The sequence below is a fragment of the Chiloscyllium punctatum genome, chromosome 1, assembly GCF_047496795.1.
Source record: "Chiloscyllium punctatum isolate Juve2018m chromosome 1, sChiPun1.3, whole genome shotgun sequence".
NCBI lineage: Eukaryota > Metazoa > Chordata > Chondrichthyes > Orectolobiformes > Hemiscylliidae > Chiloscyllium > Chiloscyllium punctatum.
In genome coordinates this window covers 143,782,783-144,022,606 of record NC_092739.1, presented here as the reverse complement: position 1 = coordinate 144,022,606, position 239,824 = coordinate 143,782,783, and the positions used below count along the sequence as shown (strand labels likewise).

The window sequence follows — 239,824 nt, the reverse complement described above, 5'->3', positions numbered from 1 at the left end:
TGAAATAACTCATTCATTCCACCCCGGAACTGTCTCCAATGCACTTACATATTCTGTAAATAAGATCCGGAAATGCAGACTAAATATAATGCCCAGCTTTTTATTATTCCTGTCAAAGTGAACCTATTGTATGCCATCTGTCAGATTTTTGCCCCCTCACTCAAATCAATCTGGATCAGCTTGCAACTTCATTATGTCGTACTTTCCTATGTGTTTTGGTGTTGTCTGTAAAGTTAGATGAGGAAGCAAAGGCACAGCAGCTAAGTCATTGATTTAAATTGTGAAAATGTGAGGTTCCAGCACAAACTCCTGTGGGACTTTATTGTCATAAATTGCTAATCAAAGACTCATTTATGGATACTCTTAGACCATAAGACATAGGAGTGGAAGTAAGGCCATTCGGCCCATCGAGTCCACTCCACCATTCAATCATGGCTGATGCGCATTTCAGCTCCACTTGCCAGCGTTCTCCCCGTAGCCCTTAATTCCTCTAGACAACAAGAACCTATCAATCTCTGCCTTGAAGACATTTAGCGTCCCGGCTTCCACTGCACTCCGTGGCAATGAATTCCACAGGCCCACCACTCTCTGGCTGAAGAAATGTCTCCGCATTTCCGTTCTGAAATGACCCCCTCTAATTCTAAGGCTGTGTCCATGGGTCCTAGTCTCCTCGCCTAACAGAAACAATTTTCTAGCATCCACCTTTTCAAAGCCATGTATTATTTTGTACGTCTCCATTAGATCTCCCCTTAATCTTCTAAACTCCAACGAATACAATCCCAGTATCCTCAGCCGTTCCTCATATGCTAGACCTGTCATTCCAGGGATCATCTGTGTGAATCTCCGCTGGACACGTTCCAGTGCCAGTATGTCCTTCCTGAGGTGTGGGGACCAAAACTGGACACAGTACTCCAAATGGGGCCTAACCAGAGCTTTATAAAGTCTTTGTAGTACATCTCTGCTTTTATATTCCAACCCTCTTGAGATAAGAGACAACATTGCATTCGCTTTCTTAATCTCAGACTCAACCTGCATGTTTACCTTTAGAGAATCCTCGACTAGCACTCCCAGATCCCTATGTGCTTTGGCTTTATTAAGTTTCTCACCATTTAGAAAGTAGTCCATGCTTTTATTCTTTTTGCCAAAGTGCAAGACCTCGCACTTGCTCACGTTAAATTCCATCAGCCATTTCCTGGACCACTCTCCCAACCTGTCTAGATCCTTCTGTAGCCTCCCCACTTCCTCAGTACTACCTGCCTGTCCACCTAACTTCGTATCATCAGCAAACTTCGCTAGAATGCCCCCGGTTCCCTCATCCAAATCATTAATATATAATGCGAACAGCTGTGGCCCCAGCACCGAACCCTGCGGGACACCGCTCATCACCGGCTGCCATTCTGAAAAAGAACTCTTTTTCTGCCTATTCGCCAATCTATCTTCTATCCATTTTAATATGTTAAGCCTACACTACAAATTTTATATTCTAATAACCTTTGATAATGGCACCTTAACAAATGGCTTCCAGAAGTCCAAATACAGGGTGTCTGCAGGCTTCCCTTTAACCACAGTATGATGTTTATTTCAAATAACTCAATAAGTTAAACATAATTTTTTCTGTTGAAACCATGCTAAATGCCTTGTGTTATTTGAAGTGTGCAATATAATCTTCGTTAGTAATAGTTTCCAAAACTTTCCTACAACAGTGTTAAGTTAACCGAACTTCAGTTTTGTTTTGCTCTTCGTTTGTTTTTGATTAGAGGCGTTATATTTTCTATCTTCAAGTGCAATGGATTCCTTCTTGAATTTAGGAAGAAAATTAAAATATGACCAGTTACCAGTTTGAATGATGTTAATCATCAGACTGTGTGCCTAGCTGCTTCATTTGTTTTTTTTTTGTGGATGATCAACTATGGATGGAATAATTGTCCATTGCTTCTTGATTTGTAGTAACCTAAATGTTAATGTGAACTTATGCAGCTGAGTTGAGAAATAACCTTAAAATCCATCAACAAGCAGTTCAGGATTAAGCTGTATTGCAATGAGGAGTTGATAGTTTATGGTTTTCAATAGAGTTCTTAAATGTTGAAGTTAGACTAATGCATATTGCGTGTGATTCTGGTCTCCCATGGTTAATGGTTTTTGGTTGAGGATTCAAACTTGTTAAGAGGTCTGAACTTAGTATCTTTGTCTTTATGAATTTAAATACTAATGACAAATTTTCTGGTTTTATACATTTTATGCACTCTGTGATTATTTACACCATTCAATATTGCTGAATTAAGTAAGTTAAAATACAATTTCGTGTGAATAGAATTTAATTGATTTGTCCTTTTGTCTTCTGATTTTCCAAATCATCATTTTTGATTACCTTTTGCCACCTTGATTAGATTCTGTCTGCATTTTCAAGTTTATCAGCTGCCATAACCTTCATTCTCACCATCATTGTTTTCAAGCTTGACTATTTTAGCATCTTCTTAGCTAGCCTTCCTTGTTCTACATTCTGCAAATGCAGTTAAAAACTGCTGCCCATATATTAACTTGCATTCTCCATCTTTAACATCTCCTTGCTACAATCTGAAATCTTCACCTGCATCAACATGATCACCATCCCACTATCAAAGAAAACACATTAACGTGCCTCCATCATCATGAAGTGCTTTGAGAGGCTGGTCATGACCGACATCGATTTTAGCCTCCCAGCCTCGATCCCCTGCAATTTGCCTACAGACATAACAGGTCTACAGCAGATGCCATCTCCCTAGCCCTACACTAATTCCTGGAACATGTGGACAATAAGGACATCCATGTCAGGCTCCTACTTATCAATCACAGCTCCCCTTCAAAACTATAATCCCTACTTAACTAATGTCAGAACTCCAAGACCTAGGTCTTGGCTCTACCCCCTTGAAATTGGATCCTCAGCTTCCTGACCCACAAACTGTAATCAATGAGAATAGACAACAGCACCTCTTGCATGATAATCCTCAACAAATGGCACTCTGCAAGAATGTATACGCAGTCCCCTGCAGTCCTCCCTGTAGACTGTTCAACTGCAGCCAAATTTCATATGAACACCACCATTGTCAGGGCTATTAAATAATTAAGTCAGAATACAGGAAGGAGATAGGATATTAGATTATGTGCGTGGGCGGCACGGTGGCACAGTGGTTAGCACTGCTGCCTCACAGCGCCAGAGACCCGGGTTCAATTCCCGCCTCAGGCGACTGACTGTGTGGAGTTTGCACGTTCTCCCCGTGTCTGCGTGGGTTTTCTCCGGGTGCTCCGGTTTCCTCCCACAGTCCAAAGATGTGCAGGTCAGGTGAGTTGGCCATGCTAAATTGCCCGTAGTGTTAGGTAAGGGGTAGATGTAGATGTAGGGGTAAGGGTGGGTTACGCTTCGGCGGGGCGGTGTGGACTTGTTGGGCCGAAGGGCCTGTTTCCACACTGTAAGTAATCTAATCTAAATGATAACAAAGCTCTCATTGTCAGCAAAACAGAAAACTAAACATTGACTTCAAACAGGAAGGAGAAGGGGACACTCCTATCTACATCATGGAGCAGAGGTGGAGAGGGTCAAGAGCATCAGGTTCGTAAGAGTGATGATAACCAACAGTGTCCTGGACCTCCCACATTGATATGACGGTTAAGAAAGCACAATAAAACCTCTTCTACAGGAGGCTTAGGAAATTCAGGATGTCCAGAAGGACCCTCACCAACCTTTACAGATAGTCACACAGATGTACAGCACAGAAACTGACCTCTGGGTTCAACTTTTCCATACCAACTAGATATCCTAAACTAATCTACTCCTATTTACCAGCACTTGGCCCATATCCATCTAAACTCTTCCGATTTATATATCCATCCGATGTCTTTTAAATATAATTGCACCAGCGTCCACCTTTGGCAGCTCATTCCATACACTCACCACACTGAGAAAAAGTTGCCCTTTAGGTCCCTTTGAAACTCCACCCCCCTCCAATGCTAAACTTATGCCCTCTAGTTCTGGACTCCCCCACCCCAGAGAAGACGACCTTGTCTCTGACCCCCTATCCTTGCCCCTCATGGTTTTATAAACTTAGGCTGGAGGGTAACCCAATTTATTTAGCCTCTTCCTATAGCTCAACTCTTCCAGCCCTTGGAACATCTTTGTAAATCTTTTCAAGTTTCACAACATCCTTCTGATAGGAGAGAGACCAGAATCACACGCAATATTCCAAAAGTGGCCGAACCAATTACCTGGGTGTATCACGGCTTATACGGCAATTGCTCTGTATAGGATCACAAGAAACTACAGGAAGTTGTGTACACAGTCTAGACCATCATTGGAAGCTGACCTCCATTTATACTTCTCATTGCTGCAGAAAGGCTGCCAACATCAAAGACCCCTCTCACCCAGGTATACTCTGTTCTGACCTCTTTGGTCAGGGAGAAGATACAGAAGCTTGAACATGCACCAACAGGTTCAAGTACATGTGCCAACAATAAAAAATAAAATCTCATCCATTTCTCCTGCGCCCACTAAAATACACTGGCTCCTGTTAAATAAAAGCTTAATTTTAAAGTTCTAATCCTTTAAAATATTTTAGTGGTCTTTCCAGTCCTTATATCTTTGATTATTTTTTCTCTCTCGGCCTCCAGACTTCTGTCACTCTTGAACATGCCCAATCTTCATTGCTCAACATCAGTGTCCATTCATTCAGCTTCAGTTGACAAGGTCTGCGGTTTTGGAATTCTCTCCCTAAATATGTCCCTTGTCTCTCTGACTGTCTTTTCTCCAAGATGCTCTATACGTTTGGCTATCTGGTCTATTATTCTTAAGTGGCTCAGTATTAAATTTTTTAAAGGCTTTTTACATGTACCTTGCCACGCGTTAGTATGCTTAAGAGTGTTTCATAAGAATCTGTTATGGCCTCAATTATTCACATTATTCACTAACAATTTGGACAATAGCAGAAAAGGTTATCTCAAAATTTGCTGATGACTCAAAAGTTAGACTGCATCTGCAGATGACAGCATTAAATTACAAAGAATATTGATAGACTGAGGGAATGAGCAAAACTGTGGCCAATGGAGTTCAGTGCAAACAAGTGTGAGATTATCTATTTTGGATCAGGGTACTTTCTAGATGATAAGTGAAATACAGTGGATGTCTAAAGGGATTTGGAGATTCTATCTTTAAATGTAATTAATGAGTAGAAAATAATTGAAAGCTACTTGAATTTTGACCTTTGTACTCCAGTCATCAAGATATAAGGATACAGAATCGAAGAGTGTGGTGCTGGAAAAGCACAGCCGGTCAGGCAGCATCCGAGGAGCAGGAGAATTGATGTTTTGAGCACAAGCTCTTAGTCAGGAATGAGGGGGTGGCCGAAGGGGGCTGAGAGATAAATGGGAGGGGAAGGTAGCTGACAATTTGATAGGGAGACGAAGTAGGGGGTGAAGGTGATAGGTCAGAGAGGAGGGTAGAGCAGATAGGTGGGAAGGAAACCCTCCCCCCACCTTATCCCAGATCCAGCCTTCCAAAACCATCTGGACACCTGGAGGAAGAACATCTCATCTTCCACTTTGGGACCCTCTAACCACATGGGATTAATGTGGATTTCACCAGTTTCCTCATTTCCCTCCTGCCCCCTCGGCCCCCCAACTTATCCCAGATCCAACCTTCCAAAACCATCTTCTTTCCCAGCTATTCGCTAGAGTGAGACTCTGCAGTGAGATGGCAAATGGAGTGTGGCAATGGCTGGAACCCAGTGTGAGCCTGGATGGCAGCAGTGACAAGGTGGTGAAGGCTGGTTGCTGAGATGAAAAATAGCAGTGGTCAGGGACAAAGCATTGTGAGAAGCGACAAAGCTTGGCGTGCCTAGTGGTGGTCACCAGCAGTGGGTGATGGCAAAGGCGACTGGTGAACACAAGCAAGTCTTAGCCCAGCACAGGGGAGAGCAAGCTGTCATGGGGAAGGCCCAGGACAAAGTTTAAAAAGTCAAACATTACAGCCCTTTATTTTTCCACTTGTATACTACTTTTATACCATCATCCCTGTACTTAAGAAAACACATGCAATGTACCTTAATGACTACTGCCCAATAGTTCTGGCCTTCAGTCTCCCAGCCTGTCTCGATCCCCTATAAAATTTGCCTCCTTAAAAACCAAACCATAGCAGACACCATTTCTCTAGCCCTACCCTCATCCTTGGACCATCTGGATAGCAAGGACACCTACGTCACACCCCTATCCATTGACTACAGCTCTGCCTTCAACACCATTATCTGTTCAGAATAATCTTAAAACTCGACCTAGGTCTTAGTTCTGCCCTCTGTAACTGGATCCTCAGCTTTCTGACCCACATACCATAATCAGTGAAGGTAGACAACTGCAGTTCCTCTATGATAACCCTCAACCCTGGATCTCCCCCAAGGATGTGTTCTCAGCTCCCTACTGTACACCCCATGAAGCTACGACAGGATTCCATGCAAAAGACTGCATGAAACACTATACAGGCAGATAACTGGCAATCTGTATCCATGAACACCAACTAAAAGCTATGACCAGCTGTCCCTCGTAGCCATACATACAGATGACAAGGACAACAAATTTAGAGTCATAGAGATGTACAGCATGGAAAAAGACACTTCAGTACAACCCAATCTCGTCCCACCTGCAAGCACCCAGCCCATATCCCTCCAAACCCTTCTTATTCATACACCCATCCAAATGCCTCTTAAATGTTACAATTGTACCAGCCTCCACCACATCATCTGGCAGCTCATTCCATGCATGTACCACCCTGTGTGAAAAAGTTGCCCCTTAGGTCTCTTTTATATCTTTCCCCTCTCACCCCAAACGTATGCCCTCTGATTCTGGACTCCCCGACCCCAGGGAAAAGACTTTGTATATTTATCCTATCCATGCCCCTCATAATTTTGTAAACCTCCATCAGGTCACCCCTCAGCCTCAGACGCTCCAGGGTAAACAGCCCCAGCCTCTCCCTGTAGCTCAGATCCTCCAACCCTGTCAACATCCTTGCAAATCTTTTCTATCACACTCAATGCAATTTTGACAGCATGAAAATGAATTGTTAAATCTTTAGAATAAAATAATATTCTGCAGCAGTGCAAGAAGCTACTAAGGTAAAGAAATGGCTACTTTATAGAATAGAATGGAAGTTTATTGTCATGTGCATTTTCAAATGCAAAATAGTGAAAAGCTGTTATCACACCAGAGCACCTATATTAATGACAGAAATGAAACATAATGTTTACTTTTATTATTAAGACAAAGTGCATTATACTTTACTTAATGAGCCCAGGGGCCATTAACTAACGATGGAATACCCTGCCGATACAGCCGGGATGAGAATGCCACGCAGGGCTGCTGGAAGCCACCTCATTGCTGGGCCAGGAGGAGCCTCCTGTTCCACATCCAACATTCCTCTATATGCTGCCATCTGCTCCTTTCGTTGATCTTTTCACTCTTTCAGGAGGCCGGGCTTAGCTGCAGACCCAGACCCTTGGCCCAGCCTGTAAGCTTGGGCCGTGGGAATCAACACAGAATCTGCTCCTCACTCAATTGGATAAGCTGGGCTGCAGTAGAGCTGTGTTCAGCTCATCCTGGTGTTGCTGCTGTGGTAGTGAACAAAGCTGCTAACTCTCAATATGGGAGTCATGTCCTCCTCAAGGAGGAGGAGTCAATCCTCATTGGCAGGTTTTCCATGAGCTGAATCACCATTAACTTTTAACCCTCACAGCACCAGGGACCTGGGTTTGCTTTAAGCCTCAGGCAACTCTGCATGAAGTTTGCACATTGTGCCAGTGTCTGTACGGGTTTCCATCTGGGTGCTCTGAATTCTTCCCACAATCCAAAGATGTACAGGTTTAATTGCCAATAATGTTCAGGGATGTGGGGGTTAGGGATATTAGTCTGGGGAAATTTAGAGTAATAGGGTAAGGGAATGGGTATGGTACTCTTTGGAGGGTCAGTGTGGCCTGTTTTCACAGTAGCGGGATTCTATGATCGTAGTCAGTAGAAAAGGCCATTTGGAGAGCGTACACCAAGGTCTGGCTACTTTGCTGCAGCTAAAAACTACGCCGTTATTCTCCTGCCATCTACAAATAAACTGCTTTCAACATATGTGCAATTCTGGTCTCCGTCCAATTGGAAGGATGTTGTGAAAGTTGAAAGGGTTCAGAAAAGATTTTCAAGGATGTTGCCAGGGTTGGAGGATTTGAGCTGTAGGGAGATGCTGAATAGGCTGGGGCTGTTTCCCCTGAAGCATCAGAGGCAGAGGGGTGACCTTATAGAGGTTTATACCATCACGTAGGGCATGGATAGGATAAATGCACAAGTCTTTTCTCTGGGGCAGAAGAGTCCAGAAGTAGAGGGCATAGGTTTAGGGTGAGAGGGAAAAGATATAGAAGAGGCAACTAACGGGCAACTTTTTCACGCAGAAGGTGGTACATGTATGGAATAAGCTGCCAGAGGAAGTGGTGGAAGCTAGTACAATTGCAACATTTAAAAGGCATCTGGATAGGTATATGAATAGGAAGGGTTTGGAGGGATATGGGCCAAGTGCCAGCAAATTGGATTAGATTAGGTTGGGATGTTTGGGCCGTATAGACAAGCTGGACTGAAGGGTCTGTTTCTGTGCTGTACATCTCTTTGACTATGTGAGGGACATGGCATGGCAGCATGGGCAAGGTCTCTATGACTCCATACTGTTTACTCATTTCTCTCTGGAATTGCTTGTTGAATTGAATTGATTTGAATTTATTGTCACGTACTGAGGTACAGTGAAAAGCTTTGTGATCTGCCTGTATTGTTCGCAAGACATAGTTAAGTAGCATTGATAAGTAAATAATGGGTAAACAGCAGCAAAAACAACACACTGGTACAGGCGAGTGTTAAGGTTGTGATGCCATTCAGTATTCTAACAACAGGAGGGTAAAAATTGTTTCGAAACTGGTTGGTGCATGTGTTCAGGCTTCTGTATCTTCTCCCCAATGGTAGAGGTTGTAGGAAAGTATTGCCCAGGGTGGGATAGATCTTTGAGAATGCTTTTTTTTAAGATTAGATTACTTACAGTGTGAAAACAGGCCCTTCGGCCCAACAAGTCCACACCGACCCACCAAAGCGCAACCCACCCATTCCCCTACATTTACCCCTTTACCTAACACTACGGACAATTTAGCATGGCCAATTCACCTAACCTGCACATCTTTGGACTGTGGGAGGAAACCAGAGCACCCGGAGGAAACCCACGCAGACACGGGGAGAATGTGCAAACTCCACACAGTCAGTCGCCTGAGGCGGGAATTGAACCCAGGTCTCTGGCGCTGTGAGGCAGCAATGCTAACCACTGTGCCACCGTGCTGCCCATAATGCTGGTGGCCTTTCCTTGATAGTGGGCCTGGTAGATGGATTCTATAGATGGGAGGTTGGCCTTTGTGATTGTCTGGGCCAAGTTCACCACTCTCTGTAACCATCTCTGACCTTGAATGATACAGTTGCCATACCAGATAGTGATACATCCAGCCAGAATGCTGGATGGTGCAGCTATAAAAGGTGGCAAGGGTATTCGCCGTCATGTCAAACTTCCTCAGCTGCTTGAAGAAGGAGATGTTGTTGGGCCTTTGTAACCAGTGCATCCACATGAAGAGTCCAACAAAGCTTGTCGTGGATGACCACTCCCAGGAGCTTGATGTGTGTGTTTGCGTATGCATGTGTGCGCGTGCACGTGCCTGTGTGCGCGCACATGTGTACATGCCTGCCTGTCTGTGTGTGGGGTGGGGCATAAGTAACATCCCGCCGAAAGTCAACAGCCTTGCTTTTGCCGGCATTCAGAGCTAGGTTGTTCTCTGTGCACAATTTTTCTAGTTCTTCCACCTCCCGTTGATAGTCTGTTTTGTCGCCATCTGACATTCGACCTACTATGGTGGTGTCATCAGCGAACTTGTAAATGGCATTAGTCGGGTATTTGGCGACGCAGTCATGTCTATACAGTGATTACAGTAGGGGGCTGAGTACGCACCCCTGGGGGGGGGGGGGGGGGGGGGGGGGGCATCAGTGTCAAGTGTCAGTGGGGATGAAATATTGTCCCCAATCTTCACTGACTGCGGCCTGTGGGTCAGGAAATTGAGGATCCGGTTGCAGGGAATGGGGCTTAATTCGAGATCAATAAGTTTAGTAATCAGTCTCGAGGGGCTAACACTGTTGAAGGCTGAACTGTAGTTAATGAGTAGGATTCTTACATAGCTGTTCTCGGTGTCAAGGTGTTCCAGGAAGTAGTGAAGAGCAAGTGATATGGCATCTGATGTGGACCTGTTGGTCCGATAGGCAAATTGGAGTGGGTGAAGGGTAGGGGGGAGGTTGGAGTTGATTAATGCCATGACCAGCCTTTCAAAGCACTTCATGACCACCAAGGTTAGGGCCAGTGGGTAGTAGTCATTGAGACATGCTGCATGAGCCTTCTTAGGTACAGGGATGATGTTGGCCCTCTTGAAACAGGCCAGGACAGTTTGAAGGGAGAGGATGAAGATGTCCAAGAAGACCTCTGCCAGTTGATCTGCGCATGGCCTGGTACTCCATCTGGTCCCATCGCTTTCCTTGGATTCACATGAAGGAAACCTGATCTGACCTCTGAGGCAGCCACTGTTTGGATAGGTTCATCAGGACTTGTTGGAATAGGTGTTACCTCTCCACGGAAATTCTGCTCAAAGCCAGCACAGAAGGCGTTGAGATGATCTGGGAAGGATGTGTCATAGTCTGCTATCTTGCACTGTCTCTTTTTAGAACCTGTGATGTCATTCAGTCCTTGCCATAGTCCCTGGGTGTCTGTCTGGGTCTCTAGTTTGGATCGGTATTGGTCCTTGGATGTCTTAATGGCTCTGTGAAGGTCATACTGGATTCCTTATATTTGAGTGGGTCTCCTGATAAAGGCCTCATGCCTGGGTTTTAGCAGGATCTGTATGTCCTGATTCATCCACAATAGCTGTTCTCAGGTAGCTGTTGCTGTTCAAGGTTTTCAAAAGGACTTCATGGGAGTATAGACACTACATTAAGATTAATTAGTCACACAGCCAAATAGTCATACGTAATTGGAAACATGAAATATATTCTCACTCCTTAGATGAAGCAGCCCGTGCCCATTTGCCTGGATCCAGATTTGGACTGACAAGAGGCATAAACATCACTGAGCTTAACTCAAGGGAGATGTATAGTTGGCAGTCTTCCACCATTTAAGAACACATATTTAAGAACAGCTTCTTCCCTGCTGTTATTATGAACAGACCCCTTACATTACAGTTAATTTTTCTCTGCACACACTCTGGAGCTGTAACACTATATCCTGTATTCTGTTCCATTTCTCTGATGGTATAAATACTTAGCCATTTGTCTAGTTAGCATGCAAAACAATACTTTTCACTGTATCTCAGCATATGTGACAATAATAAATCAAAATTTAACACATGGAATGGAATTTAAAGAGTGTAAAGTTTAAACAAATGTCAATTAAAAGGAACTGCTTGACAAAAGGTCATCAAAGTCTATCTGGTGCATCCTTGTAGTCACAGCATATATAACACTGATGGACCTGTTGACAAATCCAGTTATAAACTATAAATTCATCTACAAAAGACCCAAATAGCCCAGCTGTGTACAGTTCAGAATCATAGGTCCAAATTCTCTTGTGTAAGAATGTAGATACATTATCCAATTATAAAACAAAACAGTAAATGCAGGCTCAAGGGGCCAGTGACCCTACTCCTGCTCCTATGTTTCTGTGTTTCAGACAATGATCACAATGATGCTACCACCATTTCAACCATGCACTGGAATTCAAAGTGTCTGCCTGGTTTGATTTCAGTGTAACATTGGCAACATTGATTTGATATGTCAGTAAAGAAAAAGTTGGGAATTACATCATCTAAATATCTTGAACTTTAAACCATGCCATCAACAGGTTAAGTATGAGGATGTTTTCACAATGCAAGGAACTGAGAAAGAGGTTATTTTATATTGTCATTTTAATATTCCATATACTTACATAATTCTACAGTATGGTATTAATAATACAGCAGATAAAGCTGAAAAAGTCTTTTTTTCAGTCCACTGATATCTGTGCAACATTCAGTCCAGTGAACAAAATACCCAGGTTAATCCTTATGCAATCATTCTGGAGTTCAATAGGAGATCATTTGTTAAGACTCAACGATCTAAAGATTATTCTTGGTCACTGTCACTGCTGTCACTACTGTCACTGCTGGTGGCATCCAGCTCTTCCAATGATTTTCTGTTTGTTTCAAAACAAAAAAAAAGTATGAAAACTGTTACAAAAACCACAATTTTGCTCTGCAACAAATCTCAGACCTGGACAACTTTAGCTTTTACAAACTCACATTCAGTCCCACCAGAACCACTCGGCTTCCGACCTCAGTACAGCCTGTGTCAAAACATGGACAACATCCGATCTCCAGAGGGGAGGTGACAGTAGCTGCCCTTGACATCAAAGGCACATTTGACTGAAAGGAGCCCTAATAAAATTAGTGTCAATTGGAATCAAGGGGAGATCACTTCACTGGTTGGAGCACAAGCAATGTGGTTCCTGTTGTTGGAAGTCTGTCATCTCAGCTCCAGGAGTTCCTCAGTCTAGTGTCCTATGCCTAAACATCTTAGCTGCTTCAATGATCTTCCCTCCACGATGGGAATAATCACTGATGACAGCACAATGTCCACCACTATTTGCAACTCCTTGGATAGTGAAGTAGTAATGCAGCAAAGTCTGGATTATGTCCAGGTTTGGGCTGACAAGTGGTCAGGAGCTTTTGCACCATACAAATGCCAGGCAATGACAATCTCCAACAAGACAGTGTGGATTTGCACAAATTAAATAAAACACACGCTTCTCCATCTGCCCTCTGTCCAAACACAAGTTATAAATGAAATTAGCAAACAGGCTTACTTCTCTTCATCTGTTAGTTGAAACTCATTCATCACGCGATCAAACAGCTCTGATGTTGCAGGTAAACTGAATGTACCAGCCAGTTTTACCAAGTCAAGGGCCAGAGTGTTGTTATTGTTTTCCTTAGCATGGTCCAAAAACTCATCCAATAGTTCTTTACTGAATAAAAGTAAAACAATATTGAGATTCTCCAGAAAAGCTTGCAAAAATATATAAAGCAACTTCTTAAACAGTTTTCCTCCCTTTACTTTGAAGGTCAGACCATAAGATATAGGAGTAGAACAAAGCCATCTGGCCATTCAAGTCTGCATTCAATCATGGCTGACATGTTTCTCAACCCCACTCTGCAGCATTCTCCACGTAAGCTTTTGATCCTCTTAATAATCTCAAACTTTCTGATCCGGCTTAAATACACTCAAAGACTTGGCCTCCACAGCTTTCTGCAACAACAAATTCCACAGATTAGTCACTGTGGTCCTAAGAAATTCCTCCTTATCTCAGTTCTAAAGGGTCATCCCTTCACTAAGGCTGTGCTGTCGGGTCATAGTCTCTCCACATCTACTTTATCCAGGCCTCTCAGTATTCTCCAAGTTTCATTGAGGTTCCTCCCCCTCATTCTTCTAAACTCCATTGAGTTCAGACCCAGAGTCCTCAACCATAATGACCATTCGTGACTCCTTAAATACTGAAGCAGTCCATGTTCAAATGAAACAAGACCTGGATAATATCCAGACTTGGACTGACAAGTGGCAAATAATATGCGTGCCACACAAATGCCAGGCTATGACCATCACAAATAAGAGATAATCTAACCACTACCCTTGACATTCAATGGTGTTATCATCACTAAATGCCCAACGATCAACATCCTGGGGTTATCATTGACCAAACCTCAACTGGACTCAACACAAACACAACAGCTACAAGATCAGGCTAGGAATACTGAGCTGAGTAACTTACCTCTTGACTCCCCAAAGCCTGTTCATCACACACAAGGCACAAGTCAGAAGTGTGATGGAATACTCCCCACTTGCCTGGATGGGTGCATCCCCAACACCACTCAAAATACTTGATAGCATCCCAGACAAAGCAGTCCGCTTGATTGGCATTACATCGACAAGCATCCACTCCCTCCACCACCAATGCTCAGTAGCAGCAGTACCACCTACAAGATGCACTGCATAAATTCACCAAATTCACCTCAGACAGCACCTTCCAAACCCATGACCATTTGCACCTAAAAAGGACAAGAGCAGCAGATACCTGGAAACACCACCCCAAGTAAGTTTCCCTCCAAACCACTCACCATTCTGACTTAGAAATATATCATCGTTCCTTCAATGTTGCTGGGTCAAACTTCTAGAATTCTCTTCCTAATGGCATTGTGGGTCAACCCACAGCAAATGGATGTGCAGCGGTTCAAGGAGGCAGCTCACCATCACCTTCAAGGGCAACCCTAAGAATGCTGGCCAGCCAGTGACACCTACATCCGACAAATGAATAAAAAACAAACCTTCTCTGATCCACCTCCAACACCAGCACATCTATCCTAAGGTACAAGGCCTTAGGACATAATATTTCCAATGCAGTGTGAACAAAGTCTTATACAACCTCAACAGTGCTTCTCTACTCTCATATCCCAGCCCTCTCTAAATGAATACTAATGTTGCATTTGCTATCCAAACTGCCAGATGAAGCTGCACATTGATCTTAAGAGAATCATGAACGAGGACTCCCAAGTCCCTTTTTGTCTTCAGATTTCTGAAAACTTCCACTATTTGGAAGAAGGGCTTTTGCCCGAAACGTCGATTTCGAAGCTACTTGGTTGCTGCCTGAACTGCTGTGCTCTTCGAGCACCACTAATCCAGAATCTGATTTCCAGCATCTGCAGTCATTGTTTTTACACCTCTACTCTTCCTACCATAGTTCTTAATCCTTAGACTTTCCCATATTGTATTCCATCTGCCACTTCTTTGCCCACTCTAAGTCCTTCTACAGCCTCAATATTCCTTCCACTTATCTTTGCATCCTGTGCAGACAAAGTTTACAGCTCCATAGGACATTAATTTGAAAAGATGACCATAAACAGAAGCAACTTACCCAGGAACCCTGTTGTTAGTTTTAAAAAGTTGCAGCATCCCCCTGGCAATAAAAATGATACGTTATTGGACATACATAAATATTGATAAATTAATTCAACTAATCCCGCTCCTTGTGGTCCTGTCAAGAATTTACCCCCAATTCCTTGAGATAGGAGGACTGAATCTACTCCTACTATTGTTTCAGACAGTGCACTGCCAATCTCAATAATACACTGCCCATATAAAATCCTCATGCTACTTCTGGTTCTTTTGCCAATTACCATAAACCCACATCCTTTAGTTTGTCCACAGAAAACGGTTTTGCCCTACCTACTCTTTCAAACCCCTTGGGGGTGATGTTATTTTTGAGGCACCACTGGGAGATGAAACAAGTACTCATAGCAGCTCAAGTAAAATTAACCATACGTAGCTCTATGTCAAATAAAGATGTTAGATAGGGGATTGCAAAGGGTCTTATCATCAGTGAGAAAGAATTCCACTTGTGGTGGGTCACGAACAAGGGAAACCCAAATTGATGATAATCACCCAACAGATCAAATAATTAAATCTAGACTAAACACTACAGGAATTAAATGTATGTAAAACTTGTCACCACAGGGTAGCTTGAAGATAGATAGCATTGATGTTGATATATAAGAATAAAGGAAACAGAGGGACATGGGAGTGGGACAGGGTAGAGAAAGATTACATTGGCATTTACCAACAGGACTGAGTGAGCTACTTGCACTGTAGATGCTACTTAACTCTATCTAGAGTCTAAATCAACCCAGCTTCAAAGCAGTTGTCACACCTAATTTTTTCCTTCACTTAATTGAAGTTCTGTGCTCATCAATTACAAAATGGTGGATATGTCAGAACAGAACATTTTATGTTTCAGATACTCTACTGTCATGAGTCTGGATGAGGAAACACTTCAGCACTTCCACCTTAAGGTGGCAAGTCCAGGCAGTGAGTGAATTAAACTCTCTCCACTTTTGCCCAGCAAAAGTTTAATTTCAAACTTCTGGAGACTTTTAAAAGACATGTGGACAGGTACATAGATAGGAAAGGTTTTGGAAGGAAAATAGGACCATTTCAGTTTAGGAAACCTGATCAGCAGGATGAGTTGGGCCTGTTTCCGTGCTGTATGACTGTATAACACTTTCTGCTACACTGATGTTAACCATTATCCTGAGCTAGCTTCATGTCATAGGCTCATAACCCTTGAATTCTTGTTTAGAGTTTCCAACTTTGGCAGAGATCCTTTAGAGCTAACAGAGACCAAAACCATTGCCTGGTGTTAAATATAAACACCTGGCAGAGTAAAGAAAAGTATAATCCCATTCAGTCAAGTGTTAATGTCTACTTTCCCCTGTATTCTATTCTGGGATAGACGTCTTATGACCAAAATAGATTTTCAAAAATGGATAATTAGTAGCTTGTGCAGAATATATAAAGGTATGAAATATGCCCTTCTGTATGAACATAACTGTTTAAATTAAATGACTTTCCACAATACTGACCAAGCATCTTGAGTTCGACCTCCTCTCAGTAACAGAGCAGTGACATTTCCCAAAGAGGCAGCTGTCCATTGTAAGTTACGGAACTGGTCTTGTTTATATACAGACTTTATGGCCAGTGCAGTGTCAGAAAATGCAGCCTGCAGCTGTAAAGAAATGCAAGAATAAGTTTCAATACCTGTACGCAACACCTCAATCTACAATGGAAACTGCCTGTGACCTTGCCAGAATTAAGTTCCAGAAAGATTTGGTTCACGTATGACTCAATATCTGAAATAAATTTCCAAGCTAACAGGATTATTCTAGAGTGGAAAATACTTTCCAAATGAGTAGAGGTAACATGACTGAACAGAATTAAATTCCCAAAGCTGTTTTTACACTACGATCTGTAATTTGTCTCAGTTAATAGTTCCTGGTTACACTGGTCACACAGGGAACAGGTGATGTGTTGACATGGCAGCCAATTGGAAGCTCAGGGTCTTTCTTGTGGACAGAATGTAGCTGTTGTGTGAAGCAGTCACCCTGCCTACACTTGGTAGAGGGAGCCACATTGTGAGCAGTGAATGCAGTAGACTAAGCGAAGTGCACGTAAAGCACTGCTTCACCTGGAAGGGAAGTCTAGGCCTTTGGAGACTGAGGAGGGAGGAAGTAAATGGACAGATGTTACACCTTCTGTGGTTACAGGAGAAGGTGCCATGAGGCTGTGGGAGAGTGTTGGGAGTGAAGGTGTGGATTACGATGTCCCGGAGAGAACAGTCAGACAAGGGAGGGGAGGAGAATGTGTCTTGCCGTGGCAGAAATGCAGGCTAATGATTGTCTGGATGGGGATGCTGGTGGGATGATAGGTAAGGACCACATTGCTGTAGTGAAAGAGAAAAGAAGGGTTGAAGGCCAAAGTGTAAGAGATCGATTAGACCTGGTTGAGGGCCCTGCCAACTACAGTGCTGAGGAATCCTCAGTTGAGGAAGGTGGTAGGCAATTTGGAGGCTCCTTTGTCGAAGTTGGCACCATGGAAACAGATGCTGAATCAGAGGAACTGGGAGAATGGACTAGGGTGTGAGGATGTGTAGTCCAGGTAACCGTAGGGGTTGGTGGCTTCAATGTCTCTACGAATTCAGCAACACCCTGGTCTCCTCTATATTGGTGAAATAATGTATAGGTATTCTGCGAAGTGGTCACACAGTCTATGTTCTGTCCATAAGAAAGACCCTAGGTTCCAGTTGCCTGTTATTTCAACACACCACCCTGCTACCTGGCCAACATCTGTCTTTGACTTGTTGCAGTGCTCCAGTGAAGCTCAGCACAAGCTAGAAGAACAGCACCTCATTTTTCTGCTTGGGAACTCTGCATCCTTCTGGATTCCATACCAATTTTCAGACTTGAGCACTTTTTCCCACATCCTTACCTCAACCCCACACATCAGGCCTTGTTACTACATAGCAATTACACATACTACATACTATTACACAATAACCATCCCCATTAACAGCTATTTACTCTCCCAACCTGATTATTATCGACTCCTTTGTATAAATGTTTTTTGTCTTTGAGCTCTATCTCCATGCATCATCATTTACTTCTTACCTGCTCCCCCCACCCTATCTTCTGCATAAAAATTAACGATTTCCTAGCTATCAGTTCTGAAGAAGGGTCACTGGACTTAAAACATTAACTGATTTCTCTCCCCTGGTGCTGCCAGACCTGCTGAGCTTTTCCAGCAAATACCTTCTCAACGTAACTAGAGACAACAACCTGGTAACTAAATTAAAAAAAACACAAGGTCATGGACCTGTGAAATACTTGACCGAACTGCCACTCATCTCCCAATGCAGTGCTAGAATGATCTGTCTGTTTATAAAATGCAATAGGCAAAAGTGAGGACTGCAAATGCTGGAAACCAGAGTTTAGATCAGAGTGGTGCTGGAAAAGCACAGCAGGTCAGGCAGCATCCGCAGAGCAGGAAGGGCAAATGCCCTTCATCAGGAGTGGAGGCAGGGAGCCTCCAGGGTGGAGAGATTATAAAATGGGATGTCCACTTTTATTCATTCATATTTCTGAACAGCTATATTTCTTAAGATTATGATTAGATGCCCTACAGTATGGAAACACGCCCTTCGGCCCAACAAGCCCATACCGACCCTCTGAAGAGCAACCCACCCAGACCCATTTCCCTAGCCTATATTTACCCCTGACTAATGCACATCTCACTACGGGCAATTTAGCATGACCAATTCACCTGACCTGCACATCTTTGGATTGTGGGAGGAAACCGGAGCACCCGGAGGAAATCCATGTAGATGGAGAGAATGTGCAAACTCCACACAGACAGTTGCTTGAGGCTGGAATTGAACCCAGGTCCCTGGTGCTGTGAGGCTGCAGTGCTAACTACTGAGACACCGTGCCATCCTTATTTCATAAAACATAGCTGATTTTGAATTAAATGGAGGAAGTTTACTGACCTCTGGACTGTGTTTGTCACGACTCATCAGTTCAAGGATCTCCTCCACAAGATCCTGCTTGTTACTGTGACCAAATTGCTTAATGTCTGTGTGAAAGAAGTAAAAAGCCAAAACCTCAGTCTTCACTTTAAGGGTTGTAAATTTGATTTTTTTTCATTCCTTCAAATGATCAAACAGGCTGCACTGACCTTTCCAGACATTAGGAATCAGGTGTAACTGGTTTTCCGTGTCCAATGCCTGCAGCAGATCCCTCATTCCTTGCACATTGGGATAGTAGACCTGTTTAAAAAAAAAGCAGAGTATTTTCCCGTATGAAATGTTTCCTGTAGTTCGATTAAAGTTAGTTGAAATATTAAAATAGGTCAGGCAGTCTCACAAAATGGCGAAAGTGAGAACTGCAGATGCTGGAGATCGGAGTCAAGATTAGAGTGGTGCTGGAAAAGCACATCAGGTCAGGCAGCAGAGGAGCAGTAAGGGCTCCTGCCGGAATGTAGATTTTCCTGCTCCTCTGATGCTGCCTGACCTGTTGTGCTTTTCCAGCATCACCCTAATCCAACTTCACAAAATGTCTATTGTAGGTGCATATGCTCTACTACAAACTGGAGGCTACACAATCTCCTTAACAAACCATGTACTAAGCCTCCTTTCCCATTTCTCTTCAGACCACACTCTCAATAAGGAACATAGATAGAACAGGGAATGGAGGTAACATGCTTTCTCTACACACCTCCTTCCGCTTTCTACCCTCTAAGATGTACAAACATGTTTACCCCAGCCAGCCCAGTCCTGTCCAATCAGCCTTTTTTCTGTTAAGAGCACGACAAATAGGGGTGGCAGCTGTTGAGCTCCTTGAGCCTGTTTATGGCTGACCTGACAAGCTTTAATGCCACTTTCTTGACTGTGCTCCAGAACACACTGTACCCCAGCATTCTGCAGACTCCCTCTATTTAAACGACACCCTTTTCAAATGCCTCTTGCCAAAGTTGACAACCTTGCATTTTCCAATATTACAGAACATCTACCAATTGTTTGCCTATTCAATGCAGGCTCTCCTCAGCTTGGTCAACAAATTTTGTCACAGTACAATTGCCCCTTTCAAAGTTGAAAATGTAGACTGCATGTAGTTGAACCTTCAGCACATGCACCCCACTACTTACAATTTGCCAACCTTAAATACCTAATTCATCCCATTGCTGCTAATTGCCTATTCATGCCACTATCATATAAACAGCCACTCATCTTGTTAAATGCTTTCATGAAATCCAAATACTTTACATCTGGTTCACCTTTAGAGACTCTTGTTACATCCTCAAAATGCAAATAAATTTGACTAACACCATTTCTGTTTCATAAATGAATGTTTGCTATTGTTTAATAATGGATTCTAGCATTTCTCTAGAGATAGATGCCAGGCTAACTGGTCTATAGTTTCTTGCTTTCGGTCATCGCCTTTCTTGAATATGCTTGTTAAAAGTTGGCAGTTTTTCAACCTGCTAGAACCTTTCCAGGATCTAGGAGGTTTTGAAGAAGTACAACCACTTCTGTGGTGGCACGATGGCTCGGTGGTTAGCACTGCTGCCTCACAGCGCCAGGGACCCGGGTTTGACTCCAGCCATGGGTGACTGCCTGTGTGGAGTTTGCCCATTCTCCCAGTGTCCGCATGGGTTTCCTCTGGGTGCTCCAGTTTCCTCCCACAACCCAAAGATGTGCAGGTTAGGTGAATTGGCCATGCTAAATTGTCCATAATATTAGGTGTATTAGTTTGGGTAAATATAAGGTAGGGGAATGGGTCTGGGTGGATTACTCTTCAGGGGGTCAGTGTAGACTTGCTGGGCTGAAGGGCTGGTTTCCACACTGTAGGGAATCTAATCTAATCACGTAGCCACATCTTTCAAAAGCCTCTGATGCACATCATCAGGTTCAGGAGAATTATCAGCCAAGAGTTCCATCAGTTTTTGGAATACTTTTTCCTCTAGTGGTCCTTATCCTAGCCCACAAGGATATGGATTGTCTGTCATTTGGATAAACCTATAGGTGATGAACAATCCTAACAAAAATATTTAACTAAATGTTTCCCTTCAGATGCTTATTAATTATACACATGTACCGAGCATTTCTAAGTTCCAGAATCCATTTTCACTTAATGCTCAGAACTTAAATTGGTCATCAGTAAGAGTGTTGTTTTAACTATTACAAGGATTGTACAGCATAGCAGGTAAAACATACCGATGGAATGAGGGCTTTATACCATTTGAGAACCACATCAATGCTCTCCATCATGCATAAGATGCTGAAGAATCTCCCACTGAAAATTAAGAATAAACTTAATAAACAAATATTTATTAGCAACCGTTTGTACTTAACATTATATCAAACTCTTCAAGGTACATCACAGAGCTCTAAAATAGGTCTCAGAAATCTCTGTAGGATTCCTCAGGGGTATCCTCAAACCAATCATCTTCAGTTGCTTCAGTGACCTTCCTTCCATCATAAGATCAGAAGTGTAGATTTTCACCAGTGGCTGTACAACATTCAGCAGCATTTGCAACTCCTCAGATATTGAAGCAGTCCACATCCAAATGCAGCAAGACTTGGACAATATCCTATCAGCTGACAAGTGGCTAGCAACATTTGTGCCACACAATTGGCAGGGAAAGGTGATCTTCAAGAGAGAATCTAACTGTCACCCTTTGGCCATCTATGGCACTACCAATGTTGAATACTTGACTATCAAAATCAGTGTGTGTATGTGCACTTGTTTGTAATATTGACCAGAAACTGAAGTGGATTAACAATATAAATGCTGAATGTAGGTTTGTTCGCTGAGCTGGAAGGTTCATTTTCAGACATTTCATCATACGAGGTAACATCTTCAGTGAGCCTATGAATGAAGCTCTGGTGGTGTAACTGGCTTTCTAGCTGTATGTTTGAGTTTCCTTGGGTTGATGATGTCATTTCTTGTGACATTGTTTCATATGGTGATGTCATTTCCTGTTTTTTTTCTCTGGGGGTAGTAAACAGGATCCAAATCAATGTACTTGTAGAGAGAGTTTTGGTTGGAATGCAATGCTTCTAGGAATTCCCATGAGTGTCCCTGTTCGGCTTGTCTAGGTTGGATGTGTTGTCCTTCCTCAACCATATATAAGGATGTTAGTGAACCACCAGTGCTTCATTCAGAGGATCACTGAAGATGTTACCGAGTACAGTGATAAAACATCTGAAAACGAACCTTCCAGCTCAGCGAGCAATTCTACATACAGAAACTCAACCTGAGCTATAAATCTTCTCAAAACTCGCTAATATAAATGCTGTAACTACCAAAACAGGTAAGAGGCTACAAATCCTACAGCTGATAACGCACTTCCTGACTGGGTCTACCCATACTAAGTGGATTGCAGTGGTTCAAAATAGCAGCTCACCACCAACTCGTCAAGTTCAACAACTGATTGGAAATAAATGCTCATGAGTGAAATAAAAATCCTTTTAAAATTCATTCATGGGATGTGTATATTGCTGTGAAGTTACTGCTCATCTCCAGTTGACTGTCAGCTGGCAGTCGTCAGCAACTTTCTTAAAGTAAGGCAAATTGCTGCAATTTATCTTGTGGATGGTAAACACTGTTGCCACTATGCTTCATTGTTGGATGGTGTGAGCGACTGATTAAAGTGATGACTGTTTTGCCAATCAAGCAACTGATCTGTTATGGTTGGTCTTGGAGATTGAAAATGTTTTTTTTTCAAAAACGGTAGCCATCTAGGCAATTGGGGTATGTATCATATTCGTGTCTCTTTGAGGATGTGAGGAGTCAGATGGTGAGTTACCTGCTCTAATATACCACAGGATTCAAACTTTCCTTTTTGTTACAGTTTTTATGTAGCTTATCCAGTTACATTTCTGCTAATGGTAACCCACCAGAACGTTGATTGTGGGTAATTCAGCAAAGGAAAATCCATTGAACGTCAAGGCAAACACATTAAACAGCAAATGAAAAGTCATTTCCTAGCACTTAGTAGCACCACATTATCAATCTGAAACTGGATACTGTTCAGTTCTTGCTGTATATTGACATGGACTGTTTTGTTATCAGAGGAGTTGTGAATGGTGCTGAACACCATGCAATCATTAGCAAACCACTTGCGACTTTATGATAGAGAGAAGGTCATTGATGAAACAGCAGAAGATAGTTGGGCCTAGGACACTACCCTGAGGAACTCTTGCAGAGTTGTCCTGGAGCTGAGATGTTTATCCCCTGACAACCTCAGAGGTCAGTCTGACTCCAACCAGTGAGGCGCTTTCCCCCCCCGAACTCCACCGGTTTTAGTCTTTCTAGAGCTCCTTGATGCCACACTCCATCAAATATTGTCTTAATGTCATCTGCAGTTCCTGTCAGAGTTCAGCCCTCCTGTCCATGTTTGTATCAAGACTGTGTAGAAGTCAAGTGAATTATTCTGGCAGACCATAAACTGAGTATGTTAATGCTGCAGATATGATGTTTGGATAGCAGTGACAGCAGCATATTCCACTTTGTAAAAACCACTGGGAATTAGATTAAATTAGATTACTTACAGTGTGGAAACAGGCCCTTCGGCCCAACAAGTCCACACCGACCCTCTGAAGAGCAACCCACCCAATCCCCTACATTTACCCCTTCACCTAACCTGCATATTTTTGGACTGTGGGAGGAAACCGAAGCACCCGGAGGAAACCCACGTAGACACTTGGAGAACGTGCAAACTCCACACAGACAGTTGCCTGAGGCGGGAATTGAACCCGGGTCTCTGATGCTGTGAGGCAACAGTGCTAACCTCTGCCACCGTGCCGCCCAATTAATTTGATGTTCATTAGATATGGATGCCACTGGCTAGGCCAACATTTATTACCCATCCCTACTTGCCCAGAAGGCAATTAAGTGTTTGATTACAGTGGTGCTTGAAAAGCACAGCAGGTCAGGCAGCATCTGAGAAGCAAGAAAAATCGACGTTTCGGGCGAAAGCCCTTCATTCCTGATGAAGGGCTCCTGCCCGAAACATCCATTTTCCTGCTCCTCAGATGCTGCATGACCTGCTGTGCTTTTCCAGCACCACTCTAATCTAAACTCTGGTTTCCAGCATCTGCAGTCCTCACTTTTGCCTAGGCAATTAAGAGTTGACTTGTTGGTCTGGAATGACACCGAGTCAGATATAGTCCTTGAGACTAAAAGAATCAAAGGGTATGGGAAGAAAGTGGGAACAGGGGACTGAGTTGGATGGTCAGCCTTGATCATATTAAACAGTGGAGCAGGTTTCAAGGCTCACTGCTCCTGTTTTCTATGTATGGCAGATTTTCTTCCCTCAAAGGGACGTTAAGGAACTGGATAGGCTTTCATGACAATTGTCAGTGGTCATTTAGACTAATGCTTTTAGACCATTTTCCCTTTTTAAAATTTTAGTTAATTCAGACTTCACCATCTGCCACGGTAGGATTTGAACCCATGTCAGTATAACATTAGCCTGGGGTCTGGGTCACAAGACCAGTCTCATCACAGCTATCAACCTCCATCAACACTGAAAAGCAAAATACTGTCGATGCTGGAGGTTTCAGATAAAAAACAAGAACATGCTGACAAGTTTGGCAGCATCGCTGGAGTGATGGAAAAAGTCAACAGTTTGAGCAAACTCTATAAAAGCTCAAGCAGCTACTACATAGAAGTTAAAACATTTTTTATATTATGTCTCAAATGTCAATTATAATAGTAGTGGTAATGTCACTGGATTAGTAATTCAGAATGTGAGGCTCATGTTCTGGGGACCAGGGCTCAAATCCCTATACGCCAGATGATGAAATTCGGATTCAATAAATTTCTGGGATAAAAACATAGTCTAAAAAGGAGACCCTGTAAATCTCAGTCTGTTTCATTGCCTGTTTCACGGTCTTTCAGGGTTCCAAACAGTCATTTTGGACTCTCAGTGTTAATGTGTCATATCTCCACAGATGCTACAAGGCCTGTAGGGAGTTTTCCAACACCTTCTGTTTTATGACACATTCTATCATTTTGCTCAGGGCTGAGGCAGTGGTTGGCTGGATTAGATTTGTCCTGCTTTTTATGAACGGGACACAGCTAAGCATCATTTTGTCGGTAGCAGCATTGCAGCTGTACTGAAACAGTTTGACTGCAAGCTCCATTAGATCTGGCGAGACTTTAGTAAATCTAACAAAAAAAAATGAAGAGTGAATTCAGTTTGTACACGTTGTGCAACCAGAACTTTAATAGTTGTTCAAATTAAGGAAAAAGATGATGCACAAGGACAGACCATCTCAATGAAACCTTCAGAGTCCAATTTTAAATTGATCATCAAAATTAAATTGGCTTAACGCAGGAAACTTTTCTCTGATACATGGACGTAGAATGACATGGATTGGTATTTGAATATTGAAGGGTATATGACATTTGGGAAGGACAGGGAGCTTAGGAAAAGATGGCTAGATGACTCACATTCATTATTATAGCATAAGAGAGAAAGATGATCAGGTTCAGAAAACTGTAGACTATAAAAATCAGAAGGGCAAAGGAAACCAAAATGAGGAGTTCATAAACTGGTTTTAGGATAGTTTCGTAGAACACCATGTTCTGCAGCTGACCACAGAACTGGCTCTGTTAGACCTGCTATTGTGAACCATGATAAGATTAAAAGATCTCAGAAATCTCGTAACTGCACAAAGATGGGTGGCAGGTCAGAAGATTGGCCACAATATATAAAAGGTACAAAGACTGCCTGAAAATTTTCAAGGGAAAATTTAGGGTAAACTAGGAAGAAATATAAAAAACAGATAGCAAGAATTTCTAAAGACATTTAAAAAATTGGGTCCTATAGATATTACTTGGGAGAATTGTTAATGAGAAAAAGGCAGATGAATTGAACAGGAATTATGCAATCTTTGTAAGACTATGAAATATAGGAGCAGAATTAGGCCATTCAGTCCATCAAGTCTGCTCTGCTATTCAATCATGGGATTGGGGTTCCTCAAACTCGTACTCTTACCATCTCCCTACAACCCTTGATCCCCCAACCATCAAGAACCAGTGTGTTAAATTCAAAATTTCTTGGCCTCCACAGCCCTTTAGCAATGAGCCTAACAGATTCATCACCCTTTGCATTAAGAAATTCCTCCTCATTCTGAAGGGTTGTCTCTTCGTTGAGGGTATGCCCTCAGACCCTAGTCTCAAACGAGCAAAAACATGCTCTCCACACCCACTCTATCCAGACCTCTCAGTACTCTGTATGTTTAATGCAATTCCTACCTCATCCTTCTAAAATTTCTCGAGTACAGGCCCAGAGTCCTCAACTGCTGCTCCTATAACAAGCCTCCACAGCGGGTTAATGAGAATGAAAGCTGATTACTGCTACCAACCTGATTTTCCCAGTCTACTTACATATTGAAGTCCCTCATAATGACTGTAATCGTGCTTTTCTTGCATGCTTTTTCCATCTCCTGATTTATTTTATTGTCCACATCCTGACTGTTAGGAGGCCTGTACACAACTCTCACCAGGGAGATTTTCCCCATTGCGTTTCCTGAACTCTACTCATACAGATTCTACAAGTTCCAAGTCTGTAACACTTTGCGCTATCAGTTTTACTTCTTACTAACAAAGCAACCCTGATCTCTGCCCATCTGTCTGTCCTTTCAACAGGACTGTGCATCCTTAGGCATGTAATTCCAGGCTCGGATTCTCTTGGATATACACTACCAGACCAACTGATGGTATAGATGGAAAGAGGTTCTGCTGAGGGAATATGTGTAGCTAAGGAGACTAAATTAAAAAGCAGAACCAAAAGGTTAGTGATCTCTGGATTACTTTGAGCCACAGGCAAATTGGCACAGAATCAACAACCAATTTCAATATGTGTATACTGTGTGCATTCAAATACAATATCCTCAGTCCTGCATTGACTGCCCCCTTCTCATAGTTGTCCCCTTATTTTCTGGGCCCGAAATTAGATTCCCCGAGACTTTCCATACTTTTTGTTCTATTACTTGTGTTGAAAACTTCAATAACTTCTGCTGAGCCTTCCCCCTCAATAACTTTTTCCATAATTTACCATGTAAACGAACCCACCCATGATTTAGTTTAAAGATATATAGAGGATTGGTGTGGACTTGTTGGGCCGAAGGGCCTCTTTCCATATGTACGGAATCTAATCTAATCTAATACATCCACAGCCAGAGTTATGCTATTTACCAAGATTCTGGTCTCAGAATAATAACAGCTCTCTCTTTCCACAATACTGATGCTCACGTCCCATGAATTCAAACTCATTTCTCCCACACCAACCTCTACGTTTACCTCTTTAATGTTGTTGACTCTGCGCCAATTTGCTTGTGACTCACAAAATAATCCAGAGATTACTAACCTTTTGGTTCTGCTTTTTAAATGTTGTCCCTAGCTACGCATATTCCCTCAGCAGAACCTCTTTCCACCTATAATCATCGGTACTTATATGGACCACGACAACTGGATCTTTCCCCTCCCACTGCAGAGGTTGCATGTGTGTTTATAGGGGGATGGAGTATGCCTGATGAGGGAACGCTGTATCCACTCGAGTTTAGGAAAGCAAGAAGTGACCTAATTAAAAAGGCAGACCTTGTGGAGTCTTGACAATCGATGTAGAAAGGATGTTTCTACTTGAAGAATTGAGGACAAGGGGCCATAGTTAAAAAATAAAGAGTTGTTCATTTAAGACAAAGATAAGGGATTTTTTTCTGAGTCTTTAGTTTTTGAATTCTCTCTCAAAATGGTGGATGCAGAGTCTAAATATTTAAGGCAGCAGTAGATCCACTATCATCAGGTAATCAGATCAGCATGATCTTATCAAATGAGGGATTAAGTAACCTACTCCCAAGTTTAATGTGTACATCCTCTAGGATTCTAAACTTTGCAAACTGTTTGCACAGCTATATCAGGTAAATTAATAGATTCTTTTACAGCACGTCTAATCTATTTGGGACAGGGGAGGTGAAAGAATGGTGGCTAAAATCCAGAAAAAAGACTTTAAATCCCATGTGAGCAATTTGATAATTTGAATTTAGATTTTTAAAAATTTAATTATTGTAAAAAGCACGAGTCCACTCATTCACTGCTCTCCTTCTGGGGAGAAAAACCTGCAATTATATTCATTCCTAAATAAATGATATGGAGATGCCGATGTTGGACTAGGATATACAAAGTTAAAAAAAAATCACAATACCAGGTCCAACAGGTTTAACTGAAAGCACTAGCTTTCAGAGCACTGCTCCTTCCACCTGACGAAGGAGCGGCATTCCAAAACCTAGTGCTTCCAATTAAACCTGTTGGACTATAACCTGATGTTGTGTGATTTTTAAACTGGTCTTTGAAATAACTTAAACTGTTCAGGCATCCCAGCAACTCTTGGAGGAAGTTAGGAATGGTCAAAGGTTACAATTAAGAATAAGCAAAAGATATTTATTGCTGCTGTAATGCAGCACACAGGGAGGAAGTAGTCTTTTGATATTATTGCTGGACCGTTAACACAGAGACCCTGGTAATGTTCTGGGGAATGGAGTTCAAATCCCACAACAAGTGGTCAAATTTGAATTCAATAAAAATAAATTCTGGAATTGTGTCCTAACAATGACCCTGAATCCATCGTCAGAAAAAATATCCATCCAGTTCATTACTATTTTTTAGGGAAGAAAACTGCCATCCTTACCTGGTCTGGCCTACATGTGAGCCCAGGCCCATAGCAAGATGGTTGACTCTTAACTGTCCTCTGGGCAATAAATGCCGGCCTAGCCAGGGATGCTCTTATTCCATGATTGAATTAAAAAAGAAAAGCACCCAGTTCACCATGACAGAGATGCTCAGAGTTATTTGATGTCCCTTTGAGGAAATCCGTGACATCAACTTGTTGGCCCATCACTTGCATGTGCTATAGGTACTGGATTAACAAATAAAGGGAAAGATGGTAGCTAGTGCAATGACAGTGAACGAGTAAACTAGGGGCCAGGCTAATGAATTAATGACATGGACTCCAGTCTAACCACATCAGCTGGTGGAGTTTCAATTTAAGTAATAAATCTGGAACTTAAAAGTCATGGTCACAATTAAAGTTTTAATCAATTGTTGTAATGAATTGGATAGATTTCCAATACCCTTCAGGGAAGGAAATGTGACAGCCTTATCTGATCTATATGCAATTCCAGACTCTCAGTATTTGATTAGATTAGATTAGATTAGATTAGATTAGATTACTTACAGTGTGGAAACAGGCCCTTCGGCCCAACAAGTCCACACCGCCCCGCCGAAGCGCAACCCACCCATACCCCTACATTTACCCCTTACCTAACACTATGGGCAATTTAGCATGGCCAATTCACCTGACCTGGACATCTTTGATTCTTACTCCTGCTGCTGAGATGGCTGAGTAAGTCACTCAATTCATCAGCAATGAATGGTGGACAATAAAAAGACAAAAGCAAACACAAATGCCAAATGCACTTACTAATAAATACTTTGTTGGTAAGAATCGCCCAATAATACCCAGTTGTTTCCAGTTTCAAGTGTCTTGTGCAATCTGTAAGCCAATTCAAGGTCTTTCAAATCTAAACACTGCAAGGGAGGAAGCAAGAGGAACTTTAAAATTGTATGACACACTTAGTAATATTTAAATCTATCCCACTAAATTAAAATTCTTTACGTTTGCCTAAAATTAAGGAACTTGACAGGGTAGATCACATAACCATCATTACATTATTTAATATATTTTCAGATTTTGGACATCTGTATAAGTGTCATAGAATCACACAATACAGAAACAGACCCTTCAGCCCAACTCGTCCATGGCAACCAGGTTTCATAAACCGAGCTAGTCCCAATTTGCCTATATTTGGCCCACATCCTGTTAAACCTTTCCTATCTAAGTATCCTTTAAATGAATTAATTGTACTCACTTCTACCACTAACCCAGGCAATTGATTCCATATGTGTAACACCCTCTGGTAAAAGTTGACCCTCCAGTCCTTTTTAAACCTTTCCCATTTCATCTTAACTCTATGTCCTCTACCTATGGGGTGGCATGGTTGCTCAGTGGCTAGCACTGCTGCCTCAGAGTGCCTGGATTCGATTTCACCCTCACGTGACAGTCTGTGTGGTGTTCTCACATTCTGTGTCCATGTGGGATGTCTCTGGGTGCTCTGGTTTCCTCTCACAGTCCAAAAGGTGTACACGTTAAGTTGATGAGCCACAGGAAATATAGGGTTTCAAGGATAGGGTAGCGGGGTGGGATAATCTTCAGAAGGTCATGGGTGGACTTAATGGGCTGAATGGCCTGCTTCCACACTGCAGGGATTCTAGTTTTGGATTCTGCTACCCTGGGGAAAAGATCCTATTTACTTTATCCATGCTCCTCATGATTTAATAAACCTCTATAAAGGTCACCCCATAGCCTACTATGCTCCAGGACAAAACACATCCAGTCTCTCTTAACTCAAACTTTTCAGTCTCATTAAAATCCTTGTAAATCTTTTCTACATCCTTTCCAATTTAATGACATCCTTCCTATAGCAGGGCAAAATAAACTGTACGCAATACTCCAAACACTGTCTGCCCATAGTCTTGTATAGCCATAGAATGACATCCCAACTCTTGTATTCAATGCTCTGTAGACAAGCTTGCCAAACGCCACCTTCATCACCTCATCTACTTGTAATGCTACTTTCAAGGAACTATATACTCACACCCCTAGATTCCTCTGTTTGACAACACTCCCCACAGATCTACCATTAACTCTAAGTCCTGCCTGGTTTGTCTTACCAACTTATTCTCATCGTTATCATTCCCTGCACATACACACACAGCCCCATCCTTTTAAACCTTGAATGAGAAACAGAGCCAACTTTTCTCCCTTAGCTAAATCTGTACATAATGACACTAGGTGGCAGTGTGTTCCAGTGATCACCTCCAAGAATGAACTAATTCGTCAATCAAAATTTAATTCATTGTATAATCAAAGTGACATAGCTCGGAAACACACCCTTTGGTCCAACTCATCCATGCCGACCAGGTAATCTAAACTTAACCAATCCATTTGCCTGCATTTGGCCCATATCCATCTAAGCCTTTTCGGTTCACATACCCAACAGTCTTTTAATTATTATAATTGTACCCGCGTCCACCACTTCCCTCTATATATGGATCACTGTGTGAAAAAGGTTGCCCCTCAGGTCAGTTTTAAATCTTTCTTCCTCACCTTAAACTTTTGATTTTTAGTTTTGTACTCCCCCACTCTTGGAAAAAGACCTTGGCTATTCACCTCATTTATGCCCTTCATGTTTTTATAAACCTCTGAGGTCACCCCTCAGCCTCATTTGAGGTTGACACAGTCTTTCATTCACACTTGCTTCCTTCACTTTAATGCCCAGATGTTTTTCTGTTGAACAGATTTGGCTTCCTCAGACTCAAGTAATGATGATTTCCATGGTCCTTTGCTAGCCTCTTCATAGCCTCCTGTACTTCTTCCATTGGTTACAATACTCCCCATGCTGACAATGCTTTTTCAAGTATTTCAGACTTGAACTCCAAGACATTTCAACAACCCAATATGACTCAATTTCCATACTGCGCAACATCTGAGCCAGCTATAAAACCTCATGTCTTCCAGCAGCCATGAAGTGCATTTTAATGACAACCATAAATGTACACATATGCAGGCAAGCTACTGTGGTTTACTTTGGGGTCAATGGGTTTGATAGTTGGTGGGGAAGGGAACAGAAAAGCAAGTTACAAGAGTTGCTGAATGAATGAGAAACTTCAATTATGAGAATGGATTGAAGTTGGGACCTCTCCTGGGAGAGAACATTTGACAGAGGTTTTCAAAATCATGACGGGGTGAATAGAGGAGGTAGGGAGAATCTCAACAGAAAAAAGAGAATGAAAGGGCATAGATTAAGAGTGATGTGCAAACAAAGCAAAGGTGATAGGAAAAAAAATTTTGCACTCAGCAAATGTTTAGGGTATGGAATACACTGCCTTAAATGTAGTGTAGGCAGGTTCAAGTGAGGCATTCAAGGGCATTTGATGCTTTTTTGGGTGGAGATAGCATTCAGGGATATGGGAAAAGGCATTAGATGGTAAAACCAGGAACAGTTGGCCTCTTTCTGCAGTGTAAAAATACTGTGATTCTAAAAACCTTTCCACTTCCCAAAGCGTCTGAAACTGCATCTCTTCAAATGCTAGTTACATTTAGCTTCAGTTCAGAGCGTTCTAAATTAGTTTGCACAAAGTCAGAGAACCATTTGAAAGGTGTAGCAGTCAATCAGCAGAGCCTAGGAAGGAATTGTTCCAACCTCAATGCTCAATGGCTTTCATCTTCCACTTGGATAGCATCACCATTCCATGGACTTGAGAGATAGTGGGGTGCTTTATAAAATAACAGTCACACAGGCAGCAGTATGCTACCATTGATACTGACAGAGAAAGTAGAAACAGTTGTTTTATTCATAAATGAGTCGGAAAGAGTGAAATACTTACCAGCCTCATAGCACTGATAAAGAAGTTCACTGTGGGAAAAGGAAACGAGATCAGTTAATACATTATTATTGGTGGTGGTGGTAGTTTAAGTAGACGGAGGTAAAAAAATCACATAACACCAGGTTATAGTCCAACAGGTTTATTTGTAAGCACTAGCTTTCAGAGTGCTGCCTCTTCAAATCAGCAGCCCGACACCAGCACTTCCAAATCATAAGTAGAGGGAGCAATGCTGTTCAGGATCTCAGTACCAAGGGATCTTTCTACACTCATTGGTTTAAATACAGTACTTACTTCATTATTCCAATTTACTGAGGCTCAAATTCACAGATAAGGAGAAAGTGAGAACTGCAAATGCTGGATATCAGAGTCGAGAGTGTGGTGCTGGCAAAGCGTAGGAGGTCAGGCAGCATCCAAGTAGCAGGAGAAATGACATTTTGGACATAAGCCCTTGATCATTCACAGATAAGCCAAGTAGCTACTTCTGCAGCACTTCTTGTATAATTTACTTTGTATAAATACATCTCAATACAATGACATGAAGATTATTTTTGATAGACAATAATAATTTTGTGACTATGCCCCAATAGCTTTTCACCTAAAGGCAATGCTATTACAGTTTCTCCTCACCGTTATCTGCATTACTTTCCTGACCAGTGCTAGTTGCATCTTATTCAAATAAGCTATCCTCTGCACTCTCCACCTCTTCCTCTTCCCCCCCCCCCCTTCCCCCCCCCACCGGTTTCTATAAGGAGAAACCCTTTCCAATAAAAGGGTAATACAGGAGCATGAGGGCCTGGCGGTATATGTGCACACAACATTTGAGGAAGGAGGCCAGGTTGAGAAAATAGTTAAAAGGCATTAGGGACACAAATTCAAAACAATAACATTGAGTACAAAAGCAAAGAAGTTATAAAGAATGTGTACAAAACACTGGTTTAGCCTCAACTGGAATGTTCTGGGCACCAAAAGTGTGCGCGCAGAAAAGATTCACAACAATGGCTTCAAAGCTAAGGAATCTCAGTTATGTACACAGGATGGCAAAGTTCACAGAATGTAGATACCACTGGCTGAGTCACTGATCATTGCCCACCTCTAGTTGTCCTGGAGAAGATTGGCATTGAGCTTTCTTGAACCACCATAGTTTGCTGTAGGCTGACCTACATTGATTTGATGCAATTCATTGAGGCACATAACACAGATGGACCCCACCAAATATGACCAATGCATAAATCCCAGAAAAAGGTACCATAGATTTAAAAATGATGCAGAAGGTCAACAGCTCCAAATTTTCAAGTCCCGACATCATTAAGAGCCGGATTTCATGATAGCGTTTAAAAAACTGATAAGTGCAGAACAGCAAGAAAGACAAATCCTTTAAGGTTGGCCAAGCAGATGGGTAGCCTGAAACATGTGGCAAAACGCACTTTAATCTGTCAGTAATTCAGAAACAAACCAGATGTCAAAATAAAATACTGACAGAAGAATTCAGCAGATGTATGAAGAAAAATAAGAATATTTGAACAATTTTAGTTCAACCACAGTATGTACTACTGTTGCTTATTGTATTCACGTACCATCATCAGGATCCCGGGGCTCAAAATGCTTCCCCTCTATTTCATCAACCACCTCAAAGATGATGTCAGTGTGTGGTCGGGTAACTGCGCCTGGAAGGTTAAAAGGGAAATTGTTAACTGGAAGGGGAAGTCTGGTCATCATTAGAGCACAATAAAAACACACTACAAAATGTGACATTCCCCAGATCTGCAATGAAAGAACTACAGATGAATTTGCAAAGAAACGTCAGGCTGGAATCAGGAATGTGTTTACACTGCAGATCTGAGTGGAATGGTACTGCACGGAATATGGTTCCCATTTATATTGGGGAGTAAACATCAGCTCAGATGTCGCAGAAATGATCAGTTTCCCTTTCAAACATTTGGTCTGAGTTATTTTGCTCCCAGTCTGCACGATTGTGAGAAACTGCTAGGATACTTCATGTCTAACATCTTTTAAAAAAAAAACAGCAGCAGTGGCTCAGGCATAGGCGACTTTTTATTGTGTAGATGCCACTTAAAGCCCACCACACGCAGGCTGAAGAGAGAACACCCACACTCAGCTCCCATTATCCAGCTGATGTCTTTACCCCTGCGCCACTCATCATTGCCATGCTGCTCCATGGTCGTCAATGATACACAGCAGTCAATTCATGATTTCTCTAGAAAACAATGCAGCTAATAGAGGATAGTTACGTAAATTATGAGCAAGATCAGTTCTAGCTCAGTCGTGATTAACAACAATAATCATGTTCATTCTGGGCACTATTTGGGGTGTCAATACATTCTGATGCTGCCTTTATTATTTAGGATGCTAAAAAGGATCAGTTACTAATTATTTTTGTTTCATGTGATGTAGATGTTGCTGGCAAGGCCAGTATTTATTACTCATTGGAGATTCGTACCAGATTCACATATATGTTAGTATTGGGTACACACATTTAATTGGAGAGATGAATACATGGCTCAAAGACTAGTGAGGAAGCAATCCAGTCTGGAACCAGTACTGGGAAAATGAAACTGGCTGTACCATTGGGAAGATCAACAGCTGAACCAAGTAGTGTTCATCCAAACTATATAATTAGGAACTAGAACGATTTTTAAAACTAAATATTGCAGGAAAGGGATCAAATGTGCAAAGATGCGACATATCAAAGAGTAGAGACATGTAAAGGAAAACAGTAAGACAGGAAATGAGGGTCAGAGAATGGCAGGAAGGAGCAGAGCGAAAAACAAGAGAATACACTAATCAAGATTAGACACTACAAAGATAACAAAAGGCAAAATGAGAGACTCAGCACCAGGACATTCATAAATTAATTGACAGCGCAGTGAAGTAAATAAATATGATCAGACAGCCAGTATGGAGATGACTAGATCCGAATATTGCATGGCTACATGATATTTACAAAGATTAGGAAACTAGGTAAAAGTGGAGGTGTAGCACTGTTTAACAAGAATGATATTAATGCAATAGTTAGAGATTACATTACTTCAGGTGGTCAGAATGTAGAATCAGTTTGGACGAAGATGGGGGAATAGAAGTAAAAGACCATTAGTCTTCAGGCCTTCCAATAGGCTCAAAGCATAAATATTGAGTACTTGTTTAAATTTGCCTTGTGTTATCTTAAACCCACATCCCTTAGTAATTGACATTTCTATCCCAGGGATAAAAAGACTATCCATGCCTCTAAATTTTGTAAACTATCAGATCAGCCCTCATTCTTCAATGTTTGAGTCAAAACAAACCAAGTTTGTCCAATCACACCTCATAACTAAGACCCTCTCATGCAAGCAAGAACCTGGTAAATCTTTTCTGTACCCTCTCCAAAGCCTCTGGTAGAGATCAGACAGCTAATTTTTGTTTGCAAAATGGCATTACAAATGAACTGCCAGAGGCAGGAGCAGATACAATAGCAATGTTTAAGAGGCATCTTGACAGACACATGTATAGACAGGGAAGAGAGGGATATGAAGAGAGACAAAAGGTTATTAGTTTAGAAAGATATGTGTCAATACAGGCTTGTTGGGCCACAGGGCCTGTTCCTGTGCTGTACTGTTCTTTGGGGTAAATTGATGGCAATAATCATGAATGATACCAATTGATTTTTCCAGTTTATACATAATAGTAGCTTGATGAGTGGTCTTTAGCACCTTACTGTAGCACCAGAGAGTAGCAAACTTAAGGAAATAGCATATACCTAAAAGATGAATGACAAATACCTGACCAGAATATAAAACAAGGTTGAAAATGACCAAAGGCCATTCAAGAGGAAGAAATGGGAGTATAACTAAAAACTAATTAGAAATATGGAAAAGCATATTACAGCAAGAGTTCCTATTGTCTAAAAAGACAGTAAAGTGAGCATTGGTGCTCCAGACTGAGACAATGAGGATCTAATAGCAGATAATAATAGAATGACAGTTAAAATGAATAAATATTTTGCTTTTGTCCTCACTACCGAGTGTACAAAAAAAATCCCACTGTCAGCTGTAAATCAGGAGGTGGAAGGAGAAGAGGAACTTTAGAAAAATTACAATCACAATGTACTAAGCAAATTGATGGAACTATGGGCTGGCAGATCTCTGGCTCCAGATGGACCTCTTCATTAGATGTTGGTCCCTTATAAACTAAAATTTCCTAGTATTTACTGTGCAGCATGAGATTTCATTTAACAGCTATTGTCCCAAGAAATAACTTTCCAAACTTTTATCAAGGGAGAATTATAAAAGAAAGGTCATGATGTGCAGTTAACTGGCATCACTTTATGTGCCACCAAACACATAGTGTGTTTATAAAAATATGGTTTTGTTCTTAGAAGGAATGAAAACTAACCCCTAATGAAGGTGGACAAGGGGCCTCATGGTTATTAGCCAAGAGTGGCAGGATGGGTGACTGACAAAACATCAGTAGCTGGCCCCCAAAACAGGGACAGGAGGGGAGAAAGGAACAAAATGATCCAGGGAGACAAACCACAAAATCTCCCTTGGGGAAAAGTAGTGCAGGACAGGAATAGGCATTCAGCCCACCACTGTGCCAACACGTCACACCTTTTCAAAACTAAAATACTTTGCTTCTACACATTCTATATCCCTCTACTCCTAGCCTATTCATACAGCTAGGTAAAAACAATGACTGCAGATGCTGGAAACCAGATTCTGGATTAGTGGTGCTGGAAGAGCACAGCAGTTCAGGCAGCATCCAAGTAGCTTCGAAATCGATGTTTCGGGCAAAAGCCCTTTGTCAGGAATAAAGGCAGTGAGCCTGAAGCGTGGAGAGATAAGCTAGAGGAGGGTGGGGGTGGGGAGAAAGTAGCATAGAGTACAATGGGTGAGTGGGGGAGGGGATGAAGGTGATGGGTCAAGGAGGAGAGGGTGGAGTGGATAGGTGGAAAAGAAGATAGGCAGATAGGACAAGTCCGGACAAGTCAAGGGGACAGTTACTGAACTGGAAGTTTAGAACTAGGGTGAGGCGGGGGAAGGGGAAATGAGGAAACTGTTGAAGTCCACATTGATGCCCTGGGGTTGAAGTGTTCCGAGGCGGAAGATGAGGCGTTCTTCCTCCAGGCGTCTGGTGGTGAGGGAGCGGCGGTGAAGGAGGCCCAGGACCTCCATGTCCTCGGCAGAGTGGGAGAGGGAGTTGAAATGTTGGGCCACGGGCGGTATGGTTGATTGGTGCGGGTGTCCCAGTGATGTTCCCTAAAGCGCTCTGCTAGGAGGCGCCCAGTCTCCCCAATGTAGAGGAGACCACATCGGGAGCAACGGATACAATAAATGATATTAGTGGATGTGCAAGTAAAACTTTGATGGATGTGGAAGGCTCCTTTAGGGCCTTGGATAGAGGTGAGGGAGGAGGTGTGGATGCAGGTTTCACAGTTCCTGCGGTGACAGGGGAAAGTGCCAGGATTGGAGGGTGGGTTGTTTGGGGGCGTGGACCTGACCAGGTAGTCGCGGAGGGAACGGTCTTTGCGGAAGGCGGAAAGGGGTGGGGAGGGAAATATATCCCTGGTGGTGGGGTCTGTTTGGAGGTGGCGGAAATGTCGGCGGATGATTTGGTTTATGCGAAGGTTGGTAGGGTGGAAGGTGAGCACCAGGGGCGTTCTGTCCTTGTTACAGTTGGAGGGGTGGGGTCTGAGGGCGGAGGTGCGGGATGTAGACGAGATGCGTTGGAGGGCATCTTTAACCACGTGGGAAGGGAAATTGCGGTCTCTAAAGAAGGAGGCCATCTGGTGTGTTCTGTGATGGAACTGGTCCTCCTGGGAGCAGATTCGGCAGAGGCGGAGGAATTGGGAATACGGGATGGCACTTTTGCAAGAGGTAGGGTGGGAAGAGGTGTAATCCAGGTAGTTGTGGGAGTCGGTGGGTTTGTAAAAAATGTTAGTGTCAAGTCGGTCGTCATTAATGGAGATGGAGAGGTCCAGGAAAGGGAGCGAGGTGTCAGAGATGGTCCATGTAAATTTAAGGTCAGGGTGGAATGTGTTGGTGAAGTTGATGAATTGCTCAACCTCCTCGCGGGAGCACGAGGTGGCACCAATGCAGTCATCCATGTAGCGGAGGAAGAGGTGGGGAGTGGTGCCGGTGTAATCACGGAAGATCAACTGCTCTACGTAGCCAACAAAGAGACAGGCATAGCTGGGGCCCATACATGTGTCCATGGCTACCCCTTTGGTCTGGAGGGAGTGGGAGGATTCAAAGGAGAAATTGTTAAGGGTGAGTGTCAGTGGAAGGGCACTGTTGGGGACGTCTGGGAGAGGAAAAAATGGAGGGCTTGGAGGCCCTGGTCATGGCGGATGGAGGTGTAGAGGGATTGGATATCCATGGTGAAGATGAGGCGTTGGGGGCCAGGGAAACGCAAGTCTTGGAGGAGGTGGAGTGCGTGGGTGGTGTCTCGAAAGTATGTGGGGAGTTCCTGGACTAGGGGGGATAGGACAGTGTCGAGGTAGGTAGAGATGAGTTCAGTGGGGCAGGAGCATGCTGAGACAATGGGTCGGCCAGGGCGGTCAGGCTTGTGGATCTTGGGAAGGAGGTAGAACCGGGCAGTGCAGGGTTCCCAGACTATGAGGTTGGAAGCTGTGGGTGGGAGATCTCCTGAGGTGATGAGGTTCTGTATGGTCTGGGAGATGATGGTTTGGTGATGGGGGGTGGGGTCATGGTCGAGGGGGCAGTAGGAAGAGGTGTCCCCGAGTTGACGTTTGACTTCAGTGGTGTAGAGGTCAGTGCGCCAGACTACCACAGCGCCGCCTTTATCCGCTGGCTTGATGGTGAGGTTGGGAGTGGAGCATCCAATCCCTCTGCTCCCAGGAGGACCAGTTCCATCACAGAACACACCAGATGGCCTCCTTCTTTAGAGACCGCAATTTCCCTTCCCACGTGGTTAAAGATGCCCTCCAACGCATCTCGTCTACATCCCGCACCTCCGCCCTCAGACCCCACCCCTCCAACTGTAACAAGGACAGAACGCCCCTGGTGCTCACCTTCCACCCTACCAACCTTCGTATAAACCAAATCATCCACCGACATTTCCGCCACCTCCAAACAGACCCCACTACCAGAGATATATTTCCCTCCCCACCCTTTTCCGCCTTCCGCAAAGACCGTTCCCTCCGTGACTACCTGGTCAGGTCCACGCCCCCAAACAACCCACCCTCCAATCCTGGCACTTTCCCCTGTCACCGCAGGAACTGTGAAACCTGCATCCACACCTCCTCCCTCACCTCTATCCAAGGCCCTAAAGGAGCCTTCCACATCCATCAAAGTTTTACTTGCACATCCACTAATATCATTTATTGTATCCGTTGCTCCCGATGTGGTCTCCTCTACATTGGGGAGACTGGGCGCCTCCTAGCAGAGCGCTTTAGGGAACATCACTGGGACACCCGCACCAATCAACCATACCGCCCCATGGCCCAACATTTCAACTCCCTCTCCCACTCTGCCAAGGACATGGAGGTCCTGGGCCTCCTTCACCGCCACTCCCTCACCACCAGACGCCTGGAGGAAGAACGCCTCATCTTCCGCCTCGGAACACTTCAACCCCAGGGCATCAATGTGGACTTCAACAGTTTCCTCATTTCCCCTTCCCCCACCTCACCCTAGTTCTAAACTTCCAGTTCAGTAACTGTCCCCTTGACTTGTCCGGACTTGTCCTATCTGCCTATCTTCTTTTCCACCTATCCACTCCACCCTCTCCTCCTTGGCCTATCACCTTCATCCCCTCCCCCACGCACCCATTGTACGCTATGCTACTTTTTCCCTACCCCCACGCTCCTCTAGCTTATCTCTCCACGCTTCAGGCTCACTGCCTTTATTCCTGATGAAGGGCTTTTGCCCGAAACGTCGATTTCAAAGCTATTCATACAGCTGTCAAGATGCCTCTTAAGTATTGCTATTGCACCTGCCTCCATCAGCTGCCTATGTCAGGCACTAACCAATGACAGTGTAAAACCCTTGCCTCACATCTCCTTTAAACTTACTCCCTTTTACCTTAAACCTATGCCCCTTAGAAACTGACATTTCTACTATGGGATGACGATTCCAACTATACATGTTTTCCTTGTTTTGTAAACTTCTGTCAGAGTGCCCCTCAATCTTCAAGTGAAAACAGTTTATTCAATCGCTCCTCATACCCTCCAAACCTGTTGAACCATTTCTGTGCCCTCTCTGAAGCCACCACATCATAATGGTAGTGAACTATACACAGTATTTCAAATAAGACCTAAAATTCTATGCAGCTGTAACATGACTCAGCAATTTTTATACTCCATGCCCTCACCGATGAAGGCAAGCATGCCAAACACCTTCTTCACCATCTCATCCACCTGGGTTTCCATTTTCAGGGAACTCTGGACCTGGTCATGGAGATGAACCAGAATCTTAAATTCTGAAAAGGTTTTGCATACAAAGGTTATTTCCTCTTCCAGCGAAGAGATCAACTAAAGGCCAATGACCTAAGACAGCCCCCAAGATTGAAAAGAAACTTCTTTTAGGGAATTAAAATTATAATTAGAATTAGGTTTTTATTGTCACTTGTACTGAAGTACAGGAGTACAGTGAAAAATGTACTAAGTTGCTATTCTCCAGTGCCATCTTAGATACAAAGGTAACTTGGTTAGGTATAAAAGTAGAAAATAAAGTTAGAAGTTTCGGATTACAGTCCTTCTTAAGTACTTAGCCTTGGTCCTGGATCCAGTTTCCCCCACCCTGACATTGAGACCATCTCAGCGCAAGTCCCCTCACTGCGCTGCCATTGCAGAACCATATTGCCATTCGTCAGCGCCATCTTGCCTCTACTGACAACAACGCAATATGTCTGCGCAGAGCTGATGTCAGCAATGCAGCCACCACTGAAGCTGGTACGTGCTTTCCCCAGAACATAAGGTTAAAGTAAAAAGAAAGCAGAGAAAGAAGTAGAAGTAAAAGCAGACTGATCCACACTGGGCTTCAACTCATTGCCGCAGATGCCGTCTGAAGACATGAAGTACAAAAGTAAAAGAAAAGAAATGACAAAAAAAGAAAAGGAGAACGGACAGAACAAACCTCTTCCATCTGCCAACATCTTGAACGTAATGAGCATGTATGGTACCTGCTACCACAGCGTGAGACAAAGTGAATAGTATAGATGCTCGGCAGGGTTGAGGGGCAAAGGAATAGAGTAACAATGATAGATTTGAATGAGGCAAGATGGGAAGAGGTTTGTGGAGCATTATTAATGTTAACATGAATTGATTAGGCTGAATGGCCTGTTTGTATATAAATTCTTGCTCCCAGGTACCCATGTACCATGAAGATAGCCATGAAGTATACTGCAGACAATCCAGGAGACAAACTTCTCTTTTAGACAAAAAAAAAGGTGGAACCTCCAGTTGAAAATTGTGATACTAGAAATAGAAACTGCACCAAAAAAAAACTTTCATCCAGCTTATCTCTATCTTTTTCAATTCGGCAGGAATTTCAAGTTTTAGATTATACTTGTATTTACTTACCTGGTTTATAGAATACAGCAAGTAGATGATCGAAGGTAGCCAAACTTGGTTCTAAAATAAGGGAATTTTTTAAAAAAGAACTTTAAAACTCTTGTGCACTGGTATATGTTTAACATTTAGAAAATATCAGACCAGGTCTGAAGGCCCCCTCTCCCATAGGCCAAAACCTTCACCTAAATTACAAACAGACAAACCAAGCCACGAGAACAGCTCATAGCAAGTTCAACTGTAATCATTAACAAATTTAGGGTGGCTTTTCTTTTAGTTTAAAATCACACTTAAAACTTGGAAAGCGCCAGCTCAGATCTAGGCGACTTTCTCGTGTAGATGCTTCCCAAACAGCTCACCACATGCAAACTGAGAGAGAAAGACCCACACTCAGCTCCCATTATTCAGCTGAGGTCCGTACCCCTGCGCCGATCATCATTGCCGGTTGCCTGATCTGCTTATTCCATAAACACACATCTCAAATAAAATGAAGAAAAATTTACTGGATGGCTACAAAAACGTACATATTGGCATATTAGATCATATTTTCCCCATCCTCAATTCCTACTTGAACCAACATTTATAATACAACTGTTTCTTTATTCCTTTATTCTTTTATTAGGATGTGGTGGTGACTGTGAGGTCAGCATTTGTTACCCCTCCAACTGCCCATGAACAAGGCCATTTCAGAAGACAGCCGAGACTCAAGTTATGTTTAGAATAGAGTAGGACATGAATGAACTACTCGTATTTTTAGGACAAATGATGATAGTCATTAATGGTGGCTGTGAAAGCAACACTCAATTCCAGACTTGGTCATTGAACTGAATTTAAAATCTCACCAAGGCATGTGCTGGAATTAAGCCACAATGCCTCTTTTTCCTGCAATACAATTAAACATGTCTATCGGTTGTGTTGCTTTAGGACTCAGTTGTATCTCTCCATTTGGATTGTGGGAAACCCACACAGACACAGGGAGAATTTGCAAACTCCACAGACAGTTGCCCAAGGCTAGAATCGAACCCAGGTCCCTAGCGCTGAGAGGCAGCAGTACTGACCACTGAGCCACCATGCTGCCCCTACGTGTTGATCACCCTAATTGAGTGTACACCCTTGGAGACTGGAAATACTCCTAGTATCCAAAAAGGAAGTTCACAAATGAGCCAATGATTTATTTTGTGATGCAGCTCAGTTCTTTGCACACGTCATTCTGCTCTTGCACGTACTACAGTGCACTTTCTTGAAATGTGAAGTGATCAAGTTTCTGCACTTCATTTTTCATTTCAGAGGTTTTTCCCAAGAAAGTCTTTCCCAGGAAATCAGCTTTAATGTTAACTTATAACTAAACAGCAGTAACAACGCAGCCTGACCCTGTTAACATCCACACCCACAACAGCAAGAAGAAGCTGGGGTTCAAGCCGATTCTCCCTCTCTCTCTCCAGCCTCAGGGAAGTGCGGCCCAGCAATGCATTGGGGTGCAATGGTAGTTGAGATAAAGGTATAGACCTGGGATCTTTGAAATTTTTAAGATCCGCATTATGGGCATTTGTGACAAGGCCAGCATTTATTGCTTAACTATAGTTGTGCTCAAGAAAGGAGCATTCATGTGGTGTACATAGACAATTTGACCCAAAAACAGTCAAGGAATAGTGTTATAGTTCTAAGTTGGGTGCATGATTTGAAGAGGAGCCTGAAGATGACTTTTCCATGCATTTGCTGCTCTTATCCTTTGGGTGGTAGAGGTTGTGGATTTGGAAGATGCTGTTAAAAGAGCCAAATAGTGAGGTTGGAGAATGTGACCTTGTCACTGTGGAGAAATGGTCCTATGGCTAATTGGTCACACAGCAAAGATTGTGTTTTCTTTTTGGCAATTAAAATAACATCAGCATAATGAATAAATATGATGTACAGTTAGTAACTGGAATATAAAAATAGGAAAGTGGTCATACCTATATTTAGATATTTCATTTCATTAATTATTTGGATGGAAAGCCCTTTTGCGATTGAACCACACTTTCGGAGACTCTTCAATGCAGAATTAAAAGTTAACAAGTTTGGCTGCACTTTTTGTTCAGCCATTTGCTTCAGTAGCTCCTGATTTCAAAAGAAATGAAAAAGTTAGTGAACATAAATAAGAATCCAGGTGTCATAACAACTTCGGACTTGCAAGATTCTCAGGAGTAACAGAAGCAAAACAAGGGTGATTGTAGATTCAACAGTGACATCTGAAAAGAAAAGAATTGCAGATTGTGGGAAATGAATGAGAGAGCATGATTAATTTTGATAATACTTTCAAAGAATATTATTACGGATCAAATAGACCTCTCTTATGCTTTTATGACAAGTTCTTGCTTGTGACACCTTCATCCCAAAATGAGTGAAAGTAAAATACTATAGACACAAAATTGGTTGAATGATTGGAAACAGAGAAACAGAGTACTGGAATGGTTTATGGATATTTTTCAACCTGAATGAAGGCGTGTAGTGGAGTTCTCCAGGAATCAGTACCCCTGTGTTTCCTGATGCATATTAATGATCTAGACCTTGGGGCTCAGGGGTCAATTTCCAAATTTGCAGCTAATACAAATTTTTGAAGCACTAAACTATGAAGAGAACAGTGCAGAACTCCAAAATGACAGTCAAGTTGAAGTAGGCAGATGGGTGGCAGATCAAGTTCAACATGGAAGTGTGAGGTGAGACATTTTAGTAGCAAGAACATGGAGAAACAATACATACAGGGAGTGCAATTCTTAATGGTGTGTAAGAGAAGAGGAACCTGTGTATGTGCACAGATCAGAAGGCAGCAGACGAAGTGGAGGGCTACTAATAAAACAGTGTCCTCAGCTTTATCAATGGGGCATAGATTATAAAAGCAAGTACTTTACAAACGTGTTCGATCTCAGTTAGAACATACGGTACAATCTGGGTGTCACACTACACGAGTGATTTGAACTCACTGAAGGGAGTGCAGAAATGGTTTGCAAGATTCGTTCCTCAGATGAGAAATGTCATTTTGAGGATAGATTGGAAGATTGGGTTTGTGCTCCTTGAACAGGAGATTTGATAGAAGTTTTCAAAATCTTGAGGTGGCTGTACAGGATCGAAAATAAAATGATACAGACTTAAAATAATTTGAAATGTCATGTGAGAAAAGACTTTGGCAAGTCAGAGCCAATTGAGGTGCTCAAGTGGGAATTTTTCCCTATTCAAATAACCAGAGTGAAAAGGTATGGGGAATGGTGCTTTAAACTGTAAGCTAGAGATTAGGTGGTGTTAACAGCTTCTCTTATTTCCTAGGTTGCCTCTTAATTCTAGGGGCATCAGGGATTGGGAACTGAATCACTGGGGCTTCAGGCACTCTGGTATGAAGCAGACACACTCCTTTGTTTCAATTTAGGAAATGTGGGCATCACTGGTTGGGCCAACATTTATTATACATCCCAATTACCCACAAAGTGGCAGTAGTGAGCTGCCCTCTTCAACTACTAAAGTCTATTTGGCATAGGGTCATCCACAGTGCTGTTAGGGAGAGAGTTCGAGGATTTTGACGCAGTAACACTGAAGGAATGAGAATATACTTCTAAATCAGGATTATAAGTGGCTCAGAGGAGAACTTGCAGGTGGTGGTATTCCCATCTATCTGCTGCCCTTGCCTTTCTAGACAGTTGAGAGTTTGGAAAATGCTGTTGGAGGGACCTTGGTGAATTTCTATGCACCTTGTAGTTGATACACATTGCTGCTGCAGAGGACTGGTGGAGGGGGTGAATGTTTGTTGGTAGGGTGTAAATCAAATGGATTCTTTTCTCAGAGATGGCACTGAACTTGATTGACAGGCTTAGGAGAGTCAGGTCACGTAGTTACTCGCTCTAGGATTGTAAGCTTTTGGACCGCCGAATCAGCCGCAGTTTCAGTACATCAATAACATTCACCAGCCAAAGACAGATCAACAGGCTAGCTTTCTACTCACCACAATTAAATCCACTTTCTCATTGTACATCTCCTTTAATTCTGGCACTGCTGATATTAGTGCATTAAAAGTATGAACATCCGCTGTAAAATAGATTGTTTATTAATGGATAAATAAATACATACATACTTGTATTGATATAGTACCTTTAACATAATAAAATGTCCCAAGGGACCTCTCATTGGCATTGCTAAAATTTGTGACTGAACCACAAAAGGAGTAAGTAGGGCAGATGGCCAAAACTTTGGTAAAGTGTTTTCAAGGGAATTCCAGAGATTCCAGTTCCAGCAGCCGAAGGCACTAGCGTTAGGCATGTGCCACAGATAGGAAGGGCTGATTGCACACAGAAAATGGTCTCTATGGTGCCATAAATGTCAGAGTCTTAAATTGACCATGCAGTTCAAGAAGTGGGGCTGGCACAGCACAGCAAAATGGTCAGGAATATTGCGTGACTAGTGATTAAAAATAAGGAAGGGAGGGGTTCTGAAGGGATTCAGAATCAAAAATGAGAATCTAAAAATTGTTTCGACTGGCACTCAACGTGCCAGTCAGTTTAGAGGAAATGGGTGGATGGAACGGAGAGAGATTTAGGATGCAGGTAGTTTTGGTTGACCCTAAGTGCGCATGCATTTGGTGGTTAAGGCATGGAGTTTGTTGCAAGGACAAGAAAATGACAATGGGCATTACAACATTCAGCTGAAGACAACAAAGATTTGGCAAACAACCTGCTACTTTAGAGTCAGCGGAGGTGATAAAAGTTGTCAGTGGTTGGGCAGAGTTGGGTGCCCTCAGTGTAATTATGAAAACAGATGTACTTTCCAATAAGACTATAGAGGGGCAGTATGGTGATGAGAAATAGGATTGAACTAAGCAGGGAATCGCATTGAGATGGGAATGGGCACGGGAACTGAGATAGCAATGTGGGAGCAAGATGATAAGTTACTGTAGGCTAGGATTAGATACACCTGTCTACAATGAGATTGGAACCAGGCTAGTCCAATCCCATCCAGGAGAAAGACCGTGTGAATGCAGTGGGAAACGTCACTGATTAACCATATCACTGACTGCCTGTGAATTGGAGGATGACATTTACTCAGTCAAGAATCTGACACGGCTCTTCATGAATCTGAAGAGATTGATTCTCAACTCTCAAACCTATGGGCATAAGTGTGGTTAGGCCACCCTTAAGAGTATTGCATTAAATTCTAGCAGCCACATTACAGGATGGATGTAGAGGCTTTGGAGAGGGTGCAGAAGAGCTTTAGCAGGATGCTTTTGGGATTAGAGGGTATGAGCAATGTGGAGAGGCTAGAAAAACTCATTGTTTTGTCTGGAGCAGCAGAGGCTCAGGGGAGACTTGATAGAAGTCTATAAGATTATGAGATGCATAGATAGGGTTGACGGTCAGAATCTTTTTCCCAGAGTTGAAATGTGTAATAGTCGGGGGCATGCAATGTACAATGAGAGGAGAAAGTTCCCTGGAGATGTAGGGGACACTTTTTTTTTTAATATACAGAGTGGCAAGAGTCTGGAACACACTGCCAGGGGTGATGATGGAGGCAGATATGAGAAGAGTAGTTTAGGAAACTTTTAGGTAAGCATGTGAATATGCAAGAAATGAAGGGTACGGACCAAAGTAAGGCAGAAGGAATTAGTTTAATTTGACATCATGTTTGGCACAACATCATGGGTCGAAGGGCCCATTCCTGTGCTGTACTGTTCTACATTCTATGAACACATGGGACAGGACATTCAATGAGACAGTGCATTCAGAAGTATATGGTTTGCCTTCTTTTCCTGCATTTCCTGTCACTGGTCTTCATTTTTAGGGCATTGTGACTCAAATCTGGTGAGCTGGTTTCAAGAGACTCCCAAGGAATCTGGAGAATACAGCAGAAGCAATGTTGCTGGAATTTGCTTGTGTAGCCGATACATAATCCAGGTGTCACTGCAGTACGCAACCATGGTGATGAGAACTGCTCTACACACTAGGATTTCTGTTGACCTGCGGTGGTTTTTGTTAATAAATACTGGCTGCATATTTGTAGAAGATTGAGCTGATGCAGTTGTTCTCGGATTGGATCTCCATGTCAATTGCGATCTTTTGAAAGAACAGACAGACAAGGTATGGAAGTATTCAATACAGAGGAACCTAGATTATCCAGCATTCCATTATCCGAATATTGGATTATCTGGCAAGATTGCAAGATCCCGATGCTTGGCTAAACTATATTATCCGGCATTCAACTACTAGAATTTGATTAACTAAACGAAGTACTCCCCTCCCGTGTCCTTTGTATAATCGAGGTTCCTCTGTGAATTTTAGAGAATCTTCTTCAACAATACATGGGTGGTGGAATATTTGGCTGATCAGGTCTGGCTTGATACAAGATTAATTTTGGAAAATTCAATACAAGCAGAGTTTCTTGTATAGAGAATTAGGGTGATTGAGAGTAGCTGAAATACCTGTTGCTGAATGAGCAACACTGCAGTACCTGCCAACTGTAGATCATTTAAGTCTATGGTGGTCAGTTCAGAGTTGACATAAACAATGGAGGTTAAAGAGTTTACCCGCAAGGTGGCACTTCATACTCACAGCAGAGGGTAGCTGACCTTTGATGGGGTGAATAAACACTAAGTTGATCGCAAACAGTATGGGGCTATCACATAGCCTTGCTCGAGACCATCCAGACTTTGAAGATGTCTCTTCCAAGTCTCCTACTCAACACAGTTGCTACATTGTGTTGCAGGATTGTGAAGCAGCTGCAGGATTGTGAAATATTTGGAACACAGTCCAGAGGATTGTGGATGACCGATTCAAACACTTAGATCAGGTCAACAAATACATTGACCTGCACAATGTCAAAAGCTGCGAAATGGTGGCTTACCTTTGTCAATCACACAAGAAGAAATAGGGGTCTCTGGCAAGAAGTTCTATATGGGAAAGAGGATAGGGACCTTACTACAGGGATTCAAACAAAGTTCTAGGAAAGATTTGGGATGTGACAGCATGTTTAAACAGGGAATTTGGAAATAGGTTGGTAGTTTGCAAGGACTAAGGGAGTTATGGGTTGTCATTTTGAGAATGGGGTGGGATTTGAATCATTAGGACAGTACCCAAGGAGAGCGATCCATTAATAACATTGGTTAACATGTGGACCAGGAGAAATTCGATATTTTAATGCCAATTGCAAGTGCAGGAGAAGTAGGTGCTTGGATAGGACATGAGGAGAAATAGAAGAGCAGCCAGAGGAAGTTTCAAAAATAAAGAAAAAGGGGTTAAGTTGGATGTTACAGGGTCGGCATCAAGGATAAGGGGTGCATGTTTCCAGAGGATTGTCTGCTTGTCTGCCAGCCAGCCCTCACCAAGTGGCTGGTGAAGAATAAGGATTTTAAAGGATAAAAAGTGGCAGTGGAGCAGAGGGGACAGCCTGAGGTGTAGCAAAAGGTCATGAAAATTAAACTTCATTTCAACAGCATTCAAAGAAATATATCATTCTCAAGTCGCAACTTCTTTTCATTATTACTCACTCCTAACTTATTTTACCATGGGACACATATCAGAAATCAAACAGTTTTAATGAATGCAGCCTCCCAAGCTATTCTACGTTAAATAAAAGCAGACATTTGTTCTATTATTTTCAACATTTCTATATTATAGCAATGTTAAGTCAACGAAGCAGGATTTTAAATAATTACTCAAAGTTTGCTTCAAGTCCCAGCTAACATGAGGAAGCACAGCAAAGTTACATGCCCAGTTTTATAACAGTGAATGATTACAGAGCGTTAAGACCACAGATATAGGAGCAGAATTAGACTATTTGGCCTACAGAGTCTGCTCCACCGCTTGATCGCATTTCTCAACCCCATTCTCCTGCTTCTCCCTAACAGTTGATCCTCTTCCCAATCTACCTGTCTTAAGTATGCTCAATCACCGTTTGCCGCAGAAGGTGGGAAGTTGGTTTCCACCTGAAATTAAGCCTTGTAAACAAATTCTTCTTCATCTCAGTACTAAAGGATCATCCCAAACCCTCTGACATTGTCTCCTCAGGCCCTAGTCCCTCCTATGGTGGAGAGATCTTCTCCACATCCACTCTATTCAGGCCTCCCAATATTCTGTAAGCTTCAGTGAGATCTCCTCATCCTCTAAACTCCATCAAGGACAGATCTTTTGAGACAATGTCCTCAACTGCTCCTCAGTTGACAAAGTCTGCTTCGCTGGGACCATTTCTTCTAAACCTTCTCTGGACGCCCTCCAATGACAGCATTTCCTTCCTTAGGTATGGAGTCCAAAACCTCTTACCATATTCCCAACAAGGTTTTTTTAAATACAGCCTCAGTAGTACATCTCTGCTCTTGTATTCTAGCCCAATCCTATTCCGACCCATCCTATCCCTATGGCTCTGCATTTACTATGGCTAATCTACTTTGCCTACACCTTTCTGGTCACTATAGGGTAATTTAGCATGGTAAATCCACCTAACCTGAACATCTTTGGACTGTGGTAAACAACGGGAGCACCCAAGAAAAACCCATGCAGACACGAGGAGAACGTGTAAACTCCACTCAGACAGTGGCCGAAGGCTGGAATTGAACTGAGTCCCTGCTGCTGTGAGGCAGTACTAACCACAGTGCCACCACGCTGCTACGAGTCATGAACCAGGATTCTCAAGTCCCTTTGTGCTTCAGATTTCAGAAATAGTCCACACCTCTATTCTTCCTAGCAAAGTGCATGACCTCACAGATTTGCCCATTATATTCCATCTATCACTTCTTTACCCACACCTAACCAGTCCAAGTCCTTCTGCTTCCTCAACACTACCTGTCCCTCCATTATCTTTGCATCATTTACAACCAGATCATTAAATGTATAATGTGACAAGTTGTGGTTCTAACACTGATACCTGCAGAACTCCAAGTCATTAGCTGCAATCCTGAAAAAGACCCCTTTACCTCCACTCTGTTTTCTGCCTGTCAGCCAATTCTCTACCTATGACAGCATGGTACTCCTGACATATATAGATCAGATTAGATTAGATTACCTACAGTGTGGAAACAGGTTCTTCGGCCCAACCAGTCCGCACCAACCCTCCAAAGAGTAACCGACCCATACCATTTCCCTCTGACTAAGGTACCTAACACTATGGGCAATTTAACATGGCCAATTCATCTGACCTGCATATCTTTGGACTGCGGGAGGAAACTGGGGAAACCCATGCGGAGAATGTGCAAACTCCACACAGTTGCCCTCGGCTGGAATTGAACCTGGGACCTTAGCGCTGTGAGGCAGCAGCAATAATGCTGTGCCACCATGCTACCCTTATTAGCGGAGTCCTATGCTGTACCTCGTCAAAGAGCTTCCGAAATCCAAATAGATCGTATCCACTGACTCTCCTTTGTCTAACTTGGTCATGACCTCAAAAAAAGGTATGGGTCAAATGCAGGCAGGTGGGACTAATTTAGTTTGGCATTAAAGGTCAGCATGGACTGGTTGAACTGAAGGGCTTATTTTTTGCTCCATGACTCTATAATTTGAACAGATTTATCAGACATGGCATTCCCTTGACTCAGCTGTGTTACCTCAGTCCTAATTTACCACATACTTTCAAGTAATCTTGAGTCTCTTTCTCAATAATGGGCTCTAAAATCTTACCAACAAATGAGGTCATGCTAACCAGCCTATGTCGAAAAGGGTGGCGCTGAAAAAGCACAGGAGGTCAGGCAGCATCCAAGAAGGAGAGTCGAGTCGACTCAACTCGGGACACTGCCTGACCTGCTGTGCTTTTCCAGTGCCACCCTCTTTGACTCTGACTCTCTCGCACCTGCACTCCTCACATTCTCCTAAACAGTCTATGGTGTCCTGTCTTCTGCCTCTCTCCTTTCTTAATCAAGGGTGTTACATTAGCCATTTCCCAATTCTCTGGGACCCTCCTTAATTCTAGTGTTCTCTGAACGATCACTACCAATGCTTCGCTTTCCCGTTAGTATGTTTCTTCTTCCTTGGGATGAATTTCTGTTTGCCTCCTAAAATAATCCCAGAAATTTCTGCCATTGCTGTTTCATTGTTTCCCTTCCAATCAGCTCTGACCAGCTCCTCTCTCATGTCTTTGTAGTTACTTTTACTCAATTTTAATACTGGCACATCTGACTCAAGCTTTTTCCTCTCACTACATGGTGAATTCAACCATATTATGGTCACTGCCTGCTAGGGGTACCTTCACCTTAAGCTCCTCAATCAAGTCTGCTTCAATACACATGACTAAATCCAGACTTACTACAAGATCCTCCAAAACAGAAAGCCCAGACATTCCACAAATTCCTTTTCTTGGGATCTATTACCAACCATGATGAAGTCCCTCATGATTACTGTAATAGTGCCTTTCTTACATGCTTTTCCATCTCCTATTTTCTGCCCCATATCCTGACTACCGGTAGGACATCGATACATAACTTCCAGCAGGATCTTTTCCCTTTTATGGCTCAACTCCACCCATTATGATTTCCCACTTTATCGCTTCTCGCTATCCATTTAGTATCATTTTACTAACAAGGCAACCGTGTCCCATCTGCCTGACTTTCAATGAGATGTACACTCTTGGATATTTAGCCCTGAGCCCTTATCCTGTTGCAGCCACATCTGTGATATCCACAATATAATGCCCTTTAATTCCAGGGTGTGCTACAAGCTCACTTAACCTTGTTTTGTTTACGGTGTGCATTGAAATCTAACATACTTAAGCCTTACTTCAACTGTCCTCCTCCTCAGGAGTTGTCTGCTGTGTCTGAGCCTTTCCATATTCTGTCCCGTTACTTGTTGTGGAAACTTCAATAATTTCTACTGAATCCTTCCTGCTTTAACTTTTCCCATAATTTTCCATGCAATTTAACAGTATTCTGCCTACTCACACCTCTGTGAATAAGACCACACTGCAATACATTCAAAATTTAGGGGGTACGACAATCAGCAAAAGCAATTTTTCAGCTCATACCTGTCATTCGATTGTTCAACAAGTCTGTGTACAAGTTCATTGCCTTCGCACAAGCGCCATGCTAAACAAACAAAGCAGATGTTAACAATAGCTCAAACCAGATGGACGACATGGAAGTGAACATGTTGATCACCAGTAATACCTTAATCATTCCTCGAATCATTGTACAGAAAGAATGTTTGTTTCGTTCAGGCATCAGGTTGAATATCCTCTCTGCATTATTGTTCTCCCTGAATGGAAGTGGAGACAAAGGTTCAGTTAGTGCATTTTCTGAACATGTACACTTTGTGGAATTTTAAATGCAATGACTGGACAAGCAGCAAAACTGCACAAATATTTATTATGAACATTGTTATAATCAGAGGTAAAGGCCTTGATTGTATTGCATTAATGAGACTCTCAGCTATAATACTGCTGGCACTATACATGCACTTAACACACAGTAATTTATTCCTTGCATCTCCACAGGGTGCTGTTGCAGCTCTTGCTAATAGCTCAGTACTGAAAAAAAAATCAAGGATGAGACCTTGGGTAATTACTCAACTATTTCAATACAAAACTGACTGGAAAATATAGTAGTGTTACGTTGAGGAGTTAGGGTGAAGTTTCCAGCTGGTGTCATAAATATTAACAAACAAACAACTCACTGGTTCTAAAAACAAACACCGACTTGCATTTTGAAAGAACACTGAAGACTTTTCATAAAACTGTTTGTGTAATTATTCCAAATTATCTTATTTCTCTTCTTTACAATTCTCAATGTCATTTCACTTTCTGCGCAAGAAAGCAAAGTAATTCACGTTTCCAGTTTATCCTCAGTCTCAAATGAAGGTACTCCAGCCTGATTGGTGGAACAGCCTCCCTGTTTCAGATGTGACAGTGTGGATCCCCTGTAGGGAGCACCACATAGATAGGTAACAAGATAGATATTTGGGAGAAAGTGAGGACGAGGTAATTTCTGCCTGAACTGCTGGGCTCTTCTAGCACCACTAATCCAGAAAGTGAGGACTGCAGATGCTGGAGAGTCAGTGTTAAAAAAAGGGTGGCGTTGGAAAAGCACAGCAGGTCAGGCAGCATATGAGGAGTCATCGTTTCGGGCAAAAGCCCCTCATCAGGATGTGGGGGGGGGCGGGTGATGAGAGATGAATGGGGTGGGAAGGTAGATGCAGGTGGGGGAGGTAATTATGATAGGTCAGTGGGGAGGGTGAAGCAGTTAGGTGTGAACAAAGATGGACACAATTGACAGGTCAATAGAGGGGCAAAGCCCTTCCCTCACACCCCAACCAGCCTGCAAAACTTCTGTGGATGTTTGCAAACAAGGGGAATGATAAGAATCTTTCCTTTGCTGTTGAGTGTAAAATCAAGGCTAACACCTGTAATTTGTTAATATGCACGATAAAATGAAGGATGAAACAGTGCATCACAAAACAGAAGCTGGGGATGCTGGAAACCCAAAATAAAAAAGGAAAATGAAAATTCTCTGCAGGCCTGGCAGTAACTGTGTAGAGAAAGAAACAGTTCACATTGAAGGTTTTATCATAATTGATGAAAGTTAGGGATGCAATAGGTTTTGACTAAGGGATTGATGAGATGCTACTGCTCACTGCAGTAAGATATTGCCCACTGCTCTAAGATATTGCTCCAACTGTCTTCCAGGACCCTATCCAAGTGACCTTGGAAAGCGTAGATATTAAATCAACGAGTAACAGGTTTTTAAAACAGAAACCAAAAATGAATCGATTTAACACGACCTTTGGGGGAAATAAATCCGCCTGGACCAAGCGAGGTCCAGCTAACACAATCTCAGTCCCTGGTTTGTAGTCTACAACTTTTTACATACAAAAAACCATATCTTGGTCTTCACATTTCTCCATTGCTTTTAACATTCACGTTGGAACTCAGATTATAGTGGGCCAGTCATTAGTGACCACTTGGTACATTTGGACACCTTAATAGACGAATAAAAATTATGCTCACACAACCCCTGTCCTTCCTCTCTCCCCACACCTCAACCCACTTGCGTCTACTATATGATATTCGTCAAAAAATGCAAAAACAAATGAAAAGATAAAGCACTCAAAAGGAAACAAACAAAAAATATTTCATAAAATTTTGGCAAAAACTTCACATTTTATCTTTGCCATCAAGAGGAGAACACACATCAGCCAAGTACTCTGAGCATTTCTTTTCATTTCAGATAATTCAATCCAGGCTGAGATCTTAAACTTGGCTCGGGAAGCTAACCTCTGCACCTTTACCAATCAAGTCACTGGCACCAGCTGTTAATCGTTTGCTCTTGTACTAGACACTGCTGGCTAAGACAGCTATAGCTTTGCCACTAAAAGAGGTTGCTAAAAGTGGAAAGCAAAAAGTTGAACAGCTGTGAAGACAGGTCTTGCAACAATCTTACTGATTGATGGGAAACCAAAATAAAACTTGACTAATGACAGAACGCTTAATACTTCAAATGGAAAGCCTCACAAAGGAAGATGGTAACATAGTAATTATGTCAGTGGACTAGCAATCCAGAGGACCTGGTGAATGTTTAGTGGGCACAGGTTCAAATTGTATCTCAGTAATGGTGACTATGAAACTTAATATTGCTTCTTAAAAAAAAATATGGTTCACAAGTGCACTTTAGGGTTGGAAATCTACCATCCTCACCTGGTCTGGCCTACATCTGACCCACATAAAATAGATGACGCTTGTCTACAGTCTAAAATGGCCTTTTCAGTTTTAGGGCAATTGAGAAAGGAACAAAATTCTAACTAGTGAAGCCCAAATTACATGAAAGGGGAAGCAAAGAAAGACAAAAGTACCACCTCTTTACCTCCAAGTGATGCTCAGCAAATCTGAAACTCTGCATGGACGACCCCTCCGCATTTTCTGCGAGGGTCCAGTCACCTCACCCTAAAAATGGATATCCAGGAGAATTAGAACAAGAGATGGCGAGGCGAAGAACAGATACACTTTTAAAAGTAGAACCCCTTTCAAATAGTTATCACGTTCCAAATGGAGGAATTTAAATTGTACTGCATGTCTTCAGCTAATGTCGAACTTGTATTTCACTTTTTTTAAGTTAAAAAAACTGAGCATTAACATTAAATGATATTTAGGCAGCACAGAGTTAACATTGCTGTCTCACAGCATCAGAAACCCAGGTTCAATTCCACCTTTGACTGACTGTATGGAGTTTGCATATTCTTCTCATGTCTGTGTTTCCTCCAGTTGGTTCCATTTTCTCCTACAGCCCAAAGGTATGCAGGTTAGTGGATTGGCTAGGCTAAATTGCCGATAGTATCCAGGCTAAGTGGATTAACCATGAGAAATGCAGCATTATAGGAATAGGGTAGGAGGCAGGTCTGGGTGGGATGTTCTTCAGAGAGTCAATGTAGACTTGATGGTCAAATTATCTGCTTCCACATTCTAGGGATCCTAGATCATTCACAATACAAAGACAAAAAGCTACCTTTGCCAGCTTTTAAGGTGAGCAGCATATGCATCAGGAATACTTCATATCTTATCGTCTTAAGGTGACAATAAGTTTTGTTTTGCATTTATTCATCTCTGAGTGTCACTGGCTGGCCAGCATTTATTGCCTGTCCCTAGCTGTCCTTGTGAAGGTGGTACTGAGCTCCCTTTTTGAAGCACTGTAAATTAGAGATGTTGAAAGCAGTTTTTAAAAAAGCACTAATGATAATGAACATAACAAAACTTTGACATATTTCACACAATCATAATCAACTAAATGAATTGCTGCGGAGGCTAAAGAAGGGACAATACAACAAATGAGCAATGGCTTGGTCAAATATATCACTTTTAGAAATATTATATAAAAGGAGTCTCTAAAGACAAGGGCCTAGACAGCTCATTGTTACTATGCAATAATGGTGAGCAGTTTTGCTAAAATGAACCGTGCTGGTTTTTCTTTCTTGTGTACATGCATTCACTGTTATGATGTGGCTTCGTTTGTACCTTATCTTCAGTTTCTTTCGTCTCAAGTCGATCCTCTCTTGGTGGCTCTTTATCTCCATAAAAACATAGCAGATTTAGCAAGCTATTGGTGACTTCAACAGATACAGGAGTTCCTGTAATGACAAAACAAAACACTAACCTCTGTGACTTCTGACTGTTCCAAATCTTCAAAAGATTTACTTTGGGAACGTTGCCCAGCAAGAGAGAGGCTGGTAGCATAAAGACAGGCCTCAACCAGACTGCACAGATTCAACATGTAAAGTTCAACTTTCTACTTGGTGAATTGTCTTGCGGTTCAGTAGGATATTTTGCTATTGTTGCAACATGGCAGGGAGCCTTTCTGCTAAGTGAACCAAACACACAGAAAAGCTCACCTTGCCTCGTTATATGTTAAAGTGCGAGTGACCGAACTCCCCAAATTCTACTATTTAAAGAAAAATATCAATTTATTCTTTAACTCTAAAAGTGAACATTAAATACCAACTATTTACAACTCTAAGCCTCCTTTCTGTTCAGAGGTCTGTTATCCACCTCTAACTCTATAAGAATATACCAATCCAATAAAAGCCTCAATTAAAATTACACGATGATTAGCACGATCACAGTGACAGGAATCTAGGTTCAATTCTGGCCTCGGTTAACTATCTGTGAGGAGTTTGCACATTCTCCCAGTGTCTGCATGTGTTTCCTCCAGGTGCTCCGGCTTCTTCCCACAATCCGAAAGATATGCAGGTTAGGTGAACTGGCTGTGCTAAATTGCCGATTCTGTTCAGGTATGTGTAGGTTAGGTGCATTAAGCAGGGGTAAATATAGAATAGGGGGAAAATGGGGGTGGCTGAGTTACTCTTTGGAGGGTAGGTGTGGATTTGTTGGGCTGAAGGGTCTGTTTCCACACAGTAGGGATTCTATTTTATTCTTCTATTCTAACTTCATAACACCATTTTGTGACTAAAGGTGAAAAGTATCAACGTCATAACATAACATTCAACAGGGAAAAGAACAAAAGGAGACAGAAAACCTTATGATGTGAAATGTATTCAATGTAGTTGAATGTAGTTTCTGTTCCTTCATGCAGAAGGAAAAAAATATTTTCAGTATATTAAAAGTACAATACACAGTGACTAGACTTCCCACCGCTAGAGAAGTGGAAGGGTCATTTGTTTCATGGTCCAGATTCATTCAGTTCAACATTGGAATAATTAGGAATGACCAAATTCCAGGGAGGAAAAAAAAAATTATTGCATTCAAGTAATCAAGAATACCTTTTCCCTTTAAGTACAGGGAAAGCATATTCATAATTTATTATGCACTTGGTAACAGGTTACATTTGTTGGAAATCAAAGATTACCTGCTTGCACAAGCTGATCATACAGATCCACAGAAGCTCTCACTTTCCTGAGCTGAATCCGTTCTTGGAGGGCAGCTACGCTCACTTCATTTATTAGAGGCTCCAATTGCTCTGGCATTAAACACTATAAAAGGTAACATTTTATTAACTTACTTTGACTCACAACTTGCACTTCTACCGACCTTTAACATCCCAAGATTGGCCTGGAAGGCTGATGCAACAGTGAACCAGTGAGAGAATAAGTGATGGAAAAAAGGCTAGCAGAAAAATACAGATTTTGGAAAGAGAAGCAAGAGTTTAGAAAAGTATACTGCCAAAGCAAGGTCAAACTTACTGAAGGTTCTGCTACTAACTTGCATGTTGAATGGGCACAAGTGAAAGAGGAGATGGATTCTCCTCCCCATGGAACAGCAGCCTAGCATGATTCACCATCCTTTAGAGGGCAGGAAAGCTGGGCAGAGAAAGGACGGCGTAATAAAACTGGCCAACAAACTGAGAGCAGATAGATTCCAGCTTGTGAAATTCAAGTCAGGAATCAGATGTTGTATAGTATTTAAAACTGGTTACAGTGAGGACAGTTTAAAAGGCAGTGATGTAGTGGTAATGCCACTGGACTAGTAATCCACAGGCTAATGTTCTGGAGACACAAGTTCAAATCCCACCATAGCAGGTGGTTAAATTGAAAGTCAATTAAAATCTGGAATGAAAAGCTAGCCTAATAACAAGAGTGCAGCCATTGTTAACTAAACACTTTTCAGTAATTCTGGGAATCTGCCATCCTTTTCTTTTAATACTTTAGGCTATGATAGTTTTTACAAAAAAAAGGTAAACTTACTGGTATAGAAGGTTCAGCAATGTCCTTCTGGAAAAGGTGGGGATAGGTGTTAACAATATACTTTGCAGCATTACATCCCGATTCCTGTGACAGTGAGTAGAGACGCTACAAGAGAAGGAAATGATATTCAGATTTATATTGAGTTATACAACTCGGTCAGATCACTCCAAAGACAGCTTTAAGATTAGCAAGACTTAGAAGCAAATTTTAAGTTATTCAGCCTAGAGTCTGCTCCACCACTCAATGGGATTATGAATGATCTGATAATCCTTAACTCCGTTTCACTGCCCTTTCCCTATATCCCTTGATTTCCTGACTGATTAAAAATTTGCATCTCAGCCATGAATGTACAAATTGGCCAAATCTCAATAGCTCTCCGCACAGATTCACTACACCCAGAAAAAAATTCTCATCTGTCTTAGATGGGCAACCCCTTACTGAGATTATACTCTCTAGTCCTAGACTCTCCCACAAGGGAGAAACAATCATTCTATTTCCACCCCATATCTTAGCACGGAAAAAGTAATGATCAAAATCATTGTCTAAAGCACTTAAAAGACCCATCACCAAAACTTGAAAGTGCACTGGGACTGAGTGAAAACCCGAGGTTGAGCTAATATTTCAACATATTTCACTTGCATCCTTGAATCTCGTTTCCAAAAATCTCACCAGCATTCGGTAAGGTGCCATGTAAAAGGATAAACCACAAGAGCTGATGGAGTTGGGATTATATACTAGTATGGGTAGCAGGACTAACAGATGTCAAAGAATTGAGTCAACGGGCTATTTTCAGGTTGGCAAACCAACTAGTGAGGCACCCCAAGATCAGTACTTAGTCAACATTAATGCCTGCATGAACAGGTTGATGTGCTGTGTCTCCTATCCAACTGAGAGTTGACATCTTTTCTGCTGCTGTGTACTATATTTTCATCCTACACTGCGAGTCAGCTAGTGTTGAAAAAAAAAGAGCCAAATATTGAAGTCTTTCTGTGTTACTATATCAGCACTCCATTGGCCAGTTCTCAACTGATTCCCCCTCATGATTAGACTAGATTATTTACAGTGTGGAAACAGGCCCTTCGGCCCAACAAGTCCACACCAACCCACCGAACAGCAACCCACCAGACCCATTCCCTTACATTTACCCCTTCACCTAACATTATGGGCAATTTAACATGGCCAATGCAGCTAACCTGCACATTTTTGGACTGCGGGAGGAAACCGGAGCACCCGGAGGAAACCAACGCAGACACAGGGAGAATGTACAAACTCCACACAGACAGTTGCCTGAGGAGGGAATTGAACCTGGGTCTCTGGCACTGTGAGGCAGCATGATAACCGAATCCATCACGGCCCAAGGACTTGCAGCGTGCAGATGCATGAGCAAGTGCTTACACCCTGGCTCTCAGCTAGAAAGGGACCTGAAAACATGAACAAACATGGAAAGGCAAGAAAAGGGCCCAGTGGAAATAGAGCTGTGAATCATGCACCTTCTCAGGCTACTGTCTTCCACTTTACTAAAAATGGCACAGTCCATCATCTCACAGCAGGATTCCTGAGTCATTTCAGGTAATGGTCAACAACACTGATCACCATAGGGTAAAATTTGTCTCGAGATGAAAGTCTGCCACCATTGGATGAAGAGACCGAGTGTATTGTAGCTAAATTTGTTCAAGATATGAAAACAAGTAGAAACGATTTGGACTATGAGGAACTAAGGCAGAGCAATGGGATTGGTCGAGATGCTCTTGCAGAGAGCAGTCACAGACACTACTTCTTTCAAAAAAACCAAACATAAAACAGGTTGAGGTGACTCACTGCTTGTAGAGGTAATGAGATGGCAACATCACATTTTCAAAAACCACAAGGTGAAAATTATAAGAGAGTTCTCTTTCGGCTTCCTGAACAAGCACCCTTCCTTTATTTCATATAATTCTTATTGACCTTCTTTGCTCACTTTCTCATTTACCTTTCTCAACAATAATGCTCATTTTGCTGAAATGGCAATGAAAATATAAATGAATATATATTGTGAAATTGTAACAACGGGCAAAGAAAGAAATCAGTCAGTCACAGAACCTTGGAACAAGGATCAAAAGGGCCACAACACACTGCAGTACACCAGAACTGCAAAAAGAGGAAGAAGAACACCTCTACAACGTATTCGCCAAAAACGGATACCTGTTCATCAACAGATGCCCAAGGGAAAGACAACGGAATGAGGACATGCCACAACCCAAAGGACTAGCTACACTACCATACATCAAAAACATTTCTGAACTGACAGCCAGACTATTGCGACCACTAGGACTCATAACAACACACAAACCAACAGCCACTCTCAGACAACAACTCACCAGAACGAAGGACCTGATACCCAGCATGAGCAAAACCAAGGACTGCACAAAACACTGCATAGGACAAACAGGAAGACAGCTAACGATCCGCATCCATGAACACCAACTAGCCACGAAACGACACGACCAGCTATCCTTAGTAACCACACACTCAGATGACAAGCAACATGAGTTCGACTGGGACAACACTACTAATATAGGACAAGCCAAAAAGAGAACAGCCAGGGAATTCCTAGAGGCATGGCACTCATCCACAGATTCAATCAATAAGCACATCGACCTGGATCCAATATACCGGCCACTGCAGCGGACAGCTGGAACTGACAACCGTAAGCAGCAGATACAAACCACTATAAATGCCGGAGGAAACATCACAGAAGCGCTTCACAGGAGGCTCTCAAGCACTGAGAATGTCACCTAGACAGGGGACGAAATGTCGGCAACACAAATTCCCAGCTCGGCGAAAAGAACCACAACAAGGATCGATAATCCAAAATAACAAGATGGTCACCTTGTAGGTGACTACCACTCCCTCTTATGCAATTCACAGTTCTAACCAGCTTAGATTATTGGATCCCTTGACAGCAGCTTATTCTTAATAAACCAGCAAATGCAATATAAAATGAAGGAGTACACACAAACTCAGGTGATGTCCTGGGTATGAGGTATGGGTCATCTTGGAACCTATAATGCGCAGCTGTGTGGTCCTGTAAAACAAAGTCAAGACACATTCAGCATCTGTAACTAATGTAGAATAAAGTTGCTTTCTGCAGATTCATGAAAATTACTCACTCTGTTCACTGTTGCAGCAAGAGTTTGAAGGACTGCTAACTTGTCCCTAGAAAATAAAGAGAAATATTAACTACACTTACAGAATATGGGCTTATTCAATGTTTCGGGAGCATTACTACATAGGGTAAACCCCTCTGCTAACTTAAACCTGACACACAGAGAAGCTCCCCTCGTGTCATAATCTGCTAAATTTCAAAAGGCAAAGGACCATCCCAGAGGTCACTATTTTAAAGAATAAAATTGTTCATTTTTACTTAAAGTCCAAAAGAAAACATTCGACAACTATTTACAACTCCTTTCTCCTAAACCTATTTTTAACTTCCATCTCTACAATATTGGTCTGATAAAAATCCCGATTAAGATTTACAAAAAAAATTTCAAATTTCAAAACCAGCCAGCTGCCAAATCTTCTTTGCATTTTCCTCTGTTGTCTTTTCTTCAGTATTCTGCTTCACAAGTACCTTTCTGAGAGCTAGTCGGCTAGCACTCAATACTTGTTGGCTTTCTTGGCAGTTCTTCCCCTAACTGTTCAAAACATCCTGTTTTATATCCCTAAACATTGGCTCATTTCATTGGTTTGATGTCATCAAATTCAAATTTCATTGAATTTTATTATCTGGGGCATAATTTAAACTGATTGGCTGAATTTGAATTTGTTTCATGGCAGCGCAACTCCAGCTATTTATTGTAACCAAGTGTTACAAATTTTAAATTGTTCAGCACACTGTGCTTTCAGTCATTCCTTGCTATCTTCCTCTCTCAAAAGGTACAGTACACACCTACAGGACTCTCATTGTTGTGTTATTTTCATGTAAAGTGGAACAATAAAGCTGAATATTCAACCCATGTTTCTATTGTGCCCTGCTACTTCATCCTGATTAGCATAAACTAGAGTCTCTTGATTATTTACTGTTTCAGTGGCATTTGAAGTCATGTTGATTTTCAAGTATAAAGATAGGGTTGTATCGGAAAGTAGTTTGTGAAGCAACTACTTTGAAACACTGCAACAAGGCTCAAATAATTATTGGAATATAAACAAACATTCTTAAAATTCTTGTTTACCAAATCAACCTGTGAACTATCAGTGAATCACTTGTACCTTATCCTAGAATTTGAATCTAGGAAGTTAGAGATTCTCAGCACAGAAAGATGCCCTTCAGTGTATGCACCAGTCAAACACCCAACTGTTCTAATCCCATTTTCCAATGCTAATCCTGTAGCCTTGAATGCTATGGCGTTCTAACGTTCATCTGGACAGTTCTTAAATGCCTTGAGGGTTCCTTAGCAAGTTGCCAAGCCAAATACATAGCATTCAACACATTACCATTGATGAATCCTACACCATCGGTATCCTGGGGAGGTTAATGATGATCAGTGGCAACAAACCGAAGGAGAAATTCTGAAGGAGAGTATTAATCTTCACGCGGAGGGGTAAGGTCTCATCAGCAGGGATAATCAACATGGTTTTGTCAGGAAGGTCAGGGTTTTTGTCAGGAAGAAAATTTGATAGTTTTGAGGTGGTGGACAAGTGTATAGAGGAGTGCAATATAGTTGATGTAGTTTATATGGACTTCAGTAAAGCCTTTGACAAGCTTTCATATGGGAGACTGATAAAGAAGATAAGTACACATCGTATCCAGTGTAATTTTTTTTTGTTAATATACTTATTAGCAAAAAAAACCTAGTTTTTAAACTTTACAATAACATAAAGTTACAAGAACACAAGTTTAATAAAAAAACAAATTACAATACAATTACTGTCTACTAACTACTAACCTACCCTATAAAACAAAATGACACTAATAAATAAATGACTGAAAGGAAAACAAAACACAGAATAACAATGCTCGGCGCAAAGCTCCCAAACAAAAAAAAACAAACGGGAGCATTGTGTGTGTGTATATATACACACACACACACACATATATATATATTCACTCAGGAGTCCCCCTTCCAGGGCTCAGGAAACCTAACCATCCTGGTTAAATGAACACCTCATTAAGATAGCAGACAAATCCGTCTGATAAAAAAAAGGTCTGTTGAACAGTGCATCATATTTGTGAGAAAATCCAAGGGAATGTGCTCCATAATTAATTTTCGCCATCCCAGCAAACCTGGCAGGTTCTCAGACACTTAATTCATCAGAATATTCTTCCATGTTCTGTAAGTAAGAATATTGAATCATTTCTTCCCATGCTTGCCTCTCCCCTATCTCTGCCGCCACAGCAGTCCATAATGTCCAGAAACAGTGGGTAAGAGTACCTGCACTTAGTTTACATTTGAGGCACATTGGAGATGTCCCCTTTGTAAACTTCGCCAGATGGTTTGGTGCCAAATGAACCCTGTGCAGAACTTTTAACTGCACAGTGCATGTCCAATTACAGATTGAGCTTTTTCACGCAGTCTCCTAGATGTCCTCCCACATTTCAGAAGAGATCTCCACTCCCAGACTTCACATAGCAAGATAATATCCTGCCAGGCCCTACCACCCAGTAGGCGATAGAGGGCACTAACTGCAAGGGTGCTATTGGAACGTAACAACCTCTCTGTATTGGGCTTATAGGGCTTAGTGAGAAGTGGAGTCTTCTTCTGGATGAAAACCCTAGCCTGAAAAAAACAGAAAAAGACCTCTACTGGGCAGCCCATATTTGCAGCTCAATTGCTCAAAAGGACATCATAAACTCTCCCTCAAACAAGTCTCCCAAACTGGAAACTCCTCTCGGTGCCCATGGTTTGAACCCTGAGTCCATCATCCCTGGTTGTGGTTGAGTGGTGAAGTCTTAGATAAACAGCCCTCACTCTGACGCATTGCCCTCTATGCCTTGACCGGACGAACAACAACAGGCTTCCAGCAGTGGTCCACAACTGTCCTCATCTTACCCATGAACAACAGGTAAATAAGGCGGCACTTTGCCTGAGAGGCCTCAATATCCAGCCATATTGAGCCCGGATCGTTACCTGCACAAACACACACAAAGGACAGCAGGAAACTCAATCGATAACTCCAGACGTCTGGGAAATCAATTCCTTCCCCTCCTTGAGGCAACTGCAATTTAGCAAGTTTGATGAAGGGCCGCCCACGACGCCAAACAAAAGAACTAAATCAACCCATAAGTTTCCCCAATGTTGACCTAGGAAACACTGTAGGGAGCATGCGCACAGCATAAAGCAAACAAGGAAAGACATTCATCTTAATAAGGGCTATTTGGCCCAACCACGAAATTGGCATTGGAAGAGCCTCCTAGAGATCCGACTGAATACTGTCTAGCTGGTGAACAAAGTTAGTCTGAAATAACTGATCAAACATTGGCGTAGTAAAAATACCTAGGTATCGGAAACTGGCCCGTGACCACTTAAAGGGGAATATAGGGCCACCTTCAACCTCTGGCACTTCCTTAAAGTCCCCCCAAAGGCGTAGCCTGCAACTTTGCAAAGTTGATCTTATATCCTGAAAAAGCCCCAAATGAATTAATACATTGCATCAGATGGGGTATGGAAATCATCAGGTCCGATAAAAACAGAAGAACGTCATCCGCATATAATGTAATCTTGTGTACCCTCGATCCCACTTCCGGAGCAATTATGTGGACGTTCTGACGAATGGCCTCTGCAAACGGCTACGTCACCAACGTAAACAACAATTGTGAGAGGAGGCAGCCTTGATGACTACCCCTGCCAATCCCAAAATTCCCAGACTTCACCCCGTTGGTGATTACGGAGGCCAGACAGTGGCGATATAAACCTCCACCCACCTAGCAAAGACCCCACCCAATCCAAACCGTTCTAAGACATAAAAGAGATACAGCCAATCCACTCAACCAAATGCTTTCTCTGCATCTAAGGAACTCTCCAACCCCTGGATCAACTGTTGCTGACATGCTTGGACCATATTCAGCAACCTTCTCATATTATCAGAGGACCTCCAGCCCCTTTTAAAATCAGTCTGGTCCTCTTTGAAAATCTTCTCCAATCTCAGCGCCAAAATCTTAGACAGAATTTTGAAATCTGAATTTAAAAGAGAGATGGGTCTGTATGAGGCACAATCCTCAGGAACCTTCCCCTTCTAAAGAACGAGAGAAATATTTGCTTCTTTCAAAGATGGTGGTGAGCGTTCATACATATAGGAGTGATTGCACATTTCCAACATTGGTCCTGACAGAGTCCCTATAAACTCCTTATAAAACTCACCTGGGAGACCATCAGAGCCGCTCTGAAGTTGCCCAGCTGCCTCTTGTATTTCCTGAATGGTCAAGGGGGCCTTAGGGGGAGGCCTGCTCCAAGGTTACCCCCAGGGAGGTCCAAGCTCTTTAAAAAAAAGGCTTCTATTTTGACTCACCTATCCTCGCAACCTTCAGACCAATACAATTCAGAGTAAAAACTGTGAAAAGCCTCATTAATCCTTTTGACATTGTACGTAAGGACTCCGGCACTGTCTCGGATTGCAGTAATGGATTGGGGACCACGCTTTTTTGGAGTCAGGTACGCTAAATACTTCCCTGGCCTATCCCCATACTCAAACAAACAGTCTTTGTCTAGCAAAAACAAGTTATTTCTTTGTGGTGTAGCTTAGTCACTGAAGGCCACGCAAAACTTACCACCTCAGCAGCTTTCACCCATGTCTCAAGTAGACGCTAGTGTTCCACCTTCTGTCGTTTCTGGCTAGCCAAATAGGAAATAGCTAATCCATGTGGGCGGCATGGTGGCACAGTGGTTAGCACTGCTGCCTCACAGCGCCAGAGACCCGGGTTCAATTCCCGCCTCAGGAGGTGTGGAGGTTGCACGTTCTCCCCGTGTCTGCGTGGGTTTCCTCCGGGTGCTCCGGTTTCCTCCCGCAGTCCAAAGATGTGCACATGGTCAGGTGAATTGGCCATGCTAAATTGCCTGTAGTGTTAGGTAAGGGGTAAATGTAGGGGTATGGGTGGGTTACGCTTCGGCGGGGCGGTGCGGACTTGTTGGGCCGAAGGGCCTGTTTCCACACTGTAAGTAATCTAATCTAATCTAATCACTAGCAAAGGCCTTAGCAGTCTCCCATAGCATAGATGGGATACTAGCCGTGATCGGATTGATAGTTAAAAACCCCTGAACCTCCCTCAAAAAGTATTCACAAAGTTGGAATTCTGAGGAGAAAAGGATCCAGATGGCAGTGCCGTGAACCTAGCCCCTCACTCTTGGCCTTAACCTCCAAATATACCATCCATGATCAGAAATAGCTATGTTCCCAATTTTACAACCCATAATTGAATCCAGAAGGGTTGAGAGTGCCAGAAAAAGATCAATCCTCTTGTGACATTTATGTGGGTTTGAAAAAAAAAGTGAAGTCTCTGCTGGTAGGGTGAAGACATCTCCAAATGCCCACCAGCGCCAACTCCTCGCACAGGTCAGCCACCTGCTTGGCCTGCAAAGAGATAGTTGGGACCCACTAGGCATTCTGTCCACTTTCAGATCCAAAAGGCAATTGAAATCCGCGCCCCCTTCTACAATAATGTGCCGCGTTCCAAAGGCACTCAGCTTAGAGAAGGAACTAATCAAAAATTTGAGGGGATGCACCGGGGACAGTAGACACTTAAGGTGCCATATTCCTCACCAGGAATCAGGGCTTTAAGTATCACAAACCTCCCTTGCTCATCTTTCACCTGCTCTAATAATGTGAACGGAAGATTTTTCTGTATAAGTATAGCCACTCCCCTACTTTTAGTAGCAAGGGATGAAAAGAATACCTGGTCATAACCCCCCTGTTGTAACCTCAGGGGTTCCCCATCATCAAGACGGGTTTCCTGCAAAAGGGCGATATCAACCCTTTCCTGAAGGCTAGAAACACTTTTTTCCTTTTAATGGACGAATGACTTCCCTTTAATGTTCCAGGTGCACCATTTAACAAGACGCAGAGCCATATTCCCTTTCAGAGATCCTTGAACCCACAGGAGGGAGAACCCTGCTTGCAATGCGCCAAGCACAAGTAAATGAAGACTCAGTTGTAAAGGTGTGCATGTAAAAACTACCCTAACATAACTACAAATAACTACTGTTCCCAAAAACTACAAAGAAAACCAAGCTTTGACAAAGGGTCAGTTAGACTCGAAACGTCAGCTCTTTTCTCTTCTTACAGACCTGCTGAGATTTTCCAACATTTTCTCTCTTTGGGTCCAAAGAAAACCAACTGGAAAACCTTGAACGAGAGATTTTCCCCCTGTCCATAGGGGGCACCTACCTAGCACCCACTTTACAACTCCTTCAATCCCGGGCTGTGCCCCAGCCTTAGGTAAAAATAAGTAAACAAGGAGATGATCCTTAAATCAACAAAAGATGACAAAGTCAGGATAAACACGCCACCCACTCCCAGCTCCATGTCAACTCTATAATGACTAAAGAGAGAAAGAACAAAAAAAAGGAAAACAACAATTAAATTTCCCATGATAAAATCCAGTTGTAAAAGTATAATAGAAACAACATATTCCAAGACTTTTTCCCCTTAAAAAGAAATTAGGGAGAGAGGAAAAGCAAAAAGGGAAATCACAGTGAAAGGAGGAAACTAGGACAAACATTAACCATAATCTTCAGATCAGTGAGTCTGTTTTGGAGTGTCCACAAAGTTCTTGGCTTTATTCGCCAAGTCAAACATATAAACTGAATCCTCGTGGCTGAAATGGAGTACCGCCAGGTACCTCATGGAGTACTGGATGTCCAAGTTCCTCAGCCTCTCCTTAACTTCATCGAAGGACTTCCTCTTTTGGATTACAGCTGCCGAGAATCTTGGAAGATCCTAATGTTTGACCCCTTGAGCAGGAGTGCCTTTGGATTTTTTCCCAGTGATCTGGAGGCTTCTATCACTCTTTGCTTGTCCTCCTATGAGTGAAAGTGCACTAGGACCAGGCAGAGGCGCTGCACTGGCCCAGACCTGCGCACTGCCGCTCAATAGGCCCTTTCAATCTGCAGCTGGCCAGACCTCAATGTGAAGGCCCAGGAAGTGCAGCAGCCAGTGTTCAAAAATGTTGACGGGCTGCCCACCTTCTTCACCCTCCAGAAGCCCGACAATCTGCAGATTCATTCTCCAACCTCGATTTTCGAGGTTGTTGACCTGATTTTGCAAGGACCGCAGGATTCACCCAGACAAGGACTCTATCACTGCTCAGAGGCCATGATTCGACCCTCCACCTCCTCTATTGACGCCCCGAGGCCCTGGAGCTCGTTCATTCTTTTCTGTGATGGGTTGGATCTGGGCACTAATCTCCTCTAACTCAGCCCCAACCTTTGGATAAGGCGAGTCATCGCCACCAATTCCTGCGGATCCATGAAGTCCCTCAGGGGTTCGGAAGAGACTGCTGCTGTGGTTTCTGGCACGCCCGGTACTGCAGAGGAGTGTCCTCCCTGCTGCTGTTTGCTCACTCCCTTTCTCATTGGCATCCTTCCCACTCCAAAATGTGGACAAATATATGTTCTCAAAGTTTTAAATTAACAGTTCGTTTGTCGAAGTTAGCCCGGGATGGCAAATAAAAACACCAATATGCCTTGGCTCTTAAGCAGAGCTGTCCACTGCAGTTCAAATGAATCGCTGCCATCTTGCCGAGTAATCCAGTGCAATTTGACAAGATAGTTCCAGTGGCAGGTGGAATTTCACCCTGATACATGTGAAGTGATGCACTTTGGAAGAAGTAACAAGACAAAGCAAGATGAGAGGAAATTCAGGAACAGAGCAGCCTTGGGATGTTTGTCCAATGATCCCTGAAGAAATCTGGATAGGTTAAATTGGGTGGTTAAGATAGCATATGGGACACTTGTCTTAATCAGTCATGGAGACAGCGAGGACTGTAGATGCCACAGAGTACAAGGACAGTTAGGTTTTGTTTCAGCTGTACAAAACTTTAGTTAGGCCACACTGTGTGCAGTTCCAGTTGCCTCACTATAGGAATGAAGCGATTTCATTTGAGGGGTGCGGAGGAGATTCATCTGGATGTTGCTTGGGTTGGAGGGTATTGAAGAAAGGCTGGATAAAGTCATATTGTTTTCTTTGGAGTAGAGAAGGCTCAGGGGGAACCTAATTCAGATGTAAAATATTACAAATGCCATGACCAGTTGGACGAAAGCTGTTCCATTAGTTTTAGGGCAATTAACGACAGGACATAATTTTAACATGAAGGGCAGGAGGTTTAAAGAGGGGATGTGAGGAACCTTTTTTCACCAAGAGTGGTGGGAATCTGGAATACTCCACTTGAGAGGGTAGTAGAGGCAGAAAACCTTACAACCTTTAAGTGTGCTTTGATGATCATTTTGGGATCAGTGCAAATCAGTATGTGCAGACTTGATGGGCTGTAGGGCCTCTTCTGTGCTGTATGACACTGTTTCCAATGGTAACCCTGAAGAAAGACATTCTGAAGTACCATTGCAACATTCAAATAACTATATGTATACTGTACCTCAAATCTAGCTGTAAAGCTATTTAATTTTTGGACAATGTTTGATGCATCAATTTAAATTCAATTAAAAATAAAAAATGCTTAGCCATCCCAAATGACCCTTGATTCAAGCTGACAAATTGTTAATACTCCAGACCACTTGATCTAAAATCTGACAACTAAAATAATCCTGAATTTGTCAGACTTTAGATAGTGTACCTGTATTGCCAAATCACCTTACCATATTAAAAATTAGTCGATCACAACTAAAGTAGAACATTTTGGCTGATCAGCGTACAAAGTGACAATAGAAAATAAAAACTTACCAAGTTTTCTTTCTTGGAATGACTATTTCTTCTGTAAAACCTTGAAAGAGAATATTGAATTGCTCAGCAAGTTTTGGCAACAAACGTGGTCAACAAAGGATTTAACAGCCCAATTAAGACCTTTGTCAACACCATCAGAAATGGCATGAAACAGTTACCTGTCTGTTCATGAACTGCATCCTGACAGAGAGTTGAGTTTGTGGAATAATTCCTGTTCAAACAAAAATAATCAAATTAAAAGTTACAAAGAGATGGGTAAGTGGGTGGGGGGAGGGGACCCTGACCGACCCACGTTGTGACACCCAGAGTCAAGGCCAATCAACGAAACAAACCTCAAATCGTCATTACTTTAAAAAGACAACCATTCCCGCTCTTACCAGCGGCAGCAGCCCCCTCCTCTCGGGAGGCACTGGACCCCGGCCGAGCCGCTCCGCTTCAGCAGCCGACAACAGGAGCGGAGGCCGGGTCCCGCCGCCATCTTGGCCAGCCGCGCGCACTGCCTTGTGGGAAAGGTCGGCCTCTCCCAACAGGCAGAAGCGAAAGGTGGGGGGGAATGGTTTAATCTGTGTGTGTTATCAGTTCATTTCAGTAAAGTCAGAAGAAATCAATACACTGACCGGTTCAAGTTCTATCATATTATGAATTTCCCGACCCACCTCCTCGTTCTGAGTCTTGATTTTGTATGCGTGCTATGCGTTTTGTGTGACACCCCCCTCCGTTGACAAGACGTGTTTCCTTCCAACCCCATGTGGCTCGAGCTGAAGTGAGGAGTTTAACGTTTACTTCGTGTTGATTTATGTTTCCCTCTCCACACGTTCTCGGAACAAAATGCTAATTGGGAAGGAGATTCCGTGGAGACGTTTGGAAAGTATCTCGTTCAACGTCTATTCCGCAGAAGATATCAGGTACCAGCACCGGGGGGAGGGAGTAGGAGCGTATCGTGTCGTATCGTTTCGTGGTGCTAAAGGCCTCGCTCTCCCACCCCCCCTACACCCACCACCCCCACCCCCCCCCCTACACCCACCACCCCCACCCCCCCTACACCCACCACCCCCACCCCCCCCCCCTACACCCACCACCCCCACCCCCCCTACACCCACCACCCCCACCCCCCCTACACCCACCACCCCCACCCCCCCTACACCCACCACCCCCACCCCCCCCCCTACACCCACCACCCCCACCCCCCCTACACCCACCACCCCCACCCCCCCCCCCCTACACCCACCACCCCCACCCCCCCTACACCCACCACCCCCACCCCCCCTACACCCACCACCCCCACCCCCCCCCCTACACCCACCACCCCCACCCCCCCTACACCCACCACCCCCACCCCCCCCCCCCTACACCCACCACCCCACCCCCCCTACACCCACCACCCCCACCCCCCCTACACCCACCACCCCCACCCCCCCCCCTACACCCACCACCCCCACCCCCCCCCCTACACCCACCACCCCCACCCCCCCTACACCCACCACCCCCACCCCCCCCCTACACCCACCACCCCCACCCCCCCTACACCCACCACCCCCCACCCCCCCCTACACCCACCACCCCCACCCCCCCTACACCCACCACCCCCACCCCCCCCCCTACACCCACCACCCCCACCCCCCCTACACCCACCCCCCCCACCCCCCCCTACACCCACCCCCCCCACCCCCCCCCTACACCCACCCCCCCCACCCCCCCCCTACACCCACCCCCCCACCCCCCCTACACCCACCACCCCCACCCCCCCTACACCCACCACCCCCACCCCCCCCTACACCCACCACCCCCACCCCCCCCTACACCCCCCACCCCCCCTACACCCACCACCCCCACCCCCCCTACACCCACCACCCCCACCCCCCCTACACCCACCACCCCCACCCCCCCTACACCCACCACCCCCACCCCCCCTACACCCACCACCCCCACCCCCCCTACACCCACCACCCCCACCCCCCCTACACCCACCACCCCCCACCCCCCCTACACCCACCACCCCCACCCCCCCTACACCCACCACCCCCACCCCCCCCTACACCCACCACCCCCACCCCCCCACACCCCCCACCCCCCCTACACCCACCACCCCCACCCCCCCTACACCCACCACCCCCACCCCCCCCTACACCCACCACCCCCTACACCCACCACCCCCACCCCCCCCCTACACCCACCACCCCCACCCCCCCTTACACCCACCACCCCCACCCCCCCCTACACCCACCACCCCCACCCCCCCTACACCCACCACCCCCACCCCCCCCTACACCCACCACCCCCACCCCCCCCTACACCCACCACCCCCACCCCCCCCTACACCCACCACCCCCACCCCCCCCCTACACCCACCACCCCCACCCCCCCCTACACCCACCACCCCCACCCCCCCCTACACCCACCACCCCCACCCCCCTACACCCACCACCCCCACCCCCCCTACACCCACCACCCCCACCCCCCCCACACCCACCACCACCACCCCCCCTTCACCCCCACCCCCCCTACACCCACCACCCCCACCCCCCCTACACCCACCACCCCCCCTACACCCACCACCCCCACCCCCCCTACACCCACCACCCCCACCCCCCCTACACCCACCTCCCCCACCCCCCCACCCCCCCTACACCCACCACCCCCACCCCCCCTACACCCACCTCCCCCACACCCCCACCCCCACCCCCCCTACACCCACCACCCCCACCCCCCAACCCCCCCCTTCCCCCCCACTCCCCCCTTCCCCCCCACCCCTCTCTTCCTCCACCCCCCCCCACCCCTCTCTTCCTCCACCCCCCCCCACCCCTCTCTTCCTCTACCCCCCCCACCCCTCTCTTCCTCTACCCCCCCACCCCTCTCTTCCTCTACCCCCCCCACCCCTCTCTTCCTCTACCCCCCCCACCCCTCTCTTCCTCTACCCCCCCCACCCCTCTCTTCCTCTACCCCCCCCACCCCTCTCTTCCTCTACCCCCCCCACCCCTCTCTTCCTCTACCCCCCCCACCCCTCTCTTCCTCTACCCCCCCCCACCCCTCTCTTCCTCTACCCCCCCCCCACCCCTCTCTTCCTCTACCCCCCCCCCACCCCTCTCTTCCTCTACCCCCCCCCCACCCCTCTCTTCCTCTACCCCCCCCCCACCCCTCTCTTCCTCTACCCCCCCCCCACCCCTCTCTTCCTCTACCCCCCCCCCACCCCTCTCTTCCTCTACCCCCCCCCCACCCCTCTCTTCCTCTACCCCCCCCCCACCCCTCTCTTCCTCTACCCCCCCCCACCCCTCTCTTCCTCTACCCCCCCCCCCACCCCTCTCTTCCTCTACCCCCCCCCACCCCTCTCTTCCTCTACCCCCCCCCCACCCCTCTCTTCCTCTACCCCCCCCCCACCCCTCTCTTCCTCTACCCCCCCCCCACCCCTCTCTTCCTCTACCCCCCCCCCACCCCTCTCTTCCTCTACCCCCCCCCCACCCCTCTCTTCCTCTACCCCCCCCCCACCCCTCTCTTCCTCTACCCCCCCCCCACCCCTCTCTTCCTCTACCCCCCCCCCACCCCTCTCTTCCTCTACCCCCCCCCCACCCCTCTCTTCCTCTACCCCCCCCCCACCCCTCTCTTCCTCTACCCCCCCCCCACCCCTCTCTTCCTCTACCCCCCCCCCACCCCTCTCTTCCTCTACCCCCCCCCCACCCCTCTCTTCCTCTACCCCCCCCCCACCCCTCTCTTCCTCTACCCCCCCCCCACCCCTCTCTTCCTCTACCCCCCCCCCCACCCCTCTCTTCCTCTACCCCCCCCCCACCCCTCTCTTCCTCTACCCCCCCCCCACCCCTCTCTTCCTCTACCCCCCCCCCACCCCTCTCTTCCTCTACCCCCCCCCCACCCCTCTCTTCCTCTACCCCCCCCCCACCCCTCTCTTCCTCTACCCCCCCCCCACCCCTCTCTTCCTCTACCCCCCCCCCACCCCTCTCTTCCTCTACCCCCCCCCCACCCCTCTCTTCCTCTACCCCCCCCCCACCCCTCTCTTCCTCCAACCCCCCCCCCCCCCACACCTCTCTTCCTCCAACCCCCCCCCCCCACACCTCTCTTCCTCCACCCCCCCCCCCCCCTCTTCCTCCACCTCCCCCCCCCCCCCCCCCCCCCCCCCCCCCCCCCCCCTCTCATTCTTCTGAGCTCCAATTGACATGGGAAGAGAGTCAAAAGGTGTGGCACTAGAAAAGCACAGCAGGTCAGACAGCATCCGAGCAGGAAGATCGTCAATGTTTCGGGCATAAGCATTTCATCAGGGTCAAGTGCTGAAAGGTGGGACTAGATTGGGTTGGGATATCTTGTCGGCATGGACGAGTTGGACCAAAGGGTCTGCTTCCGTGTTGTATATCTCTGTGAGGGATGTGGTAATTGCTGACATGGCAATATGGGTAAGGTCCAACCTTAATTGAGAGTTAACCACATTGACTGGAGTCGCATGTTGGCTAGACCAGGAAAGAAATGAAAGATTTCCTTCTCAATACCTGCTAATGTAGTCAACTCAGCCACATTAGGGAGATTTAAACTATCCTTAGATAAACACATGGATGATTTTGGGTTAGTGTAGGGGGACGAGCTGAGAATAGTTCACAGTTCGGCGCAACATCAAGGGCCTGTTCTGTGCTGTATTGTTCTATGTTCTATGCACCTGCACTCCGAGGCCTCTTTGTTCAGCATTACTCCTTAGGACCTTGCCATTAAGTGTATAACTCCTGCTAAGATTTACTTTCCCAAAATGCAGCATCTCACATTTATCTAAATTAAACTCCATCTGCCAATTCTCAGCCCATTGGCCCATCTGATCAAGATCCCGTTATACGCCGAGGTAACCTTCGCTGTCTGCGACATCTCCAATTTTGGTATTATCTGCAACTGACTAACGATACCTCTTATGCTCACATCCAAATTATTTTGTAGATTCCCTTAGGATTTTCCATAACCTTATTTCCCTCTTAAGTGTACTCCTCCAGGGATTCGCCATGTACAATTCTAATCAGCCTGTTGTGGGAAGGATATTATTAAACTGGAGAGGTACCTAGGGGGCAACTTTTTCACGCAGAGGGTGGTACGTGTATGGAATGAGCTGCCAGAGGAAATGGTGGAGGCTAGTACAATTGCAACATATAAGACATAGGAGTGGAAGTAAGGCCATTCGGCCCATCGAGTCCACTCCGCCATTCAATCGTGGCTGATGGGCATTTCAACTCCACTTACCCTCATTCTCCCCGTAGCCCTTAATTCCTCAAGACAACAAGAATCTATCAATCTCTGCCTTGAAGACATTTAGCGTCCCAGCCTCCACTGCACTCTGCGACAATGAATTCCACAGGCCCACCACTCTCTGGCTGAAGAAATGTCTCTGCATTTCTGTTCAGAACTTACCCCCTCTAATTCTACGGCTGTGTCCACGGGTCCTGGTCTCCTCACCTAACGGAAACAATTTCCTAGCGTCCACCCTTTCCAAGCCATGTATTATCTTGTATGTCTCTATTAAGTCTCCCCTTAATCTTCTAAACTCCAGTGAATACAATCCCAGTATCCTCAGCCGTTCCTCATATGTTAGACCAACCGTTCCAGGGACCATCCGTGTGAATCTCCACTGGACACGTTCCAGTGCCAGTATGATCTTCCTGAGGTGTGGGGACCAAAACTGGACACAGTACTCCAAATGGGGCCTAACCAGAGCTTTATAAAGTCTCAGTAGCACAACGGTGCTTTTATATTCCAACCCTCTTCAGATAAGTGACAACATTGCATTTGCTTTCTTAATCACGGACTCAACCTGCATGTCGACCTTTAGAGAATCCTCGACGAGCACTCCCAGATCCCTTTGTACTTTGGCTTTACGAATTTTTCTCACCGTTTAGAAAGTAGTCTGTGCTTTTATTCTTTTTGCCAAAGTGCAAGACCTCGCATTTGTTCACGTTGAATTCCATCAGCCATTTCCTGGACCATTCTCCCAAACTGTCTAGATCCTTCTGCAGCCTCCCCACTTCCTCAGTACTACCTGCCTGTCTACCTAACTTCGTATCATCTGCAAACTTCGCTAGAATGCCCCCAGCCCCTTCATCCAGACCATTAATGTATAATGCGAGCAGCTGTGGCCCCAACACTGAACCCTGCAGGACACTGCTCGTCACTGGCTGCCATTCCGAAAAAGAACCTTTTATCCCAACTCTCTGCCTTCTGTCAGACAGCCAATCCTCAATCCATCCCAGTAGCTCACCTCGAACACCATGGGCCCTCCCCTTGCTCAGCAGCCTCCCGTGTGGCACCTTATCAAAGGCCTTTTGGAAGTCTAGGTAGACCACATCCACTGGGTTTCCGTGGTCTCAACTACTTGTCACCTCTTCAAAGAATACCAACAGGTTTGTCAGGCATGACCTCCCCTTACTAAATCCATGTTGACTTGTTCTAATCAGATTCTGCTCTTCTAAGAATTTAGAAACCTCATCCTTAATGATGGATTCTAGAATTTTACCAACAACTGAGGTTAGGCTAATTGGCCTATAATTTTCCATCTTTTGTCTTGATCCTTTCTTGAACAAGGGGGTTACAACAGCGATCTTCCAATCATCTGGGACTTTCCCTGACTCCATCGACTCTTGAAAGATCTCAACCAATGCCTCCGCTATTTCCTCAGCCACCTCTCTCAGAACTCTAGGATGAATCCCATCGGGGCCAGGAGATTTATCAATTTTAAGACTTTTTAGCTTTTCTAGCACTATCTCTTTTGTAATGGCAACCATACTCAACTCAGCTCCCTGACTCCCTTTAATTGTTGGGATATTACTCATGTCTTCCACTGTGAAAACTGACGCAAAGTACTTGTTAAGTTCTCCTGCTATTTCCTTTTCTCCCATCACTAGGCTTCCAGCATCAGTTTGAAGTGGCCCAATGTCTACTTTTGCCTGTCGTTTGTTTCTTATGTATTGAAAGAAACTTTTACTATCATTTCTAATATTACTGGCTAGCCTACCTTCATATTTGATCCTCTCCTTTCTTGTTACTCTTTGTTATCCTCTGTTTGTTTTTGTGGCCTTCCCAATCTTGTGATTTCCCAGTGCTCTTGGCCACTTTATAGGATCTCTCTTTTTCTTTGATAGATTTCCAGACTTCCTTTGTCAGTCATGGCTGTCTAATTCCTCCCTGGATAATCTTTCTTTTCTTGGGGATTAACCTCTGTACAGTGTCCTCAATTATACCCACAAACTCCTGCCATTTTTATTCTCCTGTCTTCCCCGCTAGGCTCTGCTTCCAGTCTATTTTTATGTCAGTTCCTCTCTCATGCCCTCATAATTACCTTTATTTAACTGTAACACCATTACATCCGATTTTGCCTTCTCTCTTTCAAACTGCAGACTGAACTCTACCATATTATGATCGCTGCTTCCTAAGTGTTCCCCTACTTTAAGATTTCTTATAAAGTCTGTTTCATTATTTCGCACTAGGTCCAGAATAGCGTGCCCCTTGTGGACTCCATGACAAGCTGTTCCAAAAAGCCATCCTGTAAGCATTCCATGAATTCCCTTTCTTTGGATCCAGTGGCAACATTATTTACCCAATCCACCTGCATATTGAAGTCTCCCATGATCACTGTGACCTTGCCTTTCTGACATGCCTTCTCTATTTCCCGGTACATGTTGCGTCCCTGGTCCTGACCACTGTTAGGAGGTCTGTACACTACTCCAATTATGGTTTTTTTGCCTTTGTGTTTCCTCAATTCCACCCACACAGACTTCACATCATCTGACGCTATGTCATTCAGTGCCATAGATTTAATTTTGTTCTTAACTAACAAGGCAACCCCACCCCCTCTGCCGACCTCCCTGTCTTTTCGATAAGTTGCAAATCCTTGAAGGTTTAACTGCCAGTCCTGACCCCCCCCTGTAACCAAGTCTCTGTGATGCCTACCACATCATAATCATTCACTATGATCTGTGCCATAAGTTCATCTGCTTTGTTATGAATGCTACGAGCATTCAGGTAAAGTGTCTTAATGCTAGCTTTCCTATCATTAGAGATATTGGAAGTCATAAGACGTCCTAAATTATCCTTGCTTTTTTCTGCATTCCCAGTCTGCCTCAATTTTAAATCCGCCTGGACACAGCCATACTCCCTGTTGCTTTCACTCCTTCTCCCCCCCCCCCCCCCCCCCCCAACCCAGAAGTTTAAAGTCCTACTGACCACCCTATTTATCCTTTTCGCTAGAACATTGGTACCTGATCAGTTCAGGTGGAGACCATCCCAACAGTACAGATCTCCTCTGTTCCAAAACTGATGCCAATGCCCCATGAAGTGGAATCCCTCTTTCCCATACCAATCCCTTAGCCACGTGTTTACTTGCCTAATTTTCTTGTCCCTATGCCAATTGGCACATGGCTTGGGCCGTAATCCGGAGATTATGACCCTTGAGGACCTGTGCTTCAATTTCCTGCCTAGTGCCTCGTAATCCCCAAATAGGTCCTCCACCCTAGTCTTGACTATGTTGTTCGTACCAACGTGGACCACAACAACTGGATCCTCCCCCTCCCGCTCCAATATCCTTTCAATATAAAAGGCGTCTGGATGGGTATATGACTAGGAAGGGTTTGGAGGGATATGGACCGTGTGCTGGCAGGTGGGACTAGATTGGGTTGGGATATCTGGTCTGCATGGACGAGTTGGACCGAAGGGTCTGTTTCCATGCTGTACAAAAAAAATGCTATTAATGAATCAGGTGAGTTTTTATGGCATTAATGAGATTGACCTTCGATTTTTCACCATTTGCTATGGTAGCATTTGAATCTGTGTCCACAAGAAACTAGGTGGACCTCTGGATCTCGGTGGGATCACTAGCATCTTCCCATGCTGATGGGGTAGATAAATATTGTTGATGGGTGCTTGTTGATATATACTAGCTACGACCAGTTGGGCCATATAGCCCATTTTTCTGCTGTACTTTCTGAGAACCAATCTCAAGTTGTAATGCATTTCTGCTGTCTGAGTGAGGTTAAACCAGTTGTGCATCAATTGAACAGTATTGCAGTTTAAGTGTGAATTAGGATGTCATTATAGATTTAAGCAATGGTCATTCACTCCTGTTTCATAACAACCCCTTCACTTTGTGTGAACTCCAAAATGATCTTTTTTTTTCCCTTTTAGGAAACTGAGCGTAAAAGCAATCACTAATCCTTATTTCCTGGATAATGTGGGCAATCCAGCAGCGAATGGTCTTTACGATTTGGCATTAGGTCCAGCTGATTCTAAGGAAGTATGTGGTACCTGTGCGCAAGATTATAATAATTGCCCTGGACACATTGGCCATATAAACCTTCCATTAACTGTCTATAATCCGCTATTTTTTGATGTAAGTATTGTTTGAAGTGTAAAGGTATGCTAATGTAATAAATAGAATGGATTATGGATATTTGGAGATGATTGCTATTTTTGATCTATATTCAGTTATATTGATAGCTCCGATATTGGGCAATGAAGAGGACATTTGGAAATGACCACATATTGTTTTACTGCAGCTGATTTATTTGATTCAAATTCCAGGAATTACAATGACAACAATTTGTGTGATGCCCTTGGCCTCCCCTTATACAAGTTGAAGACGTTTTGAATCCCTAGTACTCTTCCTACTGACTGTCACAGTTTGCATGCATTATTCAAAAATGGCCCCATGATTTACCAATCTAAAAAAACATACTGCTGCTCATGTTAGCAAACTGCAAGTAAAACTTTTTTATATAAAATTCTTCTTTCCATTGTTTCTAATGATTATATGATCTAATAGAACAGTCTCAGTATTTTCTGAATACTTAAGAAATAGAAGCAATGGTTGGTCATACTGCCTGCCCTTTCATGAAATTTCATTGATCTTTCCCTTCAGTTTGCTACCTAATCGTCATATTCCTTGATTCTTCCAAAGACCAAACCTCTTGACTATCGGCCTTAATTATAAGCAGCGAAGAGAATTGACAATACTCTGGGATAGAGAATTCCAAATAATTAAAACTATTTGAGTGAAAAAAATGTTGTCTTCTCTCATTTCTAAACAGTAGCACTTATCTGGAGATTGTGACCCATGTTTCAGATTTCCCAGTTGTATCTACCCTGGTTTGTCCTTCAGTACCTTCCATCTTTCAATGAGGTCATCTCTCATTCTTCTAAGCTCTAGCAAATATAGACCTAATTATTCCGCCTCTGAAGAAGTGACAATCCTGCCATGAATCGTGAGCTTTCGTTGTACTGCTAATGCAAATGTGTCTTTCCTTGTATGGTAAACAAAATTGCGTACAGTATTCTAGGTGTGGTCTCAACAAAGTCCTGTACAATTACATTTTTTTTGCAATAGAATTGCAATATTTATTGTTTATTCCTATACTCCAATTCCTGTACGATAAAGACCAATCTGCTATTTGCCTACTAAATTATTTGCTCTTCCTTCAAGGTTATTATTAGTGTTTCTTCTGACAATACCCTCATGCCTCTCAACACCAACCGTTACAATTTCATGCCTTTAAAAAAGTTTTTTTAATTTAATAAAATAAATAACCTTACATTTCCCCAAATTATACTCCATCTGCTATCTGATGCCCACTCACTTAATTTGCTTATCAACTCTTTGTGTCCTTTGCTTAGCAAACATGTAAATATGTTTTCGAATTAATCTGTTCAGACGTGTTATGAAACATCTCTGGAGCAAGGAGTACTTGAACCTGGGTGTCCTGGCTCAGAAGTAGAAGCACTGTCACTGTGTCACAAGAGCCCTCCGCAAATTTCGATACTTTTGGTGTCTTTGGCCAGGTCATTAACATAGATAGTAAATTGTGGAGTTCATGCACTGACTGTTGCTGTACTCTGCCAGTTTCAAATTGTGTGCTATACTCCTTGTAGTCAACTGTGAAGGCCAATCATTACTCTGTTTAGATTTATTCAGATTGAAATATTGCAAGTATATACCTCTTAACTCAACGATACCACAGTAAATGTCATTTTAACATGTGCTCAAATAAAAAGCCAATTTGCGTCTCATGTTTTCTAATATTTTCACCAAATACTAAGTTGTTGAGCTTACTTTTTTTGTGAGACCAACATTCATTCCACATCCCTAATTGAAATTTGACAAGATGAGTTCACATTTCCGATGTGATAAATCCTAAAAAGGCATATTCCTTACCATGAGCTCCAGATAAAGTGGGTTGAAAATATAAGCTTTAGGTCCCTTTGAAACAGTAACAAGTGTGAGGCAATATCAAGTTAAATTTCAAGAAATTGCTAATCAGGCATGTATCTGAACAAATCATGTGGCATATATGTGTATTTGCATTGAGTAGATTGGTTGTTTATCTTTCAAGTCACAGTCCCAGGAGACCACAGAATCAGAACTTCCACAATGTCGAAACAGGCCATATGGCCCATCAAGTCTGCACCAACCCTCTGAAGAGCATCTCACCCAGAGATCTGTCCCCCTCACCAATCTTATAACCCTGTGTTTTCCGTGACTAATCCACCTAACCTATAGATCCCAAGACACAATCGGCAACTTAGCAAGGCCAGTATACCTAACCTGCCTAATCTTTGGACTGTGGGAGGAAACTGGAAAATCCGGAAGCACCCCAGGCAGACATTGGAAGAATGTGCAAATTTCACAACGAGTTGCCTGCGGGTCCTTGGCACTGTGAGGCAGCAGTGCTAACTAACCACTGAGCAACATAGGACTGGTCTCTTAGAGAGATGAGTAGAGCTGAATTAGTCATAGAGATGTACAGCATGGAAACAGACCCTTTGATCCAACCTGTCCATGCTGACCAGATATCTCAACCCAATCTAGTCCCACCTGCCAGCACCCAGTCCCTATCCCTCCAAATCCTTCCTATTCATATACCCATCCAAATGCCTCTTAAATGTTGCAATTGTACCAGCCTCCACCACATCCTCTGGCAGCTCATTCTATACACGTACCACCCTCTGCATGAAAAAGTTGCCCCTTCGGTCTCTTTTATATCTTTCCCCTCTCACCCTAAACCCTCTCGTTCTGGACTCCTCAACCCCAGGGAAAAGACTTTGTCTATTTATCCTATCCATGTCCCTCATAATTTTGTAAACCTCTATAAGGTCACCCCTCAGCCTCAGACGCTCCAGGGTAAACAGCCCCAGCCTCTCGCTGTAGCTCAGATTCTCCAACCCTGGCAACATCCTTATAAATCTTTTCTGAACCCTTTCAAGTTTCACAATATCTTTCCGACAGGAAGGAGACCAGAATTGCACGCAATATTCCAACTGTGGCCTTACCAATGTCCTGTAAAGCCGCAACATGACCTCACAACTCCTGTACTCAATACTCTGACCAACAAAGGAAAGCATACCAAACGCCGCCTTCAGTATCCTTTCTACCTGGGACTCCACTTTCAAGGAGCTATGAACCTGCACTCCAAGGTTTCTTTGTTCAGCAACACTCACTAGGACCTTACCATTAAGTGTATAAGTCCTGTTAAGATTTGCTTTCCCAAAATGCAGCACCTCACATTTATCTGAATTAAACTCCATCTGGTCCAGATCCTGTTGTAATCTGATGTAACCGTCTTCGCTGTCCACTACATCTCCAATTTTGGTGTCATCTGCAAACTTACTAACTGTACCTCTTATCCTCGCATCCAGATTATTTATGTAAATGACAAAAAGTAGAGGGCCCAGCACCGATCCTTGTGTTACTCCACTGGTCACGGGCCTTCGGTCTGAAAAACAATCCTCCACCACCACCCTCTGTCTTCTACCTTTGAGTCAGTTCTGTATCCAAATGGCTAGTTCTCCCTGTATTCCATGAGATCTAACCTTGCTAATCAGTCTCCCATGGGGAACCTTGTCAAACGCTTTACTGAAGTCCATCTGAGTCACATCTACTGCTCTGCCCTCATCAATCTTCTTTTGTTACTTCTTCAAAAAACACAGTCAAGTTTGTGCGACATGATTTCCCACACACAAAGCCATGTTGACTATCCCGAATCAGTCGTTGCCTTTCCATATACATGTACATCCTGTCCCTCAGAATTCCCTCCAGCAACTTGCCCACCACCGAGGTCAGGCTCACCGGTCTATAGTTGCCTGGCTTGCCATTACCGCTGTGTCTTAAACAGTGGCGCCACGTTTGCCAACCTTCAGTCTTTCGGCACCTCACCTGTGACTATTGATGATACAAATATCTCAGCAAGAGGCCCAGCAATCACTTCTCGAGCTTCCCACAAAGTTCTCACAGAATTAACTTGAGGGTCCTCACGAGTCAGGCGAGGCTTGAGATTGAGAAGGCAGGACCTTCATCGTAACTTCAGTTGGTGCGGAATTGACCCTATGCTGTTGGTGTCACTCTACATTGTGCATCAGCCATCCAGCCAACTGGGCTAATCAACACTCAGATTTCTCTTTCAAGTAACTGTCTGGCAACTAAATGAACATCAATCGCAATAGTAAATTGAATTCGGTCAGAAATTTCCAACACAGAGCCCCCCCCTCCCCAAAAAAAAAGTCTTAAGTGTTTTGAGTGCAGAAACCCACCTGAAACTGTAATATGAAATAGATTAAGTGGTACTTCACTTTGTAATTCAGCTTGCTTTTCAGGGCTAGCAGATAAATGCATATTCCAACAATTTTGCTCATGAAATTAACTAATGTACATCATTTAAACTTGAATTACCATTAAACATTTTAGCTTGGCTTTCTTACTCTATTTTATTTTGTTTTAATGTATGTTTAATGAATTAAGTTTTGATTGATTGCATAACGGAAAAGAGAAATTATTCAGGTGTGGTTCTGACATAAGATCTGAATGACTGAGTTGATAGCATATTTTTATCTCATTTCTATGTTATTATAATTTTTTTTAACAAAACAAGTATGTTTCTGAACAGAAACTGTATCTGTTGATAAGAGGCTCCTGTTTGAATTGCCATTTCCTGACATGCCCCCGTGCAATGATGTACCTGCTGCTAAATCAGTTGAAAGTTATAGATGTCGGAGCCATTGAAGCTGTTTATGAGTTGGAGAAAGTACTGAATAAGGTGAGTAATTTGTGTTGACTGAAAAAATTATTAACTTAGATAGTTTCTGCCCTTTTCTAATTGTAAGATTTCAGTTATTTACAAGTCTTTGGACAAATTCAAGTGTCAGCCTTTTCTCAGTGAGAATCTGATTCAGAAGGTCAAAAGTTCAAATCTCTTTCTGGAGAAGGGAGAATCTAGGCTGATCCTGCAGACCAGTATTAAAGCTGCATGTTTTTTGAATGACTCACTAAATTGCTTGCTGAAAAGAGAGAGACATTACTGCAGTTTTAAAATGTAATTCATCAGGGCAACTGCAGAAGTGCCAAATTTCAAATGATTACAATTTATCCTACCGAGCAAAAGCCTGTATTATTTAGATTGTTTAGCAAGTCAGCTCTGTTTAGCTGATGCATTTCTGAGGGGAAATCAATTGGAAGTAATTGTGTGTGCTAGTAGCTACACAAATGCAGTTAGGGGACAGTTAGCTCAGTTGATTAGTTGGCTGGTTTGCATTAGAGAGGGACCCCAACAGTGTGGGTTCAATCTATTTTGGCTGAGGTTAGTAAGATTACTCCTCCTCAACCTCTCTCCGTGCCTGAGGTGTGTTAAACCACTATCAGTCATCTGTCTAATAAGAGAGCAGTCCCTTTGTCTGGTAATACTATGGCGACTCTACACTAACAATTTGAGATAATCAGTTGAGCCTGCTTATGCTTGCTCGGAGTAGCATACATTCATAGAGGGAGCCATTCTGCAAGATCTACACTATTTTTAATTACCTGGGAGACTAGGAATCCTATTGTTCACCCTTTGCTTCCTCCAATACAGTGTCTTGGTCAATCAGAGTTCACTTGCCTGCAAATTGATTCCCTTTCACCTGTAGTATAAATTGTTGTGAAATTTGGCATTCTTGTGTTTGCCCTGATGAGTGTATGATAACAACATTCTTTTCAGCATCATTAGGTTGAAATCCCATCGCAGTGTTTGATGAAGTGTTTGGGAATTTTGTTGGTATCCTGGGCAACATTTATTGCTGATTCAGCAATAGGTGCATTCTTTTCCATGTGATCTGTTATCTTTGGAACAAGCTGTCAGAGGAAATGGTGGAGGTGGGTACAGTAACATTTAAAAGGCACCTGGATGGATATATGAACATGAACAGTACAGAGGGACTTGGGCCAAAAGGTGGCAAATGAGACTAGGTCAGAGTGGGATGTTTGGTGCGGATGAGTTGGGCTGAAGGGTTTATTTTCATGCTGCATGACTTTATAACTGAGTGGTTTTAGATGACAATTGAGGGTTAGCCAACTTACTATAGTTTGGCACTTACAAGCCAGATCAAGTAAGGTCACTAGTGAACGAGATTAGTTTTCAAGCAGGCCTATGGATGACTCGTCTCTGCACATCACCACTAAGCTACTGTTCCCAAGTCTTTTCAATTTATCTATCATAAACAGCAATAAGGATTCGAGATGTAGGTTCAGTGGCTGCCATATGTACCTTCATTATAACAATAATTACACTTTAAAATAAGTTTGGCTACAAAGCCCTTTGCAGTAGGTATAAGGTGTTGTCAACAGTTATAAAAGATATGATGCTTTCCTCCGTGTGCTGAAGTAATTGATTCTTTGTTGGATATTGATACTTTGTCTAATTATCAAATACTGAAAAGCCTGGAGTGTCACCTCCAGTCAGTTATTTGACCAATGGGGACAAAACAACCGAGTCCAAAGCTTGTCTCATCTGAAATTTACACTTGTGCAATTCTGGCTGGGATTTCTGAATGTAAAATAGGACCAGAGTCCCTGATGGTTTCAACTTTCTCACCTTAGTTCTTGATACTAATTATAGTGCCTCAGCTGGCCGTACAATGCTAGCCATGATTCAACCAGAAGTCCCACTCCAAAGACTTGTGTGAGAAAGAAATCTCAGCTGACACTGAGTGGGCTGCACTGTTAAAAGTGCTATTTCTGGATGAGGTATAAAGCAGAGGTCCTGTCTGTTCCCTCCAACCTTCTTATTTAAATCATCATTAAAAGATTCCAAAGCACTTTGAAGAAGCAGTGCATTATGCCTGGTGTCTCTGCTTTTTTCTTTCTTCTATTCTATGACCAACTTCATTAAAATTGATTAATTGATGAACATCGCAGTTCTGTAGAAATTCAGAGGTAACATTTCAAGTCCAGTGATCCTCTTCAGGGGTTCTAAAAATCATGAAAGGCAGTTGTAGAAATGAGGACTTCCTTTACTACTATCTTGCCTAGTGATGAATTAACTTAGTGTAGATGAGATATTGAACCTGCAATAAATTTAGAAAATGCCAGAGAAATCCAACATATCTGGCAGCATCTATGGAGACAGAAGCAGATTTAATGCTCTGTGTCCATTATGACTGTTCTTCAAAAGTAGTTCACCTCTCCAGTATTTGGTGGATAAATATGCAGAGCTACTGAGAATTTATTTTATTCACTGTAGTGCATTGTATATTTCTGTATTAAACTCTGTTGTTACTGTACACTGGCAACTGACCTTGGCAAATTGTATTGTTTATGCATGAATCATTATAGTTGCGAGGAGGGCAATGTAGAAAAAGATATATTTTCAATATTTCCTTATGGTTTAGTAGAATTTTGTTTTGAACAGGTGCTGGAGGAAAATTCAAATGCCACTGTGGATGAAATCCAGACTGCACTGAATGAACATACTTTAATTATTCTGAACAATCGCGTGAATGACAAAGTTTCCCGGGTAGGTGTAAAACTGATCAGTAAATGTTGCCATGTGGACATTAGTAAATGTACTTACTATCTTTTTAGAAAGATTTCAATAAGATATATCCCAAGAGGCTTGTTGCACAGACAAAGCTGTATGATATTTTTAAAAAATGAAATATCATGAAAAGACAGGTAGGAAGCAGAGTTGTTTCTCACATTGGAGAAAGATGAAATGAATTGGTGGTGAAAGTGTTCAATCCACTTGTGTCTGCAAGGATGAGTGCAATTTCAAAATGTGTTAATGATAAAAAGAAAATTAGCAAGTTACGCCCATGACAAGCCAGTTTTTAAAACAAAACGTCTGGAAAACAGTCACAAATTGGTGGAAGAGGCGAGGAAGTGACAGAGGTCTATCTTGTCTTTGAGTCAAAAGGTTAATTTCAAGCCCCACTTAATTGTATAAAGTTGGCTAATCCTTAAATGCAGTATTAAAGGAATGTAACTGTTGAAGATGCCATCTTTTATATACCCTAAGATGGTTGTGCAAGATTTCATGCTCGTGTGTGAAGGAGAGCAAAGAACTTCTGGTATCTCAATTAATCAGATTATCTTGTCTGCTTTATCACTGCTTATGTGATCTCGTAATGCATTAGTTGGTTTCTGGGTCCTACATTAGAACAGTGATTACTCTCTGCAAAAGAAATTTGTATTTTTGCCTCTGACATTTGCTGAGGTTCGTAAAGGTTGTGAGTACACATGATTTAGAACCAAAGTTCTTCCTGCTTTCCTTCCCTTTTAATAAGTAATGATTACCCTACTTTCTTATCCAATTACTGTTGGAGGTGGACTATAATGGGAGCTCAGCTGCTGTGTGCACGTACAATATTTCAGCATAAATATTTTTGGAATGCTGTTGAGAATGTACTCTGACTTAGCTTGATATATTCCCTGCAATCCTATTCAAAATTCATAACTTGTGAAAATAACAATCGTTGAAGATTGAGTGTTAAGTCCAAAACTCTGTTGTGTTACTTTCATTTGTCATTATAGTATAAGGTTTAAATGGCTTCTAAGAATTGCTGTCAGTGTCTTGTTATAATTCAGTGATTCATTAATCAATTTAGTCAGTTCTGTTTGTGTGACCTCATTTGATCTTTATTCTGATGGCATACTTGAAACACCTCAATTTTTTTCTCTCCTTGTTTGTTCTGAAGCTACTAACCTTTGGACAACCTCTGCCAGCCCTACAGCACTGGCTGGCCATTGCATATAACTGTTTCTTTTCCCCAAACTCTAACCCTGCTCTCCACTCCATCAACAGTGGTAAAGATGTCAACCATAACAAGCACTGCATCCCAGTTTAAGTGTCTCTTCCAAACCTACCTCTTCCGTTCCCTTCCTTTTCCTCTCATCTGGTCACTGTGTATTGCAGCTACCCTTTGTTCTGTAAGTGGTTCAAGTCCCATATGACTTTTGCCAAGAGTATAGTGGATTCTTTCTTGATTATATGTTTTTGGAGATAAGTCTCTTGATTAAACTTAAAATATAAGCCATGGCTATTAATTTAACCTGGGGCAGTGTTTGTAGAGGAATAAAGCAGTGTTACTTTCTGGGTCTGTAGATTGTGAAGGAGCAAAAATGGCCTTTGCAGTGATATGTACTTCTTGTCAGATGTGGGAGTTTAAAGAGAGTTTAAGGGTTACTGCGGATTATATCTGCCATAAATGCTGTTGGATGCGAATCTTATCAGTTCGAGTGGATTGGTTGGAGAGACAGATAGAAACGATGAAGAATTTGCAATAGCAACAGTATGTGATGGATGGCAGTTATAGGAAGGGGGAAAAGTCTCAAATACAGTCACATAGATGGGTTAACTCCAGGAAGGGTGAGAGGTCAGCATCTTTTGTGGATATACCCATTTCAAACAGGTATGCTGTTTTGGAAAATGTAGGGGGATTCTCAGGGGAACGTAGCACCAACAGCCAAGTTTCTGGTATTGAGACTGGCTCTAATGCAACGAGGGGTATGTCGACTTCCAAGAGATCAATTGTGTTAGGAGATTCTGTAGTCAGAGGTACAGACAGATGTTTCTGTGGCCAGCAGAGCAAAAGCAGAGTGGTGTGTTGTTTCCCTGGTGCCAGGATCAAGGATGTCTCAGAGAGGGTGCAGAAAGTTCTCACGGGGGAGAGGGGCCAGCAGGAGGTCATTGTCCACATTGGAACCAACGACATTGGAAGGGAAAAGGTTGAGACTCTGAAGGGAGATTACAGAGAGTTAGGCAGAAATTTAAAAAGGAGGTCCTCGAGGGTAGTAATATTACTCCCAGTGCTACGATCTAGTGAGGGCAGGAATAGGAGCATAGGAGGATGAATGCATGGCTGAGGAGCTAGTGTATGGGAGAAGGATTCACATTTTTGGATTATTGGAATCTCTTTTGGGGTAGAAGTGACCTGTACAAGAAGGACGGATTGCACCTAAATTGGAAGGGGACTGATGTACTGGTAGGGAAATTTGCTAGAACTGCTTGGGAGGACTTAAATAGTAAGGTGGGGTGGTGGGATCCAGGGAGATAGTGAGGAAAGAGATCAATCTGAGACTGGTACAGTTGAGAACAGAAGTGAGTCAAACAGTCAGGGCAGGCAGGGACAAGGTAGGACTAATGAATTAAACTGCATTTATTTCGATGCAAGAGGCCTAACAGGGAAGGCAGATGAACTCAGGACATGGTTAGGAACACGGGACTGGGATATCATAGCAGTTACGGAAACATGGCTCAGGGATGGGCAGGACTGGCAGCCTTAATGTTCCAGGGTACAAATGCTACAGAAAGGGAGGCAAGAGAGGAGGGGGAGTGGCATTTTTGCTAAGGGATAGCATTACAGCTGTGATGAGGGAGGATATTCCTGGAAATACATCCAGGGAAGTTATTTGTGTGGAACTGAGAAATAAGAAAGGGATGATCCCCTTATTGGGATTGTACTGTAGACCCCCCAATAGTCAAAGGGAAATTGAGAAACGAACTTGTAAGGAGATCTCAGCTATCTGTAAGAATAATAGGGTAGTTACTGTAGGGGATTTTAACTTTCCAAACATCGACTGGAACTGCCATAGTGTTAAAGGTTTAGATGGAGAGGAATTTGTTAAATGTGTACAAGACAATTTTCTGATTCAGTATGTGGATGTACCTACTAGAGAAGGTGCAAAACTTGACCTACTCTTGGGAAATAAGGCAGGGCTGGCTTAGGTGTCAGTGGGGGAGCACTTTGGGGCCAGCGACTATAATTCTATTCGTTTTAAAATAGTGATGGAAAAGGTTAGATCAGATCTAAAAGTTGAAGTTCTAAATTGGAGAAAGGCCAATTTTGACGGTATTAGGCAAGAACTTTCGAAAGCTGATTGGAGGCAGATGTTCGCAGGTAAAGGGACGGCTGGAAAATGGGAAGCCTTCAGAGATGAGATAACAAGAATCCAGAGAAAGTATATTCCTGTCAGGGTGAAAGGGATGACTGGTAGGTATAGGGAATGCTGGATGACTAAAGAAATTGAGGGTTTGGTTAAGAAAAATAAGGAAGCATATGTCAGGTATAGACAGGATAGATTGAGTGAATCCTTAGAGTATAAAGAAAATAGGAGTATACTTAAGAGGGCAATCATGAAAGCAAAATGGGGACATGAGATAGCTTTGGCAAATAGAATTAAGGAGAATCCAAAGGGTTTTTACAACTATATTAAGGACAGAAGGGTAACTAGAGAGAGAATAGGGCCCCTCAAAGATCAGCAAGGCGGCCTTTATGTGGAGCCACAGATAATGGGGGAGATACTAAATGAATATTTTGCATCCGTATTTACTGTGGGAAAGGATATGGAAGATATAGGCTGTAGGGAAATAGATGGTGACATCTTGCAAAATGTCTAGATTACAGAGGAGGAAGTACTGGATGTCTTGAAACGATTAAAAGTGGATAAGTCCCCAGGACCTGATCAGGTGTACCCGAGAACTCTGTGGGAAGCTCAAGAAGTGATTGCTGGGCCTCTTGCTGAGATATTTGTATCATCGATAGTCACAGGTGAGGTGCCGGAAGACTGGAGGTTGGCAAACGTGGTGCTACTGTTTAAGAAGGGCGGTAAAGACAAGCCAGGGAAGTATAGACTGGTGAGTCTGACCTCGGTGGTGGGCAAGTTGTTGGAGGGAATTCTGAGGGACAGGTTGTACGTGTATATGGAAAGGCAACGACTGATTCGGGATAGTCAACATGGCTTTGTGTGTGGGAAATCATGTCGCAAAAACTTGACTGAGTTTTTTGAAGAAGTAACAAAGAAGATTGATGAGGGCAGAGCAGTAGATGTGACTCAGATGGACTTCAGTAAGGCATTCAACAAGGTTCCCCATGGGAGACTGATTAGCAAGGTTAGATCTCATGGAATACAGGGAGAACTAGCCATTTGGATACAGAACTGGCTGAAAGGTAGAAGACAGAGGGTGGTGGTGGAGGGTTGTTTTTCAGACCAAAGGCCTGTGATCAGTAGAATGGGTCCTCTACTTTTTGTCATTGACATAAATGGTTTGGATGCGAGCATAAGAGGTACAGTTAGTAAGTTTGCAGATGACACCAAAATTGGAGGTGTAGTGGACAGCAAGGAGGGTTACTTCAGATTACAATAGGATCTGGATCAGATGGGCCAATGGGCTGAGAAGTGGCAGATGGAGTTTAATTTGGATAAATGCGAGGTGCTGCATTTTGGGAAAGGACTTATACACTTAATGGTAAGGTCCTAGGGAGTGTTGCTGAACAAAGAGATCTTGGAGTGCAGGTTCATAGCTCCTTGAAAGTGGAGTCCCAGGTAGAAAGGATAGTGAAGAAGGTGTTTGGTATGCTTTCCTTTATTGGTCAGAATATTGAGTACAGGAGTTGAGAGGTCATGTTACGGCTTTACAGGACATTGGTAAGGCCACAGTTGGAATATTGCATGCAATTCTGGTCTCCTTCCTATCTGAAAGATGTTGTGAAACTTGAAAGTGTTCAGAAAAGATTTACAAGAATGTTGCTAGGGTTGGAAGATCTGAGCTACAGGGAGAGGCTGAACAGGCTGGGGCTGTTTTCCCTGGAGCGTCGGAGGCTGAGGGGTGATCCTATAGAGGTTTACAAAATTATGAGGGGCATGGATAGGATAAATAGAAGTTTTTTCTCTGGGTTCGGGGAGTCCAGAACTAGAGGGCATAGGTTTAGGGTGAGCGGGCAAAGATATAAAAGAGACCTAAGGGGCAACATTTTCTCACACAGGATGGTATGTGTATGGAATGAGCTGCCAGAGGATGTGGTAGAGGCTGGTACAATTGCAACATTTAAGAGGCATTTGGATGGGTATATGAATAGGAAGGGTTTGGAGGGATATGGGCTGGGTGCTGGCAGGTGGGTGTAGATTGGGTTGGGATATCTGGTCGGCATGGACAGGTTGGACCGAAGGGTGTGTTTCCATGCTGTACATCTCTATGACTCTAATTGTTTCGAAATGCTGATTTAATATATTCAGCATCTTTGAGTTGCTTGAATATGGAGGGGATGTTGTTCTGCATGACATGCACAAGTGGCGCTTTGGGAAAATAGAGACTTGAAATGAATGCATATACAGAAAAATAGCGCAAGCAAACTTTCAAAGATATGCTGACTGGTGAATAAGTGTATTAAAGTTTTTTGAAACGTTTTAATATTTACATTGCATTATGATTCTGTTTTGTTGCAAGGTGAAAAATGTGAGTGACTGCAAAGATAAATTGATCGGCGATTTCTGGAAAAATCAGATGAAGTCAAGGAAGTGTCCAAACTGCCAGTAAGTGATTTCTGTCCATGTTCTGAGGTGATATTACTTTGTACGTTGTAGAATATATGTGTACAGAATAAGTGCCTGTGGCAGCAGCTAGTTAATATTCATTTTGTTGCTCATGCCTGCAGACTGAAGATAATTAATGATTAAAGGAATGGAATCTGCATTAATTGTTTATTTTGTACAGATAATCTACTTGAGCTTTCCTCTTCATCTATACCTTCATTCTTAGCACCGGTTATAATGGTGGTATTAAGGGTCACCAGAGATTTAGCACATAGCAAAGCAAGAGGTAACATACTGAGGAGCCTGATTCTTCACTCTCCCAGTATTATGGGGTATAGAGCTGTCATAATACATGGACATGAGGTAGAGGGAAGTGACGAAGAGACCTAGGGAGTTGTAACATAGAAATTAGGTAGTTAGAAGCTGGTACTACCTCAGTGAGCATGTCAGCTGTTGCAAACCGAGATACATCAACTATGTCAAGGATCAAAGTGCAAAGAGAGTTAATGCCAGTTTATAGAACCAGCCCTGTTATGAAAAGCATGATGTGCTACAACAAGTAGGAAATGTGATGCTGACAGTCAAGTTTGCAAAATTCAACTATTGCTGTTTTTCTGTTGCCCCAAATGAGTTCAGATTCAACACAAAGAAAGATATTAAAGCTTGCATCTTTGTGCTTTTTGTGACTGAGTTACTAGGAACTGATAGGAAATGTATTTGTTTTCATGCAAGTAATTACTTATATCTTTCCTGGATTGTGATCTATGTTCATTCCGCTCTACGTGAAACCAATGGTTACTATTAACTAAGAACTTCAGGAGTAATTTAACAGAAATTTAACTCAAAGCAGAAAAAAATAAGGTTTTAGTTTTTTTTAATGTGCTCTTAAGTTTGTATAGGCAATGTATTGCTGAGTTGAGTTTTGGGGATTTCAAAGGGATGAATGGAAGAAATTTGCATTTCTGGAGAAGCTGTTGTGGAGATGTGCAGCAGGAAGGTGTGTCTAAGAATTAGGAAAACCTTGCAAATGCTGTCAAGTCATGGACAAGACAGAGCAGATAGGTGTTTTGTAACTTATCAATGGAAAGGAGTTGTGAAAGCATTGTGAACGCAAAAGGAGGAATCCAGCAGGAGATGGACAGCACCACACTTGGGAAGAAGATATTATGGTTGTGTAAAGCATTGATGTAAGGAGCCACAAACACTTAGTTGAAAATATGGGAATCATTTTTTGATAATGTACTATTTTATTCGAGATCCCATCACGTAATGTATATGTCTGCACTATTGGAAATAGGGTACATAACCCAGAAAGAACTGTAAGTAAAGAAATAGAAAAGTGGGGTCACTTGTACCCTTTTAAAATTCATTTTGAACATCAAAAGATGCAAATCAAGATTACTTCATTGTTTGCAGCAAATCTATTTCCATTTTAAAAAATTTTATTGCAATTGGAAAATATCCTCCTGATTGTGTTTGCTGAGTAGACTGAGGTGATAATGAACTACTGGATTGACAAAATGGTTTGTTTACATTCTCTGTAGAGCTGGCAAATCAGTTGTGCGGAAAGAACACAACAGCAAACTAATTGTGACATATCCCAAAACTGCTCTGAAAGTCAAAGAAAATGAAGATACAGCTGCGGCTGTGGAAGACAGTGGAGGTAAATCGGCATAAACTTACCTGTGCATTACATCTTTCTACAACTGCTGAGCATGGATAGGGAATTGTGCTTTCCATGCAATATTCAAAGATTTCAAAAATAACTTCACAAATGCTTCAGAACACCTATGAGAAATAATGTAGGAATGCTGTTCAAATTGGGTTTTACTGCATCAGCAATGTGCAGCAACTAGCATGTATCTCTCCAACCCGTGCTGGGAGACGGTTGCTAGGTGTACTGCTTTGTTGGGCATATGTTGACCAAACTCTGGAGATGCATGTAAGCAAAATACTGTAAATTTTGGAAACTATAAATAAAATGCTGGGAATACTCAATGGGTCTGGCATGAAACTAACTGTTTCTCTTTCAACAGATGCTGCCAGACCTGCTATGTTTTTCAGCATTATCTGTATTTATTACTGTTTCCTTGTTGATGTGCATTTGTGACCATTTGTATGGTCAAGGAGACAAATATATGAAAAAACATTTGATTGTGAATAATAGCACTGAGGGATACAACAGAAAAGAAACAAATGTTTAACTGGAGCTTAAATGACTTTTTTTTTCTGTTCTGCCTTTCTGTCTTTTGCTCACCCATTGCTTTTGTTATAAGTATTAATATAGTTAGCATTATCGATTTGGACATCCCTGCTATAACTTCAGACTGTAGAAATGTAGAAATCATTTTATTTAGTTTGTTTCATTGTATTGCATTTAGTTGTCACTCTCTGCTCTTGAACTGGAAGTTCAAAGCTGATATTCCAAGACCTGAGCTTGTGATCAATTAGAATGGAGAACATAGAATGTTACAGCGCAGTTCAGGCCCTTCAGCCTTCTATGTTGCGCCAAACTGTGAAATTAATCTGCCCATCTAACCTACACGGTTCCATTATTATCCAATGCCCTTAATGTTGGAGAATCTATTACTGTTGCAGGCAGACCATTCCACGCCCCTACTACTCTGAGTGAAGAAGCTACCCCTAATATCTGTCCTAAAACTATCATCCCTCAATTTAAAGCTATGTCCCCTCCTGTTAGCCTTCATCATCTGAGGAAAAGGGCTCTCACTGTCCACTATATCTAACCCTCTGAATATCTTATATGTCTCGATTAAGTCACCTCAATCACCTTCTTTTTCAACGAAATTAGCCTCCATTCCCTCAGCCTTTCTTCGTAAGACCTTCCTTCCATATCAAGCAACATCCTGGTAAATCTCCTCTGATCCCTTTCCAAACTCTTTCCTCTAAATGCAGTAACCAGAACTGTATGCAGTACTCCAGGTGCGGCTTATCAGTGTCTTGTGCAGCTGAAGCATGACCCCGTGACTCCGAAACTCAATCCCCTACCAATAAACAGCAACATACCACGTGCCTTCTTAATAACCCTATCAACCTGGGTGGCAACTTTCAGAGATTTATGCACCCTGACACTGAGATCTCTGCTCATCTACGCTGCCAAGAATTTTACCATTAGCTCAGTACTCTTGCCTGTTATTTCTTCTGAAGTGAGCTACCTCACACTTTTCCACGTTAAACTCCATTTGCCCGTTCTCCGCCCAACTCTGCATCTTATCTATGTCCCTCTGTAACCCACAACATCCTTCGGCACTATCCACAACTCTGCTGATCTTCATGTCATCTGCAAATTTACTGACCCATCCTCCTACGCCCAAATCCAGATCATTTATAAAAATGATAAACAGCAGTGGCCCCAAAAAGATCCTTTCGGTACAGCACTGGTAATTGAACTCCAGGATGAACATTTCCCATCAACCACCACCCTCTGTCGTCTTTCAGCTAACCAATTTCTGAGCCAAGCCGCTAAATCACCTTCAATCCCGAAGTTCCGTATTTTGTGCAATAGCCTACCGTGTGGAACCTTATCAAACGCCTTACTAACGTTTGTACGTGTCACTGTTTGGCTTGTCCTAGAATGGATGTGTTGTCCCAGTCAGTTCATATACACCACATCAACCGCTTTACCTTCATCCATCTGTTTTGTCACCTTCTTGAAGAACTCAATAAGGTTAGTGAGGCACTACCTACCCTTCTCAAAACCACGTTGACCATCCCTAATCAAATTATTCCTTTCCAGTTGATTATAAATCCTATCTCTTTTCCAACACCTTACCCACAACCGATGTAAAGCTCGCTGGCCTATAATTACCAGGGTTGTCCTGATTCCCCTTAAACAAGGGAACAACATTTGCTATCCCCCAGTCTTCTGGCACTACTCCTGTCAACAATGATGACATAAAAATCATAGCCCAAGGCTCTGCATCCTCTTCCCTGGTTTCCTTTAGAATCCGAAGATTAATCCCATCCAGCCCAGGGTCTTATCTATTTTCAGATCTTCCAAAATTGCTAAAACCTCCTCGTTGTCAACTGCAATCCCATGTAATCCAGTAGCCTGTATCTTCGTATTCTCACTAACATTGCCCTTTTCCAATATGAATACTGATGAAAAGTTAGCGAGTTCTGAGAAGATTTGTAGCTCAGAAACGGAGCTGCATTTGAACATTATTTCAATGAGCCACCACACACTGCAGCATAGAGGAACTATGCAGAGCAGAGGAAAATCAAATATACAGTGTATTAAAAAAAATGGGTACCCAATGAACACCGTCTGCTGATTTCTCAGCAACAAACCCAAACAAGCAGACAAAATGCGTCCAGAAACCCTAGCCACTCTCCTCTACATCAGACATCTCGGAATGACTGCCAGATTACTCAGACCCCTTGGCATCATGGTAGCCCACAAACCCACCAACACACTGAAACAGCAGCTAGTAAACTTGAAAGCTCCTATACAGACAAAAAACAAAACTAATATCATTTACAAAATACCATGCAAAATACTGTAACAAACACTACATTGGACAAACAGGCAGAAAACTAGTCACCAGGATATATGAACATCAACTAGCCACAAAAAGATGTGACCCATTCTCACTAGTATCCTTACATATAGATGAGGAAGGACCCCACTGACTGGGACAACACATCCATTCTAGGACAAGCCAAACAATGACACGTACGAGACTTCCGAGAAGCATGGCATTCCAACCGCAACTCTGTCAACAAACACCTTGACTTGGACTCCATTTACTACCCCCTGAGAAAATAACAGGAAATGACATCACTGAAGGAAAGGACTGGTAAACTAGAGGAGATACTTGTTAGGAAGGAAGATGTGTTGGGCATTTTGAAAAACTTGAGGATAGACAAGTCCTCCGGGCCTGACAGGATATATCCTAGAATTATGTGGGAAGCAGGAGAGGAAATTGCAGTACCGTTGGCAATTATCTTTTCATCTTCACTGTCAACGGGGGTGGTACCTGGGGACTGGAGAGTGGCGAATGTGTGCCCTTGTTCAAAAAAGGGGATAGGGATAACCCCGGGAATTACAGGCCAGTTAGTCTTACTTCGGTGGTAGGCAAAGTAATGGAAAGGGTACTGAGGGATAGGATTTATGAGTATCTGGAAAGACACTGCTTGATTAGGGACAGTCAGCACAGATTTGTGAGGGGTAGGTCTTGCTTTACAAGTCTTATTGAATTCTTTGAGGAGGTGACCAAGCATGTGGATGAGGGTAGAGCAGTGGATGTAGTGTACATGGATTTTAGTAAGGCATTTGATAAGGTTCCCCATGGTAGGTTTATGCGGAAATTCAGGAGGCATGGGATAGTGGGAAATTTCGCCAGTTGGATAGAGAACTGGCTAACCGGTCGAAGTCAGAGAGTGGTGGTACGTGGTAAATATTCAGCCTGGAGCCCAGTTACAAGTGGAGTTCCACAGGGACCAGTTCTGGGTCGTCTGCTGTTTGTAATTTTTATTAATGACTTGGAAGAGGGAGTCAAAGGGTGGGTCAGTAAATTTGCAGACAATACGAAGATTGGTGGAGTTGTGGATAGTGAGGAGGGCTGTTGTCGGCTGCAAAGGGACTTAGATATGATGCAGAGCTGGGCTGAGGAGTGGCAGATGGAGTTCAACCCTGTCGAGTGTGTGGTTGTCCATTTTGGAAGGACAAATAAGAATGTGGAATACAGGGTTAACGGTAGGGTTCTTAGTAAGGTGGAGGAACAGAGGGATCTTGGGGTCTATGTTCATAGCCCTTTGAAAGTTGCCACTCAGGTGGATAGACCTGTAAGAAGGCCTATGGTGTATTAGTGTTCATTAGCAGAGGGACTGAATTCAAGAGTCGTGAGGTGATGTTGCAGCTATACAGGACCTTGGTAAGGCCACATTTGGAGTACTGTGTGCAGTTCTGGTTGTCTCACTTTAGGAAAGATGTGGAAGCTTTGGAGAGGGTGCAGAAGAGATTTACCAGGATGTTGCCTGGAATGGAGAATAGGTCGTACGAGGATAGGTTGGGAGTGCTAGGCCTTTTCTCATTGGAACGGTGAAGGATGAGGGGTGACTTGATAGAGGTTTATAAGATGATCAGGGGAATAGATAGAGTAGACAGTCAGAGACTTTTTCCCCGGGTACCACAGAGTGTTACAAGGGGACATAAATTTAAGGTGAAGGGTGGAAGGTATGGGGGGATGTCAGGGGTAGGTTCTTTACCCAGAGAGTGGTGGGGGCATGGAATGCGTTGCCTGTGGGAGTGGCAGAGTCAGAATCTTTGGTGACCTTTAAGCGGCAATTGGATAGGTAGATGGATAGGTGCTTAAGCTAGGACAAATGTTCAGCACAACATCGTGGGACGAAGGGCCTGTTGTGTGCTGTATTGTTCTATGTTCTATTACCAACACAAGGAAGCCCAAAAATATATATTGAAAGCTGCTACACCACCAGTGCTTCATCCGGAGTTTCACTGAAGACGTTACCTAGTTTGGTCACAGAATGTCTGAAAACAAAACTTCCAGCTCAGCGAGCAAACCTACATCCAGAACTGACAAAAAGTATTTGTTGAGTGCTTCCCTTATGTCCTCAGATTCCACACAATTTTCCACTATTATCTTTGATTGGCCCTAATCTTACTCTAGTCATTCTTTTATTCCTGATATACCTTGGTTTTCCTTTATCCTATCCACCAACAACTTCTCATGTTGCCTCCTAGCTGCTCTGAGCCCTCTCTTTAGGTCTTTTCTGGCTAACTTATAATTCTCAAGCCCTTCACGCCTTATCCTCACATTAGTCTTCTTCCTCTTGATAAGACCTTCTGCTTCTTTAGTAAACCATGGCTCTCTCTCTCTCGACAACTACCTCCGTGCTTGATACTTATCAAGGACCTGCAGTAGTTGTACCTTGAATAAGCTCCACATTTCAAATGTGTCCATCCCCTGCAGTTTCCTTCCCCTATTGATTCTAAATCTTGCCTAGTCACATCATAATTGCCTTTCCCCAGTTACACCTCTTTCCCTGCAGTATATTCCTATTCCTGCCCATTGCTATTGTTAACATACCCAAATTGTGCTCACCTGCCTCCAAATCTAACACCTTGCCATGTTCATTCCACAGTACCAAATCCAATATGTTGGCTTGTCTATGTACTGTGTTAGAAAACTCTTCTACATGCATTGAACAAAAACTGATCCATCTAATCTCCTTGAACTATATTACTTCGTCAATACTGGGGAAGTTGAAGCTCCCCGATAACAACTACCCTATTACTCTCACTCCTATCCTTTCCTGTACATCCCTGGAACAATTCATAGGCTGACAGAAAGCTCCAGCAAGGTGACTTCTCCTTTCCTATTTCTAACCTCAGCCCAAACTCCCTCAGTGGATGAGTCCTCGAATGTTATCCCAGCTGCAGTAATACTACCCTTGAGTAAGAATGCCACCACCATCCTCTTTGTTCTTATTGAAATTCTGGTGCTCCACTGCACTACTGAACGGTTGCTGCATTGATGGAGGTGTGGCTTCAACTCTTGAATCAATGCCCATCTTTTAGAATGAATGTAAAAAGGTTCATGGTATATTGATCAACATCCATCCCACAACCAACTCCATAAAACAAATCAACGCCATGAACTGCAACCTCCTACAGCACTTCCCAAAGATGTAATCTAAAAAATGGACTTGAAGCTATTGAATGAAATATTGGAAAATATGATCCCATAGTTTTGTTAAAGTAAGAGTGGGAAGTGAAGAGTTTAGGAATGAAATTTTGTTCGATGGAACCCAGGAGTTAAAAGACATTGGCTGAAGGTCGGGGGTACTTATGAGATGTCAGCAGAATGGGTAGCTCTGGACATGTAGTGAGTGATGTTATGTGACTTGAAAATGTTGTGTTGAGGCTGAGAAGGGATTTTGAATTGAAGAAAAAAAGCCATTGCTAGTGTTCTAATGCTCTGGCTGTGATTTGAACAGGTGAGTGTGGATTAACTGTCCAAAAGTGTGACACTGGAAAAGTTAGCATCGGAGGAGCAGGAGAGTCAACGTTTTGGGCGTAAGCCTTTCATTAGGAATGTGATGAATGCCCAAAACGTCGACTCTCTTGCTCCTTGGATGCGTCCTGACCTACTGTGCTTTTCAAGTGCCACACATTTTGACTTTGATCTCCAGCATCTGCAGTCCTTACTTCCTCTGTGTGGACGAACTGGTAATTTATTGCGCTGTTATTTGTGAGGCCTTGTGGTGTATATGTTTGTCAAGTTTTCATACATAACAGATGGTAGACTGAAAGTGATTAATGAATTCTAATGTCATTTGCAATACATTGAAAATGTTTATAAATGCAAGTTCTAATTTTTTTAATCATGACTTGAGACTAGTATTTATCTTTTATTTTCTATCTTTTGGACAAGGTCTTGATGATTTGCTGTTAGGAAAACGAGGATTTCTGACTCCCACTACTGCAAGAGACCACATGTTGGCACTGTGGAAAAATGATGGTAAATGGTTTATGTGTCTGCCTTTAGGGGGACGAATGATAGTTTCAGGAGAGGGTGGTAGAGACAATTTAATTATGCTCAAAAGGATGCTTGGCAAACTTGCAGGAGGTGGGCAGTTCCTATTAAACCATAAATACGTATTTTTGTTTGTGAAATTTGACTTTGAGATCCATTTACAAGCCTGTCATCCATTTACAAATGCTCAGTGTTTGTAGCCTTTGCTTTTGAGTAGAGGTAATAATTATTCAGTATTAAGGAGAAGCGGTTGTGCTGGCAATCCATAGCTGATCTCCTTATTGTACAGCTGACTTGGGCATGCATCCATTTATGACCTGTGGTCATGGAGTGTCCACATCAAGTCCTCCATGATCGTTGAGCTTCACACTGTTGCGTCTTTAATCATGAGCGTTGCATTTTCATTTAACCCATGCCGTTATAGTTTCCGTTATTGGATTTTTACTAGTGTTAAACTTCAGTCTGTGTTTAAGTGTAATGGCAATGGCCTGGCTTAGTATTGCTGTGTTTGTTCTAAGACCATAGAAGTAGAAATTAGGCTGCTCTGCCATTCAATCATGACTGATAGATCAGTGTGAATTAAATTTGAAAGCACTTTTACTCTAAATCTTTGACAATCTCTGATCCACATGCTAAGAAAGGCTCAGGAAATAATGCTATATGCAAAGTCTGTATCCTTGTCCTTCACTATAACCAATCTATTTTTTCTGTTAGGCTTCTTCCTGAAATATCTATTTCCTGGCTTGAGAATACATGAGAATACAGAGTCCAGCTGGAATCTTGACATGTTTTTTCTGGATGTACTTGTTGTACCTCCTTCCAGGTAAAACTGCGTTAAAAAGTCAACTTGTCCTGGCAAATGGCAATATAGTATCAAAATGGTAATTTTGTTAAACATTTTCACATTTTAAAAAACATACATTTGTTGCAAGTCACAGTTCTCCGAGTTCTTTGTGGGGAAGAGTAACTTTTCCGGTACAATAGGTCTGAAATACTTCAAAAGATTTTCAGAATGATTTATGTTTCTGTGGCACATCATCTTTTGTTTTTGCAATCAATAGATTTCGTCCAGTCAATCGACTGGGAGACCAGATGTTCACCAATGGTCAAACGGTTAATCTACAAGCTGTGATGAAAGATGTTCAAGTGATACACAAGCTTCTGGCTCTAATGGCACAGGAGCAAATCAAGACAGTGCAATCCATTTACACAGAGGAGATATCAGCGATACCTGTTGTAAGATATTTTTTATGTTTGTTTGAAATAACTGCAAGCTAACTGCTGTTAACTAACAAAATCCAGTTTAAATGTAGCTGTATGGCTACTTCACACTGCATTTGGGAAAGCAATGTGCCATGCTTACCTGGTTTAAATCTAAGTCCAGACCCACAGCAACTTTTATTGACTCCTAACTGCCCTTGACATGACTGAGCAAGTCAGTTTGCTGGAAACAGTCAACAAATGCTGACCTTGCCAGTGACACACTCATCCTGTGAAAGGAACAACTGAGCAACTTGGTAATGTTCCGGTCATCTCTGCATTCTGCTTCTTGTGTGTAAACAGACTTCTATCCATGATCGTTATCTTGAAGTTAACCTTTTTGTATGGTACCTTATCAAATGCCTTTTGGAAATCCAAGTAAGTCACGTTTCCAGGCTCTCCTTTTATCATTGTGCTAGTTACGTTTTCAAATAAACTTTAGCTTCAGCTATTTTCTGCCTAATTTTGACCCTTTCTCATGCTGAAGCTCATACACAATTTCAGAAAGAAAGCATTACCTAGGAGTGAACACTTTCTGTTCACTGTTGGCAAGAATTTATTTATGAAAGAATAATTTTGGTAAACTAGGGATAACTTTCCCTTATGGATCAATATGCTTTCTGGCAGTCATGATGAAAGCTGCTGTGCAGGGTAACATATGAGATGAATAAAGGATTGATTGGTGAAAAGAAAGCAGAAGGTGGGAACAAGTGATCGTTTTTGGGCTGACAGGATGCAACAAATGTTGTGCCGCAGAGATGGGTGCTGGAACCTTAATTTATTTACCGTCTACATAATTGGCTTGGATGAATGGGTTGAATTTACTAATAGTACAAAAATAGGTAGGAAAGTAATGGACACGAGTAGAGGAGTGTCGATAGAATTACAGAATCATAGAGCTGTACAGCACAGCAACAGACCCTCGAGTCCAACTCGTCCATGCCAACCGCATATCTTAACCTAATCTAGTCCTATTTACCAGCACTTGGGCCATATCCCTCTAAACCCTTCCTATTCATATATCTATCCAGTAGTTGTAAATAGTATAATTGTACCAGCCTCTACCACTTGCTCTGGCGGCTCATTCCATACAGGCATCACCCTCTGTATGAAAAAAGTTGCCCCTTAGGTCCCTTTTAAACTTTTCCCCTCTCACCCTATACCTATGCCCTCTATTTCTAGGCTCCCCCACCCCAGGGAAAAGGCCTTATCTATTTCCCCTATCCATGCTACTCATGATTTTATGATCGGTTCAGTGATGGGCAAAATTTGACCGATGGAGTATAATGTGGGAAAAAGCAAGCAATCCACTTTGGCAGGAAGAATAGAAAAACTGCATTTTAGTTAAGTAGCGAGAGACTGAAAGAAATGATTAACAGAGATGTCCTATTAACATAAATCACAAATCATGAATCCTGTATTCAGGTGCAAATAGTTAGAAAAGCAAATGAAATGTTATTATTTATTGCAAGGAAATGGAAAAGTAGGAATATTTTTCTGCAGTTGTATAGAAAAGGTTAAGAGGCTAATATCTGGAGTAATATATACAGTTTTAGTCTCCTTATTTAAGAAAGGATATGAATGCATGAGAAGCAGTTCAGGGAAAGTTGACTTGACTGATAACTTTCATCCTGGCTATCTTGTGAAGAAACATTGGACAAGGTGGACCTGTATCAAATTGGTTGCAGTCCAACGATATGGAATAAATCTTTTAGGACAGAGATGAGTAATTTCTTCATCCAGACAGTGGTGAGCCAGTGGAATTTGCTACCCAGAAAATACCCAAGGCTAAAATATTGTATAATTTCAAAAAGGAGTTGGATATAGAACATAGAAAAATGCAGTGCAGTACTGGCCCTTTGGCCCTCGATGTTGCGCCGATCCAAGTCCACCTAACCTACACTAGCCCACTATCCTCCATATGCCTATCCAATGCCCGTTTAAATGCCCATAAAGAGGGAGAGTCCACCACTGCTACTGGCAGGGCATTCCATGAATACTCAACTCGCTGAGAAAAGAATCTACCCCTAACATCTCTCCTATACCTACCACCCCTTAATTTAAAGCTATGCCCCCTCGTAATAGCTGACTCCATACGTGGAAAAAGGTTCTCATGGTCAACCCTATCTAAACCCCTAATCATCTTGTACACCTCTATCAAGTCACCCCTAAACCTTCTTTTCTCCAATGAAAACAGCCCCAAGTGCCTCAGCCTTTCTTCATACGATCTTCCTACCATACCAGACAACATCCTGGTAAACCTCTTCTGCACCTGTTCCAGTGCCTCCACATCCTTCCTATAGTATGGCGACCAAAACTGCACACAATACTCCAGATGCGGCCGCACCAGAGTCTTATACAACTGCAACATGACCTCAGGACTCCGGAACTCAATTCCTCTACCAATAAAAGCCAGTACGCCATATGCCTTCTTCACCTCACTATTTACCTGGGTGGCAACTTTCAGAGATCTGTGTAGATGGACACCAAGATCCCTCTGCTCTTCCACACTACCAAGTATCCGACCATTAGCTCAGTACCCCATCTGTTTGTTACTCATACCAAAGTGGATCACCTCACACTTACCCACATTGAACTCCATTTGCCACCTTTCTGCCCAGCTCTGCAGCTTATCTATATCCCGCCGTAACCTGCCACATCCTTCCTCACTGTCAACAACTCCACCGGCTTTCGTATCATCTGCAATCTTGCTCACCCAACCTTCTAGCCCCTCTTCCAGGTCATTTATAAAAATGACAAACAGCAATGGTCCCAAAACAGATCCTTGCAGAACACCGCTAGTAACTGCACTCCAAGATGAACCTTTAACATCAACTACTACCCTCTGTCTTCTTCCAGCCAGCCAATTCCTAATCCAAACCTCCAACTCACCCTCAATGCCATACCTACGTATTTTTTGCAGTAGCCTACCATGGGGAACCTTATCAAACGCCTTACTAAAATCCATATACACCACATCTACCGCTTTACCCTCATCCACCTCCTTAGTCACCTTCTCAAAGAATTCAATAAGGTTTGTGAGGCACGATCTGTCCTTCACAAAATCATGCTGACTATCCTTGATCACATTATTCCTATCCAGATGTTCATAAATCCTATCCCTTAGAATTCTCTCTAAGACTTTGCCCACAACAGAAGTGAGGCTCACCGGCCTATAGTTAGTCGGGTTATCCCTACTCCCCTTCTTGAACAAGGGAACCACATTTGCAATCCTCCAGTCTTCTGGCACTATTCCTGTAGACAACAAGGACATAAAAATCAAGGCCAATGGCTCTGCAATCTCCTCCCTTGCTTCCCAGAGAATCCTAGGATAAATGCCATCAGGCCCAGGGGACTTATCTATTTTCACCCTTTCCAGAATTTCCAACACCTCTTCCCTACATACCTCAAAGCCGTCTATTCTAATTAATTGTGACTCAGTATTCCCATCGGCAACAATGTCCTGTTCCTGAATAAATACTGACGAAAAGTATTCATTCAGTGTCTCCCCAATCTCTTCAGCCTCCACACGCAACTTCCCACTACTATCCTTGACTGCACCTATTCCTACCCTAGTCATTCTTTTATTCCTGACATACCTATAGAAAGCCTTTTGGGTTTTCCCTAATCCTACCAACTAAGGACTTTTCATGTCCCCTCCTTGCTGCTCTTAGCTCTCTCTTCAGGTCCTTCCGGGCTACCTTATAACACTCAATCGTCCCAATTGAACCTTCACGCCTCATCTTTACATAGGCCGCCCTCTTCCCTTAACAAGGGATTCCAATTCCTTATTAAACCACGGCTCCCTCACACGACCCTTTCCTCCCTGCCTGACAGGTACATACTTATCAAGGACACTCAATAGTTGCTCCTTGAACAAACTCCACATATCAATTGCACCCTTCCCTTGAAGCCTACTTTTCCAAGCCACGCATCCTAAATCTTGCCTCACTGCATCATAATTTCCCTGCCCCCAGCTATAACTCTTGCCCTGCAGTGCACACTTATCCCTCTCCATCACTAGAGTAAAAGTCACCGAATTGTGGTCACTGTCCCCAAAGTGCTCACCTACCTCCAATTCTAACACCTGGCCTGGTTTGTTACCCAGAACCAAATCCAGTATGGCCTCACCTCTTGTTGGCCTGTCTACATATTGTGTCAGGAAACCCTCCTGCACACATTGGACAAACACCGATCCATCTAACGAACTCGAGCTATAGCTTTCCCAGTCAATATCAGGAAAGTTAAAGTCCCCCATAACAATCACCCTATTACTTTCACTTCTCCTGAATCATCCTTGCAATCCTTTCTTCTATGTCTCTCGGACTATTAGGAGGCCTGTAGAAAACTCCCAAGAGGGTGACCTCACCTTTCCTATTCCTAACCTCAGCCCAAACTACCTCAGATGGCGAGTCTTCTCCATCGTCCTTTCCACCACTGTAATACTATCTTTGACAAGCAATGCCACACTCCCCCTCTTTTACCCCCACCTCTGACCCTACTAAAACATTTAAACCCTGGAACCTGCAACAGCCAATCCTGTCCATGTTCTACCCATGTCTCCATAATAGCCACAACATTGAAATCCTAGGTACCAAGTTGCAACCAGGTAGCTTGTAAGTTCACCTACCTTATTTCGTATACTTCTTGCATTTCAAGCCACTTTCCTGTTTACAGGCACCCTCCTTTGAGATTGATGCCATGTTCCTAACCTCCCTACACTCCAGGTCCTGCACCCTAAAGCTACAGTCTAGGTTCCCATGCCCCTGTAAAATTAGTTTAAACCCCCCCCCCCCCTCCTGCCAAGAGCACTAGCAAACCTCCCCCCAAGGATACTGGTGCCCCTCAGGTTCAGGTGTAGACCATCCTGTTTATAGAGGTCCCACCTTCCCCAGAAAGAACCCCAGTTATCCAGAAACTGGAATCCCTCCCTCCTGCACCATCCCTGTAGCCACGCATTTAACTGTTCCCTCTCCCTATTCCTTGACTCTATGTCACGTGGCACGGGTAACAAACCAGAGACAACAACTCTGTTTGTTCTAACTCTGAGCTTCCAACCTAGCTCCCTGATAGCCTGCCTAACATCCTCAGCCCCCCTCCTACCTATGTCGTTGGTGCCAATGTGAACCACGACTTCAACTTGGGGCTAAGTAGATCAAAGGCAAGGGAGGAATAGCAGGAACAGGCTATTAAGATGGGTGATCAGCTATGATCATAACAAGTAGCAGAGCAGACCTGAAGGGCTGAATAGTGTACTCCTGCGTTTAATTTCTGTATTTAGAAGCATGAGATGTAATCTTATTGAAACAAAATGTCATGAGAGGGTAGATGCTGAAACAATAGTCTCGCCCTGTGTGAGAGACTAGAACTAAGGGTTCGTCCTGTAAAAGCAGAGATGAGGAGGAGGTTTGTTTTTGAGCATTGAGTCTTTGGAACTCTCTTCCCTAGATACCAATGGAGACAAGGACACTGAATATTTTTAAGGAAGGGAGTAGATTCTTCACTAGCATTATAGTCATGTATTATCTTCAAGGATTGCAAGTTTGAGGTCACAAGCTTGTCAGCCATTATTTTATTAAATGGCAAAGCAGGTTCGAGGGGGCCGATGTCCTACTCTTATTTATGTTTGTAGATTTGAAAGATTGTCCTGACTCCCTTTTTAGATTAGAGTGGTGCTGGAAAAGCACCGCCGGTCAGGCAGCATCCGAAGAACGAGAAAATCGACATTTCGGGCAAAAGCCCTTCATTGCCCGAAACGTCGATTTTCCTGCTCCTCTAATGCTGCCTGATCTGCTGTGCTTTTCCAGCACCATTCTAATCAAAACTCTGGTGTCCAGCATTTGCAGTCCTCACTTTTGCCCTGTCCTGCCTCTCTTGTCTATGACTATCTCTTTCTGATATGGCTGATAGCTGATCTCAGTGAATGAGACAGCTAATTAGAAGTTAGTGGCAGTTGGTTTCTGTGTCTGTTGCAAGGAAACAGCAAATCAATTAGTGTTCTGGCCCTTGATCTGCATTCACTGATCCCTGTCTGTAGTATGTGTTGCTTGATCATCAAGTGAGGATGTAAGTTCTGATGTATTATTGCTCACAATCTGAACATTGGTTAAACCTCACTGTCAAAACTCAAAAAATAATGGCCATTCCGACAAGGTGAAGGAGAGGCTGACAGACAAAGAAGCACATGTGCACAGAAGAGAAACAACAGTACAAAAGATTTTTTATAAAAATCTGTGGATGTAGAAAATCTGAAATTAAAATAGCATGTCTGGCAGCAACTGTAGGGTGAGAAACAGAGAAAAACGTCAAGGTGATTATCTTCTTTAAGAGAAGTGCAGACTTCACAATAAACGCCGCTTATTGAACTTTCAGCCAGAAGACAAGACACCAACCAGGATGGACTTTGCCTTTTTAGCTGGTATTCCTGGACAGACATTGACAGATAAACTCTACAGTTCCTGGATACACCTTCAAAGCCATGTCAACATTGTTTTTGACAGTGATATGGACAAGCTGATTACAGACAAGTTTCCGGGTGTCCGTCAGGTATGCAGAAGATGTAAACAATGATTGCATTCTACTTTGCTATAATTTATTCCATTATTTGAATTGCTAGTACCAAAAAAAATGGCATTACATTTTTAACAAATATTGAATTAGAAAATCTTCTGTCAATAGATATATTGCTTGAGGCAGCATGTTGGTGACTGAAGCTACCTGAACAATTCATTGTTGTAGTTTTTAAAATTGATCATTGTAGCAGGAAGAAATGTAAAGGTTACCAAATCATTTCATGGAAATCAGTAGGTTGACAGCTTCAGATGAAAGATAAGTTGGAAGAGCATCTGGGTGAAGAATTACGAATGGTGGTTTGGTAATATTGAACATAAATTGAAAAGAGAAACATGTTGTAAACTGTCTTCACCCATTAGAAAAACACATTAATTCCAAATTTCAAACAATCCCAACAATTTGTTTACGGGGAAAGGGTGCTGATTGCTCAGGTAAGTGGTGTTGATTAACAGTTCTCTTTGGCTGAGATGTTGCCTTGACAACCTCAGCATGAACATTAGGTAATGACAGGATCCAGCCAGCTGTCCTATTGCACGTGTTGGTACAGCATTGTCCAGGGTTATACTGAAATATGCAGGTTGGGTTGAATACCAAAAGCACCAGAACTACATTTAGCTTCATTAGAGATGGTAGTGAGATTAGTAGTGAAGTAAACCACAGTCAGATTTATAATTTTATTTCATATTCCATTCATAATGGAAGGGTACATTAGAAGCAAGGTCACGCTTCAAGTCTTGTGTAGGTGAACAAGTAGGAAGTGATATTTCCTCTTTCTAAAGATTACACTTTTCTTAAACATAGATCCTGGAGAAGAAGGACGGTCTCTTCCGCAAACACATGATGGGAAAACGTGTGGATTATGCAGCTCGTTCAGTCATCTGCCCTGACATGTACATCAATACCAATGAGATTGGTATTCCAATGGTAATCTTGATTTTAGATCTGTCCTGGTATGTAAGCAGGGGTAAATATTTTTATGGTGCTACAGGTTTAGTTATGGGTTAAGAATTGTGAGGAAAGTAATGAAAATTAGGATTTTATAGGACTGACCAGACTGCAGTTTCTGGTTTGCTTGACAAGCAGGTGGAACGTGATATGAAAAGTACTAGAACAAGATCTATCTATTTAAAATAAATCTTGATTCGTTCAGTAACTATCAGTATATTGCTCAATGGCTCAAGTAAAATAAATGAAAGGAGAAACAACAGTCCCAACAGCTTAATCTCTTGTAGTAGAACTATAAACTGGTCATAGATTATATACAGAACAACATGAGTCTATTCTATCCGTTGAAACTTGGTTCTCTGATAGTTTGCTCTTCCAAACAGCATGTCGCTGCATTTTGAAAGTCTGTAGGCTTTGTTTTTCTGCTTACCTCATCAGATAATTCACAAAGTATTAAATGTCCTTGAAGATTTGTTTAAATTACTTTGAAATTTACTTTTTGCTGGATTAAATTTGTGTCTTTACTTCATGCTTTCCTGCCTTCACCACCACCAAAGTTGCTTGTGCAGCATCTCTCAAACTCATAATGTCACCATCTAGAAGGACGGGGTAATGAGTGCAAGGAAACCCTTTGTTCTGATATTCAGGCCTTTCTTAAAAACTTGAAGCAACAGAGATCCAATGAATCACTTCCTCAGGTCATATTGAGCTAGACTTGGTGTCTTCCCGATGTGATGTTTAACTAAAGCCTCATCAGGTTGCACAGATGGATGTAGAAGTATGCGAATTGTGGAGGTGAGAGGTGGCGAATTCCCTGTTCAACATTAACAACTTGTGGATGTAGGTTTGCTCGCTGAGCTGGAAGGTTCATTTTTCAGATGTTTTGTCACCATACCAGGTAACATCTGCAGTGAGCCTCTAGATGAAGCACTGCCGATGATTCCTGCTTTCTATTTATATGCTTGGGTTTCTTTGGGTTGGTAATGTCATTTCCTGTGGTGATGTCCTTTCCTATTATTTTTGTCAGGAGGTAGTAAATGGGGTCCAACAAGCAAAACTAATGTCATTTACAAAATGCTGTGCAAGAACTGTAACAAATACTACATTGGACAAACAGGCAGAAAACTAGCCACCAGGACACATGAACATCAACTGGCCACAAAAAGACCTGACCTACTCTCACTAGTATCCTTACATACAGATAAGGAAGGACACCACTTTGACTGGGACAACACATCCATCCTAGGACAAGCCAAACAGAGACACGCCAAAAATTCCTCGAAGCATGGCATTCCAACCGGAACTCTATCAACAAACACATTGACTTGGATCCCATTTACCTGAGAAAAAGAACAGGAAATTACATCACCACAGGAAATGACATCACTGGCCCCAAAGAAATCCAAACATAAAAATAGAAAGCAGGAAGCTCACTGAAGATGTTGCCTACTATGGTGATGAAACGCCTGAAAATGAACCTTCCAGCTCAGTGAGCAAACCTACATCCAGAACCCCAACCTGGGCTACAAATCTTCTCAATACTCATTAATAACGTGTCCTCCATCTCATTATTGTTTGTGTAATCTTGCAGCATATTGGCTGCTAAATTTGTCTTCCAAACAATTACATTTTAAAACTGAAGTTAATTTTAGTTCACTTAAAAGTATCTGATACAGAATATTGAGGTAAAAACAATAACTGCAGATGCTGGAAAGCAAATACTGGATTAGTAGTGCTGGAAGAGCACAGCAGTTCAGGCAGCATCCAACGAGCAGCGAAATCGACGTTTCGGGCAAAAGCCCTTCATCAGGAATAAAGGCAGTGAGCCTGAAGCACGTATTGTCAAGCATTTTATGGATGTCTCAACTAAAAGATACTCTGGACAGGTTGTATGCATTTCATTTCAAACTTAAGTTGTGACTCCCTTAAATAATTAAATAAGTAAGACCTGCAGTTCCTTATTTTTTCCTTCTTCGACTATAAGACCTGTAGATGCTTGGACGTGGCTGAGTAACTGAAAGCTTTGAAGATTATGCTAAATCCTGAAGCAGTTTTGTCTACAGTGTGGTTTCATTGTGTTCATTGAGCACTTTACATATTGGGCATTCAAACCAACTGAATGAGGTTGCTGAAAGTTTCCACTTTCAAACCTTGTAAGGTTCCGAATGAATAGCCCACTGAAGCTGGACCAAATCTCATTCGACACTTAGCGTTACTGGAGACACTGGCAATAGAGAGACTTTAGTCAGCTTTTAAACTGCAGCATACTGAGCTGCTAGAAAAGGCCAAAGCATGACATGTAATATGTGTGTGTGTGTTTTCTTTCTCACAAGGTTTTTGCTACAAAGCTAACCTATCCTCAGCCAGTGACACCATGGAATGTGCAGGAGCTGAGGCAAGCAGTATTAAATGGGCCAAATGCACATCCTGGGGCTTCTATGGTAATTAATGAAGATGGGTCTCGTACTATTCTGAGTGCATCAAACCCAACCCAGAGAGAAGCCATTGCCAAACAACTGTTAACACCAAGCACTGGCGAACAGAGCTTAGGCATGAAAATTGTAAGTGGATGCCATTGGCAATTAAAGCTGAAGAAATGTCTCATTTATTTTGCACAGAATGCCAAATGGTTTCAAGTAAGTTCATAATCAAAGGACAGAATGCTGGCAATACTCTGCAGGTGTGGCAGTATCTATGGAGAGAAAAACTAAGTGTACATTTCAGATTGCAAAGCTTTCATTAGAACTGATGAAAATTAGAACTATCTTTTGTAAATGGGAGGGAAGAAGAACAAAAGGGAAGATGTGATGAGGTGGAGGGCGGGAGATTTGAAATGACAAAAAGTTTGGTGCCTGGCCAAAGTGAGTGCTATCAAGATGAGTAACGAACCAAAAGAGGAACTCAGCAGGTTTGACAGCCTCAGTGGTGAAAGAAGCAGCATTAATATTTTGAGTCTGGTGACCTATTTTATTAAAGAAACCAGCTCAATGCAAGCTCAAGGAACATCACTTCATCTTTCAACTTGGCATTCTACAGTCTTTTGGATAAACAGTGAATACAACAGTTTAATGTCATAGCAACATGTGATGGAGGTTTTTTTTCTATTACTGTCTTATCACCTTGCATTTAAACATCAGTTATCCTACCATTCATACCTCCTGCAGGCACATCTTTTGTTTACACTCTATCAGCAGGATAACTGATGTCCAAACGTAAAGTGATAAAAGGGAAGCTGAGAGAGAAAAACAAAAACCTCTATCCCATTGTGCTATGACATTAACCTGTTGAATTCACTGTTTCGTCAGTTGGCTGTAGAATGTGAAGTTGAAAGCTGTGTAGTGATGTTCCTTGAGCTGGAACACTGTAGCAGGCCAGAGTCAGAAAATTCAAAGTGAGAACAGAGTAGAGAATTAATATGGCAGATGACAGGAAGCTCAGCTTCATACTTGAATGGCAGTGTTCCATAAGATGATCACCTAATCTGTGATTGATCCACTTAAGATAGGAGGGATGATGTCTTGAACAGCAAATGCAGCTGTACTAAGTTGAAATAATGCAAATAAATCCCTGCTCCACTTGAAAGGAGTGGAGTAAGGCCTTCAATGAAGGTTGTATAAGGGCAGAACTGTAGAGAAGTGATTTTGCTGACAGTTAAGCAGCCTATCTTGATCGATGTTGATAAAAGATTAATTTGTGATAGGGTGATAAATTGTGTCTAGTTTATGACACTAAAATCTGAGTGCTGATAATCTTGATAGGATGCATCTGGCAGGAAATCTGAGCAGTGTCAAATGATGGAATGGCTGATCTTGCAGAAGCTTTCACAAGTTTAAGTACAGCAAATGTTTGTTTTTTTTTATTCAACTCCTTTTGTATAGGAACAGGGGTACTGTATTCCACTCCTCAAGCCTGTTCCACCATTCTATGAAATCATCCAATCTGTCCCTTCAACTGTCCCTTCAACTGTCCCTTCAACTGTCCCTTCAACTGTCCCTTCAACTGTCCCTTCAACTGTCCCTTCAACTGTCCCTTCATCTGTCCCTTCATCTGTCCCTTCATCTGTCCCTTCATCTGTCCCTTCATCTGTCCCTTCATCTGTCCCTTCATCTGTCCTAGTCTCATAACTGATGGTACTGCCTTTGGTGAGGATAAAGAAGGTAAAAGGGCAAATGTTGGTTCTCCTGTTCTTGCATGGAAAAATGCTATAGGAAAGAAAGTGGATGTTGGGAATGACTATGGAATTGACAAAGGAGGGAATGGACTCTTCAGAATGTTGACGGGAGTAGATGATCTGTGTAGTGGAATCACCAAACAGCAGCTGATAGACATGGCAGCAGATCAGTCATTAAATATGGAGGCTGGTGAGTTGCACCCCCATCATGGTTCTAGGAGGGAGGAGATGGGATGAGAGCTGAAATATGTGAATTGTGAATTATGGTTAGGGGCCTGATCAGTTCTGTATGGCATGAATCTTTATTCAAGGATAAAGGAAGACTATTAGAAGTGCTAGTGTGGGAGATTGCAACATCTGAACAACCGAAGCGGAGAATCTGGAATAATGGAACAGAGTCAGTACAGAAAAATGAGGTGCGAGGAAGTATCGTCATGGTAGTTTTGGTGATCATGGACTTAGAATACACTTTGTTTGACCACCAATCCAGAGCTTTGATGCCTGAAGTTGTTGAAACAGAGCAGTCTCATTAATGGGCCAAGTGAACTGAGAGAATGATCAAAATTGGAATCAAAGTCAATTAAATTTTCTAGTTTGCTGAAACAAAAGGCCTATTAGAGCAGTCCTGTTTGGGGACTTTGACGATGAGGTAGAATTGGGTCATGTGTGGTCAGTTATGATGTGGAGGGCTGTGGAAAGATGATCTTCAGGGAAGATTTGGTCAGTGACAATCCTGGAGACAATGGCATGGTATTTGGTGGTGCTGCCATGACCTGGTGAAAATGAAGGCAGTGTCAGAAAGTTGAGAGTTAGCCCAAGTAAGATGGAGGTTAATGTGCTGAATAATGACATTGCCATGAAATCTGCTGACAAGGGTAATGTTAGATGTACACCTAAGACAGTGATAAGCTTTTTCTTCCATCCGGTCCTTTTGTGTAGAGACCAATGGAGTTTCTTCAGAGCAGGATATTTAAAACCAAGCTTTGTGTGGCACTGCAGGGTAGTTGTGTATGATATGGAAAGAGGAAAATTGAGTTTCAAAGATAGGGAGGGTGTGAAATAAGTAGAAATACATCAGATGTACCAGCTAGTCGTACTTCAACCTCATACATCCATATAACTTGTTAACAGTGAACTGATAAAATATGTTATATTGTTTTGAAAGGTGTACCGGCATATTAAGAATGGAGATGTTCTCTTGCTGAACCGTCAACCTACTTTGCACAGGCCGTCCATCCAGGCCCACCGGGCCCGGATCCTACCAGGAGAGAAGGTCCTGCGACTTCACTATGCAAACTGTAAAGCCTACAATGCTGATTTTGATGGTGATGAAATGAATGCACACTTTCCACAGAATGAACTTGGCCGAGCAGAGGCTTACGTAATTGCAAGTACTGACGAACAGTATTTGGTTCCCAAGGCAAGTACATAATGTTAGTAGGTGAAGATTGGAAAAGTATTATTCTCTCCTTAAGAGCAAAAGTATTTTCTTTTTTTATTGATTCATGGCATATAAGCATTGCATGCTGGGTGAGAATTGATTGCTCGTTGCTAGTTACCCTTGAGAAGGTGAGCTGCCTCTAAAACTCTTGCAGTCTATTTGGTGTCGATGCTCTCATAATGTCATAACGGAGGAAATTTATCCTAGTGATAGTGAAGGAGCAGTGATATATTTGCCTGTTAGGATGGTGAGTGCCTTTATAGAATAGGCACTGTACAATTCCTAATCCTTCCCATTTGTTGCATTTTATTACTGATTCTGGAATATTGAGATTTCTGGTCAGGATATAGTTTCACAGGTGCTGACAGTCTTTCTGTAATTGGTCCAAATGACCATTCCTATTGTGCCTTAATGGAGAATATTGATGGACTTTTATTCCGGGTGCATCTGACCAGATTTTCCACAATTGTCTGGAATTTGCCTTTGCAACTTGGGTATGAGCTTCCAGATGCCATTTTTCCTGGATTCGCTAGTAGTAATGTAGAAGGTCTATATCTGTTCACTGTATTGTTGCACATGCGCAAAACAAAGCCAGCACAGAAGCTCAGCCAAAATGTAGTGGCAACACTGGCTGACACTCTCCTCTCAGAGTTGTCCATCTTCAGCAGGTGGATGGCTGGAGTTTTGGGTAATTCCAGGATACAGAGCTTTGGAGAGGAGATGAGTCAGTATACGATCAAGGGTCTGTGCGATCAGGGAAGCACTCACACTCAGTGAGGATAGGGTTGGGGAAAGAGGGCATGTGGGGTGTAGGTCAGCAATGACTGCATACTTGAGACCTGGATAAATCTATCTTTGATCGACAGGATCAAGGTTTGTGGCAAGCAACCCAACATTGAATTTGAGACCACTAGGGGGCGATGGTGCTGTAGAGATAATGTCATGAGAGCAATCCACAACCTCATCCTAGTGTTTTGGAGACGAGTTTGAATCCTGCCATGGCAGTTCGTGAACTTTTGAGTTCAATAAACAAAAGTAGAATAAAGAGCTAATCTAATGGTGGTCATGTAACTACTGACACTTGTTGTAAAGATTCATCTGATTGACTAACGGTACGTGAGGGATGGAAATCTGCTACCCTTGGTCTGGCATATGAGATTCCAGACCTATAGAAATGTGGTTGACTGTAAGATATAGGGGGCGAAGTAGGCCATTCAGCCCATTGAATCTGCATCACCATTCAGTCATCGAGTCAGAGTCATACTGCGTGGAAACAAACTCTTCAGCCCAATTTATCTGCACTGTCCAGACATCTTTATCTGAACTAGTCCCATTTGCCAGCATTTGGCCCATATCCCTCTAAACTCTTCCTGTTCATATTCCCATCCAGATGTCTTTATAAAGATTGTAATTTTACCCTCCTCCATGATTTCCTTTGTTCCATGACATGCACCATCTTCTGCATGAAAAGGTTACCCCTCAGGCCCTTCTTAAATAATTTTCCCCCTCACCTTAAACCTATGCCCTCTAGTTTTGGACTGCCCCATCCTAGGGGAAAAACTTTGGCATCATTCTTGTAAATTGTTTCTGCCCCTTTCAAGTTTAACAAAATCTTTCTTTTAGAAGGGCAACCAGAATTATTCACAGTATTCTAAAAGTGGCCTCACCAATGTCATGTACAGCTGCAACATGACCTGCCAACTACTATGCTCAATGTTCTGACTAATGAAGGGAAGTGTACCAAACACTGCCTTCACCACCCTGCCTACCTGCAACTCCACTATCAAGGAACTATACGCCTGCACCCCTAAGCAACACTTCAGGTCCTGATGTTATGTGTATCAGTCCTGCCCTGATTTGCCTTCCCAAAATGCAATACCTCAGACTTAGCTAAATTAAACTCTATCTGCCATTCCTCAGCCCATTAGTCCATTTAATCAAGGTCCCATTATACTCTGAGATAATCTTCTTTATTATCTACTATGCCACTTAGAGTCATTGAGATGTACAGCATTGAAACAGACCCTTTGGCCCAACCCATCCATGCCAACCCAATCTAGTCCCACCTGCCAGCACCCGGCCCATATCCCTTCAAACCCTTCCTATTCATATACCCAACCAAATGCCTCTTAAATGTTGCAATTGTACCAGCCTCCACCACATCCTCAGGCAGCTCATTCCATACCCGTACCACCCTCTGTGTGAAAACGTTACCCCTTAGGTCTCTTTTATATCTTTCCCCTCACCCTAAACCTACGTCCTCTAGTTCTGGACTCCCCCACCCCAGGGAAAGATTTTGTCTATTTATCCTATCCATGCCCCTCATAATTTTGTAAACCTCTATAAGGTTACCCCTCAGCCTCCGACGCTCCAGGGAAAACAGCCCCAGCCTGTTCAGCTTCTCCCTATAGCTCAAATCCTCCAACCCTGGCAACATCCTTGTAAATCCTTTCTGAACCCTTTCAAGTTTCACAACATCTTTCCAATATGAAGGAGACCAGAATTGCACGCAATATTCCAACAGTGGCCTAACCAATGTCCTGTACAGCCGCAACATGACCTCCCAACTCCTGTACTCAGTACTCTGACCAGTAAAGGAAAGCATACCAAACGCCACCTTCACTATCCTATCTACCTGCGACTCCCCTTTCAAGGAGCTATGAACCTGCACTCCAAGGTCTCTTTGTTCAGCAACACTCTCTAGGACCTTACCACTAAGTATATAAATCCTGCTAAGATTTGCTTTCCCAAAATGCAGCACCTCGCATTTATCTGAATTAAACTCCATCTGCCACTTCTCAACCCATTGGCCCATCTCGTCCAGATCCTATTGTAATCTGAGGTAACCCTCTTTGCTGTCCACTACACCTCCAATTTTGGTGTCATCTGCAAACTTACTAACTGTACCTCTTATGCTCGCATCCAGATTATTTATGTAAATGACAAAAAGTAGAGGGCCCAGCGCCGATCCTTGTGGCATTCCACTGGTCACAGGCCTCCAGTCTGAAAAATAACACTCCAACACCACCCTCTGTCTTTTACCTTTGAGCCAGTTCTGTATCCAAGTGGGTAGTTCTCCCTGTATTCCATGAGATCTAACCTTGCTAATCAGTCTCCCATTGGGAACCTTGTCGAAGCCTTACAGAAATCCACTTATTTTGATGACATCTGAAAACTTACTAACTGTTCCTCCTATATCCACATCCAAATCATTTATATAAAATGACAAAAAGCAGTGGACCCAGCATCAATCCTTGAGGCACACTGCCAGGCACACTCCAGTTCTAAAAGCAGCCCTCTACCACCACCCTCTGTCTACTACCTTCAAGCTGGGAGGTAGCTCCCCAATCACGGCTGATCTGATTCTCAACCCCATTCTCCTGCCTTCTCCCATAAACCTTGATCCCCTTACCAATCAAGAACCTATCTATCTCTGTCTGAATTATACCCCATGACTTAAATGACTGTTAATTAGAGGTGGACAATAAATGCTAGTCTCGTCAGAGCTGCCCACATCATGTGAACAAATCTTTTTTTTAAGAAAAGGTGATTTTATTAACTGGTGGAATGCAATTGAGAAGTCGAACAATATATTTGTTTTTACTTCAATTTCTTTTGTTACCTGAGCAAATTACTGAATGTGGGCATTCAAGTTTGATTTGTTAAGCATGGTGTCCAACAAAGGCCTTACCCATCACTGTTACACCTGTGTGTGAATGTGTGCTTTGGTTAATGGAATGAGGAAACATCAGTCTCATTCTTGCTTGATATAATGTCAAACACTTCCCAACTGCCTTGTTTTCCTTCATTTTAAATCCAATCTCTTCTGAAATGGTAGTGTTTTACACTGAATTTAATCCATTGAATCTGATCCTTTTCCACTTCCATTTATTGACCATCTTGCTGGTTAGTCCGTGTGTGGAAGGGTTTTATTTTTTGAGTAACTCATTGCACTTTTTCTGAATTGCTTCATTATCTCGTGAAAACTTTGCAGTGAAAATATTTTCATCAATGCCTTCCCTCCTGGCCTCCTGAGTTCAATGTCTGCTATGTTTGGCCTATTCTGTATTACCAGTAGTTTCCAAAGAGTTTGCTTAAAAATACTCATCACCTTCTGCTGGCCCATGCTCGCTCCAGCCCAAATTTGCAACTCCTACAGCTCAGTCTTTCACTCTGTCACCCAAACCCTGCTTTAAGCTCACCAAATCACCAGTCAGTTTCTTCTCCTTCCAGCTTTGGTGGCCACCCATCACTCATTTAGTCTCTATTTGGGAATTCTTGCCTGAAACCTTATTTTGTAATTACTTCCTAATTTTGTGAGCACACTTTTTTTTATTAATGCCTTTTCAACCTCATTTTGATCCAATTCTTGGTTGGTGTCTAACTTGCCCTCTAGTTTTAAACTGTGTTTAGTTTCAGTGTTTTGTTGACAACACGAAGCTGTACCAGGATGTTTTACTGACAGTGAACCGATCCTTGAGCATTAATTTACACCCACCTGTCCCTGGGGCAATGGCTATAGTCAGAACAGTGAAAATGTTTTGCCATCCACTCAATAATAAAGGATATTTTTAATGTATTTTGTGGAATGTAATCTGGTTACCTCCCTGTGGATATTACACGAGTTATTAAATATAAACTGCTTGTTGATATTTTTTTCCTTCAGGATGGGAAGCCTTTGGCAGGTTTAATTCAGGATCACATGGTTTCTGGCACCAGCATGACAATCCGTGGCCGTTTCTTCACACGGGAACAGTACATGGAGCTTGTTTACCGAGGCCTTACAGATAAGAAGGGCCGGGTGAAGATTCTTCAACCTGCTGTGCTTAAACCGTATCCACTTTGGACTGGAAAGCAGGTAATTTTGCTGACTGCCAACCAACTTATCATAAAGTACTGATAGATAAAAGTTAATTAGTGCTGGGATGCTGAGCTGAGGTTGGTTCGTGATAGTAAAAGAAATACAGTGCTGATGATTTCAATCGGATATACCCAGTTGGAAAATCCTGCCAAGCAAAGCTTCCGAATGGGTGATTTTATTTTAGATATTTTCCTTAGTTAAGTATGGCCAAAACGTTGGTGACTGTTATTCAGCTCCTTTTGCACAGGAGAAAGACTATTCAGCTCCTCAAACCTATTCCGCCATTCTATCAGCTCATGGGAGTTGGTCTGCATCTAAATCTGCCCTGGACTCTCAGCTCCTATTTTGGAAAGCTTTATATTGTTTCTGCACACACAATTAAACTCCTAGCTAGTTACACTGATGATACTGTAGTTCACTGCTTAAAAATGAAAATTTTGGTTAAAAAAATGTAATCAAACCTAGTAGGCCAATGGAAAACAGGATGCAAGGCCTGTGCCCATTTTGATAGAGTGATGGGGTGCACCTGCCTGTGTTCTCAACTTTTCTCATTTGCAATTTTTCTGTGAACTTTCCGATTTCCTGCTATCTTGATTTTCCAATAGGATGGGTGATTGGGAGAATCTTCATTTGAGGTGCGCCCTTGAAATTTTACCTGCTGGAAATATTAGACTCTTGGAGTTTCCATTTGGCTACAGGGTCAAGGTTGACATTAGTCTCTCATCTGTCATGTAACTGTGCTACCTGCTGCATCTTGGAATTATTACTGAATTGAAGTTGGTATCTTCAGTAAAGGGTTGACAAAGTGTGGCGCTGGAGAAGGCACAGCAGGTGAGGCAGCATCTGAGGAGCAAGAGAGTCAATATTTCGAGCAGGGGCACCTGTCTTCAGTAAAGCAACAGGGAAAATCATGTGCATTGTAACCCAACTTGAACTGCAAGGAATCAAAATGTGTTTTAAATGATGTGGCTTTGATACTTGGGAATTGCGGTATATTTTATAATAGTTGTATTAAACTAGTTCTATGAAAATTAGCATAACTGGATGTTTCCCTTTTTCTGTGCTGTATCAAAGACTTTGCTGTTTTTTTCAGGTTGTTTCAACGCTGCTGATTAATATAATTCCCAAGGATCAAATGCCATTGAACTTGACAGGAATATCTAAAATCAGTGGCAAGGCTTGGGTTAGAGAAGCTCAGCGCATGGTGGCGAACTTTGATCTGGAGTGGATGTCTGAGTCCAAGGTATATTATATATCCATTGACTTTCAGAAATGAATTTGGTACTTATTCATTGTCCTCCCCATCTTCTGTCCTCCAAAGCCCTGACTCAGACAGAATGATGATTCTGTGCATATCATCCATCAGTGGAGTTCAGCAATCTGGCCTTTTTCTGAGTGTTTGGCAGTATAAGATTTAAGAACATAGAACGTTACAGCATAGTAAAAGCTCTACAGCCCTCCATGTTGTGCTGACCTTATATCCTATTCTAAGATCAAACTGACCTACATACCCTTCATTTTACTATCATCCATGTGCCTATCCAAGAGTCACTTAAATGTCCCTAATGTATCTGACTCTACTACCACTGCTGGCAGTGCATTCCACATACCTACCACTCTATGTAAAGAACCTACCTCTGACATCTTCCCTAAATCTTCCTCCAATCATCCTAAAATTATCCCCCCTTGTGATGACTGTTTCCAGCCTGGGATAAAAGTTTCTGGTTATCCACTCTGTCTATGCTTTTCATCATCTTGTGCACCTCTATCAAATACCTTTCATCCTTCTTTACTCTAATGAGAAAAACCCTAGCTCCCTCAACCTTCATAGGATATTAATGGATTTTTGTCATAGTGAGGGTTTGGGATGCAGCTAGTCTAATCCTGCAACTGTTCTTGCCACAAGCACAGACACTACAGTGGGCTTACTGATTTAGATTAGATTCCCTGCAGTATGGAAACAGGCCCTTCGGCCCAACAAGTCCACACTGACCCTACCCTATATTTACCCCTGACTAATGCACCTAACACTGTGGGCAATTTAGCATGGCCAATTTACCTAAACTGCACATGTTTGGATTGTGGGAGGAAACCAGAGCACCCAGAGGAAACCCACACAGACACGGGGAGAATGTGCAAACTCCACACAGGCGGGAATTGAAGGTGGGAATCGAACCCGGGTCCCTAGTGCTGTGAGGCAGCAGTGCTAACCACTGAGCCACCATGCTGCCCATTAATGATCAGGAGCAGGGAAAGCCAGGTGATTTTTCCTTCTCCTTCAGTTCATCTGCCAGTTCTGAATGAGTTCTCAGCTGAGATCAGCCAAGCTGACTCAAACAAAGAATGTTAGAATAGGCTCTTGCTGATGTGTAGGACTTAGCAATGACTTCACCAGCAAGGTCAATGCTTGGAACTTCTATTATAATTTTTGGCTTGTACCCAAGTGGTATGATGTGTCCTCTATGTATAGATAATAAGTGTTATCTGCCTAACAATATTGACATATACAGGCTCTAACTAGTATTCATAGAAATTTTTATCTTGGTGATCCCTCTCATAAAGAAATAAATTTATGAATTGGGAGAGTTAGATGACTCCAGAGTTTTGGCATTACACGTTCAACCTTGTGAGAATGGAATTGATTCAGCTATTCTGGCAATCTGCTCGAGGCGCATCACCCATTAATTCTTTATTCTACCGACTGCCTTTTACTGCTATTGAGGATTAATTATTGGGTTAGTTGTTAGTAGAGAAATCCCAAAAGATCGTTTAAAACAGAATAGAGATGGCAGTAAGCAGAAAATAGATTACCCTGCAGAGACATTTGGCAGCAGTCTCAATATGATGAGGATTCTGTAACATAACTTCTTCCTTATTTAGAGCTAAAATGTTTATTGATTTCTGTGCCTTTTTCATATTGATTGGGGAGGAGTCATCTCCCTTGATCATAAAACATGCCATTGTATGTTCTTCAAAACCAGCCTAAGAATTAAAGAATCACTAAATAGTGGTTACAGCTAAGAGGAAGGCTATTTGACCCAAAATATCTATGCTGGTTCTCTGCAGGAATAATTCCATCATCATGCAAATGTTTTCTCTTTATTTCTTTTTCTTACTAATTCAGGGGATATATTTCTCAGTGGCTGTGTCGTTGCTTATTGCCGATCCCTATTTGTCCTTGAAAAGGTTGTGATCAACTGCCTTCTGAAACAGTTGTGGTGCATTTGGTGTAGATAGACCTACAATAAGATCATAAGACATAGGAGCGGAAGTAAGGCCATTCGGCCCATCGAGTCCACTCCGCCATTCAATCATGGCTGATGGGCATTTCAACTCCACTTATCCGCATTCTCCCCGTAGCCCTTAATTCCTTGTGACATCAAGAATTTATCAATCTCTGCCTTGAAGACATTTAGCGTCCCAGCCTCCACTGCACTCTGCGGCAGTGAATTCCACAGGCCCACCACTCTCTGGCTGAAGAAATGTCTCTGCATTTCTGTTCTAAATTTGCCCCCTCTAATTCTAAGGCTGTGTTCACGGGTCTGAGTCTCCTCACCTAACAGAAACAATTTCCTAGCGTCCACCGTCTCCAAGCCATGTATTATCTTGTAAGTTTCTATTAGATCTCCCCTTAATTTTCTAAACTCCAATGAATACAATCCCAGGATCCTCAGCCTTTCCTCGTATGTTAGACCTACCATTCCAGGGATCATCCATGTGAATCTCCGCTGGACACGCTCCAGTGCCAGTATGTCCCTCCTGATGTGTGGGGACCAAAACTGGACACAGTACTCCAAATGAAGCCTAACCAGAGCTTTATAAAGTCTCAGTAGCACAATGGTGCTTTTATATTCCAACCCTCTTGAGATAATTGACAACATTGCATTTGCTTTCTTAATCACGGACTCAACCTGCGTGTTTACCTTTAGAGAATCCTCAACTAGCACTCCCAGATCCCTTTGTACTTTGGCTTTATGAATTTTCTCATCGTTTAGAAAGTAATCCATGCTTGTATTCTTTTTTCCAAAGTGCAAGACCTCACATTTGCTCACATTGAATTCCATCAGCCATTACTTGGACCACTCTTCCAAACTGTCTAGGTCCTTCTGCAGTCTCCCCACTTCCTTCAGTACGACCTGCCTGTCCACCTAACATTGTATCATTGGCAAGCTTTGAGAATGCCCCCAGTCCCTTCATTCAGATCATTAATATATAATGTGAACAGCTGCGGCCCCAACACTGAACCCTGCGGGACACCGCTTGTTACCGGCTGCCATTCCGAAAAAGAACCTTTTATCCCAACTCTCTGCCTTCTGTCAGATAGCCAATCCCATCCCAGTAGCTCACCTCGAACACCATGGGCCCTCACCTTGCTCAGCAGCCTCCCGTGTGGCACCTTATCAAAGGCCTTTTGGAAGTCTAGGTAGACCACATCCACTGGGTCTCCCTGGTCTAACCTACTTGTCACCTCTTCAAAGAATACCAACAGGTTTGTCAGGCACGACCTCCCCTTACTAAATCCATGTTGACTTGTTCTAATCCGACCCTGCTCTTCCAAGAATTTAGAAACCTCATCCTTAATGATGGATTCTAGAATTTTACCAACAACTGAGGTTAGGCTAATTGGCCTATAATTTTCCATCTTTTGTATTGATCCTTTCTTGAACAAGGGGGTTACAACAGCGATCTTCCAATCATCCGGGACTTTCACTGACTCCAGTGACTTTTGAATGATCTCAACCAACGCCTCTGCTATTTCCTCAGCCACCTCACTCAGAATACTAGGATGTATCCCATCGGGGCCAGGAGATTTATCAATTTTAAGACTTTTTAGCTTTTCTAGCACTATCTCTTTTGTAATGGCAACCATACTCAACTCAGCCCCCTGACTCCCTTTAATTGTTGGGATATTACTCATGTCTTCCACTGTGAAGACTGACGCAAAGTACTTGTTAAGTTCTCCTGCTGTTTCCTTATCTCCCATCACTAGCCTTCCAGCATCAGTTTGAAGTGGCCCAATGTCTACTTTTGCCTGTCGTTTGTTTCTTATGTATTGAAAGAAACTTTTACTATCATTTCTAATATTACTGGCTAGCCTACCTTCATATTTGATCCCCTCCTTCCTTATTTCTCTCTTTGTTATCCTCTGTTTGTTTTTGTAGCCTTCCCAATCTTCTGATTTCCCAGTGCTCTTGGCCACTTTATAGGATCTCTCTTTTTCTTTGATAGATAGATTTCCTGACTTCCTTTGTCAGCCATGGCTGTCTAATCCCTCCCCGGCTAATCTTTCTTTTCTTGGGGATGAACCCCTGTACAGTGTCCTCAATTATACCCACAAACTCCTGCCATTTTTGCTCTACTGTCTTCCCCACTAGCCTCTGCTTCCAGTCTATTTTAGTCAGTTCCTCTCTCATGCCCTCATAATTACCTTTATTTAACTGTAACACCATTACATCTGATTTTGCCTTCTCTCTTTCAAACTGCAGACTGAACTCTACCATATTATGATCGCTACTTCCTAAGTGTTCCCTTACTTTAAGATTTTTTATAAAGTCTGGTTCATTATTTCGCACTAGGTCCAGAATAGCCTGCTCCCTTGTGGGCTCCATGAGAAGCTGTTCCAAAAAGCCATCCTGTAAGCATTCCATGAATTCCCTTTCTTTGGATCCACTGGCAACATTATTTACCCAGTCCACCTGCATATTGAAGTCTCCCATGATCACCTTGACCTTGCCTTTCTGACATGCCTTCTCTATGGGGGAGGAAGTTTCAGGATTTTAACCCAGCAACACTGAAGAAATGGTGAGATATTTCCAAATCACGATAGTGAGTGATTTGGAGGGGAACTTGCTGGTGGTGTTCCCATGGATCTGCTGCACATGTCCTTCTAGATGGAAATGGTTGTGGGTTTAGAAGGTGCTGTCTAGTTTCTGCAGTATATCTTGTTGATAATACACACTGCTACTGAGCTTCGGTGATTGAAGGAGTCAATGTTTGTGGATGTAATGCCAATCATGCATGCTGCTTTATCGTGGATTGTGTCAAGCTCCTTGTCTGGATGAATGCAACAATATTCTAATGAGGAATATTCCATTGCAATCCTGATTTGTGCCGTATATGTGATGGGCAGGTTTTGGGATGTCAGGAGGCGAGTTACTTGTTGCAGAATTCCTTGCCTCTGACTTGCTTCTGTGGGTACAGTTTTTATATGGTGAGCCCAGTTCAGTTTCTGATGAATGGTAACCTCAGGATGTTGATAGTGGATTCTGTGATAGTAATGCCCTTAAACATGAAGGGTGATGGTTAGGTTCTCTCTTGTCGGAGATGGTCATCATCTCGCACTTGAATGGTGCGATTGTAACTTGCCACTTGTCAGCCTGAGGCCAGAAGTCTTGCTGCACTTGGACATATTCTGCTTCAGTATTTGAAATGTTGTGAATGCTGCTTAACATTATGTAGTCATCAATAAACATTCCTACTTCTGATCTTTATGATGGAGGGACGGTCATTGCTGAAGCAGCTAAAAGTAGTTGGGCCAGGACACCACTCTAAGGAAATCCTGCAGTAATGCTTTTGAGTTGAGATGTCTGATTGCCAATAACCATAACCATCCCCTTTTATGAGAAAGTGAGGACTGCAGATGCTGGAGATCAGAGCTTAAAATGTGCGCTTGGAAAAGTGCAGCAGGTCAGGCAGCATCTCCACTTTTATGCCAGGTATTGCTCCAACCATTGTAGTTTTCCCCAGAATCCCAGTTTTGCTAGGCCTCCTAGGTGCCACACTTGGTCAAATGTGGAGTTGCTGTCAAGAACAGTCACACTCACTTCAGCTCTGGCATTCAACTCTTTTGTCCATGTTTGAACCAAGGCTGTAATGAGGTCAGGAGCTGAGTGGCCATGGCGGAACCCAAACTGTGTCATTAAGCAGGTACTGCTTGATGATGTTATTGACAACCCCATCATAGAGTCATAGAGATGTACAGCATGGAAACAGACCCTTTGGTCCAACCCATCCATTCTGATCAGATATCCCAACCCAATCTAGTCCTATCTGCCAGCACCCAGCCCATATCCCTCCAAACCCTTCCTATTCATATAATCATCCAAATGCCTCGTAACTGTTGCAATTGTACCAGCCTCCACCATTTCCTCTGGCAGCTCATTCCATACACGTACCACTCTCTGTGTGAAAAGGTTGCCCGGTAGGTCTCTTTTATATTTCCCCTCTCACCCTAAACCTATGCCCTCTAGTTCTGAACTCCCCGATCCTAGGGAAAAGACTTTGCCTATTTATCCTATCCATGCCCCTCATAATTTGTAAACCTCTACAAGGTCACCCCTCAGCCTCCGACACTCCAGGGAAAACAGCCTCAGCCTATTCAGCCTCTCCCCATAGCTCAAATCCTCCAACCCTGGCCAGATCCTTGTCAACCTTTTCTGAACCCTTTCAAGTTTCACAACATCTTTCCGATAGGAAGGAGACTAGAATTGCACGCAATATTCCAACAGTGGCCTAACCAATGTCCTGTACAGCCGCAACATGACCTCCCAACTCCTGTACTCAATACTCTGACCAATAAAAGAAAGCATACCAAACACCACCACCTCTATCCTATCTTCTGGCGACTCCACTTTCAAGGAGCTATTGAAGATCTAAACCCCTCCAAGGGGCCTCTTGGTTCGAGATCGGTCGAAAGAATCACTAGGAGTACGGTCTGTTTAAAGCAAGGTTACCAGCTTAATAAAATAACGCAGCCTGGTGCAGATTCCTCCAGCTACATGGAGGTTAAAAGCTCCTGTGTTCCGTGGAGAAATGGCACAATTACATTTAAAAAATTACACATTATTTATATGTTTTTTAAGAGATGGTACAGCCTTAATTACAAGAAAAGACCAGTCACATTGAATAAGGTGACATGATTTACAGCGGGTTAATCCAATGATATACCCCAGGAAAGGGTTCTCAATTTATGTAGAGCACCATCCCATGAAAGCAGTTCAAGGTTAGTTCGAATACCAAATCACTGTCTTATGATTCATATTATGAAAAATCCATTATTCTCTCTTATCTCTCAATACAACCAACTTAACAAAGCATCAGTTTATGTTCACACAGTCAAATCATTACTTGCAGCCATTTTGTTGTGTTATTTTAAATTGAAAAGTCATTTTGTAGTTCATAAAAATCTTCAGATAGTTGTTGTTTCTGGCAACAGCCTAAATTCAAATTTTAGATCCTCACTATGAACTTGCACCCCAAGGTCTCATTGTTCAGCAACACTCCCTAGGACCTTACCATTGAGTGTATAAGTCATGCTAAGATTTGCTTTCCCAAAATGCAGTACCTTGCATTTATCTGAATTAAATTCCCATCTGCCACTTCTCAGCCCATTGGCCTGTCTGGTCCAGATCCTGTTGTAATCTGAGGTAACCCTCTTCGCTGTCCACTACATCTCCGATTTTGGTGTCATCTGCAAACTTACTAACTGTACCTCTTATGCTCGCTTCCACATCATTTATGTAAATGACAAAAAGTAGAGGGCCCAGCACCGATCCTTGTGGCACTCCACTGGTCACAGATCTTCAGTCTGAAAAACAACCCTCCACCACCACCCTCTGTCTTCTACCTTTCAGCCAACTCTGTATCCAAATGGCTAGTTCTCCCTGTATTCTATGAGATCTAACCTTGCTAATCCGTCTCCCATGGGGAACCTTGTCAAACGCCTTACAGAAGTCCATATAGATCAGATCTACCGCTCTGCCCTCATCAATCCTGTTTGTTACTTCATCAAAAAACTCAATCAAGTTTGTGAGACATGATTTCCCACGCACAAAGCCATGTTGACTATCCCTAATCAGTCCTTACTTTTCCAAATACATGTACATCCTGTCCCTCAGGATTCCTTCCAACAACTTGCCCACCACTGACGTCAGGCTCACTGGTCTATAGTTCCCTGGCTTGTCTTTAGTACCCTTCTTAAACAGTGGCACCACGTTTGCCAACCTCCAGTTTTCCGGCACCTCACCTGTGACTATTGATGATACAAATATCTCAGCAAGAGGCCCAGCAATCACTTCTCTCGCTTCCCACAGAGTTCTAGGGTGCACCTGATCAGGTCCTGGGGATTTATCCACCTTTATGCGTTTCAAGACATCCAGCACTTCCTCCTCTGTAATCTGGACATTTTGCAAGATGTCACCATCTATTTCCCTACAGTCTATATCTTCCATATCCTTTTCCACAGTAAATACTGATGCAAAATACTCATTTAGTGTCTCCCCCATTTTCTGCGGCTCTACACAAAGGTCGCCTTGCTGATCTTTGAGGGGCCCTATTCTCTCCCTAGTTACCCTTTTGTCCTTAATGTGTTTGTAATTCTATTTGCCAAAGCTATCTCATGTCCCCTTTTTGCCCTCCTGATTTCCCTCTTAAGTATACTCCTACTTCCTTTATACTCTTTGAAGGATTCACTCGATCTATCCTGTCTATACCATACGCATGCTTCCTTCTTTTTCTTAACCAAACCCGCAATTTCTTTAGTCATCCAGCGTTCTCTATACCTACCAGCCTTTCCTTTCACCCTGACAGGAATATACTTAAGAGTTCTTCGAGGAAGTGACCTAGTTTTTAGACGAAGGAAGAGCTGTTGATGTCATATACATGGACTTTTGTAAGGCGTTTGGTAAGGTTCCCCATTGTAGACTAATGGAGAAAGTGAAGTCACAATGGTGTGCAGGGTGTTCTAGCTAGGTGGATAAAGAACTGGTTGAGCAACAGGAGACAGAGTGTAGTTGTTTCTCGAAATGGAGAAAGGTGACCAGTGGTGTTCCACAGAGGTCAGTATTGGGGCCACTGTTGTTTGTAATATACACAAATGATCTAGATGAGGGCACTGTTGGTATGATCAGAGGGTGGTGGGCTTTGCCAGCAGAGGTAGTAGAGGCAGGCACGGTAGATTCATTTAAGATGCGTCTCGACAGATGCATGAGTAGGTGGGGAGCAGAGGGATACAAATGCTTAGGAATTGACCGACAGATTTAGACAGTAGATTTGGATTGGCTCAGGCTTGGAGGGCTGAAGGGCCTATTCCTGGGTTGTAAATGTTCTTTGTTCTTTATACTTTCTCTGGATTCTCATTATCTCATTTCTGAAAGTTTCCTATTTTCCAGCCGTTCCTTTCCTTGTGAAATCTGCTCCCAATCAGCTTTTGAAAGTTCTTGCCTAATATGGTCAAAATTGGCCTTTCTCCAATTTAGAGCTTCAACTTTTAGATCTGGTCTATCCTTTTCCTTTAAAACAAATAGAATTGTGGTAGCTGGCTCCAAAGTGCTCCCCCACTGACACCTCGGTCACCTGCCCTGCCATATTTCCCAAGAGTAGGTCAAGTTTTGCACCTTCTCTAATAGGTATATCCACACACTGAATCAGAAAATTTTCTTGTACACACTTAATAAATTCCTCTTCATCTAGATCCTTAATACTATGGCAGTCTATGCTTGGAAAGTTAAAATCCCCTACCATAACCACCCTATTATACTTACAGATAGCTGAGATCTCCTTACAAGTTTGCTTCTCAATTTCTCTCTGACTATTAGGGGGTCTATAAATACAATCCCAATGAGGTTATCATCCCTTTCTTATTTCTCAGTTCCACCTAAATAACTTCCCTGGATGTACTACCAGGAATATCCTCCCTCAGCACAGCTGTAATGCTATCCCTTATCAAAAATGCCACCTCCCTTCCTCTCTTGCCTCCCTTTCTATCCTTCCTGTAGCATTTGTATCCTGGAACATTAAGCTGCCAGTCCTGTCCATCCCTGAGCCATGTTTCTGTAATTGCTGTGATATCCCAGTCCCATGTTCCTAACCATGCCCTGAGTTCATCTGCCTTCCCTGTTAGGCCCCTTGCATTGAAATAAAAGCAGTTTAATTTATTAGTCCTGCCCTGACTGTTTGACTCGCCTCTGTTCTCAACTGTACCAGTCTCGGATCTCTTTCCTCACTATCACCCTGTGTCCCACCCCACCATCTTACTCTTTTAAATCCTCCCGAGCAGTTCTAGCAAATTTCCTTGTCAGTATATTGGGCCCCTTCCAATTTAAGTACAATCCGTCCTTCTTGTTCATGTCACTTCTACCCCAAAAGAGACTCCAATGATCCAAAAATATGAATCCTTCTCCCCTACACCAGCTCCTCAGCCATGCATTCATCTGCTCTGTCCTCCTATTCCTGCCCTCACTAGCTCGTAGCACCTGGAATAATCCAGATATTACTACTCTCAAGGACCTTTTTTTTAAATTTCTGCCTAAATTTCTCTCTACTCTCCCTTCAGAATCTCAACCTTTTCCTTTCCTTTGTCATTGGTTCCAATATGGGCAATGACCTCTTGCTGGCCCCTCTCTCTCATGAGGCTGCCTCCTCATCTCTTCACAGGTTGTACGTGCCAATTACTCATCATTACAGCAATTATCCACTCAAACTATAATGGGATATTTAATAAGAATTTTTTGCATTAAATTTACTTTTGTTTATGCAAGTTAAATTAATGTTATTGTCAAATTTTGGTTCATTTTCACAAGGAATAAAAACAAAAATAAAGGGGTGAATTCTCAAGATATGCAGGCAAGAGGGTTTAAAGGACAAAGAACTGGGTAGGTTTACACTGCAGAAATACTTGCCCCCTTCCCACCACATTAGGTTCTGGCTGAGAATCTCCATGCCTCTCACTTAGCAACCACTTGAAGGACTCATCCAGCCTGGCTTCAACTACTAAGACAGGGCAGGACAAAGCCATTCTACCAAACTGGTGAAGCAATGTAGCCAGGCAATCAATTTGTATTGGAGTTAGGATGAAATCCAGAGTTCTTGAACTGTACCAATTTGAGCAAGATCAAGAGACCTGACTTAAGGCATGGAGTGGACTTGAGAGCCAACACCTGTCCTCACTTCTGATTTGATGTGCTCCACCCTACTTAATTAAACAAAATAACCTTTCTTGCCCCTAACCTTTGATCTGGTAGTTGTGTCCCAGCAGTAGCCGTGACACGCATTGTCGTACCTCTGATTTCTGAAAGAGGCTAGCTTCTGATTTGCTGGCAGCCCCAGGTGAGTGAGACTTCCTGCACTGGCGTTGCAATTCTTACAGAAAGCCTCCTGGCAGTGACTGGACTGATGGATTGACATTTTAAAATGCTAACGTCCAGAATAGAACTTTTAATAGCAGAGCACTTGGAAACAGTAACTAGATCAGACAGACAGTATGGATTTGCGAAAGGGAAGTAGTCTTTGACGAGTCTACTGGAACCCTTCAAGGTTGTAACTGGTCGATAAGTCCTTTGCAAACGGTCTTGTTGACAGATTCCACAGACCTTTTAAAATAATAGCAAGTTTTCCCTTTTTTCACAGCTTCTGGGTCTAAGTGCATATTAGCCTGTGAGAAGAGACTAGCATGATGCCTTGACCTCCATTTTGAGGCTGTTGCATAAAGAGACTTAAAAGCCCTTAATCTTGTTCACGACAAGTGGAAAATAAGTTGACAATCAGTGCAAATGGTGACATCAGCTGTGGCAAGAATTTGCCACCTCAGTGATAAGCAATGGGAACAATTTGCATTGGGGAGCAATGGGTTTGCTTAGAGTTTCAGAAGGCTTTTGATAACATCCTATGTAAGAGATTAGCATGTAAAATTCAAGAGCATGAGGTTGGGGCTAATGTTCTAAGAGAACTGATTGGCAGACAGGAAGCAAATTGTAAGAATAAATGGGTCTTTTTTCAATGACAGGCAGTGAGGTACTGCAAGGATCAGTGCTTGAGCCCGGTATTCACAATACATATTAATGATTTAAATGGGAATTAAATTAATATCTCTAAGTTTGCAGATGTCACAAAGCTGGGTGAGAGTGAACAGAGGCGGATGTAGAGATTCTTCAATGTGACTTGAGTGACTGGGCAGTAGCATGGAAGATGAAGTATAATCTGGATAAATATGAGGTTATGAATTTTTGTAGTGAAAACAGGCAGACAGATGATTATCTGAAAGAGGAGGATGCAATGTGACTTGGTGTCCTTGTACACCAGTTACTCAAGGTAAGCTTTCAGGTGCAGTATGAGGTGAAGAAGACAAATGGCGAGAGCATTTGAATGCATGAACAGAAATAGAACATTCCAGCATGGGTGATGTTTTGCTGCAATGAGGCAAGGTCTTGGCGAGTCCACACCGAGAGAATTGTGTGCAGTTTTGGTCTCCTTTATCTGAAGAAGGATTAGATCTAGATTAGATTACTTCGTGTGGAAACAGGCCCTTCGGGCCAACAAGTCCACACCGACCCACAACCCACCCAGACCCATTACCCTACATTTACTCAACACTACGGGCAATTTAGCATGGCCAATTCACCTAACCTGCACATTTTTGGACTGTGGGAAGAAACTGGAGCACCCGGCGGAAACCCACGCAGACACTGGGAGAATGTGCAAACTCCACACAGTTAGTCACCTGAGGCGGGAATTGAACCCGAGTCTCTGGCGCTGTGAGGCAGCAGTGCTAACCACTGTGCCACCGTGCTGGTGTTCTGGTTGTGGAAGGAATGCAGGTAAGGTTTACCAAATTGATTCCTGGGATGACAGGATTGCTGTATAATAGGTATTAGATAGGTTATGACTGTATTAATTGGAGTCTAGAAGAATTTCATAGAAGCTTACAGAAGATTAAGAGCATAAACACAAAAAGAATGTTCTGGTGACTGAGGAGTCCAGAACTAGGGTTCACAGTCTAAGGATATTTAAGGCTGAGATGAGGAGAACTTTCTTCATCCAAATAGTGGTAGCCAGTCTGGAACTCTGCGTCGTAAAAATGGTTGAGACAAAAATATGAAATGTTTTCAAGAAGGAGTTAGACATCGTTCTTTAGGCTAAGAGAATCTAAGTGCATTCGGGAGAAATTGGGAACAGGGCACAGATTTGGATGATCAGCCATGATCATAATCAATGGCTGAACAGGCTGAAAGCACCAAATAGCTTACTCCTGCTCCAGTTTTGTATGTTACTATATTGATCTGGCAGGCTTTCTAAACAGGTTGGGCCATGGATTTGTCTCCAAAAAATTTACCTGTTTTGGGCTTGACCTGAAAGTGGGTAAATTCTGCCTTTCGAGCACAGTCATAATATCTGATGTTAGTACTTGACAGAAGTAACTTATAGGTTTAAAAAAAGACCAAAGCCTATGAGTCAGAAGGTAGTGGGATCAAGACCAGCTTTGGGATTGGAGTGAATAATCAAGGCTGATCACTCAATGCAGTAGTGAGGGCTTATATTGTTGGTTGTCTTTCTCGTTGGATTGAGAACTTGAAACAAGCTCACCAAGTGATAGGTGTGAATCTTGCAGATCCTGTGAAGCATTTTCAAAAAGGGACAAGTGTTCTCAATGTGTCCTCGTCCTTGTCTACATTCCTTACTTAGCAAAGCCCACCAAAAACAGTCTAACTGGATATTCATCTCAATGTAGTTTATTGGACCTTTTTGTGTGTAAATAACAATGGTGATCACACATCAAATAAATGAATTTGAAGCATTATGTTTTGGGACATTTCTGAAAATATGTTATACTTTTATATATTCTTTCTGTAGTAAAGCTTTTATTAAACTGACACATCCATTTTTATGATAATCCTGCCAGTGATTCTACCCAATGAATGGGGGAGCAAATTACTGCAGATGCTGGAATCTGTACTGAAAGCAAAAAGTGCTGGCGATCACAGCAGGTCGGGTAGCATCCATGACAGAGAGCCAGCTAATGTTTCTACTCTGAAGAGTCATTTAGATTCAAAATGTTAACTTGTTTTCTCTCTCAGGATGCTGCCTGACTTGCTGTGATCTCCAGCATTTTTTGTTTTCAGTCTATCCAATGAATGTTTACTGTGCTCACACTTCATTTTCTTTTGGGTGGACAGGTTGTCCTTCTGGAAGGAGAGTTGCTGTGTGGTGTTCTGGACAAGGCACATTATGGAAGCTCAGCCTATGGCTTGGTCCACTGCTGTCAGGAACTGTATGGTGGTGAGACAAGTGGAAAAGTACTGACCTGTCTGGCTCGCCTCTTTACTGCTTACCTCCAGCTGTATCGGGGATTTACTTTAGGTAACAGTTGATTACTTACCTAGTCCCTGTCTGTCATGTTGCCTCTTGTATTCACACTTTTATTTTAGATATATACATTGAATAACAAATACTTTGTTGTATGTGCCAACATAAAATTACATGGTCATCAGGAAATTCCTTTGCATGAGCTGTTTAACACCTGTATGTACGTAGATTGCTCATTAAGCTCTTTTCTGTGAAGCATTGTGCAAAGGTCGAACTGTTCTTGCAGTCAGGCTGTGGAAGCTTGAAATGAAAAGTGATCAATGTTCCCTGGTTCACATAACGAAATGTATCTCACTGTAACTCTTGTGTATAATCAGTCAATTGAGCACTGTCAAGTGCATATTATTTACCTGAATTTCCAGAAGGCATTTGGGAAGGTTCCAAAAGTGAAGCTATTAGTGCAGATCAAGGCTTATGGAAATTATAAATTAAACACTTGGCTTGGGATGGAAGGCAAAGTGTGGCGGTCTTAGGATTAGCAAGATTCTGAGTCAGAAACAATCAAACGTTTCCAAAGCTCTAATAAAATGGCTGTGTAAAGTCTTGTAACTGTGTCTTATCTTATGTTCTTATATTTGTTACATTCTGTCAGAAAACAGGTCTGATTCATAGTGATACTACCTCCATCAGTGTTAGGACAAGCAGTTGGGACCTGCATTTCCCCCATGGCTGAACTAGTGATTAAATCTTGTATTATTGGCATCGATCTGATGTGTGTTGACTGTACAGTTAACAGAGCCAAACTGCACCTCCTGAAAAAATACTCCCCACCCTCATGGCAAGTTGTAGCCCACAGACATGGATGGTGATGAGTGATGATAATTGCTCCAATGTATTTTCATTGTGACTCAGCAGGAATCTCTTCTGCTCTTTCTGCTTTTCATTGACTTACGTTGGAAGTATTTATAAGTAGATCCTCAACCAGTTTGGGCAGTTTTAATTGTAACTCCTTAATCATTAAATTTTAAAAAAGCAAAGAACTGCAGATTGCATATCAGAACCAAATATAAAAATTATTGGAAAAACTCAGCAGGTCCAGGAGCATATGTGGAGAGAAATGAGAGTCAATGTTTTGAGTCCACTAACTTTCTTTCAAAACTGATTTGAGCTAGGAAAATGTTGGCATGCTGAAGATGGTGGTAGGGGTAAATGATAAGTAGAGGTGAAGCACAGAGAGAGAGAAAAACACAATTGTGCAAGCAAAAAAATGGATAAAGATCAGCCTGGGAGAATCAATAGCTCCTGATGAGGTACATTAGTTGCATTGTTTGTGAAAGCAGCCTACATGATGACATGGTCTAGTGTATATGGTTTGGGCTAAGGGAATGGGAGAACGTGCTCAGGCACTAAAATTATTGAACTCACTATTGTGCCCTAAGGCTGCAGGAAAATGAGGTGCTGTTCTTCCAATTTGCACTGAGCTTCACTAGAGCGCCGTAGCAAGCCTGAAACACACATGTTGACAAGGGAACTTGATGGTGTGTTGAAGTGGCAGGCAACAGGAAGCTCAGGGTCACTTTTGCAGACAGAGCATTGATGTTTTGCAAAATGTTCGCCCAGTCTGTGTTTTACTTCCCCAAAGTAAAGCCATGCACTCTGTGAACAGTAAATGCAGCAGACTTGATAGAGTGAAGGCTCATTGAACCTGAAACATTAATTCTGATCTCGCACCACAGATATTGACAGACATGCTGAGCTTTTCCAGCAACTTCTGTTTTTGTTTGATTTCTAGCACCTACAGTTATTTTGGTTTGTAGATTGAGTAAAGTGTAAGTAAATCACTGCTTCACCTGATAGGTGTGTCTGGGGTCTTGGATGGTCAGGAAGGAGCAAGTAAATGGTCAGGTGTTGCACTTCTGCAATTGCATGGGAAGATTTTGGGGAGGTGTTGGGAGTGTAGGAGGGATAGACTAAGGCATCCTGGAGGGAACAGTTCTGCTGATGACAAGGAGCGAAAGGGAATGTGTTTCCGGTGGTGACATCCTGCTGAAGGCGGTGGAATTTGGGGCTAATGATCCTTTGCATGTTGGTAGGATGGTAAGTGAGAACCAGGGGCTCTATTGTTGTTATGGGAGGCAAGAGAAAGAGTGAAGACTGAGTTGTGGAATGGTGTCAGACCCAGCTGAGTGCCCCATCGATTACGATGATGGGGAATCATTGGTTGATCAAGGAGGTGGATATTGTTGAAGCTGGCATCATCAGAACAAGTATGTTGGAGAAACTGGGAGAATGGAATTAGAGCCTTTACAGGAAGCAGAGTGTGAGGTTGTATAGTCAAGGTAATTGTGGGAGTTGGTAGGTTTGTAGTGGATGTTGGTGGTTACCCTTATCCCAGAAATGGAAACAGAGATCCACAAGGGAGGAATCAGAGGTAGACCAGGTGAAGGTGAGAGCAGTTTGGAAAATGAAAGTGAAAATAGTTAAACTTTTCCAATTCCAGGCGAGAGAGGGAAGCAGCACTGATGATGTAACTGATGTACCAGTGAAAGAGTTATGGGTAGGGGACCACAGTAGGACTAGAATAAAGAATGTTCCGTGTACTCAACAAAGTGATATACATAACTGGAGCCCATGCAGGTACCCTTGACCATTAAGTTTTCTCTTCTGGGTCAGAGGCAGGAATGCTACCCACTGTGTCACAAGATTCCTCACTGGAAGTTAACAGTTCAAATTAATTTGATAGCTTGAAATCTTGCATTTTACACCAAGGTTATAGCAGCACTTGAAAAGAAAATAATTGATCTTAAAGTGTTTTGTAATATCCTGTGGATTCAATAAGATAATTAAATAGCAAGTTCTTTCTTGGATGTAAGAAAGTAACATTTTCTGAGGAAGGGTCACTGGACCCGAAACGTTAACTCTGATTTCTTTCCACAGGTGCTGCCAGACCTGAGCTTTTCCAGCGATTTCTGTTTTTGTTAATCTTTATGAAGACTTTTCATTCAAATATATTTTTTTGAATATTTAAGATGACTACTATACTGGCAGAAGGAACATTTATCAATTGACATAAAAGTTTTTGTTCAACATATAAATGTTTGCTAAATGTGATTTTTCATATTAGATGTTGAAGATATTCTATTGAAGCCCAAGGCAAATGCGAAGAGGCAAAAAATCATTGAAGAGTCAACTCAGTGTGGAGCCAAGGTGAAGATTCCATTGATTTATAATTATGCAAGAAGCTCAATCGTACAATGTGTTTGGTTTGCATCTCATGTAAATAACGCCAAACCTAATGAAAAGTGACAGTAAAGGAGCCAGATTGTAGGTTAGCAGGTTAGGCTTATGACTGGAAGATTCCTTTGTGGATGTTTAAAAGAATTGCTCTCTTTTAATGTAGCTAGAAGGGGGGAGCTGGAGATACAGAGAGAGAATGGTGGCGTTCAGAAAGCTAATATGTAGACATGATGTGACAAATGGCCTCTTATGGTGTAATAATTCTACAGCTTTTGTATTTTGTAAATTTGAAGGGCTTACAGGCCTCAATTGGGAAGAAAGTTTGTTTAGACTTACAACATTTCTTGACTATAAAAGATTTTGGAATGGTCTGATCAGAGTGTTTATAATGTGAAAAGAATTTGAACATTATTTCCTCTCCTATTCCTCCACTGGAGGGAAACCTTGATGACCATCTTAATTCAAGAGAATGCAAGCCATATTCACGTGATCTAATTTCAATGTAACCCTTCATTCTGGTATCAATGCTTTATCATTTCCACAATTAGTTCAGTGTTCACTAATGTTCAGTGCTAGAAATTGAACTGCAGTCATGACTACTGAGACAGTATTCAAAATGGGGTCAGACAAAGGCTCAAGAACTACCCACCAGTACTATAAATATAGTAAGAAGTTTTTTTTAATGCATCTGACAAAAACATAGAAATGTTTTTTCTAGCAAAGAAGAAGGTTGATTTTGAACTGCTATTGAGTGTAAGCAACATACCGCTCGATGGATTTTATTTATTAAGATTGTTTTACACAAATATTATTTCAAGTGTATGAGTTTCTATTTCCCCACAGGCTGTCCGAAAAGCTTTTAACTTACCAGAGACTGCCTCATGTGATGAAGTTCAGGACAAATGGCAAAATGCTCATCTCAGTAAAGATCCCAAGGACATAAATGTGGTGGATTTGAAATATAAGGAAGAAGTGAATTTGTACAACAACCAAATCAACAAGGTCTATAATGAAATAACTTAATGGCTTATCAATTTGTTTTTGTCAATGGTGAATACTTGTTGTGATGGAGACAACAGAAATGACTGGTTGAAAATCTAACAGCATTGTGGGTCAGTACATGAGCTAGAGTAGTTCAAGAAGTTAATTCACCACTACCTTTGCAGAGGCAATTTGGCATGAATAACAAATTCTGACCGAGTCAGCTAGACCCATATGCTATGAAAGAACAATTTAAATTAAACACATTTTTGTAAACCTATTCTATGCTACTTACTCATTGTGTTTGTTTTTCCTTCATTCATGGGCTGTGGGTGTCATAGCCAGCAATTATTGCCTGTCCCTAGTTACCTTTGAGAAAGTTGTGGTGAGATGTCTTCTTGAACTACTGCAGTTCACCTGCTGTAAATAGACCCCACAATGCTGTTTGGGAAAGAATTCCAACATTTTGACCACTCCCAGTTCTTTAATGGAATGTGTCAGATCTGCAGATGAAACTTCATCTTTTGAATCTCAAAATGTATACTGAATCTCAGCCTCAAAAGAGAACCCTATCGTACATATGAACAAGAACCGGCTATTTGGTCGCTCGAGCATGCTCCTCTTTTCAATAATATGGCAGATCTGATTGTACTCTGAAATCTACATTCTTACTTACTCCTAATAATCTTTCAGTCTTTTCTTTGGTCAAAGTCTATCTACTTTTGCCTTAAAAGTATTCAAGGACTCACCAGCATTCAGGAAGACTGTTCCAAAGATTCATGACCCTTCAATAAAATTGTCTCAACACATTTCTGTTTTAAATAGGCGGCACTTGATTTTTAGTGGCCCTTAGCTCAAGATTCTCCCTGAAAAGGAAACATCCTCATCAACATCTACCCTGCCAAAACTCTTCAGAATCTTGTATATTTCTTTCAAATTCTTTCTTGTTCTTCTTAACTTCATATACAAGCTGAGCCAATCCACTCATTCCAGGTATTAGTCTGGCAAAGCTTCTGTGAACTGCTTCCAACCACTTAAAGACAATAAGCCATAAGGAATACAATTAGGCTATTCAGCCCATCAAATCTGCTCCACCATTCGAACATGGTTAATATGTATCTCACACCCATTATACTGTGTTCTTCCCATAACCGTTGATCCCCTTAGCAATCACCTTATCACTCTCTTAAATACACTCAATGACCTGGTCTCCACAGTTGTCTGCTGCAATGAGTTCCAAAGAGTAACTACCTTCTAGCTAAAGAAACTCCTCTTCATCTCACTTCTAAGGGTCGTCCCTTCACTCTGAGGCTATGCTTCAGGCCCTAGTCTCTCCTACTAGTGGAAACATTTCTCTGTTATCACTATCTAGGCCGTTCAGTATTCTGCAAGTGTTAATCAGTTTACCCGTCGCTTCGTATGGTAAGTCCTTCTTCCCTGGGTTGATTCTTGTTAGTCTCCTCTGGCCCTCTCCAACTCCTCATCTTTTAGATATGAGTCCCAAACCCACATGCAGTCTGACTGTTCCCTTGATTGATTACTGCGATAAAATGAATGTCATCTTTTATTTTATGGAATTTAGACAAAGGAGAATTGATCTTATTTATCCTTAAATGTTTTGAAGGGCTGCTTCTCTTGGCTGTCAAGTCTAGAATTAGTAGGCACCATCTCCGGTTAAGAGCTCAGCCATTAAAGACTAAGATAAACAGAAATTTCTTCACAGAAGTGAATTTTTCCTCGAGCTCGAGAAGGCTGCAGAGGGGATATTGAGAGAACGGGAGAATGGAATTAATGTTGATGATTAACTATTCCCTCTTGGATTCTGGAGCCTATTTAAAGGGTTATGTGCCTACTGATGCTCCTGTTTCTTGTTTATACATAATTTTTCTTTGTTGAGGCAGCAATTCAGCTCTGACCACTTGTGATGAATCGAATGATTGGTCCAGCTGGAGTTGGGAGAAAACTGTTTGGTTCTGTTAGCTGAGCTGGGAATTTGTGTTGCAGACGTTTGGTGTTCTCTGTACCATCACGTCTAGGAATGGGAGTTGGTTGTCCTTTTCTTCGTCTCTCGTGATTCGGATTCCTGAGTACCACTACAAATGCCGGAGGAAAGATCACAGAAGCGCTTCACAGGAGGCTCCCAAGCACTGAGGATGTCACCTAGACAGGGGACAAAACGTCTGCAACACAAGCTCGGCAAACAGAACCACAACAACGAGCACCCGAGCTACAAATCTTCTCACAAACTTTGGGAAGAAAACTTTTCAGTCTTGTTCATCTAATTGCACAAATTTAATGGGTAATTTTTCTGACAGAAGGAACCATTTGTATGATTTTCATTCTATTGCAATCAGTTAATTACACCAAAACAGTTATGAAACTGAAGGCGTGTGCTGTACTTTTCAGAGAGAGAGGGTGCTGTTCTGAACTGAGAGCTTAAAAACACCTATGTATATGACTAATTGGCAGTCCCGTGATGTACTGAAAAATTGAAAATATGTAAGATTTGGCTGTGACAACAATTTAACTTTAACCAATCAGTTTAAGTTATGCCCAAAGATACTAAAAGCCAATTGAGTTTGAATTTATGGTTTTGCTGATATCACATCAGTGAGACGATCCAATGTTAGGGTATTTGACAGTTTGGATGTTTTGAAAATTGGAGAGAGAGCAACTGTCATCAAGACAGAAATACATCAAGAGCAAGATATTAGCTCTCTAAGGAATTAGGAGACACACTCTATCAAAGGTACCTTTTCATATAACACATATTTGCAGTAAAAAGAAAGAAAACCACCCAGAGAGATCCTCAGCCAGAAGAGGGAAGACAGAAGAAGAAAGCTACTGTGATTTGAAATTAGGTTGGAATAGTATTGTTATAGAGTTGGAGGTAGGTATGAAGCAGTTAAGAGAAACGGGGCTTGGAGTTGTGAATAGTTGTTGTTTAATGTTTACTTTTAGAGTTAAAAATACTTTCTTTAAATAGTAGAAGTTGGGAGTTCTGTCACTCATATTTTAACAGATTGAGGCAAGGTGAGCTTTTCTGAGTGTTTTGTTTAATTAACAGAGGTTTTCACTTCCGTGTCATAACACAAGTATTCTCTTTTGTGATTAAGATTTTATTTACTCTACTACTAATGTGTGTTGTATGTTTGCTTGATTGACAGGTGTGTATGCCCCTGGGTCTTCATAGACTATTTCCTGACAATAACCTGCAACTCATGGTGCAGTCTGGTGCCAAAGGTTCAACTGTTAATACGATGCAGGTAATTTTTTTTCTAGAACTGCCAAGCAATTTTACACTAAATGTGCATGTGGACCTCTTGTGTCAGGTCCGAACAATGATCAAATGAATCTAGTTAATTTTTTTTTTTGCATAAGTCACAAGCGTAATACATAGGGAAGTATCAGATATTGTCAGTATTGATTTCCAGTACAATTTAAAAGAATTCTGCACAGACACTTTGGAGGAAAACGAGGGGGCATGCACTCTGATGTAACCTTGTGATTATGAATCACTAGTTGTTTGCAAAGAACAGAGAGTTTAGATAAATGAGTTGCCGACTGATTTAACAGTGTGTGATTAACAGAGTTCCCTTCCTTATACTGGGACCTTACCTTTAAGCTATTTTGTAATTCATTAATGACTTTGATGGATTGGAGTTGTATATCCACATTTTCAGTCCACACTAAATTAGGGGACTTTGTACATTTATTGGGAAATGATGTGTGCTAACAAAAGAACATAGACAAATTAAATGAGAGGATGCAATCACAGCAGTTGGAGCACAGTGTGCCGAAGTCAGCTGTTGTCCACTTCGTAACTGACAATGGCAAATGAAAAACATTTCTAAATCAAGAGGAACTAGAGGCTGTGGAAGAACAAAATGATTTGGATGTCTCCATACACAGATCATAATGGACAGCCTAATTTCACCTAGAACCCTGAAAATCAATGGAAAGAAATATGAAAAAAAGTATTTGAAAAACAAAGCCTTTCAGAACATTGGGAGATGCTGCATATCTGATGGATTTGCTCACTGTTGTAATCGAGGAATCTAATAGAAGGCAATTAGTAAGACTAGTCATTCTGAGCTAGGTCTAATGCAAGGCAGTTTTGCTAATATTTTAAATAGTCAAAACATTTTTAATTTGTAATACAGCAAACTGAATCTGTTTCTGTGTGAGATTCTCATGAAGCGCTAAGATTATATCACGAGTAAACTGATTTTCTTTTGGTTCCAGATTTCATGCCTCCTTGGTCAGATTGAACTAGAAGGAAAACGTCCTCCGCTGATGCCATCTGGGAAATCATTGCCCTGTTTCCAACCTTATGATTTCACTCCACGTTCAGGGGGCTTTGTTACTGGCCGATTCCTCACTGGTATCAGCCCTCCGGTATGCAGATATATAATTCTTAAGAAGGATTTTGGCAACACTTACCTTGCTGTCACGTTAAAAGAGCTTGTTTAGAGAAGTCCTGTTTCATTTTTATTCTACCAGAGGATGTGGGTGACTTAGCCCAGCATTAATTGCCTATCCCTAAATGCACTTGAGAATGTGCTGTAAGTAGACCCATAATACTGTTGAGGAAGGTGTTTCAATATTTTGACACTAACACAGATGAAATGGTGACATAATTCCAAGTCTTGATGTGTGGTTTGGAGGGGAGCTTGCAGGCAGTGGTGTTCTGTGTAGCTGCTGTCGTTTTCCTCCTAGGTGAAGGTTCTGCACTTGGATACAGTGCATCTAAGAAATGATACATGCTGCTGCTACTGAGAGTTAGTGTGGAGACTGTTCATCACTTGTCAGCCCAAGCTTGGGTATTGCCCAGATCTTGCTGTATTTGGACATGGATTATTTCAGTTTCTGAAGAGTTGCAAATCATGCTGAACATTGTGCAATCATCACTGAATATCTGCATTTCTGACCTTATGATGAGAGAAGGTCATTGAGGCGACTGAAGATGGTTGAGCCTTTAACGTGACCTGTAGGAACTCCTGTAGAGATGTACTGGAATTGAAATGGCTGACCTCCAACAGGCGTAACCATCCTGTGTGCCAAGCAGCATTTTTTGAATTTTCTTAATTGCTATACAGACCTCAGAGACTGGTACACGCAATGACTTCCAGAAGTGGAAGTCAGTATCACAGTTTAGTGGTGGTGGCGGCAGCCCAGGACTTGCATGTCTTGGCAGAGTGGGAGTTGGAGTGATCGGCCACAGGTTGGTGAGGTTGTTTGGTGCATGTGTCCCAGAAATGTTCTCTGAAACGTTCTGTGGGTTGTCATCCTGCCTCCCCAGTGTAGAAAACACAACTGTGTCCATTGCTCTCAATATGGTTTCCTCATATATATATATTATATATATATACGCAGCTTAGAGGGAGAACTCCAATCAATGGTGAGTTTTCTCCCTGATTCCCATTGCCTCTGGTTTTGCTTGGTCTCCTCGATGCCACATTTCATCAGTTACAGCCTTAATGTCAAAAGCAGTCATTCTCATCTCGTCTCTGTCTGTGTTTGATCCAAGATTGTAATGAGGTCAGGAGCTGAGTAGCCCTGGCAGAACTCAAACTGGATGTCACTGAGTAGGTTATTACCGAGCAGGTGCTACTTGGTAGCACTGTTGATGACACCTTGCATCACTTTACTGATGTTCGAGAGTATACTGATGGGACAGTAATTGGCTTGGTTGGATCTATCCTGCTTTTTGTGTGTTGGATGTACTTGGGTAATTTTTACATTGTCAGGTAGCTGGTAGTATAATAGCTATATCGGAACAGTTTGGCTAGGGGTGTGGCAGGTTCTGAAACACAAGTCTTCAGTACTATTGTTAGGGCCCATTGCCTTTGCAGTATCCAGTGCCTCCAACCCATGTCTTTATGTCATATGGAGTGAGTCAAATTGGGTTAGGTCTGGCATTTGTGATGCTGAGAACCTTTGGAGAAGACCGAGAGGGATCATTCACTCAGCACTTTTTGCTGAAGATTGTTGCTAAAGGTTTACCTTTATCTTTTGCACTGATTTGTGGGCTTTCCTGTTATTGAGGATGGAGATATCTGTGAAGCTTCCTGTGAGTTGTTTATTTGTCCACCACTGTTCATGATTAGAAGTGGGGCGACTGCAGATCTTTGACTTGCTCTGTGGGTTGTGGGATTACATGGCTATCACTAGCTGCTAATGCTGTTTAGCATGTAAGTAGCCCAGTGTTGTAAGTTCACTAGGTTGACAGATAATTTTGGCAATACCTGGATGAGGATGCCCTCACCTTAAAAAGGCTATTTTGTCCTGTTTTATTTTCTTTTAAAGAGAGATTGTAAAGGCAGAGGTGCCAAATGGGCTAGGAAGCATTTGCATGTCCTTGGCGGAATAGGAAGAGGAGTTGAAATAGTTGGCTACAAAGTGGTGGAGTTGTTTGGTGCGTGTGTCCCAGAGGTGTTCCCCGAAACGTTCCGTGAGTTGAAGTCCCCTCTTCCAAATATAGAGGAAACCATATCGAGAGCAATGGACACGGTTGTGTCTTCTACACTGGGGTTGCAGGATGACAACCCACAGAACGTTTCAGATAACATCTCCGGGACACATGCACCAAACAACCCTACCATCCTGTGGTCGATCACTCCAACACCCGCTCTGCCAAGACATGCAAGTCCTAAACTTCCACCACCACTAAACCCTAACCACCCGAAGTCTGGAAGAAGGATGCCTTATCTTCCTCTTTCGGACCCTCCAACCACATGATTTCACCAGTTGTCTCATCTCTCCTCCCCCTAGAGAGGCACGTTGGCTTAGTGATTAGCACTGCTGCCTCACAGCACCCTGGGTCCCAGATTAGATTCCAACCTCGGGCAACTGTCTATGTGGAGTTTGCACATTCTCCATGTGTCTGCGTGGGTTTCCTCCGTGTGCTCCGGTTTCCTCCCACAGTCCAAAGATGTGCAGGTCAGGTGAATTGGCTATCCTAAGTTGCCCATAGTGCTAGGTGCATTAGTCAGAGAGACATGGGTCGGGGTGGATGTGTTGGCCCACAGGGCCTGTTTCCACACTGTAGGAAATCTAATCTACCTCATCCCAGATCCAACTCGGCACCGCCCTCTGAAACTGTCCTATCTGTCCATCTTGCTTCTTATGTTTCCACTCTGACCTATCACCATATCTCTCTCTCTCTCTCTCTCTCTCTCTCTCTCTCTCTCTCTCTCTCTCTCTCTCTCTCTCTCTCTGTGTGTCACTCACTCACTCTCACCCTCTCTGTCACACACACACACACACACACACACACACACACACACACACACACACACACACACACACACACACACACACCTGCAGCTGCCTCACCCCCTTCTATTTATTTCTCAGCCACCCCCCCCAAAAGTTCCTGATGAAGGGCTTGTGCCTAAAACTTTGACTCTCCTGCTTCAAATGCTGCCTGACCTGCTGTGCTTTTCCAGTGCCACACCTTTTGACACTGATTTCCAGCATCTGCAGTCCTCACTTTCTCCTGAAAGTCTTCCATCACAATCCTGACTTGTGTCTTGTAGATAGTGGACAGGCTTCAAGAAGTCAAGAGGTGAGTTACTCAGTATAGGATTCTTAGCCTCTGACCTGCTCATGTCATCACAGTATTTAAATGGATAGACCATTTCAGTTTCTGGTGAATGATAACCAAGATGTTGATAGTGGAGGATTCAGCAATAGAAATCCCATTGAGGTCAAGGGACAATTGTCCAATTCTCTCTGTAATTGTCTAGAAAGCCACTTGTTGCAAGGGTGAATTGGGATGGGCAACAAATATTGGATTTTGCAGTGGTGCCCACATCATGTTAAAGAAGTTGCAGTACCTCAGTGATTTATGTCCTGCTGTTGCTTGTGCTCCAGGAATTTTTTTTTCACTGTATGGCTGGCAGGGAAGGTCTGGTGGACACAGCTGTAAAGACCAGCCGTTCTGGATATCTTCAAAGGTAAGAAACTGTTTCCACTTCATATGTTCTTTTAATTTAGTCTGTCTTTGTTATTCTTTGTGTAGTCCTCTCCCTCACCACACAACAACAGTACTAAATTGTTGCACAGGTGAGTAACATGTGGCTCCTCTTCCATCGAATGAGATGACTGGTGGTGAGTTTAACCTGCGGGTCATGATGTCTTGGGCAAGAAGCAGGGTTGAGAAGAGGGTGCAGAATTGAGTTGCGTTGTTGACGTTGGCTGATTTGCAAGGCAGAGCATTCAGCCAGCTGAACTAATTGACTCCTGATTTAAGCCTTGTAGATAGTGGATAAGCTTTATAGTTGGCAAATTTATTTCCCATTGCAGTATGGAACAACCTGGAGCACTAGTCTTCAATACCACAGTGAAATGTTGTCAGGACTATGGCCTTTTTTGTCTCAAGTTTTTCAGCTATTTCTTAATATGATGTGGAGTGAATCAAATTGACTGAAGAATGTTGGGGATGACTGGAATAGGCCAAGGTGCAAGCATTTCAGCCTTTTGCACTGATTTACTGATCTCCCTTTTTGCTGAGGGTGAGGATGTTTATGGAGCTGTTCTTCTCTCGTTCGTTGTTTAATTCATGCTGTTCATGGCTGAATATGGCAGTTTAGATCTGATCTGTTGGTTATCGGATCACTTAAACATTAGATTAGATTACATTACAGTAATGTAATGTAATGTAATGGGCCCAACAAGTCCACACCGACCCGCCGAAGCGCAACCCACCCATACCCCTACATTTACCACTTACCTATCACTACGGGCAATTTAGCATGGCCAATTCACCTGGCCTGCACATCTTTGTGACTGTGGGAGGAAACCGGAGGACCCGGAGAAAACCCACGTAGACGCTGGGAGAACGTGCAAACTCCACACAGTCAGTCACCTGAGGTGGGAATTGAACCCGGGTCTCTGGCGCTGTGAGGCAGCAGTGCTAACCACTGTGCCACCGTGTCGCCCACCTACATTTACATGTTGCAAATGCTGTTTATCATGCGCTTGGTTCTGTGTTGTAGCTTACCAAAACCCAGGATTCCTTATGTCTTTATAACTGCTTTCTCAACTTACCCTCTTACCTTTAGTGATACATGCACCCACTTTAGAGTAATATCCTTCATTTTCTATTGTTTTGCTTGCCTCCTATCAACGTATATCTCTTTGCACTTCTCTGTACTTAATTTTGCCTGCCATGATACTGCCCATTCCACCAATGAATGTGCTTCATCAAGTTGATCACTATCTTCAAATGTTGCTCCATCATCTACAAATGCGACAACTGGGCTTTGGCTGCTTTTCCTATATCTGATCAGAAGCATTCATTGACTGTTAATTGCTTTGGGATGTCTTGAGTTCACAAAAGAAACTATAGAAATGCACACCTTTCTCACATAAAAGACCATAAGGTATAGGAGCAGAAATTAGGCCATTCAGCCCATCGAGTCTGCTCTGCCATTCAATCATACCTGCTCAGTTTCTCGACCCCATTCTCCCGCTTTCTCTCTGTAACCTTTGATACTCGAGAACCTATCTATCTCCGTTTAATGACCTGGCCTCCACAACCTTCTGAGGCAATGAATTGCATAGATTCACCGCTCTGTTACTGAACAAGTTTCTCCTTATCTCCATTCTAAAAGGTCTTCCCTTTACTCCAAGGCATTCCCTTCAGTCCTACTCTCTCCAGGCGAAAGTGAGGACTGCAGATGCTGGAGATCAGAGTCAAGATTAGAGTGGTGGGTTGGGATTGGAGCAGAGGGAGTGGAGGGCTGCGTGTTGAGGGTGAGAGGTTGGAGTGGGGGAGGTAGGCTGAAATGTCAATTTTTTTTTTCCCTGCTCCTCGGATGGTGCTTGACCTGCTGTGCTTTTTCAGCACCACTCGAATCTTGACTCCTGTTCTCTCCAACCAACGGAAACCTCTTTCCAACACCAACTCTGTCCAGACCATTCAGTATTCTGTATGTTTCAATTCGATTCCTCCTCGCCCTTCTAAACTCCATCGTGAATAAACCCAGAGTCCTCAAACATTCCTCATATGTTAAGCTTTTCATTCCTGGGATCATTCTCTTGAATCTCTTCTGAACACGCTGCAGGGCTAGTACATCTTTCCTGAGGGATGGGGGCCCAAAGCTGGACACAATACTCCAAATGTGGTCTCACCAGAGCCTTTTAGAGCCTCAGAAGTACATCCCTGCTTTTATATTCAAGTTCTCTCGGAATAAATGCCGTCATTGCATTTTCCTTCCTAGCCACTGACTCAACTTGCAAGTTTACCCTGAGAGAATCCTATGTTATTAAGTCACAGTGGTAAAACTCAAATGGAACATCGCAGTAAATTTCTATAAAGTGAATTTCTATCTTGTGGCCTGGCCCACTGCTCATCAAACTTACCTGGGATTTGTGGAATTCTTAAAATCTAAGATGCTAAGTTGGGCATTCTTATACAAAAGGGACTATTACAAGAAGTAACAGAAAATGTTGTCAAAATGTGTGCTTTATTAACACAAGAAGTGACTAGGTTCGGAGAATTAATTTGAGTTCTATGTTTAACTGGTTGAAAGCATATGAAGTACTAGGGTGAAGGGAGTGAGGGAGTGATTGTTGATAAAAGTGGCAAGTGTGTGATAAAACAAACAACCACTGAGCTACGGCTGATAAAAGGAAAAGATACACACTATTGACTCTTTCTTGTATTTTACATTAGGTGCATTATAAAACATTTGGAAGGGCTGGTGGTGCAATATGACCTGACAGTACGAGATAGCGATGGCAGTGTTATACAGTTCTTATACGGTGAAGATGGTTTAGATATTCCAAGAACCCAGTTCCTTCAGCCAGGGCAGTTTCCCTTTATTGCTGCCAACTATGAGGTGAGTTATCATTGAACGTACATAAATTATTGAAAAATTTGCTTACTATGCAAGATATGAAAGTCTGTCAAAAACTGGAAATTGTTGTTGGCTAACTCTTCACGTGCTTGTCCAAATATATCTGTTGTAAATGCAAGGGGCAGAAAGCTTCAGTACTAGCATTTATAAGTAGCTTTAATTCCTCATCATACTGCTGTAAAGGCTGATTAGAAAACAAGGGAGAATTCTCCATGGGCTGTAGTAATAAAGGTTCAGTGTTGAGTCATGCAAGCGATCTCAGAAAGGGGAAAGAAGCCCCTCAGCTACCCAGTATCTGTCCAGGTCTGTAACATTTGAGCTCATGTCAAGAGAGAGGGACTACCACTATAATTTCTGCATTATCTGCTTTAGATAGTGGCAAGATGATAATGCACAGATCATTTATTCCTAGTAAGTAGATGTGCCCCTCGTTTGGAGTGTCAATGTGTAGATATTGAGCAAGGGTCTAGGAACAGGATATAGCTATTTAGCTGCTTCAGTCCCTTCTACCATTCAGTAGAGCATTACTAATCTACGTTTTAACTCCATGAATCCACCTTCATTCTGTAATATGTTAATATTCTTGACTAATGAAAATTTGTCAGTCTAAGTTTTGAAAGTGTCATTTTGGCTAACCTCATTTTGCACAGCTAATGATATTTTTCAGACTGAAGAAAATGCCTGCTAATATTTACTATCGGATACCCAGATAAAGAGTACTTTTTAACGATAAAGGGAGAAGACTGGGTTGGAGGTTAATAAAATTGGATTGTAAACTAAGCAAAAAATTTCAAAAGTGATGCTCCTGTGTCTATTGTATTTATTAGGGGATTAAAAAGTCGAAGCACTTGGAAGAGGTTTTAAGCAAACTGGATTCACAGGCTGCAAGCAAGTGGCAAAAAGCAATAAAGAAATGGAAGGCAAAGCACCCAGAAGCTGTCTCTCGTCTAAGTGCATTCCTGCTCTATTCACAGAAGAAGTGGAATAAGATCAAGAATATAAACCGAGATAGAGAATGGGTAAATTCCAGAGATCCTGCAACTCAACAAGTGAGTTTTAAAAATTGCTGGCTGAGTTGGCATTCATTATCCATCCTTATTACACTTATAAAGGTATAGCGATGAGAAATTTCTGTCAATATGCAGATTTAAAACTTTTGTGTGTTTCAAATCTGCCATTTTAGATACCTGTTCTGACTAGGATTTACAAAAATCACAGCTTTTAGTCAGGAGGATTTGCGTTTGGAAGAGCAGTCAACATAGAGAAACAGAATCAGTAATGAAGGAGTAGTTTAAGACACGGTCCAAACTTGGAGGACCTGGAACAGCTCAGACTGTGAGTCTTCAGAGAAGGAGAGATGGAAAGTGACCAGCAATGTTAGTATTTTTGAGAGAATGACAAAAAGTGAGAAGGTCCAGCAGCAATTCTCTACAAATAATTATTTAAATACCTCTCGGGATTATAATGCTGACTGAACAGGACTTTTTGTGGGCATTATTCATTTATTTGTGCCAATGGGGATTTGTGAGGAGTGTGAGTATGTTGAAGTCAGGTTTTCTCGTGCTCACTCTGTCACTCAGACCGCCACTGGTTACTGTGAAGCTTTGAGCCTAGGCCCACTCTGTCCTGTTTTGACGGTCACCAACAGGAAAAAACACATCCTCCACCCGTCCAATCTCCAATGCCATCTTCCCTTGCAAAAATGAACAATGTATGAACGGTGAATTCCTAATTCGGATGGCCCATCTCTGTGTAACTCATTTGCACCCCAGCCCTTCTCAAACTCTTTCCATCATGTCAATTCTCTTCTCTCATCCCCTTTTCTTCCTTTATTCTTCCCCCCCACCCCCTCCACTGTTGGAACTCCTCCCCCATCTTCCCCCAACCCACCAATCTGGATGCCAAGGTCAGGGATATCTCTGAATCGACAGAATTTTTAAGGGGAGGGACCACAGCAAGAAGTCGTGGTACACATCAGTACCAATAACATAGCTAGGAAAAGGGATGAGGACCTGAAAAGTGAATAGGAAGTTAGGCTGGAAGCTAAAAGGCAGGATGAGCAGAATAGTAATCTCAAGATCGCTAGCAGTGCCATGGGCTAGGAACAGAGAGCGAATACAGATGAACATGTAGCTGCTGGGCTTGTGTACGAGGGAGGGCTTCAGATATGTCGATCATTGGGATACCTACTGGGGAAGGATGGGTTGCACCTGAACAGGAGGGGCACCAATATCCTGGGTGGGACGTTTGCTAGTTCTTGGGGAGGGTTTAAGCTAGTTGTTGGAGGGTGGGAACCAGAGCTACAATCTAAGAATGGAGTAACTAGTGAGCGGCCAGATACAGCGTGCAGAGAGTCTGTGAGGAGAGATTTGCAGTTGATGAGGCAAAGTTGCAGTTAGTGTGATGGGTTGAAGTGTGTCTATTTTAACACAAGAAGTATCAGGACTCAGGGTGATGAACTTAGAGCATGAATCAGTACTTGGAGCTGTGATGTTGTGGCCATTACAGAGAACTGGATATCATTTGGGGCAGGAATGGTTGTTAGATGTTCCAGGGTTTAGATGTTTCAAAAGGAATGGCGGAGGGAGGTAAAAGAGGTGGAGGAGTGGCATTGCTAATCAGGGATTGTATCATAGCTGCAGAAAGGGAGGAGGGTTTGTCTACAGAGTCAGTATGGTGCAAGTCAGAAACAGGAAAGGAGCAGTCACTTTATTGGGAGTTTTCTACAGCCCCCTCCAATAGCAACAGAGACACAGTGGTGCAGATTGGGAGGAAGATTTTGGAATTGTGCAGAAATAACAGGTTTGTTGTCATGTGTGACTTTAACTTCTGGAATATTGATTGGAACCTCCTTAGTTCAAGCAGTTTGAATGGAGCAGTTTTTGTCAGGTGTGTCCAGGAAGGATTTCTGACTCAATATGTAGATAGGCCAACTAGAGGAGAGGCCATGCTTGGCAACGAACCAGGCCAGGTCAAGCCAGGGAACTATAGACCAGTGAGCCTGACATGGGTGATGCGCAAGTTGTTGGAGGGAATCCTGAGGGACAGGATGTACATGTATTTGGAAAGGCAAGGACTGATTAGGGATAGTTAAGATGGCTTTGTGCATGGGAAATCATGTCTCACAAATGTATTAGAGTTTTTTGAGGAAGTAACAAAGAGGATTGATGAGGGCAGAGTGGTAGATATGATCTATATGGACTTCAGTAAGGCGTTTGACAAGGTTCCCCATGGGAGACTGATTAGCAAGGTTAGATCTCATGGAATAAAGGGAGATCTAGCCATTTGGGTGTAGAACTGGCTCAAAGGTAGAAGACAGAGGATGGTGATGGAGAGTTGTTTTTCAGACTGGAGGCCTGTGACCAGTGGAGTGCCACAAGGATCGGTGCTAGGTCCTCTACTTTTTGTCATTTACGTAAATGATTTGAATGTAAGCATAAGAGGTACAGTTAGTAAGTTTGCAGATGATGCCAAAATTGGAGATGTATTGGACAGCAAAGAAGGTTACCTCAGATTATAACAAGATCTTGACCAGATGGGCCAATGGGCCGAGAAGTAGCAGCTGGAGTTTAATTCAGATAAATGCGAGGTGCTGCATATTTGTGGATGTAGTGCCAGTCAAGCAACTGCTTTGTCCTAGATGGTGTCAAGCTACCTAAGTGATGTTAGAGCTGCACTCATCCAGGCAAGGGGGAGTATTCTATCACACTCCTGACTTGCGCACTTAGATGGTGGACTAGTTTTAAGAAGTCAGGAGGTGAGTTACTTGCCACAATATTCCTAGTTTCTGATCTGCCCTTGTAGACACTGTTTATGTGGCAAGTCCTAGTTGAGATAGTGGTCAATGATAACCCCGTCCCTCCCCACCCCCAGGATATGCAGGGCTTTGGGGTTGTAGATTCCACTTGAATTATCCTGGATACTCAGTCTTGAGTTAGCCAACCTGTTCAAAGATCCCACTTATCATGGTGATAGTGCCATACAACATGGTTGAGCTTATTCTCAATGCGAAAATGGGATTTTGTCTCTACAAGAACTGTCATGGTCACTCTTACTGATACTGATACTGTCATGGTCAGGTGCATCTGCAGCCAGCAGATTGGTCAGGATGAGGTCATGTATATTGTTCCCTTACCATCTGTTGCAAACCCAGTATGGCAGTTTAGGGCTTGAACAGTCGTGCTTCTGCCAAGCCAATCTTGGTGGTGGACATTGAAATTCCCCCACCTAGAGTACATTTTGCCCCCTTGCCACTCTGCTTCCTCTGTGTTTTTCAATATGGAGGAGCACTGATTCATTAGCTGAGGGAGGATGGTAAGTGGAGTTTCCTTGCCCATGTTAAACCTGAACCCATGAGACTTCATGGAGTCCAGAGTCAATGTTGACGACTCCCAGCGTAACCCCCTCATGACTGTATACCACTGTGCCCCAACTCTGCAAGGTGTGTTCTGCTGATGGGGCACAATACATCCAGACATGGTGACTGTTGTGTCTGGAGTGTTGCCTGTAAGGTATGATTCCGTGAGTATAACCATGTCACATTGTGGCTTGATTTGTCAGTGAGGCAGCTCTCTCAATTTTGAAAGTAGCCTGCAGGTGTTAGTAAGGTAGACAGGGCTGTTTCTGCTTTTGTCATTTCTGGTGCCTTGATCGATGTCAGCTGTAATGTCTGATTATATTTCTTTGAGGCTCTGTAGCAAGTGACACAACTGATTGGCTTGCCAGGCCGTTTCGGAGAGCAGTTGAGAGTTAGCCACATTGCTGTGGGTCTTGAGTCACATGTAGGCTAGGCCACATGAGGATTGTGGATAAGGACTGCAGATTTGCTTTCTTCAAATACATCAGTGAGCCGGATGCAATTTTTTTTTTCGACATTCAACAATGGTTTAATGGTCATCAGTAGATTCTTAATTCCAGTATTATTTTAATTGAATTAAAATTCCACCATCTACCATGGTGGGTTTCAAACGCTGGTCCCCAGAACATTAATTGAGTTTCTGGATTAATAGTTGACGATAATACCACTAGGCCTCCCCGATCTGTTCCTCCCAGTAAAGTGGATAACCTCATTTTTCATCTGCCTTTTCCTAGCCCATTCACTAAGACTGTCCAAATCTTCTTGAAGCCATTTTGCATCTTTCTTACAACACATTAGCTTTGTATCATCTGCAGATTTGGAAGTATTACATTTACTTCATTCCTCCAAATGATTAACATATGTTGTGAACAGCTGGGGCCCACGTACTAATCCTTTCTGTACCCAACCAGTTATAGCTTGCCAATGCAAGAATGACTCATTTATTGCCGTTCTCTATTTTCTATTTCTTAACCAGTCTTTAATCCATGCAAAGCAATACTTTCTATCCCAGATGCTGTAAATTTTCTAATTAATCTCCTGTGGGAGACCTTTATCAAAAACTTGTAGAAAATTGAAGTATTCAATATCCATCAAAAGAGGTGATGAGCTTATTATGTCCTGAATGGTATTTAAACTTTGAGTAATTTTGGAGTGATACTCTGTCTTTAGTTTATTTCCCCAACACCCTTCCCACAAGTTGTATTTACAAAGCAGTAATGCAGTAAAGTGCTCCAAGGTGCTTAATAGGAGTACAATCCGAAAAATTGAACAATATGAGGTATTTGTGCAAATCTTGAAACACCTGGTCACTGAAGCAGTGGGGCATGCACAGGCCACTGAATAGGGGAACATGAATTCTCAGGAGTATTGTAGGGCTGAAAGGGATTACAGAGTTAGGGACTGTGAACCCAGTAACTGCTGCACTGAGTGGACTGAATGTCTTTTCACCAATCTACCATGTTGCTCTCAGTTCTGGAGATATGGGAACAGCTGAATGAAAATAGTGAACACAGATTTAGAAAAGACAGCTTATTGCTCTGACTTTTGTTTTTCAGATTCAACTAATTTTGTCAGCCAAGGACACACTAAAATAGATTCATTTATGTCTTGTCCATAGTTGCTAGAGACTTGGAAGTCGCTGGATGAAAAGAGCAAGTCTAAATATTTGAAGAAGTCTGCTCGCTGTCCTGACCCTTGTTTTTCAGTTTATCGGCCAGACATTTATTTTGGCTCCGTTTCGGAAAATTTCAGCGATACTGTGGATAGATACTTCACTGATCAGGAGGGCAAAGAAGTCAGTGGCTACGGCAAGTTGGACCTCCCACTGGATCGGTATTTATTAAGCAAATTATCTGATTTTGTTTTAGCTTTTCACTTTAAAATATGAGCAAGGCAAGATTACTCTAAACAACTATAAAGATTGTAATTAATTTGAACAATGTAGTGTCACTTCATTTTGAATTTCTGCTCTGTATTGGCTTAGTGGTCATAGAGACTTATCTCTGAAAGTTGCCACCCAGGTAAATAGTGCGGTGAAGAAGGCATATGGCGTACTGCCTTTTATTGGTAGAGGAATTGAGTTCCGGAGTCCTGAGGTCATGTTGCAGTTGTATAAGACTCTGGTGCAGCCGCATCTGGAGTATTGTGTGCAGTTTTGGTCGTCATACTATAGGAAGGATGTGGAGGCACTGGAACGGGTGCAGATAAGGTTTACCAGGACGTTGCCTGGTATGGTAGGAAGACCGTATGAGGAAAGGCTGAGGCACTTGGGGCTGTTTTCATTGGAGAAAAGAAGGTTTAGGGGTGACTTGATAGAGGTGTACAAGATGATTAGGGGTTTAGATAGGGTTGACCATGAGAACCTTTTTCCACGTATGGAGTCAGCTATTACGAGGGGGCATAGCTTTAAATTAAGGGGTGGTAGGTATAGGATAGATGTTAGGGGTAGATTCTTTACTCAGCGAGTCGTGAGTTCATGGAATGCCCTGCCAGTAGCAGTGGTGGACTCTCCCTCTTTATGGGCATTTAAAAGGGCATTGGATAGGCATATGGAGGATAGTGGGCTAGTGTAGGTTAGGTGGGCTTGGATCGGCGCAACATCGAGGGCCAAAGGGCCTGTACTGCACTGTATTTTTCTATGTTCTATGTACAGCACAGAAAGAGACCCTTCGGTCCAACTTGTCCATGCCAACCGGATATTCTAATCTTGCCCCCTTGCCAACACCTGGCCAGTATCCCTCCAAAAGAGAAAGTGAGGACTGCAGATGCTGGAGATCAGAGCTGAAAATGTGTTGCTGGAAAAGCGCAGCAGGTCAGGCAGTGTCCAAGGAACAGGAGAAGGCCTGATGCCCGTAACGTCAATTCTCCTGTTCCTTGGATGCTGCCTGACCTGCTGCGCTTTTCCAGCAACACATTTTCAGCTCAATATCCCTCCAAACCCTTCCTATTCATATATCCATCCAGATGCCTTTTAAATGTGGTAATTGTACCAGCCTCCACCACTTCGTCTGGCAACTCATTCCATACATGCACCACCCTCTGTGTGAAGAAGTTGTCCCTTAGGTCCCTTTTACCTTTCCCCTCTCACCCTAAATCTATGCCCTGTAGTTCTGGACTCCCCCACCCCAGGGAAGAGACTTTGTCTATTTATCCTATCCATGATCTTCATGATTTTATACACCTCTCTTAGGTCACCCCTAAGCCTGCGATGCTCCAAGGAAAACAGCCCCATCCTATTCAACCTCTCTCTATAGCTCAAATCCTCCAACCCTGGCAACATTCTTGGCAATCTTTTTTGAGCCCTTTCAAGTTTCACACCATTCTTTCGACAGGTGGGAGACCAGAATTGCATGCAATATTCCAACAATGGCCTAAACAATTTCCTGCACAGCTGCAATGTGACCCCCCATGGTCATGTTGGGTTCGCAAGCCAGAGATCCAGGCTCAGGTTCTGGGAACAGGGGTTCAAATCCCACAATGGCAACTGGTGAAATTTAAATTCAATGAAATATAGAAGTAAAAAATTGCATGTGGTGTTGTGAAATGGTTCACTAAAAGCTGTTGTTACTCAGGCTGAAGGAGTTCACTGTCACTTTAGTCTTAAAATCTCAATTTGTCACCATATTAAATTAAACATTTTTCCCAGTTGCTGATTCACAATGACGCTGACACCAGATGACTCTTTGCGACCTCTCTACAGCAGATCTTATTCTCTCATTTCTTATAACCATTCTGCACTATTGAACCTAAATTCTTAACCTGGTATGGCTCACTTTGTCTAAGCAACCTATGACCTGTATGCCTTTGTTTGTTATGATCTGTTTGTACTGCTTGCAAAACAAAACTTTTCACTGTAGTTAGGTACAAGTGACTACAATAAATCAAATCAAAAGCCAAGATGACCAGTTAAATATCCTGTCAATATCAATAACATCTATTTATAGGTTTCTCAATAAATACAATAATTGTTCCCATTGAACTTCAAGGACAATGAGGAATGGGCGACAGTTGTTGGGGATGTTACCAATAAGGCCAACATCCAATGAAATAATAAAAGAACCACATAACATTGTAGCTTGATTAGAGTACAAAAGGAAGCTACTTGATTCACAGTGTCTTGCTAGTTCTATGCATGAACAATTCACCTAGTCCCGTTTTCATGGTATTTACCTTCAGGTATTTGCCAAAGTATCTCTTGAAAGTCTCTTGATTAAATCTGTGACCACCACCATATCGGGCAGTGCATCCCAGATCCTAAGTACTTACTGTGTTTTAAAAAAAAAGTATTTCCTTCTTGCCATTCCTTACTTTGATAACTACCTTAATTTGGTGTCCTCTGCTCTATCCTCCCACCAATGATCACAGTATCTCCTATCCACTCTGTCTAGACCCTAGATTTTTTATGTACCCCTACCAAATCTCTCTGTAATCTTAGAACATGCATCCCATTTTTCCAGTCTATTCACATAACTGAAACTCCTCATTTCTAGAGCCGTTATTTGACCAGCAGAATAAATACTATACCAGTCAGAGTCTAAGGATTCTTTGGAGACTAACTCAAATCCTGATCCCCCCCCCAGAGTTTGCTTGCTCTCTACAAGACACAAATTGGGAATGTCATAGAGTACTCCCCACTTCCCGAGATGACTACATCTCCAATCATACTGAAAAAGGTTGACACGATTCAGGACAAAGCAGCCATATGCACTGCATTCAATTTTCACTCCCTTTACCACCACCACATCGTGGCAGCAGTGGATGCTGATTACAAGATGCTGTGCAATAACTTACCAAGGCTCCTTTGAAAACACCTTGTAAACCTGCAACTTCTACCACCTGAACGGCCAAGAAGAACAGATGTTTGGGAGCGTAACCATCTGCAAGTTCTCACCAGGTTACACATCATTCTGACTTAGAACAATGTAGATTTTCCCTATGACATGCTAAGTCACTGGCTTATATTTGTGTTTTTGTTTGTCTCCTCTCATTTTGAATAAGGTAATTATTATTCTAGGATGTAGCCCATTAGTCCAGGGGATTTAAGGGGCTTTAGCCCCATTAGTTTTCTGGGTATTTTTTCTTTAGTGATATTGATAGTTATTATCTTCATTTCCTTCTGCCAACTTTTACCCTTTGATTATTTGACATTTTTAAGTCACTATTAATATCTTCCACAAGGAAGACTAATGCAAAGTATTTATTAATCTAGTCTGTCATTTCCTGGTGTTATGACATGGAGGCAAGCAGTCAAATCAAACCATTTGCAATATAGTAAAAGTAAAATACTCAATGACCTTAAAACTGACTTCAGTGTATCCTAACTAGACTTAATAACCACTAAAAGATTTGGTGAATAACCAATACCAGACACCAAGGTTGTAGCTTAAACAAAAGATTTCACAATTTATTAATAATGCTTTAGCAGAGCAAAGTCTATGGTTTAAATCCAATCTTCTTTGATAGTATCTCCCCACACTCTCAAAAACAAACACCAGCTAAGCTAATATAGTTGACACCATTACAGTTAGCTTCTAGCAACTAGGTTTCACTGGGCTCTGCGGAATATTCATTTAGTCCTTATAACTGAAGTTCTATTTTCACTACGTTAATAATGAGAGGATAACCAGGGAGTAATATGGCTGTGTAGCCAAAACCTTTCTGACCTAGCCACAGTTCAACCTCTGGGTTCACTTTGTTAAACTGGCCATTTCCCTGTGAGAGTCCCATTGCAACTCAAAGATGTACCATCTTTTTGACGATTACGCCTCTCTAGGATCAAAGCATCTGTATAGCATTAGTAACAAGAATTAAATTTCAGGCCTGGCCTCCTAAATAAATATTAATTTCTTTATTCTCCTTTTTATTTCAAACAAGCTGCTGCTCACAATCTGAAGATCAAAACTGGTTTCCCATTATTATTTCTCCAGCCTTGTTCTTGAAGTAGCCTATGTTCTCACTGACTTCTCCCTTCCTTTTTATATATTTGAAGTAGTTCTTTCTATCCTTTTTTTTATTGCATTTGCTGGTTTACTTTCTCCCTCTATTTTTTTGGGTCATCTCTTGCTTTTTAAAAATTTCTAATCCCCTGGCTTTATTAGAAACCTTTATTACATTGTTTATTGTTTCTTAACTTCCTTGTCATCCATGGTTAATTAGGCTCTTCCTTGTGTCCTTTTTTAAACATTTAATCAACTTGTCCAGGAAAGTTATTACGCCCCTCTGGAGCAGGTGAGAAACCCAGCCCTTTAAGCTCTGTGATAGGAACACTGCGACTGCACCACGAGTTCTTTTATGAACCTATTTTTGAATCAACCTGTTGAGAGACATTATTACAAATCTCTGGGACAGGTGGGTCTTGAACCCTGGCCATCAACCTTTTCAGAGATTCTATTACACATCTCTGGAGCAGATGGACTTGAATCAGGGGCTCCCATTTCAGGAGTAGGGACAGTATTACTGTACCACAATAGCTCTTACATCTAGAGTCCTCCTTACTGTGACAAAGTGATAACAAATGTTTTTAATCAGTCTCTACAAGGAATGCTGTGTTCCCTCTTATCCACAGTTCCTTCTGCTTTGGTCATTGCTGTCAAGATTAGTTTCCCATGCATTCTGTTCCTCTCCACCTATACTGATAATGAAGATCGTGCTTATTTGCTTTAATGATTTATGCATTTTGCAGTTATTTGAGATGGCTGTTGACATGATCTCTTACAGTTGATACGAACACAGTTCACAATATTGGTTTTCCTTTCATCTGCATTTGTTTATGTACTTAGCAGTCATTGGAGTTGGCTGTTAATGTGATCTGTTACAGTTGACAAGCATAGTTTGCATTTTTGGTTCTGAATTTGTAGTTGTTGGGGGATGTTGTTAGCATGTATTTCTGAATAAATTGATTAATGCTGCCATGACCCAGTTTTACCTTTAGCATATGAGAGGTTCTGTTAATACTGATAATCATTTTCTTTGTTCATTCCTGGGATATGGCTGTTGCTGGCAAGGCTGGCATTTGTTGCCCAAATTAACTTTGGCTTACTAGGTCAGATGCTCTAATTCAAATTTCACAAAATTTAGCCATGGGAGGTTTCAAACCCATGTACCCAAAACATTAAAATGAGGTACTGAATTGCTAGTCCAATGACGTTATCACCACCAGCCCCGCCCCTTCTAGCTGAGACCAGCTTCACTGGTAGTGCAATTCAATTTCATTGGCAGTGCTGTCTGTTTTTAATGTTTACCAATAGAAATCACTCAGACATGTCAGTCAGTTAACTCAATAATCCTTTATTCTGGCTACAACTGATTAATAAACAGAACTTCAGTTACTAATACATGTCAAACCAAGTAAAGCATAGGACTCACTACCTAGCTTAAATATTATGATGAATGGTAAACCTGACCAGAGCTTTCTAAAAAAGGTCTCTAACCACTAGGTCCTGGATACTAAGGCTGATCACTTTTGTGATGATTGTTCTCCAGAGTTGTCACTGTTTGTGCTGGTTTTGTTTCCTTTCTTTTATAGGGTCATTGTTTACTTTTCTCTTCAAATATTCTGTAAGCCTTGAAGCTTTGCATGTTCTCTGTCCTGTATCCTTGATGCTTTCACTGCTGACTACCCATGCCACCTGCTATTAATAACCGCATTATGAAAAGACTATTTATCACTTGAGTTAGTTAACACTTGAACCCACAGCATCTTGTCAGTTGCTGCTTTATAAAGTTTTATTTTACCTTTGAGAGAGTGAAAGCTGGCACGGACCTAGAAAAGCACAAGAGTGTGCTGAAAACTTTAAGAATGTAACTTATGGCTTTGAAACAAATAGCTGAGCTGAGTTGCTATCTTACACAACAAATTCAAATTCGGCCAATGAGTTTAAGTTATGCCCCAAGATACCAAATTCTAGTCGAATTTGAATTTTACTGTTTTGATAACATCAAACCAATGAGACAATCCAATGTTTAGGAGTATAAAAATCAGGCATTTTGAACAGTTAGCCAGAGCGGCAAAGAGCACCAACAGACTGTCCACACAGACCTTTTCCAATGAAATCTGTGAAGCAGAAAACCAAAAAAAAGCAGACAGGAAGATACAGTGGAAAATCAACACAGCTGACTGGTTTTGAAATTTGATTTTTTTGTAAATCTTAATTGAGGGGTTTTATCAGATTGGTATATTATTTTAGAGGGGGAGGTTCATAAATTGATCAGACGAAAAGGATTACCGTGTAGATAGATAGATGTTTAATTTTTTTGGAGTTAACAAATAAATTGTTAATTTTTTTCTTTAAATAGTGGAATTTGGGATAGTTCTTTGTCACTCATGCTTTTGCAGATTACAAGCGAGGTGAGCTTTCCTGTGTACCTGGTTTAAATTAGCAGAAGGGTTTACCACGTGTCATAACACTGCAGTCAGCAGACTTCGAGACTGCTTTTGTGAGGCTTGATGTAGTTTCTTAGTGCCCTGCATCCAAAGATCCTCTTGTATTTGTCCATCCATCAATACATGATAGACAAAATTATTGCCCCCTCCCCCACTTTGTTTCTCTTGAAACAGTTCACAGTCCAAGAACACCCAAGCCACGCTATTTGACCTTAGGTTATCACATTCACTGCTGACGCCATCCAGTTTTGCTATTAGCAGAGTTGTAAATTGCAGAGACCAAAAGTTACTGAATTTGTCTGGTGTTATGAAAATGCAATAGAACAATCAGTGCCTGCAAGAAACTCTTGTAACCTTAAGTCCTATTAGATTTACATCTTTTTATATGTAAAAGAGGGCGGAAGAAAAATAAACCTTGCATTTCTCTAATGCATTTTGCAGCCTCTGATGTCTCTCAGAACTCTACAGTCACCGAAGTTGTTTTTTCTAATCTGAGAAACATAGCAGCCAGTTGCACTATCAAGATCCACATTATTTTCTTGAATTTATATATCATGTCTAGTTAAAATTTCTCACACAAGCTAAAGTGATGGACTTTCAAGGTCTTTTGACAACCCTGTTGAAAATATGAGGACAATTAGGCAGACTGGCCAAACATTTTACCTTTCCACTGATCCAGTAGTCCCAAGCGCAGGATGAGGAAATTCCATTTGGATTATAATCAGTTTAAAAACTTGACTGGGCCTTTCTCTTCTTTTCTTAGTTTAAAGGAGCTGTTGTATCTCAAGTGGCAACGAGCTCTATGTGAGCCAGGAGAGGCCGTAGGGCTCCTTGCTGCACAAAGTATTGGAGAGCCATCAACACAGATGACACTGAACACTTTCCATTTTGCTGGCCGAGGAGAGATGAATGTCACATTGGGTATCCCCAGGTAAGAGCAATTTATACAGACTGTTCTCGAAATACTTGGCAGGTCTGGCAATCTATAGACATGGAAACAAAATTATCATTTCGAGTTAACTGATCTTCAATACCGAAGGAAGGTAGAAATGTTGTTTCTATCCGTTAACAACCAAAAGGTTATTCTACCTAAGAAATGGGAAGGGAGAAAGCAAAGGTTTGGGAGAGGTTATAGGGTGGTTGAAGTTAACTGACAAAGGAGGCATGGTTTATTCCTCTGGTCTACTGTATAGGTAGCAATACACACAATAAACCAAGTGCACGTGACTAATGCAATGTAATCTATTTAGTTTTTCTTTTCACAAAGGTTGCGTGAAATTCTCATGGTGGCGAGTGCTAACATTAAAACTCCAATGATGAGCATTCCTGTTTTGAACTCAAAGAAAGCATTGAAGAAGGTTAAAAAACTGAAAAAGCAGCTCACAAGGGTGTGTTTGTCAGAGGTAGGTATATTTTCTGTACACCTTTCTACACTTTATATATGAAATGTCCAAAAGATACAACTTTTAGTTTTATAGTGATGTGTTTCTCACACTAAATGTTAACATTAAAATCTGGAGCTGATTGTGTGTTTGAGTATGTGCTATGGGTCAAGTGGAGGTGAGAATCATATGTTCAGGTGGACGGGCATTAAGCCAGTTTCCTGTCACATTCCGTGGCAAGGCAAGACTTCAAAAAGTTCTGTACTGAACGCCATCCAACCTTGTCAGGAATTTGTATTTTTAAAGAGAACTCTGACCTTTTCACTGTCACTTTGTTTCAATGCTGTAGTTGGTCTTTCAGTTTGATTGAATTAGTTTAGTAATATTTTCTGACTGACTTGCTTATGACCTAGCTTTATGTATTTATTCCCACATCAAACATACTGGGAGTTGTCAACAACCAACGTTTTGGTGGTTGTTAACTGGTGATCTAATTATGGTGTCTTCAGCAACTTAAGTTTTTATCATTGCTTTCACTCATCGAGGCCATTGCTCTGGAATTTCCTTTCTTAAACTCCTCGTACCCCACCTTCCTCCTTTTAAGACACTCCTTAAAACCTAACTCTTTGATCAAACCTTTGGTCATCTGGCCTAATACCAGTTTATATGGCTCTGCGTTCAAGTTTGTTTTATAGCGCTCCTGTGAAACACTTTTATTTCATTAAAAGTGTACAAAGATGTGCTGCCAGAGCTTTTCATCTGCACAATTGCAAGTGTGCCAAATTTCAAAGGAAGGAAAATGTTATGTTGCTTGAGAAAAGGGGTGCTAATTGCTTGGCAACTTTGATTATGGTGTTGCCATGAAGAATGGCCAAATGGGCTGTCTTCTTTTTTTTCTACACAGAGATCGGGTCCCTTCATGAGAATATTTATGGCTTCGAGTAAGTGTAAGTGAGTCACATTGCAACCTGACTGATAATCCTATGTAACAACCTTTTGCAGGAAAAAGGAACATGTTCAGACTTATTTTTTAATTAAACAGAAATATTAGGATTAACAGCATCATGGAGCACTCTTTATTGCAATTCCTCAAGCAATCAGTTTTGTGACCTATTAACCAGGTAAAAGAGTGAGAAGGCAATCTAAGATGAGAAAATTGGCACTTGCTGCACGCACAGTAACTGACAGCCTTCAGAATCTATAATTGTGTTGGAAGTGATCAATTTATGCTGTACAAGCTTCAGTACCATAAAGAATGAGACAAGAAGTCAAAAGCGTGCTTGTCCTTTCCACGTAATAATACAATTGTGGAAACGTGCTGTACCCCTGGTGCAGCTCAGTTAAGGTGGCTAAACCAGAGGTAATGTGGCCTCAGCTTTGAATATGTTCTGTACTGGATCCTTTCAAGCTGCAGCAAGTGGAATTTGTTGATCAAGAGAGACATCTGAGGTTATGTCCCTCGAGGTCAACTGTAGACCTGGCTACCTAGAGCTGAACTCCTTCCTGAGCACAGTATTTATTTACAATGGCACTGGATAGACTGGAAGTTGTAAAAATGTTAGAATAGATTCACAGGTGAGAATATTTATTCAGGGTATCAGATAAAGTCATAACCATTCTCTATTGTCTCCTCAAGGAACTGTCTAGATTTTTCAATCAGTTCATATCTAATATTTAGTGATGTACAAATCTCGTTTACCAAATATGTCTATGTTGACGAGTTTGCATTATATTAGCTTTTCTATGTCCCATCAAAATCAACTGTAAAAGAATGACTTAAAGTCTTTATGCCAATGATCAAAGAAGTCATCAAACAACAAGGCCATGAACTAATAGTTATTTAGTATTTTCATACATATATGCTCCAAATTTAATGTTTATAGGGTTTATTGGCAAAATAAACTGTAGAAGTTAGGTTATGTCATTCATAATTTTCTCTGATCCATTGCTTCTGGCTAAATTTGCCATCTGCACTGGTAGCTCTAGTTAAATCTCACTTATTTTCATCTCAGGTAAACAGGTCTATCAAAGTATCATTTGCCTGGATCTGTCTATTATTATTGTAACATCTTAACTTCTGAAGCTGACACCTTCTCTGTAAGAGGTGGCCAATCTGATTTTCAGAGGTAATTCTTCTCTACATTAATTCATGCCTGGGATGAAGAGCTTATTTTATAAAGAAAGGGTGAGCAGTTTTTTTTAGATTAGATTACTTACAGTATGGAAACAGGCCCTTCGGCCCAACAAGTCTATGCCGAAGCGCAACCCACCCAGACCCATTCCCCTACATTTACCCCTATACCTAACACTACAGGCAATTTAGCATGGCCAATTCACCTGACCTGCACATTTTTGGATTGTGGGAGGAAACCGGAGCACCCGGAGGAAACCCATGCAGACACAGGGAGAATGTGCAAACTTCACATAGAGAGTCATCTGAGGCTGGATCATTACAGATTGGAATTTGGAAAAATGAGATGTGATCTACTTGAAACATTTAACATCTTCAGAGTACTTAACAGGGTGCATTCTGACAACCTACTTCCTGTTGTTGGAAAAACTAGAAATAAGGAGCACAGTTTTAGGATGAAAGGTCTTGCTCTTCAGATGAAGATGAGAGATTTTCTGTCTATTGTTAGTCTGTGGTATTCTCTTCTCCAGAAAAGAGTCTTGGCTGGGTCACTACCTTGAATTAATTCAGAGGTAGATTTTTCATAAACAAGGGTGTTAAGGGTTACAGGGAGCAAAGAAGCATAATCTTACGAAACACACAAAAATAGAAATTACTGAAGAAATCAGTAGGTCTGGCAGCATCTATAGAGAAAAAACAAAGTTAATGTTTTGAGCACAGTGATCCTTCCAAAGAATCTCCAACACCATAGTTTTTTTTAGATTAGATTCCCTACAGTGTGGAAACAGGCCCTTCGACCCAACAAATCCACACCAATCTTCCGAAGACCAACCCACCCAGACCCATTCTCCCACCCAACCTTTCTTTTACCCCTGACTAATGCACCTAACACTACAGTTAATTTAGCATGGCCAATTCACCTGGCCTGCACATCTTTGGAATGTGGGAGGAAACCGGAGCACCCGGAGGAAACCCACGCAGACACGGGGAGAACGTGCAAACTCCACGCAGTCAGTCGCCTGAGGCGGGAATTGAACCCGGGTCTCAGGCGCTGTGAGGCAGCAGTGGTGTTGATGGTAGTCATTATGTGGAGGTGGCAGTGTTGGACTGGGGTGGACAAAGTCAGAAGTCTCACAACACCAGGTGATAGTCCAGCAAGTTTATTTGAAATCAACAAGCTTTTGGAGCGCTGTTCTTTCATCAGGTGGAGTCTTGTAACTTTTGACTTTGTCCGTCCTACTCCAACACTGGCACCTCTGCATCATGGCTCAAAGAAGGCATAGTTTGTTTTTATAAGCCTACCTGGTTAAAATACCGTTGACAGTTTCCTTTCCCAGCATTCAGTCTAGCTACTTTTCAAGGACAGAATTTAGAGTTGGGTCATTCTCCTCCGTAATTAGGATTGAAGCTATTTCTAAAGCGTTTTTTATCTGTGGAAGTGGTTGAGAGTAAATTCCTGTGGTGGGTTGGATACCATTTTGTGAGAGAGTTTTGAGGATGGTGGTGAATGTGGTGTTATTAGGTTTAATTGTATGTCCTGCCAGATATGTACCTCTTATAAACTATGGTATTTGCCCCAAAGGAAAATCAGGCATAAGGACTTTGACCAGTTTGAGCACCATCTAAACATAATCAAGCATTTTATTTTTATTTATTTACTCATGGGGCATGAATGTTGCTGGCTAGGCTAACGTTAATTGCCCTCCCCTAGTTGCCCTTGAAAAAGTGATGGTGAACTATCTTTTTTTACAAAGTGCAGGCCATGTAGTCTAAGTAGGAACACATGCCTTTCGATGCCTTACTATAGTGGGTCAAGTTGAGGGAGTAAAAGCTGTTTGACTACTCAACTACAAGTCAGCCGTTGATGAGGAAAGTGGTAGGATTGTATTTCTCTTAACTTTGCAGACTTTTTTTAAGTCCTCACCTCATTTTTCAATGCTTCAAGACAGCAGTTCCCATTTTGCCTTTGTTACCTGACGGTATCCTGTATTTTGCTCTCTAAATCTATTGTCACTAAAGATGATGTAATTTTGGTGTAGAGTGCCAAATTCTACATGGGGCAAAAAAAAGATGTTGCTTCAATCCTTCATTCCTCCCATGATGTGATAACATCAAACTTTCTGTTTTATAAATGATTTGTGTCAAAATGTATAATAGCTTTGCAACAATGTTGTAGTGAACATGCACAAGAAAGTGATGTGAGAAACATTATCCTATTTATGGTGAAAACACAAATAGGGACATGTTATCTTTATATCTGTAAAATCTAACAACTGAAGAGATTTGTAAGCGTTTTGAGTATGTTCCGGGGACAAAACAGCTTTTGTTATAGCTCTACAATTTCATGTTCTTAGAAGTATTGAAATTACAAACTATGCCTCTAACATTTCTGAACTTTTGGAAAATGTAAATATTTTTCTGTCCATGTAAGAGCAGAAGCAGGCCATTCAGTGCATTGAGACCACTCTGCAATTCATCATTGTGACTGAACATCTACTATGAGGCATTTTCCTGCACTCTTGATGCCTTATCTAGAAATATGTGGATCTCTTTCTTGACACTTGAGCATGTTCCAAAGCCCTCCAGGATAGACAAATCATTACCCTCAAGTGACGAATTTCTTCATCTCTGTGCCCAACAGTTTTCTATTATTCTGAGCCTGTCCCCTGATTTTTGGATTACCCAGCCAGGGAAACATACTTTCTGCAATCACCTTGCATATCCGTTTAAAAAATTTGTAACTTTGAATGAGATCACCTCATTTGTTGAAATTCCAGATAAGAGAGCCCAGTTATCTGTTCTCTTTCTGGGTTTTTTTCTTTGTCCTTTCTTTCTGTTACCATTCCCTGTGTTCAAGAATGAGTCAAACTATTTTAACACTTGCAATATGAAGCTTCAGAATTTTATTACTAAAATTCAGATTTGTTACTTTGCGACTTATTTCTTTAATTGTGAAATTGTAAAGTTTCATTTTGTATACATTTCAGGTTTTACACAAAATTGAGGTAAAAGATTCCTTCCAGGTTCAAGGCACGCTGGAGAAGTTCAGAATTTACCGAATAACATTTCATTTCCTGGCTTATAATCTGTACCAACAAGAGAAATGTTTGACACCAGATGACTTATTGCACTACATGGAAACAAGGTAATGGGGTAGAGAAGTCTTAAAGATTTCAGCACAGGAGGCATGCTGCCTCATGCTAACAAAAGCAGCACATAAAGCAGGCCTTTCAGCCCACCGAGATGCCAATATGAGCTATTCTCATATTTGGTCTGTATGGATTCATTTCCCTGCCTGTTAATGTGTCTGTCTAAGTGCTTATAAAAGTTGCTACCAAATCTACTTCTGCAACTTCTATTACTTTATTTGGCAATGTGTTCCAGACACCTACTGCCCTCTATGTAAAAATAAAACTTGTCTCACATGTCTCCTTTAAACTTTCTAGTTACTTAAACCCAATTTAAACCTATGGCCCCAAGTAGGCTGTTCATCCCCTCTTGAGCCAGTCCATCTATTCTGCTAAATGTCATTGGAAGTGAGAATGTATTTACGTTTCTCATTCTCGGCAATAAGATCTCACCAACCTAGAACAATTGAATTTAGTAATGTTCAAAATGTTCCGCTGGATTTCACAGGTTGCAGAAATTACCTTTGATAGACTGAATAGAATGTACCTACGTTTTAGCCATTCGTACATCTACAGCATCACTTGCTATTAAGGAAATTCAAGACTTGAGTCCTTGCTATCAGGGTTACAGAAGAATTAACCCCTGTACAAATGCCTCTTACCTGTGTGGTTCCCCGGTGCTAAATGTCGAGAAGGTCTGCACAGCTTTTTTTGAGATCCTTACTTTACTTTTGATTGTTTTGTAACACAAGTGAAGAAAAATTATTGCGTGTTCTCCCCAGACGTACATTGATTACCACTAGGTGCTCTGGTTTCCTCCCACAGTCCAGAGATATGCAGGTTAGGTGGATTGGCCATGATAAATTGTCCCTTAGTATCCAGGGATGAGTTGGCTTGGTGAGCTAGCCATGATAAATATAGTGTTACGGGGATAAGGTAAGGTGCTGCATCTGAACGGGATGCTGTTCAGAGGGTCAGTGCAGACTTGGTGGGTTAAATGGCCTCTAACTGCATTGTAGGGACTCTACAATTCTATATTTTTGTGTGTTTTGTCCATGGGTCTACACTTATTCGAAAGCTCATTCCATACATGTACCACTCTCTGTGTGAAAAGGTTGCCCCGTAAGTCTCTTTTATATCTTTCCCCTCTCACCCTAAACCTATGCTCTCTAGTTCTTGACTTCCCAATCCCAGGAAAAAGACTTTGCCTATTTACTCTATCCGTGCCCCTCATAATTTTGTAAACCTCTATAAGGTCACCCCTCAGCTTCCGACGCTCCAGGGAAAACAGCCCCAGCCTGTTCAGCCTCTCCCTATAGCTCAAATCCTCCAACCCTGGCCACATCCTTATAAATCTTTTCTGAGCCCTTTCAAGTTTCACAACATCTTTCCGATAGGACGGAGACCAGAATTGCATGCAGTATTCCAACAGTGGCCAAACCAATGTCCTGTATAGCCGCAACATGACTTCCAACTCCTGTACTCAATACTCTGACCAATAAAGGAAAGCCTTCTTCACTATCCTATCTACCTGCGACTCCACTTTCAAGGAACTATGAACCTGCACTCCAAGGCCTCTTTGTCCAGCAACACTCCTTAGGACCTTTATAGGCCAAGATGGCAGATAACATCAAAATATGTGAGGAAGGCAAATAGAGGATGACATGAGTTTGCAGAAGGATATAGACAGGTTAAATGGGTGAAAATATGACAGATTGTAATGTGAGAATATGTGAGGTTTTGCCATTTGGCAGAAAGAATAACAGAGACAAATATTATTTAAGTGGATACAGAGAGAGACTGGAGAAAATTGCAATACAAAGTGATTTGGGAGTCTTTGTGTGTGAAAAGCTAGCATCCAAGTTCAGCTACTAATAGGGAAGGCAACTGGTTAGATTGGCCTTTGTTGCAAAGGGAATGAAGTATAGAAATAGGGAATTCTTGTTAAGGCTATGGTATGGAAGGCACTGGTCAGACCACACTTAGAATGCGATGTTCCCTATAATGATTTTTGCTGCTGTGTGGACCACTGAGCACAAAATGGTTGAAATAGATACTTTTAATCAGTGAGAGAATCGAGAATTATGGGGATAAGACAATAAAATTGAGTTAAGGATAATCAGATCAGCTATGATCTTATTGAAAGGTGGAATGGACCAGTGTTGTAAATGGCCTACTTCTGCTTATAAGTCAGTGAAGTTATGTAAATCATATGGATTGTGCTATAGCTATTAAGGGATCACATACAAAATCGGTGGTTCTTAACTGTGGTGTTCTTAATTGTGCAAAAATGCAATGCATATGGTGCAATCCACATTTGTACTTAAACCCAAGATCCTAATACAATATTTTGAATGTGCCTTTTTAGTGGTTGCAAACTTATTTTGCTAGTCATCTCAAATCTGACTTCAAGGTTCAGAATAAAACAACCACAGGTGACTATCAAACAGTCATGTCTGCATGTTTGTGATTTTTGTTTTGGAGCTGGTTATAATTAGTTTCACAGTGTTTGCTTCTCTGCCATTGCTACATAGGCATTTTATTTGCTCCATAAACTCCAGATTTCAAGTAGCCTCTATTTGGACACATTTGGAGAATAACACATGGATCATTGGGTTAAATTGTCTAAATATGCCTGTTATATTCTGCAGAATAATAAGGAAACAATGTTGTCTATATCATATTGGCCATAGTCATTATATGACTGAGGTACATTTTAAGATGGTCAGACTGCAGACCTTGCCTACTGAAGATTTCTATTGTTCTCATCTTGTGACAGGTTCTTCCAACTGCTGCTTGATGGCATCAAAAAGAAAAGTGCCAAGCTGGGTTCATTTAAAGCTGTCAATGTCCGGAAAGCCACACAGAAGGATCTTGATCAGGACTCTGGAGAGAGTGATGGGAAGCAGGTAAGATTAGAACTCTTACCCTGGGTCATTGTGTGCTCATTTACTTATTACATATTTTTCAAAAGCCGTAAACTCATATCATGTACATAATATATTTAGGAGCTAAATGTCTTGCTTGATTGATTTTAAAATGTTGGAGCTTTAATTTATAAACCTTAATTTTATTTTCAGTGTATTGCTGCACTCACCTCATCCAGTGAGGCGGCCATATAGGTAAAAGTCAGAATAGGAAAGTTGCAGTCACTATGATGGAGTTGTACTGCTGGCTTCCCAATAGCCAGCAGTAGATAGAAGAAGAGATCTATCAGCAGATGATAGAAATATGTAAAATAACAACAGGTTTGTTGTAATGGGTGGTTTAAGTTTCTGCAATATTGACTGGGAGTCCCTTAGTGCCAAGGGCCTAGATGGAGTAGAATTTGTTACGTGCAGCCAGAAGATTCTTGAAAAATATGCAGGTAGTCCAACAAGGGAAACAGTGGCATTGGACATTATATTGAGGAATGGGCCTGGCCAGGTTATCAAAGTTTGAGTTGAGAGCACTTTGAGGATAGTGATCAGTTTCGAGATGGTTATGGATAAGGATAAGAAGTGCTCAGGTGGCAGTGCTAAATTGCGGGGTAGGTTAACAAAGAGCAAAGAACAGTGCAGCACAGGAACAGGCTCTTAGGCCATCCAAGCCTGCATTGCCACATTTTTCCCTTCCATGCTAAAACTGTCTTCACTTACAGGAACCGTATCCCTCTGTTCCCTTCATATTCATGCATTCGTCCAGGTACTTCTTGAATGCTGTTGTTGTGTCTACTTCCACCACCATCTCTGGCAGTATGTTCCAGGCACCCACTACCCTTTGCGTGGAAAAATCTGCTTCACACATCTCTTTTAAACTCCTCTCTGCACCTTCAATCTGTGTCCCCTAGTAATTGATCCCTCCATCCTGGGGGAAAAAGCCTCATACTTTCCACTCTATCTATGCCATTCACAATCTTATAAATTTTTATCAGGTCGCTCCTCAACCTCATACGTTCCAGTGAAAACAAACCCAGTCTATCCTGCTTTTCTTCATAGCTAAACTACCCTATACCAGGCAACATCCTGGTAAACCTTTTCTGTACTCTCTACAAAGCATCCACATCCTTCTGGTCGTGTGGTGACCAGAACTGTACGCAATATTCTAAGTGTGGCCTAACTAAAGTTTTATAAAGCTTCAGCATAACTTGTCTATCCTTATCCTTAATGCCCTTTCCAATGAAGGCAAGCACCTTATCTATCTGTGCTGCCACCTTCAGTGACCTGTGGACCTGTACACCCAGATCCCTCTGCATATCAATACTCCTTAGGGTTCTGCCATTCTCTGTATAATTTCCAAATGTACATGACCTTTCAAAATGCATCACCCCACATTTATTCTGATTAAACTCCATCTGCCAATTTACTGCCTATGCCTCTAACTATATCCTGCTGTATCCTCTGACAATGCTCCTTAGTAACTGCAACTCCACCAATCTTTATATCGTCCGCAAATTTACTGATTAGATTAGATTAGATTAGATTAGATTACTTACAGTGTGGAAACAGGCCTTTCGGCCCAACAAGTCCACACCGCCCCGTCGAAGCGTAACCCACCCATACCCCTACATCTACATTTACATTTACCCCTTACCTAACACTATGGGCAATTTAGCATGGCCAATTCACCTGGCCTGCACATCTTTGGAATGTGGGAGGAAACCGGAGCACCCGGAGGAAACCCACGCCGACACGGGGAGAACGTGCAAACTCCACACGGGAATTGAACCCGGGTCTCAGGCGCTGTGAGGCAGCAGTGCTAACCACTGTGCCACCGTGCCGCCCACTACCAACTACGTTTTCCTCCAAATAATTTATTTCTATCATGAACAGCAGTGGTCCCAGCATTGATCCCTGTGGAACACCACTAGTCCCAACCTTCCATTCTGAAAGGCATCTTTCCACCGCTACCCTCTATCTCCTATGTCTAATCCAGTTCTGTATCTATCTAGCCAGCTCACCCGATACCATGTGACTTCGCCTTTCGTACCAGTCTGCCATGAGGGACTTTGTCAAAGGCTTTACTGGATTCCATTTGGACATCATCAGCCGCTTTTCCTTCATCAATCATCTTTGTCACCTCCTCAAAAAAACTTGATCAAGTTAATGAGGCACAATGTCCCCTGCACAAAACCATGTTGTCTATCACTAATATGTCCATTTACGTCTAAATGTGTATAGATCTTGTCCTTGGGAATCTTTTCCAATAATTTCCCTACTATCGGCATGAGACTCTCAGGCCTGTAATTTCCAGGATTATCCCTGCTACCCTCCTTCAACAATGGGACAGCATTGGCTATTCTCCAATATCTGGGACTTCACCTGTGGACAAGAGGCTACAAAGATGTCTGTCAGATTTGTATATGCAGATACTTTCTACTTTGCTCAAAAAGCACACAATCTGCAAGTAGTCAATCCATATGAAATTTTTCCAATTCCTGCTTTGGATGTAGAACCAGTCTGACTCAAAGTCGAGACTGTAATCTCACACCTTTAATGCATTGTCTGAGCTTGAGATGTCACCTTTTTTTAATAAAACCTTCAACTATCATGACTAACATTTGCATATTAATGAATCAAAACCTGCATCCCCATCCTAAGTGATTAAAGACTTAACAGCAATCTAGGTTTGTTCAATACATCGCATCAGTTGTATGACACTTTGACCTTTTACTATAAATTGTGTCCTATGATCCTCCCCAACTAGCTACCTGATGAAGGAGCAGCATTCCAAAAGCTTGTACTTCAAAATAAACCTGTTGGACTATAACTTGGTGTTGTGTGATTTTTAACTTTGGTTAATACAACAATATTAGGCAGGAATTGGAGAAGTTAGATTGAGAGCAGCTGTTTGACGTAAATCTATATCTGATATGTGGGGATCTTTTAGAGGCCAGTTGATTGGAGTTAAGGATCAGCATGTTCCTGTGAGGATGATAGAGAAGATGGCAAGAATCTGGAACCCTGGATGAGAAGAAATATAGATAGTTTAGTCACAAAGAGAAAGGAAGTCACAAAGAGAAAGTAAGGTTTAGGAAGCTGAAAAGCAGAAAAGGCCCTTGAGTAGAGAGGAAGCCGGAAATAAATTGAGGCGGCACGGTGGCACAGTGGTTAGCACTGCTGCCTCACAGCGCCAGAGACATGGGTTCAATTCCCGCTTCAGGCAACTGTCTGTGTGGAGTTTGCACATTCTCCCCGTGTCAGCGTGGGTTTCCTCCGGGTGCTCCGGTTTCCTCTCACAGTCCAAAGATGTGCAGGTCAGGTGAATTGGCCATGCTAAATTGCCCGTAGTGTAAGGTAAGGGGTAGATGTAGGGGTATGGGTGGGTTGCGCTTCGGCGGGGCGGTGTGGACTTGTTGGGCCGAAAGGCCTGTTTCCACACTGTAAGTAATCTAATCTAATCTAATCAAATTAAACATTTGGAGTATTGCACGTAATTCTCGTCAGCACACTGAGAAGGATACAGAGGCTTTGGAGAGGGTTCAAAAAAGGTTCACCTGGATGTTGGTTTGGCATGTGTTAGCTATAAAGAGAGTTTGGACAAACTTGGATTATTTTTGTTAGAGTGTTGGAGGCTGAGAAGAGACCTGGTCGAAGTAAACAAACTTATGAGAGGCATCGATAGTCGGAGTCTTTTTCCCAGGGAGAAGATATCAAATACTAGGGGCCATAAGTTTAAGGTGAGGGGGAAAGTTTAAAGATGTGTGTGGCAAGTCATTTACACACAGGGTGATAGGTGCCTAAAACATGCTGCCAAGGGAGGCAATCGAAGCATATATGATAGCAACGTTTGTGAGGCATTTAGACAGGCACATGAACAAGCAGGGAATAGTGGGCATAAAAGTTGGCACAGACAAGGACCTGCTCTTGTGCTGTATTGTTCTATGTTTTAAACTCTTAACAAAAAATCGTGTAATAGAACATAGAACATAGAACAATACAGCACAGAACAGGCCCTTCGGCCCACGATGTTGTGCCGAACTTCTATCCTAGATTAAGCACCCATCCATGTACCTATCCAAATGCCGCTTAAAGGTCGCCAATGAATCTGACTCTACCACTCCCTCGGGCAGCGCATTCCATGCCCCCACCACTCTCTGGGTAAAGAACCCACCCCTGACATCTCCCCTATACCTTCCACCCTTCACCTTAAATTTATGTCCCCTTGTAACACTCTGTTGTACCCGGGGAAAAAGTTTCTGACTGTCTACTCTATCTATTCCTCTGATCATCTTATAAACCTCTATCAAGTCACCCCTCATCCTTCGCCGTTCCAACGAGAAAAGGCCGAGAACTCTCAACCTATCCTCGTACGACCTACTCTCCATTCCAGGCAACATCCTGGTAAATCTTCTCTGCACCCTCTCCAAAGCTTCCACATCTTTCCTAAAGTGAGGCGACCAGAACTGCACACAGTACTCCAAATGTGGCCTAACCAAAGTCCTGTACAGCTGCAACATCACCTCACGACTCTTGAATTCAATCCCTCTGCTAATGAACGATAATACTCCATAGGCCTTCTTACAAACTCTATCCACCTGAGTGGCAACCTTCAAAGATCTATGTACATAGACCCCAAGATCCCTCTGTTCCTCCACCTGACCCTACCATTAACCCTGTATTCCGCATTCTTATTTGTTCTTCCAAAATGGACAACCTCACACTTGGCAGGGTTGAACTCCATCTGCCACTCCTCAGCCCAGCTCTGCATCATATCTAAAGTTAAAATCTAGAGTTAAAATTATTTTCATTTTATTTAATTCCATTGCCACGTGCTTTCTAACTTAAAAAGCACCAATGTTTCAGAATGGAAGAGGAAAAATCATACCTGTCTTAAATAAAAACAAATGCAGGAGAAAGTCACCAGGTCTGTCAAGAGAGAAGCAGAGTTAATGTTTCAAGTCTGATATCAAGCCCTAGTCTTAATCCTAACTCTATTTCTTTCTTCAAAGTCTAATTTGCCAGTTCACTTCAGCTAGCTCAGCTTTCATGTCCACATCATTGCCCTTGTTGAAGTTTAAAATGCTAGTCTTAGACCCAATGTGCTCCCTTTCAAATTGAATGTAAAATGTAAGGTCAACTCTAACTATTGTATATATGTCATCTTTGTTTAACACTGCTACCTTTCTATCTTTGCCTCCCTTCCTATTCTTCTTGAAAGTCATGTATCTCTCAATATTCAGGACAAAATCCTGGTTATCTTGCAGCTCCATCTCTGTAATGGCTATCAAATCATAGCAATCATTCGAAAGTAAACAAAATAACTATGTATATTCAGATATAGAGCCTTTATTTTTGCTTTTTATTATCTTTGTAACATGGTTAGTGCATTCTTATTGTATTGCATCTCTTGGGGAAATAATTCTGTCAGAAATTTCAGTTGGAGATTGTCATTGATATCTGCCTTTTGTTTTGACATCATTAACTTCATTTTTTTTAAAGGTAGAAGATGACCATGACCTTCAAGGCGAAGCTGAGACTCCAATCATTGATGCAGAAGCAGAAGAAGGCGATGCAGACGCAACAGAAGCTAAAAGGCGTGAAAAACAGGAGGAGGAGGTATAACAGGACAAGTTGTACCTTAATTATGAGGAGAGTGACTATTAGCATTGAGCTGAATGGACTCCTTTAACATGCCTCTCTTGTGATTTAACTATCATATCATGTTAAACTGTTACTGTACTCCAATGTTTATTTGCAGTCCTTGAGGTCACTATTTTACAATTCAGTCTGAGCATAATTATTGTGCTGTGTAAAGATAATTAGGTCAGGTTGGTTTTCATTTCATGGAATTGAGGGTTTTGTGAACTAAATTGTTTTCAACATTCCTGTTAAAGTTCTGTCACTTTTCTCCACCTGCTGCAAACTGCATTTTAAAAAAAAGTATTTTTCAAGGGATTGTTGGCTAGCTCAGAATCTATTGCACATTCCTCATTGCCTTAAAGAAGATAATGGTATGATACCTTCTTGAACTACTGCCGAACATATGTTGCAGATTTTGACCTAGTGACAGTGATGGAAAGATGATGTATGACTGGAAGGGGTTGAGGAAGACAGTGTCTTAATGACTTGCTATGGTGCATTTTGATGATGGTATTCACTTGCTACCACTGTCATTTGATGGTGATGGGATTGAATTTTGAAGGTGGTGGATAAGACTCCAATTAAGTGGGCAACCCTGTCCTGGATAGTTCAAGCTGCTTTATTGTTGTTGAAGATGCACTCATCCAGGAAAGTAGGAAGTATTTGTCAAATTCCTGAATTGTGCCTTGGTGGAAAGACATTGGGGGAGAAAAAATGAGTTACCTGCTTTAGAGTTTCTACCCTCTAACCAGCTCTTCTCATCACACTTTTTGCATAGTTTATAGTCAATGGTAAATCCCCATGATGTTGCTAATAGGTGATTTAGTGATAGTAATGCCATTGAATCTCAAGGAGTTGTGGTTAGATTTGCTCTTGCTGGAGATATTGATTGCCTGGAACATGTGTGGTGAAATGTTACTTGTTACTCAAGCCTAGGTATTGTCCCAGTCTTTCTGCATATGGACAAGGACTGCTTACGTTATCTGAGGATTTGCGAATGGTGCTGAACCTTGTGCATTCATTAGCAACTTTCCCCACTTCTGATGTTATGATGGTGAGGTCATTGATGAAGCAGGTGAAAACAGTTGGATCTAGAACACCAGCCTGAGGAACTCTTGCAGAGATATCTTGGGGCTGAGGTGATTCACCTTCTATATGTGCAGTTGTCTTCCTTTGTGCCAGGCATTATTTCAAACAGTGGAGAGTTTTCTCCCTGTTTCCCATTGTCTTCAGTTTTGTTTGGGCCTCTTGATGCCACTTCTGATGAAGTACTGCCTCAGTGTCAAGGCTAGTCCTTTACATCTCAGTAAAAGCAATCCTATGTTCAGGGTTAACCTTGGAAAGTCTGTTGTTTTCGATATTTCTTAGAGTTTTTTATTTTTGGGCTAGAATTTGATGTTCCACTCTTTGGGCAGTGTCTCAATCAGGCAACATAGATCCTGTCTGCAGACTGGAGAGCAAGGTTTGCCTCTTGGATACTTAACTAGACAGAGCTCCAAGAGTGGAAGCTCTTCCTGCCAAGAGATGCTGACCAAACGGAGATGGTGGATATGCTAAATTGCAGCTCCAGCCATTAAGACACCCAGCCGAGGTCTAGCATCATTGGTGGATCCCATGCCACAGGCAATAGATGGCCAGAATGGAGTTGTGGGGTGAGGCTCATTAGCCATTGGTGTATTCACATGAGCAGGATTTCAATCAGTACCCTGCTGCCGCCATGCTGGATTCCCTGATCAGGGCCTGAATGCGTTTGAATGAAAGACCACCACCCACCCCAGTCTGGGACCCTGTAAGGAACCCCAATTTCCTGAATCGGCTTTACAGATCTAGTTTTCATCAGCCTAGGAATTCCTAGTGCAAATTAAGTTGACCACATATGTTTTGAGTCAATAATATTCCTCCAGTCTGGGTATTCACTTTTAAAAGTAAGATCAAATTTGATCTGAACCTAAACTTCAATAAGGGTTGGAAAAAATTTGAATGAAAAGGTAAGGGGAGAGTTATAAGCCTGAGTCACTCCTGCCATGTATAGCTCAGTAATGCAGATAGGTGATGAATACTCCCACTGCTTCATATGTACGAACTGATGATTTATTTATTTTCCTGTTTATGGGTGTATTTTAGATTGATTATGACAGCGAAGGAGAAGAGGCTGGAGATAATGCAGATGAACCAGAAGAGAAAGAAGATGATGATTTTCCATCCAGTGAGCAAAATGAAGTCACAGACCAAAACCTTTTGGAATGTCCTTATAATTTCACCAAGGTCACCAAAGAAAAGAGGAGAAGAAAGCAAGCTATCACAGAGACCATGGATGAGCTGAGAGTGAATGCAGTTTTGAATTTACATTCTGCTATTAAAGATTATAAATATGATGTAGCTGACAGTCTTTGGTGTGAGGTAAGATGTGAAGCTCCTACATGAATACCTGAGGGACATGGATAGAGTCGATATCCAAGGTCATTTTTCCAGGGTGGGGGAGTCCAAAACTAGAGGGTATTTGTCTAAGATGAGAGGGGAAAGGTTTAAAAGGGAACAAAGGGGCAACATTTTCAGGCAGAGGGTGTTGTGTGTATGGAATGAGCTGCGAGAGGAAATGGTGCAGGTGAGTACAATTACAACATTTTAAAAGGTATCTGGATCATACATGAATAGGAAGGGTTTGAAGTGATATGGGCCAAATGCTGGCGAATGGGACTAGATTAATTTAGGATGTCTGGTCAGCATGGACGAGTTGGATCACAGGGTCTGTTTCTTGCTGTACCTATCTCTGGCTCTATAGAAAATGCAAGAATTCTACTTTGTTTTAATAAAAAGTAAATTTAATTCAAAGACTCTTTTTTTGTTTGTAGTCAGTCTTCAGTCAGTAGTGACTACGGTTGTAAGCGATTGTGGGTGGGAGAAGGTGATGAAATCAAGATTAGTAGACTGGAAATTATTTTAACAATGACCACTATGTACTGTTGTTATCACTGGTTTGGCATCTGCAATGGCACTGTATTTGTGCAGTAAAGCAACAATAAGTTGTATTCATGGTGTGTACAGTAAAATAAAACATTTTAAATCACTTCAAAATCGATTCTGACACCAAGTCACGTAAGGAATTTTTAAAGTAGATAGCCAAAACCTTGATCAGAAAAACTTAATTTAAGATACATCTTCCAGGAAGAAAGAGGAGTGGTAGTATAGAGATATAGGAAGGGTATTCCAGAGCCTACAAAAGTGGATGGACTAACATCTGGAATGCTCAAGACACCAGATAGGGGAGCCACTGGTATCTTAAAGGCTTTTGGACTGCAGGAGATTGAGATAAGAAGGATGAAGTCTATGGAGGGATTTGAAAGGATGGAAATATTAATATCAAGACTTTACCTGACTGGTAACCAGTGGAGGTCAGTGGCCACAGGTAATAGTGGAACACACCATTAGGTTATGGGCAGTAGAGTTTTGGATGACTTCATGCTTATGGAGGGTAATAGTTGGAAGGCCAGTAGGACTATACTGGAACAGTCAAGTCTAGAAATAATGAGCATTTCAGGAGCAGAGTCAGGCGATATTAAAAAGGTGGAAAAAGGCCATCTTGGTAATGGTATGTCGAATTCAATTTCAGCCAGTGAGGTCATAGAATTCACAGGTAGAGAATGGAGTTTGTGGTGGGAGCTAAACACAGTAATTTGGTCTTCCCAATACTTACTTGGAGGAGCTTACTGCTCATCCAATACGAGATATGAAAATAAGTTCTGGGATTTACATATTAATAAACCGAAACCTGAAACCCATTCTAAAATATGAAAGACTTAGCAATAATCGAGTTTGTTTAATGTATCATGTTACTTGCATGACACTGTAATCTTTTGCTATAAATTCTGTGTCTTATGGTCCTACTCCACAGCCACCTGAAGAAGGATCGGTGCTGTGAAAGCTAGTGCTTCCAAATAAACGTATTGGACTATAACATGGTGTTGTGATTTTTAACCAGATCAATTTAGGGTATCTGGTTGGCATGGACAAATTGGACCAAAAGGTCTGTTTCCATGCTGTACAACTCTATGATTCTATCTCCATTATCCAATGCCTATATATTAAAGCTACAATCACATTTCAGTTTGCAAACCCATGTATCACTATTGACTGTGATTTTTATAAGTTGTGTTTGAATTTTGTTGGGTTGGAGTTATAGAAATTGTTCTCAACTCATTGGTGGAAAGCTCTACCAAGATCCATTGATGTCCATGTCTTGGGGAAACATGAGTGGGAACATGGCTGTGATCTGTGAGGCTTCATGCAACCAAATGCCCTATAAAAGGGAAAGCTTTATTAAACATATTAATGCAATATCCATTGATTGAATTTAAATTTAGTTTGAAATTGAATTCTAATAATAAGCAGGAAGAAAATGAATTTTTTTTTGTTTTTAATGTGTGTGAACAGATACTTTTGGATTAGTAAGTGATTTGTGTCAATGTCAGCTCTGAATTAGTAATTAAAGATGTTCTTATTTTGTTGAAATGTCCAATTAAATACATTCCAGTGATGAAGTATTTGTCCTGCAGGTTAACCTGAAGCTTCCCATTATGAAAGTGCACTTTGACCTGGCTTCACTAGTGATGTCGATAGCACAAAATGCAGTTGTCTATGAAACTAGAGGAATCACTCGTTGTCTTTTAAATGAAACAACCAACAGAAGAGGAGAGAAGGAATCGGTTTTGAACACAGAGGGAGTAAATTTCACTGAAATGTTCAAATATGGTGATGTAAGTACAAGGTTTTGGCTGGCACTATTGTAACTTGAAAATGGAACAGGTAAAACTGGTTTAGGTTGGAGCTGTGTTTAAACTTAAAAATTGTTAGTGAGTATTACACAACAATAACCTCCCTTCCTCCTTCAGCCCTGCTTGAAATCTGCTAGTACCTCTGGCTCCCAATTTAAGCTTGTAACTCTGTTTTGCTATACACTCTCAGCTAGAATAATGAACCCGCCTAGTTCAATTTCAGGCAGATAGCAAGGCCTAGAGTTAGCTTTGAAAATGTGTTGCTGGAAAAGCGCAGCAGGTCACCCAGCATCCCGGAGCAGGAGAATCGACGTTTCGGGCATGAGTCCTTCTTCAGGAATGCCCGAAACGTTGATTCTCCTGCTCCTTGGATGCTGCCTGACCTGCTGCGCTTTTCCAGCAACACAGTTTCAGCTCTGATCTCCAGCATCTGCAGTCCTCACCTTTGTCCTCGAGTTAGCTTTGCAAGAAACCTATATTAGAGCAGGCTATTTCAACCATTATGTTTACATTTGAATGGTATTTCAGTTCTTGGTGGTGGTGCTAAACTGAGGTCTTCAAATTGGTTTGATTTTGTCATTTTTAGTATAAACAGTGTTAATACTAGACTAAAACAAAACACTGAAATACAAACCAGAAAAATGTTCGTTTGGTAATATTTATCATGGATTTACTGAAAAGTCACATTTTTTTTCAAGCTATTTGTCTTGCACTCATTATGATGTCTTACAAGAATACAAATTCAAGGGGAAGACAATGTGCAAGCTGCTTGAATGGAGATTGCTGATTGGTTGGCAAGTGTACTCTGCAGTGTCATTGCCATAAAGAATGCACCCACAAATGCTATTGATAATTAACAACCAGGCTTCATTAAATTTAATCCAGGCAGGTTAACCCTTAATGAGGGCATTGCTCTGAGAAATAAAATGAACAGCTATCACCTATTTTGCTAGTTGAAATGTGTTTCTTTCTTCAAAGAGCTCTCTGTAATCAAATATTTGGTTTTCAATGTTTGCAAGTGCCCCACTTTGTGAGCCCAACTAATTGTGGATACACTTTTACCAATCAGCTTTCACCTGTCAACCAATCAACTCTTTAATGCAGTTTAAAGTTGGTTTTCCTTTTAAATTTATATTCTTCAAGAAGAAAAGCTTCAATAAAATGTGTTTTTTCATAGTAAACTTGCAAAAACTCTTTAGGAAAGCAATCGACTTCTGCCCGTTCCTAATGAAAACCCACATTTTTAAAAGAAATAAGAACTAGGAGCAGAAGCAGGCAATTCAGCCCTTCAAATCTGCTCACCATTTAACGTGATCGTGGCTCATTACCTTAAGACCATTCGATGTAGGATCAGAATTAGGCCATTTTTTGTCCATTGAGTCTGCTCCACCATTCAATTATGACTGATGGGTTTCTCACCCCATTGTTTTTCCTTCTCCCCACAACCTTTAATCACCTTACTAATCAAGAACCTATCCACCTCTGTCTTAAATATGTTCAGTGGCTTGGCCCCCACAGCCTTCTGTGGCAATGAGTTCCACAAATTCACCACCCTCTGGCTGAAGAAATACCTTCTTATCTCAGTTCTAAAAGATTGTCCCTTCATTTTGAGGATGTTGCCTTGGATCCTAGTTTCTCTGACTCCCAGAAACACCTTCTCCAAGTCCATTCTACTCGAGCCTCATCTCTGCCTCAACTCCACTTCCCCAACTTTGACCCATTCCTTATTTTTTAAAAATCTGTCAATCTCCTCCTCAAAGAACTCTAGCGAATTAATCAAGCATGATCCAACCTTCATAAGGCCATGCTGACTGATGGAATCTGTTTCTAAATGTCCTTTTACTATTTCTTGAATAATGGATTCCACCGATTCCACCAATTTCCCAAGGACAGATTTTAAACTAACTGTTGGTTTTTGCCTCTCTCCCTTTTTGAACACTGGGATTTACATTAGTATTTTCCAATCCACTGGAACTTTTTCAGAATCCAGGGAATTTTGGAATCTAGTTATCAATGCATCCACTGGCTACAGAAAACGGTGTCTATTCTCCTAACTGTACTCTCCTAAATTATGACAGCATTTCTCCTTTCTCCCCCCACTTGAATATCACTCTGTACCACAGTGCTATGGCCAGTTTGTTCATCCTCCCTACACACCCTGCTCTCAACAACAGCAGATCAAGAGTTTCGAATTTGTTGGACAAGGACAAAGGCTGAGAATCCTGCAGTGCTACCTTCTGGAACCCTCTATCTACCTAACTTGTAGTCAGACCTTCTGGTCCCTGACCATTCCTCAAATTTTGAGGGAGTTAATCTAAGGTGTGTAATTGCTTGCTGAAAGCCAGCATCTGGATAACTCTCCCACTCCCTTTCCCTCTCCCTGATGTGTTGCACTGTTTGAAGTTTAGATACCAGCCTGTCATCTTTTGAGTCTTTGAGCCTCTGAACCTCGACAACTAATTGACTGACTGGGCAGAAATTGTGCTAAAATGATCATGGATGTGTCTGTTAATCACCTTGCTGCAGTTGGTACAACCAGCAATGTGGTTTGCACCTTTGTCAATTATGTATCCTTTCTTATATGTGAATGATGACTCTGACACAGTTGTGGACCTCCTCAGGTCAAAAATGTATTAGCATTAATCTGGTGGGAGGTTGTCGGGTTAGCAGATCTTTTCCCGCAGAGGTAAATGCAGAAGAGAACCATATCGACAAAGAATTGGATATGTACGTGCACTTTGAAAGAGCAAGATGGGCTGAGTGGCCTATTTTAGTGTTGTAGGTACCACGGTCTTGTATTTGAGCTTAAAGGGGTGTTATCTTTCCATAGCCTGACATGGAAATAATGGAACAACCAACCACATTAAGATGAATAGGACATTTGTATGCTGGATCACCCTTATACAGTTCAGAAACTATTTCAATGATTAACTGTAATGGTCCTCTCTGATAACGTACTGTTATACAGTGCTTTGACCTTTTCAGGGAAATAGCTTTTTGTTCTTTACTTCCTAATTTTTAATATGTCCCCAGTGACTAAGTGATCTTGTGGTTAATAACTGTACTGTTTTAGTGTTTTGTTTTACTCGTTCTTGTTGTGACATTCTCCTAATACATCACAGTTGTTCTATTCTGTAATGCTAATAGACTGTCATTATTTTCAGAAAAATACTGTTTTGTTTTTGTGTCCTATTACAATATCCTCGTTAGTAAACACCTGGAGAAAGACTGCAGAATGTTGCAGTACAGAAGAATCTGCACGTCCTTGTTAATGGATTGCAAAAGGCTAACAAATAAAATCAAGTACTGGAGAATCTCGGCAGGCCTGGCTGCATCTGTGGAAAAACAGAGTTAGTGGTTTGAGTCCAATGTGACACTCAGAACTGAAGAGGGTTAGAAATTTAAAATTGTTGACAAAGGGGAGGAGAAGCAAGTGGAGCAGCTCATGCAAGTGACCAGAGCAAAGGTGCTCATGATAACTGAGCGATATGCAGTAGATACAAGTAGGTGTGAGTAATTTGAAATAGGTCAGCTCTTCTGAGAGCCAACCCATGTAAACAAGACATCGTGTGAGAGGGATGTCATCAAAATGGAGCATAGCACTTATGGCCAGCAGTTGTTGAATTCAGTGTTGAGTCAGAGAGCCAGTGCAGACATGATGGACTTTTTGCTGCACTCTAACAGTTGAGTCTTGAAGGCTGTAATGTATCCAAGTGGAAATGAGTTGTAATTTGGTAGAGCACTTTGGCAGGCCTTGAACAGAAATGTTAGCATGGGAACAAGATGGTGTATTGAAATGGCAAGCAACAGGAAGGTTGAGGTCATTCTCACAGACAGTGTGGTAGTTGTCCACAATGCAGTCTTCAGTCTGTGTTTAGTCTTGCTAGTGTACAGGAGGCCTAATTAAAAGCAGTGATACTGAAGACAAGAAGAATAAGTAAATTTCTACTTCAGCCAAACTGTGTTTGAAGCATATAACAATGAGAAGGTAAAATGACAAGTGTTACGTCTTTTGTGATTTAATGGGAAGGTAACCTGAGGTGTCGAGCATGTGTGAGGAGTGATGGAGGAATCGATTGTAGTATCACAAAGGAATGCTGACATGGGAGAGGAGGAGAAGATGATGTGCTTTGTTGTGGAGACTAGTGGGGTGAAAAGTGAAGACCAAGAAACCTGTATCGTTTTTCAGGGGGGGAAGGGTGAGGACAGAAGTATCTGAATAAAGTCAGATACAGCTGAGGGTGCTGTCAACTGTGATGGGGGAGTAATTCCTTAGTTAGGGGGAAAGGAAGACATGTCAAAAACACCCCCTGGATAGTTCCATCTTGAAACAGATACTATGGAGAGTCAAGAGACTGGGTGAATGGATTGAAGTATTTACAAGAAGCATTTTGTGAAGAGATGTAATCAAAGCAATTGTGAGATTGGTGAGTTTGTAATGGATGTTAATGGACACCCTATGTTCCAGAAATAGCAATGGAGAAGTCAAGGAAAGGAAGGGAAGAGATGAACCAGGTAAAGGTGAGATAAAGATGGAAATTGGAAGTAAAACAGATTAATTTTTCCAATTCTAGGTGAGAACAAGAAACAGCCCCAGTAATATCATCAATATACTCATGAAAGTTGTGGGTTGGGACCCAAGTAGGACTGGAAAAAGGAACGTTTCTCATAATCACAAAGAGATGGGTATAACTGGGGCCTGTACATGTTCATAGACAAAGTAAAATGAGAAAAAGAAATTGATCAAAGTGAGGACAAATTCAGTCAGATAAAAAAGGAAGGGTGATAGTGATTGGGAACTGTTCAGGCCTATTTTCAGGGAATAAGTGCTGAGACTTCAATCTATCCTGATTGCAGTAGGTCTAGAGTGATTTCCTATTCATGGTGAGAAGGTGATGACTGGGTCAGGGAAATGGAAACTGTGGAACCAATGTAAAGCATTAGAGGAATTACAAAAGTAAGTGGACGTAGACTGAACAAGGTGGGAAAATACAGTAAGGTTATTAAGAAATAAGCTCAGTCAAGAAGGAACAAGCTGAAACAATAGCTATTCCTGAGCAGTACTTTAGTGGACTTTGGGAAGAAGGTAGTGTGAGGGGTGGGGGGGTCTATTTGGTGGGAAATTGGAGGGGAAGTCTCCAGAGGAGATAAGGTCAGTGACAATCCTGGAAACACAACTTAATGGTCAGTGATAGGCTCATGGTCCAGGGGAAGATAGCAGACGTTTTTGCAGTTGATGGATAACCTCTGCAAGGTGGAGGTTGGCATGCCATGTGACAACAACACCATCCTTATTGATGGTTTGACAACAAAGTTGGGGTTAGACCTGAGAGAATGGAGTGAAGCAGTTTCAGAGAGAAGCAAGTTAGGTAGGTAAGGAGAACAGAAAAATGAAAGCCGGTAATATCGTTGACAGTTCCTGCTGAAGTGATCAAATGTAGGTAAGAGGGCAAGGAGAGGTCCAGTTGAAAGGGAGAGAGATCTGACCGTGGAATTAGGCATAGATGAAGATGAATGTCATGCCATGCCCAAAATTCATTGAGATGAGGGTGTAAAGGATAAAACAGAGTCCTTAGCTGACCACTAATTGGCATCAGAGAATGGAAGGTCAGTGGGTATGGTGAACACACAACAAGACTGGAATGGAATCAGCAGGAAAGAGATGGAGGATACATTCAGAGGGTTTGTTAATCTGACCTAGTAATACAAATATGGAAATTAGAAACAATAGTTGTGGCTTTTCCAGTCTTCCCCACATCCAATAAACGTAACCAAATAAATGTGGTTTAACATTTTGACAGGTTTCTGAGCTTGCAACCATTTTATCTGACTCCCTTTGTTTCTGTCCTTTTAGACTTTGGATCTCAATCGTTTATATTCAAATGACATCCATGCCTTTGCCAACACATATGGTATTGAAGCTGCTCTAAGAGTCATAGAGAAAGAAATAAAAGATGTATTTTCTGTATATGGTAAGCCTACTTTTTCTCATCTAGTTATGCTGTTAGTGCAGGATTTCCATAATTTGGCCCGGTGATGATAAAGGAATAGCAATGCATTTCCAAGTTAGGATTGTGTGTGACCCACAGGTTTTGGTGTCACTGTGCACTTGATGCCCTTATCTTTCTATATGATAGAGGTTGTGGGTTTGGAAGGTGATGTTGGTAAGTTGCTGCAATTCCCATATAGTTGGTATAAACCGCTGCTATTGCGCAGCAGTGATGGAGGGAGTTGACTATTAAGAAAGTGAATGTTTGATTGTTGATTGGGCAGCTTTGCCCGAGAATGGGTCTTCAGCTAATGGTTTGTTGGTTTGGAATAATGCTGCAATTCAACTGATCTGTTATCAAAATTTGTTTGTAACAGTAAAATTGATATGCAAAACTATTATTACATTGAACAGAATTCACTGTTGTTGAATGCCATTCATGGGTGATATTTACCAAGAAGGTCTTTGATGAAATTATGTCATCCTGAACTTAAGATATCCTGGCAAATGGCATCACTTCTTGACAGCCATTCAGCCCTTCTAGCTTAATCTGCTGTTTAGGTAGATCATAGTGACACTGTACTCAGCATTGTTTGCCTTTTTTCCATATTCCACACTTGACAAAAAAGATTCTGGAGTTATAGAGTCATACAGCACAGAAGAGGTCCTTTGGCCCTTTAAGTCTGCACCAACCTACCTATGCTAATCCACTTTTTAGCACTTGCTCTGTAGCTTTGATTGTTATATCATTTCAAGTGCTCATCCACATACTTTTTAAAGGTTGAGGGTTCCTGTGTCCTGGGCTGAGAATGTGTTACTGGAAAAGCGCAGCAGGTCAGGCAGCATCCAAGGAACAGTAGAATCAATGTTTCGGGCATAAGCCCTTCTTCAGGAAGGACCTGTATCCACTCATGTAAACAGCCTTCTACTACCACCCTCTGTTTCATACCACTAAGCTACTTTTGGATTCATCTTACTAAGCTGCCCTGGATATGGAGTGTTTTTGCCTTCATTATGAGACTCCCATGACCACCTTTTGACAAAATCAACTGTCTCTGATCAAACCTTGAGAGAGATACACACACACACACACACACACATTTGAAAGATGGAGTAGAGAAGCAGGAGGCTGGAAGAACACAGCAAGCCATGCAGCTTCAGAGGGTGGAAAAAGAAGGGTTACACCTGAAACGTTGACTTCTCCACCTCCTGATGCTGCCTGGCTTGCTGTGTTCTTCTAGCTTCCTGCTTGTCTACATCATTGAAAGGTGACAATAATAGACAATATTTACGATGTAGTTTCTACTGTTAATGGATTCTTCCTGGTAATTGTTCCACACACCCTTGAAGGTGCAGCAGTTACCTTTGGAGTGGAAAATGTAATCATGGATATGCATACAGCAAACTTTCATAAACAAAATTTAATGATTACTCAGTCTGCTTTAGTGAGTTTAGTTGATTGATAAATATTGACAAGCGATAATTCCCTATTCTTTGAAACGGGAACCTTTACCTCTGCCTGAGTGACCAGGTTAGCCTGGGTTTAATGTCTCCTTTTGAAAGTCAAAGGGATGTTGGATATTGCCCACTCTGTTCTGCATTGATGTGCAGTGAATTGTATAACATATTATACCTCAAGTTGCTAATCAGGTTTTTTGTTTTGGATCAATATAATTTACAAATTGACATTTTAATTGACTTGAATGGGAAATAACTTTGTTTTCCTAAGACAAATTTTCCCCAAGTAAAAGGCCTATTTCCAAAATAGCTGACGAGGTGACTTGTTATTTAAGTGCATTGAAACTTTAAAATGCTTTGCCACAGATATTGGGCAGGCTTTCTCTTTAATACATTCATGTGACTTGGGCATGGATGGCTGGGCCTTTGTAAATCTTAGCAATGCATCTTGTAGATGATACTCACTGATGCTACTAAGTGTCGGTGGGGAAGGGAAATTTTGTGGATTTGGTGCCAATCAAACAGGCACATGAAGCACCTGTGGATATGGAATCAATAATGATATGGTATATGGGTTATGGACTTAGCTTGTTGAAGTGTCCAGTTGCAGCTGGAGTTTTATGTACAGTTCTGGTCACTTCATTCCCAAATATTACATTACGGAGTTGCTATGTTCCTAACGCCTACAAATTGCAAATTTGATGAAAGATTGGTAATCTAGAATTGTTTCCATTGAACAAAGGAGGCTGAGGGTGAGCTTAATCATATAACATAACAAGAGCTTAATAGAGTGAACAGGTAAAAGAGGTTTCCCCCAGCAGAAACCTCAGTTACCAGAAGGCACGGATTTAAGGTGATCAGTTGAGATTAGATGGGGCATGAGGATGATGCAATTAGTGGTGGTGCACGTGCACACGCACTCGCGCTCTCTCGCTGTTTGTGTGTGTGTCTGTATCTCTGTGTGTGTCTGTGTCTATGTGTGTGTGCGTGCATGCGTGTGTCTCTCTTTCTCTCTATCTGTGTGTGTGTGTTCTTGCTCTGTGTCTGCTTATGTGGCTCTGTCTCTTTCTTTGTGCTTGTGTGGCTGTCTATTTCCTGTCTGTATGGGTCTGTGTGTGTGTGTGTGTCTCTCTCTCTCTCTCTCTCTGTGCATAAAGTGTGTGTGTGTCTCCCTCTCCCTCTCTGTCTCTTGCTCTGTGTCTCTTTCTCTCTGTCTGTGTGTGTGTATGTCTCTCTCTGTGCGTAAAATGTGTGTCTCTCTCTCTCTTGCTCCATCGGTGTGTGTCTCTCTCTGTCTCTCTGTGTGTGGTGTATGTGTGTCTCTCTGTGTGTGTCTCTCTCTCTCTCGCTCTCTCTTCCTTTCTTTCTCTCTCTCTTGAACATAAAATATAAAACTTTACAGCACAGTACAGGCCCTTTAGCCCTCTATGTTGTGCCGACCTGTGAAATTGATCTGATGCCCATCTAACCTACACCATTCCATTGTTATCCATATGTATGTCCAATGCCCATTTAAATGCCCTTAATGTCAGCGAGTCTAATACTGTTGCAGGCAGGCCATTCAATGCCCCTACTACTCTGAGTAAAGAAACTGCCCAGATATCTGTCCTAAATCTATCACCCCTCAACTTAAAACTATGTCCCCTCCTGTTAGCCATCCAAGAGAAAGGGCTTTCACTGTCCACCCTATTTAACTCTCTGATGATCTTGTGCATCTCAATTAAGTCACCTCTCGTTCTTCTCTCCAATGAAAACAGCCTCAGTTCCCTCAGCCTTTCCTCGTAAGACCTTCCTTCCATACCAGGCAACCTCCTAGTATATCTCCTTTGAACCCTTTCCAAAGCTTCCACATCCTTCCAATTACATGGTGACCAGAACTGTACACGATACTCTAGGTGCGGCCTTACCAGTGTCTTGTGCAGCTGAAACATGACCTTGTGGCTCCAAAACGCAATCGCCCTACCGATAAACACCAACACACCATATGCCTTCTTAACAACCCTATCAACCTGGGTGGTAACTTTCAGGGATTTATGCGCTTGGACACCGAGGTCTCTCTTCATCTACACTGCCAAGAATTGTACCATTAGCCCAGTACTCTGCATTCCTGTTACTTCTAAAGTGAACTACCTCACACTTTTCTACATTAAGCTCCATTTGCCACTTCTCAGCCCAGCTCTGCAGCTTATCTATGTCCCTCTAACTCGCAGCATCCTTCGGCACTATCCACAACTCTGCCTACCTTAGTGTCATCCATATATTTACTACCCCATCCTTCTATGCACACATCCAGATCATTTATAAAAATGACCAACAGCAGAGGCCCTAAAACAGATCCTTGTGGCACACCACTGGTAACCGTGCTCCATGATGAACATTTCCCATCAACCACCACCCTCTGTCATCTTTCAACTAGCCAATTTATTATCCAATTTGCTAAATCATCATCAATCCCAATACTCCGTATTTTGTGCAACAGCCTACCGTGCGGAACTTTATCAAATGCCTTACTAAAGTCCATATCAACTGCTTTACCTTCATGCACCTGTTTTGTCACCTTCTCGAAGAACTCAATAAGGTTAGCTAGGCATGACCTACCCTTCACAAAACCGTGTTGACTATCTCTGATCAAATTATTCCTTTCCAGGTGATTATAAATCCTATCTCTAATAACCTTTTCCAACACCTTACCCACAACTGAAGTAAGGCTCACTGGCCTATAGTTACCAGGATAATCTCTACTCCCCTTCTTAAGCAAGGGAGCAAAATTTGATATCCTCTGGTCTTCTGGCACTACTCCTGTCGACAACAACGTCCTAAAGATTGAAGCCAAAGGCTCTGTATTCTCCTCCCTGGCTTCCTGGAGAATCTGAGGATAAATCCCATCTGGCCCAGGGGTCTTGTTTATTTTCAGATCTTCCAAAATTGTCAACCCTTCTAATCCAGTAGCCTGTATCTCCATATTCTCACTAACATTGCCCTTTTCCAGTGTGAATACTGACAAAAAGTATTCATTAAGTGCCTCCCTTATGTCCTCAGATACTACTTTCCATTACTATCTTTGGCCCTAATCTTAGTCTAGTCATTCTTTTATTTCTGATAAACCTATAGAAGGCTTTGGGGTTTTCCTTGATCTTATCCACCAACAACTTCTCATGTCCCCTCCTGGCTCTTCTTAGCCCTCTATTTAGATTTTCTGCCCCCCCCCTAACTGAGCCTTCACACCACCTCCTCACATAAGCCTTCCTCTTCCTGTGTGTGTGTGTGTGTGTGTGTGTGTCTCTGTCGCTGTCTGCCTCTCTCTCTCTCTCTCTCTCTCTCTCTCTCTCACCCGCTGCCTCTCTGTTGCTCTGGCTCTCGTTTAAAGTCAACCACATTGCTGTGGGTGTGAAGTCATGTAAGGTCAGATTAAGTAAGGCAGTTCTCTTCTCTAAAGGACATTAGTGAGCCAGATAGATTTTTCCTAACAATCAGCAAGGGATTTGTGGTCATCATTAGACTCTTAATTCCAAATTTTTATTGAACTGCAATTTCACTATCTGCCATGATAGGATTTGAACCTGTGTCCCCAGAACATTATCTGGGTGTCTCAGTTAACAGTCCCACAATAAGACCACAAACCCATTGCCTCCCTTTTTAGTCTTTGCCAGAAGCTGAGTTTTGCAAATGCAGCATTCAGTGTTTTGTAAACAGCCTGGGTCACTGGGCATTTTTTGTGTACACCATATTGCACCAGCTTTTTCAGATTAGCATTTACTTCAGGTCGTTAGTAAACGTGTGGCCAGATCCCAAGAAGATATTTGTTGCAGACTCCCAGACCGGTCAGTAAATCATGCTCATTCACAGAAATCAAATCCTGATTAACAACAGTTTAGCAAAGGAGGTGGGATTTTGAAGGAGTTTGTCTGTTGTGCATTAGTGCAGATAAATGCAGCCACTGATTTAGTTCATATCCTTAATCACCTTCTTGGTCTGATGGTATGCTGAGTCATCAACTATTTTGGAACAACTTTCCTTTCACTTGGGTGGACTTCAAGTATTGTTCAAAAGGTAACAACATGTTTCCTAAAATTCAGGAATGCTGTTGCTTGTCATGATGTCCAAATAGTTCTGTTGTCCGATGATCCAGTGTTGTGATGCTGTCCTAACACTGAACTGGATGCTTAGGTTCATTGATCATATTCAGTATTTTTAATTAGTTGAAAAATATTTTCTTTGTCCCCTGTCTGTCTCTCTTCTCTCTCTCTGTCTCGCTGTTGCTTACCCAGGCATTCAAGTGGATCCTCGCCATCTTTCTCTTGTGGCAGATTACATGTGTTTTGATGGTTCATACAAACCATTTAATCGAATTGGCATGCAGTCAAGCTCCTCGCCCCTTCAGCAGATGACCTTTGAAACCAGCTACAAGTTCTTAAAACATGCAACTATGCTCGGTAAGAAAGATCTTGTTAACACGCAAAAGCAGTTTTTGCTCTTTGTTTAGTTTCCATTTTAACTTGAGTAAGTAATTTCATGTGGGCACAGTGACGTCTTGAATCTCGTACTGTTTGAATGACACACTAAGGTGACAAGGACATGGATTGTACGTGAGGGATCTCTGATGTCAGTCATCAAAAGCAGCTCCATAGCATCAATACTGAGCTGGCTGGCTCATGCTGGCCTTTCATAATCATTTGCTGCCTCGTGGCATGCTGCACCTGAATGCTTACTTTCAGCAACTGGTATACAAACAGACTGAGATCTTTTACTTGCCCAGTTTCCCAATCTATCATTGTTCAGATAATAATCTGACTTGCATTTTTGTTTTGCTACCAAAGTGGATAATCTCACATTTATCCACATTATTTTTAATTTGCTATGCAATTGTCAACTCGCACAAGTTGTCCAAGGATTGGAGGATTTCCAAATCCTTCTCACAGTTCATCTTCCCACCCAGCTTTATGCTGATCTGTGAACCTGGAGATATTACATTTAATTCCCTCATATAAATCATTAATATATGTTGTGAATAGGTGTGATTTAAGCATTAATCCCTGTGGTATCCCAACTGTCACTGTCTGCCATTCTGAAAAAGACTCATTTATTCCTACTCTTTGTTTCCTGTCTACCAGACAGATCTCTGTCCAAGTCTGTACACAACTCCTAAATCCCACGCAGTTTAATTTTGCAAGCTGATCTCTTGTGTGTGACCTCATCAAAAGCCTTCAGAAAGTCCAAGTAAAGCACATCGACTTGATTCCCCTTATCACCTCTGCTATTTATATCTTCGAAATATTCCTGTAGATTTGTTAAGCATTTCCCTTGTATAAATCCATGGTGTCGAATCCTGTCACTATTTCCAAGTGCTCTGCTGTTTAATCTTCTATAATAGCATTTATCTTTTATAATTATTAACCAAAAATATTTTAAAAAAACAATTTTGTAATAATTATCTGTTATAATAACATTTTCCCCACTACCAATATCAGGCTAGCCAGTCGATAATTCCACTTTAAAATATTGGGATATATTGTTACCTTCCAATCCACAGGAATGCAGTAAGATCAGGACAATATCCAGGTTTGGGCTGACAAGTTGCAAGTAACATTTGAACCAACTTGTGTGAAGATGCAGAAGATATGGGAAGACTTTTAAATAAATGTGTTGTCTCCATATTCACAGAGAGCAAAGATGTAGTAACCCAAGAGAAAAGTGTGAAATATTGGACAAATTAATCATAACCAGAGAGAAAGTGTTAGGGGAATTGGAAGTGGATAAATTGCTAAGGCCAGCTGGATTATTCCTTAGGATATTGAAGGAGGTCAGGGGGGAAATTGCAGATGCTCAGAGGATTATTTTCCTCCTTTGAACAACCATGCAGCTGAGTCATTCCAGGATCTTATATATTGAGTGTGTTGAATGCTAAGTGATGCAGTAGGTGAGAGAGTGGGGGGCACTGAGTGACACAGTAGGTGGGGGGCACTGGGTGACACAGTAGGTGGGAGAGTGGGGGGCACTGAGTGATGTAGGTGGGAGAGTAGGGGCACTGAGTGACGCACTAGGTGGGAGAGTGGGAACAATCATTATCTTGATTTGACCCATTTTCCTTTCTAATAAACTAAAATATATTGGAGATTTTTTTGAGTTATGGATTCAGTCACAGCAAGAATGTAGAGGGAGAAATTGGTTCTAAGATCTTTGCAGTCAAGTAATGCAGGGTTCTTTCTTGGGCTTGTACACATTGGAATTTAGAAGAATAAAACGTGATGTTTTTGATATAAAGAATGTTTTCAGGAGGACTGAGAGAGTAAATGCTCAAGGGGACTTTTCCCCTTTTAAAGGAATTTGGAACCACGGTTTATAGTTTCAGAATAAGAAGTCTCCATTTGAGAAGGTGATGAGGAATTTTTTTTCTTTAGGTGGGTAATCTTTGGAGTTCTGTACCTCAGAGAGCAGCAGCAAGCAGATTATTGAATAAATTTAAGGCTCCAGTTAAACAGTTTTTTTTAATCTACGTTAGTCTAAGACTACTGGGGATCAATAGAAAATTGGATTTAAAGCCACATTCGGAACAGCCATGATCTTATTGAATAGTGGACTCGGCCTCAGGGGGCTGTACAGCCTACCCCTGTGCCTGTTTCTTATGTGGTACTTGGGCACAAATGTTATTCCCACCAGACAGTCTCTCCATAGTGGTGAAAATAATAGTACTGCTCAAATTGTAACTCCTGTCTCTGAACAGGACCTTTCTTTTTCATGGGGAAAGGGCATGTTTCATATGCATCTGTTTTGCAAAGGTAACCAGCTGTATAAGTCACCCGCTGCCTCCACTGTTTATAGATTTCTGTTTATCTTCATACCCAAGGTGTGTAGGTTAGACTCTGTGAGAGTAATCATGAACTTAGTCCAGCTCCTTTAGATACACAGGATCCCTCTTTGGTTCGGATCCCAAGACCTCTTTAGGGGCAGTCAGCTATGCTTTGAGATTGTGAAAGGTTGGTTGTGAATGGTTTGTAAATTACCAATAACCCATTAGTGTCAGCCTCGTGCAGCAGGTCAGGCAGCACTGAGGAGCAGGAGAATAGACATTTCAAGCATAAGCCCTTCATCAGGAATGAGGCTTGTGGGCTGGGGCTGAGAGATAAATGGGAAGGTAGCTGAAAATGCGATAGGTAGATGAAGGTTGGGGGGAAAGGTGATAGCTTGGAGAGGAGGGTGCAGTGGATAGATGAGAAAGCTGATGAACATGTCAAGAGGGCTTGGAACTGGGATAATGTCGAGGGATGGGAAATGAGGAAACTGGTGAAATCCATATTGATCCCATGAGGTTGCAGAGTCCCAAGGTGTTAGATGAAGCGTTCTTCCTCCAGATGTAGGGTGGTTTGGCGATGGAGGAGATCCAGGGCCTGCATGTTCTTGGCAGAGTGGGAGGGGGCATTGAAGTATTCAGCCAGGGGGCAGTGGGGTTGGTTGGTGCAGGTGTCCCAGAGATGTTCACTGAAACGATCCACAAGTTGGCATCCAGTCTTCTGATGTAGAGGAGACTATATCAGATGCAATGGATACAGTACCTTAAACCCCCCCCCCTTCCCCAGATAATGTCTCCAACATTGACTGTACAGGGCGGAGGTGGAACCTGTCAAAAAGTTGTATGTGCGCACGTGCTATTTGGAAACTTAGCCACAAAGGCAGCAGCAGCAGTCTTACTGTTGGTGTCCAGACCAGCTGCCCCAGAAGTGGCGGACGGGGATGTGCGAGATTGGGGGCTTGGGTGGAGTCTTAGGGTGGGTATGAACATTGGCGGGGTGGGAGCGGACAGGGTTGGGGGAGATGGGTTTGGAGGCGGACGGGGAGGCGGGGTCTCGCACACAGTGTGCCTTTGCCTTGCCCCCTGAACATGGGGGAGCAGACTTCACAGAAAAGTCAGAGCCCCAGAGGAAATCAATTAACCGAATAATCAATTATCCGAACAAAATAGTACCCGCCCATCTCGTTTGGATAATCGGGGTTCCTTTGTATACGGAGGTTTGTGGGGTGGAAGGTGAGGACTATGGGGGAGTTTCTGTCCTTGTTGCATTGGGAGGGTTGGAGTTCAAGGGCAGAGGTGCAGGAAGTGGAGAAGATGCGCTGGAGGGCATCATCAAACACGTGGAAGGGGAAATTGCGATCTTTGAAGAAGGAGGCCATTTGGGATTTTCTAAGGTGGAACTGGTTCTTCTTGGGAACAGATGCAGTGGAGTCAGAGGAATTCTCGGGCAACCGACCGACCATGGATATCCACAACAAACCCACTGACTCCCACAACTATCTAGACTACACTTCCTCCCACCCTACCTCCTGTAAAAATGCCATCCCTTATTCCCAATTCCTCCACCTCTGCCACATCTGTTCCCAGGATGACCAATTCCACCTTAGAACATCCCAAGTCGCTGGCTTATGCCAGAAACGTCTATTCCCTTGCTCCTCGGATGCTGCCTGACCAGCTGTGCTTTGCCAGCACCACACACTTGACTCTGATCTCCAGCATCTGCAGTCCTCGCTTTCTCCAGGCTCATTGGATCTGTCCAAGAGGACCTTTCCAAATTTTCAAAACATTTAAAAATCCTACTTTTTAAATCTTTGAAAACTTTTGTCTACCATCTTTAAAAAGAACATTGCTTGTTTTTTCACCCTGATAGCTGTTGTACTGAATTGCTGCTGCATGACTAATTTCACTCTTCCACTATCACAATCAGTTGCCTTCTGTTTCATAGCTTCACAACTACCAGTGGTTATCGATTCTTTAATATGGAATTATGGATCCCAGTGTTTGTTGTTATAATGTATTTTGTACTTGGTTGAGATATTTGTTGTAAGGCTTTATTCAGTTGAATGAAATGTAGTAAATGTTTTTATTAATAATGTTTTGTTTCCAATACACATTTTGAAATTTATTTCATCTCATCTTTACATGTGAAGATCCCTTGGTGGATAGTAGCTGAGTTGGCTAGTTAGATGTAAGGGGCATGACTGGTTAAAGAGGGATGTATTAGCATGGAGGCCATAAAGGCTGTGGTAGATGAGTAGAATGGCATAGGTTTGCAAGGAGGACATGCAGGGTCATGAAGTCTAGGTTACCATGAGGTCACAGAGGTTTGCATTGATGACATTAGGGGAAGGAAATTAGAGAAGTTGTCTCGACTTCTCAATTTTTGTTTAGATACTGGATTGTTATAATTACCACATTGAATATACTTGAAGAACTAAACATTTAGTTGTACAAATGCCATTAATCATGTAGATTTACCCAGTGAGCACCCACTTGCTTAAAATGTCTGACAATAAGTGTGTGAACCAGGTATAAATATTTATCTGAAACATAAAATGTGGAATCACCAGTGTTGGGACACAAAAGTGTGCATTTTCAAATCCAATCATTTGAAATTGTGGATTGATGCACTCATACCTGGGGACAGAATAAAATGGAGCAGCATTAGCAGTGAAGAAATCAACTCCTTTTATAAATATCCTTAAAGGCTTAAATTACAGTGCATTTATAGTACTGTTGCAATTTGCTAATGTTGAGAGATCTATAAGCAATCCTTCCTGTGGACTACTAAATATCAAGGGGCAAAAGAAGGAGAGGAAACAAATATCACTCGGGTAAAAGTGCTCAGAAAACTACCAATCAGTCCTCTTGATCTGACTGGATACATCAAGGATATTAAAAGAAGTAGCTACAAGGGTAGTCCTACAAGGGTAATCCTTAGATTCTGAAAAAAGATCCTAAGGATCGGAAAACTGCCAATGCAGTGCCTTTATTTAAAAAAAAGTACAGGTAACTGTAGGCCAGTTAACTTAATGTTTGTTATTGGGGAAGAGGCTAACTAGGCAGATCCTAGGTACGTAGGGACTGTTTAATGAGGAGAGGTTGAGAACATTGGGCCTGTACTCACTGAAATTTAGCAGAATGAGAGGTAACCTTATCGATACATGCAAGGTTCTTTGGGGACTTGGTAGCAGAGGTTATTTCCCCTTGTGGAAGAGTCTAGAAGGGCATAATCTCAGAACAAGGGGGTCACACATTTAAGACAGAGATAAGGAGGAATTACTTCTCTGAGGGTAGTGAATCTGTGGAATTGTTTGCTGCAAAAGGCTATCAAGGCTGGGTCATTAAATATACTCAAGGCCAAGATAGATTTTTAATCAGTGAGGAAATTGACAGTTATAGTGAAAAGGCAGGAAATTGGAGTTGAGGATTATCAGATCAACTCATTGAAAGGCAGCAGGTCAGGCAGCATCCAAGGAGCAGGAGAATCGACGTTTCGAGCATGAGCCCTTCTTCAGGAATGAGGAAAGTGTGCCAAGCAGACTAAGATAAAAGGTAGGGAGGAGGGACTTGGGGGAGGGGCATTGGAAATGCGATAGGTGGGAGGAGGTTAAGGTGAGGGTAATAGGCCAGAGTGGGGTGGGGGCGGTGAGGTCAGGAAGAAGATTGCAGGTTAGGAAGACGGTGCTGAGTTCGAGGGATTTGACTGAGACAAGGTGGGGGGAGGGGAAATGAGGAAACTGGAGAAATCTGAGTTCATCCCTTGTGGTTGGAGGGTTCCTAGGCGGAAGATGAGGCGCTCTTCCTCCAGCCGTCGTGTTGCTATGGTCTGGCGATGGAGGAGTCCAAGGACCTGCATGTCCTTGGTGGAGTGGGACGGGGAGTTGAATTGTCGAGCTACAGGGTGGTTGTGTTGGTTGGTCCGGGTGTCCCAGAGGTGTTCTCTGAAACGTTCCGCAAGTAGGCGGCCTGTCTCCCCAATATAGAGGAGGCCACATCGGTTGCAGCGGATGCAGTAAATGATGTGTGTGGCGGTGCAGGTGAATTTGTGGCGGATATGGAAGGATCCCTTGGGGCCTTAGAGGGAAGTAAGGGGGGAGGTGTGGGCGCAAGTTTTGCATTTCTTGCGGATGCAGGGGAAGGTGCCGGGAGTGGAGGTTGGGTTGGTGTGGGGTGTGGACCTGACAAGGGAGTGATCTTTTCAGAACGCTGATAGGGGAGGGAAGGGAAATATATCCCTGGTCGTGGGGTCCGTTTGGAGGTGGCGGAAATGACGGCGGATGATATGCTGTATATGGAGGTTGGTGGGGTAGTAGGTGAGGACCAGTGGGGTTCTGTCCTGTTGGCGATTGGAGGGGCAGGGCTCAAGGGCGGAGGAGCGGGAAGTGGAGGAGATGCGTTGGAGAGCACCGTCGGCCACGTCTGGGGGGAAATTGCGGTCTTTGAAGAAGGAGGCCATCTGGGTTGTTCGGTATTGGAAATGGTCCTCCTAGGAGCTGATGCAGCGGAGACGAAGGAATTGGGAATATGGGATGGCGTTTTTACAGGGGGCAGGGTGGGAGGAGGTGTAGTCTAGGTAGCTGTAGGAGTCGGTTGGTTTATAGTAAATGTCCATGTTGATTCAGTCGCCCGAGATGGAAATGGAGAGGTCTAGGAAGGGGAGGGAGGAGTCAGAGTCGGTCCAGGTAAATTTGAGGTCGGGGTGGAAGATGTTGGTAAAGTGGATGAACTGTTCAACCTCCTCATGGGAGCACGAGGCAGCGCCGATACAGTCATTGATGTAGCGGAGGAAAAGGTGGGGGGTGATGCCAGTGTAGCTGCAGAAGATGGATTGCCTTGTAGGATATGTGGAACAGTTTGCTCACGCACGCTCACGTCCTTGTTTGCTCGTGCACGCTCTCGCTCTCGTTTGTTCGCGTGCACTGGCTCTTGTTCGCTCACACACGCATTTGCTCGCTTGAGCACTCTTGTTTGCTCGCACACTCTCATTCGCTCGCGAACTCTCTTGCTCTCATTCGCTCGCACACTCGCTTTCATTCGCTTGCACACTCCTGTTTGCTCGCGCACATGCTCGCGCGCGCTCTCTGGCTCTCCTTCGCTCGCGCGCGCGCTCTCTGGCTCTCCTTCGCTCGCGCGCGCGCTCTCTGGCTCTCCTTCGCTCGCGCGCGCGCTCTCTGGCTCTCCTTCGCTCGCGCGCGCGCTCTCTGGCTCTCCTTCGCTCGCGCGCGCGCTCTCTGGCTCTCCTTCGCTCGCGCGCGCGCTCTCTGGCTCTCCTTCGCTCGCGCGCGCGCTCTCTGGCTCTCCTTCGCTCGCGCGCGCGCTCTCTGGCTCTCCTTCGCTCGCGCGCGCGCTCTCTGGCTCTCCTTCGCGCGCGCGCGCTCTCTGGCTCCCCTTCGCTCACGTTTGCTCGCTTGCACACACTCTTGTTTGCTTGCATGCTGGCTTGTGCACTCTCTCGTTCGCTACCGCAGGCTCTCGTTCGCTTGGGCACTCATTCATTTGCTTGACACGTTCACTTGCTCGCACACTCTCATTCGCTCGCAGGCACACCCGCTGTTGTTCACTCGTGTGTTTTCTGTCTCGTTCGCTCAGGCGCATTCTCTTTCATTCACTCGCGCATACTCTAGCTCTCGCTCGCTTGCGCGCATTCACTCTCCTTTGCTCGCGCACATTCTTGTTCGCTCGCACATACTCTCACTTTCGTTCGCTCGCGCATACTCTCGCTCTCGTTCGTTTGCTCGTGCCTATTCTCTCTCATTCACTCAAGCACACTCACGTTCGCTGGCGCACGTTTTCTCATGTTCGCTGGCGCGCTTTCTCTCGCTCGCCCCCACCCTCTCTCTGGATCGCTCGCACACTGCTCTCGTTTGCTCGTTCTCGTTTACTCGCGCGCACTCTTGCTCACGTTCACGCGCGCACTCACGTTTGCTCGCACTCATGCTTTCTTCACTTGCACACTCACAGTCTCTTTCTCTTGTTTGGTCCCGCGCACGTGTGCTCGCTCTCTCTTGTGTTCGGTCGCGCATGTGCTCTCTTGTTCAGTCGGGCTCTGGCTCTCGTTCGGTCTCATGCGTGCTCTCTCTCTCTCATTCAGTCGCACGCGCGTGCTCTCTTTCATTCGGTCGGTTGTGTGTGCGCTCTCTCATTCGGTCTTGCACGCGCGCGCTCTCTCATGTTCGGTTGCACGCGCGCTCTCTCGTTCGGTCGCTCTCCCTTGTTCGGTCTCTCTCATTCGGTTGCTTTCTCTCCCTCTCTTTTTCTCTCTCTCTGTCTTTTTCTCCCCCCCGCCCCCTCTTTGTTCTGTTGCACTCTCTCTCTCTTGCTCGGTTGCTCTCGATCGCTCTCTCTCGTTCAGTCTCTATTTATCCCCCTCGTTCAGTCTTGTTCACTTGCGCTCTCTCACTCTCGTTTGGTCGCGCGCGCGCTCTCTCTTGTTCGGTCGTGTTCTGTGTCTGTCTCTCTTTCTCTCGTTCAGTTGCACACTCTCTCTCATTCGATTGCGCTCTCTTTCTTGTTCGGTCGTGATCTCTCTATTGTTCGGTTGAGCGAGCGCGCTCTTTCTCGTTCGGTCGCGGTCTATCTCTTCAGTTGCTCTCAATCGCGCTCTCTCTCTCGTTCATGCTTGCTCTCTTTCTCTTGTTCGCTCTTGATCGCACTGTCTGTCGATCGCGCTGTCTCTCGATCGCGCTCGCTCGCTCTCGTTCGCTCATTTTCTCACTCTCGTTTGATTGCACACTCTTTCTCTCTCGTTCAGTCAGGCGTGCACACTCCCCTCTCGCTCTCATTTGGTTGCTCTCGCTCTCTTGTTCACTCGCGCTCGCTCTCTCTCTTGTTTGGTCGCTCTCGCTATCTCTCTCTCGTTCGGTCGTGCGCTCTCTCTTGTTTGGTTGCGCTCTCTCTCCAGTTGCTCTAAATTGCGTTCTCTCTCTCGTTTGATTGCACACTTTTTTTCTCTTTCTCTCTCGTTCAGTCAGGCACACACGCTCCTCTCTCTCTCTCTCGTTTGGTCTCTTGTTCAGTCGTTCTCTCTCTCTCTTTCTGTTTGTCTCTCTCTTTCTCATTCGATTGCACACTCTTTCTCTCTCTCGTTCGATTGCGCGCTCTCCCTCTCTCGTTCGGTCGCGCGCTCTCTCTCTTGTTCAGTTGCTCTCGATCGGGCTCTCTCTTTTTCGGACGCGCTGTCTCTCTCATTCTCGTTTGCTCGCGCTCTTGTTTGGCCGCGCGCGCACTCTCTCTCGTTCAATCGCGCGCGCGCTCTCTCTCTTGTTCAGTCGACCACACACACTCTCTCTCTCTCTCTCTCTCTCTCTCGTTCGATTGCACACACTCTCATTCGATCACACTGTTTCTTGTGCGGTCGCACTCTCTCTCGTTCGCTTGCGTGCTCTCTCTTTCTGTCTTGTTCGGTCGCTCTTGCTCTCTCGTTTGGTCGCTCTTGATCGCTCTCTCTTGTTCAGTTGCTCTCGCTCGCACTCTCTTTCTCTGTCTCTTGTTTGGTCGTGCTCTCTCTATTGTTCGTTCGGTTGCTCTTGCTTTCTCTCTCGTTCGCACTCTCTCGTTTAGTCACGCGCTCTCTCTCTCTCGTTCGGTCGTTCTCTCTCATTTGGTCGCGTGCTCTCTCTGTTTCACTTGTCCGGTTGCTCTCACACTCTCTCTCTTGTTCGGTCACTCTCTATTGTTCAGTCGAGCGCACGTTCTCTCTCTCTCTCTCTCTCTCGTTCGGTCGAGCGCGCTCTCCATATCTCTCGCTCTCTATCTCTCTCTCTCTCTCTCTCTCTCTCCCACCCTCATTCGGTCGCTTGCCCTCTCGTTCGGTTGCTCTCAATCGCACTCTCTCTCTTGTTCGGTTGCGCTCTATTGTTTGGTCGAGCGCTCGCTCTCATTCGGTCGGTCGCTCTCGCTATCTCTCTCTCTCGTTCTGTCTCTCGTTCAGTCTTTCTCTGTCTCTCTCTCGTTCGCTCGCGCTCTCTCTCGTTTGGATGCGCGCACTCTCTATTGTTTGATCGCGGCGCTCTCTCTCTAGTTTGGTCGTTCTCTGTCCCTTGTTTGGTTGTGCGCGCTCTCTCTCTCGTTTGGTCATGCGTGCACTCTCTTGTTCAGTTGCGCGCGTGCTATCTCTTGTTCAGTCGTTCTCTCTCGGTCGGGTGCATTCTCTCTCTCTCTCATTTGGTCGCGTTCTGTCTCTCTCTCTCATTCGATTGCACACTCTCTCTCATTCAGTCAGGCGCACACACTCTCTTGTTCAGTCTCACGCGCTCTGTGTGTGTCTCTCTCTCTCTCTCTCTCTCTCTCTCGTTTAGTCATGTGCTCTCTATCTCTTGTTCGCTCTCCCTCCCCCTCCCTCCCTTGTCCGGTCGCGCTGTCTCTCACTTGTTCAGTCTCGCTCTCACTCTCTCGTTCAGTCGGTCACTCTTCGCTATCTCTCTCTCTCTCTCTCTCTCTCTCGTTCAGTCTTTCTCTATCTCTCTCGTTCTGTCTCTCGCTCTCACTCTCGCTCTCTCACTCTATTTCTCATTTGGTCACGCGCATTCTGTCTTGTTTGGTCTTGCGCGGTCCCTTGTTCAGTCGTTTTTTCTCTCTCTCTCTCTCTCTCTCTCATTCAGTCGTGTTCTGTCTCTCTCGTTCGATTGCACACTGTTTCTCATTCGATGTCGCGCTCTCTATTGTTCGGTCGCGCGCTTTCTCTCGTTCAGTTGCTCTCAATCACGCTCTCTCTCTTGTGCTCTCTCTCTCTCTCTTGTTCTCTCTCTCTCGTTCGCTCGCTCTCTCACTCTCATTCGATTGCACACTTTTTCTCTCTCTTCAGTCAGGCGCACACATTCTCTCTCTCATTCGGTCGCTCTCGCTATCTCTCCCTCGTTCAGTCTCTCTCTCTCGTTCAGTCTCTGTCTCGTTCGCTCGGTCACATGCACTCTCTCTCTCTTATTCGGTCTCACGCACGCTCTCTTGTTCGGTTGTTCTCTCTCTCTCTCTTTCTCGTTCGATTGCACACTCTTTTTCTCTCTCTCGTTCGGTCGCGCGCTCTCTCTCCTGTTCGGTCGGTCGCTCTCTCTCTCTCTCTCTTTCTTGTTCGGTCGCGCTCTTTCTCCCGTTCGGTCGGTCTCTTTCTCGATCGGTCGCACTCTCTCTCTCTCTCTCTCGTTCGGTCACGCTCGCGCGCTCTCCCTTACTCTCACTCTCCCTCACTCTCCCTTACTCTCCTTTACTCTCTCCCTCCCCGCTCCCTCCCCGCTCTCTCCTCACGCTCCTTCCCCCTCACTCCCACTCTCACTCTCTCCCTCTCCTTCCCTCTCCCTCACCCTCTCTCCCTCACTCCTTCATTCTCCCTTACTCTTCCTCACGCTCTCTCCCTCACTCTTTCTTACGCTCTCTCCCTCACTCTCCCTCATTCCCTTTTCCCCTCCCTCTCCCTCTTCACTCTCTCCTCCCCGCTCCCTCCCCGCTCCCTCCTCACGCTCCTTCCCCCTCACTCCCACTCTCACTCTCTCCCTCTCCTTCCCTCTCCCTCACCCTCTCTCCCTCACTCTCACTCGCTCCTTCATTCTCCCTTACTCTTTCTCACGCTCTCTCCCTCACTCTTTCTCACGCTCTCTCCCTCACTCTTTCTCACGCTCTCTCCCTCACTCCCTTCTCCCCTCCCTCCCCCTCCCCCTCTCTCCTCCCTCCCCCTCCCCTCTCTCTCCCTCCCCCCCCCTCTCCCTCCCTCCCCCTCCCTCTTCACTCTCTCCTCCCCCTCACTCCCACTCACACTCTCTCCTCCCCCTCACTCCCACTCACACTCTCTCCCTCTCCCTCCCTCTCCCTCACCCTCTCTCCCTCACTCCCTCATTCTCCCTTACTTTTCCTCACGCTCTCTCCCTCACTCTCCCTCACTCCTTTCTTCCCTCCCTCTCCCTCCCTCTCCCTCCCTCTCCCTCCCTCTCCCTCCCTCTCCCTCCCTCTCCCTCCCTCTTCCCTCCCTCTTCCCTCCCTCTTCCCTCCCTCCTCCCTCCCTCCTCCCTCCCTCCTCCCTCCCTCCTCCCTCCCTCCTCCCTCCCTCCTCACTCCCTCCTCACTCCCTCCTCACTCCCTCTTCACTCTCTCTTCACTCTCTCTTCACTCTCTCTTCACTCCCACTCCCACTCACTCTCCCTCCCTCTCCCTCCCTCTCCCTCCCTCTCCCTCCCTCTCCCTCCCTCTCCCTCCCTCTCCCTCCCTCTCCCTCCCACTCCCTCCCACTCCCTCCCACTCCCTCCCACTCCCTCCCACTCCCTCCCACTCCCTCCCACTCCCTCCCTCTCCCTCCCTCTCCCTCCCTCTCCCTCCCTCTCCCTCTCTCTCCCTCCCTCTCCCTCCCTCTCCCTCACTCCCTTCCCCTCCCTCCCCCTCGCTCCCCCTCACTGTGACTCGCTCTCCCTCGCTCTCCCTCGCTCTCCCTCGCTCTCCCTCGCTCTCCTCACTCCCTCCTCACTCCCTCCTCACTCTTCACTCTTCCCTCCCACTCACACTCCCTCCCTCTTCCCTCCCTCTTCCCTCCCTCTTCCCTCCCTCTTCCCTCCCTCTTCCCTCCCTCTTCCCTCCCTCCTCACTCCCTCCTCACTCCCTCCTCACTCCCTCCTCACTCCCTCCTCACTCCCTCCTCACTCCCTCCTCACTCTCTCTTCACTCTCTCTTCACTCCCACTCACACTCCCTCCCTCTCCCTCACTCCCTCATTCTCCCTTACTCTTCCTCACACTCTCTCCCTCACTCTCTTCTCCCCTCCCTCCCCCTCGCTCTCCCTCACTGTGACTCGCTCTCCCTCACTGTGACTCGCTCTCCCTCACTGTGACTCGCTCTCCCTCGCCCTCCCACTCCCTCCCACTCCCTCCTCCCACTCCCCGCTCCCTCCCCGCTCCCTCCCCGCTCCCTCCCCGCTCCCTCCCCGCTCCCTCCCCGCTCCCTCCCCGCTCCCTCCCCGCTCCCCCTCGCTCTCCCTCGCACTCCCTCGCTCTCCCTCGCTCTCCCTCGCTCTCCCTCGCTCTCCCTCGCACTCCCTCGCACTCCCTCGCTCTCCCTCGCACTCCCTCGCTCTCCCACTCCCTCCCACTCCCTCCTCACTGTGACTCTCTCTCCCTCACACTTGTTCAATTGCACGCTCTCTCTCTCTCTCTCTCTCTCTGTCCCCCGTTTGGTCGTGCTCTCACTCTCACTCTCGATCACTCTCGATCTCTCACTCTCACTCACTCTTGTTCGGTTGTGCACGCGCTCTCTCTCGATCAGTCGGGCACACTCGCTCTCTCACGCTCATTCGAGCTCTCTCGTTCGATCGCGCTCTCTCTCTCTCTCGTTCGGTCGAGTGCAAGCTCTCTCTCTCTCTCTCTCTCTCTTTCTCTTGTTCGGTCGGGCACACTCGCTCTCATTCTCTCATGCACTCTCTAGCTCTCTCATTCCTTTTCTGTTTGCTTTCTTCCCATTAGCACCAGAAATTTAACTTCCTGTTAATAGTATCCTTGAATTACAATCTTGTCCACATTTAGAATTTCAGTCCAATTCTGCTGTTTCCTTCCTTCCAGTTTGTTTTAAACTCTCCAATGGAACTTCTGAAAAGCCCTGAGCAATATTCTCAACCCTATAAATAGACATTTTCTCTTATTGTTCTTCTCCCACATAACATGGTTACATCATCTTTTACTTGAATTCAACTGTTTTTTAAAATCAGAAATCAGATCCTTGCTCTTAAAGAAATCACCACCTTTACTTGAGTTGTTTAATTCCCATAAGGATATCACAGTGTACTTTGAAGATACTGGTTATTTCATGGTCTTACCTGTATAAACACACTACTGATGGACTTTGTTTCCCAGTACAACCCTATTTTAGTGAACACACTTGCTCTGTCACCAACCTCTCTCCCCTTTTTATAGTTGCCAGTATCTGCAAAGCCGAATCTCTAGCATAGCTTAGTAAGACTGTGTAATAGACGGGAGAGAGTGTCAGCAAAGTTTGTACTCACCACTCAACTGTGCGGCTCAGCTGCAAGACCGTATCTCTATCAGTCATTTCTTGCCAGTGGTTTTGTTGCAGCACCACGAGCCGCGAGACTGAGAGTTGTATGACCAGCTGAAAGAAAGTTGTAGAATACTGGTGTTTCCAGGTTTGAATTTCAGTATTTGAGCAGGTCAAATGTATAAAAATTAGGCAGAAAGAAAAGAAGGGAACAGATTTTATATATTTTTTGAAGTATTTGTGAAGAATATTAAGATATTTCAGTGGTCATTCCAGTGTTGAGGATGATGCTTCAAGGAGATTTGGCCTGAGGAGGGCAAGAGCATGGCAGATGGAATGAAATGTGGATAAGTATGAGGTTATCCATTTTCATAGAACGAACTGTAGTGCAGGGTTCTGCTTAACTGTTAGTGATTGTAAAACGTGGACCTCCAAAAGCACCAGAGTCTGTCCATGTTCATGAGCAGCTGAGATGCTGATGCAAGTATTTTTTTAAGATTAGATTAGATTCCCTACAGTGTGGAAACAGACCATTTGGCCCAACAAGACCCTTCGAAATGTTACCCACCCAGACCCATTCCCTACCCTATATTTATCCTGAAGAATGCACCTAACACTATGGGCAATTTAGAATGGCCAATTCACCTAACCTGCACATCTTTGGATTGGGGAGGAAACCAGAGCACCCGGAGGAAACCCACGCAGACACAGCGAGAATGAGCCAACTCCACACAGCCCAAGATGGGAATTGAATCTGGGTCCCTGACGCTGTGAGGCAGCAGTGCTAACCACTCAGCCACCGTGCACTGCAAATTCTTATTTGACCTTAATCATGAGAGGGTTTGCATACAGGAGTAGAGTGTCTGGCTTAAATTGTATCGAATCTTGGATGGACTGCATCTAGAGTGTCGTGTGTAGTTTAGATCCCCTAACACAAGGAAAGATATCCATGTCATTGAGGGAATACAGCAGAGGTTTGCCTGCCTGATACCTGGGACAGTGAGACTTTCCTATGAGGTGAGATTGAGGAGACTGGCACTGTATTCTGTGGTCTTCAGAAGGATAAGAGGTGATCTTGTTGAAACTATGAAAATTCCTACAATCATTAGACATTAAATTGACTTAGTAGCTGGGTTGGCTAGGTAGGTGTAGAGGGCATTGATTTAAAAGGGACTTAAGGGGCAACTTGTTCATGGGTGATGCATATATGGAATGAGCTGCCAGAGGAAGTGGTGGAGGCTGGTACAATTACAAGATTCAAAAGGCATCTGGATGCCCACAAGAATAGCAAGGTTTCAAGAGATATAGGTCAAATGCTGGCAAATGGGACTAGATCAATTTTGGACATCTGGTCGGCATGGACGAGTTGGACTGAAGGATCTATTTCCATGCTGTACATCTCTATCACTATATGACAGGGTAAATACGAAAGGATGTTTGCCTGACCTGGGGAAACAGCTAAAATAGGGCACACAATCTTAGAATAGGTGGCAAATCAGTTAGGATTGAGATGAGGAGGAATTTCTTCCCTCATAGATTGTGATTCTTCGGAGTTCTGTACCTCAGAGAGGTGTGGAAGCTCAGTCATTGAATAATTTCAAGGGAGGGATTGATATCTTTTTGGATGCTAATAATGATGTGGGTATAGTGGCGGGGGGGGGGAGATGGGGTGGGGGGAAGAATTGTGGTCTATGTTTGCCCATAAAGTAGGATGGCAGTTTGAGAGGCTGAATGGCCGACCCTCGTCCCATGTTCCTGTGTCATCGGCCAAATGATTTTGGGAAAATCTATTGTATCATTTCTTGTTTCAGTATTAATCGTTAATTCTGATTTATCTTTCTTTAGGTTCTCAGGATGAATTGAAGTCTCCATCAGCCTGCCTGGTGGTGGGGAAAGTAGTCCGTGGTGGCACTGGCCTTTTTGACCTGAAGCAGCCTCTTAGATGAATGCTCTTTTCTGATTTCTCGTCTCACTAAGAACTACTGTTAAAAGTGGACATCCTTGGAATATTTTATTTGTGTATATTTTACATATTTTATAAAATACCGAATTGGAAGAGACAAATAAGATGACTGGTGTCTGTACTGTCAGCCTCTCCACAGCAGCAGTTGATGAACCAACACCTACAACTTGAAGTTGCTTTGACCTGCTTCTAATTACAGTGCAAAAAAGCAGCCAAAGTTGTGTAGATAGGAAGAGGAAATGTACTAAAGTCTCACGCAAGTTGCAGTTAAGTGATGGAAGCCCGTAGGAGCAAATCCGAGGATGTTCACACATGGTGCCACTAGTTGACAGCATTTACCGTCTTCCTGGGTGGAGAAATATGAACCTCGGTCCTGTGCCCAGGAACATTGAAAGAAATATCATTGGCCAGTAATGGTGACATGTTTTTCATGAAGCTGTTGTCACCCATGCAAGTCATCTTGTGGATCCATCTTTACATTAATTAGAGAATTGAATATATAATCTGCTCCATCTTCTCAATCAGGTCCTGACTGGCCCAGCCTGAAGTGGCTAAGTTCTGTCATCAGATAATGGCATGTTTCTACTCCACAGTTTCCTGCCCCTCGGAAGACTGCTCCCATTCCCTCCTGCTCCTCAGTATCTATCAGGTCACCACATAGCCTTCTCCAATTGTGCAGAGCACAGTACATCAGGATGATGTGGCACGCTCTGTGCAGACTATTCTGGAGGGACGCGCTGCAGCAGCACCACCACCAACCCCTGCTACCCACCCCACCAACAACTATACCTTCAGCCCTATAGTCAGCTCCTGGTTGTGGCATGGGCACCAATTTGGTGCAGGTGCAATGCCAGCTGAGTGACCGACACTGGCCCTGATCTGCCTTTCCAAAATGCAGCACCTCACATTTATCTAAATTAAATTCCATCTGCCACTCCTCGGCCCATTGGACCTTCTGATCAAGGTCCCATTGTACTCTGAGGTAATCTGTTTTGCTGTCCACTACACCATCAATTTTGGTGTCATCTGCAAACTTCGTACACCTCATATGTTCATGCCCAAATCATATATACAAATGACGAACAGAGTGAATCCAGCACCAATCCTTGTGGCGCACCGCCAGTCATAGGCCTCCACCACCACCTTCTGACTTCTACTTTTGAGCCAGTTCTGTATCCAAATAGCTAGTCCTTTCTGTATTCTGTGTGATCTAACCTTGCTAACCAGTCTACCATGAGGAACCTTGTTGAATGCCTTACTGAAGTCAATATAGATCACGTCCGCTGCTCTGCCTCCATCATTCCTGTTTGTCACTTCTTCAAAAAAAAATAGCCAATCAAGTTAAGACACAATTTCCACACACAAAGCTATGTTGACTATCCCTAATCAGTCCTTGTCTTTTCAAAGACATGTAAATCCTATCTCATGATTCCCTCCAACAACATGCCAACCACTAATGTCAGGCTCACCCGTTCCCTGGCTTTTCCTTAGCACCTTTCTTAGATAGTGGCACCATGTTAGCCAACCCTCCAATCTTCCGGCACCTCACCTATGGTTATCGATGAGACAAATACCTCAGCAAGGGGCCTAGCAATCACTTCCCTAGCTTCCCACAGAATTCTAGGGGACACCTGATCAGGTCCCCAGGATTTACTGACCTTTATGCGTTTTAAGATGTCCAGCACCTACCCCCTGTAATATGGACATATTCATCCACACTGTCCATCTCCAAATCCATCCCCATAGTAAACATTGATGCAAAATACTTGTTTAGTATCTGTCCTATCTCCTGTGGTTCTACATTTGGGAGACTTGTTGCTAGTTTCTTCATTTAATGTCTCTTACCCAAGATTGAAGCTGATAATTCAGTTCACTATTACTGCTGAACCTGGCTCCTTAAACTCATGTCTTCAACAGCATTTCAGGATGTCTTTCTCTCTCTCTCTCTGCTTCTGCAGCTCTCGTAGGCAACTCAAAACCTTGCCCCAATCCTGTCTTGACCATTTTGAAGATTGCTGCTAACAGCACATTGAATACTGTAGATATCTTTTCTATGAATAAATCTGTTTCTGCACCCTCTCTCCGTCCTTCTGTGTTGTAAAGCTCAATTTAGCAAAACCTTAAAATTATGTCCTGGCGAGGGGGTTGGGGGCACTTGTTAATCAAAATTACATGATGTCTTGAAAATACAGTTCAAAATAACTTTCTATATATTTTTTAAAAATCGTCAGAACTTCACAACTGAAAGCTAAAATCCATTTTTCTTCTGCTGCAGAATCCAATATGGTGATCAGGTCTAGGGTACTGCACATATGGAAGGACATCTTTGGAAAGAATGCAGTGCAGATTTACCAAACTAATGCCTACATTCCAAGGATTAAATTATAAGGAGGAATTGTGCAAGTTCATGTTGTATTCCCTGTAATTTGCAAAGTTAAGGGATAGATTGAAGCTTTGAAAATGTTGTTCAAGGGATAGATAGAAATTATCTCTGGTAGTTAGACTGTCTGGGATCATGGATCGCAATCTAAAAGTCAGACCTTTTAGCCATAGAGTTTGGAAACAATTCTGACATGCAAAATGTGGTTGAGCCCTTCCTCCGGAATGTCGATTCTCCTGCTCCTTGGATGCTTCCAGCAACACATTGATGGATTTGTGTTAACCAACGGAACTTGAGGGAGATGGGTTAAATGGGTGTAATGTAGAACTGGATCACAAATCAATTGTGATCTCTCTGAATGGCAGAACAAGCTTGAGGGACTTGTATTCTCTCTCCATGTAATTTTATAGGCTACTCAACTCCTCTACTATTTATTTAGATTATGGCAATTATCCTCTTATGAGGGATTTTAGCAAATGCTTTCTGAAAGTCAATATAGTAATGTCTGTAGATTGTTCACTATTCATTACTTTTGCAAAATTTAATCAAATTTGTCAATCACAATCTATCTGCTAAAAGTCCATGCTGGATCTCTCTGAACAGCTGATGGATTTTTCAGTCATTTATTAATAGACATAAGTAAATTCCTCACAATAGACACTTGTCTAACTGATTTCCTTTGCTCACCTTCCTTTAGTGGTTTGGCATGTGAAGTTTCCAATTTAAAGGAAAATTTACAAATTGGAGAACATTTGTAGATTGGCTGATTTTGGTTTTTTAACTTTACTAAATATGACCTGTTATAATTTAAGAGCTTCATTCTGCCACAGTCGTACAGCACGGAAACAGAGCCTTCAGACCAACTTCTCCTTGCAGACCAGACATCCTAATCTGACCTAGTCCCATTTGCCAGAAATTAGCCCATATCCCTCTAAACCATTCCTATTCATACATCCATCCAGATAGTTTTTAAATGTTGTAATTGTACCCGACTCCACCACTTCCTCTGGCAGTTCATTCCATATACACACCATACTCTGCATGAAGTATCACACCGCAGGACCTTTATAAATCTTTCCCCTCTCATCTTGCCCTCTAGTTTTGAACATTCCCACCATAGGAAAAAGACCTTGGCTGTTCACCCTATCTATGTCCTTCATGATTTTATAAATCTCGATAAGGTCACCCCTCAGCCTCCAGCACTCCAGGAGAAAAAAGCGCCAACCTATTGAGCCTCTCCATTTAACTTAAACCTCCAATCCCAGTAATATCCTTGCAAATGATTTCTGCACCCTCTCAACCTTAACAACATTTAACCCAAGTTCAAATCCTGCCATGGCAAATGGTATCTGGAATTAGGGTCTAATGGCAACCATGAAAATCCATTGTCAATTGCCAGAAAAACTGATCTGGTTCAATAATTTCCTTTTAGGGAAGGAAACTTACCTGGTCTGGCCTACATGTGACTTCAGACCCACAGCAATGTGTTTGCCCTCTGACCAAATAGGAATGGGACATGATGTCTCAGGGATGCAGCATACCATTCAAGTCTCATTTGCTGGCACAGGACTGCCTGTCAGTTCCCCTTACAATCAAGTCCCCTTTTATTAAAGCTTTCCCAGACTTTTCTGTCTCCATGGTGCATAATCTAGGCTGTTGCCACTTTCCCATGAGAGGCCAAACCCCACCCCACCCCACACCACCAACCGTTTCCCATATCTATTTGAGAGGGAAGGGTGGTTCATGGTGGTCACCCCATGCGTTTCTACCTGTGTAGTTCTAACCTGTGTGTCCTGCTCACTTAAATATGCTACCTATGACATCCTCAGCATCATGGATGCTCCATAGTGAGTTCACCCGCAGCTCCAGCCACTCCATACTGTCAATCAGGAGCTGCAGCTGAATACAATTCATGCACATGTGGTCGCCATGGAAACTGGAAGTGTCCCTGATTTCCCACATATTTCAGGAGGCATTTACCATGGAGCAGAGTTCTCCTGTAATTGTGATCCTTACCAGCTATAGACAATAAACTAGGAACAAGCCACTGAAGCTTCTGTGATACTCACCAAATTAGACTACTTGTGCGTTCTCTCTCTCGCTCGCTCTGTGGGAAATGTACAAACTGATTGTAAAAGCATCTATCGTTAATGTGAAGTTAGGAAGATTAATGAAGACAAATGTTGGTCTCTTACAGTCAGAAACACAGCCAAGTTAAAATGGTGAACAAAGAGATGGAAACCTGACTGATTATACACTTTCATTTTGTGTTCGTAAAAGGAGACACAAATAATATCTAAAAGATATTGAGGAACATGGGTCTGATGAGGGAACTGAAGTAAATCAGTATTAGTAGGGAAATGGTGAGTAAATTAAAAAGATTAAAACGCATTAAATCCCAAGAGCCCAATAAGTTACCTAAGGAAGTCAGCATCCGAGGAGCAGGAGATTCGACGTTTCAGGAATAAGTCCTTCATCAGGAAGGGGAGGCGTGATGAGAGATAAATAGGAGGATGGCGGTGGGGAAGGTAGCTGGGAAGGTGATAGGTGGATGCAGGTAGGGAGGGTAGAGTAGATAGGTGGGAAGAAAGATGGACAGGTAGCATCAAAAGGGTGGTCCCAAGTTGGATCTGGGATGAGGTGGGGAAAGGGCGATTTGGAAATTGGTGAAGTCGATGTTGATGCCGTGTGGTTGAAGTGTCCCAAGGCGGAAGATGAGGCATTCTTCCTCCAGTCGTTAGGTGGCTTGGATTTGGTGGAGGAGGAAGCCCAGGACTTGCATGCCCTGGTGGATTGGGAGCAGGAGTTGAATTGGTTGGCCACAGGATGGTGGAGTTATTTGGCATGTGTGTCCCAGAGATGTTCCCTGAAACATTCCACATGTTGGCATTCTGACTCCCTGATGTGGAGAAGACCACATCGAGAGCAACGGACACAGTAGATGAGGTGTTTGGATGTGCAATAAAATCTCTGCTGGATGTGGAAAGGTCCTTTGGAGCCTTGGTTGGAGGTGAGGGAGTGGGGGGTTGGTGGGTAGAAATATATCTCTGGTGGTGGGCGTCTGATTTGTAGGTGGCAGAGTGGCAGCGGATGATAACTTGTATCCAGAGATTAGTGTAGTGGAAGGTGAAGACAAAAGGGTTTCTGACCTTGTTGGAGGGGTTGGGGTTCAAGGGCGGAGGTGCAGGAAGTGAAGGAGATGCATTGGAGGGTACTGTTGCTCATGTGGAAGGGGAAATTGTGATGCTTGAAATAGGAAGCCATATGGGATGTTCTATGGTGGAATTGCTCCTTCTGGGAGCAGATATGGCAGAGGCAGAGGAATTGGGAGTAAGGGATCACAGTTCTGGAGGAGGGAATGGGTGGGAAGAGGTGTAGTCCAGATAGCTGTGGGAGTCTGTGGGTTTTAAATAGATGTCTGTGTTGAGTCAGTCACCGGATATGGAGACTGAGAGGTCCAGGAATAGGAGGGAGGTGTCCAAGATGGTCCAAGTGAACTTAAGGTCAGGGTAGAAGGTGTTAGTGAAGTTTATGAACCGTTCAACCTCTTTGTGGGAGCATGTGATCGCACCGATACAGTCATTGATGTAATGGAGGAAAAGGTGAGGAATGGTGGCGGTGTACCTGCAGAAGATAGATTGTTCCACATATCCAACGAAGGGGCAGGCATAACTGGGACCTATGCAGGTCCCCATGGCTACCCCTTTGGTCTGAAGGAATTGGGAGAATTTGAAGGGGAGGTTGTTGAAGGTGAGGACCAGTTCTGCCAATCGAATGAGTGTCGGTGGAAGGGGGACAGATTGGGTCAGCATGAAAGGAAGAAACCGAGGGCTTGAAGGCCTTCGCCATAGATGGACATCTATAGGGACTGGATGTCCATAGCAAAGATGAGGCAGTGGGGGCCAGGGAAACAAGAGTCACAGAGGAGATGGAGGGCATCTCTGTGACATCCCCTGACACACACACTACTTCAACTCCCCCTCCCATACCCACCGAGGACATGCAAGTCCTGGGCTTCCTCTACCGCCAAATCCAAGCCATCCACCAAATGGAGGAAAAATGCCTCATCTTCCGCCTTGTCACTCTTCAACCACACGGCATCAACAGTGTGACTTCACCAGTTTCCAAATCTCCTCTTCCCCCCCACCTCATCCCAGATCCAACCCTCTAATTCAGCACCGTCCTCTTGAACAGTCCTACTTGTCCATCTTTCTTCCCATCTATCAGCTCCACCGACCTATCACAATCAGCCCCCCCACCTGCATCCAATGATCACCTTCCCAGCTACCTTCCGCACCTTCCTCCTTCCTATTCATCTCTCAATCTCTCAGCACCCCTCCCCCCCTCCCCCCCCCCCCCCGTGTCCCCACATCCCTGGTAAAGGGCTTATGCCCGAAACATTGACTCTCCTGCTCCTGTAATATAACCCCTTTATTCAAAAAAAGGAGGTAGAGACAACACCAAGAATTATAGACCAGTTAATCTGACATTGATAATGGGGAAAATGCTAGAGTCCATTATAAAAAGAGCACTTGGAAAACAATGGCAATATTGGATAAAGTCACAATGGATTTATGAAAGGGAAAGCATGTATGACAAATCTTCTAGAATTGATGAGGGAGCTAGTGGATGTGGTTTACTTTTTTTATTCATTCATGGGAAGTGAACATCGCTGTCTAGCCAACATTTATTGTCCATTTCTCATTCTCTTGAAGGTGGTGGTGAGCTGCCTTTTTGAACCGCTACAGTCCATCTGCTGTAGGTTGACCCACAATGTGTTTAGGAAGGGAATTCCAGGATATTGACCCAACAACAGTGAAGGAACGGTGACGTATTTCCAAGTCAGGATGGTGAGTAGCTTGGAAGGGAACTTGCAGGTGGTGGTGTTCCCATGTATCAGCTGCTCTTGTCCTTCTACAAGAAAATGTTTGTGGGTTTGGAAGATACTGTCTAAGAATCTTTGGTGAACTCCTGCAGTGCATCTTGTAGAGAGTACATACTGCTCTACTGACCATTGGTGGTGGATGTAGTTCCAATCAAGTGGCTGCTTTGTCCTGGATATTGTCAAGCTTCTTGAGTGTTGTTGGAGCTGCACCCATCCAGATTAGTGGGACTATTACACCACACACCTGACTTCTGCCTTGTAGATGATGGACAGGTTTTGAAGAGTTATTTGCTGCAATATTCTGAGCCTCTGACCTGCTCATGTAGCCACTGCATTTATATAGCAGGTCCAGTTGAGTTTCTGGTCAATGGTAGCCCCCAGGATGTTAACAGGAGGATTCAGTGATTAGAATGCCATTGAATGTCAAAGGGTGGTGGGGTGTCTCTTATAGGTGATGAGCTTGGTTTTGGCGGTGGTGATTGGGCTCAGCAACACAGACTCATGGTGGCAGTGGCAGAAGTGAGCTTGAGTTCTTGGTGGCATCTACCTCCAGAACAAATTCATGGAAGCGGAGGTGAATTTGGGCCCAGTATGAAACTTGGTGACATCAGCAGCAGCCGCATCTGTGAGGTGGGCCTGAAGCTGACACATGGCAGCATCTACATTGGCAATGTCCAGCGTGGACTCAGCAACGAGGGCATCGGTGGAGGTGATATGGCGCTAAAGAGTGGCAACTTACATTCCAGCAGCAGCAGTATGGCAAAGGAGACTCATGCCTGATGATCAGGCCCATGACTCAGCAGTTAACAAAAAGGATTTAAAGTTGAACAATGTTTCTTTATTTCTTCATTTTTCTGCCTTTATATTCTATGTTTGGGTTTTTTTGATGTTTTAAGACAGCACTGAAGAGTGGTGATGCCATGCAACACCTTTCACTGTATTTTGTAATAAGATACATGTGACAATAACTAAATCAAATCAGTCTTATTGAAGATGGTCATTGCTTGTTAAGAGTGTGGTGCTGGAAAAGCACAGCAGGTCAGGCAGCATCCGATGAGCAGGAGAGTTGACGTTTCGGGTAAAAATGCTTCATTTGTGTGGTGTGATTGTTACTTGGATATTCAGAAGGCTTTCAACAAGGTCCCAAGAATGAAATTAGCATCTAAATTAAATGCTAATAAATTAAAGTCGTTATTGTGTACTGACATAGAGAACTGGTTGGCAGATGAGAAACAACGAGTAGGAATAAACAGTCTTTTTTCAATGGTAGGCAGTGACTATAGGTGTACCACAGTTCAAGGATATGGGATAAACCATTTAGGACTGAGATGAAGAGAAATTTCATCACCCAGAGAGTGGCGAGTCTGTGGAAATCCCTGCTTCAGAAAGTGGTCAAGACCTAAACAAATGAATATTTTCAAGAAGGAGATTGATATGATTCATAGGGTTCAAGGATCTAGGTGTATGGGGAGAAAGTGGGAACAGGGGACAGAGTTGAATGATCAGTCATGATCATATTGAATGGGAAGCAGACTCGAAGGGCTGAAAGTCCTACTATTGCTATTCCTGTTTCTATTGTGTTGAGAAAAGCCTCACCTGACTTCTCACATGATTCTTTCACATTGCTTGTCCTTTGGTACCTGTATGATATTGCGCACAGTTAGTGAATCTACAAAGTTTTCACGTTTTCTTTAACACTTTTGATTGGAAATTATCTTTAGCTGCCAATCTGTCATTCTTAATGCCATTATTTTCTTCTTTATTGTTGTTTATATTATTTTGGTCAGTCCTCTGTACTGCTTCATGAGTAGTTTATGTGATGTCCAGTGATGTCTATTCTTCTGCTATAACTTTCTTATAAAAGTTAGGTGGCAAACGAATCCTCCCTTTAGCCCTGCAAGAAATAATAAGATCTCTTAGCTCTGGCTTCCCAGGTCTAACTTCATGCCAAAGATAATTTCTATGCTGCTGTCCACTAATCATGATTTTGTTTCTTACTGTTTTAGAAGGGACACCTTCCAAATGATATCTGGAGGTTCCTCCCAGTCCTGAACCATTGTCATCTCTCATTAAGATTGATCTCGCTTAGTCTGCCTGTGTCCCTTTGTAAACTCTTGAGTTAAACTGACTGGTCTGTAATTATCTGATTCCTCCCTCAAGTTGCGTAGTCCAATAAGTCCTTTACCAACTCCTTGAAGTAATTGAGATATTTATGTAAGAGTAAATCCATACTCATGAAGATACTGACTTTAGTCCACATCACAGTAGAGGAGGTGTTGGGTGTATCAGAATGTATGAAGGTGAATAAATCTCCTGGTCCTGACCAGATATATCCAAGAACACTGAAAGAGGCTAGAGAAGAAATTGTGAGGGCCCTGGCTGATATTTTTGCACCATCATTAGCCACAGGTGAGGTCCTGGAAGAGTGGAGGGTAGTGAATATTGTTACCTTATTCCAGAAGGGCTGCAAAGAAAATCTTGATTTGGAGATGCCAGTGTTGAACTAGGGTGTACAAACTTAAGAATCACACAACACCAGGTTATAGTTCAACAGGTTTAATTGGAAGCACGAGCTTTTGGAGCACTGCAAACTTATATGTGCACGTGGGTGTGTTGTGTGGGGGGATTATAGATGACTGTGAGAGAGTGTGGGTGTGTTTGTGTGTGTGGGGGGGGGTTGAGTGTGTGAATGTGAATGTGAAGGGATATAAGTCTGGGAGAGGGTGCATATGGGAGTGTATGTGTGAGCGTATGAGAGAGGCTCTGTGTGTGTGTGTATGTGTGGTCACCTGTAATGTGACATGAACCCAAGGTCCCGGTTGAGGCCATCCTAATGGGTACCGAACTTGGCTATCAGGGCAAGCAAGGATTCCCTGAGGCATGGTACATTGGCAAGACCAAGCAGAGGCTATGGCAACGGATGAATGGACACCGCACAACAATCAACAGACAGGAGTGTTCACTCCCAGTCGGAGAACACTTCAGCGGTCTGGGACATTCAAACTCGAACGCTCAGGTGATCATCCTCCAAGGTGGACTTTGGGACAGGCAACAACAAAAAGTGGTCAAGCAGAGGCTGATAGCTAAGTTTGGTACCCACAAGGATGGCCTCAACCGGGACCTTGAGTTCATGTCACACTACAGGTGACCCCACTGCACTATGCATATGCATGCACGCACACACACATACACACCCCCTCTCATATGGTCCCAGACTCTCTCACGTGCCCTCTCGCAGACTTACACCCCTTTACACTCACACTCACACACACATACACACACTCTCTCACAGGCCACCCATAACCCCACCCCCTACAACACACACCCACATGCACACACGAGCATATATAAGTTTGTGGGATCAATCTGTATTTGCAGAATTACATTTTACTTTGCTCAAAAACTGCATGAAGATTCTGTAAATCCATTTTTTATATTGGAATCAGTCTGACCATTGTGGCACAGACAGCTCACACCTTCAATGCATCATCTGGGCCAACATTACACCAAATGTTAAAGTTCGCTTGAGAATGTAAGTTTTAAAAAGAATTTTGTGATTTACATATGAAAGAACTGAAACCTACATGGTCATTTTAAAAGATGAGAGACTGAACAAACAATCCAGGTCTTTTTCAATGTATAAATTCAGTTACATCACACGAAACTTTTCTATAAATTCTGTGTCTTACAATCTTATACTCCACAACCACCTAATGAAGGAGCAGTGCTCCGAAAGTTAGTGCTTCCAATTAAACCTGTTGGACTATAGCCTGGTGTTGTGTGATTTTTAACTAAGAAAATCTTGGGAATGATAGCCCAGTAAGCCTAAGATCTGTGCTAGGTAAATTACTTGAGAAGATTCTGAGAGAAAAGGTGTACATGCATTTGGAAAGACAGGTTTAATTAGGAGCAGTCAACTTGGCTTTGTGCTTGGGAGATCATGCCTCACAAATTTGTAAGAGTTCTTTGATGAAGTGACCAGGAAGATTGATGAGGGCAGGGCGGTAGACATAGCCTACATGGATTTCAGTAAAGCGTTTGATAAGGTTCCACATGGTGGGCTGCCCTCGAAGGTTAGATAGGGTGGAATCTAGGGGGAAGCTGGCAAATTGGATACACCATTGGCTTGATACTAAGATGTAGAGGGTAATAGTGGAAGGATGCTTGTCAGACTGGAGGCCTGTGACTAGTGGAGTGCGAGGTAAAAACAATGACTGCAGATGCTGGAAACCAGATTCTGGATTAGTGGTGCTGGAAGAGCACAGCAGTTCAGGCAGCATCCAAGGAGCTTCGAAATCGATGTTTCAGGCAAAAGCCCTTCATCAGGAATAAAGGCAGTGAGCCTGATGCGTGGAGAGATAAGCTTGAGGAGGGTGGGGGTTGGGGAGAAAGTAGCAGAGAGTACAATGGGTGAGTGGGGGAGGAGATGAAGGTGATAGGTCAGGGAGGAGAGGGTGGAGTGGATAGGTGGAAAAGGAGATAGGCAGGTAGGACAAGTCCGGACAAGTCATGGGGACAGTGCTGAGCTGGAAGTTTAGAACTAGGGTGAGGTGGGGGAAGGGGAAATGAGGAAGCTGTTGAAGTCCACATTGATGCCCTGGGGTTGAAATGTTCCGAGGCGGAAGATGAGACGTTCTTCTTCCAGGCGTCTGGTGGTGAGGGAGCGGCGGTGAAGGAGGCCCAGGACCTCCATGTCCTCGGCAGAGTGGGAGGAGGAGTTGAAATGTTGGGCCACGGGGCGGTGTGGTTGATTGGTGCGGGTGTCCCGGAGGTGTTCCCTAAAGTGCTCTGCTAGGAGGCGCCCAGTCTCCCCAATGTAGAGGAGACCGCATCCGGAGCAAGGATACGATAAATGATATTAGTGGATGTGCAGGTAAAACTTTGATGGATGTGGAAGGCTCCTTTAGGGCCTTGGATAGAGGTGTGGGCGCAGGTTTTACAGTTCCTGCGGTGGCAGAGCAAAGTGCCAGGATGGGAGCGTGGATTGTAGGGGGGGCATGGACTGACCAGGTAGTCACAGAGGGAACAGTCTTTGCGGAAGGTGGAAAGGGGTGGGGAGGGAAATATATCCCTGGTGGTGGGGTCTGTTTGGAGATGGTGGAAATGTCGGCGGATGATTTGGTTTATGCAGTGGAGTGCCTCAGGGGTAAGTGCTGGGCTCATTGTTTTTTGTTATCTACGTCAATGACTTGGATGAGAATGTTCAAGACATGATTAGTACGTTTGTAGATAACACTGAAATAGATGGTATTGTGGACTGAGGAAGGCTACCAAAAGTTTCAGCAGGACCTTGATCAGCTGGGGAAGTGGGCCGAGAAATGGCAAATGGAGTTTAATATAGATAAGTGTGAGGTCTTGCATTTTGGAAAGATCAAATCAAGGTAGGAGTTTCATGGTGAATGGTAGGGCCTTAAGGAGTGTAATGGTAAAAAGGAACCTTGGAGTTCAGGTGCACAGTCTCTGAAAGTTGAGTCCCAGGTAGACAGGGCAGTGAAGAAGGCATTTGGCACACTGGCCTTCATCAGTCAGGGCATTGAGGATAGAAGTTGGGAAGTTATGTTGCAGTTGTAGAGGATATTTGTGAGGCCACATTTGGAATATTGTGTTCAGTTTTGGTAACCTTGCTGTAGGAAGAATGTTATTAAACTGGAAAGCATGCAGAAGACATTTACAAGGATACTGCCAGGACTCAACAGTCTGAGTTATTGGGAGAGGTTGCACAAATTAGGACTTTTTTTCTTTCGAGAGTAGGAGACTAAGGGGAGATCTTACAGAAGTATATAAGATCATGACAGGCATGAATAGGATGAATGTACTCAGTCTTCTTCCCAGAGTTGGGGAGTAAAGGACTTTGAGGGCATCAGTTTAAGGTTAGAGGAGAAAGAATAAAAGGGAACCTGTGGGGCAATGTTTTAACACAGAGGGTGGTACGCATATGGAATGAGTTGCCAGTGGAAATGGTTGCGACGGGTACATTCACAACATTTAAAAGGCATCTGGACAAGTGTATGGATTGGAAAGGTTTACAAGGATGTGGGCCAAGTGCAGGGAAATGGGTTTAGCGTGGATGGGCATTTTGGTGGACATGGACCAGTTTGGGCTGTGCTGTAGGACTCTATGTGTCTATATTGATGTAGAAATATATTCTTTAGATCAGATTATCCACAATGTGGAAACAGGCCCTTCGGCCCAACAAGTCCACACCGACCCTCCGAACAGCAACTCATTCGCCCTACACCTAACACAACGGGCAATTTAGCATAGCCAATTCACCTAACCTGCACATCTTTGGATTGTGGGAGGAAACCCGAGCACCCGGAGGAAACCCACACAGACACGGGGAGAATGTACAAACTCCACACAGACAGTTGCCCAAAGCAGGAATTAAACTCGGTCTCTAGCGCTGTGAGGCAGCAGTGCTAACCACTGAGCCACCGTGCTATTGATAAGGAAAACTGTCAAAACGATTCAACAACTGGGCCTAAATAAAAGGAGATTGAAATATAGTCCCCTGTGCAGATTTTTACACCAGATCAAAGCAACATTTTTGCAATAAGAGAAGACATCTTTTCCAAAAGCCAACAATGGATAAGCAGTATTAATTGCTTCTTTTATTGAAATTGAGGAAACGGCCTTCCTTTGAGCTCTGGGGCTAGTTTTGCTAATTCTGGCTCAAGACAAATCCATTGAAGATCTATATGCAACGTGATACTTGCTTTTCTGAAATATTATGGAATCTCTGATATGATATCAGTAAAGTGTATTGTTCAGTAGAATATCTATTTGCAACATTGTATCAACCAGTTAGTTAGAGGTCAGGAAAGACAGACAACAGGATATTTGGCAAATGTCCAGTAGACAAATCCTATTCATTAGCAATCTCTACAATTGTGATTAATAGAACTTGCTGAAAATTGTAGGAACTTATGTCAGTAAAAGCAGATTGAATTCATTTGTAAAATACAGTGAACAGGTAATATTTAAAATGTTATTGTGATCTCGAGGGACGAATAACTTTTTTAAAGAGATTCATACTTAGCTGAAAGAATAATTTCATGTTTTATAATGTTTACAATATCAAATTAAACATTTACAAATCTAAAACCTGAAAATTTGAAATAAAAACAGAAAATGTTGGAAATATTTGGCAGCTGGGTAGCATCTGTGGAGAGAGAACAAACTAATTGATGTTTTGGGTTTGTGACTAACTTTAAACATGAACTCTGTTTTTCTCTCCACAGTAGCTGCCTGACCTTCTGAGCATGACTGGAATTTTCTGACTGGAAACCATTATTGGCTATTTCCTTTTTTCTTAAGGGTTAATTAACTTCGTTGGCTGGTCTGCAAAGCAGAGTTGAAAAGTGTGTTGCTGGAAAAGCACAGCCAGTCAGACAGCATCTGAGGAGCAGGAGAGGCAAGCAAAAGCCCTTCATCAGGAAAGCAGAACGATGCCAGTAGCATGGGTTCAATTCTAACATTGACACTTCACCTGATGAAGGAGCAGCGCTCTGAAAGCTTGTGGTTTCAAATAAACTTGTTGGACTATATTCTGGATTAGTGGTGCTGGAAGAGCACAGCAGTTCAGGCAACATCCAAGGAGCTCCTTGGATGCTGCCTGAACTGCTGTGCTCTTCCAGCACCACTAATCCAGAATCTGGTTTCCAGCATCTGCAGTCATTGTTTTTACCTTGTTGGACTCTAGCCTAGTACCATATGACTTCTGACTTTGTCCACCCCAGTCCAACACCCACACATCCACATAAGGAACAACGTCTACTTTAACTAAAAAACTGAAATTCCCCTCGTACATACTGTAGACAGCCCATAGTTTCAGTCAGCTTCAAATGTATCACAACTTTGACAAATTGTAACTTTCAGTGACTAGTCTGCAGAATCTCCATCAGTTTCTTCAGTCAATTACCAGCACTGAACCTGGATCCGATGATTCTTTATCCTTGACCATGCATAGAAAAACCTTAAGTCTTTAGATGACAGTAAGATGCATCTCTTCAATTAAACTCCATCTCGTTCCTGTAACCAACTCTGATAGCTCACAAAGTCATACAGCCTTTTCTCTTGACTGACTACTATTGGTAACACGTATTTATGTGAAAAGAAATGGAAGCTATGGAACTGTTTGAACATTTTTTTGGTCTGAACAGGGTTTGTCAAGGAATGAAATCAGATTAAAATGTGTTTTTTAAGTCACCTGCTGACTACAGAAAAAAAGCACAGAATTGTTACCGTGCAGAATGAGGACATTTGACCCATCATGTGTGTACAGGCATTCTGTGGATCTGGATTAGCTCCAAGCTTCAGTCTATAACTGTGCCATAAAAAAAACAGGTAATTTTGGGGAAAGAGAAAAGCAAAGATTTCAAGAAGACAGGGTATAGGCCCTTGATTACTGGAAACAATTGGCCCTTCGGCCCAACAAGTCCACGTCAACCAGCTGAAGCGCAACCCACCCATACCTCTACATTTACCCCTTCTCCTAACACTACAGGCAATTTAGCATGACCAATTCACCTGACCTGCACATCTTTGGACTGTGGGAGGAAACAAGAGGGAACCCATGCAAACACGGGGAGATTGTGCAAACTCCACATAGTCAGTTGCCTGAGGTGGGAATTGAACCCGGGTTTCTGGCGCTGTGAGGCAGCAGTGCTAACCACTGTGCCACCATGCCGCCCAGAAAGCCTTTCTCGACTTAGTTTTCTGATTTACTGACCCAAGCAGTCAGCAAGAAAAGACACCCTGAGGACGCCTGCCTTGAAGAAGTTTTCCTCCTCTCCCTACAAGAATCTCAGTGAGCCTCTCTCTCACTACAATCCCCAGGTCGTCTCCTCTGCCCTGAAGCTCACACGCTTTGCTACCTTCCCCCACCCTCCTCTCTGACCTATCACCTCCATCCCGATCCCCATTCACCTATTCTACTCTATGCTACTTTCTCCCCACCCCCACCCCCCCCCCCCCCCCTCTCATTTATCTCTCCAATCTGCAGTCATCCTGCCTCTATTCCTGATGAAGGGCTTTTGCCCGAAACATCAATTTTCCTGCTCCTCGGATGCTGCCTGACCTGCTGTGCTTTTCCAGCACCATTCTAATCTAGACTCTGGTTTCCAGCATCTGCAGTCTTTGTTTTTACCCTAAACTCCAAGCCTTTCTTCATTCCTCAATAGTAGTTCGTGGCAACCAGGTAAGTTTTCCATACACCAGCATTACCAAATTCCTTGCAAAATATGAAAAGTTAGACTTGGATTGAGTTTGATTGCAATTAAGACTGAACATCTTTTATTAATCTATGGCTGTCAACAATTTGATATGATAGTGGCATTATGTGCAGGTGCTGCACATAAACAGGTTGATCTACCTCAGAATGCCAGAACGTTCCCATGTATCTGCTGCCCTTGTCCTTGTGAGAGAGGACACGGGCTTGGAAGACTGGACCAATCATCACTTTGGGAGGAGCAGATAGATCTATGGCTACAGGAGCACAAAACATTAAAAGTAGCAACATAGTTAAAGAAGGTGATTTAAAAAAAAGAGATTGATAATGTTTAGTCATCAAAGCCTCATAATAACATGCTGGGACATTTTATCTATATTGTAAATTGTGACTTATATAAACCGCATAATTCATTTAGCTGGAGAGCTGGTTTGCAATGCAGAGTGGTGCCAACTGCATGGGTTCAATTCCCACACTGGCTGAGTTACAATGAAGGTCCCACCTTCTCAATCGTGCCCCTTACCTGAAGACATAGAGTCATAAATGTGATGACCCTCAGGTTAAACTCACCCCCAGTTAACTCTCTCTCGCTCTCTCACACACACACATACTCTCCCTGAGAGAGAAGCCACAAGATCATCTGGAACTTTGGCTACTTAATTTACATAGATACAGTGAAGTGAAATTCCACAAGGTCACCATTCAGTGTATTCTATCCTGTTACAATCACTTACCGCAAGGTTGCAGGAGTAGGGTTCAATTTTTCATCTTCATAATAATGTAAGAGTTCAGCTTAGTAGATTCCCTGACCACAAGATTTTAAAAATTTGATTCCAGGTAGAAACTGTGCTCACAAAATATGTCTGCTATCAGCTTATTCTGTATCACTCCTCAGATTTTCTCTCAAATATTCTTAAATACTTTTGGTTCTTTGTTTGTTTAAAAAAAGGAGAGAAAATCTAATAAGTCTTGCAGAATAAGCTGATAGCGGACTTATTTTGTGAGCTCAGATTTAACTGGAATCAAATAAGAAAATCTTCCCTGCCTGATCTGTTGATGTGATAGCAGTTTAAAAGGTTCCCTCAGAACTGTCTGGTTATGTTTAGTGATTCACTGATTGCAGGCATGGCCTGCACATAATCCGGTGTCTTCCTCACTGATTGAAAGATAAGCTTAAACTATTACTTCCATGTGGCCTGTATACGACTAAGCAAAATTACTTTTTTTGGCACTGATGCTGGTTTGATTTTCTCTTGTTGCTATGAGGCTCTTTTATGTCTACAGTAAACACTAAACCTACAAGTTGAAAGAGATTATTTATGACTTTAGTCTGCCGGTCAGGTATAAAGTCAGAGAAAAGAAATAAATGACCAATGTTCAAGGAAAGGATCAATCAAAAAGGTCATAGTAACCAATGAGATTTATTGTATGATTATACAAATACCTATTAAGAGCTAGGGTAAGCCATTCAGCCCTTAGAGCCTGCTGTGCAGTTTGATAAGATTATGGTTGGGGTAACTTGTACTCTCAACACAATTTTCCGATCTGTCCCAATAATCTTTGACTTTCCAATCAATCAAAAATGTATCAAATTCAGACTCTAATATATTCAATGACCCTCTCTCTACAGCTCGCCTTTTTGATGGTAGTTAGGGCAATCGACAATTTGGTGCAGTCATGACACTTCAGAACTTTCATCATTGGCTGCAATGGACAATCTTTTGGTGACATGACTTTGTCTTGGGGTCATACAGACCTCTCCACTGAAATGATACCAAAACAGTGAGATCTTACAGACAACTCCAACAATTGACTCCAAAACTCCTGAATTGTAAATCTTCTTCCAGAATCGTGGCTGCAAAAGAGCTGGTCTTTTGGTTTTTCAGTGTTGGCACTGGTTTCCTCGATTTCTTGGAGCAGTAATTACAATCTTCATAACTTCTGGTTTTGTTTTTGAAACTTAAAAAAAATCAAAAGCAACGATACCTTAAACGGGAGAAAATGGAGAAAGCAGGAGTCATAGTTTCAGGAAGAGACCACGTTGGAGATTGAATGACTCTAGAATTCAACAAAAAAATGTTTTAAAAAATGAGCACTTAACTTTCACAGTTGACTGTAAAATTACAAGCATCAATGGAAATCGGAGTCTGCTGCCAAAAAAGCAGTGAATTTTCACAGCCGACCTTGGAAAGACCTTATTATCGTAGCTAACCACAGCTAGGAATGTCAGCGTTGTAAAGCCTGATCAGCTAAGTGTTAGTTTTTAAGACTTATAAAACTTATAAATCTTAATTTTTTTGTAAATCTATAATACTGAGTAGGGTAAGGTTTTTTATGTTTTACTGAGATCTATCTCGATTTTTTTTAAATATATAAAACATTGTTATCCGAGAGCAATGCTTTTAGAGTAAGACTTCTGTTTTCTGGGTCTGTACGTTGTTTAAGATAAAGAGATAGCGTTTAGTAGAGTGATGTGCTCTTCCTGTCAGAGTTGGGGAATAGGGAGAATGTTCCTAAATGTCTGAGGGAATAGTGTTTGATTGCGAATCCTGCTGGATTGTATGGATTGGTTGGATTGGCAGTTAGAGTCAATAGGAGGGTAAAACAGATGCAAACGTGGCTGAGGAGCTGGTGCAGGGGGTGGAGTTTTCATTTTTGGGTCATTGGAATTTTTTCTAGGGTAAAAGCGACCTATATAAATGTGTTGCATCTGAAGTTGGAAGAGGTGGGGAGATTCACTAGTACTACTCAGGAGGCTTTAAATAGTATGGGGAGAAGGGGTGTGATCCAAAGTGACAGTAAGACAAGAGTCTGAGGCTGGTATAGTTGAGAAGAGGAACAAGGCAAGTAATCAAGACCCACCACCAAGGATATATTTCCCTCCCCCCCCCCCCCCCCCCCCCCATCAGCGTTCCGGAAAGACCACTCCCTCCATGACTCCCTCATCAGGTCCACACCCCCCACCAACCCAACCTCCATCCCGGCACCTTCCCCTGCAATCACAAGAAATGCAAAACTTGCACCCTCACTTCCCTCCAAGGCCCCAAGGGATCCTTCCATATCCATCACAAATTCACCTGCACCTTCACACACATCATTTACTGCATCCACTGCACCCAATGTGACCTCCTCTACATCGGGGAGACAGGCCGCCTACTTGCGGAACATTTCAGAGAACACCTCTGGGACACCCGAACCAACCAACCCAACCGCCCCGTGGCTGAACACTTTAACTTCCCCTCTCACTCCGCCAAGGACATGCAGGTCCTTGGCCTCCTCCATCACTAGACCATAGCAACACGACGGTTGGAGGAAGAGCGCCTCATCTTCCGCCTAGGAACCCTCCAACCACAAGGAATGAATGCAGATTTCTCCAGTTTCCTCATTTCCCCTCCCCCCACCTTGTCTCAGTCCCAACCCTCGGACTCAGCACCACCTTCTTAACCTGCAATCTTCTTCCCGACCTCTCCACCCCCACCCCCTCTCCGGCCTATCACCCTCACCTTAACCTCCTTCCACCTATCGCATTCCCAATGCCCCTCCCCCAAGTTCCTCCTCCCTACCTTTTATCTTAGCTTGCTTGGCACACCAGCTTCATTCCTGATGAAGGGCTTATGCCCCAAACGTCAATTCTCCTGCTCCATCGATGCTGCCTGACCTGCTGCGCTTTTCCAGCAACACATTTTTCAGCAAATAATCAAGGCAGACAAGAGCAAGACATAGAACGATGTGGGACTGATAAATTAAACTGCACTTATTTCAATGTAAGAGACCTGACAGGTAAGATAGATGAACTCACGTCATAGCTATCACAGAAACGTGGTTCAGGGAAGGGCAGGGCTGCCAGTTTAATGTTCCAGGGTGTAAATACTATAGGAAGGAGAGAAAATGGGGATGCACAAGAGAGGAGGGGGAGTGGCATTTTTAGTCAGGGTCAACATTGCAGTTGTACTTAGGATATTTCTGGGAGTACATCTAGTTATTTGATTGGAACTGAGAAGTATGAAAGGATTGATCACCCTATTAGGATTGTAATAAAGGCACCCCAATAGCAGGAAATTGAGAACCAAATTTTTAAGGAAATCTCAGATATCTGTAAGAATAATAGGGATGTAATGGTAATGGGGAAGAATATGGAAGCTACAAGATTGGTGAAGGCAGAGCAGCAAGACATTGCCTGGATGTTACATGGACTTCAGTAAGGTATTCAATGAGATTCTGCATCGTTGACTGGTTAGCAAGATTAGATCATGTGGAATCCAGGGAGAGCAAGCCATTTGGATATAAAATTGGCTTGAAGGTAGGAGACAGAGGGTGGTAGTTCATGGTTGTTTTTCAGACTGGAGGCTGGTGACCAGCAGTGTGCCGCAAGGATCGGTGTGAGGCCCACTGCTTTTTGTCATTTATATAAATGATTTGGATGTGAATATAGAAGGAATGGTTGGCAAGTTTGCAGATGACCCCAAAATTGGTGGTGTAGACAATGAAGAACGTTATCTCAGAGCACAATGGGACCTTGATCAGATGGGCCAATGGGCCAAAGAGTGCTAGATGGAGTTCAATTTAGATAAATGTGGGTTGTTGCATTTTGGCAAGGCAAATCAGGGCAGGACTTATACTCGTAATGGTACAATTTGAATTAGAACAAAGAAGAGCAAAGAAAAGTTACAGCCCAGATACAGGCCCTTTGGCCCTCCAAGCCTGAGCCCATCCAAATGTACTGTCTAAACCTGTCGGTCAACTCCTAAGCATCTGTATCCCTCTGCTCCCCACCTAATCATGCATTTGTCCAGATGCATCTTAAATGAATCTACCGTGCCTGCCTCTACCACCTCTGCTGGCAATGCGTTCCGAATGCCCACCACCCTCTGTGTGAAGTACTTACTGTGTGTATCCCCCTTAAACTTTCCACCTCTCACCTTGAAAGCTCTCTCGTTATTGAACCCTTCACCCTGGGAAAAAGCTTGTCTCTATCCACCCTATCTATACCCTTCATGATTTTGTAAACCTCAATCAGGACCCCTCTCAATCTCCTTTTATCTAATGAAAATAAACCTAACCTACTCAACCTCTCTTCAGAACTAGCACCTTCCATACCAGGCAACATCCTCGTAAACCTTCTCTGCACCCTCTCCAAAGAGTCCACATCCTTTTGGTAATGTGGCACCCAGCACTGTACACAGCATTCTAAATGCGTCTTGGACAATTTTAACATGACTTGCCAGCTCTTATACTCAATACCCTGTCCAATGAAGGCAAGCATACCATATGCCTTCTTGACCACTCTATCCCCATCTGTGCAGCAACCTTCAGGGTACAATGGACCTGCACTCCCAGATCTCTCTGCCCATCAACTTTTCCCAAGGCTCTTCCGTTCATTATACAATTCGTTCTAGAATTAGACTTGCCTAAATGCATCACCTCACATTTGTCTGGATTGAAGTCCATCTGCCACTTTTCTGCCCTACTCTCCAGTCTATCTATATTCTCCTGTATTCTTTGACAGTCCCTTATGCTTTCTGCTACTCCACCAATCTTTGTGTCATCTGCAAACTTGCTGATCATACCATCAGTGCCCTCTTCCAGATCATTTACGTATACCCCAAACAACAGTGACCCCAACACTGATCCCAGTGTTGGTCACCCTTCTCCGTTTCGAAAAACCCCCTTCAACTACTACTCTCTGTCTCCTGTTGCTCAACCAGTTCTTTATCCACCTAGCTAGAACACCCTGCACACCATGTGACTTCACTTTTTCTCCATGGTGAACCTTAGCAAACACCTTACTGAAGTCCATGTATATGATATCAACAGCCCTTCCTTCATCTGTCAACTTGGTCACTTCCTTGAAGCACTCTATTAAGTTGGTAAGGCACGATCTACCCCGCACAAAACCATTTTGCCTATCACTGATAAGCCCACTCTTTTCTAAATATAAATGGATCCTATCCCTCAGTACCTTCTCCACAACTCTCCCACCACTGACGTCAGGCTCACTGGTCTGTAGTTAAATTAGAATTAGCATTAGAATTAGAATTAGAATTCCTACAGTGTAGAAATAGGCCCTTTGGCCCAGCAAGTCCCCACCTCTGATGAGTAACCCACCCAGACACATTCCCCTATCAATGTACATTTCCCACTCACTAATGCACTTAACTTACACATCCCTGAACACCATGGGTAATTCAGCATTGCCAATTCACCTAACCTGCACATCTTTGGACTGTGGGAAGGTTCTAGGGAATGTTGGTGAACAAAGAGACCTTGCAGAGCAGGTTCATGTTTCCTTGAAAGTGGAATCACTGATAGATAAGATAATGAATTGGGTGTTTGATATGCTTGCCTTATTGGTCAGTGCATTGAATATAGGAGTTGGGAGGTTATATTGTGGCTTACAGGACATTCGTTAGCCCATTTTTAGAATACTGCATTCAGTACTGGTCTCCCTCCTTTCAGAAGGGTATTGTGAAACTTGACAGGATTCAGAAATGATCTACACGGGTGTTTGGGGTTATGAGGGTGTGAAGCTATAGGGAGAGGCTGAATAGGCCAGGGCTGTTTTCCCTAGAGCATCAGAGGCTGAGGAGTAACAAAAAAGAAGTTGAGAAATCATGAGGGGCATGGATAGGGTAAATAGACAGGTCTTTTCCCCAGGGTGGGGGCGTCCAAAGCTAGAGGGGATAGGTTTAAGGTAATAGGGCAATTTTTTCACACAGAAGGTGGTGCATTTTTGGAATGAGCTGCCAGAAGAAGGGGATGGAGGCTGGGACAATTACAATATATAAAAGGTGTCTGGATGGTACATGGATAGGGAGGATTTAGAGGGATATGGATCAAATGCTGACAAATGGGACTAAATTAATCTGGTCAGCATGAACAAGTTGATCCAAAGGATCTGCTTCCCTGTTGTACAGCTCTCTGACTTGAATTGTTTTTAGAATATCATGCAACAAATTTATTTCAAAGTCACCTTTACCTAACCAAAATATATTTGTTTCAGAAATATTGCTACATGGTACACAAATAAAGGTAAATAAAACACATTTGATTTGAAACTTTTGAGGTTTCTCATGTTGACTGTAAATATTGAGATATAATTCATGATACATTTTGTGGCTCACATGCTACCATTAAATATATTTTTTCCTTTTATGCAAATAACATTGCAACACTTCCATAATTTGAGAGGGTGGTTTGTGTGCGTAATGAAATTCCTGAGGAAGTGCTGGATGTGAGTACGATTATAATGTTTAAAAGACATTTGGATAGGTACATGAATAGGAAGAAATCGGAGGGAAATGAGCAAGAGGTGGGCAGGTGTGACTAGCTTAGTTTGGGATAATGATCGGCATGGACTATTTGGTCCAAAGAGTCTGTTTCCATGCTATATGACTCTATGACCATTATTAATAAGTTGCATTCTATCATATTAACAATCTTCCTTCATAAGTATGATTGGCCAATGCTTAAGGTCAAACCAGATGGTTAGCAACCTTGGAATCTGCCTCTTAACTACCCTCTGAAATGGTGTAGGAAGCTTCTCAGTCATATCTAACCGCACCAATGCCAGGTAAAAGGAGTGAAACTGAACACACCAATTAGCATTGTCTTCGGCATTAGAGATGACAGCAGCAAGCACAGCCCTTTAAGCCCTACAAAATTTAAAAGAAGCCAACAACATTGCTATTCTCATGTGACTTTCTACAAGTTAAAAGTCCTTTTCTAATTATAGGTTGATTCCAGTGTTCTGTGTTGTGCTTTATCACCTTGAGGAATTCAGGTAATCATCTAGATGATTAGACCATTCACAGTGATAAGACCATTCACTTCAACCTGCGACTGACTTCCTTTTTCGTTTTGATTGATTTGTAAAATAAGTTTTGTTTTCTTGTTCATTGATGAAACTTAGTTCAAATTTATTTTACCTTGGATAGAGTTCACTGTCAGACAATAACCATCCAAATGATTAATTTGGTCATATTTCGTATTAGTGTGGGTAATCTCGAGCACAAAAGTTTGTTAGCTCAGCGAGGAATCTTTAAAAGCACACAGTGTGAGATTAGATGTGAAGTAGGTTTAATTGGTAAAGGACAAACTAGGTTTCTTGTAAGGTAAAAATAAGATGGCACTGGAAGCAATTAAAACTATCTTGCTCATAGAGGAAATCAACCTGACTGCAATGCAAGATTTAACAAAGCTTAAGGCCATAGATTTGGGAAAGGAATTAGAGGTGAAATTTCCTGCAAAAGTTAATTAAACTATTAGCACGACATTTGGGATTGGGAAATTTCACAAGGGGAACAGGTAGTCTAAACAAGGAGGCAAAAGTGAGGACTGCAGATGCTGGAGATTAGAGTCGAGAATGTGGTGCTGGAAAAGCACAGCAGGTCAGGCAGCTGCCTCTGATGCTGCCTGACCATTATCTAAACAATGAGTCAATGCAGGTAGTTACCTAGTTATAATTGAGTTATGGTTAAAGCAGCTTGAATATGAAAAAGAAATGCGGCATTTTGAAATAGGTTAGCATCGACGTTTGTAATGTTAAGGGATGAAGATGGAGATGAGAAGACTTGAACTTGAGGAAAGGGGGTTGGGGGTGGGGGTGATTGAGGTAGAATGAGGATTTCCTTAAGAGAAAAGGGAATGAGAATGAGAGTTTATGAGGTTGGAAGTTGAATTGCAAGGAAAACAAGGAGAGGCTAGAGAAGGAAGAGGAATACTGGCTTAGAAAGTTGCAATCTTTTAGAGAAAACGAGCAGAACCAGCATCAGCTGAATAAGGGAGCTCTGATGAAGGAGACCCTAACTGTAATAAAATGTCCAAAAAGACAATGTTTATCATTATACAAATCCATTCCAAAATTTGAGGGAAACAAGAAATAAATGAAATGAAATGAAGGAAAGCTGGACAGAGTAAATTCACAGGGGTCTAGATTAGAGTGGTGCTGGAAAAGCACAGCAGTTCAGGCAGCATCCGAGGAGCAGGAAAATCTACATTTTGGGCAAAAACCCTTCATCAGAAATAGAGAGTAAATTCACAGCTATTACACGTGAAACGTACACACGATTGTTTGTGGATTATGAAACTGTACAAAAGACTTTTCTGGGTGAAATTTACAATGAATGTTCGAACCTTGATCATACTGTATTTCTACTGTATTTGTAGTCCATAAAGATTAAAATGATTAGATTAGATTCCTTACAGTGTTGAAGCAGGCCCTTCAGCCCAACAAGTTCACACCGACCCTCCGAAGAGCAACCCATCCAGACCCATTCCCCTACATTTACCCCTGACTAATGCTCCTAACACTAGGGGCAATTGAGTATGGCCAATTCACCTAACTTGCACATCTTTGGATTGTGGGAGAATGTGCAAGTTCCACACAGACAGTCGCCCAAGGCTGGAATCAAAGTCCCTGGCGCTGTGAGGCAGCAGTGCTAACCACTGAGCCACTGTGCATTTAGTTATTTTTTCCAGCACTTCATTAGTTGCAATTGTCCTTAAATGAACAGCATCCAGAAATTGCTTACCTCAATCCCAATAATGTGCAAAGTTGGTGCTGTCCGCACCTAATCATTGTGATTATAGAATGTAACCAAATGGCTCCGGTGCTGCTGTTTTCTTCTCATCGTTGTTGTTGGCTCCTGCATTCAACAGGGATTGTGTAGGAATTGCTCTTAAAGGCATACGGTTCTCTTAGCCTTGGGTGACTGTCTGCATGGAGTTTACACATTCTCCCCATGTCTGCGTGGGTTTCCTCCCACAGTCCAAAGATGTGCAGGTCAGGTGAATTGGCCATGCTAAATTACCCATAGTGTTAGGTGCATTAGTCAGAGTGAAATGGGTCTGGGTGGGTTACTCTTCAGGGGGTCAGTGTGGACTGGTTGGGCCGAAGGGCCTGTTTCCGCACTGTAGGGGACCTAATCTAATCTATGGAGAAGAGAATGGGAGCGGTTAGGCAGACGGTGAACTTTCTGAGTTTAGTCCATGGACCTGGCAGTAGCTTTACATTAACTTGACTGACCTAATGTGGGTAGTTATCATCAGAGAATGCATCGTCACATGACATATCCAACATAGTACAACACTCATCACTCACCAGGCAAAGGCACTCAGGACTCACAACTAACAGCTATGGACAATAAAGAGCACATGGGCATGTGAAGGGTTAAACATGAGAACTGGTGGAATATTACAAGGATCTGTGGAATACTACACTGATCCGGTATAGAACAATGGTGGTATAATTAATGTTAGTTAGGTAATATAATTAGAGTAGGTACCAACGGCAGCATAATCAGGTTAATCAAAGCATGTGACATATAAGTAAATGTTAGCATATTGTAATAGGGCCAACCTAGGGCTGAAGACTATTGTGGCAGATGTAATACTAAATATCTAATCATAATATAGTAAAGTAAGATTAAGTTTGAAGTAGGAAAAACCATAGTGGCAGAAGTAGAGAGATAACATGAACTAACATTATTGGTTTGTTGCATAACTGCAAAAAGATAGCCCTAACTAACACAGTTGGACATGCTGATAAATTCGAAGAAAGCATGATAACTAAAAGATATAAAAAATAACGGACCCTGAGGTTCGGCAGCAATCATGAATTCGCTTTCTGGTTGTCACGGCTTTTGTTTGCAAATAAAAGATCATCTTCTTGAAGAACTCTCTGCGTCTCCTGGTAATTCTCCACAATAACCCCGCTGCCTCCAAATAATTCCAATTGTACATCTGTGGCAGGCACATCACCAAAACATAATGCTACACAATCATAGAACATAGAACATAGAAAAGTACAGCACAGAACAGGCCCTTCGGCCTATGATGTTGTGCCGAGGATTAATCCTAATGTAAAATAAAAACAACCTTACCTACACACCCCTCAA

General features: G+C 42.9%; 2 protein-coding genes and 2 non-coding genes across 4 annotated transcripts; 1 reads left to right on the top strand and 3 right to left on the bottom strand.

Moving 5' to 3' along the window:
* Positions 1–12,005: 12,005 nt before the first annotated feature.
* On the bottom strand, positions 12,006–71,558 carry ptcd3 (pentatricopeptide repeat domain 3). The gene is made up of 24 exons (XM_072576289.1): positions 71,426–71,558; positions 71,207–71,259; positions 71,049–71,088; positions 62,333–62,378; positions 62,179–62,247; positions 59,184–59,288; positions 58,349–58,472; positions 57,001–57,113; positions 55,856–55,935; positions 53,168–53,255; positions 53,026–53,086; positions 46,037–46,119; positions 44,019–44,163; positions 42,082–42,132; positions 34,121–34,210; positions 32,547–32,575; positions 29,521–29,627; positions 21,245–21,323; positions 19,207–19,297; positions 19,019–19,104; positions 16,563–16,705; positions 15,059–15,100; positions 12,959–13,117; positions 12,006–12,289 (listed from the first exon to the last, which is right to left on the bottom strand). The coding sequence occupies exons 1-24, from the start codon at positions 71,524–71,526 to the stop codon at positions 12,220–12,222; spliced, it is 2,055 nt and encodes a 684-aa protein (XP_072432390.1). The 5' UTR covers positions 71,527–71,558; the 3' UTR covers positions 12,006–12,219.
* Positions 34,576–34,713, bottom strand: LOC140482952 (small nucleolar RNA SNORD94). The gene has a single exon (XR_011961833.1). It is a non-coding gene; the product is annotated as a small nucleolar RNA SNORD94 (small nucleolar RNA).
* Positions 42,377–42,514, bottom strand: LOC140482949 (small nucleolar RNA SNORD94). Its single transcript, XR_011961832.1, has one exon. It is a non-coding gene; the product is annotated as a small nucleolar RNA SNORD94 (small nucleolar RNA).
* Positions 71,559–71,748: 190 nt separating the features above from the next.
* Positions 71,749–214,514, top strand: polr1a (RNA polymerase I subunit A). Its single transcript, XM_072576247.1, has 34 exons — positions 71,749–71,953; positions 80,199–80,403; positions 84,947–85,096; positions 87,722–87,826; positions 93,536–93,621; positions 95,166–95,284; positions 102,042–102,128; positions 102,858–102,966; positions 103,205–103,379; positions 109,776–109,949; positions 110,778–110,900; positions 113,255–113,482; positions 116,258–116,512; positions 121,200–121,391; positions 122,488–122,637; positions 136,343–136,526; positions 139,597–139,679; positions 140,553–140,711; positions 143,858–143,956; positions 144,936–145,088; positions 148,569–148,651; positions 151,375–151,540; positions 152,386–152,607; positions 157,534–157,748; positions 165,062–165,229; positions 165,566–165,701; positions 170,799–170,956; positions 173,719–173,848; positions 179,360–179,476; positions 181,625–181,900; positions 184,054–184,254; positions 190,127–190,244; positions 195,988–196,152; positions 212,318–214,514. The coding sequence occupies exons 1-34, from the start codon at positions 71,877–71,879 to the stop codon at positions 212,416–212,418; spliced, it is 5,169 nt and encodes a 1,722-aa protein (XP_072432348.1). The 5' UTR covers positions 71,749–71,876; the 3' UTR covers positions 212,419–214,514.
* The last annotated feature ends 25,310 nt before the right edge of the window (positions 214,515–239,824 follow it).

Coding starts and splice junctions, on each gene's coding strand:
- ptcd3 (XM_072576289.1), bottom strand. CDS start 71,526: ATGGCGGCGGGACCCGGCCTCCGCTCCTGTTGTCGGCTGCTGAAGCGG. Junction 34,211..42,081: donor TGCTGTATTCTATAAACCAG/GTAAGTAAATAC, acceptor TTAACCTTCCAG/GCGCAGTTACCCGACCACAC. Junction 16,706..19,018: donor GTGACAAACACAGTCCAGAG/GTCAGTAAACTT, acceptor ATTTCTTTACAG/CTGCAGGCTGCATTTTCTGA.
- polr1a (XM_072576247.1), top strand. CDS start 71,877: ATGCTAATTGGGAAGGAGATTCCGTGGAGACGTTTGGAAAGTATCTCG. Junction 102,129..102,857: donor GGCACTGTGGAAAAATGATG/GTAAATGGTTTA, acceptor TTTTTCTGTTAG/GCTTCTTCCTGAAATATCTA. Junction 148,652..151,374: donor CGTTCTGGATATCTTCAAAG/GTAAGAAACTGT, acceptor ATTTTACATTAG/GTGCATTATAAAACATTTGG.